Consider the following 288,358-nt stretch of genomic DNA (forward strand, 5'->3'; position numbering starts at 1 on the left):
ATATGACCCAGAAAATGTTAGTTCGCGCAATGACGTTTAGTTTGTTCACTGCACACCCGGCCCCTTTATTCAAAACGTTAAACATCCTTGATATCTATAACATGCACAAATTAACCACCTGTACTTTGATCCATGACTTAATCCATCATAATTCTGCCCATAATATTAATGACTATTTCAAACTTATCCATCATTCATATCAAACCAGACAACTCCATAATCAAAATCTTTTTGTTGAATATACCCGTACAACTTTTGGTCAGTTTTCGATGACATACTCAGGTGCGAAAATATGGAATAATATCCTTGCTACAATTAGCACAATTATCTCACGCAGCTCGTTCAAAAAACGATTAAACAATTATTATTGACAGCAAAATAGACAGATATGATTTTGTTTGCCAAGTTGTTTGTTTATTTATTCATTTTTTTAACCAGATTTACTTTTAGAAAACTTCGAAGTTCTGTTTGGCATCAGGTTGGTTTTGGCGGTACCCTGCGGTGTTTGATGCTGGGGGTGGTTGACCACAAACGTAAGGGATGTTGGTAATGACGTTCTATTGGAAGCGGGGAGTATAATCGTCCATGTTTGTGGTCCACCACCCCTGGCCATAGGGCGCTGTCGGTGTTTCCGTGGTGGTAGTGTCGGCAAAGCGTGATGCCATACAGACATATTTGTTCATTTATTGATTAATAAGCTCTATGTTTATTCATCACATTATTTTCTAGGCTCAGTAAGGAAAAAAAGTAAAATTCAAAACAACTTTTAATTAGGAACGGTTTGGAACTAAAGTTTGATTGATTGTCATCCTTGTTCAAAATTTACTTTTAATTGGCATAAATGATTTGCAGTAAAACACAAATTTAGAAGTGTCAACAAACCAGAAAAGTTACAAAAATCGCTCTGACATATTTTTCTAGTGTTTAATTCTACAATTTTCGATGGACACAATTTTAATACCCCTATTTAATTTCTTCACAATACTGATTCAATGTCTTGATAACGGACTTATTTACTGTAATCACGTGATCAACTGGGGTCATTGCGCCTGCTATAACATGGATTTTATTTATTTAGGGTAAAATCAGGGCTTTCATGAATATATAGGTTGGATTGATTTCGCACGATTCTGATTAAAATTGTACAGCACAAGATTTCCTTTTCCAACCAAAGATTGAGCTAACAGTTTACAATATGTTACTTCCAACTAATTAGATTAATTAAATCTATTACTTTCTTTCTCTATTTTCACTCTACTACACCACGGTTAACCGTGTCTATACTAAAGAAACAAAGTTATGAAATACGACCACCGTCACGGTGAAAGTGTGCTGTAATATCCGTGTGCATTATGCAACCTATATACTCTCAGTAAGCTGGGGGTCCATCGCTATTCTTGTGTCGGTTGTTAGTCTTTGTGATGGTATTTTATTTATATCTGAAACATTTGGTGTCCTTCAATTTGTTGTTTTTTAGATATTAGGATTTTATCGACAAAGAAGAGTTACTCCCTTTGACTTGCGTGCGACGCCAAATGGCATGGGAAGTAATAGTCGGTGAAAGTACACTATTTTCTCATATCATATCATAGAAACTATCTCCTATCGATGATATTTTCATTAAAGTGGGAGAGTCGTCACCTGCGCATGCGTCAGATGGCCATAGCGTGTCATTGTTCACAAACAAGCGTTTACCCATGAGCCTTTGCGTTATAAGCGTGTGTTGTTATCGTCGCTTGGGACTCAATTCCCGCGCGTGCGCAGGTGACGACCCTCCCGCTTTAAACTCTCGCCAGAGAGAAAACTGCGACAAAAACGATTAGTGAATAATAAATAAAACAAATAATATTTTTAAATGAAATGTTATTATAAAAACAAAACTAATAATAATTGTGTCATTCTATAAGTTCATGCATGTCGTGTCTCAGTACACTAACGTGTCCAAACAACCTCAAACGTGTTAGTGAACTAAATAAAACTAACAATCATGCCAGGTTTCGACAGCTAAACTAATTATGTGAATGATATGTTCTAAACTTGGGAAATAGACGACTTGTTCGCAATGCAAAAGATATATGTACGCGAATGAGTCGTTGTGAAAGTCATATGCATAGATGTTTTATGGGACTCATATCTTCTATAGCTTTTATCCAACAACACATACTTCTTTGGAGTACGTGTAACGTTCGTCTTTTCAGCGACAATGGCGTGGAACGCCGTTCCGAAAGGCGAATCCATGATGAATGTATTCACCCCACTCACCCCATTGTCGCTGAAAAAGACGAATAAAACAAGTTTACATGCCTCGGCCTTCAGCTGGATTCAATCTCAAACAACTAGTAAACAAGTCATTGAAAATTACACAGTCCCCGTTAAATTTTTGAAAGTTCTCTTTGTGCTCGTCATATTAAAGCGGAGGGATTGTCTCGAGCGTGTCCTTGAAACTTGAGTTCCAAGTGGCGTATACAACAGATTGTTTATTTACATCAAAACATGTGTTCCGTGTAGTAGTAATATAGCCAAAAATAAAAACAGCCGTTATTCGGCCATCTTTGATCTGATTATGAAACACACTGATATGTATGATGTATGTGCCAAATACAAATGAAAATGGTACATAAATTGTGGAAATATAGTAGTAAGGCCAAAAAGTCAGATAGTTGTCAATCGGCCATCCTTGACTGGATTTTGAAACAAATTGTCATGGACATGCATCCTAACATGTATAAAGTACAAGTATGTGCCAAATTTGAATGAAAATTGACAGAGCACATCCAAGATGCCTGCCAGTCGACCATCCTTGATCCAATTGCGAAATAAATCGTCATGGACATGTATCCAAACATGTATAATCTATGTACCAAGTTTGAATGAAAACTGACAAAGATAGCAGCCAGTCGGCCATTTCGAATCGAATCGCTAAACCATTGCATGTGCATATGTCGCACATAAAGTACTAGGCACATGCAAAGAATAAACGGGATCGGTCCAAGGGATTCTGAGATATGACTCCGGACGGACGCAAGGACGCACTGACGCACGGAGGCACGGAGGCACGGAGACCGAATTATAAGTCCCCGTTTTCGGACTTCGTCCGAACGGGGACTAATTATTTAGTACTATTTTATTAGTTGTCTGATGTTCAATCATCGGTGGTGTGATGCGCGACACTGCTAGTTATGGTCAACTGCATTTATGTGGAGGCCATACAATGAAGTCGTAGACTGGCAAAGCGATTTCTTTTTTGTTTGGCAATTATTTCGCGATCAAGCGGGATTTCACGCCCCCGCTACTTAAAATCTAACTAAACTAAAATATTTATTTGAAATAAAACAAAAAATAAGTTCAAAAGTTGCTAGTTTAGCTTGGCCCGAGAAAGACATGTATACAAATTGATATTTATTGTAACCAATATACCATTATTGTAAATATTTTATCAGGCTGACTGTAAAATGACTAATTTTTAATGGATTTAAATTTCACTGATTTAGAATTTCAGGCATATTAATTGGATTCTAAATTCACGGTTTTATCATTTAGATAATGTGTTCTATGCTCAATTTTACATAGTCACTGGGTTGTAATTTAGCGCAGTTTCCAGTGATATAAGCAAAATTAAACCCCAGTGAATAATTAACCTTTTTTCAGTAATTATTGTGAACACCCCCCCCCATAAATACTGACAAGTGACTGACAAGTCGTACTGATATTCTAGGCCCGTAATTGTTTCCTGAGATCGTTCGGTGTTTGATTTGATGCACTACATAACAAGGTAAATGAAATATGTAACATAATAAATGCACTACATAATATGATAAATGTATTACATAACAAGGTAAATGCACAACATAACAAGGTAAATGCACTACATAACAAGGTAAATGCACAACATAACATGATAAATGCACCACATAACATGATAAATTTATTACATAACATGATAAATGCACCACATAACATGATAAATGCACTACATAACATGGGAAATGCGTTACATAACATGATAAATGCACTACATAACATGATAAATGCACTACATAACATGGGAAATGCGTTACATAACATGATAAATGCACTACATAATATGATAGATGCACTACATAATATGATAGATGCACTACATAATATGATAAATGCACTACATAACATGATAAATGCACTACATAATATGATAAATGCACTACATAATATGATAGATGCACTACATAACATGATAAATGCACTACATAACATGATAAATGCACTACATAATATGATAGATGCACTACATAACATGATAAATGCACCACATAACATGATAAATGCACCACATAACATGATAAATGCACCACATAATATGATAAATGCACCACATAATATGATAGATGTACACGTAATATGATAAATGCACCACATAACATGATAAATGCACTACATAATATGATAAATGCACCACATAACATGATAAATGCACTACATAAGGTAAATGCACTACATAACATGATAAATGCTCTACATAACATGATAAATGCACCACTTAACATGATAAATGCACCACATAATATGATAAATGCACTACATAATATGATAAATTCACTACATAACATGATAAATGCACCACATAATATGATAGATGCACTACATAACGTGATAAATGCACCACATAACATGGTAAATGCACTACATAACATGATAAATGCACTACATAACATGATAAATGCACTACATAACATGGTAAATGCACTACATAATATGATAAATGCACCACATAACATGGTAAATGCACCACATAACATGGTAAATGCACTACATAACATGATAAATGCACTACATAACATGGTAAATGCACTACATAACATGGTAAATGCACTACATAACATGATAAATGCACTACATAACATGATAAATGCACTACATAACATGGTAAATGCACTACATAATATGATAAATGCACCACATAACATGGTAAATGCACCACATAACATGGTAAATGCACTACATAACATGATAAATGCACTACATAACATGATAGATGCACTACATAACATGATAAATGCACTACATAACATGATAGATGCACTACATAACATGGAAAATGCACTACATAACATGATAAATGCACTACATAACATGATAGATGCACTACATAACAGATAAATGCACTACATAACATGATAGATGCACTACATAACATGGTAAATGCACTACATAACATGATAAATGCACCACATAACATGATAGATGCACTACATAACATGATAAATGCACTACATAACATGATAGATGCACTACATAACATGAAAGATGCACTACATAACATGATAAATGCACTACATAATATGATAAATGCACTACATAACATGATAAATGCACCACATAACATGATAAATGCACTACATAATACGATAGATGCACCACATAACATGATAAATGCACCACATAACATGATAGATGCACTACGTAACATGATAAATGCACTACATAACATGATAGATGCACTACATAACATGATAAATGCACCACATAACATGATAAATGCACCACATAACATGATAAATGCACTACATAACATGGTAAATGCACTACATAACATGGTAAATGCACTACATAACATGGTAAATGCACTACATAACATGGTAAAATTACCCGTGATTTAACTATGGGTGGCAACTTAATAATGGGTGAAACATCTGACATAATAACAAAGTTCAATTTCGAAAAGTAAAATTTCACAAGGGATGAAATATATATATATCGTTTTAGTATGCTCAAATTCTGTAAATGAGATAATAAAAATAGGGAGAATGTGTGCTTTAAAAAAGTACTAGATTCAGAACAGTTGCTGAAATTCATGGTCAGGACCGATGCAGCAAGCCGCGAACATGTTGAGATTAGAAACCCAGAATAAAAATACTGAGTGAATGTCTCACTTACTTATTTAGTGGTACAGCGATTTGTACATTTACAGATTTCCCAATAAGAGTTAATCTGTATTAATGTAATGAGCGAAAAGAGGTAAGTAATGAGGTAAGTGGCATATTAAAAATGGGAATTATGGAAGAGATTAATTCTCTAACTCTGCCCTGGTGTATTGGTGGGCAAACGAGATGGAACAAAGATTCTGTGTTGGTTATTGCAAATTGAATAAAACAACTACATTTGACACAGCCTGAGAGCACCCCCCCCCATAACAGAAGATATATATGTTAAGCTGCACAAAGATATGCATTGCTCTAAAATTGACCTATCAAAGGGTCAATGTATTTCAAGGAGGATGAGAACTCAAAGGCCTTGAGGATAAATGCACTACATAACATGATAAATGCACTACATAACATGGTAAATGCACTACATAACATGATAAATGCACCACATAACATGATAAATGCACCACATAACATGATAAATGCACCACATAACATGATAGATGCACCACATAACATGATAAATGCACCACATAACACATAACCGTGATATAACTATGGGTGGCAACTTGATAATGGGTATAACATCTGACATAATAACAAAGTTCTGTTTATCCTACAACATTTGTCAAGGGACAATATCGAAAAGTAAAAGTTCACAAGGGACGAAATATATATATCGCTTTAGTATGCTCAAATTATGTAAATGAGATAATAAAAATAGGGAGAATGTGTGATTTAAAAAGGTTGTAGATTCAGAACAGTTACTGAAATTCATGGTAATGACCGTGTTGAGATTAGAAACCCAGAATAAAAATACTGAGTGAATGTCTCACTTACTTATTTAGTGGTACAACGATTTGTACATTTACAGATGTCCAAATAAGAGTTAATCTGTATTAATGTAATGAGCGAAAAGGGGTAAGTAATGAGGTAAGTGGCGTATTAAAAATGGGAATTATGGAAGAGATTAATTCTCTAACTCTGCCCTGGTGTATTGGTGGGCAAACGAGATGGAACAAAGATTCTGTGTTGGTTATTGCAAATTGAATAAAACAACTACATTTGACACAGCCTGAGAGCACCCCCCCCCATAACAGAAGATATATATGTTAAGCTGCACAAAGATATGCATTGCTCTAAAATTGACCTATCAAAGGGTCAATGTATTTCAAGGAGGATGAGAACTCAAAGGCCTTTGCAACGCTGTCTACGTGAATAGGGCTCACACAAATGAGTGTCCACACAAACCTGACCGCCGACCACGGCTTGAACTTCACATAATTGAATGAATATGTCATATGGGCGTTGTCAGGATTCTCGCGGGTGACGCTTGTATTGAAACAATATAAAGCGTATCTTCACATTGCTATCAACAAGCGTGGTTTATAAAACAATATCCGTATCGCTTTTAGCAAGTTTGTGATATATGGGCAGCTGACAGTGTATGGCACCACGTGTATTAATATAATTCGAAAAACATTATCACCTGCGACAAATCAGCGTATAGAGCATTTCACCACAATTGTATTTTTTATTCAATGTATTTTTATTCAATGTATTTTTATTCAATGTATTTTTATTCAATGTATTTTTATTTAATGTATTTCGAAAAACTTATGTGTATTGAATCACTGTCCTATCATAAAAGTATTTTGAGTCATGTGATCTATCAATTTGGATCACGTGACACACTCAGACACACACTCATATTCCTGAGTTCATTTGTTTTGCTCTCTGGGCTTGGCAGCTTGGCTAACGCCCAGGGATAACCATTGTACTCTATGCAATCTATTATGTCCCTGACAAATGAATGAATTTAATAATTGTCAACCCTGGATTCGAGCGACAGATCCTATTCTGGGCAGTGAAAAAGAAAGTCACTGATTATGAAAGAGATTAATTTCAAGTTAAGTCTATTAAAATGTGAAAGTTGAAATGAAAATAATCGTTGCGTTTTTTGTGATCACAATTCCGTCATGGAGTTCGTAATTACCCTAACGCTTACTACTAATATACATTGAATACCGAAATAAAAGATGGCCATTTTATGTGCCGCAACTGATTTTCTTTTCTGTAACACATTTTGCACTTCACTTCGGTACATCGTAGACCTTCTCTTTCTAAGATATATTGATAAACACACCTTAATAGAACGAGTAAAATCCCCTTTTGCTGTTTTGCTGTCACAGTGTGTGTATCGTATAATAATTTGCCGCAATGACAATCTTGACAGTAAATATTAAGAGGAACAACTCAAAGTTTAAAAGTCAGTGGTCGTACGAATTTCGTGTGAATAAATAACGTATTTATACTCGTATACGTATACCCCCTTCGTGAATCAAGTGGCCCATGGATATAAGTATTAAAAAAAGTCTTACTTTCGAAAGTTCGTATTCTTGACCGTGACTGTTCCTGAACGTGCGATGCGGTACTTGACTGAACTTGACTGGCTAAAATCTATGATGTGGCGTAGCAGACACGTCACGAGGTCTTTTGTTCGGTGTATACATGAAATTGTAAGCTCAGTAAGATGTACAAGACATTGTAAATTGAGGTCAAGACGTGACATTGTTCAAAACTCGTGTCGGTATTGCACTCGTCAGTAGAAACCACGACCCTCCTTCCCACCACTGTGTAATTGTTTGTTCTTTCTATGTGTTTGTTTTTTTCACTGTTGCTTTATAAAATTGCAAAATTATCACTACTGACCACAATTAGTAAAGAATCTTTTTGTAACATTTCTGTAATATGTTTATATTGTCTACCTTAAAGGGCGGTGGTCGTCGTGTCGTGTCCTGTTCGATGTGGAACTCACAGCGACGTATACAACGCGTGGAAAATACATTATTTACGTGAAATCCGAACACGCGCTGCGGGACGACCACCTCCCTTTAATTTAAAGTGCAAGTTGTCAATTATAAATAATACTGCAATGTATTGTAAACCAAACGTGCGTAAGTCATGTCCTTATGATAACATGTGGCCCATAGTTCTTGATATTCGTTAGTTCATTACAGACAATCCAGCTTTATTCATCCAAACCGTCAGCTGAGGCTCAGACAACCAATCCAACAGACTGACAACGCGGCGTTTTCTATCGAAGTAATGCGTGCCACGTTTGTTTACGATATCATTTCTTATCTAGTGGAACAACGAGATTAGTCATTAGATCTCACAAAAATAAATAAATAAATAAATAAACAAACAGTAAAACTGAAAAAAATATCAAGATAATAACTTCAACATTCTCGCAACTTTTAATAAGGAGATTTTTAGATAGTATCTTTAGGGTATAGTGAAAGGGCTTTTGCATTTTTCATTACCTCAAGAAAAATATCATCTGGTAAATTAGACTTGAGATCACAGTCCTCCAAAAGTCTTTTCCTTTTAGCTTTAAAGAAAGGACATTTAAGGATAAAATGCTTCTCATCATCAGGAGAATTTATGTTACATCTGTTACATGTTCTGTCATCTAACAAAATGTTTGGTTTGTTCATTCTCCCTGATTCAATCTCTAGTTCGTGGTCACTGAGTCTAAATTTACTTAACATTTTTCGAAGGTTGAAATTATTTATATTTTTCAGATAATTTTCAAAACTCAAGATTTAATGTCCCCAATTTATTCCTTTCACTTACTATTTGCTTTTGTAAATTGATTTTTCCAAGACAATATATAATCATTTGTCATGTTTAATTTAATTACTTTTGACAATTTATTACTGTTACTCACACTAAATTTTCTTCAATTTTGCTGACATCATGTTCCCCTAAGCAGCCATACGGATTTGTTTTGCCAGACAAAGTGCTCAGTCTATATCAGTATTTAATTTGTGAAATTGAGGCCTTTAATAATAACGCGATATCTATTCATATTTCAACCAATTATAAACACAATTAGGTTGTCGCGTGACCTACGAGTCAGGTCACTTTAAAGATGGCGATGTAAACACGGTTGTTGGATACGTTCGAGATATCTACACAGCTAGACATACCGTGTGTGGGACAGATGTACGTGTTCAAAAAATGCACTCGTTGTGGACCGGATGTTAAAACCCAGCACGAAGTAATCGGTAATGAGACAAATATACTCCTTTGAAAGAAGGGCGCCCTCACGTGCGATTCCTGGTAGTAGGAGAGGCGAGAGGACACCATTGTTCTTCCCTATTCCATGGTCGCTTCGATTTATTTACTTGGTAAATAGTCCCTTATTCCGGTGACATGAATAATTAGCATTCAGGTCAGCTCGGAAGCAGTCAGAGTTTTACGGTGATTAATTGACACCAAAATCACACAACATAACCAAATAGGAGATTTTTGGAAAATAAAGATAATCTACCCCAATAACAAGTATCCATCATTTTACCAGGGACCTAACATTATATTTCACACACATACACAATTTATTCAAAAATCAGTTTGTCATGAATAGACTAGAAACAAAATGGCAAAACTATTGCGTAAAAATTACGTTTTTTTCAACATCGCAGCGCATATGTAATCCACTGGGTATGCTGGAGGTACGTACAGGCATCGTTACCGGGCGGTAAGGGTATATGTATTGAAGAGATACGAATAGTCCAGTATTCAACGCTTAGTGGATCTATTCTTAATGTACAATAGATCCGATCCACGACTGACATGATGCTGTTTGTTAGTCCACAAGGTGACGAGAGTTCAGGTAAAGGAGTGAATCAATGGCGAAGGAGATTCGTCCGACATGAGATCTCTCCGTTCATGTCACCAAGCACGAGCTGTGGAATCTCCCCAATCAGTATCCAAGGGTGTCCTGAAGTCTCATCCCTCGTAAACATAAGCTTTTTTCATGGATCGGTCGTAGTTCAAAATCATTGTTAGTTCAGTGGCTAATTCGATTGGACAGTCATAACAATGGCCCCTACTTAGAAGGTAGCAGAATGCAATGAACCACGGAGAAAGACAATCATATTGCTGTCAGTGGGGTACGTACGCACATGACGTAGATGTTAAGTTCCAAAAATAAAAACACGCAATTTTTCAGGTTTACATAACGTAGCTATTCAACAGGAGAGACTTACTAATCCCAAAACACCTTTTAAAAATGTTTGGCCAATGCTCACTTCAAGAAATAGAAGATAAACTACACTTTTTCATGGCCATAATATCTGTCCGTTGGAAAAACAATTTCGACAGTAAACTTTTTTATTGAAATACAAACCAATCTCCAAAAAATCATACATTTATTTATTGTAAAGCACAGATAAAAATATTATCAAATATGTAGGAGAGTATATACAAAATGACTATTGTTTTTTTGTTTTGTTTTTCATTTTCTCGCAATATACCAATAGAAAATAGTGTATTTCTAAAGATGCAATAAATTTATTAGTAGTAGTAGTAGTATCATTATCATCATTATTATTATCATTATTATTATTACATACATTCCCCACAGCGTGTTATGCATTCGCCATTACATGGTAGGCATACATCACAACGTGATGGGAAGATGATAATCTCAAATTACGCAAATATACTCTGTTTACTAATTATGATTGCTAATACCAGCAAGACATTCCCGTAAACCGACTATCGTGTGATCTGATATTAGATATAGGTAGTCCAACAGAAACGTTGACACGATATAGCTATCCGGGAAATCAGAATCTAAACTCAAAATGCCTCCTTTATCAGCCAGTGCATTGTGGATAACAGCCAATGCCTTCGGTATTCTCTCAACATCTCTGTACTCAAAGTATGAACTGTATGTCAGAAGATTTTCTGCAACAGAAGATGGAAATTGTTATAATGAAGACAAGAAAAACACCGTTCTATGCAGTAAACACTGCATATTGCAAAAATCCTATCAGATTTCAAAACATTCTCTCCATTGAGACTGAAATCCAGGTCATTCTAATCTCAGACAACTATTATTAGTTATCTGATTAACCCAGTTGTTCTAATTAACCCTCGGTCAGTGTGACAGTGGATCTTTGGTGCACCATATACATAATACAATTATTTAATACACAAGTTTAACAATACATGACGTGAAACCATTTTGACCATATAACATTAAACAGATCAAGAATTAGCATATCAAAACCCAGGAACCACAATTGTTTGCAAACAATGGCACAAATCAGATCCAAAACCTGTCCGCCAAAAATATCAAAATGGGAGACACACAGTGAACTGCGTTTGAAAACAAGTCATAGGACTATTTTGATACCGCATAACACATCAGGCAGCTGTCAATAGACTACATTTGAACAGGTCAATCATTAACCATGACTTTCGAAATAGCATCCTCAGCGTCAAGAAACGAAGGAGAAATAAAGAAACTGATCGCAACTATAGAGGGCCTCAATCACAATACAAGACTGCATTTATAAGAAAATGATTTGATATACATGCATACATATGTAGCCAATATACCCCGAGCATAATACATCCGCGCACTCACATACCAACCAGTTTATATGTACATGATACCGAGCGACGTTATTAAATATGTATGTTCACAAATCATAAAGTTTACAAAACATTTGTATCAGAAAATACGTAACTGCAATTAACCATTTTAATTTATTTGATTATAATCATGAATAATAAATACATAAATAAAAACATAGAATTCATGCGACCTTGAAACACTGAATATTGTACGTTGATTTTGCTCACTGTTATATGCGGTTTTAATTAAATATGAAAACAACCATTTTCAATACTCACAATCTTTAGGTGGAAAACGAATAGTTGAATCGACTGGTCGAAGATTTCTGTCATTAGTAACGGAAATTACGTTCTCATTAAATCCAGTTGGTAGAACATATTTTGCTACCAGTTTGAGCTCCATAAGTCTCGTCATGGCACTCACGATGGATAAGCGAAGGAGATTGTTGTTCTGCAATTCCCATAGTCCGTTTGGCATTGGACTACTTCCTCGAATACCAATCTCGTAATGTAAGCTCCATTCCTTGATTAGCTCTGGGTGCTCTTCAACAAAGTCGCCATATACAAATAGAGTCAGTGGCACGTCTTTCGCATAAGCTTTCAATGTTTCCACAAGAAGAATTGCTGCCTTTAGATTCATACCGATCTCCACAACAATCGAGACAAGGGTTTTTTCATTCATCGTAGGACACTTGTTGTTTATTTCGCCAACTGCACCAGGAACATTGTCTTCTCCCTGAGTTAAATGTGGAGAGTGTGAGAAAAATAAAATATTGAAAATAAACGACATATAATGGTATAAATAGCTCAATTAAATAACGTTCTGGTTCAACATTCATTGAATATTTAAGAACATAACATTTAAAGTTTGATTAATTCCAATTTTGTGGATGTGGTTATAATTCAATGGTGATTACCTGTAACTTGTACAATTCATCGAAATCGGAAAACGATTTTTCTTCTCCAGCCCATGTAATTTGCTTTACTCCTATATCTTTTAATTGTTTATCTATCCTTTTCCTTGCTTCCAGGTCGAATCCAGTTGGCTGTGAAGCGTGGTATTCTCCATAAAATCTGAAAATTACAGTGGCAAGACAAACAGCAATTAGAATTAAAACAGTGGCAAACCATGCTAACATAAGTTATTGAATCAATTCACAAACAAAAATGCAATTGAGATTCGCTACAGCGACATATAATCACTCATTGTTTACAGGAAATATTAATATCATATACATAGAGATGTTTATGGTTATTGTGTGAGAAAATGGTAGGTATTCAAATGGAAACAGCGGATACCCTGTATTAATTTGTTCACACCATATACTATGTGGCGTTATTTTTTGCAAAAAAAGTGTAATATGATGTAATGTTTGTGACAATTTTTTGTATTCATGATATTTATCGTGCGTACGCGTGCGTGTTAGAGATTGTAAGACAAAGGCCAATGTCTCATTGTGTCTATGCATGTTTTCACTGTGCCTCGCAAGAAAAATATATATAGATCAATCAATGCCCCCCCCAAAGGCTCATACGTAGACGCTTGTTTGTACAAAAATGACACACTATGGCCATCTGACGCATGCGCAGGGGACGACTCCCCCGCTGTAAGTAAAGTGGATTTTCACAGGTGCGTAATGTTCAAGTAAATACGTCAACTCAATTGAACTGAGACTCGTATTGTTTTTTGGGGGGCTTGCAACCAAGGAGTGTTGTCAGTAATGTCTTTGTCAATATGATTCATATTCCCACAATTGTTGTTTTTAACATGTGTGTTGCATTGGGAAATTTCTTTGGGAAATTATTAATTGTATATTGTTGATATATAATAGGTAATATTTTGTAATGGGTGTCGTAAGTAACGGTTCAAAATTAGACCTTTCGAGTAATATGCATTAATTTGCACTTACTTATCAATCCACTCAAACGTGTGATCTTTCAACATTTTCTCGAGTATTTCAAATTCAGCGCCTTCAACATCCAATTTAAGAATTACGTAATCTTCTTTTCTTGTGTTCTTCTGAATCCACTGAGATAGGTCAACAGTAGGCACAGTCACACGATGGGATAGTTTTCGATATCCTCCATCTTCTGCATTTTTTTCTTCATCTTTTACGAACAAGGTGCCACCACCCCACTGCATGTCCTTTTTGTTGTTCACTTTTTCTGGATACCAGGCTCCTTCTAAGTAGGCAGTGAATCCACCTGCAAATTGTGTATTTTGAGTGATTGACAATTTGTTGATTGAGTTAATTCGTTGGATGAGTGGCGAATTACAGGGCGAGTGGCGAGTGGCGATTGAGTGCATGTGTGGCAATCGGGTTCACGTGAGACGATCGAGTGAGTGTGAGTATGTACGCGATTGTGCGAACGACTGAGCGAGCGACTGAGTGAGTCGGTGAGTACCACTTACCATTTTTTGCAGCGACACCCAATGGAATATTAACTTTAATGCCACTTTGATGTTTATATGCAGCAAAGTATGGTTTTAATCTGTCATCAATTTCGAAGGAATATATTTCATATTCCTTTCCGTTAGGGTATATTTCTCTGAACAGCAGTACGATGCCATATTAGCTCCACAATCGAGAAAGATTTTTATTTGACGTTTGATTGAATTTTCTCTTTGATGTTCGATTGGAATTTCTCTTTGATTTTCGATTGGAATTTCTCTTTGATGTTCGATTGGAATTTCATTTTGATGTTCGATTGGAATTTTTCTTTCACTGGAGCTACAAAAATATAAACAATGTGATAAGTGAAAGACATTCACATTTATAATTACAATTATTTTATCTTAACGATCATAAATCAACTGTGAGCTGGACTAACAGATCTAAAAAAAATGATTACATATTGACATTTGCAATAAATATTACCGCACTCCCCATCTGCATTCTGAAGTAGTTTGTTTTTCAAAAGATATCACAATACGAAATTTGTTGAAAGTTATCATCACTGTAACGGGTAAGCATGTACTAAAATTCAGTTGCATTTCAGAAAACCATCGACACTCCATGGTTACACCAGTTAATATGTTACATATTGTAAATTCATTATACCACTTTTTCTCACAAAATCAAATACATTTATTTATACAACACTATTGAGAATAAATAAACCTCTCGGATCTGAGGAAGCTGTTAAAGTAAACTTACGAAGTCCATATATGTTTCAATATATAAACTGCCACACAGAGTAACACTAAAGTAAGCACGTTATACGTCTTGGTCCTCTTGATGTTCATTTTCCCAATGTCACTTTTCTATAAATGTAAAATAAAAATTTGGTGAAAGCACATGAATACTTTTTCCAGTCAAATCAAAAGTCATTCACCGTTTTAATCACAATGATAGCATACATATTGGAAATAATAAATTACAGGGAAAAAGGGGCCGGGTTTCAATTTATTTACATTCAGATTTTACACATCTTGAAAGAGAAGTTTTGACTGTACACACATGATTATTATGGCCAATTAATTAGTCAGAATTGAACAACTGAATTACCTTTCCGTACCCATAAATAGGGCGGAAACATGTATAACTGGTAGTTTTAGTCAGGGAGAAAAATCAGAAATCAGAGCTGAAAAAAAAACACTCAATTCTTCTGTTTTAAACAATTTATTCCTAGCTTTGGGTTAAGATATTTATTTTCTGACAGTTCCTACCAGGTCACATGCCACTAATCAACCAATGACCGCTAATATCCCTCAATTGAAATGCCTTGTAAGAATCAATGACTATTTTTTTTCTCAGGTGCTCCCTGTTTGAGGGCGTGATCACAGGGGTCAAAGGTGAGACCAACATGTGGTTCTTTGTTTACTACTTTGCGGCTGTGTACCTTTGAGTTTATTCTGTGTGTATTTGGATGTTCTAATTTTGGTGTTTTTCCAGTGATTTCTCTAGGTGCAATCCAAACACAGTAGGTGTGTCTTGTTTACCTGAGATTTGCAAGAGTTTGAGCTGGCCAACATGTTTTTTTTTATGTGGTTGATTACTGGCATGTTCATTTCCCATTTTTGAGCCACGTGTTCAACTGTGTTTATCATTTTTATATAATAATAATAACAACTTTATTACACAACTAAACCATCAGAGGATTTACTAAGGTAAAGAGAATAACAAGACAAGAATAAACAAATGTAATAAAAACAAACAATAAAACTTAAAAAATAAAGACTAAAGAAATATTAAAATAAAAACTTCACTATTTTCGCAACTTTTAAACAGGGGATTTATAGATAGTATCTTTAAGGTATAGTGAAAGAGCTTTTTTTCATTACCTCAAGAAAAATATCGTCTGGTAAATTCGACTTGAGATCACAATCTTCAAAAATTATTTTCCTTTCACTTTTAAAGGAAGGACATTTAAGGATAAAATGCTTCTCATCATCAAAAGAGCTTATATTGCATCTTTTACATGTTCTGTCATATAACAAAATGTTTGGTTTGTTCCTTCTCCCTAGTTCAATCTCTATATTGTGATCACTGGGTCTAAATTTACTTAACATTTTTCGAAGGTTGAAATTATTTATATTTTTCAGATAATTTTCAAACTCAAAATTTTCTTTATATAAACATTAAGTCCTCAATTTATTCCTTTCACCATTCTTACTATTTGCTTTTGTTAATTGATGTTTCCAAGATAACATATAATCATTTGTCAGTTTTAATTTAATTACTTTGAACAATTGATTACTGTTACTCACACTAAATTTTTCTTCAATATTGCTGACATCATGTTCCCCTAATATATTGTCTACATGCTTAATCCATGTTGACTGTGATTTTACCGCTTCATTTAAAGCAGCGTTAAGGATATTGTTACCAGACAAAGTGCTCAGTCTATACCAGTATTTAATTTGTGAAATTGAGGCCTTCAATCTAATAGGAATACTGCCTAATTCATCCCTGTTGCCTATGGTTGGGGTCACTTTGCTGACACCCAAAACAAAACGATAGAACTGATTACACACCTGTTCCAAGTTGTTGGCATCATTTGATAATTCACAAGCCTAAATTTCATTTTATGGCTCAGTACAAATTGCCGAATTGAAAATACTACCTTCATAGCTTTATTTTTAAGCATTGACTGGTTGAGTTTGAATTTGCCATTTTAACTGAAAATAATTCCAAGATAACAAAATTCCTTGACAGCTGTAATAAGATGGTTATTCAACACAAAGTTATGTTTCTTTAAAAGATGTTTGCTTTTAGTAAAAACCATAACTTTTGTTGTTGTCATATTGACATTGAGATGCCAATTTGTACAATAAACTTGAAATTTGTTTAAACAATTTTGTAAACCATCTGCTGTCTCTGACATAATGACTAAATCATGTTACATCCCTGCTTAACCCTACAATTAGAAGAAAACCCCTCAGTAATGGCAGATGGTAATTTGATTTTGTAATTAATATTGGTGTACATAGACAATTACCATTGACTTCCAAATTTTGCATTTTAAGAAACTAACTGTCACTCCACACATTGTCAAATGTTATTTTGAAATCAATGAAGCAGCAGTATAATTGCTTTGGTTTATTTTTATCACTACGGTATAATGCTTTATCAATTGCAGTTTAAAGAAGAAATACAGCATCAGTAGTTCTCCTTGGTTTTCTAAAATCAAACTGCAGTTGTGTCAGCAAGTTATTGTTTTCTAGAAAGGATACTAGTCTTTTGTTTAGAATGCTAGTGAACAATTTTGATAAACAACTGGAAATGGCAATAGTCTTATAATTATTTGGGTCTGATTTAACACCACTTTCGTGAATTGGTACTAGCAATGTAGATTCCCAGCTCTCTGGAAGGCTGTCAGATATCAAAATTAGATTAAATAGTTGTAACAAACATTAAATGATGATTTTTTTAATTTCAGCATCTCATTAGCTATTCCATCTCCACAAGTGGATTTTTTGTTTTTAATTGATTAACTGAATTCACAACTTCTTGCACAGTTATATCAGAATTTAACTACGAGTTGTAGTTCTGTATTATTTCTTTAGACAGCAAAGCTTGCTTATAGCAATCTCGTCATATGTTAACAAATGTCGTCTATGGAAATTCAATTAGTGGCATGAGCCCTGAAGGGAAAGTTTGCCTCGGACCTGAGGTCGTTGTTTTGACCATAATTATGGCTCTATTCACTGGAATTTAGCCATGTTTGGCAGATCTCATCTTACATAACCAAAGCTTACTTTGACCTAATTATTATAAGTTTTGACCTCTCCTGACCTTGTATAGATCTGATAATTATGAGGTTGTGTATTTTACCACTTTTCTTGCTTTGTATTCAACTATTTAGACACAAGGGAGTAATTTTGTATCCAGAAATGTCATATTTTGCGTTTCACACATTGCTGTCAATCTCTTATATCTTGGTTGAAGAATTTGAAAATTTGTAATTCGGCATATTTTTCGCCCTAATCTTATTAATTTGATTTAGGTAGGGCTGTGGTTATTAAATATGAATGTTTTTTATAAAACTGGTCAAAAAATTGTATTCATACATCTATGAATTATTCATGTCACCACTAATTTCAATGTCTCTAGGAATTTTGAGAAAAATGCTTTTTTTGTCTTATTTTCACATTATTTTCACATTATGGCAGACAATCTTAACAATTTGTAGTGCGATCATTACTAATTTACCCTATTCAAAGTTTAATGAGGTCAAACTCCCAAATATTCAAATATATCTCAAAATTGTGTTGTACATCTTGTCACTGACAAGAGAGTTGCATACTGTCAGTATATTGGCCAAATAATACAACTCTTTCAATTTCACAATTATTGCTCTTTTCACAGAATTTGTTTGAATAGTTTGCTAATTAATCCCATCTTGAGTTTATTATTGAACAGTGCTTGTAACCCCCCCCCTTCCAAATTAATCAGAAATGCTGTTGATTTGGATTTAATTTGATCAGGGATGTGTAATACGAGTATTTTATATCTAGACACTTTTCTGGTTGGTATATTTTTATTTTTATTTTTTTCTAAATCATAAAATGGTTTCCTTGAACTACTTGTTTTCACATAAGAATTGATTAAGCTCTTTATGTAGAGCAAATTCCATGTATGGCCATGATAAGTCAAACCACTATTGTGTTTTGGTATATTCAAGGTTGCCCATCACAGGTCCATCATTTTATCAATTGGAGAAATAATGAGCTGATGAATGGAGACTTTTGATTCAATAGATTTTTTTCATGATTATAGTGATAAACTACTTTTAATAGTCATATTTTTATGTATTATTTTTAGAAATTAATTAAAATTACTAATCATGCCAAATGTTGGTGTGTCCTTGTATGTAGTGAATGAGAACATTATACATTACATTACTGCATCTAATAATCAGGCTCATATTCATTGCCTACCATATAATTTGATGTTATTCTGAGTGTGTATGTTGTCAATTTCTACGACTAATTGTCTGGGAATAGGGCTCCACCAAGTGGTAGATTTTGATGAATAACTCCCAGTGTTTAAATTTGGGGAATTTATTTGGCATGGGAAGTTACTCGCCTAATGATATTCCATCTTATACAAGATCAGCAAGCACTTTATTAAACCTTAATTATTCTCTTAAGGTCTCACGCCACTAATCAACCAACGACCGTTCATATCCCTCGCCTTGCCTTGCGTGATCAGCTTGGTCAAAGGTGAGACTAACATGTGGTCTTTTGTTTACTACTTAGCGGCTGTGTACCTGTGGGTTTATTCTGTGTGTATTTGGATATTTTAATCTTGGTATTTTTTCAGTGATTTCTCTAGGTGCAATCCAAATATCTTTATACAGCCGAATATTACTTATGGTCCGGAGTTTTGGGGTAATACATATCACTCACACTTAAATGCCATTTATATGACCCAGAAAATGTTAGATCGCGCAATGACGTTTAGTTCGTTCACTGAACACTCGGCCCCTTTATTCAAAACGTTAAACATCCTTGATATCTATAACATGCACAAATTAGCCACCTGTACTTTAATCCATGACTTAATCCATCATTATTCTGCCCATAATATTAATGACTATTTCAAACTTATCCATCATTCATATCAAACCAGACAACTCCACAATCAAAATCTTTTTGTTGAATATATCCGTACAACTTTTGGTCAGTTTTCGATGACATACTCAGGTGCGAAAATATGGAATAATATCCTTGCTACAATTAGGTCAATTATCTCACGCAGCTCGTTAAAAAAACGATTAAACAATTATTATTGAGAGAAAAATAGACAGATATGAGTTTGTTTGCCAAGTTGTTTGTTTATTTATTCATTTTTTTAACCAGATTTATTTTTAGAAAACTTCGAAGTTCTGTTTGGCATCAGGTTGGTTTTGGCGGTACCCTGCGGTGTTTGATGCTGGGGGTGGTTGACCACAAACGTAAGGGATGTTGGTAATAACGTTCTATTGGAAGCGGGGAGTATAATCGTCCATGTTTGTGGTCCACCATCCCTGGCCATAGGGCGCTGTCGGTGTTTCCGTGGTGGTAGTGTCGGCAAAGCGTGATGCCATACAGACATATTTGTTCATTTATTGATTAATAAGCTCTATGTTTATTCATCACATTATTTTCTAGACTCAGTAAGGAAAAAAAGTAAAATTCAAAACAACTTTTAATTAGGAACGGTTTGGAACTAAAGTTTGATTGAATCTAACATCCGTTGTCATCCTTGTTCAAAAATTACTTTAATTGGCATAAATGATTTGCAGTAAAACACAAATTTAGAAGTGTCAACAAACCAGAAAAGTTACAAAAATCGCTCTGACTTATTTTTCTAGTGTTTAATTCTACAATTTTCGATGGACACAATTTTAATACCCCTATTTAATTTTCGTCACAATACTGATTCAAAGTCTTGATAACGGATTTATTTACTGTAATCACGTGATCAACTGGGGTCATTGCGCCTGCTATAATATGGATTTTATTTATTTAGGGTAAAATCAGGGCTTTCATGAATATATAGGTTGGATTGATTTCGCACGATTCTGATTAAAATTGTACAGCACAAGATTTCCTTTTCCAACCAAAGATTGAGCTAACATTTTACAATCTGTTAGATCAATTAAATCTATTACTTTCTTTCTCTATTTTCACTCTACTACACCACGGTTAACCGTGTCTATACTAAAGAAACAAAGTTATGAAATACGGCCACCGTCACGGTGAAAGTGTGCTGTAATATCCGTGTGCATTATGCAACCTATATACTCTCAGTAAGCTGGGGGTCCATCGCTATTCTTGTGTCGGTTGTTAGTCTTTGTGATGGTATTTTATTTATATCTGAAACATTTGGTGTCCTTCAATTTGTTGTTTTTTAGATATTAGGATTTTATCGACAAATGGCATGGGAAGTAATAGTCGGTGAAAGTACACTATTTTCTCATATCATATCATAGAAACTATCTCCTATCGATGATATTTTCATTAAAGTGGGAGAGTCGTCACCTGCGCATGCGTCAGATGGCCATAGCGTGTCATTGTTCACAAACAAGCGTTTACCCATGAGCCTTTGCGTTATAAGCGTGTGTTGTTATCGTCGCTTGGGACTCAATTCCCGCGCGTGCGCAGGTGACGACCCTCCCGCTTTAAACTCTCGCCAGAGAGAAAACTGCGACAAAAACGATTAGTGAATAATAAATAAAACAAATAATATTTTTAAATGAAATGTTATTATAAAAACAAAACTAATAATAATTGTGTCATTCTATAAGTTCATGCATGTCGTGTCTCAGTACACTAACGTGTCCAAACAACCTCAAACGTGTTAGTGAACTAAATAAAACTAACAATCATGCCAGGTTTCGACAGCTATACTAATTATGTGAATGATATGTTCTAAACATGGGAAATAGACGACTTGTTCGCAATGCAAATGATATATGTACGCGAATGAGTCGTTGTGAAAGTCATATGCATAGATGTTTTATGGGACTCATATCTTCTATAGCTTTTATCCAACAACACATACTTCTTTGGAGTACGTGTAACGTTCGTCTTTTCAGCGACAATGGCGTGGAACGCCGTTCCGAAAGGCGAATCCATGATGAATGTATTCACCCCACTCACCCCATTGTCGCTGAAAAAGACGAATAAAACAAGTTTACATGCCTCGGCCTTCAGCTGGATTCAATCTCAAACAACTAGTAAACAAGTCATTGAAAATTACACAGTCCCCGTTAAATTTTTGAAAGTTCTCTTTGTGCTCGTCATATTAAAGCGGAGGGATTGTCTCGAGCGTGTCCTTGAAACTTGAGTTCCAAGTGGCGTATACAACAGATTGTTTATTTACATCAAAACATGTGTTCCGTGTAGTAGTAATATAGCCAAAAATAAAAACAGCCGTTATTCGGCCATCTTTGATCTGATTATGAAACACACTGATATGTATGATGTATGTGCCAAATACAAATGAAAATGGTACATAAATTGTGGAAATATAGTAGTAAGGCCAAAAAGTCAGATAGTTGTCAATCGGCCATCCTTGACTGGATTTTGAAACAAATTGTCATGGACATGCATCCTAACATGTATAAAGTACAAGTATGTGCCAAATTTGAATGAAAATTGACAGAGCACATCCAAGATGCCTGCCAGTCGACCATCTTTGATCCAATTGCGAAATAAATCGTCATGGACATGTATCCAAACATGTATAATCTATGTACCAAGTTTGAATGAAAACTGACAAAGATAGCAGCCAGTCGGCCATTTCGAATCGAATCGCTAAACCATTGCATGTGCATATGTCGCACATAAAGTACTAGGCACATGCAAAGAATAAACGGGATCGGTCCAAGGGATTCTGAGATATGACTCCGGACGGACGCAAGGACGCACTGACGCACGGAGGCACGGACGCACGGAGACCGAATTATAAGTCCCCGTTTTCGGACTTCGTCCGAACGGGGACTAATTATTTAGTACTATTTTATTAGTTGTCTGATGTTCAATCATCGGTGGTGTGATGCGCGACACTGCTAGTTATGGTCAACTGCATTTATGTGGAGGCCATACAATGAAGTCCTAGACTGGCAAAGCGATTTCTTTTTTGTTTGGCAATTATTTCGCGATCAAGCGGGATTTCACGCCCCCGCTACTTAAAATCTAACTAAACTAAAATATTTATTTGAAATAAAACAAAAAATAAGTTCAGAAGTTGCTAGTTTAGCTTGGCCCGAGAAAGACATGTATACAAATTGATATTTATTGTAACCAATATACCATTATTGTAAATATTGTATCAGGCTGACTGTAAAATGACTAATTTTCAATGGATTTAAATTTCACTGATTTAGAATTTCAGGCATATTAATTGGATTCTAAATTCACGGTTTTATCATTTAGATAATGTGTTCTATGCTCAATTTTACATAGTCACTGGGTTGTAATTTAGCGCAGTTTCCAGTGATATAAGCAAAATTAAACCCCAGTGAATAATTAACCTTTTTTCAGTAATTATTGTGAACCATAACTACTGGCAAGTGACTGACAAGTCGTACTGATATTCTAGGCCCGTAATTGTTTCCTGAGATCGTTCGGTGTTTGATTTGATGCACTACATAACAAGGTAAATGAAATATGTAACATAATAAATGCACTACATAATATGATAAATGTATTACATAACAAGGTAAATGCACTACATAACAAGGTAAATGCACTACATAACAAGGTAAATGCACGACATAACATGATAAATGCACCACATAACATGATAAATTTATTACATAACATGATAAATGCACCACATAACATGATAAATGCACTACATAACATGGGAAATGCGTTACATAACATGATAAATGCACTACATAACATGATAAATGCACTACATAACATGGGAAATGCGTTACATAACATGATAAATGCACTACATAATATGATAGATGCACTACATAATATGATAGATGCACTACATAACATGATAAATGCACTACATAACATGATAAATGCACTACATAATATGATAGATGCACTACATAACATGATAAATGCACCACATAACATGATAAATGCACCACATAACATGATAAATGCACCACATAATATGATAAATGCACCACATAATATGATAGATGCACCACATAATATGATAAATGAACCACATAACATGATAAATGCACTACATAATATGATAAATGCACCACATAACATGATAAATGCACTACATAACAAGGTAAATGCACTACATAACATGATAAATGCTCTACATAACATGATAAATGCACCACATAACATGATAAATGCACCACATAATATGATAAATGCACTACATAATATGATAAATTCACTACATAACATGATAAATGCACCACATAATATGATAGATGCACTACATAACATGATAAATGCACCACATAACATGGTAAATGCACTACCTAACATGATAAATGCACTACATAACATGATAAATGCACTACATAACATGGTAAATGCACTACATAATATGATAAATGCACCACATAACATAGTAAATGCACCACATAACATGGTAAATGCACTACATAACATGATAAATGCACTACATAACATGGTAAATGCACTACATAACATGATAAATGCACTACATAACATGATAAATGCACTACATAACATGGTAAATGCACTACATAATATGATAAATGCACCACATAACATGGTAAATGCACCACATAACATGGTAAATGCACTACATAACATGATAAATGCACTACATAACATGATAGATGCACTACATAACATGATAAATGCACTACATAACATGATAGATGCACTACATAACATGGTAAATGCACTACATAACATGATAAATGCACTACATAACATGATAGATGCACTACATAACATGATAAATGCACTACATAACATGATAGATGCACTACATAACATGGTAAATGCACTACATAACATGATAAATGCACCACATAACATGATAGATGCACTACATAACATGATAAATGCACTACATAACATGATAGATGCACTACATAACATGATAGATGCACTACATAACATGATAAATGCACTACATAACATGATAGATGCACTACATAACATGATAAATGCACTACATAATATGATAAATGCACTACATAACATGATAAATGCACCACATAACATGATAAATGCACTACATAATATGATAGATGCACCACATAACATGATAAATGCACCACATAACATGATAGATGCACTACATAACATGATAAATGCACTACATAACATGATAGATGCACTACATAACATGATAAATGCACCACATAACATGATAAATGCACCACATAACATGATAAATGCACTACATAACATGGTAAATGCACTACATAACATGGTAAATGCACTACATAACATGGTAAATGCACTACATAACATGGTAAAATTACCCGTGATTTAACTATGGGTGGCAACTTAATAATGGGTGAAACATCTGACATAATAACAAAGTTCAATTTCGAAAAGTAAAATTTCACAAGGGATGAAATATATATATATCGTTTTAGTATGCTCAAATTCTGTAAATGAGATAATAAAAATAGGGAGAATGTGTGCTTTAAAAAAGTACTAGATTCAGAACAGTTACTGAAATTCATGGTAAGGACCGATGCAGCAAGCCGCGAACATGTTGAGATTAGAAACCCGGAATAAAAATACTGAGTGAATGTCTCACTTACTTATTTAGTGGTACACACGATTTGTAAATTTACAGATTTCCAAATAAGAGTTAATCTGTATTAATGTAATGAGCGAAAAGAGGTAAGATTAATTCTTTTTAATTCTGCTCTGGTGTATTGGTGGGCAAACGATATGGAGCAAAGATTCTGTGTTGGTTATTGCAAATTGAATAAAACAATTACATTTGACACAGCCTGAGAGCACCCCCCCCCCATATCTAAAGATGTATATGTTAAGCTGCACAAAGATATGCATTGCTCTAAAATTGACCTATCAAAGGGTCAATGTATTTCAAGGAGGATGAGAACTCAAAGGCCTTGAGGGTAAATGCACTACATAACATGATAAATGCACTACATAACATGGTAAATGCACTACATAACATGATAAATGCACCACATAACATGATAAATGCACCACATAACATGATAAATGCACCACATAACATGATAGATGCACCACATAACATGATAAATGCACCACATAACACATAACCGTGATATAACTATGGGTGGCAACTTGATAATGGGTATAACATCTGACATAATAACAAAGTTCTGTTTATCCTACAACATTTGTCAAGGGACAATATCGAAAAGTAAAAGTTCACAAGGGACGAAATATATATATCGTTTTAGTATGCTCAAATTATGTAAATGAGATAATAAAAATAGGGAGAATGTGTGATTTAAAAAGGTTGTAGATTCAGAACCGTTGCTGAAATTCATGGTAAGGACGATGCAGCAAGCCGTGTTGAGATTAGAAACCCAGAATAAAAATACTGAGTGAATGTCTCACTTACTTATTTAGTGGTACAGCGATTTGTACATTTACACGATGTCCAAATAAGAGTTAATCTGTATTAATGTAATGAGCGAAAAGGGGTAAGTAATGAGGTAAGTGGCGTATTAAAAATGGGAATTATGGAAGAGATTAATTCTCTAACTCTGCCCTGGTGTATTGGTGGGCAAACGAGATGGAACAAAGATTATGTGTTGGTTATTGCAAATTGAATAAAACAACTACATTTGACACAGCCTGAGAGCACCCCCCCCCCCATAACTGAAGATATATATGTTAAGCTGCACAAAGATATGCATTGCTCTATAATTGACCTATCAAAGGATCAATGTATTTCAAGGTGGATGAGAACTCAAAGGCCTTTGCAACGATGTCTATGTGAATAGGGCTCACACAAATGAGTGTTCACACAAACCTGACCGCCGACCACGGCTTGAACTTCACATAATTGAATGAATATGTCATATGGGCGTTGTCAGGATTCTCGCGGGTGACGCTTGTATTGAAACAATATAAAGCGTATCTTCACATTGCTATCAACAAGCGTGATCTTTAAAACAATATCCGTGTCGCTTTTAGCAAGTTTGTGATATATGGGCAGCTGACAGTGTATGGCACCACGTGTATTAATATAATTCGTAAAACATTATCACCTGCGACAAATCAGCGTATAGAGCATTTCACCACAATTGTATTTTTTATTCAATGTATTTTTATTCAATGTATTTTTATTCAATGTATTTTTTATTCAATGTATTTTTATTCAATGTATTTTTATTCAATGTATTTTTATTCAATGTATTTTTATTCAATGCATTTTTATTCAATATATTTCGAAAAGCTTATGTGTATTGAATCACTGTCCTATCATAAAAGTATTTTGAGTCATGTGATCTATCAATTTGGATCACGTGACACACTCAGACACACACTCATATTCCTGAGTTCATTTGTTTTGCTCTCTGGGCTTGGCAGCTTGGCCAACGCCCAGGGATAACCATTGTACTCTATGCACTCTATTATGTCCCTGACAAATGAATGAATTTAATAATTGACAACCCTGGATTCGAGCGACAAATCCTATTCTGGGCAGTGAAAAAGAAAGTCACTGATTATGAAAGAGATTAATTTCAAGTTAAATCTATTAAAATGTGAAAGTTGAAATGAAAATAGTCGTTGCGTTTTTTGTGATCACAATTCCGTCATGGAGTTCGTAATTACCCTAACGCTTACTACTAATATACATTGAATACCGAAATAAAAGATGGCCATTTTATGTGCTGCAACTGATTTTCTTTTCTATAACACATTTTGCACTTCACTTCGGTACATCGTAGACCTTCTTTTTCTAAGATATATTGATAAACACACCTTAATAGAACGAGTAAAATCCCCTTTTGCTGTTTTGCTGTCACAGTGTGTGTATCGTATAATAATTTGCCGCAATGACAATCTTGACAGTAAATATTAGGAGGAACAACTCAAAGTTTAAAAGTCAGTGGTCGTACGAATTTCGTGTGAATAAATAACGTATTTATACTCGTATACGTATACCCCCTTCATGAATCAAGTGGCCCATGGATATAAGTATTAAAAAAAGTCTTACTTTCGAAAGTTCGTATTCTTGACCGTGACTGTTCCTGAACGTACGATGCGGTACTTGACTGAACTTGACTGGCTAAAATCTATGAGAGACACCAATGTGGCGTAGCAGACACGTCACGAGTGTTAGGAGTTCAAAGGGTCCTTGCGTTCAAAAGGGTCCCATGTCCCAATGAACAGAAGCTTAGGTGGTACTGCATAGGTACTGTCTGATAGCATATTTAATTCATGTTTCTGCCTGCTCACCACAAATGCAGGCGTTTTACACATAAACTTCACTTTCTGAGGTTGTCTAAAAAGAAGATAAATGAAATTTGAAGACATTTGAAAAGAAATATGAATACTTATACAAAATCTGTTAATGTTAAATATGTAAAATAGACAATTTCCATATTCATTCTTTAAGTAAATTGGGATTATCTCATGAAAACTCAACGGATTTGAACCAAATTTGATACGGGTGCTCATTGATGTTATTTGCAGACAATATTACTATTGGGTAATTTACATATGTAAATTAGCCAATTTGCATTTTTTCACTAAGTTTGGATTCATTCATCAACACTCAACAGATTTGAACTAAATTTGGTAGGGATATACATTGACATCATTTCTATGGCCCCTACTTTTAGAGATAATTTGCATATGTAAATTGCCTCATTTGCACATTACTAAATGTGGATTATCTCAACAACTCGACAGATTTGGACGAAATATGATAGGCACATACATTGATGCAGTCTGCATCCATATTACTAGTGGTAATTATCTGAATATGCAAATTAGAATACTAATGATTGTTTATTTTCATGAAAAATGGTGAATGATAAATGTTTCCCCCATTTTCTAGAGATAAACTATGCATGAAAAACATATCTGAAAATTTTATTTTAAGTATATCAATGAGATAACTAGAACAATCTTGAGTTTTGACATATCTGGTACAACTGTAATTTTTTGAGCTTCAGTACAAGATTTTTATTTCTGGTCTCAATACCCTTTCTAAGATTTGCTAAACTTGCGATATTACGAGGTTTTAGAACTTCGTTGAAAAATAAGAATTTCAATGTAAACTTATTTATGACTAATATTAGTAGACATTTATTGAAATCTTCTATTACATAAATGTAAGATATTACCAATATACTTTTGAATGTAAATAGGATACTTTTGAACTTACATTTATTTATAATTAATATTAGTAGACATTTATTGAAATCTTCTAATACATAACATTACGATATTACGAGTATACTTTTGAATGTAAATAGGATACTTTTGAACTTCCATTTATTTATAATTAATAGTAGTAGACATTTATTGAAATATTCTATTACACATCTGTAAGATATTACGAGTATACTTTTGAATGTAAATAGGATACTTTTGAACTTCCATTTATTTATAATTAATATTAGTAGACATTTATTGAAATCTTCTATTACATAACATTACGATATTACGAGTACACTTTTGAACGTAAATAGGATACTTTTAAAGTTCCATTTATTTATAATTAATATTAGTAGACATTTATTGAAATCTTCTAATGCATAACATTACGATATTATGAGTATACTTTTGAACTTCCATTTATTTATAATTAATATTAGTAGACATTTATTGAAATCTTCTATTACACAACTGTAAGATATTACGAGTATACTTTTGAATGTAAATAGGATACTTTTGTATTTCCATTTATTTATAATTAATATTAGTAGACATTTATTGAAATCTTCTCTTACCTAACTAAGATATTACGAGTATACTTTTGAATGTAAATAGATACTTTTGAACTTCCATTTATTTATAATTAATATTAGTAGACAATTATTGAAATCTTCTAATACATAACATTACGATATTACGAGTATACTTTTGAACGTAAATAGGATACTTGAGAACTTCCATTTATTTATAATTAATATTAGTAGACAATTATTGAAATCTTCTAATACATAACATTACGATATTACGAGTATGCTTTTGAACGTAAATAGGATACTTTTGAACTTCCATTTATTTATAATTAATATTAGTAGACATTTATTGAAATCTTCTCTTACCTAACTAAGATATTACGAGTATACTTTTGAATGTAAATAGGATACTTTTGAACTTCCATTTATTTATAATTAATATTAGTAGACAATTATTGAAATCTTCTAATACATAACATTACGATATTACGAGTATACTTTTGAACGTAAATAGGATACTTGTGAACTTCCATTTATTTATAATTAATATTAGTAGACAATTATTGAAATCTTCTAATACATAACATTACGATATTACGAGTATACTTTTGAACGTAATTAGGATACTTGTGAACTTCCATTTATTTATAATTAATATTAGTAGACATTTATTGAAATCTTCTAATACATAACATTACGATATTACGAGCATGCTTTTGAACGTAAATAGGATACTTTTGAACTTCCATTTATTTATAATTAATATTAGTAGACATTCATTGAAATCTTCTAATACATAACATTACGATATTACGAGTATACTTTTGAACGTAAATAGGATACTTTTGAACTTCCATTTATTTATAATTAATATCAGTAGACATTTATTGAAATCTTCTATTACACAACTGTAAGATATTACGAGTATACTTTTGAATGTAAATAGGATACTTTTGAACTTCCATTTATTTATAGTTAATATTAGTAGACATTTATTTAAATCTTCTATTACACAACTGTAAGATATTACGAGTATACTTTTGAATGTAAATAGGATACTTTTGAACTTCCATTTATTTATAATTAATATTAGTAGACATTTATTGAGGGCACTTTTGAACATCATGTTTTATAAATTATTGAACTATTCGTGAAGCAGACGGGGAAACAAAACAAACACCTAAAATGTATCATTTGAGAAAATCATTTATTCAAGTTAATATTAAACACACATTTGTAAAACAAAACAATAATATCAGGTTGCATGTATGCAAGGTTCAGGAGGGTCAGTATCTGACAAATTTCCACCAATCCGGTCTTCATTGCAACTCCTTAGTTAGTTGGTGTACTGCATTTATCCTGTGAATAAAAAGAAATGTACAATAAACCTTAATTTATACCGTACAGAAATATACTCCAACATTTTATTTTGTGCCAGCTTTCTTGAGAAGTAAATATATAATATAAAACATGCAATATATATGTTCCTAATGCAGATGTCAGAATAGCTTGTTGACATACGATTACTGCATATCTACTACTTAAATATTAAGATTAGTTATCAAGGTACAATTGGAATAAGAATTTATTCATACAAAAAAGTTATAAGTTAAAGTGAATTAATTATGCACAGATTGACACCAACAACTAGTTAGATCTTATATAAGTGCCTTAAATTATCTGTGATTTCATCCGGTTATTAGAAATATATTTTTCAGTGTTCTGGGTTGTATGTGACGATTTTGTTTTGAGATATTAGCACCAGAAGAATGTATTATAATGCAAATTTTCCTGATTAAATATGCACAGATTTGTAACAAAACCTTTCGTTTGTCCCATACTATCCGATTGGCGAGTTTTGTCTGAATATGATCACTGGTTCTAGATTTATATTTATATTTATTTATTTCACCAGTATACAAACAAAATATTTACATGTTCATGTACGGGACAAAATTGTATAATACTGGTGGGGACCAAGGAAATAATCCATTTGGACTAGTCTAGTCCATGGCCCTTAATATTAAATAAAACAAGCAGCCTCTCGGCTGTTAGCAATGCACATTTCAATTAAAGAACAGAAGATATATTGGAAAATGAACAATGTGCATAGTATCATTGCAATGGGACTTGCTGTTTTAAACAAGAATTCAAAAATATCATTTTTCACCATAAATGATTGTGGTTTTTAACAAGAAGAAAATATCACTTTTTACCAAAAATGACAAAAATATTCACCAAAATTAGAAAATTAAAGATATCATCATGAAATGAACAAATTTGAGAGTGGTGCACATTTAGTTACCTATATATGTAATATCAAAGCAATTGGACTTGTGGTTTTAAAAAGAAGTTGAAAATATCACTTTTTACCAAAAATTACAAAAATATTCATCAAAATTAGAAAATTAAAGATATCATCATGAAATGAACAAATTTGACAGTGGTCCACATGTAGTACCTATATATGTAATATCAAAGAAATTGGACTTGTGGTTTTAAAAAGAAGTTGAAAATATCACTTTTTACCAAAAATGACAAAAATATTCACCAAAATTAGAGAATTGAAGATATGATCATGAAATAAACAAATCTGAGAGAGGTATGCCCAAGGTACATATACACCAAGTATCAAAATACGCGTGGAAAATACATTATTTACGTGAAATCCGAACACGCGCTGCGGGACGACCACCTTCCTTTAATTTAAAGTGCAAGTTGTCAATTCTAAATAATACTGCAATGTATTGTAAACCAAACGTGCCTAAGTCATGTCCTTATGATAACATGTGGCCCATAGTTCTTGATATTCGTTAGTTCATTACAGACAATCCAGCTGTATTCATCCAAACCGTCAGCTGAGGCTCAGACAACCAATCCAACAGACTGACAACGCGGCGTTTTCTATCGAAGTAATGCGTGCCACGTTTGTTTACGATGTCATTTCTTATCTAGTGGAACAACGAGATTAGTCATTAGATCTCACAAAAATAAATAAATAAACAAACAGTAAAACTGAAAAAAATATCAAGATAATAACTTCAACATTCTCGCAACTTTTAATAAGGAGATTTTTAGATAGTATCTTTAGGGTATAGTGAAAGGGCTTTTGCATTTTTCATTACCTCAAGAAAAATATCATCTGGTAAATTAGACTTGAGATCACAGTCCTCCAAAAGTCTTTTCCTTTTAGCTTTAAAGAAAGGACATTTAAGGATAAGATGCTTCTCATCATCAAGAGAGTTTATGTTACATCTGTTACATGTTCAGTCATCTAACAAAATGTTTGGTTTGTTCATTCTCCCTGATTCAATCTCTAGTTCGTGGTCACTGAGTCTAAATTTACTTAACATTTTTCGAAGGTTGAAATTATTTATATTTTTCAGATAATTTTCAAAACTCAAGATTTAATGTCCCCAATTTATTCCTTTCACTTACTATTTGCTTTTGTAAATTGATTTTTCCAAGACAATATATAATCATTTGTCAGGTTTAATTTAATTACTTTTGACAATTTATTACTGTTACTCACACTAAATTTTCTTCAATTTTGCTGACATCATGTTCCCCTAAGCAGCCATACGGATTTTGTTGCCAGACAAAGTGCTCAGTCTATATCAGTATTTAATTTGTGAAATTGAGGCCTTTAATAATAACGCGATATCTATTCATATTTCAACCAATTATAAACACAATTAGGTTGTCGCGTGAGCTACGAGTCAGGTCACTTTAAAGATGGCGATGTAAACACGGTTGTTGGATACGTTCGAGATATCTACACAGCTGGACATACCGTGTGTGGGACAGATGTACGTGTTCAAACAATGCACTAGCTGTGGACCGGATGTTAAAACCCAGCACGACGTAATCGGTAATGAGACAAATATACTCCTTTGAAAGAAGGGCGCCTTCACGTGCGATTCCTGGTAGTAGGAGAGGCGAGAGGACACCATTGTTCTTCCCTATTCCATGGTCGCTTCGATGTATTTACTTGGTAAATAGTCCCTTATTCCGGTGACATGAATAATTAGCATTCAGGTCAGCTCGGAAGCAGTCAGAGTTTTACGGTGATTAATTGACACCACAATCACACAACATAACCAAATAGGAGATTTTTGGATATTCTACCCCAATAACAAGTATCCATCATTTTACCAGGGACTAACATTATATTTCACACACATACACAACTTATTCAAAAATCAGTTTGTCATGAATAGACTAGAAACAAAATGGCAAAACTATTGCGTAAAAATCACGTTTTTTTCAACATCGCAGAGCATTTGTAATCCACTGAGCTTATCTGGAGGTGTCTGGTAAAAAGCCAACTTAGACCTTTCAAATATTTCAAGAGACAACGGGATGTGTTTTTATCAGTTTTCAAACGGAAACAATTTACTACAGGAACGGAGCAGTCCATCATCTGCTCGCACTGGAAAACAGCTAACATGTATTTTGTTTCCGGTGGCAGGACTTGCCAATGACCTATTACGTCACGTGCACGCTTATACACTACTGCCTTTTTTTCATCCGCATAGCAAGTTGCAATCTGATTAAAATAAGATCTTGGTAGGCATTCACCATCACGCGACAGGCCAAGTAACCAAATTCAAAACAAGCAATCATAACTGTTGTCGGGGTTTCTACCGAGTTTAGGGAACTCAGCAATAGTAGATTAGCTCAATAAGTTGGTATGCTGGAGGTACGTACAGGCATCGTTACCGGGCGGTAAGGGTATATGTATTGAAGAGATACGAATAGTCCAGTATTCAACGCTTAGTAGATTTATTCTTAATGTACAGTAGATCCGATCCACGACTGACATGATGATGTTTGTTAGTCCACAATGCGACGAGAGTTCAGGTAAAGGAGTGAATCAATGGCGAAGGAGATTCGTCCGACTTGAGATCTCTCCGTTCATGTCACCAAGCATGAGCTGTGGAATCTCCCCCACTCAGTATCCAAGGGTGTTCTGAAGTATCATCCCTTGTAAACATAAGTTGTTTTCATGGATCGGTCATAGTTCAAACTCATTGTTAGTTCAGTGGCTATTTCGATTGGAGAGTCATAACAATGGCCCCTACTTAGAAGGTAGCAGAATGCAATGAACCACGGAGAAAGACAATCATATTGCTGTCAGTGGGGTACGTACGCACATGACGTAGATGTTAAGTTCCAAAAATAAAAACACGCAATTTTTCAGGTTTACATAACGTAGCTATTCAAAAGGAGAGACGTACTAATCCCAAAACACCTTATAAAAATGTTTGGCCAATGCTCACTTCAAGAAATAGAAGATAAACTACACTTTTTCATGGCCATAATATCTGTCCGTTGGAAAAACAATTTCGACAGTAAACTTTTTTATTGAAATACAAACCAATCTCCAAAAAATCATACATTTATTTATTGCAAAGCACAGATAAAAATATTATCAAATATGTAGGAGAGTATATACAAAATGAATTCTTAATTAGAAATAGACAATATGATATGTATTCTTATCCACACATGATTTTTAATTTTATTTTTTTGTTTTTTTCATTTTCTCGCAATATACTAATAGAAAATAGTGTATTTCTAAAGATGCAATAAATTTATTAGTAGTAGTAGTATCATTATCATCATTATTATCATTATCATTATTACATGCATTCCCCACAGCGTGTTATGCATTCGCCATTACATGGTAGGTATACATCACAACGTGATGGGCAGATGATAATCTCATATTACGCAAATATACTCTGTTTACTAATTATGATTGCTAATACCAGCAAGACATTCTCGTAAACCGACTATCATGTGATCTGATATTAGATACAGGTAATCCAACAGAAACGTTGACACAATATAGCTATCCGGGAAATCGGAATCTAAACTCAAAATGCCTCCTTTATCAGCCAGTGCATTGTGGATAACAGCCAATGCCTTCGGTATTCTCTCAACATCTCTGTACTCAAAGTATGAACTGTATGTCAGAAGATTCTCTGCAACAGAAGATGGAAATTGTTATAATGAAGACAAGAAGAACGCCGTTCTGTGCACTCAACATTGTATATTGCAAAAAGCCTATCAGATTTCAAAACATTCTCTCCATTGAGACTGAAATCCAGGTCATTATAATCTCAGACAACTATTATTAGTTATATGATTAATTCAGTTGTTCTAATTAACCCTCGGCCAGTGAGACGATGGCTCTTTGGAGCACCATATACATAATACAATAATTTAATAAACAAGTTTAACAATACATGACGTGAAACCATTATGACCATATAACATAAAACAGATCAAGAATTAGCATATCAAAACCCAGGAACCACAATTGTTTGCAGACAATGGCACAAATCAGACCCAAAACCTGTCCGCCAAAAATATCAAAATGGGAGACACACAGTGAACTGCGTTTGAAAACAAGTCATAGGATTATTTTGATACCGCATAACACATCAGGCAGCTGTCAATAGACTACATTTGAACAAGTCAATCATTAACCGTGACTTTTGAAATAGCTTCCTCGGCGTCAAGAAACGAAGGAGAAATAAAGAAACTGATCTAAACTATAGAGGGCCTCAATCACAATACAAGACTGCATTTATAAGAAAATGATTTGATATACATGCATACATATGTAGCCAATATACCCCGAGCATAATACATCCGCGCACTCACATACCAACCAGTTTATATGTATATGATACCGAGCGACGTTATTAAATATGTATGTTCACAAATCATAAAGTTTACAAAACATTTGTATCAGAAAATACGTAACTGCAATTAACCATTTTAATTGTATTTGATTGTAATCATGAATAACAAATAAAAACATTGAATTCATGCAACCTTGAAACACTGAATATTGTACGTTGATTTTGCTCACTGTTTTATGCGGTTTCAATTAAATATGAAAACAATCATTTTCAATATGAAAACGTATATACTCACCATCTTTAGGTGGAAAACGAATAGTTGAATCGACTGGTCGAAGATTTCTGTCTTTAGTAACGGAAATTACGTTTTCATTAAATCCAGTTGGTAAAACATATTTTGCTACCAGTTTGAGCTCCATAAGTCTCGTCATGGCACTCACGATGGATAAGCGAAGGAGATTGTTGTTCTGCAATTCCCATAATCCGTTTGGCATTGGACTACTTCCTCGAATACCAATCTCGTAATGTAAGCTCCATTCCTTGATTAGCTCTGGGTGCTCTTCAACAAAGTCGCCATATACAAATAGAGTCAGTGGCACGTCTTTCGCATAAGCTTTCAATGTTTCCACAAGAAGACTTGCTGCCTTTAGATTCATACCGATCTCCACAACAATCGAGACAAGTGTTTTTCCATTCATCGTAGGACACTTGTTGTTTATTTCGCCAACTGCACCAGGAACATTGTCTTCTCCCTGAGTTAAATGTGGAGAGATATACAAACATGTGGTTTCATTTGAAACAACTTCATCGGCAGATTGTCAATTATGAAATGATACCTAAATAATGTCTACCTGTGAGTGTGAGAAAAATAAAATATTGAAAATAAACGACATATAATGGTATAAATAGCTCAATTAAATAACGTTCTGGTTCAACATTCAATGAATATTTAAGAACATAACATTTAGAGTTTGATTAATTCAAATTTTGTGGATGTGGTTATAATTCAATGGTGATTACCTGTAATTTGTACAATTCATCGAAATCGGAAAACGATTTTTCTTCTCCAGCCCATGTAATTTGCTTTACTCCTATATCTTTCAATTGTTTATATATCTTTTTCCTTGCTTCCAGGTCGAATCCAGTTGGCTGTGAAGCGTGGTATTCTCCGTAAAATCTGAAAATTACAGTGGCAAGACAAACAGCAATTAGAATTAAAACAGTGGCAAACCATGCTAACATAAGTTATTAAATCAATTCACACACAAAAAAACAATTGAGATTCGCTACAGCGACATATAATCACTCATTGTTGACAGGAAATATTAATATAAATAGAGATGTTTATGGTCATTGTGTGAGAAAATGATAGGTGTTGAAATGGAAACAGCGGATACCCTGTATTAATTTGTTCACACCATATACTATGAGGCGTTATGTTTTGCACAAAAAGTGTAATATGATGTATTGTTTGTGACAATTTTTTTATTCATGATATTTATCGTGCGTACGCGTGCGTGTTAGAGATTGTAAGACAAAGGCCAATGTCTCATTGTGTCTATGCATGTTTTCACTGTGCCTCGCAGAAAAAATATATATAGATCAATCAATGCCCCCCCCCCTCGCAAAAGGCTCATAGGTAGACGCTTGTTTGTAAAAAAAATGACACACATGCGCAGGTGACGACTCCCCCGCTTTAAGTAAAGTGGATTTTCACAGGTGCATAATGTTCAAGTAAATACGTCAACTCAATTGAACTGAGACTGTTTTTTGGGGTTACATACTTCAGGGCATGCAGCCAAGGAGTGTTGTCAGTAATGTATTTGTCAATATGATTCATATTCCCACAATTGTTGTTTTTAACATGTGTGTTGCATTGGGAAATTTCTTTGGGAAATTATTAATTGTATATTGTTGATATATAATAGGTAATATTTTGTAATGGGTGTCGTAAGTAACGGTTCAAAATTAGACCTTTCGAGTAATATGCATTAATTTGCACTTACTTATCAATCCACTCAAACGTGTGATCTTTCAACATTTTCTCGAGTATTTCAAATTCCGCGCCTTCAACATCCAATTTAAGAATTACGTAATCTTCTTTTCTTGTGTTCTTCTGAATCCACTGAGATAGGTCAACAGTAGGCACAGTCACACGATGAGATAGTTTTCGATATCCTCCATCTTCTGCATTTTTTTCTTCATCTTTTACGAACAAGGTGCCACCACCCCATTGCATGTCCTTTTTGTTGTTCAGTTTCCCTGGATACCAGGCTCCTTCTAAGTAGGCAGTGAATCCACCTGCAAATTGTGTATTTTGAGTGAGTGACAATTTGTTGATTAGGTTGATTCGTTGGATGAGTGGCGATTACAGGGCGAGTGGCGATTGAGTGCATGTGTGGCAATCGGGTTCATGTGAGACGATCGAGTGAGTTTGAGTATGTACGCGATTGTGCTAATGACTGAGCGAGCGACTGAGTGAGTCGGTGAGTACCACTTACCATTTTTTGCAGCGACACCCAATGGAATATTAACTTTAATGCCACTTTGATGTTTATATGCCGCAAAGTATGGTTTTAATCTGTCATCAATTTCGAAGGAATATATTTCATATTCCTTTCCGTTAGGGTATATTTCTCTGAACAGCAGTCCCGACGATGCCATATTAGCTCCACAATCGAGAAAGATTTTTCTTTGACGTTGGATTGAATTTTCTCTTTGATGTTCGATTGGAATTTCTCTTTGATTTTCGATTGGAATTTCTCTTTTATGTTCGATTGGAATTTCATTTTGATGTTCGATTGGAATTTTTCTTTCACTGGAGCTACAAAAATGTAAGCAATGTGATAAGTGAAAGACATTCACATTTATAATTACAATTATTTTATCTTAACGATCATAATTCATCTGTGAGCTGGACTAACAGATCTAAAAAAATGATTACATTTTGACATTTGCAATAAATATTACCGCACTCCCCATCTGCATTCTGAAGTAGTTTGTTTTTCAAAAGATATCACAATACGAAATTTGTTGAAAATTATCATCACTGTAACGGGTAAGCATGTACTAAAATTCAGTTGCATTTCAGAAAACCATCGACAGTCCATGGTTACACCAGTTAATATGTTACATATTGTAAATTCATTATACCACTTTTTCTCACAGAATCAAATACATTTATTTATACAACACTATTGAGAATAAATAAACCTCTCGAATTTGAGGAAGCTGTTAAAGTAAACTTACGAAGTCCATATATGTTTCAATATATAAACTGCCACACAGAGTAACACTAAAGTAAGCACGTTATACGTCTTGGTCCTCTTGATGTTCATTTTCCCAATGTCACTTTTCTATAAATGTAAAATAAAAATTTGGTGAAAGCACATGAATACTTTTTCCAGTCAAATCAAAAGTCATTCACCGTTTTAATGACAATGATAGCATACATATTGGAAATAATAAATTACAGGGAAAAAGGGGCCGGGTTTCAATTTATTTACATTCAGATTTTACACATCTTGCAAGAGAAGTTTTGACTGTACACACATGATTATTATGGCCAATTAATTAGTCAGAATTGAACAACTGAATTACCTTTCCGTACCCATAAATAGGGCGGAAACATGTATAATAGACTGGTAGTTTTAGTCAGGGAGATAAATAAGAAATCAGAGCTGAAAAAAAAACACTCAATTCTTCTGTTTTAAACAATTTATTCCTAGCTTTGGGTTGAGATATTTATTTTCTGACAGTTCCTACCAGGTCACATGCCACTAATCAACCAATGACCGCTCGTATCCCTCAATTGAAATGCCTTGTAAGAATCAATGAATATTTTTTTTCTCAGGTGCTCCCTGTTTGAGGGCGTGATCACCGGGGTCAAAAGTGAGACCATCATGTGGTCCTTTGTTTACTACTTTGCGGCTGTGTACCTTTGAGTTTATTCTGTGTGTATTTGGATGTTCTAATCTTGGTGTTTTTCCAGTGATTTCTCTAGGTGCAATCCAAACACAGTAGGTGTGTCTTGTTTACCTGAGATTTGCAAGAGTTTGAGCTGGCCAACATGTTTTTTTTTATGTGGTTGATTACTGGCATGTTTATTTCCCATTTTTGAGCCACGTTTTCAACTGTGTTTATCATTTTTATATAATAATAATAACAACTTTATTACACAACTAAAACATCAGAGGATTTAGTAAGGTAAAGAGAACAACAAGACAAGAATAAACAAATGTAATAAAAACAAACAATAAAACTTAAAAAATAAAGACTAAAGAAATATTAAAATAAAAACTTCACTATTTTCGCAACTTTTAAACAGGGGATTTATAGATAGTATCTTTAAGGTATAGTGAAAGAGCTTTTTTTCATTACCCCAAGAAAAATATCGTCTGGTAAATTAGACTTGAGATCACAATCTTCAAAAATTATTTTCCTTTCACTTTTAAAGGAAGGACATTTAAGGATAAAATGCTTCTCATCATCAAAAGAGCTTATATTGCATCTTTTACATGTTATGTCATATAACAAAATGATAATTTTCAAACTCAAAATTTTCTTTATATAAACATTAAGTCCTCAATTTATTCCTTTCACCATTCTTACTATTTGCTTTTGTTAATTGATGTTTCCAAGATAACATATACTCATTTGTCAGTTTTAATTTAATTACTTTGAACAATTGATTACTGTTACTCACACTAAATTTTTCTTCAATATTGCTGACATCATGTTCCCCTAATATGTTGTCTACATGCTTAATCCATGTTGACTGTGATTTTACCGCTTCATTTAAAGCAGCTTTAAGGATATTGTTACCAGACAAAGTGCTCAGTCTATACCAGTATTTAATTTGTGAAATTGAGGCCTTCAATCTAATAGGAATACTGCCTAATTCATCCCTGTTGCCTATCACTTTGCTGACACCCAAAACAAAACGATAGAACTGGTTACACACCTGTTCCAAGTTGTTGGCATCATTTGATAATTCACAAGCCCAAATTTCATTTTATGATTCAGTACAAATTGCCGAATTGAAAATACTACCTTCATAGCTTTATTTTTAAGCATTGACTGGTTGAGTTTGAATTTGCCATTTTAACTGAAAATAATTCCAAGATAACAAAATTCCTTGACAGCTGTAATAAGATGGTTATTCAACACAAAGTTATGTTTCTTTAAAAGATGTTTGCTTTTAGTAAAAACCATAACTTTTGTTGTTGTCATATTGACATTGAAATGCCAATTTGTACAATAAACTTGAAATTTGTTTAAACAATTTTGTAAACCATCTGCTGTCTCTGACATAATGACTAAATCATGTTACATCCCTGCTTAACCCTACAATTAGAAGAAAACCCCTCAGTAATGGCAGATGGTAATTTGATTTTGTAATTAATATTGGTGTACATAGACAATTACCATTGATTTCCAAATTTTGCATTTTAAGAAACTAACTGTCACTCCACACATTGTCAAATGTTATTTTGAAATCAATGAAGCAGCAGTATAATTGCTTTGGTTTATTTTTATCACTACGGTATAATGCTTTATCAATTTCAGTTTAAAGAAGAAATACAGCATCAGTAGTTCTCCTTGGTTTTCTAAAATCAAACTGCAGTTGTGTCAGCCAGTTATTGTTTTCTAGAAAGGATACTAGTCTTTTGTTTAGAATGCTAGTGAACAATTTTGATAAACAACTGGAAATGGCAATAGCCTTGTAATTATTTGGGTCTGATTTAACACCACTTTCGTGAATTGGTACAATCAATGTAGATTCCCAGCTCTCAGGAAGGCTGCCAGATTTCAAAATTAGATTAAATAGTTGTAACAAACGTTGAATAAATGATGATTTTTTTAATTTCAGCATCTCATTAGCTATTCCATCTCCACCAGATGATTTTTTGTTTTTAATTGATTAACTGAATTCACAACTTCTTGCACAGTTATATCAGAATTTAGCTACGAGTTGTAGTTCTGTATTATTTCTTTAGACAGTAAAGCTTGCTTATAGCAATCTCGTCATATGTTAACAAATGTCGTCTATGGAAATTCAATTAGTGGTATGAGACCTGAAGGAAAGTTTGCCTAGGACCTGAGGTCGCTGTTTTTGTATTCACTGGAATTTAGTCATGTTTGGCAGATCTCATCTTACATAACCAAAGCTTACTTTGACCTAATTATTATAAGTTTTGACCTCTCCTGACCTTGCATAGATCTGATAATTATGAGGTTGTGTATTTAACCACTTTTCTTGCTTTGTATTCAACTATTTAGACACAATGGAGTAATTTTTTATCCAGAAATGTCATATTTTGCGTTTCACACATTGCTGTCAATCTCTTATATCTTGGTTGAAGAATTTGAAAATTTGTAATTCGGCATATTTTTCGCCCTAATCTTATTAATTTGATTTAGGTAGGGCTGTGATTATTAAATATGAATGTTTTTATAAAACTGGTCCAAAAATTGTATTCATTCATCAATGAATTATTCATGTCACCACTAATTTCAATGGCTCTAGGAATTTTGAGAAAAATGCTTAAGCCTATTTTTGTCTTATTTTCACATTATTTTCACATTATGGCAGACAATCTAAACAATTTGTAGTGTGATCATTACTAATTTACCCTATTCAAAGTTTAATGAGGTCAAACTCCCAAATATTCAAATACATCTCAAAATTGTGTTGTACATCTTGTCACTGACAAGAGAGTTGCATACTGTCAGTATATTGGCTAATTAATACAACTCTTTCAATTTTACAATTATTGCTCTTTTCTCGGAATTTTTGTGAATAGTTTGCTAATTAATCCCATCTTGAGTTTATTATTGAACAGTGCTTGTAACCCCCCCCCCCTCCAAATTAATCAGAAATGCTGTTGATTTGGATTTAATTTCATCAGGGATGTGTAATACGAGTATTTTATATCTAGACACTTTTCTGGTTGGTATATTTATATTTTTTTCTAAATCATAAAATGGTTTCCTTGAACTACTTGTTTTCACATAAGAATTAATTAAGCTCTTTATGTAGAGCAAATTCCATGTATGGCCATGGTAAGTCAAACCACTGTTGTGTTTTGGTATATTCAAGGTTGCCCATCACAGGTCCATCATGTTATCAATTGGAGAAATAATGAGCTGATGAATGGAGACTTTTGATTTAATAGATTGTTTTTCATGATTATAGTGATAAACTAATTTTAATAGTCATAATTTTATGTATTATTTTTAGAAATTAAGTAAAATTACTAATCATGCCAAATTTTGGTGTGTACTTGTATGTAGTGAATGAGAACATTATAAATTACAGTACTGCATCTAATAATCAGGCTTATATTCATTGCCTACCATATAATTTGATGTTATTCTGAGTGTGTATGTTGTCAATTTCTACGACTAATTGTCTGGGAATAGGTCGCCACCAAGTGGTAAATTTTGATAACTAACTCCCAGTGTTTAAATTTGGGGAATTTATTTGGCATGGGAAGTTACTCGCCTAATGATATTCCATCTTATACAAGATTACCAAGCACTTTATTAAACCTTAGTTATTCTCTTAAGGTCTCATGCCACTAATCAACCAATGACCGTTCATATCCCTCGCCTTGTCTTTCGTGATCAGCTTGGTCAAAGGTGAGACTAACATGTGGTCTTTTGTTTACTACTTAGCGGCTGTGTACCTGTGGGTTTATTCTGTGTGTATTTGGATATTTTAATCTTGGTATTTTTTCAGTGATTTCTCTAGGTGCAATCCAAATATCCTTATACAGCCGAATATTACTTATGGTCCGGAGGTTTGGGGTAATACATATCACTCGCACTTACATGCCATTTATATGACCCAGAAAATGTTAGTTCGCGCAATGACGTTTACTTTGTTCACTGCACACTCGGCCCCTTTATTCAAAACGTTAAACATCCTTGATATCTATAAAATGCACAAATTAGTCACCTGTACTTTGATCCATGACTTAATCCACCATAATTCTGCTCATAATATTAATGAGTATTTCAAACCTATCCATCATCCATATCAAACCAGACAACTTCACAATCAAAATCTTTTTGTTGAATATACCCGTACAACATTTGGCCAGTTTTCGATGACATACTCAGGTGCAAAAATATGGAATAAAATCCTTGCTAAAATTAGATCAATTATCTCACGCAGCTCGTTCCAAAAACGATTAAACAATTATTATTGACAGAAAAATAGACAGATATGATTTTGTTTGCCAAGTTGTTTGTTTATTTATTCATTTTTTTAACCAGATTTACTTTTAGAAAACTTCGAAGTTCTGTTTGGCATCAGGTTGGTTTTGGCGGTACCCTGCGGTGTTTGATGCTGTGGGTGGTTGACCACAAACGTAAGGGATGTTGGTAATGACGTTCTATTGGAAGCGGGGAGTATAATCGTCCATGTTTGTGGTCCACCATCCCTGGCCATAGGGCGCTGTCGGTGTTTCCGTGGTGGTAGTGTCGGCAAAGCGTGATGCCATACAGACATATTTGTTCATTTATTGATTAATAAGCTCTATGTTTATTCATCACATTATTTTCTAGGCTCAGTAAGGAAAAAAAGTAAAATTCAAAACAACTTTTAATTAGGAACGGTTTGGAACTAAAGTTTGATTGAATCTAACATCCGTTGTCATCCTTGTTCAAAAATTACTTTAATTGGCATAAATGATTTGCAGTAAAACACAAATTTAGAAGTGTCAACAAACCAGAAAAGTTACAAAAATCGCTCTGACTTATTTTTCTAGTGTTTAATTCTACAATTTTCGATGGACACAATTTTAATACCCCTATTTAATTTTCGTCACAATACTGATTCAAAGTCTTGATAACGGATTTATTTACTGTAATCACGTGATCAACTGGGGTCATTGCGCCTGCTATAATATGGATTTTATTTATTTAGGGTAAAATCAGGGCTTTCATGAATATATAGGTTGGATTGATTTCGCACGATTCTGATTAAAATTGTACAGCACAAGATTTCCTTTTCCAACCAAAGATTGAGCTAACATTTTACAATCTGTTAGATCAATTAAATCTATTACTTTCTTTCTCTATTTTCACTCTACTACACCACGGTTAACCGTGTCTATACTAAAGAAACAAAGTTATGAAATACGGCCACCGTCACGGTGAAAGTGTGCTGTAATATCCGTGTGCATTATGCAACCTATATACTCTCAGTAAGCTGGGGGTCCATCGCTATTCTTGTGTCGGTTGTTAGTCTTTGTGATGGTATTTTATTTATATCTGAAACATTTGGTGTCCTTTAATTTGTTGTTTTTAGATATTAGGATTGTATCGACAAAGAAAAGTTATCGTTACTCCATTTGACTTGCGTGCGACGCCAAATAAAACAAATAATATTGTTAAATGAAATGTTATTATAAAAACAAAACAATTATGTCATTATAGAAGTTCATGCATGTCGTATCTCAGTAGACTAACGTGTCCAAACAACCTCAAACGTGTTAGTCAACAAAATAAAACTACCAATCATGCCAGGCTTCGACAGCTAAACTAATTAGGCGAGTGATATGTTCTAAACTGAAGAAATAGACGATTTGGTCGCCATGCAATTATGTACGCGAATAAATCATTGTGAAAATTACATGCGTAGATGTTTTATAGGACACAGACCTTGTATAGCTTTTATCCAACAACACATTTTGGAGTACGTGTATTGTTCGTCTTTTCAGCCGCAACGGAGTAGAATGCTGATAAATGCACCACATAACATGATAAATGCACTACATAACATGGGAAATGCGTTACATAACATGATAAATGCACTACATAACATGGTAAATGCACTACATAACATGATAAATGCACCACATATGATAGATGCACTACATAATATGATAAATGCACTACATAACATGGTAAATGCACTACATAACATGATAAATGCACCACATAACATGATAGATGCACCACATAATATGATAGATGCACTACATAATATGATAAATGCACTACATAACATGATAAATGCACTACATAACATGATAAATGCACCACATAACATGATAAATGCACCACATAATATGATAGATGCACTACATAATATGGTAGATGCACCACATAACATGATAAATGCACTACATAACATGGTAAATGCACTACATAATATGATAAATGCACCACATAATATGATAAATGCACTACATAACATGATAGATGCACTACATAACATGATAAATGCACCACATAATATGATAGATGCACTACATAACATGATAAATGCACTACATAACATGATAGATGCACTACATAACATGATAAATGCACCACATAATATGATAGATGCACCACATAACATGATAAATGCACCACATAATATGATAAATGCACCACATAATATGATAGATGCACCACATAACACATAACCGTGATATAACTATGGGTGGCAACTTGACAATGGGTATAACATCTGACATAATAACAAAGTTCTGTTTATCCTACAACATTTGTCAAGGGACAATATCGAAAAGTAAAAGTTCACAAGGGACGAAATATATATATCGTTTTAGTATGCTCAAATTATGTAAATGAGATAATAAAAATAGGGAAAATGTGTGATTTAAAAAGGTTGTAGATTCAGAACCGTTGCTGAAATTCATGGTAATGACCGATGCAGCAAGCCGTGTTGAGATTAGAAACCCAGAATAAAAATACTGAGTGAATGTCTCACTTACTTATTTAGTGGTACAGCGATTTGTACATTTACAGATGTCCAAATAAGAGTTAATCTGTATTAATGTAATGAGCGAAAAGAGGTAAGTGGCATATTAAAAATGGGAATTATGGAAGAGATTAATTCTCTTTAATTCTGCCCTGGTGTATTGGTGGGCAAACGATATGGAACAAAGATTCTGTGTTGGTTATTGCAAATTGAATGATAAATATGATGATTGTTTAACATTTAAATGATTGACATTTGTATCTGATCGTCAAATGAGTATTGAGAGATATTGCTCTGGAACAGCATTAATTAAAACAAATCAGCCATTATGAATATGTGTATAATGAATATATGAAATTTGAACATAGTCAGTCAAAGCATGTCAGAGATATAGCTCTAGAAACCCATTCATTAAAACAAAATGGCCACTAGTCAGCCATTCAGAATCCGATCTAAAAAATAAAACAAGTTTTTTAGCACAAAAATAGCCACCATTAGGCCACTTTGAAAAGGATCGTCAAACCAATATATCCGTATATCTGTGACATGATGTATAATGAATATTAAAAATTTGAACATAATCAGTCAAAACAAGTCAGACATATGGGTCTGGAAACCCATTCATTAAAACAAAATGGCCACCAGACTGCAATTTTGAGTCTGATCTAAAAAATAAAATGACGTGCATCAGAAACCCGTAATGTCTAATGTATATATCAAGTTTGAATAAAATCCATCTGTAAACAGCCTAGAAATGCTTGATATTTGATGATTTTTTTAGCACAAAAATGGCCGCCATTCGGCCATCTTGAATCAGATCGTAAAACAAAATGACGTTCATCAAGGTCCTATAATGTCCAACGTATATGCAAGGTTTGAACAAAATCCATTTGTAAACATCCGGGAAATGCTTGATTTTGATGATTTTTAGCACAAAAATGGCTGCCATTCGGCCATCTTGAATCAGATCGGGAAACAAATTGACGTGCATATGTATGATATCATGGACGATGAATGTGTGAAGTTTGATTGTGATTGGTCCAGGCATTTCTAAGATACTGGTCCGAACGCACGCACACACGCACGCACGCACGCACGGACACACGGAGGTCAAAACATAAGTCCCCGTTTTCGGACTTCGTCCGAACGGGGACTAAAAATCAGTTTATCATGAATAGACTAGAAACAAAATGGCAAAACTATTGCGTAAAAATCAAGTTTTTTTTCAACATCGTAGCGCATATGTAATCCACTGAGCTTATCTGTAAGAGTCTGGTAAAAAGACAACTTAGACCTTTCAAATATTTCAAGAGACAACAGGATGTGTTTTTATCAGTTTTCAAACGGAAACAATTTACTACAGGAACGGAGCAGTCCATCATCTGCTCGCACTGGAAAACAGCTAACAAGTATTTTGTTTCCGGTGGCAGGACTTGCCAATGACCTATTACGTCACGTGCACGCATATACACTACTGCTTTTTTTCCATCCGCAGAGCAAGTTGCAATCTGATTAAAATAAGATCTTGGTAGGCATTCACCATCACGCGACAGGCCAAGTAACCAAATTCAAAACAAGCAATCATAACTGTTGTCGGGGTTTCTACCGAGTTTGGGGAACTCAGCAATCGTAGATTAGCTCAATAAGTTGGTATACTCGAGGTACGTACAGGCATCGTTACCGGGCGGTAAGGGTATATGTATTGAAGAGATACGAATAGTCCAGTATCCAACGCTTAGTAGATTTATTCTTAATGTACAGTAGATCCGATCCACGACTGACATGATGATGTTTGTTAGTCCACAATGCGACGAGAGTTCAGGTAAAGGAGTGAATCAATGGCGAAGGAGATTCGTCCGACTTGAGATCTCTCCGTTCATGTCACCAAGCACGAGCTGTGGAATCTCCCCACTCAGTATCCAAGGGTGTTCTGAAGTATCATCCCTCGTAAACATAAGCTGTTTTCATGGATCGGTCATAGTTCAAACTCATTGTTAGTTCAGTGGCTATTTCGATTGGAGAGTCATAACAATGACCCCTACTTAGAAGGTAGCAGAATGCAATGAACCATGGAGAAAGACAATCATATTGCTGTCCGTGGGGTACGTACGCACACGACGTAGATGTTAAGTTCCAAAAATAAAAACACGCAATTTTTCAGGTTTACATAACGTAGCTATTCAAAAGGAGAGACGTACTAATCCGAAAACACCTTTTAAAAATGTTTGGCCAATGCTCACTTCAAGAAATAGAAGATAAACTACACTTTTTCATGGGCATAATATCTGTCCGTTGGAAAAACAATTTCGACAGTAAACTTTTTTATTGAAATACAAACCAATCTCCAAAAAATCATACATTTATTTATTGCAAAGCACAGATAAAAATATTATCAAATATGTAGGAGAGTATATACAAAATGAATTCTTAATTAGAAATAGACAATATGATATGTAATCTTATCCACACATGATTTTTAATTTTATTTTATTGTTTTTTTGTTTCTTTCATTTTCTCGCAATATACTAATAGAAAATAGTGTATTTCTAAAGACGCAATAAATTTATTAGTAGTAGTAGTAGTATCATTATCATCATTATTATCATTATCATTATTAAATGCATTCCCCACAGCGTGTTATGCATTCGCCATTACATGGTAGGTATACATCACAACGTGATGGGAAAATGATAATCTCATATTACGCAAATATACTCTGTTTACTAATTATGATTGCTAATACCAGCAAGACATTCTCGTAAACCGACTATCGTGTGATCTGATATTAGATACAGGTAATCCAACAGAAACGTTGACACAATATAGCTATCCGGGAAATCAGAATCTAAACTCAAAATGCCTCCTTTATCAGCCAGTGCATTGTGGATAACAGCCAATGCCTTCGGTATTCTCTCAACATCTCTGTACTCAAAGTATGAACTGTATGTCAGAAGATTTTCTGCAACAGAAGATGGAAATTGTTATAATGAAGACAAGAAGAACGCCGTTCTGTGCAGTCAACATTGTATATTGCAAAAAGCCTATCAGATTTCAAAACATTCTCTCCATTGAGACTGAAATCCAGGTCATTCTAATCTCAGACAACTATTATTAGTTATCTGATTAACCCAGTTGTTTTAATTAACCCTCGGTCAATGTGACAGTGGCTCTTCGGTGAACCATATACATAATACAATTATTTAATGAACAAGTTTAACAATACATGACGTGAAACCATTTTGATCATATAACATTAAACTGATCAATAATTAGCATATCAAAACCCAGGAACCACAATTGTTTGCAGACAATGGCACAAATCAGACCCAAAACCTGTCTGCCAAAAATATATAAATGGGAGACACACAGTGAATTGCGTTTGAAAACAAGTCATAGGATTATTTTGATACCGCATAACACATCAGGCAGCTGTCAATAGACTACATTTGAACAGGTCAATCATTAACCATGACTTTCGAAATGACTTTCTCGGCGTCAAGAAATGAAAGGGAAATAAAGAAACTGATCTCAACTACAGAGGGTATCAATCACAATACAAGACTGTATTTATAAGAAAATGATTTGATATACATGCATACATATGTAGCCAATATACCCCGAGCATAATACATCCGCGCACTCTCATACCAACCAATTTATATGTACATGATACCGAGCGACGTTATTAAATATGTATGTTCACGAATCATAAAGTTTACAAAACATTTGTATCAGAAAATACGTAACTTTAATTAACCATTTAATTGTATTTGATTATAATCATGAATAATAAATAAAAACATTGAATTCATGCAACCTTGAAACACTGAATATAGTACGTTGATTTTGCTCACTGTTTTATGCGGTTTTAATTAAATATGAAAACAATCATTTTCAATATGAAAACGTATATACTCACCATCTTTAGGTGGAAAACGAATAGTTGAATCGACTGGTCGAAGATTTCTGTCTTTAGTAACGGAAATTACGTTTTCATTAAATCCAGTTGGTAGAACATATTTTGCTACGAGTTTGAGCTCCATAAGTCTCGTCATGGCACTCACGATGGATAAACGAAGGATATTGTTGTTCTGCAATTCCCATAATCCGTTTGGCATTGGACTACTTCCTCGAATACCAATCTCGTAATGTAAGCTCCATTCCTTGATTAGCTCTGGGTGCTCTTCAACAAAGTCGCCATATACAAATAGAGTCAGTGGCACGTCTTTCGCATAAGCTTTCAATGTTTCCACAAGAAGACTTGCTGCCTTTAGATTCATACCGATCTCCACAACAATCGAGACAAGTGTTTTTCCATTTATCGTAGGACACTTGTTGTTTATTTCGCCAACTGCACCAGGAACATTGTCTTCTCCCTGAGTTAAATATGGACAGATATACAAATATGTGGTTTCAGTTGAAACAACTTTATAGGCAGATTGTCAATTATGAAATAATACCTAAATAATGTCTACCTGTGAGTGTGAGAAAAATAAAATATTGAAAATAAACGACATATAATGGTATAAATAGCTCAATTAAATAACGTTTCTGGTTCAACATTCATTGAATATTTAGGAACATAACATTTAAAGTTTGATTAATTCCAATTTTGTGGATGTGGTTATAATTCAATGGTGATTACCTGTAACTTGTACAATTCATCAAAATCGGAAAACGATTTTTCTTCTCCAGCCCATGTAATTTGCTTTACTCCTATATCTTTTAATCGTTTATATATCTTTTTCCTTGCTTCCAGGTCGAATCCAGTTGGCTGTGAAGCGTGGTATTCTCCGTAAAATCTGAAAATTACGGTGGCAAGACAAACAGCAATTAGAATTAAAACAGTGGCAAACCATGCTAACATAAGTTATTGAATCAATTCACACACAAAAAAACAATTGAGATTCGCTACAGCGACATATAATCACTCATTGTTTACAGGAAATATTAATATACATAGAGATGTTTATGGTTATTGTGTGAGAAAAAGATAGGTATTCAAATGGAAACAGCGGATACTCTGTATTAATTTGTTCACACCATATACTATGTGGCGTTATGTTTTGCAAAAAAAGTGTAATATGATGTATTGTTTGTGACAATTTTTATGTATTCATGAGATTTATCATGCGTACGCGTGCGTGTTAGAGATTGTAAGACAAAGGCCAATGTCTCATTGTGTCTATGCATGTTCTCACTGTGCCTCGCAAGAAATATATATTTAGATCAATCATTGCCCCCCCCCCAAAGGCTCATACGTAGACGCTTGTTTGTCAAAAATGACACACTATGGCCATCTGACGCATGCGCAGGGGACGACTCCCCCGCTGTAAGTAAAGTGGATTTTCACAGGTGCGTAATGTTCAAGTAAATACGTCAACTCAATTGAACTGAGACTCGTATTGTTTTGGGGGGGCTTGCAGCCAAGGAGTGTTGTCAGTAATGTCTTTGTCAATATGATTCATATTCCCACAATTGTTGTTTTAAACATGTGTGTTGCATTGGGAAATTTCTTTGGGAAATTATTAATTGTATATTGTTGATATATAATAGGTAATATTTTTGTAATGGGTGTCCTAAGTAACGGTTCAAAATTAGACCTTTCGAGTAACATGCAATAATTTGCACTTACTTATCAATCCACTCAAACGTGTGATCTTTCAACATTTTCTCGAGTATTTCAAATTCCGCGCCTTCAACATCCAATTTAAGAATTACGTAATCTTCTTTTCTTGTGTTCTTCTGAATCCACTGAGATAGGTCAACAGTAGGCACAGTCACACGATGGGATAGTTTTCGATATCCTCCATCTTCTGCATTTTTTTCTTCATCTTTTACGAACAAGGTGCCACCACCCCATTGCATGTCCTTTTTGTTGTTCAGTTTTCCTGGATACCAGGCTCCTTCTAAGTAGGCAGTGAATCCACCTGCAAATTGTGTATTTTGAGTGAGTGACAATTTGTTGATTAGGTTGATTCGTTGGATGAGTGGCGATTACAGGGCGAGTGGCGATTGAGTGCATGTGTGGCAATCGGGTTCATGTGAGACGATCGAGTGAGTGTGAGTATGTACGCGATTGTGCTAATGACTGAGCGAGCGACTGAGTGAGTCGGTGAGTACCACTTACCATTTTTTGCCGCGACACCCAATGGAATATTAACTTTAATGCCACTTTGATGTTTATATGCAGCAAAGTATGGTTTTAATCTGTCATCAATTTCGAAGGAATATATTTCATATTCCTTTCCGTTAGGGTATATTTCTCTGAACAGCAGTACCGACGATGCCATATTAGCTCCACAATCGAGAAAGATTTTTCTTTGACGTTGGATTGAATTTTCTCTTTGATGTTCGATTGGAATTTCTCTTTGATTTTCGATTGGAATTTCTCTTTGATGTTCGATTGGAATTTCATTTTGATGTTCGATTGGAATTTTTCTTTCACTGGAGCTACAAAAATGTAAACAATGTGATAAGTGAAAGACATTCACATTTATAATTACAATTATTTTATCTTAACGATCATAATCAACTGTGAGCTGGACTAACAGATCTAAAAAAATGATTACATATTGACATTTGCAATAAATATTACCGCACTACCCATCTGCATTCTGAAGTAGTTTGTTTTTCAAAAGATATCACAATACGAAATTTGTTGAAAGTTATCATCGCTGTAACGGGTAAGCATGTACTAAAATTCGGTTGCATTTCAGAAAACCATCGACACTCCATGGTTACACCAGTTAATATGTTACATATTGTAAATTCATTATACCACTTTTACTCACAAAATCAGATACATTTATTTATACAACACTTATGAGAATAAATAAACCTCTCGGATCTGAGGAAGCTGTTAAAGTAAACTTACGAAGTCCATATATGTTTCAATATATAAACTGCCACACAGAGTAACACTAAAGTAAGCGCGTTATACGTCTTGGTCCTCTTGATGTTCATTTTCCCAATGTCACTTTTCTATAAATGTAAAATAAAAATTTGGTGAATGCACATGAATACTTTTTCCAGTCAAATCAAAAGTCAGTCACCGTTTTAATGACAACGATAGCATACATATTGGAAATAATAAATTACAGGGAAAAAGGGCGGGTTTCAATTTACTTACATTCAGGTTTTACACATCTTGCAAGAGAAGTTTTGACTGTACACACATGATTAATATGGCCAATTAATTAGTCAAAATTGAACAACTGAATTACTTTTCCGTACCCATAGATAGGGCGGAAACATGTATAAAAGACTGATAGTTTTAGTCAGGGAGATAAATAAGAAATCGGAGCTGAAAAAAACACCCAATTCTTCTGTTTTAAACCATTTATTCCTAGGTTTGGCTTAAGATATTTACTTTCCGACAGTGCCTACCAGGTCACATGCCACTAGTCAACCAATGACCGCTCGTATCCCTCAATTGAAATGCCTTGTAAGAATCAATGAATATTTTTTTTTTCTCAGGTGCTCCCTGTTTGAGAGCGTGATCACCGGGGTCAAAGGTGAGACTAACATGTGGTGTTTTGTTTACTACTTAGCGGCAGTGTTCCTGTGGGTTTATTCTGTGTCACGTATCTGGATGTTCTAATATTGGTGTTTTTCCAGTGATTTCTCTAGGTGCAATCCAAATACAGTAGGTGTGTTTGTTTACCTGAGATTTGCAAGAGTTTGAGCTGGCCAACATGTTAGTTTTTTTTTCATGTGGTTGATTACAGGCATGTTCATTTCCCATTTTTGAGCCACGTTTTCAACTTTGTTTATCATTTTCATATACAGTCGCAATCTCGTCATATGTTAACATTGTCGTCTATGGAGTTTCAATTATTGGTATGAGACCTGAAGGTACAGTATGCGCCACTTATTTCACGCAACTCGTAACTGAGTTATGGGTTACACATGCGCATAACATCTAGTTCAATCCATTCCGTCTTTATGATTATGGGGTGTTTTGTTTTAAAAATCCGACAAATCTTGGTTATTCTTGGTTATCATGATTTCACCTTCTGATCTGTTGCTTTCATTTATGATATGATTTATATCATTTCGAAATTCTGCCAGGATTGGCCACAATATGGGGAGTCTGAAGTAACTTTACCGTTCAATTTTCTAGGAGCAGTAAGGAAAAAAGTAAAATTCAAAACAACTTTTAATTAGGAACGGTTTGGAACTAAAGTTTGATTGAATCTAACATCCGTTGTCATTCGTGTTCCAATTTTAATTTCAATTGACATAAATGAATTGCAGTAAAACACAAACTTAGAAGTGTCAACAAACCAGAAAAGACCAGAAAAGTTACAAAAATCGCTCCGACATATTTTTCTAGTGTTTAATTTTACAATTTTCGATGGACACAATTGTAATACCCCTATTTAATTTCTTCACAATACTGATTCAAAGTCTCAATAACGGATTTAATTACTTAGCGATCACGTGATCAACTGGGTTCATTGCACCTGCTATAACATGGATTTTGTTTATTTAGGGTAAAATCTGGGCTTTCATGATTATATAGATTGGATTGATTTCGCACGATTCTGATTAAAATTGTACAGCACAAGATTTCCTTTTCCAACCAAAGATTGAGCTAACATTTTACAATCTGTTACTTCCAACTAATTAGATCAATTAAATCTATTACTGTAAAATGACTAATTTTCACTGGGTTTATATTTCACTGATTTACCATTTTAGACATATTCAGTGGGTTTTAAATTCACGGTTTCGTCATTTAGATAATGTATTCTATGCTAAATTTTACATATTCACTGTGTTTTAATTTAGCGCATTTTTCCAGTCAGCGAAATAAGCTAAATTAAAACCCAGTGAATAATTACCCCCTTTACAGTACTTTCTTTCTCTATTTTCACTCTACTACACCACGGTTAACCGTGTCTATACAAAAGAAACAAAGTTATGAAATACGGCCACCGTCACGGTGAAAGTGTGCGGTAATATCCGTGTGCATTATGCAACCTATGTACACTCAGTTATGGGTCCATCGCTATTCTTGTGTTGGTTTTTAGTCTTATTTATATCTGAAACATTTGGTGTCCTTCAATTTGTTGTTTTTTAGATATTATGATTTTATCGACAAAGAAGAGTTACTCCCTTTGTTCATTAAAGCGGGAGAGTCGTCACCTGAGCATGTGTCAGATGGCCATAGCGTGTCATTGTTCACAAACAATCGTCTACCCATGAGCCTTTGCGTTATTAGCGTGTGTTGTTATTGTCGCCTGGGACTCAATTCCCGCGCGTGCGCTGGTGACGAAAGAGAGAAAACTGCGACAAAAACAATTAGTGAAAAATAAATAAAACAAACAACATTTTTAAATGAAATGTTATTATAAAAACAAAACTACTAATAATTTTGTCATTCTAGAAGTTCATGCATGTGGTGTCTCAGTACACTAACGTGTCCAAACAACCTCAAACGTGTTCGTCAACAAAATAAAACTACCAATCATGCCAGACTTCGACTAATTATGTGAGTGATATGTTCTAAACTGGGGAAATAGACGACTTGTTCGCAATGCAAAAGATATATGTACGCGAATGAATCGTTGTGAAAGTCATATGCATATATGTTTTATGGGACTCATATCTTGTATAGCTTTTATCCAACAACACATACTTCTTTGGAGTACGTGTAACGTTCGTCTTTTCAGCGACAATGGAGTGGAACGCCGTTCCGAAAGGCGAATCCATGATGAATGTATTCACCCCACTCACCCCATTGTCGCTGAAAAAGACGAATAAAACAAGTTTACATGCCTCGGCCTTCAGCTGGATTCAATCTCAAACAACTAGTAAACAAGTCAATGAAAATTACACAGTCCCCGTTAAATTTTTGAAAGTTCTCTTTGTGCTCGTCATATTAAAGCGGAGGGATTGTCGCGAGCGTGTCCTTGAAACTTGAGTTCCAAGTGGTGTATACAACAGATTGTTTATTTACATCAAAACATGTGTTCCGTGTAGTAGTAATATAGCCAAAAATAAAAACAGCCGTTATTCGGCCATCTTTGATCTGATTATGAAACACACTGATATGTATGATGTATGTGCCAAATACAAATGAAAATGGTACATAAATTGTGGAAATATAGTAGTAAGGCCAAAAAGTCAGATAGTTGTCAATCGGTCATCCTTGACTGGATTTTGAAACAAATTGTCATGGACATGCATCCTAACATGCATAAAGTACATGTATGTGCCAAATTTGAATGAAAATTGACAGAGCACATCCAAGATGCCTGCCAGTCGACCATATTTGATCCAATTGCGAAATAAATCGTCATGGACATGTATCCAAACATGTATAATCTATGTACCAAGTTTGAATGAAAACTGACAAAGCATGTCCAAAATACAACATTTTCAAAAAACAAGATAGCAGCCAGTCGGCCATTTCGAATCGAATCGCTAAACCATTGCATGTGCATATGTCGCACATAAAGTACTAGGCACATGCAAAGAATAAACGGGATCGGTCCAAGGGATTCTGAGATATGACTCCGGACGGACGCAAGGACGCACTGACGCACGGAGGCACGGAGGCACGGAGACCGAATTATAAGTCCCCGTTTTCGGACTTCGTCCGAACGGGGACTAATTATTTAGTACTATTTTATTAGTTGTCTGATGTTCAATCATCGGTGGTGTGATGCGCGACACTGCTAGTTATGGTCAACTGCATTTATGTGGAGGCCATACAATGAAGTCCTAGACTGGCAAAGCGATTTCTTTTTTGTTTGGCAATTATTTCGCGATCAAGCGGGATTTCACGCCCCCGCTACTTAAAATCTAACTAAACTAAAATATTTATTTGAAATAAAACAAAAAATAAGTTCAGAAGTTGCCAGTTTAGCTTGGCCCGAGAAAGACATGTATACAAATTGATATTTATTGTAACCAATATCCCATTATTGTAAATATTGTATCAGGCTTACTGTAAAATGACTAATTTTCAATGCATTTAAATTTCACTGATTTCGAATTTCAGACATATTAATTGGATTCTAAATTCACGGTTTTATCATTTAGATAATGTGTTCTATGCTCAATTTTACATATTCACTGGGTTGTAATTTAGCGCAGTTTCCAGTGATATAAGCAAAATTAAACCCCAGTGAATAATTAACCTTTTTTCAGTAATTATTGTCAACACTCCCCCCATAACTACTGGCAAGTGACTGACAAGTCGTACTGATATTCTAGGCCCGTAATTGTTTCCTGAGATCGGTCGGTGTTTGATTTGATGCACTACATAACAAGGTAAATGAAATATGTAACATAATAAATGCACTACATAATATGATAAATGTATTACATAACAAGGTAAATGCACTACATAACAAGGTAAATGCACGACATAACATGATAAATGCACCACATAACATGATAAATTTATTACATAACATGATAAATGCACTACATAACATGGTAAGTGCACTACATAACATGATAAATGCACCACATAACATGATAAATGCACCACATAATATGATAAATGCACTACATAATATGATAGATGCACTACATAACACATAACCGTGATTTAACTATGGGTGACAACTTGACAATGGGTATAACATCTGACATAATAACAAAGTTCTGTTTATCCTACAACATTTGTCAAGGCACAATATCGAAAAGTAAACGTTCACAAGGGACGAAATATATATATCGTTTTAGTATGCTCAAATTCTGTAAATGAGATAATAAAAATAGGGAGAATGTGTGAATTAAAAAAGTTGTAGATTCAGAACAGTTGCTGAAATTCATGGTAAGGACCGATGCAGCAAGCCGTGTTGAGATTAGAAACCCAGAATAAAAATACTGAGTGAATGTCTCACTTACTTATTTAGTGGTACAGCGATTTGTACATTTACAGATGTCCAAATAAGAGTTAATCTGTATTAATGTAATGAGCGAAAACAGGTAAGTAATGAGGTAAGTGGCATATTAAAAATGGGAATTATGGAAGAGATTAATTCTTTTTAATTCTGCCCTGGTGTATTGGTGGGCAAACGATATGGAACAAAGATTCTGTGTTGGTTATTGCAAATTGAATCAAACAACTACATTTGATATATATGTTAAGCTGCACAAAGATATGCATTGCTCTAAAATTGACCTATCGAAGGGTCAATGTAGGTCGAGGTGGCTGAGAACTCAAGGGATTTTGTCTGCCTCTGCAACGCTGTCTGGCGTACGGTTGTTCCTATGTCTAGTTGCATGTTATGCATTACTGCGTTGGTTGTCTGGGGTTGATGGCAATGTTGAAAATAATTTGGTACATATGCAGGTTTTTAATTGGCTAAGGTCAGCCAATATAACTGCCAAACTCTTCAAAAGCAAAGTTGTTTACACCATAGACCTTTCTAAGGTCTATGGTTACACAACAGTGGACAGTGGTATTATTGGGAAATGATGACCTAAAAACAAATGAGCATCTCATCAATAGTGAATTCACTGAACCTAGAACAAAGGTTGGTGAGGTAATCTATTCAAGTAGCGATTAACCAGACCATTTTTATGGGCACTAGAAAAGGCACTCTCTATAGCTGGATTCAAGGCCAGCAAGACATGTACTTGTATATAAATTGATTATTATGACGCAAATCCTAAACATACATTTTTCGATTGAAACATAACATATTCTGTATCCACCAAAAAAACAACAACGTTGCTCTGTTTCTAGACACACAACGGTCTCGAAACAAACATAATCACTATCACTAATTCAGTCAAGTGGTTGGATTATTTATTAGAGACGCCCGTGGAACCAACATTTTGGATGTGAATTACTCCGGCGAAGGGATGTCGATGATAATAGCCAAGAGGATGAGGAACTGCATTTAAAAAAAAACAACAACTATTGGCAAGTGACCGACAAGTCGTACTGAGATTCCAGGCCCGTAATTGCTTCCTGAGATCGGTCGGTGTTTGATTGGAAACACCATCACGGTTGACATTTCTATCAGCATATGATAGATTGACCCTCTACGGTGAATGCGGCTCACACAAATGAGTGTCCACACTCAAACCTGACCGCCGAACACGGCATGCAGTTCTCACGACTGAATAAATGAATTCAAGAATTGACAACCCGGGATTCGAACGACAGATTCCTTTTCCGGGCATTAAAAAAGAAAGTCACTGATTATGAAAGAGATCAATTTTAAGTTAATCTAGTAAAAGGTGAAAGTCGAAAAGAAAATATTCGTTGCGTTCTTTGTGATCACAATTCCGTCATGGAATTGTTGATTCGTAATTTGCGAATTACCCTAATCGTTACCACTAACACACATTGATTACCGGAATAAAAGATGGCCGTTTTAAGTGTCGCAACTGATGTTCTTTTCTATACCACATGTTGCGTTTCATTTCGATACATCGTAGACAGTTTCTTTCTAAAATATATGGATAAATACACCTTCTAAAATGATATGACTAATATCCCCCTTTCCGCCTTTGTTTTCAATTATTGAGAGATGACGATTTGCTATAACAATATAAACATTTTTGCTCGTGTAAATAAATAACGTATTTATACGCGTTCTATACGTTGCTATGATTCCACATTGAATATGAGACGCGACGATCAACCCCTTTATGAATGACGTTGCCCAAGGATGTAAGCATTAAAAAAAACGTCTTACTTTCCAAAGTTCGTATTTTTGACTGTGACCGATCCTGGACGTACTTTTTTAGACTGACGACTGCAGTTTTCGGAACGCAGCCTCACTTGCGGTACTTGACTGAACAGCAGAACAGAGGCACCGCAAGGGCGTCGCAGACACGTGACGTTCAATCGAGGTGTCGTATTGTCCAAGGTGGTGTGGGTCACGACGTCACTTCCGGAAGCGCTGTCCCAGCACAAACCTGTGTCATATGACGCCTTACTAGCCGATTTTGGCTAAAATTCCGCTCCGCCGCCTCTTTACAACAGTGTTTATACGCGGAACTTGATATTGCTTTTTACAATTTGGGTTGCCTTTGAATCACATATTTTAGTGAAACATTGTTTATAGAGTGAAATATTATTGTCATACATAATTCAATCTTTGAAACAACAGAAACTAACACATAATAACGATAATCAAATTTGTGTTTGAAGTTCGAAAGTAGTTGCGTTATTTCCGGTTTCAACTAGTTCGAAAATAGAACGTCCTTGAGCGCAATAAAATCACGCGTAGAACTCCATCCGAACCCACAGTCACTTGGGGGCTGAAAATCAATAAATACTAATTTTCAATAAAAATCATCCGCTATACGTATATAAATAAATAAGTTGTGAAACATGGCACCTAGTAAATCGACACACTGTCGTTTTCAAATGTCGATTTCTTACCTTAAAATGCGAAACAAAAAGTGCAGAGGGGGTCAGGTGTTATGTTAATAACCATTGTTCATAATCGCTAACTTGGTTTTATTCAAAACTGCACAAATCGCGAGTTTTCTGGTGATATCCGACAATTTCATGATCGAAAATGGCCAGCAGCCAGAATCAAGGGGGATTCGCACAGAGTTCTGGGTAAATCAAGTGCGCATACTCATTTTCAGCCAATCAGGCGTGCCGTAACAGCGAGTATTTTGATGAATATTTTTGGTAAAAAGTTGTATTTTATATTTCTTGTTGAAAACCGCAAGTGTGATTGCTTTGATACTATGCATATTGGTACATCAGAGTGTTATCTTCAATTATCTAATTTTGATGAATTCTCGTTGAAAACAGCAATTCTGATTGATATCTTTAATTGAAATGTGCATTGCTAACAGTGTAGCTATGTCAGCCGAGAGGCTGCTTGTTGTATTTTTAAAACATTTCTACCTGCGGCCCTGGAAAATTGGGGAATATTCATGAAAACATGTAGTTGTATTTTTTTGTAAAATCTATTTATGTATACAGGAGACATTAAACATAACGTATCATTTCATTGAACAAATTTGCATGAGTGATATTTTAATTAAATATTCATTAATCCTTTCACCACCACTCAAACAATAGTCAGCAAGTTGGGTACACTTCCAGGAATATTATGAAGTGTTCAAGGTGTAACTTGCCCCTGACTCTTTAAGTTTCGTTTTGTGGGTGCAACTGAACTGCACAGCCAGAAAATTTGATATACAGTACAATTGAGAACCTGTTGTATTCATCACAAATCAGGCGAAGTATGGGGAAATTTTGTTAACACATGAAACTTGCAAAACTAGGCTTTTGAATAGGACACCCCTGGTTCTGTGATTAGTACATTGACAAAATAAAATTCATAATCTAGGACTAGGTTTTTCATTCATCTGTGAAAAGTCAACAAATATCAACACAAACTATGTTAGCAAAATTTATTTAATACAAAATATAAAAGCAAATTATTGCAAAAAGATTTATTTAAACAATATATATAGGACAGATATCTGTCAGACTTTTCCCAGAGTACCTCTGCCTCCAACTGACTGCCAGTTCGTGTTATACTTATTTTGGCATAAAAACCGATAATTAGCCAGGTAGTTCGAAACTTTATATTATCTACAACAACATCAGTTATAATTATTGGCTTTTAAAAGAGGGTGTACATATGTTGTCAATTCTTGGTCTAAATAACCCAGTTCTGCAAAATCAAAATCTACAGACTTGAGCATCAAACAAGTTGTTCGGATCTGGTCTTAACCGTACTGGTATTGTGTCACCAGTATCAATTTTCCTATAACCCAGGAATACTCTGAAACCATGACTTTAAATAACAGTGCATGTATTGTTGGGCCCTGGTTATCATCTGATAACGTCAAATCAGAAAAGTCGTTGAATAGAGACTCTGGAGTGATTGTAATCTGAAGATACATTGCTAAGAGAACGACTCCAGGTCAGAAACTTCACCTGTGAAGTCCCACTTTCAAAGAAGTACATATTCTTTATTATCAATAAAAACCAGACAGTGTTCAAAGCAGTTTATCTTCATGTAATTTGACAATAACAATCTGTGATCTGACGTTTGTATCACTCCGTCCGTTTGCATAATTATCGTTATCTGTTGTAAATTTTTTTTTGTTAGGTTCAATTTGATGACTTTGCAACATGAGATTGTCCATGTAATACTCTCATTGACTTCCAGTACTGTTACGGCAAATTCTGTAAATTCCTATAATAATAATAAAAAAAAATCACTGTTAATTTATTCAAAGATGGGGTGTTAATTGTTGGATTGGGAGGGCATCCATTTCCAAGGTCAATCTATAAAATTGCCCTAGCATATCTGGGAGGAATAATTTCCTTTGTTTTTGGTGCTAGATGTACATTTTATAAAAATTTAATGAAGTAGATCAACACCCTTTAATTGTGTCTAATACCCGGTAGTAAATCCTGTTTTACTGTCAAGGTCTGAATGATTCACACAATGCAAATTACTGACCAAGATATGTATTTACAATTTATTGTCAATAAAGTTCTTGTTGATAGGTTGCCCAGAGTCAGATTAAATGCTGCATTTTGAGGTAACACTATGTATTGAGTTAAGAAATCAATATACTGGTAAATTATTTTGTACTTTAACAACTATGAAGAACACAGTGCTATCGATACTTTAACAACATTTTGGATTGTGCCCAGAGTTCGAGTATGGATTAACGTAAAGCGACTGTGCTGTCTAGAGGACACGCCTTGAAGTATGCACATACCGTAATAAACTTATAATACATCATCCAGAGTCTGCAATGCTCAGAATCAAGTAAATTGGCAATATTTATTGTTTTCAGGTTACAACTTTTATTTTTACATATTTAAACATGGTAGGCTATAGTTTACCTGTGCAACACTGCAAAATTGCAGCTAAATAGTAACTTATGGTGATACAATGACAGATTTATAATAATAGAATCTAAATCTAAGCTTATTGTTCTTTATGTCAAGTTGAGTCATTATTAAACTGAAAGGATACTCTCCAGCATAATGCATGTCACGGTGAGAGGAATCATTATCATATGGATTTAAGATGTTCCTGGTCTTCATATCAAACACTAGATGATATTTGAATGTGTTCACAGTTTTCCTAAAATCAGCTATGTAGGTGTCGGGATAGCCACATTTCAATTCAGATAGGATTCTATCCTTGGAATAGCCTAGAAAATAAATAGAAGATGTTAAATTAAAACATAACAGTTAATTTTCAACTGTTTAGTTCAAAACTGCAACAATTTCATAAACTGATACAACTATGATCATACAGCTTTCAGTTATAGCTTGTCACAACACATGCATCTGCCTTATAAACTCTGTAGTTGGACTATGCCAAAATGCATTCTATTTCACTAGATATAAAAATTAATTCAATACATTACCCAGCTCAACCTAAAACATTTAGTTTTTTACAGTTTGTCTTATAAATGTTCTCATCTTTAATTATAATTCAATCGCTCGTTTTATGCTAGTCCCAGGAATTGATGGTTGACAATATACAGATGTTTACAAACTTGGTAAATTGAAAGATTGAAACATTTCTGTAAATTTTCAGATGCCACTAAACGAGCTAAGTACCTTAATTGGAAAGAACACATAGAACAAATTTGTGAAACTATATCACCTAAAATTGGTATTTTGTATAAAATTCATCATTTTGTCCCACGATCTATTCTTATCCTGCTTTACAATTCTCTTTTTACAACATACTACTTACTGTATTGAAATATGGGGTAACACCTACAAAACCTTTTTCGACAAAATTCTACTACTCCAGATAACGTTTTAAGATTTTCGTGCCCCCACTGCCCTCCTGTTTAAAAAACTAAATATTTTAGATATCTACCGGTATAAACTCAGTAAGTTACATACCTGTCTGTTTTTTATCTTAATAACAATTTGTTTGCCCATAATGTTGACCACTACTTGAAACCTTTTTCACTATGCAACTTGTCAAGCTACTAGTTCCAATTATTATATTCCAAGAATGAATATTACTACTAATCAACACAGTATCACCTATATAGCAGCAAACAACTGGAACTCACTTCCTGATTCTATAAAAAATATTAAAAGCAGATACATATTTAAAAATACGTTAAAACTGTATCTCATGAATGTGTCATGTTCTTTTTACAAGTCAGTATACAAGTATTTTCATTTATCTTTAATTAAGTTAAATGTGCTATGAATTTAATTCATAACATCAGTATTATGGGGCCACAGACTAGACTAGTTTGTATGAACTATATCTGTGGCCCTCACTAGAATTACTATTATTATTGTGTATATTATTTATTGTATATTTTCTGGTGAAATAAAAAACAACAATCATGCATAAAATTTACCTATCTGTTGGTATGTCAATCACTATCTCTGTGGCACTACCACAAGATCCTTTATGTAGAATAACGTATGCATCTAGTGAAAGTTATTTTTCTTGCAGTCCAACTGGCCTAGCAGCGCCAAGTAATTCACCAAATAGATTTTTAATTCCCATAACAGATCTGAAAACAATATATTTGATATCAGGTTATATGTGAACACTGAACTATCTGTTTATGTTCACAAAATAATCAATGAAGTGGAAAGGGACATGGTCAATTTATTTGCCATGAATCTGTATACCAGACTGTGCCATTACGAAATGGGTGGGGCGGTGTTCGGTGTGGGTCTGATTGTTCAAAAAGGGAGAATATTTTTATTGAGACTAACTAAGATTAACAAAAGTGTAATGTATTGAGTTAGCATTACCGAGCCATTTACAGCTCAAATTCATTTCATTGTTTAGAAATCCCAAACAGTCGATTGTGTCATTTGTTGCCGGCCTGGGACTGGGAGCTGAACATTGTGAATATGGGAATACGTTGGTAAGAAATGTTACGTAATAGGCTGTTGTGTGGTGTACAACATAAACTAGACTTCAAAAAGGCCATGGCGATTGCTACAAAGGATGCCTGAGAAGTACAGTCTGTAAAAGGCACAGTAATGTGAAAGAAAGTAAATAAAATTCAGAATGCCAAACATGTACCCAAGCATGAGAAATACGCACAGCAATCTCAAGATGACAATGTGAGTGGAAAACCTTGTTGTCGTTGTACAAGCAAGTTTCACTCACTGGACAACTGCCGTTTCAAAGAATCTGAGTGTTTTGAATGTCAAGGTAAAGGACACATAGCAAAGGTTTGTAAACATAAGAAGCTGTCTGCAGCAAAAAAAATTAGAGAAGTAAACAGAAGCTTGCTACAAATATTGTCCAAAGTGACACAGAAGATGATTAATAGACTTATACAATGTTCAATGTAAAAGCAGTAAATGGCAAAGCGGATCCCTTAGTGGCTGATTTTGAAGTAAAAGGTAAAATGAAAATGCAAATTGACACTGGGCGTTGGTCTCTTTAATAATACTGACATGTATAAGAGAGAGCTATCCAAGAATACTAGTTTTAAGAAATCCACCTCTACACTACGCAAATATACCGGTGAACAAATTAAAGTCATCGGAACTGTAGATGTTGACGTTGAATATGATAATCAGCATGGAACAGAACCAATGATAGTGGAAGGAAATGGTCTTAGTCCTCTTAGTCGTGATTGGCTTAAAGTATTCAAATTAAAGTGGGCTAGAATTTGCCATGTTGGAGTGACAGCACCCAATGAGCCATTACTAGATCAGTATGCTGGGGTATTTAAGGGTGGATTAGGCACAGTGAAAAATGTGGCAGCACAACCAAAATTCTACAAACCTAGAAGGAATAATTGAACCAGTTGAGTTTTCAGACTGTGGTACTCCCATCGTTCCTGTGCCTAAAAGCAGATATATGTATATGCGGTGACTATAAGGAAACCATAAATGGTGTAACCAAGCTTGATTCCACGAATTGAAGATCTATATGCATCATTAAGCGAAGGTAACACATTACAAAGATTGATTTAAATAACGCATACTTACAATTACCGCTTGATGAGGAGTAAAAAGTATACACTACTATAAATAAATAGGGGACTTTTTAGATATAACCGTCTACCGTTAGCCGGTATTCCACATGTGTAAGTGTGTATGTAGATGATGATTATCACTGGAGAGTCTGAAACTGAACACATAGAGAACTCAGGAAACCATGCTAGGAGAAGTAAGTGTATATTTCAAGCCGATGAAGTGGAATATCTAGGATATCGTATTGATGCAGAAGGATTGCATCCTGCTGAAAGCAAAATGGAAGCAAACAATTAAGGCTGAGCTGAGGTCGTATCTTGGACTTTTAAATTACTACAAGCGATTCTTACAAAATCTGTCAACTGAATTAGCCCCCCCCCCCTGGTTGAGTACCAATCACAAGAATCTGGTACGCCAGCCACAGCAGCCACAGTTGCACCGTCACAATGAAAACTGTTAAAGGAGTAGTCTGAAGGATTAGGCCCAAATGTTGTGACCAAAAGTTTTAAGTGTCTGTGACGCAAATACTGAGTGAGTGGGACAAGGTTACTAGAACAAGTCACAGAAAAGGCGGGTGACCATGCACTGGCTGGCTGTCGGGCAAGCATATTACAATAAACCCAAAGGGGGCACAACTCTGACTGTGGTAAAGCTGAATCTGGAATACCATTTACGTGATAATGTCACTGTTTAGATTTAGACCACTGCACATGAATAAGTATGCCCGAGGCACAAGTCAGATCTACACAAGGGTGAAAGGGGAAAGTAGTATATAGTCTAGACTGGAGAGTCGGTCATGCTTTGGATGGTGTGGGTTGTCTTTAGCCTGGTGAAATGATTGAATGGAGCGAATTCTTAAACATGGATGACAGATGTGCTTTTCCAGCTCACCAACGTAATTCTTGTGATCTTTGACCATTGAACACTTGTCTTCCTGATAAGCAGCATCATATCGGTCTGTGGCAGATTTGGGTTTCTTTGTGAGCTTGCTATGTAAACATCTTGCCCTTTCTTTTTCAATAGCAAGCAAAACTTCAGCATGGAATTGGCGAATTTCACCCCAGGCAAAGGTTTCAGAAAGGTGTAAAAGTTCCATCAAGTGCTCTGTGCGTGCTTGTTTATGTTTCTTATTTTCGATGTAGCTGATTATATATATACAATTCACCTCTTTTTAAGGCTGCCAGGCTGAGTTGTGCGTAAGGAATTTCATCTAACAGCTTACCTGGGGTTTGTTTGGTGGCAGACTCATCTTGGCTGGATGTATTTGTTGTGCTGGAAGTGTCACTGCTGCTGTCTGATGATGAGTTATAATCTACTAATTTGAGCTGCTTTTTGCTTATGGAGTCGTCATATTCAGAACGAGTGGCTTTAGCTTGGATGGATTTGGCGGGAGCAGCAGTTGCTGTTAACGTTGATTTCAAATTGCATTTGTCGTTGTAATTCGATTTCCAGTTCTAGATTGTCATTTTCATGTCATTATAGAATCAAGCATTAGCTTCTGTTCGCGGCTGGTGGACTGCCAGACGTGTTTTTCGGTTTTCAGGGCCGACATTCGTGGAGTCGAATCACGAGATTCTGACGCCGCCATGTTGTTTCGTGGCCGAGCGGCCGGTCTTTTCAAAATCAAAGATAAAAGAACTTTCACTGTTGAGTCGACAAAATCTTCCCATCGGACCATTGTGTGAGCATATGAGAACTGAGCAGGTGGAACAACTACGCATAGAAAGGGCTGCCGTCGCCGTAAATGGACTTCTAGAACAGAAAAAATATAAAGCAGTCGAGAAAACAACACACACTACTATTATACAAATGTTCACCCCGCAACAAAGGTGGACATACAGTCACTAGACCCGAAGAGCTCATTGTCATCTGAGGTGTTATTAGTTTTACAAACAATGTAGCCATGTTGGACTAATGTGGAAGGCTGCAATTATGGTGTGTTTATTATAAGCATTGTATCTCGTATTGGTTGAAATTACTTGAACTAAAAAATGGCTGGTACCAGAGAGCATATTAAGTAATGCTTAAACGACTACACAAGACCGGCAGACTTACTTGGGGAAACCACATAAAAAAAAATTCCTGTTCAAATATGGTTTTGGAATTTGCTACATTCACACAGCAGCATGTTGTCAAAGCCTATGGCTCGGACTGGCTCGAGCCAGCAAAAATGGATGTGTATACACGTTCGGCTCAAGCCAAGTTCAGCTCTAATAAACCACAGTCCTTCAACACCTGGTTGGGAAAATTTTGGTAAATAATGTACCGCCTCTCGCGTTGTAGCAACAAATTAAAACAAAGTGTATACACATGCACAGATGTGAATCAAGTAGGCTCCTGTATGCTAATTTTATGCTAATTGTATGTTTATAGCAAAGTAGGCTTGCGTTCACATGGATTAACGAATAAACAAACGCCAAACACACATTGAGGCAAATAAAGTATTAGCATTTCCCAACCGGGTGTTGAGGGACTGTGAATAAACCCTCAGGGTTGAGCTCCGATAGGGTTGAGCCCCGACATTTATGGTTGAGACAACATCGTTCATAACTTCCGCAATTGCAAACGAAATTTCTTTGACGAAGAGGTACTCGCCCTAAAAACTTATTGGCAGAGTAAAGAAATACTGCGATAGATTGACAACGTACGAAATTATGCGACAAAAACTTGAAAAAAATACTGAACAGATCCAATGAAAATTTAAGAAACTATTTAAAGACACCAAAGATAAAAATCATTGAAGCAGTCCCGGTAAGGTGACGTGTTCCTAGTAGGTTTAGATTGACAACTGTAACACATATCACAACAGTTGAACAATAACAATGGGCTGTAACACATTTTAGCTGTCATGTTTCCTGTTTATTCGAGATACTAGTACCTAAATCATAACACCAGTTCATTGTCTTTTCTACCTCCATGCTCAAACTCGATCGTTACTGTTCCTATTTTTTTTTCTCCCAGCTCAACAGAATCGTGCCATGTAAAGACACAACACAAGCCCGACACCAACATCGTTTTCAGCCATGTTTTTTTTCATACTAATTATTTGAGGGCACTGTTTCATTTGGCTCTGATCGAACTGAATCGAACTATGGCAGATCTGTATCAGACTGTATGAACGCATTCATGCAGACTATGGGTAGAAAGTGTATCAGTGCTATGTGTACTGTTTTTGGTTCGAGCCAGTTGATATGGCGGTCCTGAACTCAATGCAGGGGCCATATTCCTTGGGCTTGTTCGTCCAATAGGTGCACTCATAGTCATAGCCATGGCGAGTGGGTCCAGGAGGACCCTTGCCTGACATTGGCAATTGCCGACCACCAGGGCAAGGAACCCATTGCTTGGTCCGAGAGAGTTACTTGCATGTTCAATTCCAATTGCAACAAAGTGTGCTGTACCGGGTGGCTGCGTAACATGGCTTGGGGAGCTACCTGCGAACTGAGGTCATCATTCCGATGATCAGCATTGGTTCTCAGAGGGACACAGAGGGAATGCTGACTATTCGCTCAGATAGGTCATTTAGTGCTAGTGCTGTGATGGCCGTACCAAGCCAATCTCCATGTCGAACCCCATGCCCAGGAACACCAACTGTTGTATTGGCCGAGGATGGGACTTTGCTTGATTTACTAGGAAGCCCAACTGGTGTAGTAAATCCTTACTGTTTGGTTAACAACCCCTTGTTTGGGTTGTGTAGCAACCAGTCATCTAGGTGCGGTGGATGTGTGCCAATGCCCAGCACAGCAGTAGCACCATCTGTTTCCACCCTCAGGTGAACACATATTGCGCCATGCAAAACCCGAAAGGGAGCACCCTGTACTCGACTACTTGGCCGAAATGGACGATTCAAGGGAGTCAATGGGTGTATCGGTATGTACGGGTAAGCATCGCTCAAGTCTAGCGAGGCTAACTAGTAGAAACAGAGAACAGAGAGTAAAACGGTGCCCGGTGTTTCCAGGAAGCACATACTGATTTAGTCTGCTTAAGTTCAGAACTGGGCACAGTCACCTGTAGTCTTTGGAACCATCAACACTTGCGAGTAGAAGCCTGGACTTAATAACGGGTCATCTATCCTGTGTAGAGCGCCCTGTAAGCAAACTGTCTACCTCCTGTTGAATTGCTTCCGTTTTGCAGGGATCCCATGGTAGCGCCCCGAACGGGGGGCTGTTAACAAGGAGGTGGAGATTGCAGCGGGATTTTGTAACCGTGTATCACCACCTGGCAAGTCCAGGCGTCAGTTACGCACTGCTTCCGATCCGGAATACACTGGCATAATCTGTGCGACAGAGATATGCAGGTTCAGCGGTTGTACATCAAGGGTGATCTCTTCTCCACGAGGTGAGACCCCGCGAGGCTTGTAGTCGATAGGTTCAGACTCTGCCTCCCGTCGCACATATGCCCATCCCCCTCGCCGCAAGTGGAAGCATCAAACTTGCTTCTCCTGAAAGCTGGGTATGTGACCACCTGAGGAAGAGGGGAGACCACCACCTGGTCCCAAATTCCTGGGGGCACGCCGCCACTCTTTCCACCACCAGAAGAACCAGGATGCTTGCCTCTTGGCTACTTCTGGCCACCTTATCTTTGCTCTGTCAGTGTCTTCTGTATCATCAGGTATCACATGGAGGATTGTGGCTGCATTTGATTTGAATGCTAGTATAGATGCAATTCCTGGTGATGATAAGGTAATCTCCTCTAAACTGCTCTACTACTTTTGGTATTAGCTGTCTCTTTGAAAGGATATTTCCACCTTCTTTCACATGTCTAGTAAATATGTCGATAGAGTTAAATATACATTGTATTAGTTTCATTTTCAGCCAAATATCTGACAACATATTCAAAAGCAGTATCTCTATCAGTGCTGGAAGTGTTGGTACTCTTTTACGCTGCTGTCTGTATTGACTTTGAAGACATGAATGTTGCTTTACAGTCTACGTGATATCTCACATCTGCTGCATGTAAATCAGAGAGAACTTCTCTCATTCTCACCATTACCTCTTCAGATTGACTATCCTTTCTTTTTCCACAAACTCTAATGATTGCCTCTATTAGGCCTGTGTTTCTAAAGGTTTTTCCTTGCCTGCAGATATACGCAGGATGCCATTTGTCTTGGTGCTTTGAATCTCTTACAACAGCACATGTTTCCCCACAGAAGAGACAATACTCTGATCGTCTTGCTATTTGGGGTTTTCTTGTGAGATCTTCAACACCGGGACTTGCTGACAATCTACTTTTGTTCTGCACAGCCTTTTAGATTGTCTTTATGTGACAGTACCTATCAACACACTGCTGAGCAGCAACAATTTGTATATCATTGTTCTCCTGCTGCTGCTTCAGCTCAATGTGAAGTCCATCTCCATACTGTTGGCTTGCTCTGATTATCCTTTCTACAGAAGCTTGTGACAGCAGATCTCTCTCAAGCAGTATATATATATTTACATTATTACTAATGCATTGCAATACAACTAATTAAAATTGAAAGAAATTGAAATATAAAATATTCCGTCAGTAACACTTCTCAAGGGCGTATTTCACGGTCAGTGTTATTTACGAAAATATTCGTTTATAATTTTTATAAATTGGCTTGGCAATTCCCATCCCATTTAGATATAATGTGTACATATTTTAATAAATAAAATTAAAGATACACTAACAAAAATGAAATATTAATTATTTTTATATATATCCTGCACAAAAGTAATCCAAATTTTCTTTGCTAGAATGATGTGGAACTTCATATGGGAATATTGATAAAGTTCACAACTGGCGATTTAGCAATATTAGAGATTGTCAACTTTCTGTGAATTTGATTATCTAACGTTTTTAGGTTCATGCACAGCAAGTTAGAGTATGTACCTAAGCGGCCATCCCCCAGCAAATAATTAAGCCAAGGCGTTTTCGATATGGAAATCACGAAACTCTCCCTTTTTGCACAATCTGGAAAATTCAAATTACTAAATGAAGTACAGGACGACGAAGCTGACATATCCAAGAACCAACACATACCAAAAATCTCAAGAGTGAATATTCGTGGTGTATTTTAAGTCTAATCAGACCGGAAGCGGGAATTTGTTAGTACTCTAAATATCCAAACATATTTTAGTATATACTGTGGCCCATATATACAATTGGTCGCTACAAGAAAGTCAGTCGGTTACTTGAAAATTGCTCCGCTACATGAAATTTGGTCGGCTACTTGAAAATTGATCGGTTACTTGAAAACTGCTCCGCTACATGAAAATCGCGCCGTTACATAAAAATTGCCCCACTACTTGAACAAAAATCGGTCGGCCACTTGAAAATCGCACCGCTATATGAAAATTGCTCACTATCTTGAAAATCGCGTCGTATACCATGGTATACCATTGTTTTGAGTATGCTTACGAAGTCGGGTAAACCACGTATTCATCTGTTTGTTAAATAAAATAAAGTCAACCAACGTGCTTACTTGAAACATAATATTTGCATGTGTTGAATGTTTTGGCATGCTGACTGTAGGCTTTGAATGTAAACAGATTACAGTGCGCCATTCTAACCCTATCCCGAGAACCCTATACAACCACAAATTGTTACGACTCGTTACCAAAATCTATTGTACCGTGTATCACGTTTACATCACTACAAATCAGTTTCCATGCTTTACTACTACTAAGTTTGGCTTTTATTCACCTATAAAACGAACGTCTTCATGTTGTCAACATAAATCTGAGGATGGGCGAAGGAGATAGCTGATACAGGTTACAGAAAAAAAAAATCTGTCAGCCTTCGCCGCCCACAGCATCGATATGATTTTATATTACATAGAAATGAACACTAAATGCAGCTATCCCGGCCAGAAATCGAATCATCAATCTTCATGAGTGATGTAACTGGTATTTGCTCAGTTGTCAGTAAGTGAATGTTGTCAAGTTCGAGAGTGGGTTTTAACGTACAGCGACGTGAACATTATTGCTACAATTTTGGGCTTAAACATGTTCTATATTCACCCAAAACAACAACGAACCTGAAACAAAAGTAACCGTCCGATCTAAACGACCTGCGTCAATGAAAATCAAGTTTTATCTCCCTTGCGTTTCTGATCGAGAGAAGGTCGGGGCAATCTACCATGATTATTTGCTTATCATTGCTCATTATCCCTCCGGCGATGAAAACGGTGATAATAACCAAGGGATGAGAGCCTTTTTACCTCGGCGATAGTGACCCAATAGATTATGGGACACGCAGTGATCAATGAGGCCTCAAATGACACACACCATTATGAATTTAGGACGTGAATTCAATTTTATTACAGACTCCCGGAGAACAAACGTTCGTGATGTAATTCTCTCTGGTGAGAGAATAGTCAAGGATGAATAAACATGGCGATAATAATGCAACATTTTATTTCTCGTCTTTGCTAGTTTTCGGGCCCAGGAGGTTTTATAAACTTATGGCAATGAAATATATATGTCCACCTACCTACCTACCTACATACTTACCTACCTATTGAATTCTTTCGTTGAAAATATGTTTAGACAGAAAATTGGGAAACTTTCTTGTATGAGACATACTTAAATGTTTTGTAAATGTAAAGTTATACCAAAAATATTGCATAGTGACACTATTTGTATTACTTGATTAAAGAATCCAGTGGAACAAATATTAGTGCTGCAATTCACTCTGGTGGGGGAATGTGTGACATAGGTCAAAATCGTTTTTAAACGTGAATTTCACGACGAACGTTCTGAAACGAATCAATGTTGGCGATCCGCTCCGCTGGGATTGCCCTCATAATCACTTTTGTAAGTGTGTGTGTGTGGGTGTGGGTGTTGGTGTAGACGTAGAAGTAGAGCCAGTAGACCAGACATACACAAACAAAGTGGAGCCCTTTGTACAAGTGGAGCCCCAAATTGGTGGCTCCACAATGTTTCATAATTTATATTAATATTTAATCGAATTTAAGTCAGGTTTGCGAAGCTTAGGTTTAGTATCGGGGAAGGTATGGTTCACGTTATATTAATATTAATATAATTATACCATACCTTACCCCGATACTAAACCTAAGCTTCGCAAACATTTCTATGTTCAGTCACGGGATATTCAACTCTAGTTTAAGGTAGCGAGACTATTATTTGTGTTGAAAATTATGATTTTCACATTTATTTATTAATTGATGAAATGCACCATAAACTTTCATATGATAAAGTCAATATAACATAGAATGTCATGTAAGTTGGTTAAAATGTAGATTTTCTGAAGGGAAGCAAGGCAGCCTCAGTAGTGTTTTCCAAAATCAACAACACAGGTTTAATCTGTGTGCCTATAAGTTTCAAAGATAAACTCAAGACAAAGCAATGTTAGGATGTGTTATTAGTAGCTATCTGACACACAATGAGTGTTTCCAAACATTTGAGTGGTTTGTCTCCGCCCCTGTTTGTTTCACAGATTAGTCATTTGCATATAAATGTGTCAGACACAAGGTCACACAGCCACTGAAAAAAATCATTGATTTTGGTGTTTTCATATGCCGAATTTATCCAATTATAGCTATCCCATTCCTTTATTTTTTTGGTTTCCAATAGCCTTACACATTTGGATGTCCCTACACATGGTAAAACAGACCTTGATGGGAAAACAAATTGATTGTGCCGATAAACAAGCTTGAAAATCTTTGCTGTTACTTCATGGACGTTTTCTAGGAGTTTATGTTTTTCAAAATACAAGGTCTTTAACAAAAAATAACGTATACTTATTGTCGTCGGATTAACACCAAATTTTCACAGATTTAAGGTAACAATGAGAGGAACTTGAATATGTCCAGACAAACTATTTCATCGATTATTTACCAACGAGTTGTGGTTTGAGTTGGGGGCAATGCGACTAAAACAGTAATTGAAATTCAGGACACTATTTTTTTAAAACGCGTTGCTTGAATAAAACTAACCAGACACATTAAATTTACCAGACTATTGAACAACTAGGAAAAGTGAAAAAATACTTCTTATCGCCAGCATAAATGCGTATTTTTTTTTACAGAAAAAGTAATTTTTCACCTTTGATTGAGTAACGTGTCGTAGAATGCAGATACGAGCATGCAAAATACACTTGTGAAAAGCTTGAAGTCTGGCGATTCTAAAAATATATACTTTCCCGGGTCTATTTGTAGTCATTTAGTCACAATTAGAAGATGAAAACAAGTATGCAAATAATAATCCCGCTACCTTAATTAAACTTGATTAAAGTGCAATTCTCCATTGTATTGCATTGTAATTGAGTTTAATTAAACTCCAATTAAAACGCAACCCTATATAGGAACGCGTTTTAAACGAGTTCATATCGCAACTATATAAAAAGTTAATTCAACTATATTAAAAGTTAATTCAATGGTGGCTCCACAATTCATGGGACACCTGTATGTGGGTGTGGTCGGGTGTGTGTGTGTGTATGATTTCCAGTGTTTTCACATAATATTTCTTCTGTGATTTTCTGGCTTGGCCGATTTCGCTCTATTTTCATTAAAGAGCAAATTGACCTGAAAGTTGGGGTAACTTTTCACCAGCAACGGCTTTTAACCAAATTTATTACCTCCTACCAGTTTTGTAATAGCAGGGTTCAAATGATCTTGCTTTTTATTTTGGCTATTTTGCGCACTGGTAAGATATCAACGTAATCCCAACGCAACTTTGAACTTTGAATGAACTGTAAATGCTGCCTTCATTCTAGAAAATACTATCGCAAAACGATTGGAAATAATAAATGTAACAGCAGAATACGTCCTAGTAATAAACTAAGTGACTTCTAAAGACTGAATGGGTTTTTGCAAACTTCGTATAAACTGATGTTAGCCATATGCTCATGTCATACCATGGCAACAGCCAAAAACATTTTGCTTGTTTTTTGAGCGGAGCGGATCGTCAACCAGCCTACCGGCTAGTATTGACTATGTCCCAGACTATTTACTAGTACTTATTTACTTGTCAGTGTCTGACTGTTGAATACAGCCCAGAACACATCAGAATAGTAAAAACAAGCAGCCTATCGGCTGAAATAGCTCCGCTGTTAGCAATGCACATGGCAATTAAAGAACAGAAGATATCATTAGAAAATGAACAAATCTGAAAGAGGTCCACATGTAGTACCTATATGTATAATATATCAAAGCAATTGGACTTGCGGTTTTCAACAAGAAGTCGAAAATATCACTTTTTACCAAAAATTACAAAAATATTCATCAAAATTAGAGAATTAAAGATATCATCATGAAATGAACAAATCTGAGAGAGGTCCACATGTAGTACCTATATATGTAATATCAAAGCAATTGGACTTGCGGTTTTCAACAAGAAGTCGAAAATATCACTTTTTACCAAAAATTACGAAAATATTCACCGAAATTAGAGAATTAAAGATATCATTACAAAATGAACAAATCTGAGAGAGGTCCACATGTAGTACCTATATATGTAATATCAAAGCAATTGGACTTGCGGTTTTCAACAAGAAGTCGAAAATATCACTTTTTACCAAAAATTACAAAAATATTCACCAAAATTAGAGAATTAAAGATATCATTACAAAATGAACAAATCTGAGAGAGGTCCACATGCAGTACCTATATATGTAATATCAAAGCAATTGGACTTGCGGTTTTCAACAAGAGGTCGAAAATATCACTTTTTACTAAAAATGACAAAAATATTCACCAAAATTAGAGAATTGAAGATATCATTACAAAATGAACAAATTGTCGGAGAAAGTTACTCCGGGTTATATGAAATTCAAGGACAAGCGACTCCACATCCGTTTCATGTAGTACCAGCTGTGATATTAATAGTTTATATATCAGCCTTTTATATTAGCCAGCCGGATTCTTAAAGTAAATCCTCTTGTTAATTACGTGTGTTTAATTAGTCTTGTTACCATGGTATTTATAGAGCCAATCACGACATAGTATTTTCATAGACATGGCCAATCACTGATCGTAAGTTTGTCCTTCAAGCTTTCCCGCCTTTTTTCACTCTGTTTTTGTGGGCTATGTTTCCTATGACGTTCGATTTAAGGGTATATAAGAATGAAACACACGCTTCTCGATATGTATTTCTTCAGTTTGTAACTCGTTACTATGTTCCAGCATTCGCTGTTGAATAAACCATTAGTTTATTAGTTTCTTAAACGAATTGCTGTCTCCGTGTCTGACATTTGTATACCCCCGCTCAAGGAGTCCGGTTTTTAACTGCATTCCCCCACATTTCTGGTTGCCGAGACCAGGATATCACCGAGAAAATGCCAGACACACAAGCTGAAGAAAGCATCACCAGGCTGAAGTTGACTCGCCGTGGTCAACGAGCGCACATGACGAAACTTTTCACCCGAGCTGAGGAAGTCATCGACAAATACTCCGAAGAAGCTGACAAAACAACAGCATACAACTTACTCGTGGCACTCAACAAGCAGCTCTCTGATAAGTATCACGCACACAACGCAACTGAAGAGAAGATACTCAACCTCACCGACGAGGCAAACTACGATACAGTGAGTGAAGCGTCATGCGATTACCAGTCCGAGATCTACGAAAGAAATCATCGGATCACCACTTTCATAGAAAACCATCGTCCCAACACCGGTAGCAACAATGGAGCATCCGGTATCGATCATACACCCCGTGGGAGATCTAAGAATACGATTGCTTTGCCGAAGTTACAACTACAAACATTTGATGGTAACACGCTAGAATGGGTGAGTTTCTTTGACTTGTTTAAATCGTCCATTCACGAAGACACCAGTCTCGACAATATTCAAAAGTTCACATATCTACGAAGTTTGTTAACTGGCAAGGCAAGTCATACTATATCGGGTTTAGCCCTCACCGAGGCCAACTATAAACATGCCGTGGACTTACTGGTCGCTAGATATGGACAAAAACATTTATTGATCGACGCCCATATGACCGCATTGTGGCAGTTGCGACAACCGTGCAACGATATCATTAGTTTGAGACATTTCTACGATTCTATTGAGAGTAATGTTCGAGGCCTTCAATCATTGGGTAAGAATGAATCCACATATGGGGAACTACTCGTACCGATGATAAGGGATAAGTTGCCTGCAAACATCCGTCAACAAATAGCTCGGGATCGTGGGGATGTTGCGTGGAATTTACCCGATTTGCGTAAAGCTATACTACGAGAGATAAACGTTCTTCAAGCCGGATGTTCACTGGAAGAACTATCTATAGTGAATGCGCCGAATCCACCAGAGATCACAGCCGCTTTTCACACTCACGTCTCAACGGGCCAAACATCGAAATCACAACAAGAGCCACGACATACACGAAAAGTTTGCCCATTCTGCAAAGGTGCACATCACGCCGCTGAATGTCGAGTCATCAACGATACGCGTCAACGCTTGGACATTATTCGCAAAAACAGACAATGTTTTAACTGTTTTGGAAAACACAGGGTAGCTGACTGCAAATCTCGATACACTTGTCGAATTTGCAAAAGAAAACACGACACGAGTCTTCATTTTGAAGAATCCGCGTCAACTTCGAGTCCCGCTCCGAGTCAAACAAAGAAATCACAAACCGCGGATGCCACCACGGAAGTTATTACTGTGAATTTTACCAAAGTGTCGCCACTTCCGGATAAGAACTATTTCAATAATGACCGTTGTCAAGACCAATATCCGGACACTTTAGCAACTAAACCTAAGAATGCGGGGCCGGTTTTATTGAAAACTGCCATAGTTCCTATTTCTGTGAGGAACGACCAACCCATTAATGCTGTCGTAATGTTCGACGGGGGAGCCAATGCTACGTTCATTTCTGCGAAATTCGCTCGTGAACTTTCTGTCACAGTTACTAAGAAGGAAAATATTAACCTTGCGACATTTGGTGACAATGCTACTGAACAAAGAGAAGTAGAATACACGGACATTATCGCCCACGAATTGGATGGTAATATGTCTACTATCAATGCCATGATTGCTCCTGTCATCACAACCAGAGTCGCGGATCAAATATCTGCGAAAGTACGCAATGCTGAACACTTGCAGGGTTTAAAGTTAGCCCACCCGATGACAACCACACGTCGTATGGATATCGACTTACTCATTGGATCCGACCAATACTGGAATTACGTAGGGGATCACACCGTGCGTGGTCAACTTGGACCTATAGCCGTCTCATCGAAATTCGGATATTTGCTCTCTGGACCAATCGGACAATATAGAAACAACCCCGACTTCAAAGTCAACATGATGCACGCCGAGGCGACACCAACCGAAACGGAACCTCCGATCCATAACCTATGGGATTTAGAAGCCATTGGATTCACTAATCCAGAAATCGACGAAACGCAGTTGACATTCGAGTCTTACTGTAAAACACATTTAAAAGTCGAAAATGGAAAATATACCGCAAAGTTACCGTGGAAGGAAGACCACGAATCTTTACCCACTAACTTGAATATTACTGTTAAGCGGACACGTGCTATGATCCGCCGACTCGCGCCGGATGTTATTAAGAAATACGATGACATTTTAACAGACCAAAGACGTCGTGATTTCATCGAAGAGGTCGATGAAGATGACCCGCTAATCGGACATTATATACCTCACCATGGTGTGAAGAAAGATTCCGTGACAACACCGATACGAGTTGTTTACGACTGTTCATGTAAACAAGGTGCAGACTACCCCAGTTTGAATGAATGTCTTCAAGCTGGACCATCGCTCATTAACGACTTGCCGGCCATTTTATTGAGGTTTCGTGGCAACCGGATTGCTTTAACAAGTGACATTGAAAAGGCCTTCTTAAACGTGAGGCTCGATATAGACGACAGGAAATTTACTAAGTTTTTATGGTTAACCGACGTTAATGACCCGAATTCCGATTTCAAAGTACATGTATATCGCTTCAAGATTGTACTATTTGGAGCCGTTTGCTCGCCTTTTATTCTTAATTCGGTAATTAAGACACATCTCGAGAACAATAACAATATACCTACCGCGCTGAACATGAGTAATAATATTTATGTTGATGATGTTATTGATGGCACTGACACAGAAGAAAGCGCAGTCACGTACTTCAAGGAAGCCAATAAGTTAATGGATTCCGGCGGTTTTAAATTACGTGCATGGTCCTCAAACAGTCAACAAATTATGGATCTCGCCGAAAAGGATAACATACATGAGCCATCTAAGAATGTATCTATTCTAGGAATACGGTGGAAAATCGACGGAGATGTGCTGACATACAATAAGGCGGTTAAACCAATATTAACAGAACTCGTCACAAAACGAGATGTGGTGAGCTACGCATCGTCACTATATGATCCAATAGGATATTCATCACCTGTGCTCATCAAAGCTAGGCTTTTTATACAGCTTTTATGGAAATTAGGTTTCTCCTGGGATGAGCCACTTACCACCGAACTTACCACACAATGGATCAAAATAGCAGAGAATATGAGAGAAACACGGAACATTACTGTGAAACGTCAATATTTCACAGAAAATGATCCACAATCTAAAGTTGATGTTCACGCCTTTGCCGACGCGAGCTCTGTGGGATATGGAGCGATTGTTTACATAACAAACCAGCGTGAAACTGCCTTTGTGACGGCGAAGACCCGCGTCGCCCCCATGACTGAAATCACACTTCCAAGATTGGAATTAATGGCCGCTTTAATTGCATCCAGACTTACTAAGTTTGTCATCACAGCACTGTCAGGCAAATTCAACATTAACAATTGTTACTTGTGGTCTGACAGCCAAATTGTACTTCATTGGTTAAACAGTGATAAGAAGTTACCTATATTCGTACGAAATCGTGTTAAGGAGATCAACGAATTCTCACATATCTACAAATATGTGCCGACATTGGATAACCCTGCTGACTTACTAACACGGGGAATTACATGTGCTGAATTGATCAACTCCAATATATGGTGGAATGGGCCATTATGGTTGAACACTCCTAATGAGTGGCCCACTTGTGAAATGTTCGATATCACAATATTACATGCAGTGCTCGAGAGAGAAAACCGTGACTTACTGAGTGATTCTGCGTTCACTGAAACCGAAACTAACATTTCCCGCCAACGAGAAATAGTTATGGATAATGACTATAATAAGGAAATCGAATCTCAAGAAATCGGTTTACACACAGTTATTGACATTTCCAGGTACAACTCAATCGACAAATTACTACGTGTAACCGCATACGTAATGCGATTCATTTCCCGCGTAAAGAAGGCTGACACAATTAACACTGGATTAATAACTGCCGATGAGTTAAAACGAGCCGAACACGTGTGGATTTTTAACGTTCAACAACAGGAATTCAGAGATACAATTCATGAATTGAAAACAAAACACACCAAACTAGGACCTATTGTACAACAACTCGGTCTATTTATAGACGAAGAAGACGTCCTTCGATGCGGAAGTCGGATCCATAACGCACCCATTGAATTTGTAACGAAATTTCCGACATTACTACCTTCTAATCACGAACTGACTAAGTTAATCGTTTTGAAGGCGCATTCATTGATTTTGCACGGAGGAGTCCAATCCACTGTGACTCAAATTCGCCAACAATACTGGATTCCGCGAATTCGACAAATTGTACGCAGTATTCTTCGTGGTTGTGTAACATGCCGACGAGTTGAAGGGAAAGCATACGCCAATCCTGTACAAGCTCCACTGCCAAGCTATCGTGTGAATAAATTGCCTGCTTTCACAATCACCGGCGTGGACTTTACTGTTTTTTTACTGACCAAGGCTCCTGATGGGACACGTGGCAAAGCTTACGTCTGCCTCTTCACTTGTGCGGTGACACGCGCCATACACCTCGAGCTGGTGCCCGATTTGTCGACCCGTACATTTCTACATGCTTTTCGCCGATTCGCCGTGAGACGGTCTCTACCAAGCCGGATGCTTTCAGACAACGCATCGACCTACCTGTCCGCTGCCGAGGAGATTCGTGCTCTCGTCGATACACCGGAAATACGCGAATACTTGGCCACACATCGAGTACAGTGGACATTTATACCCAAGAGAGCTCCCTGGTTTGGCGGATTTTGGGAGAGACTCATCGGATTGACCAAAAACGCAATTAAAAAGACGTTAGGTCGCTCTCTAATTAGTTTTGACGAACTTTCCACAGTTGTAACGGAAATTGAAACCGTACTAAATGACCGCCCATTAACGTATGTATCGTCAAACTTGGATGACAATGTTGGTCTGACACCGAACCATTTACTACACGGACGACAAGTCACAGCACTACCGTATATAAACGTGTCTGATGAAGAAATCTACGACCCGTCCTACACTCAACACGAGGAAATTAACGACCGTTACAAACACTTGTCTAGCCTCCATGTACAGTTCTGGACACGCTGGTCAACAGAATATTTGACGGCACTCCGTGAAAGACACACGACGTCTGGAAGTAAACACAACACTATACGAGTTGGCGAGGTTGTAATAATTCACAGTGACACTGAAAAGAGACTCAATTGGCAACTTGGCACAGTTACCAAACTTATATACGGGAACGATAAACTTGTTCGTTCAGCAGAAGTTGCTACAGCCAGGGGACCAACGAATCGTCCCATTCATAAGCTACTAGTATATCCTTTGGAGGTTATATCCAAAGAATTCGAAGAAAACACAACGCAATCAACAGATGATCAGATGGCGGAAGTCCAACAAACTACCCCTCCGACGATAGATGTCCCTCCCCACAATGAGGAAATTATTAAACGTCCAGCGAGGGATGCAGCGGTAGCCGCCAGACTACGTATCTCAAATTTGATATAACATTTGAACTATATATTTTGCATTTCATATTGTTCGAATGCAGAACAGAATATATATAGGAACTGAGTAATGCTACCCCATTGACTTTTAACAATTATTATTGACTTTAACTACTATTATTTCGGTTTCAAGATAGAAACCCATGATTCTTTATTTTGAATACTTACTCTGTGGTCTATTGACACGAATTTATTTTTTCAGTAAACACCTTTTGTGGCGCGGAGAATGTCGGAGAAAGTTACTCCGAGTTATATGAAATTCAAGGACAAGCGACTCCACACCCGTTTCATGTAGTACCAGCTGTGATACTAATAGTTTATATATCAGCCTTTTATATTAGCCAGCCGGATTCTTAAAGTAAATCCTCTTGTTAATTACGTGTGTTTAATTAGTCTTGTTACCATGGTATTTATAGAGCCAATCACGACATAGTATTTTCATAGACATGGCCAATCACTGATCGTAAGTTTGTCCTTCAAGCTTTCCCGCCTTTTTTCACTCTGTTTTTGTGGGCTATGTTTCCTATGACGTTCGATTTAAGGGTATATAAGAATGAAACACACGCTTCTCGATATGTATTTCTTCAGTTTGTAACTCGTTACTATGTTCCAGCATTCGCTGTTGAATAAACCATTAGTTTATTAGTTTCTTAGACGAATTGCTGTCTCCGTGTCTGACATTTGTATACCCCCGCTCAAGGAGTCCGGTTTTTAACTGCATTCCCCCACACAAATCTGAGAGAGGTCCACATGTAGTACCTATATATGTAAATATCAAAGCAATTGGACTTGCGGTTTTCAACAAGAAGTCGAAAATATCACTTTTTACTAAAAATGACAAAAATATTCACCAAAATTAGAGAATTGAAGATATCATCATGAAATGAACAATTCTGAGAGAGGTCTACCCAAGGTACATATACACCAAGTATCAAAGCATTCAGGCTTGTAGTTTTCAAGAAGAAGTCGAAAAAGTAAAACATTGACACGGACGACGACGACGGACGACGACGGACAATCACTCATATGATAAGCTCCGCTCGACAAAGTCGACAGCGAAGCTAAAAAGTCAGGAAATGTCCTTGAGAGCCGTTGAACCAAACCAATCTGTCGCCCTTCACCGCCCACAGCATCGATATGATTTTATATTGCATAGAAAGAACACTAAATGCAGCTATCCCGGTCAGAGATCGAATCATCACACTTCATGATTTATGCAACTTGTATTTCCATCTATTTGCTTAATGGTCTGAACTTTAAATTGTGAAGTTCGAGAGTGTGTTTTTACGTACAGTGACGCCAACATTCAACAACGTGTTGAACAGGAAGTCCCTCTTTGGCTAGTGGCATCGTCAAATTTTAGAGAGTACAGGAAATGTTTCAGTGAGGAATTGTTATGCATATCAAAATCCTTTATTCGAACGGAACATGTTATATATTCGCCAAAAACAACGTTGCCATTTTTCTAGGCGTAAAACGAATTGGAAACAAAAGAAATCGTCTGATCCAAACGACCTGCGTCCTTGAGAATCTAGTCTTATCGCCCTTGCCTTTTGAGCAAAAAAGGTTGAAACTACTTACCGCGGCGATAGATAAGTCAGTTATATTTTGATTCTAGTAATCGAGGGTAAAAACCGTGTTTATGCTATGAGAAAGTGCAGATCTTGAACGTACTTTAGTGCAAATACATTTTTGCCTATCACGGGGAACGAATTTCCCTAGTTGTATGCGGTGTCCAACATTGTTATGCAAATTATCTTTAGTTGAAAATTTGAGTTTTCTCAGCAATATCTACGTGAATTTGAACCAAAATGTTATCAGCAAGACTCAGAATACGACTGTGACAGCCACTGAAACGCAATTGAAGGCAAATGAACACAAGCAAGTGGCGTAATATGGAGGCACATACCATTTTGACTCCTGAGGGGAATGGAAATCAGTTGATTTGAGGGTGTCACAATGAGCAAGGGAGTAAATCGTTTTTATGCTACGAAAAAATGCATACCTTTAACGTACTTTTTGGACATTAGTACAACGTCATTTTTGTTTGATTACCTAAAGTTTTTAGGTTCATTTTCTGCAAGTTACAGAGCACATACCCATATCCCTCGGCAAATAATGAAGCAAAGGCATTTTTGATGTCGAAATCGCAAAACTCACCCTTTTTACGCAAACTGGGAAGTTCGAATTACTAAACGAAGTACAGGACGACGAAAATAAAATATTCAAGAATCAACACATACCAAAAATGATATCTCAAAAGTGAATATTCGTGGTGTATTTTAAAGCGAACCTAAATGCGGCCTTAATTTATAGTTGTGTATATTCTAAACCTCCATTCATGGAGGGGAATAATTAACGAACGAACATATTTAACATCCGGGTACTTTTCAAAGCTATGACGTTTTAGTATCTGATCGCATTCGTATACGCCATTGTACATAGCCGTTCATGCTGCCAAGCATTGTGTACTATTAGTATAAACTCAACTTTTATATGCACAATGTGCTTTTTAAAACTTGGGTTAGAGCCTTATGCGTTTGAACCACAGTATTCTGAGAGTGAAAGCCCAATTGCGTCAAAGTACCGTACTTCCCCGATCGTAAGCCCCCCCCCCCCGAGTATGAAGCCCATCCCTATGTTTTTACTTAGTATTTATCGAGTTGAGGGCATTCACGATTATAAGCCCAGAGTGTTTTTACTGGGCGTCGACGATATTCTTTAAAATATGCGTGTAAAAGGTGTTTCATTTCATAATAATCGTGATTGGCATGTTAGTTTGGTTCATGCTTTTAGTTTTATGAGAAAACTCGCATTAATTTCAAGTTCAGAGTGTATGGCGAACGTATACATTGTGATTCGCATCGTTTCTATTCTGTCGTTTACTCAGGATGAACATCGATGTTGCAATTCTGGAGTAATCCATATTTCTTTGAGTAGTAGCCTTCGAAAAGCCAAAAATGCGATCGTCAAGGCGTGTACCTGGTTATTGGGCATGGTTTACTTTGAGACTATCATGAAAGGCCTAGGGTTTGAACGATGAGACATGTTGGCGACCGAGAAAGGTGTTTAAATTCTTCCTCCACACTCAGTTTACCCACGGTTACTATTAACCGTCGTTTATATTTCGGAAATTGCGAATCGCCAGTTTTTAGGGAAAAAAATCATCGTTTTTTCGTTGCAATCAGTGCTACAGATCGCATTTAACATTGCGGTAATTCACTTCCGCATTGCGCTAAAAAATCATCGTCAATAATCGGAAAATTTCATCATTATGACACATCATTTTGATTGGTTAATGAAAGACATGACCTGTTATGTCAAAGGAAGTTGTTCCAGGTCAAATCGTGCTGAAAAACCTCATGGTGGAAAATTGTTTTGCGTCGAGAGTTTGCGTACGATCGAAAACATACCAAAACGAAGATAATGATAAATGCCTTCGTCCACTGTTTCCTCACAGACCCTACCCATTATTTCACCGTAAATTCAGACGGTATGTAAATCGTATTGTAATAAAATGTGTGTGTTTTTTATGAACATGTTTGTTTCTTCATTGTAAGTATCGTTCAAATCAATGACGCATTTTTTTTTTCAAAAAATTATCATTATTTTCCCGAGCCCGGCGTGTTGAACGAATATTTTTTTTGGATAATTTTTCGTTGTTTGCAAGATGGTTACAGTGTTTAACCCCAAAACAAAATCATTTTTTCTGAGTTGGTCCTCGAGTACAAGCTCATCCCTTACTTTTCCTTTACGTGTTCATGCCTCCGGGCTTATGATCAGGGAAGTACGGTATACTGTGACGATTCAGATCAGTCCAGTGTGAGTGATGAGAGTATATCGTCGACGATGCCCCTTGTTCGGATGAAAGTTATATTTCAAATTACACGGAAGTCTGTGAACAATCTGCTTGGTGTTCCTGTGACACTTGTCCCATGATTTGACAGTGCAGCCCCGTGAATACATGGACGAAAATGTTTCCACCACCACCCTACGAACTCAAGATTGCATACTCCAGCATCCATACTTTGAATAATTTGCACGCCGCACAGTGCAGTACTGGAAACAGCATTTATTAGACAGTTAGACAAAAAACAAAACAAAATGCCTGTCTCGATCAATCGCACATCCATAATGTTTGTATGTTGATATGCTTGTAAATAACATTAACGTAAAGGTCGAAACAACATAGACTAGAAGTCAATTCAATCATCCAGCCAACTATGGCTCCTTAAGTTGGTTATATTTAATCAGATACTATTTCGTCATCATGCTTTGTTACCTTACCTGTTTATACCTCATGAGAGCGTTTTTTTATGGCAAGATGGCGCAAACGGAAGTCCTTCGCAGGTTTATGGTTTCTCATATTTAAATCATCATAACTCTGAAGATAATCATTTTTTTTTAATTTTTTTTTTCAAATTTATAATCAATATACATAACTTGATAAATACAAACACCAAAATAGGCTCTATTTAGTTCCCCTTTAAGTCTAACCGGACCGGAAGTGAAAATTTATCCGAACATATTTAGTATAAGGTAGTAATTAAAGATTATTGTCGGCAAAAATGGCATTCCTCAATTTCGCAATCACCTAGGTTGTGTACTTACGGAAAAAATAAGGTAGTATTAGAACCTGAGAGATACTTTATTGGCAAGCAATTATAGACTACAATACATACTGGCAAGTTGTCACTGTTTTAGACATAAACTTAATATTGTGTTAGGCAGACACACAAAAATACCACTAGAACAACAAATTTGTAGTTTTTGCCGTAATACGTTTGAAATTAGTGTGGTAGAAAATGAAATTCACTTTGTTTTATGTGTCCATTATATAATGATCTAAGGGCTGATCTTTTGTCAATAACACTATGCAAATAATACTGACAGTCACGTAATAGTGTCATTGCTATGTGCGCTAACATCTGCGAAGAGCGAAAAAAACTCGTGAGTAGCATTCTACCTTAAAACGCTTAGACAATAATGCTAAGATACATACAATCTTGTCGTAGTGGATCTAGGATGTACGTGTGTTTGTCTGCGGGTGGAGGGAGGCTCATGCAGGAACCCCTTCTCTAACAATGGTAAAATACTAGTAGTTAAAGATGTTTTGTGAAATAACTTAACAACGTAATACAAAGTAAGCCATTTGAATTTAAAACCGAGAATATACAAAGGTGTGTAACAAAGCTCCAAGATACCAAAGATTCACTCTTTTTCCTTTTAAAAAAATGCACGTTTCACATCAAATATATTATTGTTGTTTTCGAACCCTGTATTCAAAAGTGCTGGCTACGGGCCTAGCGTATAGTGTTCCCTTGACAAGTTATTTCAGTATATCAGTTAAATTATGGAGGAAGGTACCCGAATGGAGGTTGACATACTTATATGGCAGCAGGTCGACACACGAATATGTCTACCTGTAATGCGCGAATTTGATTGGCTGTCATGGTCATAATAATACACAAATGTTCACCCCCCAACAGAGGTGGACATACAGTTTTAGCGACCAGAAGAGCTCATTGTCAACCGACAAAGAGAATAGCAATGAAAATTATGTCCACTCTCAATTTCCCCACTGTAGCACATTTTCAAAGAATGATAAAATAATTTTGCGTAAATATTAATTTATTTTCAAACAATAATTACGAAATGTCTAGACGTCGTTGACAATGCATAACAATGCCACTCGTATGTATATTTTACCACCAGATCTAGTACTACTAAGTATTTCGAATTAGTGCTACTCGCACTAACCACTAGCACTACGCCCATTTCGACACACATACATTTAACTGATTAGCTTGGTAGTAGACTTATTTCACTGGTTACCCGAGTACCAGACACATTCCATTGGGTACCAGACTAATTCTACTGCTTACTTTGGTACAGTACTTGTCTTGCTGGTTACCCGAGTACCAGACTCATTCTTCTTGATAGCTCAGCAGCGGACTCATCCTCCTGCTTACCTGTTTACCTGAATTATCCCACTGGTAACCTTGGTATTAGACTTATCCCGCTGTTTACCTGATTACCAGACTCATCAGAACAATAGACATGCCCCTGGGTAATAGTTGCCATGTTCTTTTACCACATTTATTTACATGGTTAATTGGCAAAATCTTAGAAGCAAGTCGGGATATTTGTGGACAGCACACATAAGCAGACACATTAGTCTGGTGCTTCAAACAAAACACAAGACAAACGTAAAATTATATTTTTTATTCCTCCTTGGGATTTTGGTTATAAATAAAAACAAGTTAGACCAGAATAACATAAAATGTATAAAATGTAATTACATTAGACATTAGTCAGCCTCAATTTTGATTTTTGCATTAAATTATTATTGTTAGGTGAATAACCATAGAAACATTTGCATCAGTTAAATTATAACTCTACTGAGCAACAACTAATAAATTTTGTGTAATAAAAAATACAATTGATTTCCACTACTATGTATATATTTTTTCAATAGTTGAAACATTAAAACAATTCTACTGATTAACACTACGTTCTGAAAGTATCTGTCGTTTTATATATTGACTGTTAAAATTCAAAGATAACTAAAAAATAAATTTGTTTTCACGCCTCTAGAAAAATTCTGTTAAACTGTGTGATTTAAATTGAAAGCTTTGTTAAAGGAGATACATGGCTTTTGAAAAGTGTGCAAACATAGGCGAAATAACACATTCACATATAAAATCAAAGACAATAGAAATCTCTTTCTAATGTCTTTGATAAAATGGAACATTTTTCTATTCAAGTCTACAACCCATCAGTAGAACATTTCCCGATCACTGTGAAGATTCCGCGTTATAAGTGATGAAATCATATGTAAAAACAGTTATAGTGGCGTCAAAGCATTGTGTGGAATTTGACAAATGCGAAACTATTTCAGGCGTAATACCATACATAATAATGTACACATTTGCTGATGGTCTATTTCAATGTATAAGGTATATCATAGCCATATTCCTCTCTGAAAAATGGGAATTTTAAAATTGAACTCGAAAAAAAATAATAATAGATAGCTTTTGTTAGTTTAACTTAGGCAAAATAACAGTCTGACGCCATTCAATTCAGAGAACTTCCTTATTTCAGCATTATCTCGACTCATATCAACTTTATTTACACATGATCATGTGCCCACCATGTCATATCCAAACATGGCCATGTGGACATCAGGTGATACTCCATTCATGGACACATGTATACCATGTGATATCCAAATATGGCCATGTGGACACCAGGTGATATTCCAATCATGGACACATGTACACCATGTGATATCCAAATATGGCCATGTGGACACCAGGTGATACTCCAATCATGGACACATGTACACCATGTGATATCCAAACAGGGCCATGTGGACACCAGGTGATACTCCAATCATGGACACATGTACACCATATGATATCCAAATATGGCCATGTGGACACCAGGTGATACTCCAATCATGGACACATGTACACCATGTGATATCCAAATATGGCCATGTGTACACCAGGTGATACTCCAATCATGGACACATGTACACCATGTGATATCCAAACATGGCCATGTGGACACCAGGTGATACTCCAATCATGGACACATGTACACCATGTGATATCCAAACATGGCCATGTGGACACCAGGTGATACTCCAATCATGGACACATGTACACCATGTGATATCCAAATATGGCCATATGGACACCAGGTGATACTCCAATCATGGACACATGTACACCATGCGATATCCAAATATGGCAATATGGACACCAGGTGATACTCCAATCATGGACACATGTACACCATGTGATATCCAAATATGGCCATATGGACACCAGGTGATACTCCAATCATGGACACATGTACACCATGTGATATCCAAATATGGCAATATGGACACCAGGTGATACTCCAATCATGGACACATGTACACCATGTGATATCCAAATATGGCCATATGGACACCAGGTGATACTCCAATCATGGACACATGTACACCATGTGATATCCAAACATGGCCATGTGGACACCAGGTGATACTCCAATCATGGACACATGTACACCATGTGATATCCAAATATGGCCATGTAGACACCAGGTGATACTCCAATCATGGACACATGTACACCATGTGATATCCTAACATGGCCATATGGACACCAGGTGATACTCCAATCATGGACACATGTACACCATGTGATATCCAAATATGGCCATATGGACACCAGGTGATACTCCAATCATGGACACATGTACACCATGTGATATCCTAACATGGCCATATGGACACCAGGTGATACTCCAATCATGGACACATGTACACCATGTGATATCCAAATATGGCCATATGGACACCAGGTGATACTCCAATCATGGACACATGTACACCATGTGATATCCTAACATGGCCATATGGACACCAGGTGATACTCCAATCATGGACACATGTACACCATGTGATATCCAAACATGGCCATATGGACACCAGGTGATACTCCAATCATGGACACATGTACACCATGTGATATCCAAATATGGCCATGTGGACACCAGGTGATACTCCAATCATGGACACATGTACACCATGTGATATCCAAATATGGCCATATGGACACCAGGTGATACTCCAATCATGGACACATGTACACCATGTGATATCCAAATATGGCCATGTGGACACCAGGTGATACTCCAATCATGGACACATGTACACCAAGTGATATCCAAACATGGCCATGTGGACACCAGGTGATACTCCAATCATGGACACATGCACAGCATGTGATATTCACTTAGGGTCACATGTTCATCTTTCGAAACATGGCAGTTAGTTGTATAAATACATGAATAAATTTAAGTGCATAAAACCGTTAGAACTTCAGAATGTAATACAAATACAACTACATATCAACTAAAAATCTCCCTGTATCAGTATGACCATCAATTTCACATCTTTGTGTCTTTTTCAGTTTTGTTTGTAGCACCATTGAGTTCATCCATTGAACCTTTCATTTGATCATCAACTTGAACTTTGACATAGTGAGTATCCTCTTCTGGGACCTGAAAAAACAAAACAAATAATAGATAAGTGAAATCTAATCATATCACTGTCAAGTTGGCCATCTTGAATCAAATTTTGAAACATACGTGAGCATATGTATTCTGAAAATCTTGATTATCTGTGAAGGTTGAATGTGATTGATCCAAGCATTCCAAGATAACGATGGGAATGAATGAATGAATTAATGCATAAATATGCACAGGCAAACATCCAGGCATTTCACTGCCTGGCATCCAACACTGGTGAAAACAAAGGACGAAAACTATCAGAAAACTGTACTTTAGGCTAGTTGTTGAGACCTGAACAGTTTAACATGACATGTGCAACATATAACAATTTGGTTGACTTTTAGCTATTTTCACTCAGAGCACAGAGTTCTGTAGAAATACATAGTAAAGTGGTGCATATCCAAGCAACATAAAATATTTTGTGACATAGGTCTGACCCCGAGAATAGCTTAATATTGAAGTAAATGTGATAAGATAAGGTAATAGAAAGCAATTTAATAAATGTTCTTTTTCTATTTTTTATCCTTAATTATTGGTAGTAAACATTGAAAATAAATGTGTGTAAAAGCAATATTATTCTCATACTTCATCGTCATGGATACTGACCTCCCAGAAGTTATTGTCATCATATAATTCATCAGGTGTGAGTTGATCCAGGATTGGTATCTTCAGGAGTAGACCTATAAAACAATTATTACAAAGATTTAACAATTCCAATTTAGAGAGAGAGAAATTGAGTATCATCACAAAATGACCAAATCTGAGAAAGGTCCACCTGAAGTACCTACAAAACAATGATTACAAAGATTTAACAATTCCAATTTAGAGAGAGAGAATCGAGTATATCATCACGAAATGAACAAATCTGAGAGAGGTCCACCTGAAGTACCTATAATATGTATCAAAGCAAATAGGACTTGCGAAAATATAACATTTTACCAAAATTTACAAAACTATTCATCTAAATTATAGAATTGAAGATATCATCACGCAATGAACAAATCTGAGAGAAGTCTACCTATGTATAATATCAAAGCAATCAAACATGCGGTTTTCAACAAATATCACTTTTTTCCAAAAATTACAAAAATATTCATTAATTGAGAATTAAGCATATCAATAGAACAAATCTAAGAGAGGTCTACCAAAGGTACAAATACATCAAGTACCATCAAAGCAATCAGAAGAAGTGGAAAAAGTAAAAAGTTTACGTGAACGTCCACAGATGATGGACAATCACTAATATGTTGAGCTTTGTTTGTTTTCAGGATTACTGGGTTACTTTTTTGTTGTGTAGCTCAATAGAAGAGTTTGAATGTCAATATTTAGTCATAACAACTGTGGTGGCTCTATCATTTTGTAATATAGAGCTATAAAGAGTTAAGTGTCAAAGCGTGCCAATGTCAATAGTGTAGTCCCAAGTAGCGCCCTCGAATTTGCTTACCTGTCAGCATTCCAGATATGATAGCGATGGCTAATGTTATCACCAAGGCAACCAATTGGAATCCAGCTTGCATCCCAGCAGTGCGACCAGACCCAGCATCAACCGTGAAGTCATCCAGGATTGTATCCAAGGCTGTACTGTTAACCAGAGGAGCTCTTGCTGGGAAAACCTCATATAAACTATATAATAAATAGAAGTCTTTATTAATACCATAAAGATGATGTGACAATTCTTTTTGGTTAACAAGTTAATAAAGTTTTTACATAGTTGAGCGATCATTAAACTATCTGTGAATAGTAAGGGTAAGACAATTTACAATATGTAAGAATATGGCATATGTAATTTATAATGTATTTCATTTTTAATGTACTTTATGGTTTCTTTGATCAAGAAATAAAGAAATATCACTGGCTAAATAAATTATTGCTGATTTTAGTTTTGCTTATTTCTACATCAAGACACATGTCATGTCTATTTCCTTCTATGTTCAAAATTTGAGAATATATAAATACAAACAAGAACTATAAGGAGATTTGAATAATTCATTACATGGATCTATTGATTGATTGATCATCTATTGGTGATAGCAAATTATATTCAGGCATGTCTGCAGCAAATTATGTTAGTTTCAAGAAGCTTTTCACTGTGAACTGATCTGTAAATCATTTAGGAATTACGGGGATTAGGCTAATGTTAAACCCTTATCCTACGCCTCAGAGTGATTTGAAAGCATGTTGCTAAAAAGGGTGGTGATCGCACATGTAAACACGAAATATATGTCACTGTGAGACCCACATTGAACATGACTGATGTGACAAACACTGCCCTTTAATGTAAACACATAGCTTAAAGTCCCAAGTAGAGTATATATAGGCTTCTAAACCATATTGATTACTTCCTTGCAAGTCTCACTGTAGTAAACAGCTCATGCCAAGCTCCGGTGATATAGTGTTTCCTTTAAGTTATAGATTGATTATATTTTACCAAAGTAGGTGTATGTGACTATGAAAGTCACAGCAGGGATCATATGTAGTATTATTGACAACGTAAAAGTTGAGATTTTGTCAAATAAATGTAAAAATAACAAAGCAGGAAACCAATCGGCTGGTAAGCTGTCAATAAATGTCATGTGGCAAAGACGCACAAAAACATAATGCTTCTGTCTAACATTCTAATCTGTCTAATTTTCACTTTAGAAATTAGTAACACCATTTTCTAAATTTTGCGAATTGAATTATATACACACTTGTACGCCACCAATTATGTCCCAAATTTCAAGAAACATCATTTTTCGTTTCATCTTTCTAGTCATCCTGAACTGCTAATATCACGTCATAAGGATTTTTCAATCATAGATGCGATTACTGTTATCAGCTTCTAAATAAAGTAAAAGAATTTCTTGTAAACATACGCTGTGTAAGTGATCAGCAACACTCATTAACATAAATTGTGATTTTAAAGGGCAGTGGTTGCACAGCGAGTCTTTAAATTTTCTGTAAACAATGTATTTCACATGCATTGTATATGTCACTGTGTGATCCATATCAAACACGAAGTGGTGTGACAAACACTGCCCTTCATTATAAACAAGGTCATTAGCTAAAAAAACAAGCAGCCTGTCGGCTGAGATAGCTCCGCTGTTAGCAATGCACATGGCAATTAAAGAACAGAAGATATCATTAGAAAATGAACAAATCTGAGAGAGGTCCACATGTAGTACCTATATGTATTATATATCAAAGCAATCGGACTTGCGGTTTTCAACAAGAAGTCGAAAATATCACTTTTTACCAAAAATTACAAAAATATTCATCAAAATTAGAGAATTAAAGATATCATTATGAAATGAACAAATCTGAGAGAGGTCCACATGTAGTACCTATATATGTAATATCAAAGCAATTGGACTTGCGGTTTTCAACAAGAAGTCGAAAATATCACTTTTTACCAAAAATTACAAAAATATTCACCGAAATTAGAGAATTAAAGATATCATTACAAAATGAACAAATCTGAGAGAGGGTCACATGTAGTACCTATATATGTAATATTAAAGCAATTGGACTTGCGGTTTTCAACAAGAAGTCGAAAATATCACTTTTTACCAAAAATTACAAAAATATTCACCAAAATTAGAGAATTAACTATATCATTACAAAATGAACAAATCTGAGAGAGGGTCACATGTAGTACCTATATATGTAATATCAAAGCAATTGGACTTGCGGTTTTCAACAAGAAGTCAAAAATATCACTTTTTACCAAAAATTACAAAAATATTCACCAAAATTAGAGAATTAAAGATATCATTACAAAATGAACAAATCTGAGAGAGGTCGACATGTAGTACTTATATATGTAATATCAAAGCAATTGCACTTGCGGTTTTCAACAAGAAGTCGAAAATATCACTTTTTACTAAAAATGACAAAAATATTCACCAAAATTAGAGAATTGAAGATATCATCATGAAATGAACAAATCTGAGAGAGGTCCACATGTAGTACCTATATATGTAATATCAAAGCAATTGCACTTGCGGTTTTCAACAAGAAGTCGAAAATATCACTTTTTACTAAAAATGACAAAAATATTCACCAAAATTAGAGAATTGAAGATATCAACATGAAATGAACAAATCTAAGAGAGGTCTACCCAAGGTACATATACACCAAGTATCAAAGCATTCAGGCTTGTAGTTTTCAAGAAGAAGTCGAAAAAGTAAAACATTGACACGGACGACGACGACGGACAATCACTCATATGATAAGCTCCGCTCGACAAAGTCGACAGCGGAGCTAAAAAGTACCTAATTTTATTCTTAGCAGAAGCCAAGATTTAGTTATAAATGTGTTGAAACAGACTAGACAAAATATGGATAAACTCACCCGTAACCATAGTTACTTGTCTCTGCTGTAGCAGCGGCAATGGCTCCGGCGATAGCAGCCAGTATTCCTGGCATGCCGTGCAAGTTATTGACCCCACATGTGTCATGCAGGTGAACTTTGGACAACAGGAATGGCTGCAATAGATAAAAAAAAATTATAAACTATAATTACAGACTGGACATGAATTGAATTTGCTTTTGTTTGTTAATTAAATGCTAACTATGATCAATTCAAAACGAACACAAAGACACACAGACATCGGATTGACTTTACCAGTACCTTGACCTGTGCAAAAGCAAAAAGCAAAAATGGGGCATAAAAAATGCTTTTTTTGATGTGTGGAAAAAGAAGAATTATGGATGTGAACGTACATAACAGCAGCATACATGTATATAGTGGCTACAATAAATGCAATGTATACTTACAGAAATCCATTTATATCCCACAACAGAGAGGGTGCCAGCAACGACTCCAATCACCATGGCACCCCAGGGTTGTATCATCATGTTAGCGCATGTGCCTACAGCAACACCGCCAGCTAGTGTTGAGTTTTGGATATGAACCTGTTCATAAACAATGTACAGACAGAGGTGATAATGTAATGATAAGAATATTTTGAAAATCACTCAAAAACATGGAGAAATGAATGGAGTGCTTACAAACGTAACACAGAAATGTTGACCTCAGGTATCTTACATTGAGCACTAAAGTTGTATTGTCAACAAAACTAAGTTGAAAGCACTTAATTGGCAAAAAAACAACCCAAAAAACTGAAAATGTTCACAAGGTAAGTTATTTTCTTTACTCCAATAAATCCCATCATGCATTGCTGTACGAATTGTGCTTCAGGTGAACAACTAACTTACAAAGTATATAATGTTCAAAAGTACGGTTAATGACAAAAGTAAAACAATTGTTCCATAAATTCGAAAAGGATGATGGTGATGCAGGAAAAACATCAAGATTCTGGTTTGCATCTCAGACTAATCTTAAAGCGAAGGGGGGTCGTCACCTGCGCACGCGCGGGAATTGAGTCCCAAGCGACGATAACAACACATGCTAAGAACGCAAGGCTCATAGGTAGATGCTTGTTTGTAAACAATGACACGCTATGCCCATCTGACGCATGCGTAGATGACGACCCCCCTGCTTTATTACAATTTGATGTACGGTAATCTCTTTACTGTAGAAGGGACTTACCATATCCAGCTTGTTTTCCTTAGACACCATGGCAGATACAGCAAAGGTTGTAACACAACAAGACGCCAAGGCGTAGTACGTATTGATGACAGCCCTGTGTTGGTCATCACCAGGGGCTAGCGCACTGTTAAAACTTGGCCAAAACATCCACAGGAATACAGTGCCTACAAAGATATATATAAAAAGATTTAATAGTAACTTATTATGTAGACCATGGCTTATTGCATTGGAAGCATGGGCTCTCAAACTAGATTATTAAAGCAGGGGGAGGGAGTCGTGACCCGCTCAAGCGCGGAAATTGAGTCCTAAGCGACAATAACAACACGTGCTAAAACACAAAGGCTTATGGGGAGACGCTTGTTTGTAAACAATGAAACGCTATGGCCATCTGACGCATGCACATGTGATGACTCCCCCGCTTTAAAATTCCAGTCTGTTTTACTTATATAAAAAACTTTGTTGACAACCAAGAGTAAATGGAGATGCTGAATTATTTGAGTTACTGACATCAAGTTACAAAAATTACCATGCCCATATTTCAGAAACCACGCCCACTTTTGTAAAACCACGCCCAAATTGTAACTCCAACTTTTTATTATTAGTTAACCGAACTTCGAATTACAGGAAATATACAACGTTAAACAAACCAAATAATCTATGTTGCCCGTAACTTGATGTTCGGTTAACTGTTAATTAAAGTTTGAGTTACTAAATGTGGACGTTCAACAAAAACAAAAATATATGTTGCCCGTAGCTCAAAGTTTTTATTTATTTTATTTAGTTTTATTTATTGACTTTAGGTCTATAAGCCCCTCATTTAAATGTGATAGACAATAGTGGTCCATGGCACCAAAGATCAGCTGTTTTTTTCTATCTTGAATTGCATCATACAAACAATTATAGCACGTGTACATGTATGATATGATGTAGGTTTAAAATTTGGACATGATTTCTATTTTTCTATTTCTATATCTATTTTGTCATCAACGTCCCATTATGTCTTATGTAAGTTTAAACAAAATCTCCACGCACATCAATCTGGTTCAGGAATCGAACAGGGACATGATTTGTGGCCACCATTAAATTGGCCATCTTGAATCTTATTTTGAAACTGGTGTAGCTGCACGTGTACATGTAAGTCAAATTTGAGGATGTAAGTTTGAACCTGATCTTTACTGGCATGTCTGTGATACATGTACAGGCAGACAGATTGATGGAGACACAGAGGTGAAATTGTAGGTCCTCATTTTCAGATTTCTACCAAATGGAAAGAAGTTTGGACTAACAGTAGAACGGGATTGCATATCCCAATCAAAGTGTGTCTCAAGCAGGACAAATATACCTTGATCAAAATATTTTGTCTTTGAACGTCACTGTCAAATGGATTTGGATATATATATCCCGGATACTGTAAAACTATTTATTTTCACTGACATTTAATTTCACTATTTTAACGTTTCGAGCATATTCATTGTGTTAATGTCACGAATTTGTCAAGGAAACAATGAGTTTTATTGTTATTTTACATGCTTATGTGGATTTAATTTAACGAAATTTACTCATCAGCGAAATTAGCCTAATTAAAACCCAGTGAATAATTAATGCATTTACAGTAGTCATAACTGGAGAGTAATAAAAAGTTTATATATGTATGCCACCCCTTGCAAAAAAGTTGTTATCAAATTAAGGATGATTACATTTGCCAATTGGCTAGAAACAAATTCTAATTGTGATAATATAAAATAATCACACTTACCGATCATGGCGAACAAATCTGAGTGGTAAACACTGCCTTCCTTTGAACTGCCCTCCCAACTTTTCTTGTTCAGAACTCTGGATGCGGCCAGACCAAAATATGCTCCGAATACGTGCACAAACATAGAGCCACCAACGTCAGCAGTCTGGAAATAAAATTAACGTTATGAATAGCGCCCTCCGTGTGCAATGTATGAGTTCTTAAAACCGACACTGGTGGCGCAGATCAACTACGTTCGGCTATCGTAAAGAGCGAAGTGCAATCTTATTATTATTTCGATACTACGTGTTGATAAGAACATGGGATTATGATTAATCATAAACTATCTAGTGTTTAATTAACAGACAGTTAACTGTTATCGTATGCCCTAACACAATCACTGCGCATGCGCATTATAGTTTTCCGCTGTTTCATACTCACTTGGAAGTAGCCAGCACCCACATATTCGTTTACAGAGAAGAAGATGATCTCTACAAATCCCAGGATGATGAGTTGGAGGTGAGACACTTTGCCCAAAAGTGCACCGAATGATATCAAGACAGCAGCTGCTGCAAAGTCTGACGTCAACATCCTTGATAGATGGAAAAATAATACGTCAATTGTAGACAAGCTCGCATAATAAAGACAGGTGCCTGTATTGTTGGTTAGCACAGGAGATGTTGAATTCGGCATATGACACCAAAGTATGTGGGACATTCGTGGAACCGTCTGTTAACGGTCATGTAGTAAGCTACGCCCTTCCTGAATTTTTAACTGCCATACTACATACGCCTTATCCTAAATTAGCTAAATAACAACCGTCCTGTTTTAATAATCGTGGCCAAAGTAACAACTCTTGAAATGTTCTGCGAAACTGACAAGGTGAATTGTGCCGGATCTATATTATAAAAGATACACTAAGTTATCGATAAACCATTCCAGTCATTTCGGTGTAAAACTGATACTTGGAATGCGGATAGTGATAATCATCAATTCCAGACTTTTTTTAAAAATTGTATGTGGATTGTCATTGTTATTTCATTTTATTCATATTTTTTTCTGTGAACGTCGCGGAGGTAGCATGAATGTGAATAATTATTGGAATAGCCTGTAAACAATGTAATTTTCCTGGATGTTCATTGCGTGACGTTGCACGGTGAATATATTGCGCGCTAACCACCGCCCGAGCTCATGCGTTTCTGATCTGAGCTCAAATACGGCGAGTATTTTTGCTCAACTTTGTGAAACCGAATAACAGAATTACTTCTCAGTGTGTTACAGTGGATGGATAAACTGCTATTCGTATAGTGTTCATGTCACGTAGTCATGTGACATTAAGCATGCACCATCGCGTCTTTACTTCGTAATTCTTGTTGACGTTTTTTGTGTATTGCAATGGTAATTGCAATTCATTGATTCAATAATCATTCAATAATCATTGATTCAATAATCAATTCATTGCGCCTTCGAAGCGATAGACGAATTAGATAAATATATATTCAGTATACTGTCACAGTGGCAAGAAAACATCCGATCCGATTAATATGTAGTGGCAGTGAATTGAATCATTAGTCTGTTTCACATTAGGCTTGTCTAAGGTCGGTCCAAATATTTTGTTTGTTGAATAAACGTGATTAATATTTTGGTTCGGTTTCACACAGTAAAAACTACATAATTTAGGCCGGCCTAAAACGTCCTTCTTTCAACATTCATTTCAATATTAACAATCAATATTCAGTATGGCGGACCCCAACGTGTTGTTTCTCCTGGGGGTCGTTGCATATTTAGTCAAAGAAAGTGGCAAATACGTAATCTGGCGCTTGTTTATACTAGTAGTGTTCAGGCTACACCTACACCAAGTACGGACTAAGATTTAAAAACCAGTATTACATGATGAACAAACAAACAAGTCATTCACTGTCGGGTCAGCTGACAAAATAACTGAATGAACCAACCAACACTGCTCGGTACACATGCAATAGTAGGGGAATATGTCCATATATATTCTACTATATATATTCCATATATATTCTATTAAAAATATTCGCATTGCATGAAAATAGCAAAATATGAAAAAGCAAAGCATCCAAAATGATGAGTGGTTAAGCCACAATTTTAAATCGCCTTTCATCGACCACGGACGCCCAGTATGAGTAGCACGATTTAGAGATAGACATTTTTCACGGTGGGAAAACAAACTTTGTAATAATACACTGGCAGAATTATTAATGAAGTCACGACCTTGTGACGTATGTAGACGTAACATACACTATAAGTCACGTGATCTTCAGCTTGTTGGTATTCGTAATGGAGTACGTCGAAAAAATTATGTTTTCGCGGGTTAAATTCCATGCAAATTGCATTTATTTTAATTTTCAAATAATAAAAGAATGAATTTCAGGCGGGTTCGAGTAAAAAATAAAAAAACGTCTTTCCACATGACGTGAAACAAGATATCTTTGGTGGATCATTAATTCTCTTCTCTTTTGTAAAAAACAAATACCCAGTTCTGACATTTGGATACTTTTTTTTAGATAAATGACATCTTTGCCCTAATGCTCTGTTGTCCGCGAGTCGAGTGTCACCATTCATCATGTTTGGTTGTGTGTATTTCCTGTGTATCGATAAATCACTCATTCGCGAGCTGTCGATGTTAAACCCACTAAAAGTGCAAACACAATATGGACTCGAAGTCTTCAAAACACACTCATAAGGAAATGGGTCAGGCAGGAGAAGTATTCATGCTACACGAAGTACGGACTAAGATTTAAACTAATCACATATGTTTGCATATCGGATAGACCCAATTGCGTTCACGCTCGGGAGGAAACATTTGTTAGCACGGGCTAAGAAACGCCCAAACTTGCTAAGAATATACAAAAATCGTTTTAACTATGATTACTCAGTACAGTAACTAGGAAGGTATACATCTTAGTTCTACGCTTATAAAATAATACAAAAGCAAATTCAGAACGTGCAGATTGCAGCATAGATGGAAGTAGCACATAGTCTCGTCGATTCTGACGGGTACTAAGCGTTCACGCACGTTTCTTAGCACGGGCTAGGGTATTTAACCTCTTAGCCCGTGCTAAGGACCTGCGCGTGAACGCTACTATGGTAATGGAACGCTGATCCGACTTTGTGGAGCCTCCGCGAAACTGGGGATCTGGCTTTAATATATTATATATCATTAAGTAATACTTACCAAACGAAGAGAATAACATATCTCTTACAAACACATTATTTTGTGAAAATGCTAGAAATTGATAATAATTGGGATTAATGACCATTACATAAACGCCATTTGGTCTACGATCAGCGAGTGACAACACTGTCAAAAACTGGGGTTATATCTTTATTCACATCCAAAACGGTTTATTTTCTTGAAGATCATGTTTGTATATTTTGACGGAGAGTTGACATCTGCAAGGAGAGATTTTGGACGCTGTTATTTACTGGATCGTCAACATTGAATGCTCTAAGTTTCGTAACTTGTTTATATTTATAGTTTAAATATTCAATATGGATGAGAACATGCAGTATCATTGTTTATATTGTATATTGATGACTATTTTGGACTATGATTTATTTTGACCTGAAAACGCTGTTCTCAGTAGCACCCATCTTCGTTAAATCATGATGAAACAATGAAATTCTCTAATACGCATGTGCACTGGGTTTTTTAACAATAATTGCACATGCGTATTAGGGGTTTTGAATGAATACTATTGTGCATCCTGCGAACGCAACATTTTAGTACATGATTCATCCCAATCCGATTTGGTCTACAGTATGAGTATCGAAGAAAAATATTTAAAAAATACATGTTTTCGTCCATTTTGCATCTTTAAGTGGGTAGTAATATAGATAAATTGACTTTTTAACCTCGATAGACCTAAGTTCGATCTGATAACGTGTTGGGTGTGTTTTTACCGTGACGAGAAAAATAGGTATGGCCTTCATGTTTATTAGACATAAACCCTCTTATGTAAGCGTCGACATTAGTGAACTACGCCTAATTTATGGAAAGCTTTCTAGTCAAGATCGGTTTTCTACTTGAATAACCATTTCACCCATTTTTGTGTTTACCCGAGTTATCCCCCCCCCGGGGTCCTGGACCGTGAAATTCCACACAGGGCTAAAGTGTGTTTAATTCTTACGCAAGAAAATAGAGATTGGTATGTAGTAAACACGTGAAAGGGCTAGTATTCCTTCTAAAAAAATAAATATACTTTTAAGATTAGGAATTCTACAGTCTGTGTTTACACTCTGCTAAGCGCGTTTTTGCGCGGATATGCCAGTCTTTGAGGAACACCACGTGTTGTTGTGGCATTTATCGCCAATAACAACACAATCTCGGGTCATGTTTGTATAGTGTTGTATACTGTTATTGTGCTTTCGTGGCGTCGCCAGCCTTCGTCCAAAAATGAACCGAAAGACGATTTTGTATTAAATATAAACTATGGACAAATACATAGATATATATTTGTTTAATATTGCATTCTTAAGACCAAATTATTATATAATTTATCTTAAACAGTATTCGTCGGATAAAAAAATACACATGTACAATGATTGTTATGCGCATGCGTACCAGAACATTGCATTGTTTGTTAACTTAGTTATATGCTGGAAAAACAATCTGACCGAGTCTTCACCCTAGTAAATAGAGTTACTAATCTAATCTAATCTGTGAAATTCTATCTAAAAACAACAACAACATTATCTTTCGGGGATATGCTGATCGGTGTCTATATGTAACTGTGTTTTGTCTACATACAGACAACAGAGGAACTACAGATGACGATGAAACTGTATAAGTAAATATTATGTCATATGTAAATACGTCATTGTATGTCAAATAATTTCACTACGTATTTCACGAATATGGTACATTAACATATGAGCAACTGTGATATTTATGCCCGGGGAGGGGTACTCCAAATCAGACCTAATACCCATGCTGAAGTATAGCTTTTCAATAAACCCTCTAAACACGTACTTATTTGTGTGAAATTATATCCCTTTTTTAAGTGCTTTCAAGTGCGGAAACTTAAAATAGATACCCTATATACATACCAAAATCATACGGTTTCCAAGTTGAGGTAACATGAATTAATGAGTTTCCCTTCTTCACACTTTATTACTATACACGCGTATACGCGTCATATAACTAAATAACACCTCTTTTACGCGTTTTTTTTACTTCAGCTTGCGTACCATATTTTATTCAGAGTCCCCCCCCCTCCGGGTATTTATGCTGTTATATTGTTTTAGTTTAGCTACGGTATTCCGCATCACGCAGACCCTGATGTTGTTTTTGGCCCATCATTTTACAGTGATATTATAGTTGTGTGTAAATTCATCAATTCAATTAAAATTTGCGCGAGTGTGCGACCAAAAAATCTACTTCCCACTGCTCTCACTTTCTTTCGTTTGTTCGTTTATTTTCTCGTGGTTTGTTGCTTGATTTTAATGTTGATGAAGTTGCACATATTAGTTGGGTTCGCTCAAAGCTCTTTAGCATGGGCAAACAGTTTTGTCCTCTTTGTCCGTGCTAAGAGGTCCTAGCGCCAAAACACCATTGTATTTAATGTTCTTTTGGAAGATTTACTAATATATTCATAACTATTCATTTCTGTATGCCATTTCTGACATGACAATCAACGCGAGCACATCTAAAGACATTGTTCTCGAGAAAAAAATAGCTGACGATGAGACTCTATTTCCTGTTACTAGTATTCTGCAATCAAAACATCTTGAATTTGCTTCGGTATTGTTTCACTGACAGTAGTACCAACATGTATACTTTCCTAGTACTGGGTAATTATAGTTAAAGCAGTTTGGGCTTTCCTTGGCGCTTGCTAACCCCTGTTTCCTACCGTGTGTGAACGTAATTTTGATAACCGCTAATACCGGAGACAACGAAGAAGTGTGAATATTTATTCTCGCGCAACGCGAACGAAAACACTTTTCAACTTCGCCGTGGACGTATATGGGGATTTTATGCGCGGAAAAAAGGGCGGCGAAACAGGAGTGGCTAATTTTCTTTACTCTGCGCTGATTTTGTATATTCAAATACTGATATATTTCAATACCCGATGTCCCGCGGTCGAGAATCCGTCCGATCATATGTGCTGTTAGCCGATAATAACCTTTAAATATCCACTAGAATGCACATGGCAGATTTAATGTTGTGGTCGATTTGTACCCGTGCCCAGGGGTACTTTCACTGGGGAAAGATTTTGTGAGCGCTCCGACCGTTTTTTTCTTCTAACCGAATGATCCGTTCTTAGCGAGCGTGACACGCAGAGTTAGTCGTATAGTCTGTTCGACTTTGTTAAAGCGGGAGGATCGTCACCTGCGCACGCGCGGGAATTGAGTCCCAAGCGACGATAACAACACACGCTAAAACGCATTGGCTTGTTTGTAAACAATGGCACGCTATGGCCATCTGACGCATGCGCAGGTGACGACTCCCGCGTTAAAACAAGTTCTCTTCTCAAGTTCTTCTAGTTTCATGCCCACGTACCTAAAATGACCAACCTAACATATTCTTTCTTGTAATGCATGTATCACAGTATTTTGTTTGTTTGTGACATTTGACTGTTTTGTTTAGTGAACAACAAATCAAGTTACCATTTGCTTGTAGGCAAATACCACAATGTTTGTTGTTGTGTAAACTTAACGATTCAGAACAAACTGCGCTGATGTGTGGGCTGTGGTGCACATCGGTGTCGACACAGTTCGTCGCATCCCAAGTTGACAAAAATAAGCAAACTCAGCGCTTTATACAAAAGTGGCTTGAACATTTCGGACAATAATATTTTAAGTCGTTGTTCTTATTAATCAACTTTTTTAGGATTCTCAGGCGAACGATTCACATTGAAAGAACAATGATTTGACGATTCCATGGCGCACAAGTAATTCATTAACTGCAAATCGTCGCGGGTACCGTACTGCCATACTATAACCCAAAGCCATATTGTTGTTACTCTCCAACCGACAGATTTGACAGTAATAACCTCTGCTTTTCTGGCATCGTTTCACGATTGATTCAAAATAAAAACGTAGAAAATCATGCATACTACTAGTAATTGAAAATACATGTACTTCTTTACTTCAATACGTTACTGTCAACTGAATGTGTTGGTGACCCCCCTCCCCAGTTAGGTGGGAGGGCACTCTAGTAAAGACATGCTAGGAATTCGGTACGTAGGCCGCATTAGAGTGACGCCAATTTCGCGTGCGATTCATAGACTAGTTGATGCTCTAAGCTGTTGAATATTCGATCACAGCCGAATCTACATAAATGCTCGACAATATTCGGCTATTTACTAACAATTTTTTGACCCAGATATTCTATATACTACTTCGTACGACAGATGGCACAAACAAAATGTATCGATTAAAGCGGGATAGTCGTCTGCGCGGGGAAGTGAGTCCCAGGCGACGATAAACAACACACGCTAAAAACGCAAAAGCTCATGGGTAGACGCTCGTTTGTAAACAATGACACCATTGACGCTGCAGGTCGGCGTCTTCTACGGGACAGCGCTTCCCGTGACGACACAACGCAATGACACGCTATGGCCATCTGATGCAGGCGCAGGTGACGACTCCCCCGCATTAAAGCGGACGCAAATTAGATTCGTACAGGTAACTTTAAACTTCTCTGGGAAGTTCCATATCACAACAACTTTTACATAGTACGCACATAGACAAAAAATATGTAGTCCAAAATCAAGTGTCGCAAGGGGAAGGGAGACTGTCACGAAATGTAGCAATCATTTTCACATCATTAGATCATTTAATAACGCCAATAAGAAAGCCCATGACTACTGTATATTGTCATAGGAACTTGCCTAGGGAATTTGCTAACTACACGTACGAATTGTGTATGCAGTAGTTAAGGTCGTATTATAGGGACGACCATGAGGGCGCTGTTCATACTCGGATGCGATGACGTCATACGGGGAGGGATGACGTCACAATGGGAGACCGTGCATAGCTTAGCATGAATAATGACGTCACAATGGGAATTCGTGCATAAATTAGCATAAATGAGCGTCCATGGCCGTAAAGGGGATAATTTGAATGAGGATGACGTCACAATGGGATATTTTAATACATTTGCATAAATTACCATCAATTTTTTTTAATTATTTTTTTTAATTATTTTTAATTATTTTTTAATTATTTTTTAATTGGACAGGCGTGGACGAAAGATTTTTCATGAGGATGACGTCACAATGGGATATTGTGAATACATTTGCATACATAAAATTGATGTGAATACGAGGTCGTGTCGAGGTCATCGTGAATACATTTGCATAAATTACCATCATTTTTTTAATTATTTTTTTTTAATTATTTTTAATTATTTTTAATTATTTTTAATTATTTTTAATTGGACAGGCGTGGACGAAAGATTTTTCAGAATGTGTCACAGAGGGCGCTCTCTCTCACACACACACACTAATAAATACACGGCATTTTTGAAAACTAACGGAGTTTAGGGCTAATCTGCACTGGCTCGGAAGGTTGTAAATGATTAGCTAGTTTGAATTTCTAATTTGCATAACATTACTGAGAATGAACGTGCATTCAACGCCACAAGTCTTTTGTTTTTTTAGCCAATCAGAATTCATCTTCCGAGCCAGTGCAGATCAGCAGGGAGTTTATTGCACAAAAAAAGTAAACAAGAATGAAATATTGACATGGAGTATACATTCATGGCGTGGTTGAGTATTTTTTTTAACGCCACGAAACAAACATACGATGTGAGTAAGGAAAATAGTTGCGTAGCGTATAAATGTTTAGCATGATTAAATATTTCTTAACACCTCGAAAAATACGTACATACATGTAAATGTGCGGCGTGGTTAAATTCATTTTTCACGTCACGAGAAATACGAGTACATAAACGATTCGATTAAATACACGGAAGAGTGAAAAGTCAATAATTATACAGTAAACAGTGAACAATAAAAATAATTCATTCTACATATACATATGTTGTTCATCGTTTATATTTTCTTACCTCATATTTGCTTTGTTTTGTTTGAGTAAATTATTTTTAACGACACGAAAAAATACGAGTACATAAACGATTCGATTAAAAACACAGAAAACGGAAACGTCAATAATAGTAAACAGTGAACAATAAATAATAATTCATTCTATATATACATGTTCATTTTTACATTTCTTACATCCTTTCAATGAGTCAAGCAGTCTGTACATTTTTTTTATTCCATCGCTCCAATCAGAATCGCTCATCTGTCGTAGAAGAAAAAAGAGAGAGAGAGAATAATATTAAAAACCAATAGTCACTCCGTAAAACTGCGGTAATAAACCCCGCTAAAATGCAAAGTATGCAAAATCGGTTGGTCGACGTACAGTTTGTTTTTTTCAAAAATGGTGGACTACGGTACGATGAGTTAAAATATATAATTACCTGATCGTTTCACAGAATAACTTTTGACATACATAATCATCACACGGAATGAGTTTACGGTGTAACGTAGCGATTTTCGTTTTTCCCTTGGCGAAGAAGATATGTCCTCGCCTTCTTGCCGAAGATTCAAAGGCGGTAAACCAAGTTTGACCTTCTGTGAAAGGTCATCTCATGGATATCTACACAACGAGTCATACACGACGTATTGGCTACACATTGCTTGAAATCAAAGTATTTGATGATTGTAGATCCACGTACGAGAAATCTCTTAAATTCTGTGACATGACTACCGTACGAGTCAAAATAGTCTTCGTGGTAAGGTATTTCAGACAGAAAGTGGCCCAATGCGTTCCACCCGCGAATATCAACGGTGTTTGATACGAGCGATGTGTATTATTCCGAAGCACTGTCCGTGAATGCCAGTTTGAACTCAATCACAAGATTAAGTGTGAGTGCATAGGATTATTTATAAATCGTTCGTCATAAATGTTCCTAATGTGAAATAGACCTCCCACGTAGATGATAAACAACAGATGTTGGTGTATTTGTATATTTATGTTATCTAAAACATGAACACTCGCAAACAGCCTGAGGGATAGGGTTTCAAGTTGAAAGCATTACCCCTATACCTGCGTGTATGGGATAATGATAACAGGACTGGAAACACGGGGTCAACTTGATTCGGTCAACGTGAATCAGTATGGTTCTTGTCCATCACCAATTCACTTTTCTGAAAAGGCACACCCCCACAGAGTGTAATGGCATTCCACAGCTACCATCCAAGTGCTACAATTGATTTACTCATTACAGTAGCGTTAATTTGGATTAGCGCTTCCTTCTCATCAATTTTCTCATCACAGTACCGTCTTGCGTAGTTATATAGTGTCTTCACATACGCGCTAAAGATTCCTGACCTGACACCATTCAGTTACTCTGATCGTTTTTGTATCATTTTTGAAGGTTTATTTTACAACGACTGGAAAACCGACTGAAAATCAAGACTATTCAGTTCATTCTCTTCACTAATGAAATGGCAGTACTCAGCAAACTATCATTCGTCGTTTTTTTAAACATGATTTCGAATATCCACGATTTCGAAATTCTAGAAGAGGCAAGAACGAACGTTACATTTGAATGGTCAAATGACAAGGGGCTGACCCCGCTTGAATGCGCAACAGAATGTATTAAATACAACCATATTCAATATTTCGCTTTTTTAGTGTTGACCCATTTAAACGACAGAACCAGTCTCGAAACACTGAAAGCCATAGCGGATGCTTCAAAAAACGAATTTCTCTTCCAATGGCTCGAAACCAAATTAAATGAAGCACTATGATTCTTCACAAATTACGATGACATCCTTCACAGCCTGGCAAAAGAAATCACTCAACTAACCTCACCACCAGATTCGAATTTCCACGATCAACGATCAACGATGAAAAAAATTAACCATTGAGGTAACAGGCTTCGCTACAGAGAAACAATGGAAGTTACTAGCTCGCCAAATTGAATACTTTGAAACGGGACATCTAGCCGATCATCATCGAGACATCGACTCAGAGACTGTACGCCTCAGCAAAACAACCGATTGATGAATTCGTGGACTCAAATTCTAACAAGAACAATCCTGACATAATACTTAAACTACGCTCCTTGCAAGAACATGTGGACATGAACACGACATTTCTACCCACAAGATGAAGGACATAATTTTAGTATATCTGTTAATTACTTTACGATTGGAAACTGTCGATAGAACACATTTTTATGAATGAATTGGTTTTCCGATTTGAAAATCATTGAGTAGGTATTCATGCATTAATTAATTAATAATGATCAGTCCATTGAATTTGTGTTTCACCCCAAAAAAAATCAGAACAGCATTACTAGACATCTCCATATTATCCAAATTTCGAAATTATACATATTTTAATATTAAATTTACTATTTTTTTTACCATCAAACTACTGAATCACTGTACATATAATATACTATACGTATACCATTGACAAATTCAGACTCCGCTTATAAATTATACTCGATTATGTTTTTACCAATCATTACCCCGCCCATCATTCATGATTCGATTGACCACGTTCTGAATAATTCGTACACACAGATAAACGGATTTTTGCGATATACATGTACTTCTTGTTTTCACTCCAAAACTTACTGCTTATTTGATCCCTCAATCAAAAGCTGTTTTACTTGGGATTGACCAAGAGTGTATTTCCACGTTAAACTGATGTGACGACATGTCGGTCATCAACGATTTCATAAAGGGTGACTGTCGAAAAGTGGGACACCAATAATTTAAAATAATTAGTTATACTGGAGAGAATGGATGACATTGTTTAATATTATAGAGATGTTGCGTAGTTCGTTCTTTGACGGTAAGCACGTACGCATACCATACACGTTGTATGCTAATTCATGTTAAATAAAATGCGCTAAGTTTTGATTATTCCCAAGATGTACAGAGAGCACTCGCTTATCCATTAGACAGATTCCACTATACAATTACATGTATAATATCCTGACCGCATTGTTTACACTCTCGTAAATCGACTGTTTGACGTGACTGGGGCACCGGTGGACGAGGAATGCGTGCGTGCACATTACATTTCGTCAACACTTTCATTCATAATAGTATCACTTGCAATATGGCGTAATATCAATCGACGATCCTCAAAATACTGTATGTATGTATGCACGTTGTAGTTCGAATGATTAGATATTTCTTTTATTTTGCCATTTTTGTCGATTCTTTCATTATGAACAGTGTTGACTTGCTCTCGAAATAAATACTTTTACACCGATGTTACCGTTTGTAATGTTTATAAGTGTATACGTGAAAGATATTCGCCTTTGAAATAATAATTGAAGACACAACTATATAGTCTTCAAATCAGCTGGGTGTTATTATTGAAGTAACGCACGACGCGTGATATTGTTGTAATGGGGTCTGATCGCGTTCCATAACTCCTGAATAATGCCATGAATCAAATTGTCCTAACAACATGGTAAACACGGGTCAGCAATAAGTAGCTATTTTATCGGTGAGGAAAGATCTGCTTCTTGATTGCGATTATGATTATGTCTAATATAATGTATAATAATCTATTACTCTACGTACACAACTTGAAGTGGGCTTTTCAATTCAACTCACTGCGGCCGTACACAACATGGCTAGTTCCCCCTTCGAAAGAGTGCGTGCGTGTGTTGCAACGCTATCTGTGACCACTGAGCTTTTCAAATATTTACAAAGCACGATGTGATAACTGAGGTGGTAAACTGACCATGATGTCAATATCCAACCATCTAATTTGCACAATAACAATTAAAATTGAAACCGTATTCATGCGTGGGATCTTGGTTGGAAATACAACGAAGTAACAAAAAACCAACAAAGTGTAACAATAATAAAATCACAAACAAGTGAATGTAAAGCAAAAAAAAAAAAAAAAAAAATATTTGGTGTTTGGTTTAGGCATTTGGCATTTTAGGATTTTTTTTTCTTATCGTGCCCTGAATCAGATGTGGACGAATGTTCCTAGCTCAATGATTGTTTTGTCATTTTAACTTTTTAGTATACCTGTTAGGTGTTCATCATCTGTTCTAAAGTTGATTTTATTGTATTTAATATTTTAATCATGATTTTTTTTTGTTTCTTATTGTATAGATTACAAATGAAAAGATATTTTTTTTCGTTCTCAATTTTCTAGTTGTCACAAACTGAGCAAATTCAGTCTTCAGCTATAAGATTATATACAATAAAGTAACAAAAATAAGCAATGTGTAACAATAATAAAATCACAAACATTTGAATGTAAAGAAAAACAAAATTATTTTGTGGTTGGTTTAGGCATCTGGTATTTTAGTTTTTTTCTTGTCGTAACCTGAAACAGATGTAGACGAATTTTCCTAGCTCAATGATTATTTTGTCATTTTAACTTCTTAGTATATCTGTTAGGTGTTCATCGTCCGTCCTAAAGTTGATTTTATTGTATTTAATATTTTAATCATGATTATTTCGTTCCTCCAAGTATAGATTACAATTGAGAAGTTGTTTTTCGTTCTCAATTTTCTAGTTGTCACAAACTGGGCAAATTTAGTCTTCAGCTATAAAGTTATTATATCTACCCCTTTCCATTTGAAGGGTATGAGCCTTTATTCCGAGTTTCGCCTTAGCGCAGCACTATGTTTTAGATTTTTTATTGTGGTGAGATATTTTTTATATGCAAATTCTGTTTTAATTTTCTGTAGGTTCGTAACTGTGTACTTTTATTTGCATCATGTAATGTTTCTGTGCTATGAATTTCTAAAGGATTGTTCGAATTACCTGTCAATGTTTCAATGATTTTCTTTTTTGTCATCCTGAGATTTATGTGTATTCCAAAATATTTTTTTTCCATAGTCAAATTGTCTAAAATCTGATTCATGTCTTTTACAAGGATATTTTCTCAACTCTAGCAGGCTTGCCAAATTTCTTGGTTTGCTATTTACTTTGATTCATGTCTTTTACCCAGTTGTCTTTTCCCTTTTCGTCAATATGTATTCCAAGTTTGTGAGCTTCATGAACTAGCGAGTTTGAGTTAGAATTATTTATTTTGATCCAATATTTCAATCTAGTTGCTACGGGGGAGGATATTTTCCCAACTCTAGCAGGCTAGCGAAATTTCTTGCTTTGCTATTTAATTTTAGAAGGTATTTGCAGTAATATATTTTCATTTTTTTTTTCCATTGGTCTTTTGATTGGAAAAACAAAACAAAAACAAAATGTATACTTTCTATATACTCAATTTCAATTACTCAGTTTTTAATCTATTCTTTTTGATTATTTACTCATTAGTAGATTTCCCCTTCTTTGTGTAATAAACTCCGTTAGTTTTCAAAATGACGTGTATTTATTAGAGTGTGCGTGTGTGTGTGTGTGAGCGCCATCTACGATACATTCTGAAAATCTTTCGTCCACGCCTGTCCAATTAAAAAATAAAAACATCCAATTAAAAAATAATAAAAAAATTAAATTGATGGTAATTTATGCAAATGTATTCACGATGACCTCGACACGACCTCGTATTCACATCAATTTTATGTATGCAAATGTATTCACAATATCCCATTGTGACGTCATCCTCATTCAAATGAACCCTTTACATCCATTTATGCTAATTTATGCACGAAATCCTATTTTGACGTCATCATTTATGCTAATCTATGCTTACACCATTTATGCTAATTTATGCACGAAATCCTATTGTGACGTCATCATTTATGCTAATCTATGCTTCCACCTCGGTACGACCATGAGGGCGCTGTTCATATTGGGATGCGATGACGTCATACTTGGAAGCATAGATTAGCATAAATGATGACGTCACAATAGGATTTCGTGCATAAATTAGCATAAATGGTGTAAGCATAGATTAGCATAAATGATGACGTCAAAATAGGATTTCGTGCATAAATTAGCATAAATGGATGTAAAGGGTTCATTTGAATGAGGATGACGTCACAATGGGATATTGTGAATACATTTGCATACATAAAATTGATGTGAATACGAGGTCGTGTCGAGGTCATCGTGAATACATTTGCATAAATTACCATCAATTTAATTTTTTTATTATTTTTTAATTGGATGTTTTATTTATTTTTTAATTGGACAGGCGTGGACGAAAGATTTTCAGAATGTATCGTAGATGGCGCTCACACACACACACACGCACACTCTAATAAATACACGTCATTTTGAAAACTAACGGAGTTTATTACACAAAGAAGGGGAAATCTACTAATGAGTAAATAATCAAAAAGAATAGATTAAAAACTGAGTAATTGAAATTGAGTATATAGAAAGTATACATTTTGTTTTTGTTTTGTTTTTCCAATCAAAAGACCAATGGAAAAAAAAAATGAAAATATATTACTGCAAATACCTTCTAAAATTAAATAGCAAAGCAAGAAATTTCGCTAGCCTGCTAGAGTTGGGAAAATATCCTCCCCCGTAGCAACTAGATTGAAATATTGGATCAAAATAAATAATTCTAACTCAAACTCGCTAGTTCATGAAGCTCACAAACTTGGAATACATATTGACGAAAAGGGAAAAGACAACTGGGTAAAAGACATGAATCAAAGTAAATAGCAAACCAAGAAATTTGGCAAGCCTGCTAGAGTTGAGAAAATATCCTTGTAAAAGACATGAATCAGATTTTAGACAATTTGACTATGGAAAAAAAATATTTTGGAATACACATAAATCTCAGGATGACAAAAAAGAAAATCATTGAAACATTGACAGGTAATTCGAACAATCCTTTAGAAATTCATAGCACAGAAACATTACATGATGCAAATAAAAGTACACAGTTACGAACCTACAGAAAATTAAAACAGAATTTGCATATAAAAAATATCTCACCACAATAAAAAATCTAAAACATAGTGCTGCGCTAAGGCGAAACTCGGAATAAAGGCTCATACCCTTCAAATGGAAAGGGGTAGATATAATAACTTTATAGCTGAAGACTAAATTTGCCCAGTTTGTGACAACTAGAAAATTGAGAACGAAAAACAACTTCTCAATTGTAATCTATACTTGGAGGAACGAAATAATCATGATTAAAATATTAAATACAATAAAATCAACTTTAGGACGGACGATGAACACCTAACAGATATACTAAGAAGTTAAAATGACAAAATAATCATTGAGCTAGGAAAATTCGTCTACATCTGTTTCAGGTTACGACAAGAAAAAAACTAAAATACCAGATGCCTAAACCAACCACAAAATAATTTTGTTTTTCTTTACATTCAAATGTTTGTGATTTTATTATTGTTACACATTGCTTATTTTTGTTACTTTATTGTATATAATCTTATAGCTGAAGACTGAATTTGCTCAGTTTGTGACAACTAGAAAATTGAGAACGAAAAAAAATATCTTTTCATTTGTAATCTATACAATAAGAAACAAAAAAAAATCATGATTAAAATATTAAATACAATAAAATCAACTTTAGAACAGATGATGAACACCTAACAGGTATACTAAAAAGTTAAAATGACAAAACAATCATTGAGCTAGGAACATTCGTCCACATCTGATTCAGGGCACGATAAGAAAAAAAAATCCTAAAATGCCAAATGCCTAAACCAAACACCAAATATTTTTTTTTTTTTTTTTTTTGCTTTACATTCACTTGTTTGTGATTTTATTATTGTTACACTTTGTTGGTTTTTTGTTACTTCGTTGTATTTCCAACCAAGATCCCACGCATGAATACGGTTTCAATTTTAATTGTTATTGTGCAAATTAGATGGTTGGATATTGACATCATGGTCAGTTTACCACCTCAGTTATCACATCGTGCTTTGTAAATATTTGAAAAGCTCAGTGGTCACAGATAGCGTTGCAACACACGCACGCACTCTTTCGAAGGGGGAACTAGCCATGTTGTGTACGGCCGCAGTGAGTTGAATTGAAAAGCCCACTTCAAGTTGTGTACGTAGAGTAATAGATTATTATACATTATATTAGACATAATCATAATCGCAATCAAGAAGCAGATCTTTCCTCACCGATAAAATAGCTACTTATTGCTGACCCGTGTTTACCATGTTGTTAGGACAATTTGATTCATGGCATTATTCAGGAGTTATGGAACGCGATCAGACCCCATTACAACAATATCACGCGTCGTGCGTTACTTCAATAATAACACCCAGCTGATTTGAAGACTATATAGTTGTGTCTTCAATTATTATTTCAAAGGCGAATATCTTTCACGTATACACTTATAAACATTACAAACGGTAACATCGGTGTAAAAGTATTTATTTCGAGAGCAAGTCAACACTGTTCATAATGAAAGAATCGACAAAAATGGCAAAATAAAAGAAATATCTAATCATTCGAACTACAACGTGCATACATACATACAGTATTTTGAGGATCGTCGATTGATATTACGCCATATTGCAAGTGATACTATTATGAATGAAAGTGTTGACGAAATGTAATGTGCACGCACGCATTCCTCGTCCACCGGTGCCCCAGTCACGTCAAACAGTCGATTTACGAGAGTGTAAACAATGCGGTCAGGATATTATACATGTAATTGTATAGTGGAATCTGTCTAATGGATAAGCGAGTGCTCTCTGTACATCTTGGGAATAATCAAAACTTAGCGCATTTTATTTAACATGAATTAGCATACAACGTGTATGGTATGCGTACGTGCTTACCGTCAAAGAACGAACTACGCAACATCTCTATAATATTAAACAATGTCATCCATTCTCTCCAGTATAACTAATTATTTTAAATTATTGGTGTCCCACTTTTCGACAGTCACCCTTTATGAAATCGTTGATGACCGACATGTCGTCACATCAGTTTAACGTGGAAATACACTCTTGGTCAATCCCAAGTAAAACAGCTTTTGATTGAGGGATCAAATAAGCAGTAAGTTTTGGAGTGAAAACAAGAAGTACATGTATATCGCAAAAATCCGTTTATCTGTGTGTACGAATTATTCAGAACGTGGTCAATCGAATCATGAATGATGGGCGGGGTAATGATTGGTAAAAACATAATCGAGTATAATTTATAAGCGGAGTCTGAATTTGTCAATGGTATACGTATAGTATATTATATGTACAGTGATTCAGTAGTTTGATGGTAAAAAAAATAGTAAATTTAATATTAAAATATGTATAATTTCGAAATTTGGATAATATGGAGATGTCTAGTAATGCTGTTCTGATTTTTTTTTGGGTGAAACACAAATTCAATGGACTGATCATTATTAATTAATTAATGCATGAATACCTACTCAATGATTTTCAAATCGGAAAACCAATTCATTCATAAAAATGTGTTCTATCGACAGTTTCCAATCGTAAAGTAATTAACAGATATACTAAAATTATGTCCTTCATCTTGTGGGTAGAAATGTCGTGTTCATGTCCACATGTTCTTGCAAGGAGCGTAGTTTAAGTATTATGTCAGGATTGTTCTTGTTAGAATTTGAGTCCACGAATTCATCAATCGGTTGTTTTGCTGAGGCGTACAGTCTCTGAGTCGATGTCTCGATGATGATCGGCTAGATGTCCCGTTTCAAAGTATTCAATTTGGCGAGCTAGTAACTTCCATTGTTTCTCTGTAGCGAAGCCTGTTACCTCAATGGTTAATTTTTTTCATCGTTGATCGTTGATCGTGGAAATTCGAATCTGGTGGTGAGGTTAGTTGAGTGATTTCTTTTGCCAGGCTGTGAAGGATGTCATCGTAATTTGTGAAGAATCATAGTGCTTCATTTAATTTGGTTTCGAGCCATTGGAAGAGAAATTCGTTTTTTGAAGCATCCGCTATGGCTTTCAGTGTTTCGAGACTGGTTCTGTCGTTTAAATGGGTCAACACTAAAAAAGCGAAATATTGAATATGGTTGTATTTAATACATTCTGTTGCGCATTCAAGCGGGGTCAGCCCCTTGTCATTTGACCATTCAAATGTAACGTTCGTTCTTGCCTCTTCTAGAATTTCGAAATCGTGGATATTCGAAATCATGTTTAAAAAAACGACGAATGATAGTTTGCTGAGTACTGCCATTTCATTAGTGAAGAGAATGAACTGAATAGTCTTGATTTTCAGTCGGTTTTCCAGTCGTTGTAAAATAAACCTTCAAAAATGATACAAAAACGATCAGAGTAACTGAATGGTGTCAGGTCAGGAATCTTTAGCGCGTATGTGAAGACACTATATAACTACGCAAGACGGTACTGTGATGAGAAAATTGATGAGAAGGAAGCGCTAATCCAAATTAACGCTACTGTAATGAGTAAATCAATTGTAGCACTTGGATGGTAGCTGTGGAATGCCATTACACTCTGTGGGGGTGTGCCTTTTCAGAAAAGTGAATTGGTGATGGACAAGAACCATACTGATTCACGTTGACCGAATCAAGTTGACCCCGTGTTTCCAGTCCTGTTATCATTATCCCATACACGCAGGTATAGGGGTAATGCTTTCAACTTGAAACCCTATCCCTCAGGCTGTTTGCGAGTGTTCATGTTTTAGATAACATAAATATACAAATACACCAACATCTGTTGTTTATCATCTACGTGGGAGGTCTATTTCACATTAGGAACATTTATGACGAACGATTTATAAATAATCCTATGCACTCACACTTAATCTTGTGATTGAGTTCAAACTGGCATTCACGGACAGTGCTTCGGAATAATACACATCGCTCGTATCAAACACCGTTGATATTCGCGGGTGGAACGCATTGGGCCACTTTCTGTCTGAAATACCTTACCACGAAGACTATTTTGACTCGTACGGTAGTCATGTCACAGAATTTAAGAGATTTCTCGTACGTGGATCTACAATCATCAAATACTTTGATTTCAAGCAATGTGTAGCCAATACGTCGTGTATGACTCGTTGTGTAGATATCCATGAGATGACCTTTCACAGAAGGTCAAACTTGGTTTACCGCCTTTGAATCTTCGGCAAGAAGGCGAGGACATATCTTCTTCGCCAAGGGAAAAACGAAAATCGCTACGTTACACCGTAAACTCATTCCGTGTGATGATTATGTATGTCAAAAGTTATTCTGTGAAACGATCAGGTAATTATATATTTTAACTCATCGTACCGTAGTCCACCATTTTTGAAAAAACAAACTGTACGTCGACCAACCGATTTTGCATACTTTGCATTTTAGCGGGGTTTATTACCGCAGTTTTACGGAGTGACTATTGGTTTTTAATATTATTCTCTCTCTCTCTTTTTTCTTCTACGACAGATGAGCGATTCTGATTGGAGCGATGGAATAAAAAAAATGTACAGACTGCTTGACTCATTGAAAGGATGTAAGAAATGTAAAAATGAACATGTATATATAGAATGAATTATTATTTATTGTTCACTGTTTACTATTATTGACGTTTCCGTTTTCTGTGTTTTTAATCGAATCGTTTATGTACTCGTATTTTTTCGTGTCGTTAAAAATAATTTACTCAAACAAAACAAAGCAAATATGAGGTAAGAAAATATAAACGATGAACAACATATGTATATGTAGAATGAATTATTTTTATTGTTCACTGTTTACTGTATAATTATTGACTTTTCACTCTTCCGTGTATTTAATCGAATCGTTTATGTACTCGTATTTCTCGTGACGTGAAAAATGAATTTAACCACGCCGCACATTTACATGTATGTACGTATTTTTCGAGGTGTTAAGAAATATTTAATCATGCTAAACATTTATACGCTACGCAACTATTTTCCTTACTCACATCGTATGTTTGTTTCGTGGCGTTAAAAAAAATACTCAACCACGCCATGAATGTATACTCCATGTCAATATTTCATTCTTGTTTACTTTTTTTGTGCAATAAACTCCCTGCTGATCTGCACTGGCTCGGAAGATGAATTCTGATTGGCTAAAAAAACAAAAGACTTGTGGCGTTGAATGCACGTTCATTCTCAGTAATGTTATGCAAATTAGAAATTCAAACTAGCTAATCATTTACAACCTTCCGAGCCAGTGCAGATTAGCCCTAAACTCCGTTAGTTTTCAAAAATGCCGTGTATTTATTAGTGTGTGTGTGTGAGAGAGAGCGCCCTCTGTGACACATTCTGAAAAATCTTTCGTCCACGCCTGTCCAATTAAAAATAATTAAAAATAATTAAAAATAATTAAAAATAATTAAAAAAAAATAATTAAAAAAATGATGGTAATTTATGCAAATGTATTCACGATGACCTCGACACGACCTCGTATTCACATCAATTTTATGTATGCAAATGTATTCACAATATCCCATTGTGACGTCATCCTCATGAAAAATCTTTCGTCCACGCCTGTCCAATTAAAAAATAATTAAAAAATAATTAAAAATAATTAAAAAAAATAATTAAAAAAAATTGATGGTAATTTATGCAAATGTATTAAAATATCCCATTGTGACGTCATCCTCATTCAAATTATCCCCTTTACGGCCATGGACGCTCATTTATGCTAATTTATGCACGAATTCCCATTGTGACGTCATTATTCATGCTAAGCTATGCACGGTCTCCCATTGTGACGTCATCCCTCCCCGTATGACGTCATCGCATCCGAGTATGAACAGCGCCCTCATGGTCGTCCCTATAATACGACCTTAACTACTGTATGCGCTCGCTGTAAAGCGTTTAAGTCGTCGCGCAGCGCTCGTTTGAATTTCGCGTAAACAATGTATTTTACACGTGTTGTATGTGTACATAGGAGCCACGTCGAACACGGTGCAGTGTTAGGAGTTTTCACATCATCATAATGGCTATCCATTAGCGTGGGCCATTGAAGGGAGAAATATAGATTAAAGGGCTACAGTCGTCGTGCCGCGTCCTGTTCGATATGGGACTCATAGGGACGTATACAACGATTGTGAATACATTGTTTATTTACATGAAATTCGAACACGCGCTGCGCGACGACCACCGCGCTTTAAGGGGTGCGTTTTAAGGACGACTTACGTCTCCACTCCAACCTGTATCTTGCCATGATGTAAATGCAAAAATCCTTGCATTAAGGTCGCCCATTGAATAACGAAAGCGGCAAGTAAAAAGTTGTAACCGACACTTCCAAAGCCATATCTCTTGAGGAACGTCATCAAAAAACCGAAACCGATAAAAATCATCACATGGACATCTTGAAACACTGAAAGAAGAAAGACACAGTGTAGATTAGTTTACGACGTTGTCGACTACACTGATGCCTACATTTATCTGCAGCTATAGCGGTTGCATTGTGAAACTGTAAATGGTGCGCTAATCATCGTTTATCGAAAAACCCGAAAAATACATATGGAATGGGGTTTGATGATTTTGTTTAATGCTTGTACCCCTCTGACTCCCGTATGCGAAGCACACGTGCACATTAGGAGTCTTTGCAGTTAGTATAAATGGGTTCTTGTGACCTCATTAATATGCATAAATGTAATATCTCAAACACTGTTGCAGATAACGAATGTAACTAGTGATATATGAAGCCATTTGAGAAGAGATATAAATGACTAACATAAACACATAAATGTAATATCTCAGACAAAGGCAAGTCTGTGGTCAAAATAAGATATACTTCAATGGTTTTGCATGTATTTTTCTTTATTTGAATTGGAGATGTGCTTCTAAAATAGCAAATACAGAATTTACGCCTTCGACACCGTTAAGCACACGTGAGTTCTTTCTATATAGGCTTTCTTTGATTACTTTTGATTTTGTGAAATCAGGAAATGTTGAAACTCCGTTACAGAACTTACACCGTTAAAATCTTCACTTCAAAATAGGGTTGAGAATTAGAAATTGTAAACTCGGGGTTGAACATTGCACTACAAGTCATGGATCACTGACCAGACAATATGGCTGTGATGTCAAGTGATACATGGGCGTCGGTGGAATAGCCCGAGGTATCAGTGAAATGGCATCTGTTTGTACCCATCAAAAAGACATGTTTACCCTTTGTGTACTGTGCGTTTCACTAAATACCTCTTCAATTACAATTATCAATAATGCTCACTCGTGATATCTCGTTAATTGCGTTTGTCACTCGTCCTTGGCGAGTGACTGTTCGCCGTAACTGCTTATCCCTGGATCAGAAAATGAAGTAATCAAGATAACTGTGCAGGTTATTTTATAGGCCCCGATAATGCTGAGAGAATTTCTACGTTTTATATATATACTAAGTTGTAATGCAACTTAAAACAACAGTTTTGCTGAGACTATATCATGTTCATAAGGTGATTGGCGACAGGATAGGAACTGGCTAAAACATCTACAAAATGGATAACAGATTATGTAGACATAACTATGGAGAAATGTTGTAAAAGAGATGCTGAATTGTTCGGGTAACGAATACCGAGTTACAAAACGGAAACTTTTGCAATTAATCATATAATAGCCGAAATTCGAGTTACGCGGCGGGCAATATACTAGTAGATTGATTTTGTTGTCTAACGTCCACATTTAGTAACTTGAACTTTAATTAACAGTTGCGTAAATGGCAGAGGTGTGTATATGGTCAAAACAAGGCGTCACAGTGTTTTTAATATTCCACTGTATAATAAATGTAATTTTTATTTTATTTGCGCTTTTAATAAAGAAATATGACACAGTCTGATCATACATTGACCCACAAGACGCAAACAGTGTAGTCGTAGTATACTAGTATATGCTACGTTCACGACCCAGATGCCCACAGATGAGTGGCGGTCTTTTAGTTATTTGTTTGTTTGACCTTTGACAGTGTTTACTGTTTATAGGCCGTCGCACTGTGACATCGTTTATTATTTACATTTTTCCCAACCGGCGTGCAAATGTCCGATACCAAATGTTGCTCGCTGATCATAGCTAGTGATCTTCTGCAACAACGTTACCCATAAGTTGTGGGACACATACATATAAGACGTAATGAACGAGTTTGATAGATTATACGTGTCATAAAACGAGGATGGTGGATTCCATACTCCGAAAGATTGACACAAAAACTACCGAACGAGTTCATTATATGACATATTACACAACTAGCTGCAACTTTTGTTGACAAAATTGTTGATTCGTGTATCATGCTATGTTGCATGTTGACCACAGTGTCACAAAGAATCTACTGTACTTGTTAAGTTGTAGCAATGAATAGAGCATGTCACTGTTTCAATCAATAAGTTGCAGTATCATGATGCATGGCCCTTAATAACGAAATAGTTTGCAAGTCAAAAATAACCATCTGTCCTCTTTATTTTGCAGCTTGTTTACATTCTAGCAGTGGACAAAATCGAGATTTGGTTATGACTGTACTATTCGGTCTAGGATGGCGTTGATTATGCTGGATGAAATGGTGATACGGATAAATAAAACGAAATTACATTAACGAATGTGACTTATAACTTTTACTATGAAAACCTTAGCATCCCGTAGGCAGGCCAGTCACATTGGTTCTCACTACAAGAGGTTACGATCCCCCTGTCGAATGCTAAGGTAAACTGAAACATATATATATATATATATATACATATTAACATGAAAAATTGTCCACCTATGCGGATCTGTTTGTACAGGAATTTTACGACCGTATGCCTTTACTGACGTCAATCAAACTTGTTAAGTGGGAAGTTGGCACCAAGGCTTAAAGGTACTACACCTTGCCCAAGGGTGACCTGGAGGTAGTTGTGGCAAAGGGTAACTTCATTCTCCCAAGTCCATAGACTCCACAACCGGATGTAGTTTAAAATCTTACCCAGGACAAATACTGACAAGTACTGAAAAAACGTTGAACCATTTCCAGGGAAAATCTAGTGATCGATTTTTGACGCTACTGACGTACCGGGCAAAGCACTTTAGGGTCAATAGTTTGTGTACCATGTTCTACTTGGTTCGGACACCCTCACAAATTACAGTAATACATCAAATCTAAAAGTGTATGCTTCTGTATCTTCTTTGTTATGCTTAAGCACGCGTCTATATTAAAGGGGAACCGCTCAATCCCAGGGATTGCAACAAAGAATCATGGGACACTATTGTTTATGTTGTTTACAATGTTAATCTATCTTTTGTTATCCATTGTTATTTTAATCCAGAAAGTAAATATGTTGTGAGATTAGGCTTAACTGGAAGGTGCCCCTTTAAGTTTATTTTCTTCGGGTGAATGAACTCATAGAGGTTTTTAGCTGTTCTGTTTATTTCGTTTTCTACTCACATGATGCGTTAAGTTCGTTTATTTTATTCGCTATGCAAATCACTTGAATATTACGCAGTTTGAACGCTATAACGCGTACACCCCCACCCCCCTCTCGCCGGGACAACAAAGTCCACTCGCAGCACGAGATCGGTACAAGTGCATGACAAAACTTAAAAACTCTTAATTACAGTTGAATAGGAAAGATACATTTTTATTTGAGTGGAAAATGTAAATCAAGTAATAACACAGAGACAGAGATGGCAATCAGAGAATTGCGAGATACGCAATTGCCATAGTATCGCACAAATGAATAGTTGCACAATGATACATGCAGATCAGAATATTCTCAGTCATTTATAAGTGTGTGATCACCTAGAAAATAGTTTACTTGGCTATCGTGAAAATTCTGAATTTTTTGTATTAATGGTCATAAAAAGTATAAAGTTCGAATGTGGTACTAAAAATATGTAAGGACATGATTTCGTCTCCTAGTTCCTGTATTAGTCCTGGTGACATTGTTGTCTACATAATAACATCTCGGACAGAAGTGCTGGCAAGAATAGGTTTTATTTAAAGTTATAAAAAATTCACCCTGAAAGATCCTCGCGCTTTATTCAAATTCAAAAATAACAGTTTCACCGACAACGCCCATTACCCGGGAGCCTCTGTAGACTCAATTCAGTATTTTGTCGATTTACCACCAATCACCACTAAACGCGTTGTGTTCGGTCTATTTTTTTTTTTTTTTTTTTTATTTATAAACAATTTATTCAGTGTCATGGAAATGTCACCACTTTTCAAGCGCGTAAACAACAGAAGTTGTTATTTCTCTTGTTCTACCTTTTAATTATATCCTATACCAGGTATTCAAGTTCCCTCACATGGAAACCACAAATATATGACAGTCATGGGTGTAACTGTATTCCTGACATGGGCCTTCTCCCTGGGGTACTGTAAATATTTTTGTAAAAAAGCCTAGATGAACTGGATATTTCTTGGATTATTTCCATAAAACGCCCCCCCCCCTTCACGCGTTCAATAATTTCCAGAAATATTCAACCCCGATGTTTTAGGTGCATAGTGCTGAGCAGTTTGAAAAATGCACCATTCACATGGAAGAATATGTCCTAATAACTGATTTGGGGAGAGACGCCTCGGGAGAGGGGAGGCTTGCAGTGGATAATTAAATACAGTGACCCCTCGCTAAGTCGCGCCTCGTTAAGTCGCGATTCGCCTAAGTCGCGGGTACCATAACGGTACCCCTTATTTTATACACCCGATGTGAACGTCGTATTGTCATTCATCGTTCCACGTTTTCGTTCCACGAAGCTGTAATCTCCGTAGTCAATGGTGTTCTTGTCTCATTCTCTAGATGGAAATCCCACCCCTGCCTGAAAATGGTATGGCCGACCCGCTTCATTCATTTTCCCGTTGAAATCGTTATAATTATCCTGGAATAACTGCATAAAATCACGCGTTCGGCAGCACGGAATCGACCCTGAAAGCATGATCATATTTGCACTCGTATTTGCACGCACAATGCCACGACGGAACCACGTGTACGGTATGCCCGCCAATTTAATTTCGCCTTGGCTATAAATTATAAATAAATCACCTCCGTCTCTAGATGAACGTTAGAATAGAGTAGAAATGAAAAAAAAACTGACCTTTGCCAAATGTTACGCCAAATGATTATATGATCCTAATGATAAACTTAAAGTATTTAATATGATGATACGATTTTACGAACGAAGTTCGTTCGCCTGCTGGGGACCGAAGGCTGACAATCTATTATCGCAACAGCGCCGGAGCGTAGGCTTTTCACGCCGTGCCACGCGTTGCTTGACCAGAATATGCCGCACTCCGGTGTTAATCAGGTTAAAACTAATTAGGTGCGGATATTTTCGCCGGGTACTGTGGAATGAACGAGACTGGCACCCGGCCACTTCTCTCAATCTGTATTTACAACAATGTACCATGAAATTTTACGATCATTTCCCGCACTCAGTAGGATATGATACGAGGTGTTGAGAAGGCGGAGTCTGCGTGGACGGTTTGGTTAGTGCGTCTCTGTGTTAATTGCATGAATATCTGACCTCGTCAAAGTGGTAATATAATATTGAAACATGAGAATGACACTGTGCATATGTTTTTTGAAATCATGAATGTGGCGTGGGGTGTTACCGGGCCATATGTCTTCATCTTTTCGACTCCGACATCTGATTGACAGCCTGCCACTCGAAACTCCAGACTGAGTCCATTATGTTCACAAGATAAACACACGAACACCTTTTATGATAATTTTTAAGCCACAGAAAGGACACACGCGAACGAATGGTTTAATTTATGTCGGGTGTTACGTAATTCACTTTCACCATGCCGCGACAATTGCTGACTTAATAGTTTGCGTTCCAACCTTCACTTCCAGGCCAACTACAAAGGTACGATACGTACGATTCGCCGCCGATACGCTCCGTCAAGGTGAAAGCGAGGCTTGGAAAGCAAATATTCCGGAATGACCGATAGTGTCCTTAAAAAACAGCTATGGAACAAAACAGCAGCAACTATCAGTGTATTAGGCCACATTTTGTGTTCATTCTATATTCTGTATTCACCATTGGCTGCAAATTGTATTTTTTTGTTTTTGACTTGTTTTATTTTATTTTTTTTAGAAAAGTTTTTCTTTTTTGTTTTCTTTTTTAGATTGTAGTTTTTTTTTAATTTCTTTCTGTAAGACCCTTTTTATCCTTTCCTAGGGATTTTATGCGTCTAATAAAAAAATAAAATAAATATGTTTGCGTGCTTAGCAAACACATGCACCACATAGGTGAAACACATGCCACCACTAACTAATCTGTATTAAACAAACAGCGAGATAGAGGTTAACTGTCGAAATCGCAGACCACTAGCGGTCTGTCTCAAACCCGACAAAAATAACACGCATATAAGTAAACAAATACAAATTCGAGTTGAGAAAGACAAAATAGTGGCTGTACACGGGGAGGGGGGTACAATACAGACTATATACAAGTATATAAACCAGTGAGCAATTCAATTGAAATTGCGTTAAATGTTTGTATTGTATTCATTGTCCGAGTCGTGAAAGCAAAGTACCGGACAGACAAAAACGTACTCACTTGGGTAATAATATCCCAATCGGTTATCCATGGCATCGGCACCACCATTCCCGTGTTCCAAGTTGTTCTGTTCGGCCTTCGCATCGGAATCCTCGCCGTACTCAACAAAAATACCAAACAGAACGAGAAATATAATTTGGAAAATTACCAGTACCAATGTGAGTTTCCCACGTCTCCGTTTAGGTTCTACCGTCTGTGCCATCTCGGATCGAACCTCGACGTATACGACAGTCTGTAGTAGTTTTACTATGTGGTCAGCTGGTCAGGCTCACTCGATGCATACGCAAAACAGAGTCGGAATCTACCAATTTATCAAGGAACCGGCTGCCCGCCACTGTCGTGTCTGTCGAGGTTTTGCTGTAAATAAAAACTCAACAACACTTCACACACGTGTAAAGATGCTACGGCACGAAGAACGGTAGTGAGTGCACTCACTTTCGCTACTTACATATAGTAAACACCACGACCACTCCACTCGCCTAGCACGTGGCTATTGCAAGTATTGAGTCCATCCCTATATATGAGTGGAATCTCCCATTATCAACGCGAGGCTCAGTGCAGTTCAACATAGTCTAAAATAATGTCTATTTATTGATCATTTATGAATAAAAAAAACATGTGTTCACGGATTTTATTTGGCAAAATTACGTGACATTATTTTTAAAAATCTGACATAGCTGTGGGAATGAAAACATCGACCCTGTTGGGAAATTTTACTTTGTGAATAACGTTATTTCTAGGGGCGAAAAGTGTTTTTCTTGTAAAACGACGTGATTGTCTTGGCGAAAGAAGCAGTTTTTGGTGCTATTTACGACATATTTGCCCAAAATCGACCAAAAAAATCTTCACTTTTTATTTTTTTAGAAATCTGACCCATGCTTGGGGATTTTTTCTCGAAATAGTTGACACACATCACACAAATTTCGGAAAAAAAGTAACCCATTTGTGCTATATACCACCTATACTCTTCCTATTTGAGTGCTCCGGGTTCAAGGGCCCTGCTCATAATTATTCCGAGGTTGTTTTTTTACGTTGACCGTGACATGTTGACGTATCCGTAATACCACCGTGGCCATGCTGGCACGGCAACGGAACGTTTATCATCAAGTTGTTACTCGACTATGTGTTTCATTTTCTTGATTCGACGGTATAAAATGAGAAAACATCTCCCGTCACGGACCAATCCATTACACCGCGACTCAGCTCACAACAACCAACCGTAATCCCTCATTCTCTCAACATGGGAAAAAGAGTGTAAATAACATAGTTGCACGTACATTTCGTATTATCAAACAAAGAACTATCGATTTCACTTTCGTATTGTGAAGAAATGCTTTACTAAATCTAAAAATGTTGTTGTCAACTGCACTTTGGTGAAATAAGATAGTATATTCTTGCGGTGACGTGTGTGTATATTTTCTTCGGTAATTACATACTTACATACTCATTTTCAAATACCCGACAAGCCAACTTGAAGAGATGGCAAGCGTGGTGGTCGTCGCGCAGCGCGTGTTCGAATTTCATGTAAATAAACAATGTATTTTACACGCGTTGTACACGTCGCCATGAGTCCCATATCGAAAAGGACGCGGCGCGACGACCACCGCCATTTAAATTTGCTATATACGTGTCATTTACTCTGGTATCCGAATAATAGATAGACCTAATGTATCACTCATTCCTAAACGAACGTTTAAAAAAAATGATACGGGTGATTTAAAAGTTTCAAAAGGTTGTCGAAATGCCGCGAAAAGAATTCTCCGTCTTCCTTACTGTATTTTATACTATTTTTCGCAAAGTGAATATTCTTCGTTTAACAAATAGTGGTTAATGTTCACAGCGACAACTTTAAAAACGGCGAATTGATACCTACTTGATGCCCGATGTGGGTTAAATAAACATATGTACTGTAGTCACTTGTGGTGATATCAGTTCCCGTGAGAAGTGGTTGATGGTTTTCAGATGTCTTCGAGGTCTATAATGAATATTGGGTTAGAGTTTCAGAAATAACACACGGATCTAAATTGATATTTACGTCGAGGTCAACATCCTTGAACACTCAATTATAATTAAGAAAATGTGATTTCAAATATAAGATACTTGTAACATCGTGCACCTTTGAACAATAAACGATTATAATGATGTATTTTAAAATTAAAATAAATGTCATCTTGCTCGTGTCGAAACATGCGCATTGGATTTCTGGTACGTACTATTAATTACTACTCTGTTATGGCGTAGTACATTAGTTGCGTCCGAACACAGCTCTTTGGCGCGGGGTAAGAGGTCAAAAAATGTCAGTACGGACTAAGAATTGACCCGTTTCAATTTAAAACCTGGTTTCTAGATCCTTGGCCCAAATTAACGGAGTGTATGCGAACAGTTAGCTTGGGCTCAGTAGAGGCTCCGACGAAACATGGCAAATAATATTGTTTTTGATGTCTATTTGAAAGATTCACTATTATAATTATACCTATTTCATTTCATTTCAACGTCAGGGCATCAAATATTGCATTGTTATTGTTTTATAACCACGTCGAAAATGTATACCTCACTGGTTTATTCTACTGAAAAATCCAAGTTAGAAAGACTGAAAATTTGTACAATTTTCGTAAGTTTGGTCGACCCTTGCCCGAACTAAATGTAGGTCTCTAGCGGACTGTGACAGAACTAGGTTTAGCCTCAGTCTGAGGTTTAGCCGATATCAGTGTAAACACATGGAATCAATGTTAATCTTTGCCCGTATATGTCTAACCACGACTATTTCATCGAATGATACTGATGTACTGGTATGCCTAACTCTTGATGACGACAAATTATAATCCCAGATACATAACAGCATTACACAGTATCGATCGACGATATCTACAGATGTCTCTTTAACACGTTTCAGCACATTACAAAACATCTCGATGTTTATAAGCACAATGTACCCCAGTCATATCAAAGGAACTATAATCTAGTATGATGTGTATTTGCGGACGTTGATAGTAACGGTTTTTTGTAATCTTTGTGACCGTCGACCGAACTCCTATATCCATTTGCGTTCAAGTATGTTACCCTTTATGTGGTGTATGAACTTTGAGTGTGTGACCCAGCCGAGTTAAAATAGAAATCGGAAACGACCACCGTTCATAAATACCGGTACTAGCCTGGCTTCACGTAGAACTGCTGGTATTACCAGCTATATCTCTCTATATTTACTATATGATTCATGTATTGTTTCTAGAATCGTACGTTTTTTGTTTTTAAATTTAGAGATATTTTGTCTTGAAAGTAGTATTTGTGTAGGAAACATCGATGTTATCTTGCCCACATGTTTTTCTAGTTAAGTCGAAGCATATATAGAAGGCAGAATTTAATACGTCGAACAAAACCTGTCAACAAGCTGCTCTCTGATTGGTCTGATTGACAGGTTTTAGGATTACATATATGTAGTCAATCTAGCACAATCTTTTAAGTAGCCTTGTATTGATTCTGTTTTTCTGGCACGTAGTCACGGTGATATAGTGTGTCAAAGGTCAGTCTCTTCGTTACCTGGTAGCGTCATTATTTTGTGTCATCGTTTTAGGTATTACTCGACTACAGAGTATATAAAAAAACGAACCTGAGTGGTTGTTGTTAAAATCACGTCATTGCCGGGCCAGTGGGGAAGTTTTGTATAAATATGGCGCCATGTCCGGCAATTGTTGTCCAAATCCTAATTTTTCGATACCTGATTAATGTTTGGGAACTTTTTTCGCGAAAAAAAATACAAACATCTGAGGAGTTTTCTAAAATGATGATTTAAGTTGTACTGATTCCGAGAATATGTCACCGTCGAAATGACTTGGTAAAATTATTCTCTATTTTCCATTGTTGATTGAATTTCAATATAGTAACAAAGATACACAGTGTCGGGGAAAACGCAGTCACAGACTTATTTGTTATATGTCACTTGCAGGTGTTTTCCTATCTTTTAACATGGAGCCAAACCTTTTCACAAATGATTTGTGTGCACCGTGACGCCAACAGGTGGCGATCGACTGCGTACCTTTGACATGCAATTAGTGCGCCACCACGAGACGAGGTATTGCGACATATTGGAGGCGCTGTTTGGCATCGGCGCTTATACAATGTACGAGTATTCAGCTAAACCACAGTCCCTGTGGCTCAACACAGTAGTTATTTATTCCCGGGGTTTATTTTTCTATTCGGTGCAGTTTGTGGCAGCAAGGGGCAAAAATCAAATACAATGTCGAATGCAAAGTGCAATAAAGAGATGGTTTAAATTCAAAACACTGCTGCAAATGAATCTACTTGAAAGTTGTGCTCTGTGAATAGTAACAGGTATTTGAAATTATTGGAGGGTGGGTATGAAGGCTGGAAGAGTGCAACCAGTGTTTTCGTGGTGTCTACTTTTTATACTTACTTGAATGCAACATTTTTTCTGCAACACCAAACATGAATTTTCCTTTTTTTTTCTTGATGGCAATCATTTGGATCACCCTGTCGTTCTCAATAATGAAATTTGAAAAAAAAAATCAATTCGAGTTATATACTAGATAAATGTAGCTTGATTTATCAGTACTACATAATCTGATGGAATCCGTAAAACTAAATTATACCCAATAGATAATCTTGTGATCATTGACAACTACAACCTGCCACTGACTAACTTGATATTGGCATGCATTTATATTTTTAAATCTTGCCAACCACTGTGTAATTGGTTCGAACATTGAAAGGACGATGGTTAACGCATCACGTCCTGTTTGATACGAGCATCCTGAAAATACATCTGGACAAACTTTTTTTTAAACATTTCCAAAATCAAGTGTTGATCTGTAATACTGACGATTTGCAATAATAAAGCATCTATTAGTTCTAGCAGTCCCCCTCAACAATAGAATTTCCTGAAATGGGTGTTGAGGGTCATAGCATGCAGTTAATAACCTTAAAGTACTGTGACTGTGCTGCCTCAAGAATATCTATTGAAGCTTTGAGACAAGTCTTTTTTCTGAGCAAATTTGGCACCAAGACACTAAAGTTCAATTTTAAAGGACGGCAGTTGTCGCGCTGCGCATGTGCGACACTTGTGTTGACGAGCTTTGATTTTCCCCACAATCCAATACGCTCTTCTAATGGAAATCACAAGTATGAGGTTTTACCTGGACGTGACTTGCACTAATTACTGCCAGTGATTTCTTCAATACCTTCTAATCACCTAAAAATACCTAATCAAAGATTGGTAACGTCTCATTTTGTACTCGTTGATTTGCAAAGTCGCCATTTTTGTTTATACAAGACCCATATATCTCGCGCATGCGTGGCACGACGACTACCGCCTTTTAATGCATGACATTCAGCATTAAGTTATGCACATGATGAAACTTGACTTCTATGCCCAGTTTGGTGAAGCAGCCAATCAAGTTGAAAGCATGTAGGGCTTATAGGAAACACTGTCAGGGACACTTATAACTGACGCGACTTCTAGCTTGAGCCAACAAGTGTACAACATACTTGAAATATTGGATATCACACTCATACAAAGTAGAGATAACTATAACTTGGCTATAAAAATTTATTTCTTCTTCAGAAAACTTTCCAAGAATGAGTACAAAATTTAGTTTTTTTTTTCTTACATGATAGTAATATTAAATTCAAAATCTATTCAACATATCAACTAAAGGTAAAGACAACTCTTATCAACTATAAAGTACATGTAAATTTATACATGTAATCTCAGCTACAGGAGCCTTGTTTTTATTTATTTTTAAAAAAGTAAATTTTAAGAAAAACAAAATTTGTTAACGTGGCTTGTCGTACATCAGCACCACCAAGGTTTTGCTTCCTGTTGTGCCGGCCAGTTTGAAACCTGCATCTTGCATTTTTGTTGTTGTTGCAATTATGCTTAGTTAAAATGTGCTATGTATGGTAGAATGAGGGAATGTTCGCTGTTTTAACCAGTCCAAATCCAACCTCTGATGCATAAGCACCATTTAATAAATGTTAAAACATGTATCAACATGTGATGCATGTTTCTGCGGTATTAAATAATCTTCATACAAATAGAAAATTAAAACCATGACATTGCTACATTTTTTTTGAATGTTTTCTAGGACAAGAAGCAAAACCCATTTTGTTTGGCCTTATAATACATTAACCCGATTATTCACTTTAGTTAGATATGCATCAAACAGGAGAGTACAGAATCTATTAAAGCTCTGTTCTTGGGAATACAGTTGATATGGAACAACAGATAATGAAATGAATAGACCAAATGATATGCATGATATTATGACGCGCAGGTCGATGTGGCAGCGTACTGTCTGAGCGCATACTTTGTGCATTTGTTGGTTACAAGCGCGTCTAATGGAGCAAATATGGTTAGGTATCAGCTCCTGTAAAGTAGAGTGTGCACCACAGAATGAGCATACATGCATACATACTAGGCGATTAGCTGAATTAATGTAGAAAGTGTCTTTACTCATAGGACATGCACTACAATAACAATTTTAATTTAATAATTATATAAAAATGATTATGATTTTTTAATATTAAAGTACTAACCCTACTTCGCCTATAGTTTATTTCAATCTAAGGTTGTAATAACACTATATGCATTGGGAAAAAAATATTAAACCAGTAGTGGCCATTCAATTTTGTATAGGCCCAATCTGGGTTCAGTGAGCCAGCCAGTCAGTCGGTCATTCTTTCTTTCTTTCTTAAATATTTTTGTTACAATTGGAGATCATTCTTACAGCTGTATTGGGGTCTTAGCACTATTATGTGAAATATTTGATATAGTAGTACACGTCTGTAGTGACATTCAGCAATGCATACTTTTGCTAACTGTTTGAATTGTCTTTAAATTTCATATTCTTATGCTCCAAATAAGCAAGCAGGGTTTGAACTTTGTGATGCTTTGATATCCAATGAGTTGGCAGTGATGTTATTCCTATAATGCCAAGGTGCGTTTTATTTTATATCTCAACTCTCTAGTTCAAGTTCTGCAATAACGCTATATGAATAAATGCAGAGTATACATAAATCTGCAAATTAATCAACGATGGTTTTTTTTGCATAATACCAGGCATATTAAACCTTACTTACTTAAAGGATCAGTGTTTTTTATAGCACAGAATAGCAAGTACATTCAGCCACAGTTGTTCACAATAGATCAAGATCAAAGAGAAACAAGTCTCTTTTTTTACACATGCACAAACTAAGGTTGGAAAATTTGGAGCAAATGCAATTTTTGTTTCAAAAGTACAAAGATGATTTTAATTTAATACCGTGTGCACTGTTGTGTACATAGTTTGGTTCATTTTACATTTGCAAACTTTATGGGGGTTGGTGGTGAATGACTCTAAAAGAGATTACACTAGTTCTGTGCGTGTTTTATAATCACTGGCTGATCATCAATCATAATACAAGTTTACAATGACAAATATTTTAAACAATTACCGTACTCGGCCGCGCTAGCGCCCAGGGGCCTCAACTCAGAAAATCATGATTTTTTAGGGGTGGGCGCTTACCCGAGCACCCCCCTTGAAAAAGAGTGCAAATGAAAAAATTTATTCATCAAGTAACAGATTACGTCTTTGAGGGAAATCAAATTACGAAATTAGTTGAGTCGTCATTGATTTTCACAATGATGAAACAGAAATGATCACAAAAAATATGCACATTTTATTACAATATTAATTACGTACCACCAGAATTTATGAAATTAAAAACATTTGAGTCTGTTGCAACACAGTCGAAGTCAAAATTGTCATATTATCTCCACTGACGAAGGTGTTGGATCGTACGCAAACTTTCATCACAAATCACTTTCCGCCATGATGCATTTGCAGATTTCACCTGCAGTGGCATCCTTTGACCTAATGGGTCAAGTTGGTTATTAACCCATCACAATGCTGTGTTGTACTGACGCAATTCTTCGGAAATTCCCGAAGACTTTCCGGTAACGCAATGCGGAAGTGAATTATCAATGTCGAAGTACGATCTGTTGGAATTGATTTCAGCGAATAAACGACATAGTTTTTCCAAAAAACTAGTAACTAACCATTTCTGAGAGGTAAACTGAATATGGCATGAAATATTTACCGCATTTTACTTGTATTAACAGGTCATTGTTGAAGCGTAGTTTACGCACGGTTACCGTGTTCTACGCATTCACAACATGTTCACAACGGTCGATATCCACGCTGTATCATATAAAAACGATTACCAAGATTCGTTACGCAAGACCAAGTTTTAAATTAGTTGCATTTTGAAGGGGTGGGCGCTTTGCCAAATGTGACCCCGAATATAAAAATTGTGCAAAAGTGGGGGGTGGGCGCTTGCCTGGGCATGGGCGCTAACGCGGTCGAGTACGGTATATGTTATTTCATTGACAAGTACCCCAGATTGAGCCAACAGTACAATGGTCACAAGGTACAATATGAATTCAAAGAAAGTACAATCCAATTCCAAGATGACAAGTCCTTGAGTTAAAAAAGAAAAGAGAAACTACAATACTAGCGAGTCATGTTAATCTTGATTTGTACACAGTGTGAGGCACTTGATAGAAGTCGCAAGTCATTAACAGAAATGAACAATCGTAAATACAGACATACAACTACCAAAATAATATTATTATGTTTGTGTGTGTATTTAATATTTGATAGTACATGTATGTTTACAAAAAAATAAGAATTTTTAGGTAGTTTTGTATAAATTCATACATGGCGTTTGAAAATATAAACAAAGGAAGTCATTTATTTAGTTAATTAACATGTTGAGGGCCAAATATATTCAACACTCCACACCGTATCAAAAGCACAGGCTTTCAACGTTATTAACAGATTATACCAATGGGACATTGCTGTTAGTATCCACACTTTGAAACAGTCAGATTTAAATGGTGTTGTTTTGAATCAATATGCAACTATGATATTGACAAGTGTGAATTGCTGGAAATATTACTGAGCGCTTCTAATGTAATTTAAAAACAGAACTTTGTTCCAGGAGATGACAATTCCATCCACAATCTCATATTGATGTAAATATCAACAATTCAAAAAAATGTGCAAACTACTCTGTTTACACTATGAATGAATATAGTAACATACCAGTAATGCTTTGAGGGTAATTAATTTATTTGTTGATTTTGTTCAATTTTACACACTACACACAATGGTGTGATCCTAACATAGATTCAAAATCAGACATTGGGATTTTACAGGAATTATACAACATCTTATTTCAAATTTTTTAATGAGCCTTATGCAGGACTCCTAAAGGTCACATATCCTGGCACTCTATGTGGTTATTATATTACTGTAAATAACTAGTATACCCTTTTTCCTATATTTTACATTAAACTTGTCAAAAATCAGTGAAAATAAATTCCATACAAAACAGAAAAAGTTTTTTCATCAAAAATTAATTGGAGCTAAAATAAAGTATTTTACATTATACCTCATTTGTTGCCACAGTGAAGATTTTTTTTTTAAATAAATAACTATTGCTTTCATTGAGGAAAACAAAATTCTCATTAATACTGAATTTATACCTTTGTGTATACCAGGATGCATGACATTTTGGGAGTCAAGTATTCGTCTTATTGTCATCGGGAGGGGAGGGGGGGGGGGGAGATTCAAAATATCAAAACAGCTGCACAGACGAGTAGTCTCAGTCACTGCCCTAACATACATTACCCATCGCTTCTTACTTTATTTACATTCTATTTCCTTTCCTTTTCTCTTGTGCTGAGAAAACAAAACACAGGGAAAAACAGAAATTGATATGAGGATGTTTACAGTTGACTTCCCTGAATAGCACAGAAAACCGCAGGTCACACTATGAGGAGCTTTCACTTGAGGCCGTCGTTGCAGTCTTTGTTTTAGGTTCACGTAGATTTTTCTGCAGTACATGTGCATCTGAGGGTTCTATCCTTTTATAGTAGTGTTTCTTCGTCTCTATGATATCAAATCCGCAGTCTTCATAGAAGGATATCGCCGAATCATTATTTATTTGAACATGTCTGTGAAGAGATGAAAAAAAAAGGATTAACGCAAATCACATTTTGGTGAACTTTTCTAGCAAGACTGCATAGTCACTGTGACTACTTGATAACACTGTCACAATGTTAAAGGCCGATGGTGGTTGTGCAGTGCATGTTCAGATTTCATATAAACAAACTTGTTATTTACACACATTGTGTAATTCAATATGGGACTTGTATCAAACAGGATGCAGCACGACGACTGTCGCACTTTAAATAGTAAAATTTCAAACTTGCAATTACGTATCGTGATTTAACACCTGCCTGCTAATAATTTTTTTCCTCCAATTACTTTGGCTAACTGTAGAAGCTTTCATGTGAGATGTTTGCCATGTTTTACACATACCGGGTAATTAATACATTGTGAAAGTGAAACAACTTGCTCATGATTCTAATTAAGTTAAGATAGAGATGCAGGTTTGTGGGCACTTGGAAGTGATTTTTTTTTTGCTTTTTATTATCCAAACAGTCTTGGCTATAGACTTAAAATTTTGTAGAATTGTGAATAGTGAAACATACTCAAAAAACGATTTTGAAATATAGATAACAGGTGCAAACATGATCTCTTTTGAATGCTTAGCAAGATTTAGCAAGGCTGTACATAAATAACAAGAGTTGGCAGAGCCATCTCGATGCTGGGCAAATAAGAGTTTTAAAAGTGTGTTTTGGAGCATTGGCGAACAGACAGAAAAGCAAATTCAAAGACTTTAACTTTGTTTTAATAAAAACTTGAAGTATACATGAGGGTACGTATTATTTATTTTGGAAACTCAAATTTTAACTGAAGGAATTAAACTAAATTAAATAATCATGTTAGAAATGACTACTGTTCAACTCCGGTCTAGTCGTTAAATTGTACTTAGCGCAAGTTGCTATGACAATCAACCAATTCGAGAAAAACGGTCGACATTGACTAAATGCATGGTCGCAGCCAAACCGCTGTTTAGGCCAGACTTTTATTATCCCTTGTTTCACAAACCCACCGAATGAACAGGAGCCGAAATAGAAATAAAAATAAAATTTTATTTCAGCGTAATTTCTCACGCCCGCCGACTTGTAAGCGCAAAAAATTGCTAAAAGAAACTTATTTTTATCTTCATTTTTTTTTCGGCGCCGCATAACAAACCCAAGTTGCATTTTCGTGAGAGTTTCATAATCAAAGTACCGAAGTCTCGCGCAGATGAGAAACAAGGTTATACATAGAATAAAATTTTATTTCTTCTCTCCGATCAATGATCTCACTTTCAATTCTTTGAGAATCACTCAAATCTAATAGAAAAAAAGAATTAATTTTATTTTTTATCAAGTGCGTTTCATACAAGAAGATCCATACGAACTACACCGCCGAGTGTAGTAGACATAATTCCGTTGGCAATAGAAAGTTCGAAGGAAGCTAACACAGTTGATTTATAACAGACGAAGTAATTGAAAATCACTTTTCAGTCCTCATTGAGGCACAAACGTATTTAAATGAGAGACGATGGCAACTCCACGTTGTGGCAGATTTAATACACACTACTAAAAATTCGACTAAAGTTTACAAACACCACGGTCAGTCACACAAAGTCCCCCAAAGTCAAAAAGGATTTATAAATGCACCGGGGAACACGAGACGAACAATTGTGCACACTTAGATGACGACTCCACGCTAAACGCAGGGTGAAAATGGCAATTTAAACTTTCCGGGGCAGATTTACATAATACTACAGTTTGATAACATGGCCAGTCACATAAAATCCATCAAAAGGGAGCTGCAAGTCGTATAATGCCAAAACAGTACCATGATTTCACAACTTTCGCTTTTATCAATGTCTACTGTACAACAGTTTAATGTCTTCCCGTTCGCAAGAACACAAAGCCTAAACTATCAGAAATTCGTAACACATAATTCAAGTGATGGTATAACAAAATAACTCGTCATTTGTAAATTCAATCCATCAAAAAAGTACTCACTACAAATTACACAATACTTATTTTCTAATGGAGTTTCTTCACAGCACAAACTATTGGAATCATGCACACGTGTCAGTACTTTGGTGACACATTTTATAGCTATGTCCAAAATAGTCCATTTATTACGTAACTGTGACCACATGACATCATTCTGTTAACATCCACACATTTTCATAAAATCTCCATGCACTTTTTGACCTTTCATAAATACAATACACTACAATTTACTACAGAAAAACAATTTTCTTGGTACATTCCTACATTCTTGCATACTAATGAGGGATTCAAACACATTCCAAGCTGAACAATTTTCTTGGACTAACAACTAAGCTGGTCAATCCTTTCCTAGCAATAAAAAAGAAACATGGTGAAAAAAGGAAATGACGGGATCTCCATATTATGCACTTCATTTAACTTTTAACAAAACGATAATACATTTAAATTTGGAACTGTTACAGCCATTTTAATTATGAGCATTAGCAAACTTCTTACTTATTGAATTGTTATGCAAATTAGCAATTATCTCAGCTTCTTTTTAGTGTACATCCCAGAATTTAAAAAAAAATAGCTCCTAGACGCTTTCACCTTTTGTTTTGAAATTTTCACAAATGATTGACAATGTGTTTATTTTCAAAATGCCGTTGGGGTATTGTTTTTGGTTGAACAGTGTTACAACAATCGTACATAAACTTGAAGTAGTTAAATTTGAGATGCTGCCCTGTAAAATTGACAACTGGTAGACAGTTTTCAAGACTGGCATTTTCTTCATAATAAATAAACCAATTTTGACAGGAAACAGAAGCATGGTTTAGAAGCTATTTTTTTTTTAAATCACTTTTGACCAAAAAAGCACATTTTTGTGCATATTTCAAACTACAGTGTTCATAAAAAAAAATACTAACAAAATTTTAAAATTCATACAACAAGCTTACTGAAAATATATAGTTTTGTGGAATCTTGGTTTCCTAATTAACTAATTAAGATACCTGTCAGGTAAACTGCATCTCTACCTTAATACCAAAGTTTTTGAAAATTAATTTTTAACTAAATTAGATTAGATTAATCTGTGAAAGTTTCACATCAATGAATGTATTCAGCTCTACAGACAAACAAGCAGCCTGTCGGCTGAGAAAGCTCTGCTGTTAGCAATGCACATGGCAATTAAAGAACAGAAGATATCATTAGAAAATGAACAAATCTGAGAGAGGTCCACATGTAGTACCTATATGTATAATATATCAAAGCAATTGGACTTGCGGTTTTCAACAAGTCGAAAATATCACTTTTTACCAAAAATGACAAAAATATTCATCAAAATTAGAGAATTAAAGATATCATCATGAAATGAACAAATCTGAGAGAGGTCCAGATGTAGTACCTATATATGTATTATCAAAGCAATTGGACTTACGGTTTTCAACAAGAAGTCGAAAATATCACTTTTTACCAAAAATGACAAAAATATTCACCAAAATTAGAGAATTAAAGATATCATTACAAAATGAACAAATCTGAGAGAGGTCCACATGTAGTACCTATATGTATAATATATCAAAGCAATTGGACTTGCGGTTTTCAACAAGTCGAAAATATCACTTTTTACCAAAAATTACAAAAATATTCATCAAAATTAGAGAATTAAAGATATCATTACAAAATGAACAAATCTGAGAGAGGTCCACATGTCGTACCTATATATGTAATATCAAAGCAATTGGACTTGCGGTTTTCAACAAGAAGTCAAAAATATCACTTTTTACCAAAAATTACAAAAATACTCACCAAAATTAGAAAATTAAAGATATCATTACAAAATGAACAAATCTGAGAGAGGTCCACATGTAGTACCTATATGTATAATATATCAAAGCAATTGGACTTGCGGTTTTCAACAAGTCGAAAATATCACTTTTTACCAAAAATGACAAAAATATTCACCAAAATTAGAAAATTAAAGATATCATTACAAAATGAACAAATCTGAGAGAGGTCCACATGTAGTACCTATATGTATAATATATCAAAGCAATTGGACTTGCGGTTTTCAACAAGTCGAAAATATCACTTTTTACCAAAAATGACAAAAATATTCACCAAAATTAGAAAATTAAAGATATCATTACAAAATGAACAAATCTGAGAGAGGTCCACATGTAGTACCTATATGTATAATATATCAAAGCAATTGGACTTGCGGTTTTCAACAAGTCGAAAATATCACTTTTTACCAAAAATGACAAAAATATTCACCAAAATTAGAGAATTGAAGATATCATTACAAAATGAACAAATCTGAGAGAGGTCCACATGTAGTACCTATATATGTATTATCAAAGCAATTGGACTTACGGTTTTCAACAAGAAGTCGAAAATATCCACCAAAATTAGAGAATTAAAGATATCATTACAAAATGAACAAATCTGAGAGAGGTCCACATTTAGTACCTATATATGTATTATCAAAGCAATTGGACTTACAGTTTCCAACAAGAAGTCGAAAATATCACTTTTTACCAAAAATGACAAAAATATTCACCAAAATTAGAAAATTAAAGATATCATTACAAAATGAACAAATCTGAGAGAGGTCCACATGTAGTACCTATATGTATAATATATCAAAGCAATTGGACTTGCGGTTTTCAACAAGTCGAAAATATCACTTTTTACCAAAAATGACAAAAATATTCACCAAAATTAGAGAATTAAAGATATCATTACAAAATGAACAAATCTGAGAGAGGTCCACATGTCGTACCTATATATGTAATATCAAAGCAATTGGACTTGCGGTTTTCAACAAGAAGTCAAAAATATCACTTTTTACCAAAAATTACAAAAATATTCACCAAAATTAGAGAATTAAAGATATCATTACAAATTGAACAAATCTGAGAGAGGTCCACATGTAGTACCTATATATGTATTATCAAAGCAATTGGACTTGCGGTTTTCAACAAGAAGTCGAAAATATCACTTTTTACCAAAAATGACAAAAATATTCACCAAAATTAGAGAATTAAAGATATCATTACAAAATGAACAAATCTGAGAGAGGTCTACCCAAGGTACATATACACCAAGTATCAAAGCATTCAGGCTTACAGTTTTCAAGAAGAAGTCGAAAAAGTAAAACATTGACATGGACGACGACGAACAATCACTCATATGATAAGCTCCGCTCGACAAAGTTGACAGCGGAGCTAACAAGTTTTATTGAATATAATAGTACTTTTGAATGAAATTTTTGTGAACAAAAAGGGCAGCAAATTAACACATAGCTTTGGACTATGCTGTGATTGAATCTGCTTCATTTTTTGAGTCTTTAATAATAATGCTTCTCATAATAAAATCACATAAGAGCAGTAGATGAATAAATTTACACAATAAAGAGGAAATTGCACAATTCATACTTTGAATGCTTCCTTAAAAAGCTAAAATCTTTCAGCTACTGTGATAAATTTGTTATTCTAAAAACCAGACAAACCACTTCATATTTTTGTTTCAAAATTTTGATCAAAACCTGGAGCCAATATAAAATTTGTTCGTAAATTATTCCAATTTTTTTTTTATATAAGTACATGAAAATAGGAAAAATGTAGCAAAATTTTGGCAGGAAAAAAACTCAAACAGTTAAAACATATCCATGAAATGAACAACAATTTTATTCTAAATAGTGCCTACATATTTTTCAACCTATCCTTGGGCAAGCAACTTAAAGTTTCAACTTTAACCCCATTAGTTTTTCCCCAAATGACACAAATGCTGCGGCCACCTGATAAGTGATTTTTTTATGGTACTTACAAAAATATGTTATCAAAATTCCCATCCTTTTCACAATATTTGAGAACATGGTTCAACATCACTGTTCCTATGGTAACAAAATAAAGACAATATTATCAAAAGTACTAGTAGTTGTGATACAAGTCAGCAGCTGTGTCATGTCGTCCCTGTGTATTGTCACTGTGTTTTAGGTCATTCGTAAACTTTTAAGAAAAAGGTGGCAAATTCATCAGGATTAACATTTTGCACTGGTAGAGAAATGGTTGCAAGTTGCACAACACAATTAGTTCCACCAACTTATATTTCCAGGTAGCTTTCGTCAAGGTCTGTAGGTTATTCAGCATTTTGTGCGTACCAGGTTGATAGAGAAATGCACATCATGCATTAATTGCAGTCATAATCAGAAGATAGTCACTGGACATTTTACTTGGTCCCAAACATAGTATAGAGTATTATTTCTGAGGCACTATATGTACTATCATATCAGATGCAATTTGTACACACAAAGCAGTGTTCTCCACAAGGGGTTTTAGGCGGGCGGCCCGCCCATCAAGTTTTACGGCCGCCCAGTAACTCTCAACACCCGCCCACCAACGTACATCCAGCTGAAATTATTTGTAAATGGCTTGCATTGTTCTTCCCAAGCCTAAACAAAAGAGTAGTTGCCCAACCCTTTATTTTGCTATTGTTTCAACAGTCCAAACATAAACAATGTCCATTGGAAGTCTGCAAGCAGTTATCAAGTGTATTCATGGCAATGTGTCAATCGCTTGAATTCATTGTCGCCCGACATTGTTGCCACTTATTGCTCACGATACGCAACTACAGTGGTTTCAATTTACAGCTGTATTTTTAATAATCGTCTTCCGATCACGAAAGAAAGAAGTAAATACGAACGAATTGTATATGCACAGAAAATAAACAAATATATTAGCAGATTGCATGTAAACTCGAACAAAAATTTAAATTCTAGCCGTATTTACAACGTTCGCTCAATTTTCATTGTGAAAACAGCATGGAGAAGGCAAACTGATGACCTTTTGGCCTACCCCATTCAACGACCGTCTGCTACCCACCGCTGTTGGCGCTGTAACGATTTAGTATCTAAGTTGCATAGGGGAACAGCGCATTCTGGGTGTTCGTGTACTGAATTCGGAAAGCGGTAATAAACATCAAACATGGCTGCTGGATTAGTTTACCGCGAGTATTTGTAATTGAATAATATTTTAGTTATCTTTTCCACGTACTTTTTTCAATTTATCTATTTTTTATGTCTAATCTTTCGAGAACATATCAGATTCTTTTATTTTGCCGATTGCTAGCATTTTTTTCTTGAATTCCAAAACAATGTGTGAAAACGCAACGTATCGTGGCCGTACATGCGTAAATGCATCTTACCGTCCGTCGGCACGGGTGAGTACTGATGCCACAAATAAAAATGTTATGGATTTTGTTTTGACAAATTGTCTGTTTTGGCTTCGTGGGCAAATCATCTCGTATATTTTCTACCTTATAACTCAATTATGTTTTGTACTTGCTCTTAGTTACTCGAATTGCATTTCATGAACGCAGAATAATTTGCGAACGCATAAATCACCGATTTCAAACTTTTTGCATTTCGTAAATATTGATAGTGACCAATCTGTTTGTATTTCAAAAAATTGTAACATGTTCCAATTAAATTAAATTAAAAAGAGAATAGTAAATAACTTAGTGTGTATTGCAGTTCATGTCATAAATGCGAGAATGCTGTATGTAAATGATATGCAAATTAATATGCAAATTTATGCTAATTAGGCCACCCACCAGCTAATTTGGATTGTGGAGAACACTGCAAAGAGATGAGAAATAACAATGACAATAAATTCAAAAATTGCTAACAGCATACTCACAATACAGTATTAAAGTTGCACACTGAGATCTTCATAAAGCCAATGACATTTTTGATGATCTCTTCAGTCAATAGGGGTAATTATTCAATAAACACTCAAAACAATTTCAAAGCTTTTCAGTGCATCTGAGCAAACATTGGAATTATTCAAGCTTCTGCTTGCTATTACTTTTTTAGTACTCCAATGAATGCAAACTGACAAAGATTTACTTCTAAATACATATGAATCATTAATTGCTTTCCACAAACCAAATATTTCACATAATACTCCCTTGTCCAAAGACCTTAATATAGTTTTTCGAATGATCTAAAATTGCAAATTTTAATTTAACGACTTACCAATTCCAAGCCTCCTGTAAGGTGCAAGGCATCCAAGTGTCATGATATACAGTCTACGCTGTCCATCTTCAGTTGTGTCAATACGACAACAAACAGCACCAACAACAATATCATTGAAATACGCTGTATGCAAAAAAAATATTATATTAACTTCATTTATAACGCATATGCCATGTCATCCATGATGAATAATACCATTACCACATGTCAACATCAAATGCCAGAAATGTCGTCATGAAGATGAGACTTTTCACATGAACCTTTAATTTTATGATAAATCATTTCCTCAATAGTTCAAGGAGATAGGAGAAAATATTAAAAATAATTTTAATCACAATTTTCTTGAATCTCACTTTACTTGATAATTTGAAGAATAGATTGTACTGCTTGGAGTTCAATTCTCAAAAAAATAATTAATGGCAAAGACTAATTTTAATGGGAACAGAGAATAGCAGCCAATTTAGAGCAAATATTGAATTTTGGAATGGCTTCCAAAACAAGGCAGTCAGACCCCAATTTTGCACAGAGATGCAGAATAATGCTAACATTACATAAAAATACATGCATAAACGGCACATCACGTCTGTTTGGTTTGCGAAAGGCTTCTTTTACTTAACACAAATCAAAGGTGTTATTGTCAGACTGAATTGGTATATCTAAGAAACGAATGATTACCGAATTTGTACAAAAATCAACTTTACGTTAGTCAGTATTTTACCAAATCGCGTGTGAACTAAATGCACACATTTTTGCCAACGACGCAAGCAAAAAAGAACACTATTGTTCTCTTCATTTGCATGCAAACAAAGCTATCAAAGTTAATGAGATGCTTGCGTTAACTCAAAGCTAACCTGCGTTAACGAGGCATTGGCACGGTCCTAATGCAATCTTAACATGACGTCAACGTAAGTCAATGCGTTAGGTAAGCAATAGACTGGTGCAGTCGGGCGATTAATTTGTTTTTGTAGTTCAAATAGGATAAAAAAAATCTTGTCGATTTTTTCCATTGCTGGTGCATTTTGTGATAAAAATTGCCTTGAGGTTGCCAAGATTTACGCTGGGGAAACGCCCCAGATTGCATCTAAAGGCATCTAAATTTCAAAACTTTTTCCCCCCCAGACCCTCCCTCGCCGCTACACGCCTTTGGCACTCTCTTATATGATAAGCGCCGCTTGACAAAGTCGACAGCAGAGCTAAAAAGATGATGTGGACGCCAACAACTGTGGGTGATATTCGCTCACATTCGATCAGCTTCAAACTGCATGCATTGGATCGTAGAGTATAATAAAGTCAGAGTAATGTACATTTAAACAATACATTGTTTATTATGGTGATGTTGCAACAAAGAAACTACAATGTAACAAGAAGGCAACTGATGAATGCCCCTTTTATAGGGTTCAGTAGGACTCACACCTATTGATTAAAAATAAGAGGGAGACACAGTGATAGGTTTTCAAAATTGATACATCGGCTTAAAATCGACCTTGCAACTGATTCCTATTGCGTTCGTGCTGTCTGTTGATTATTATTAAATGGCTTATGTAAACCGAATCTGTGTTTCTTTACAATAGAGATACATGCATTCCGGTATAGTTTCAGGCATGTAACAACTTTCAATTGTTGTATCTCAGCTAATATAGCATGTAATTGAACAAAATAAAGACGAATAGATAAAGCAAAACATGATCTAATAATATAACTAAATTATGAATACGAAAGAATAAAACTGAATAAACAACGACAAATATGAATCAATGAGGAAAAACACAAGTGGATAAGCATCCACGACAACAACCGACTCATAAGCGGAGCTAAAAAAAAATTAGAATAGCAGTGGTGAACATGGTGGGTCTGATGTGAGACCACTATTTGCGCATTCAGTTTCCCTAATTTCATCTGTCCTAGGCTATAGGACTACCCTGAGTTCTGATAAAATACATGCCACTTTACTGTAACATAGTAACAATTGGATGAATCACAACGTTAACAACTATGTATACAGTAGTTTACCCAGAGTTATGGGGAAACCAGAAATGTAATTGCACATTACAGCCTATGACCTGGTCGGAGTGTGTACAAATCTTCAGCAGTTACCGGGTTGGTGTGGCTTGTTAGCTGTTGTACATATCTGGTAGCGTCGCTTATGTGTGGTCTTCCAATACAAACACAACCTTCAGCACCATCAATATGGTGAAACCTCATTGACGATGCTGAATTTTACGTAGCATGGAACATAAACTTCAATTGACCTCACTGTGATGACGCATACGTTGTGAAATATGGAAAAAGTGCTTGAAGCATGCGCAATGCGTACACTATATGCTAATAACCTCTAATGATGTAATGACATAGACATATCTCATGAATAATATTTGAAAGTGAAATTATTAATAGAAAGCAATTAGTATGAAACGCCAGAATTGTGTATATTTGGTCTTGACCCCCCACTCTGTCTATTGTAGTTATTTGAAACTGTAAACGCTTTCTGTCATACTATACTGGTCACTAAATTTAACAACTGTTTCTGCATTTTACACTCAAATCTTATGAGCAAAGACCAGCCTCAATGAAGTCTTGATTGTATACAGCCCCACCAGTGGCTGTTCCCGGCTCCATGTGTCATGAATAAAGTACCAGGATATGTGACCTACATAGAGGGGTCATACAAACAAAATAAAGTGACCCATACAAGTGCTTCCATATGAGGGCTGTTTGTTTGAAGAGGTTCATTTAAACCTACTTCCTTTTTGAACAATAGGTATTATGTACTTTAAAGCATACGATTGTCACCAGCACATGTGTGATAATTGCGTCCCAAGTGACAACTCGTGGCAAAAAAACTTGAAGGTTCAAGGGTAGACTTATCTATAAACAACGACACGCTATGGCCATCTGCCACATGTGCAGATGACGACTCTCTCACTTTAATACATTTCAATTTACATAAATTGTTTGGGTTGAGGGAAAATGTGTCAGCTATGGAAATTCACGTCACAGGATGTAACAATATTTTTGCTTCTGCAAAAGACCAAGTGAGACTCAATGTACTATGGTATTAATTAAAAGAAAAGTCAAGCCAAACAACATAATGACCCCTCAAGAAAAAGCTCCACAAATGTAAGAGAATGCAATTTACAGTTTTTTTATATCACTTTTTATTCTTTAAATATTCAACTTTTCGTCAGTATTTTGTAGTCAGCCATCTAGAGTCTCAAGCAAAGGATTATGGGTAAAGTATGACATCGAATCTGTTGTCAGAAATTATGAAAATGCATCTTTGTAGATTTATAGATAAAACTATAATTACTTTATAGAAAAACATTCTCTCCATGGGCAATGTTTTCAGCAACATAGTAACAAAATCATGCAATTAGTTGTATTCAGCAGTGTTCCCTCTGAGCCTTAATTCTGCTCAATTTTGTAGTTTCTCAGTGAAATTTTGTCTTTCGAGAAACTTTCCATGCATTTTGTTATAAAATGGGCAAATTTTCACAGTATTTTCAAGATTCAAACAAATTAAAGGGAACAGTGGTATTCAGTCTTACATATTTTCAGAATAGAATTTCAACTAGACTAGTGATGAAAAAAAAATACAAACCTAGTTTTGCCAGCTCTCCAACTTCTAAGACATCTTTGTAGAATTTATCATTGTAAGACACTGGGAAGACAACTTGGTTGAGACGCTTCAGCTGCTTGATATTATGCTGGGTAACATCCCCAAGTTCTATCCTACCTCTGAAATGAAAACAGCAGCAATAATAATTCAACATTTCAATATTGCAATGCTGCAGTGTCATAAATTCAGGGTTGATGGAGGTATTTTTGATGACAAAGGTATAATGCTGAACCAGGGGGTCAAAAGAAGAGTCAGATCTTTACATACTCTTTGCTTTACTTGGCCCTCACATAATTTATCACTACCACATCAATTTCGTTCTCATCTCAATAATTATTGTACATCTCTCATCTCATTTTTAAATTCCCTCCAATTTTATACCTGGTCAAGCTCCTGTTGAAGACTTGTTTAGCTGACAAAGTTTGCCTGACATGTATGTTGCCTGTTTTATACTATATACCTTAGTTTGTTAAGGCAAGCCAGTTATTATTCAGTTGTCCAAATGGCAGGGAATCCATCTACGGTAACTCACAAATTTCACACTTTAGAAACTGTTAAATGTACAAATTTCCTGTACCAGTGGAATTAAGGCCTGTCCACCTGTCTGACAGGATGATTTTAGCTTGGACAAGCGACAAATACCCTGTTCCTTTTGACAGGTCAATAAATACAAAGTTTTCACTGACCATCTGGAATAGTTCACAGATGCTAATATCCAGAAATTGCTTTTGAGAGTTTTTAAGGAATAATAATGAGGCAAAATTAATAATTAGATTTCAAATAATATGTTGTAATTGATCCTCCGAGGGGCATTTAGATCATCAATTGGGTCAGGCACTGTTATTCTTAGTCCCGAGTACAGTCCTGTAGGTTGGCCTTCCGCTGATCATTCGGCCCCCACAGTCCTGAGAAGTCACATAGACTGGGAATTCAACACTATTGTGAAGGAATGTATCGAGCGATTTAAAAGGCATTCAGCTTTGCAGTTAAAAAATAAGTAGGTCGATACGTCTAACTATTCTAAATACCCTAACTGGAAGCGAAATTACATAAGATTTCCCACTAGGGTCGATCAAATCGTCATTTTCCAACTTTAACCAAAAATATACGCCGCCATCTTGTTCTTGACGTATTTATTAACAAAATGTTTTGTTTGTTTTGTTGTGCAAAACTAGCTTTCGCCAACGTTCCAGTGCTGTAGGTTAATTTTTCTGCCACAATAAAGGTATTTGTGATCGCTAGATTGGTCGATAGATGTTTTAACTGGTTACAATTATGAAAACTGCAGAACGGTTTTCCGCCATAAATTTATAGGCGGGTGTCGAATCCTCTGTCTATGCGACTTCTCAGGACTGTGGGGGCCGAATGATCAGCAGAAGGAAGCCAACCTATATAACTGTACTCAGGGCTATGTTATTCTTTATTAACCAGTTCAACGGATAGACAACTTTTAATTTCACCCTTGCTTATTTTCACCTGTTGTTAAGGACTGTGAACAAGGAACTGTTACCAGAAATATGTACACATTCTTGTTACCCATCTACAAAAAATATACAGTTCTTTCTGGCCTTATGCTAATGGGCTGTTACGTAACGTTTGGTGTGTACGTGACCAATGAACGCCAGTCCCGATGGTTTTGGGGTCGAGGTGGCCAATATTGAAAAAAAAAAAATTCTTTATATTTAATCGAGTTTTCAAAAGAGCAGAATAAATATTATAAGTTTAAAGCGCCACAGACACTGAACCGTGATGCAGTAGCACTGTGATTGACGATGACACCACGGCATGATAAAAACGACGTTGACGACAGAAACAGAACATGTGTTCCTGACACGTGAAAATGGCGCACGAAACAGTGAAAAGTCTCGTTTAGTGGCGACTCCTGCTGATAATTCATTTCTTGCCCTCTTTGAAAGTACCTACCTCGTCATCTCGTGGTGTGATCTTCGCAAAATGTGTCTATTTTCTATTAATTTGTTTGTCAAAGGTCGAACCGACACAGAACGGTAGAAATTCCCGGGGAAATACTGCGCATGCGTCAAAAATGACCGACATATTATTTTAAAACAATCAAAAAAACAAAACGAGCATCAATGTTTAACATTTTAATTTCAGATATAATTAAGAAAAATGCATCTTCGTCTAATCAACTAGCAATTATTTGTGTTTAGCCCTTCAAGCCCATCACATAACGAGCTGAACAGGAGTAAATAAATCACGAACAAATACCGGAAGTAGTTATTGTCACATGATCAGAAGAAATCTGAAAAGATGGTAAGTGAGAAAATTATTTCGTTAGTCTTTCATTGATAATCTGAATTATTGTACGTAATTATTTGTGCAAAATTATACTACGTTATTAATGACACTCCCGTCTAAGTGCGCACTGACTTGACTTTCCGTAACGTTTCGCGGTTCATTTCATTTTTCGCCGATACGTCTATGTTCGGCGTCCGCTGTTTATGACAGTGAACGAGTCGATATCGACCCTTGCCTCTGTACTCGGTGGTCATCGGTGCGTGGGTGCCCCGTCACAATCACATGTTATTCGGCGTTTTATTAATTCTATGGTTAATTATCTCGTGTTATTCTGGAACGAGAGCAGTTCATTTATTTTTGGAGATTACAAACACCAAAAAATGGTTGCCGCTATTAAATATGTAAATAATTCTTATTGAAATAATCGGAAGTCTCTAATAGTGAACATTTTTAATAATTTAGGGGCTAGTACGAGTAAGATTCGCCCGCATGCTTGTTGCCGCTTATAAATATATGATAACGAACACATTGTTGATGCCATTAATAGCCTGTCTTCCTATACTGGTACTTGCCGTATTTCAATATCAGTGCTACCATCAGGCAGTTGGCAGTGTGCCTGTTTTACACAGCTTTTTTTGTAGATAAGTCTTATCAAACACTTGGCTGTTTAAACCGTCGTCACTGGTTGTGTCACATTATTACGCTATTAAATCTATAAAGGTTAGTGTTGGATGAACCATAATGTATTTATTATTTGAGTTTTTCATAAAAATGTGTGTATTTAATTGATTCTAAAGCCAATTCTAGCCGAAAAAAACAACACAGAATTGAATATCATCCTCAGATTTTGATCAATAATTATCAACGTGATCACAATTGAGTGAAACCAGTAGATGTTTTGTTGGTCTGTTCTGTAGAAGTTGGCACAAGTTGCTAATCAGCTAGGTTATCGTATTACTCTTGATTTTTTCAGTCTCCACATTCTTCATAATGGCAAGTACTTTATTTAAAAACACTCTTTACTGGACTGATAGTATATATAAATTGAGTTCATATTAAACTACAAATTCATATTAGCAATCTTTTCAATTATTCGACTATGAAGGACTTTGACATTTTGGAGGTGACAGAATTTTCAGAAGAAAATTAAATTTTTTTAAAATTATATTTATAAATTTCAATGGCAGTTGAATCCAATCAGCTCAGTACATCATTTAAAAATTTGTCAATATAAACCTCTCGTTTCAGTTTGGATTGTGAGATTGATAAATATTTATAAAAATGGGTTTGTTTGGTTGATAGTATTTCATTATTTTTCCAACTTTATTATCAATAGAGGTTATTTCACAGATGTAACTAGTTTTAGTTTCTTGTCAATGAGAAAAACATCAAGGTGGATTTGATAGTGTCTGTGGCACGTGGTTGAATGCTAAAGGAAAATGAAAAAAATATATACAGTATTAACGTTTATTCAATTATAGAATAACGTAAAAATATAAAAAAAAGTACAACCTTAAAAATTTATAACTAAAACAACTTCAGGAAAGTAACCTTAGGCACTGACAAACTGTAAAAAAACAAAACATAAAAAAAAAAAAAAAAAAAAAAACTAAATCCAGGGAAATATAAAGTCTGTTCATGAATTTGTATTAAACTATGGTATTTCTGGCTTCCAGGCTGGTGCAATGGAGAGAACCGATAAGCTGCCCAAGATCAGAGATGAGGAAGTGGAATCCAAGTTTGGATATGTGCATGCCGTGTCTGGACCTGGTAAGTAGGTCATGCACAGTGACTGTGTTTACAGTTATTATCTGTAGTTGATTACAGTAAACAAAATACCTGGTTGTACCGAGACAGCCATTCTCAAAAAGTGGATGTCCACATGATAAAAAAAACGTTGTCCAGTTAATTTTTTTGTTGTTGCTTTGATTCAATTTCAAGAATGTCACTGAAAAACCTATTGAGTTCTTTCTCACTGCTACAAAACCTTGCTGTATGTCCGACCCACAAACAAATACGTGTCATGTCATGAATCTAAAGCCCAAATTGATCAATAGTGACATGATATCATATACCATATTTGCATCTTTATTATTAGAAGTGCACAAAATTTGCATTTATTGTATGATAAATATCATTAAAGAATGACTTATTTTGAGCATAGACTCTCATGTGTCATTTATGTAAATTCATGCGCAAACACACTTCTGTAAAATGGCCTAAAATTTTGTGATTCAATGTAAATAGTAACATTTTGTAGTTGATCAGGTTCTAAAGAGTTGCGTCAACTTTAGACAATTTTCAAATTTGTTCTCTTGAATAACAGGTCAAGAAAATATCTATTAAAATTATAAATAAATTTATTATTTTTATTTTGGCGAAACATATTTTCACTGTTTTCGATTGCCTTCATATGACAGTGTGACATTTTCATTTCATTTGCAAGAATTCAAATGTACGGTAGCATAGATGTTTCAGTTTGTTGCTAAAGCTGCATCCTGAGTGGTTTGACCTTTGACCCAAATGATCTCATTATAAAGATAATTGTATTGTTCAGATCAGATGTTAAATTTATAGCTGTGTTTGGCATTTATTAATGGGTGTATAGAGTTTAGAACTTCGGTCATCTTCATGTCTTTGATTCTAAGGCTTCAATAACCCTGACCTTTTTCTCATAGATTTTAGCCAATCCTAAAGTAAAGGGCTTTCAACAATACGCAATATATGTGACATTGAACCACTGTATGTTTTTATGTATTCTGGATCAGACCTTACTTTCTGAGGTGACTGATCTCTCCACTCGCCTCCACATCACTCGCCTAAGTCAAGACCTAGAGAAGCTAATTATCACTTTTCCAATCCTTTGCCATATTGAAGAGATTTTAATAGCATACGTATACTCGTAGCCTTCTAATCACTCGCGTTGCTGTTCTTTGATGTTTTTTTTTTAAATTCTCATTTCATTTGTTTATAGTGGTGACAGCCACTAACATGTCTGGGGCTGCTATGTATGAATTGGTACGTGTGGGTCACAGTGAATTGGTGGGAGAGATCATCAGACTGGAAGGAGAGATGGCTACTCTACAAGTATATGAAGAAACTTGTATCCTTTTTATGCTGTTTAGAATAATATAGGAACATCATATCAATATTTTGCAAGCAAAGTCAATACTGCGAATTCACAAAGTTCACACCTTCTTGCAATGAGTTTCAATGAGTATTCATTTTGGTGGCCATGGTAACACCGTCAATATTTTGACACAAAATACTGTCACTACTATATGCGCTAAAATGTGTGCATAAGTGAAAAACTCACAAGTAGCATTTTAGCTTAAGCAGTCCCCATAAGCAGTCATCTATCACTATAAGCAGTCATCTATCACTATAAGCAGTCACATGTTTCTTTAACCGTCCTGTCCAGCTGGTGTTACTGTTGGTGATCCAGTTCTGCGAACTGGTAAGCCTTTATCAGTTGAACTGGGACCGGGCATCATGGGTAATATCTTTGATGGTATTCAACGTCCATTGAAGGTATGTACATCTACTTTAAATTAAATTACTTTAAATCAAAATAATTGTATTGCACAATACTGTTCTGGTGTTCAGCCTTGCAAATACAGTACAGCCTGAGCATAACTTTACTTTCAAGCTGGCTCTCTGATGGCTCTTAGCTGGTTCTCAGATAACTATAAGCTTGCACTCAGATGGCTCTAAGCTGGCTTGAAGATGGCTCTCTGTTGGTTCTCAGATGGCTCTAAGTAAGCTGGCTTGAAGATGGCTCTCAGTTGGTTCTCAGATGGCTCTAAGCTGGCTTGAAGATGACTACAAGCTGGTTTTAGATGGCTCTCAGTTGATTCTCAGATGGCTCTCAGATGGCTCTAAGCTGGCTTGAAGATGACTACAAGCTGGTTTCAGATGGCTCTAATGTGGCTTGAAGATGGCTATCAGATGACTAAGTTGGCACTCAGATAACTACAAGCCGGCTTGAAGATGGCTCCAAGCAAGATCTAAGATGGCTCTAAGCTGGCCCTCAGATGATTACAAGCTGGTTCTCAGATGGCTCTAAGCTGGCCCTCAGATGACTCTAAGATGACTACATGCTTGTTCTCAGATGGCTCTAAGCTGGCTACTAGATGACTACAACCTGGCACTCAGATGGCTCTAAGATGCCTCTAAGCTGGTTCTCAAATGGCCCTAAGCTGGCTCTCTCAGATAGCTCTAAGCTGGCTCTCTCAGATAGCTCTAAGCTGGCTCTCTCAGATACTGTGGAATACTTTATTTTCGCTGGAATAAATTTTCGCTGAAAAGGCTTTTTAGGCGTTTTGTGTGGAATTTATTTTCACTGATTTTTGATGAGTTTAATGTGAATTATAGGCAAAAAAAGTATATTCGCTGGATTTTATTTTCACGGAAACATCCCTTCAGAGAAAATAGCGAAAATAAATTCCAAGTGAAAATAAAGTATTCTACAGTAGCTCTAAGCTGGCTCTCAGATGGTTCTCAGATGGCTCTAAGCTGGCTACTAGATGACTACAACCTGGCACTCAGATGGCTCTAAGATGCCTCTAAGCTGGTTCTCTCAGATAGCTCTAAGCTGGCTCTCTCAGATGGCTCTCAGCTAGCTTTGCCTTTTCAATAAAATCTTAATTTTTGTAGTATTTACCAGGCTGTATGACAGCATAAATCTATCTGAAATTAATTTAAGCTTGGGCTGTACTGTATTCTAACAATGGATCTGACAAGAGATGACATCAATCACATCAATTTATTACAGTCAACTTTTAACTTTCTATTCCATTATGTGTTATCCCATTTTTATTATCTTAAAATTTGAATCATGAAATTCTGATAAGTGTATGGTCCGCTTTCTTGGCATGATTACAAACAATCTTCACATCTTCGCAATTAGCAGAAAGCAATCTATTGTCTATTGTTCGACATTGAATAGATTAGATACATGGTTGTGTGGCTACCCCCTCACCACTCCACTAATCTATTCCTGGTATTGTTGATTTATTTTTTTTCAGAGTATCTGTGATTTGACAGAGTCTATCTACATTCCTCGCGGTGTCAACACCTCCGCATTGAGTCGGGACATTAAGTGGGATTTTACGCCACGCTCACAAATCAAGGTAACTGACATCCATACTCCTCAATTTTTTTCTTGCGAATAAGGTCTTTGGCTATGTTGCTTGTCATGTTATATCATAAATGGCATACTGAAATGAAGAGTTATGAATATAATAGTAATTCATTCAAATGAACATTGAATACAATGGCATTTTGGGTGCTCGACCCAAGCTAAGCGTTCACGCACACTTTGTTAGCCTTTGCTAAGGATCTGGTCTGATCAGATTTAGCATGGACTAAACTTCATGGGGAATTAGGAATTGTTTTTAGATGCCACAACCCATCATGCGATGATGCCTATCAAATAATTCTTTCACAATGTCAAAAACATTTTAGAAATATTGCCATTTAAATTAGGTGTCTTTGCAGTACTTATTTTGTGGGGATTTTGAGTCAAAATGGAATCCCAAGAATGAAGTTGCATCAACTTGAGATAAATAAGATTCTATGTGGCTGTTGGTGTCTTCGAAATTCACAAACTAAAGTGACCCCTGATTTACTTTGTTTTCTACTCTAAAATGTGAACTTTACTTTGCCAAATAGCAAGTTCAGAACTTGGTGTATTTCAAGATCACTAGACTGTTGCATTAACGACATGCCAAAGAATTAGCACAATCAGATGTGACATGCAAAATCTCTGTGCAAATGGAAGTCGCACAAGTTCTAATATTTCAACTACCGGTATATTTTTTCTCCTCACAAGATTGGGAGTCACATCACTGGAGGTGATGAGTATGGAACAGTGCCTGAGAATTCCTTGATAAAACATAAACTGATATTGCCACCTAGAGCTAGAGGTACAGTGACTTGGGTTGCAGAAGCCGGTAACTATGACGTAACGGTGAGTAATGTCTGAAAATATTACATCAATATAATTATAACCTTCATAAAACAGGCAATTTTGGCTCATCAGTTTATGAGATGAATGGCGTAAGATTATTGTAACTGAATAATGGTATCACATTGATGCCATGTGCAACGTAAATGTACAGTTTTACAGGTGATATATTAAAGTCAGTGGCACTGCTTAAATCAGACCTTACATCCAAAGGATAGTGATCATTCCACTCGCCTATTCACTCATTTTGTTCAAGATCAAGAGTATCTAATTATCACTTTTCCTTTCTATTTTGAAATAATTTTATATAAGTTGGTCCCCAAATTCCTGATTTCTGTATTTAGACTGTTCTCAAATTGCAAAGCCTGCTCAATGGAGCAATGTTGAGACCTAACAAAAGAAATTTATATTTGTGATCTGTGTGTGCACCACAATAAGAAAAGTGTAGAAACAGTTTTTTTGTTCTAAATGTATCATATAGACACATAAACTAAACTTATGTACATTGACTTTTTTCTCATATTGAAATAAAGGTACCAATACATACATGAATTGCCACCTTGTTCTCTTGTTTATATACATCATAGCTTTCTTGTTCAATTAATGATTCATATGCCTGTTTTTTTATTTGCAGGATGTTGTCTTGGAGACAGAATTTGATGGTCAAAAGTCCAAGTACACCATGTTACAAGTATGGCCTGTCCGACAGATGCGACCTGTCAGTGAAAAGCTAGCAGCTAATTTTCCATTATTGACTGGACAGAGAGTATTGGATTCACTTTTTCCGTAAGTTTGTCTTCCTTTAGATAAAAATAATGAGTATAAATGAGTGCAGGTGCAGATAAGTTTTTTTTTGGCGGACAGTAAAATTGTTTTTATTTATAGACGTATAATTGTAGTAACTCATTTTAAAACTACATACTTTAACTTTTACATTACCAGGTTTCTTCGCCCAAATTTGTCGGCACTTTTTAGCTCCGCTGTCGACGAAGTCGAGCGAAGCTTATAGTTTTTCTGATTGTCCGTCTGCGTCCGTCGTCGTCAACTTTACATTTTCAACTTCTTCTTAAAAACCACAAACTGTATAGCTCTGAAACTTTCTAGGAAGGTATTTTGGGTGCTTCTCTCTCAGATTTGCTCATTTCGTGTGGGTATGTTCAATTGTCTTATTTATAGCAAATATTTTTGTCATTTTTGGTCAAAAATTCTATTTTCAACTTCTTCTTGAAAACCGCTAGCCCAAATGCTTTGATAATTGGTTTGTAGGTATCTAAGGTGGACCTCTCTCTCAGATTTGTTCATTTTGTGATGATATCTTTAATTCTCTAATTTTGATGAATATTTTTTGTCATTTTTGGTAAAAAGTGCTATTTTCGACTTCTTGTTAAAAACCACAAGTCTGGTTGCTTAGATATTACATATTTAGATACTACATGTGGACCTCTCTCAGATTTGTTCATTTCGTGATGATATCTTCAATTCTCTAATTTTCATGAATATTTTTGTCATTTTTGGTAAAAAGTGATATTTTCGACTTCTTGTTAAAAACTGCAAGTCTAATTGCTTTGATATTACATGTATACATTTTTGTATATACTACATAGGCATACAGGTAGACCTCACTCAGATTTGTTCATTTCAAGATGATTTTGTTCTTCAGTTATCTAATTTTAATGAATATTTTTGATAAAAAGTTATAAAAAGTCTGATTGCTTTAACACTATACACATTGTTCATTTTCGAATGATATCTTCTGTACTTTAATTGCAATGTGCATTGATAACAGCGGAGCTATCTCAGCCGACAGGCTGCTAGTTGTCTAATAATCTTCAATCTTTCTGGAAATGAACTCTATAAATTGGCTAATTTTGTTCTAATCTCCTGAAGGAAAGTGCAGACTATAAATGGGACTATTTTGTGAATTTGTGATGAAAAGGGGGAACTGGTAGTGAGAAGGTTAACCGACTATTGGTCATAAGGTTAACAACTGTGTCATGAAAACAATTTTTGCTTGTAATGATAAAAAAACACATGCCATTGTATTAAAATCATTTTTGGAGTGTGGCAACAGATTAGCTTACTACTATTATTCTCTTGTATGGTTCATCGTGTCCAAGTTAACATTATGTTTCCGATTTTTTTTCATTCTTAGCTGTGTACAGGGAGGTACTACAGCTATTCCAGGTGCTTTCGGTTGCGGTAAAACTGTCATTTCACAGTCACTATCAAAATATTCAAACAGTGACGTCATTGTGTATGTCGGATGTGGTGAGCGTGGTAATGAGATGTCAGAAGTACTTCGGGATTTCCCTGAGGTAAGATTATTTTCACTACTCAGGATCAAATTTATATTCTGACATTGCGACATTCAACATTGTATAGACTATCTGCTACCCCCTGACTACTGTCAAATCTGTATTAGAAGCCGCAGTTATATTAAAATGGGACAATACAAGGGAGGAGATACAGATTCTATTAGAGCATCTAGACATTTGAGAAATGTTGATTTTTCGGTTCTCAATTGTTCAAAAAAAAAATGAGTGTGACTTCTATTAGGGATGTGGCTTTTAATACAGATTTTACGGTTAGATCCAAACTTGTTTCATATCTATAGTGAATTAAAAAATCAGGCAAAATATTGTTTATACATAGTTTTCAGGTTTTATAAGTCATGTTCTGATATTCCATTATAGACAATGTCTGTTCGCACATGTATCTCAGACATGCCTGGGCTGATTGAATTCAACCTTCACATATACTGTACATCACACTTTATATCATACATACATGTATGCATATGCATGTGTTTCATGATCAGAATCAAGATATTGATACAAATCCAGCCTTTCTGTCATATTTCATTCAAACTTGGTATATTCATTGAGTAATTTTTTCCCCAGTATAAATTCAAAATGGCCGACTAGTGGCCATTTTGTTTAATGGATGCTGTTGTAGGGCTATATATCACTGACATGTCTTGAATGGTCACATTCAATGCTAATACACAAAAAAATGCCCAAATCGAATAGATCCAGTTGTGTATAATGTCTGTCGTACGTGTGTCAATCAAAATATATGATAAAGGCATGAATATCTTATATCTGCTGCTGACATGTAATCTGTCATCATACTAACCACACCAACTTCAATAAGTAATTGCTTTCTTCTGGAGTTGCATGAAATTGTTCACTTTCACATGGAATATCAGTAACAGGATCATGTACGTGTCAGGATCATGTTCTTGCTTCAAATTGTCAGAATTTTCCAGCTACCACAATTAATACTATGTCTGTTCTGATCCTCAGTTGACTGTTGAAATTGGCGGTGTGACAGAGTCTATTATGAAACGTACAGCCCTTGTAGCCAACACATCTAATATGCCTGTAGCTGCCAGAGAAGCGTCTATCTATACTGGTAAGATTTCTGTATCCACTGAGAGTGAATACTGGTACACTATACAATACAAGGAAACTACATGCACTACACATAGTCATAAAAGCTGAGCACCAGTTTCCCATCAGAATTTTGTTGCAAATTTGTTACACATTTTTCAATAATTTATTTTTAGTGTTGGACCAAATGGTCATAATTTCGGGGAGGTGGGGGTGGATATGAGAACAATGATACAGTTTTTTTGGAGGGGGGGTGTCAAAAAGTTGACTTCAAAGATTATGCATGTACTAAGGAGTTACCTTGTGTGATGACATCATCATTACCAATAATGCGTTTCGGCAAACCTCTAATGGGCTCTCCATGTTGAAAGTTCTGAGAGATGATCTGCAACTATTTGTTGACATTGATATGTCTAGAAGCTGTGTAGTAATACTGATAATGCTCTACATTCACTTTGAGTAACCTGCAAGATTTTAAACCATTGATGTTTTGATTTCAAAAATTGTTTTACGTAACGTCAAAGCATCAAAGAGTTTATATTCTGCCATCAGTTTCTTGAACTCGTTGATTGAAATTATCTCATTTAATAGATGACGATATATTTCATTCCACACTGCTGTTGTCAATCCTCCATAAACAGAAAAGCTATAATAAATTATTTTCCATTTCATTCTTGCAGGTATCACGTTATCAGAGTATTTCCGTGATATGGGTTACCATGTAGCTATGATGGCTGACTCTACATCAAGATGGGCAGAGGCGTTGAGAGAAATCTCTGGTCGTCTGGCTGAAATGCCTGCCGGTAAGTATAAGCAATTCAGTAGTGGAAATAAATACTATACATTTAGTTTTTGTTCCTAAGTAATCGTCATAATTTGATAAAAATTATAGCATTCGTGAAACAAAATTTCTCAACAAATTTGACACTCTGATTTTTCAGTTTATTTACTATTTTATATAGTAAACTGATTATATATGTCCGTTTGCTTTGCAGACAGCGGCTATCCTGCCTACTTAGGTGCACGTCTCGCCTCTTTCTATGAGCGTGCCGGCCGTGTGAAGTGTCTTGGTAATCCAGAGCGTGAGGGTAGCGTCTCCATTGTAGGTGCAGTGTCACCACCTGGCGGTGATTTCTCTGATCCTGTCACTGCAGCAACACTCGGTATTGTGCAGGTAGGATTTTGAATACTTGAAGAAGTGCTTCAATGTGCTGATTTCATTTCTGTTTTGCATTACTCTAGTTGTAGTTGCAAAACTAAAAAACTTAAAATCCTGCATTGCAAATTAGTGTGATACTATTCCCTGACCAACATTGTGGATGGCCCGGGGTAATGTAGAAATTGACTGTAGAGTATGAAATTAAGCTTGATTTATTAACAATAATCACCAGGTGACACATTTCAGGCTTTGTATGCAAAATCTCAAATATTTCAGAGTTGATTTTGATCAAATTTGGTACCAATTAATGTACCTTGGGGGAAATAATTTTTGGGGCCATGTCTGTGCATATTAAGTAGCTAATTTGCATAACACCAATGATTGCTTAATGTTTGAATTCACACAAAAGCTAAGCAGAGTTTAACTTTGTTTTTTTTGTAGGTGTTCTGGGGTTTAGATAAGAAGCTAGCTCAACGTAAACATTTCCCATCTATTAATTGGTTAATCAGCTATTCCAAGTACATGAGAGCCTTGGATGAATATTACGATAAGCATTATGCAGAATTTGTACCCCTGAGGACAAAGGTGAGTGTTAGAAACACATTTGAAGAAAATGTTAGAATGTTTTTTCCCGCTTTTATTTTAATAGGTTGAATACCAGCGAACTAGCTTAAGGTGAAGGTCAATTATGTAATGGTGTTCAGTTAATGAGTGATATAATTGAATTCTATAGAAAGTCTGAATTTAATTTAATTGTAGATTAAAAGAAATGAAGTAATCATCAACACTACTTTATGAATGAAGCGCTACAGATTTTGCATACTGTAGAATACTTTATTTTCGCTTGGAATTTATTTTCGCTATTTTCGCTGAAGGGATGATTCCATGAAAATAAAATCCAGCGAATATACTTTTTTTCCTATATTTCACATTAAACTTTTCAAATATTAGTAAAAATAAATTCCATACAAAATGCCCCAAAAGCCTTTTCAGCGAAAATTAATTCCAGCAAAAATAAAGCATTCCACAGTATGTAAATACAAATTGAATCCGTCCATGTTTAAAAAAGCATTAGGTTCCCTTTGTGAATAAATTTTTTGTTTTTCTAAAACTTAATTTTGTCTTTGCAACCCAATAGATAGAGGGATAGCAAAGATGAAATATTTGTGGAAAATATTTTTTTTGAGAGTTGAAACGTGACTAAATAGTTTGATTTGAAAATTTCTGGGGTGTTTGAAATTGAAAATGTTCTGTTAAATTAAGCGATCCTGTTTAAAAGATGAAATGGACAACTTGGACGATGCTTCTAGTGAAACATTTATGGGTCATTTATATATATAGAAATGAGACGTACATACATGGCAGCACTCTCCCATGATGCAACTTACTTTCTGTGAGAATAACTTTCGGCTGGTTAGATCCAGATATATATTTCTTCAGTTGTATTTTCTCTGACAGTCATCATACATGTACAATGGTAAAAACACTCACAGACTAAAACCATCACAGCATTGCGTGACTTTCCTGCCAGTCAGTATTTGTTACATTTTTGTTGCTATCATCAGCTAGCAATTACGCATATAATCAAAGAGAATGTCAAGTTTAATAATATTTTTAAATGTTTTCAACAGACAAAAGAGATTTTACAAGAAGAAGAAGATTTGTCAGAAATTGTGCAACTTGTCGGTAAAGGTTCTCTTGCAGAGTCCGATAAAATCACGTTAGAAGTTGCCAAGCTAATCAAAGACGACTTTTTACAACAAAATGGTTACACTCCATATGACAGGTATGTTATTACATTTTACTTCCTTTTTCCAATAATGATAGAAACAAAATAAATGATATATCTACAACACATTTTGATGCATGTACGTCATTAGTGCATTATGTACTGTAAATGTATTAATTTTCACTAGCATTTAATTTCACTTATTTGATATTTTGAGCATATTCTCTGAGTTTTAAATTCACTGATTTGCCAGTGAAACAATGATCACTAATTTAATTTTGCACATTTTCCTTTTTAAAAGTAATAATTAATGCATTTACAGTAGTTCTAAACATTGATTGAATGGTGTATATGCATGTTTTTTTTTTCTTAATCAAACTCACAACCTCACTTAGCGAAGCAAACACACTGACCTCAGGTATATGCTAACAACTAATGTGAACAGAACATTACTTTTCGGCATACAAACCATATTTAGAGTGTTGTGTCAGAGCTGTGTGACAAACAACGTGCATTTTATCATAATGACCTTAAGGCGTTTAAATGTTTTATCCCAAGCAGTTCTCCAAAATGCATCAGTTCAGCAGATGGTTTCAGCCATTTGTAATTCTCATTTTGGTGAACATTGGACATACATTTTGTACCTAAATAATTAATATAAATACATTAGGTGCTACAACCAGCAAAAGGTTAATTCATGCATTTCGCTGTCCCTGGCGGATGGAGTCCGAAACAGGGACGTATGTTTTGGTTTCCATCCATGCGTGTGTCTGTCCATGCGTTCGATCATCCATCGTCATTTCTCGTGGGCACCTGAACAGATTTCCTTCAAAGCTGTTATAAAGACAAGTCATAATGGCAGACATATGCACAAGAATTTATTTTTGATTTGGTTGACCTTTGAATGACCGACGGCCATTTTTGTCCCCAAAACACTAAAAATCAACATTTGGACATGTCATCAACCGTTTCTTGGACATGTCTTTATATCTGTTTCATGCACATTTGTAGATAATTTGCTAAATACTAATATTTAAACATAATCTGACTATGCTGATATTTATTGTCACAATTTCTAAATCCTTCATTGGATCCAACAGTCGCCAGTGTTTAGTTAATTTTAGTGGTGAAGTTTATTAATCAACATTTGTAATAATGAACATATTATTTTTTTTACAGATTTTGTCCATTCTACAAGACAGTAGGAATGTTATCAAATATATTAGCTTTTTATGACATGGCTAGGCATGCTGTAGAAACCACTGCACAAAGTGACAATAAAATATCATGGAATGTCATCAGAGAAAACATGGGAGATATATTATACCAGCTTAGTAGTATGAAATTTAAGGTATGTACAGAAGTCATATAAGTTCTAAGCAACGTAATATTACTAGCATTGTAGCTAGGCATTAGAGTGGTGTATAGTGAGTGGAACACTGCATAGATTCTAGGCTACATAATGAGATATTACTAGCATTGTAGCTAGGCATTTGTAGAGTGGTGTATAGTGAGTGGAACACTGCATAGATTCTCGGCTACATAATGAGATATTACTAGCATTGTAGCTAGGCATTATAGTGGTGTATAGTGAGTGAAACACTGCATAGATTCTCGGCTACATAATGAGATATTACTAGCATTGTAGCTAGGCATTTGTAGAGTGGTGTATAGTGAGTGGAACACTACATAGATTCTAGGCTATATAATGAGATATTACTAGCATTGTAGCTAGGCATTTGTAGAGTGGTGTATAGTGAGTGGAACACTGCATAGATTCTAGGCTACATAATGAGATATTACTAGCATTGTAGCTAGGCATTAGAGTGGTGTATAGTGAGTGGCACACTGCATAGATTCTAGGCTATATAATGAGATATTACTAGCATTGTAGCTAGGCATTTGTAGAGTGGTGTATAGTGAGTGGAACACTACATAGATTCTAGGCTATATAATGAGATATTACTAGCATTGTAGCTAGGCATTAGAGTGGTGTATAGTGAGTGGAACACTACATAGATTCTAGGCTATATAATGAGATATTACTAGCATTGTAGCTAGGCATTTGTAGAGTGGTGTATAGTGAGTGGAACACTACATAGATTCTAGGCTATATAATGAGATATTACTAGCATTGTAGCTAGGCATTAGAGTGGTGTATAGTGAGTGGCACACTGCATAGATTCTAGGCTACATAATGAGATATTACTAGCATTGTAGCTAGGCATTTGTAGAGTGGTGTATAGTGAGTGGAACACTGCATAGATTCTAGGCTACATAATGAGATATTACTAGCATTGTAGCTAGGCATTAGAGTGGTGTAGAGTAAGTGGAACACTGCATAGATTCTAGGCTACATAATGAGATATTACTAGCATTGTAGCTAGGCATTAGAGTGGTGTATAGTGAGTGGAACACTGCATAGATTCTAGGCTACATAATGAGATATTACTAGCATTGTAGCTAGGCATTAGAGTGGTGTATAGTGAGTGGAACACTGCATAGATTCTAGGCTATATAATGAGATATTACTAGCATTGTAGCTAGGCATTTGTAGAGTGGTGTATAGGGAGTAGAACACTGCATAGATTCTAGGCTACATAATGAGATATTACTAGCATTGTAGCTAGGCATTTGTAGAGTGGTGTATAGTGAGTGGCACACTACATAGATTCTAGGATATATAATGAGATATTACTAGCATTGTAACTAGGCATTAGAGTGGTGTATAGTGAGTGGAACACTGCATAGATTCTAGGCTACATAATGAGATATTACTAGCATTGTAGCTAGGCATTAGAGTGGTGTATAGTGAGTGGAACACTGCATAGATTCTAGGCTATATAATGAGATATTACTAGCATTGTAGCTAGGCATTAGAGTGGTGTATAGTGAGTGGAACACTGCATAGATTCTAGGCTATATAATGAGATATTACTAGCATTGTAGCTAGGCATTAGAGTGGTGTATAGTGAGTGGCACACTGCATAGATTCTAGGCTACATAATGAGATATTACTAGCATTGCAGCTAGGCATTTGTAGAGTGGTGCATAGTGAGTGGAACACTGCATAGATTCTAGGCTACATAATGAGATATTACTAGCATTGTAACTAGGCATTGTAGAGTGGTGTATAGTGAGTGGAACACTGCATAGATTCTAGACTACATAATGCGATATTACTAGCATTGCAGCTAGGCATTTGTAGAGTGGTGTATAGTGAGTGGAACACTGCATAGATTCTAGGCTACATAATGAGATATTACTAGCATTGTAACTAGGAACTAATGGAGTGGTGTATAATGAGTAGAATGTTGTAAATTTAAGCTCCCTGTATTGCTGCACTGTTTTATGATGTGAGGTAACTAACAATCTAATACTTTTAAATCATTTCTCGCCACAGGATCCAGTGAAAGATGGAGAAGTTAAAATACGACAAGACTTTGCCGAATTGTACGAGAATATGCAAACTGCATTCAGGAATCTAGAAGACTAAAAGAAGATCTTGTATTGTAATTTATTAACTTAAACTGGCCACATTAAGAAACTTGTCATATTTTGGTTGAGAATATATGTGACATTACTGGCCAAAAATAGTAAACAGATCATGGTAGGCTTATGAATGATATTTGATATTGTATGCACTTGTGAATTGTCAAAAAGGTTTAGTTTCTTGTTTATGAATGAATCTTTAAGAGCTTAGGTGGTCTTTTAGAGTAGAAATTTTGGAAAGTTAGGGATTCTCTTCATTAATTTGTTTTTGTTATTTTTGGCCAGTAATGTCTAATCATCCAATGAAAATGCTGATAGAGATGTTTTTTTTTTTTTCTCAAGATTGTTCTGGATAGTGGAATGTATTTTTAAGCGACCAATGAGATTCCATGAGGGTAGTGTGCATGCGTTTTTGAAAATAAAGTTAGTTCAGATGGCACCGAAAATGAATTGCTGTGAAGGTGGATATGGAAGCTACATGTCAGTTAAATGGTTTGTTTAAGGGTGTGGACACTTCTATGTGCTGAATTCTTTCGAGTCGCATTCAGTTCATAAAAATTTCACATTATGATTTCAAAGCCGAGAGAAGTAATCTAAACTCTTAGAAATTATACTGAATTCCTGTCTGGCGCAATGAAATCAAACCGAAAAGTGTAATGTTGGTTTAGGAAAGGAAATGGGTGACTGATGAGTCCAGATATATTGTTTAATTACTGGTACACCAGTAACTTGTAGGCTGGTTTGAAGTCTGGGTTCTCACTGTGCACATCTGCTTTCATATGCTGTACATACCCAATTATTTCCTAAATATCGGTGTGATGGACAGTATGGCTATATAGTAATTATAACACAATGCGTGATGGGAAGTTTGTATATGAACACCCACTTCTGCCAATTTTCTCTTGCTGTACAGTTGGTTCAGATATACATTTTTTGTATATAGTAAATATAGCATGCAGGTTGACACTTGGTGGCGCTATACATGATTTCCTCGGATGCCGCACACCTGTTATGTTAGGTTTATAGCAATGTTAGAATTACTGTGCCAGTATTATTCTAAACTATGTGCAGTCGCTGTGGTCGCTCTTGAAATTCAAAGTCATGAGAAAACTTCCCAATCACAATTGCGAAATAGATATTACTAAAAATACCATGTTTTTTTGAGATGCAAAGTGTATAAAAGAAAATATGTAGATAGAAAAGTTATTGCTAATAGTTATGAAAATATAATTGTAAAAATATGTGGAAGTTCTTAGTATTGAATGTTGTACGTTTGTGCTGTATTGTTGGTCGAAGATGTAGTTTTCAATTTCCACAGAATTAAACTGGTCTGTGTAATAATAGAGAAGAAAACACTTTATCATTTTTTGTGTTTTATCTTTCACAATGTGCAACCAGTGTTCTAATTTTCTATAAACAATGCAGTATTATACATGTATGCATTGTGTACATTTCATTTGACCCATACCGAATATGATAGCGCAAAGTCAATGTGCCCTTACCAATGATATAGAATTTAATTGTCCCAAGCCCCTTAGTGAGATTGTCCAGATTAAGTTGTATGTTGATGATCCATGAGTGTACAGAAAAAAAAATATCATATTTGTGTTGGTAAATTTAGCTTTGTATTCTTTTTTTGCTTTTTTGATTGTTTTTTTAAGTTACAAGAACTTTCTGACATTAGTGATGCTGCCCTCTATCAGGCAGTTATCTGTGTTTTGTTTTGCTATAATGTGATTCTCTATAAATATGCAAGGTTGTACAATTTTAATTCCTTGATATTTTATTAATTTTGTTATTGTACGCCATATATTACGCCCTCTGTAGTTTGTCTGATAAAAACAAGTTTACTCAGATCTTATCTACAGAGAGCCCTCTCACCACAGAGATATTACAAATTCTGAAAGCAATATTTGTCGTTTCACTTAATATTTGTCTTTTCACTAGCTATTTGTCAGTGGTCGGTATGATTCTGCAATGATTTTGCATGAAGTATTTCCGGATTTCTGACTCTACCATAGTAAGGAAATATGACAGGGTATCACATAACATCACATGATGTAGTTTCAAACTTTGTCATCATTTCCACCGGCAAGTTAGGTGATCTAAACTCCACATGATCATGTTGCACACATGTCTTCTTGATTAGTCATTGTAAAATTAAATTTGGTTATCTAGTACTGTAGAGTTGTCGGTGTAGATATCATTGGAAGCTATGTAACATTGGTACCATTAGATTCTGTTTACTACAATATAACAATTTTAATTTAGTAATCACTATTGTGCTGGGCCAAAATGTTATTTTCTTGTTGCAGCTTTATTTGTATGCTATATACTTCATAGCTGTTATGTAATTTGTCTACCACATCAAGAGAATAAATAAAGACAATAAACTGTACTGTATTTTACGCTTTTTTCATTCAGTAAAGATTCGATTAGGTTCATAAGTTTGTCCGTTATAGAGAAATGCACAGCAAGGACTTTAAAACTGTTATGTCTTTAATACATTGTCAGAATGCATGGTTGGTGTATATGGATTTGTACTGATTACTGGAAACACTGGTAATGCATCAAATCCATGGCTACCCATGGTGATTAACAAGTTGTCAGAACTCTATTCAGAAGCATATAATTTGTGGCATGATGGTTATATGTGTGTTTGCCTAGTACAGATGAGACCACAGGTTGACTCACGAGATCGGCAGCGGAAACAAGAATCACAGCATTACTAATTAGAAGAATTGTGTCCAATCAGAGGTGATGCAAGTGTGTTTGCCCTGCCCAAGGGATGGTGGTCATGACCAACAGTCCAAGGGCAAACAAATCATGATATTGCCCAAATGACCATGTGTTATTTATATTATCACATCGAGAAGACATCCACCATGCACAAATACATCTAGCCATACACCACTCACACCCACTCTCCCACAAAATAACAACACTTATATTTAAAGTATGCAATATTTTATTTTATGCATTATAACAAGTGACACATTACTCTATAGCATACATACATACATTGTTTGCTGAAAAAAACTGCGAAATACACAGTAAATGTTAATTTCAGCCACGGATACTAAAAGTGAACCACTCAATTTATCAAGTACATGTATAACGTTTTTGAAATGAATTGAGAAATTATTTAACCAAGTTATTTAACCACTCGCCAGATAAAAATGCCAGAGTGCCGTAGAAGTGTTTGAAATTACTTTCTCATGAACGTACTTCACCTTCTATTCACAAGTCACACAGCTTAGAGCGTTTTCGTTCTTGCAACGGCGTTGAACTTGAACGCATAAAAATGCTCACAGCGTAGAACGTGCCGCAGCAATCCCGGCTGCGACGTTTTAGTGGCGGCTTTGACGCACATTTTTCCTTCATATAAAGAATACCCTTAACATCAAAACAGAGTATCTTACTTAATATACATTCTGGCACGTTCGCTGTCTATTTCGAATGGCTAAAGTTCCTTCAAAACCTTGCAGTGAACGACAATTTGTTTCGCGCAGTATCGTTGCGCAGTAGTTTCAGTGACGTCATCCATGTGATACACCCATTTAATATCCACTTGGCGGGCAATATACCATGTAATATTCATGGCACATATTCACTGGCACTGTATTTGATCAACCATAAAGCCCAGGAACTATTGGAAATCTAACCTGTATGCAAGTATATGAAGTAATATGCAAACACTTTGCGCTAAACATAATGATTTTTTCCTGACCAACCATTTTAATGGATTTATTCCACAAGTAATGCAATTCACTATCAAAAATTAATAAATTATCTGCTTGAGCTTAATAAATTTAATCAGCATTATTAATTTTTAAAAATACTTTTTTTTTTGAAATGTTTGATAAAAAAACAGTGACGTAAATGGGATCACTGTAAAATTTCCTGTACATATTATTCTAAAGAAGTTTACAATAATAAAATATACATGCAGATGCCTATAAACACCAATGTCAGCTTTTGTCACAGTAGAATTACTGAAATTAATTTTGATCGAGATTTGCAGCCAATGAAAAAAAATGGGATTAAAAGTCACACTAGAGAAAGGACTGATGAAAAAATTCAAATATTGTTATTGTTAATAATAATTTTTCAAATTAAAAAAAATTATATATTCAATTCAGAATTTCTTTCCCATGATGCATTGCCAAATGATAAATAACAATGAAGTGAATGCAAAAATATCAAAATAAAAAGGACACTACCAACCAATCAAAATTCTCACTATAAGAACTCAATTATTTTTACGTTGAACCCTCACAGAATGATGACTTTTCAAAGTACTGTAGGACAAGACAGTGAATAATGATGAGGTGGCTAAGACAAACCCAATGTGCAACAGAGAAAGAAATTAACCCTTCTCATCCGGGTTATTTTTTCTACAAATTAGGATGCAAATATATTTGCAACTTATGTGTAACTTTCTCAAAATTCCAATAATTTTTAAACCCGAAGGATATGATACTGCTTACTTGATTTTGATCAGAAATATTTAGTTTTGAATGACAAATTTTGTTAATACAATAATGGAATGGAAATATTTTATGAGCTAAATTTGACAATGGTGAATCAAAATTGACAATATTGGTGAGAGAATTAATTGAGTATAAAAAAAGACAAACAAAAATTGTCTACAATTTACAGAAAATAATCATTTTCAGTCTTCTTCAAAATTTACTCCTTTTTTAACTTTAATACGTTTACTTTGGGGATTAATCAAACTTCTTCCCTGTTTTTTAGGAATCTTTGGTCCCGACTTTCTTCCTGCATCCGGATCATAAAACGTTGACACCATTGACAGTCCAGAACCTTTCTCTTTTTTCACTCTATCAAGTTCTTCGGCTGTACTTTTCAAATCTTTTTTCAAACTGGTTGCCGTGGCAGCAAGGTGTAACAAAATGTTTTGCAGGTCAGTTTTACGTTTACTGGCAGTCGCTTCATAGAGGTCAAAGTTCAAAGTTGAACCCCCTTTCCCGACTGTCAGAGTGACCCCATGACCTTGGGTTGCGACATCCAAGTCACTGGATTCAAATGCAGATTTAATTTTTGCAAAGAATACGTCGTATGTTTTGATGTCGGCTAATTCTTTATGTGAATCAACTTCTTTCTTGTCCATTTCAAGGCGCCATACATCAATTCCATCTGTTGAAATAACAAAAAAATTAATTATCAATAATTAATACATTTAATTTTGGGCTTCACTCTAATTTAGATGTAATGCAAGCATTTGCTACCAGTACTAATATAGGCATTTCAAACAGTTAACATTTCATAGTGAAAACAAATTTGGTATTTCCATGTTATAAAAAAGCTTTTCAATATTTGTCGGTAATGAAAAGAGTGGAGCAGGTTTGACATTGATAACAGCACATTGTCAAAACAGAGTTTACCCATGCATGCTAGTCACTCTAAACATTGTATCCTTGAATATAAGCATCTGCCACTACAAAAAACTTTGAATTTTACTTTAATTTAGGTGCCATAAATGAATAAAATGTTTCAAAAAATGTCAACGACACCGAAATTACAACACAAATACATGAAGTTATATTTCATACCATGTGGCAAACTGGCAGCTAATAATACCGCTCTCAAACACATTGGCAATAGAATCAATGTTATGTTCTGCTCATTATACCACTAATGTTAAAGTATGGTGCTAAAAGCAAAATCCAAAACTTTAAAAATTTGACACCAAAGACACAATACATAGCCTTGCTAAACAACAGTGGTCCAACACTCCCTGTAGCAAGGTACCTAAAGAAGTGTTTTGAAATAAGTTTGGCATTTTGTTCATAATTTACTCTTACCGGTAATATTTTTTTTTCTTTTACTCTGTAATGTATTAGCTTAGTTTGTTTTATTTCATTTTTTACTTTTAACCTTTTATTCTTTCTTAAACATTTGTAACCATTGCCAATCCCTCCGGGGAATGTGTAAGTGTTAATAACATTATTTTTATTAATATTAATAATTACTATTGTCGCCGGATATTGATCGTGAATTAATTTGGCCGTTGCCAAAAGAATTTCACACATGTAGTTTTCAAACTGACCAATGGAAAAGGAAACAAAGGAAATTGATGCAAAATGAGATACCATAAAATATTGCATGCCCTGCAAAATAACAGACTCAGAAATCACCCCAATCAAATTGTTTAAAAACATATCAGCATGGAAAATTATAATTGCAATTTTCAGATGAGATTTTTCATTTTCACTTCCATAAATTAATTAGTTTAGCAATAATACCAAATCCTAACCAGATGTATGGAATGGGGTGGTGGTTGGTGGTGTTCTTCCATTTAGGTCATTTTTGGCGTAAGACACTAATTTTTGAGCAAAAAGAGCACCCTTAACATCAATCTTTTGGGGTACAGTATTCAACTAGCTGAGGAGCACTCCAATCTTAAATCCAGTATACCCAGTGCCTGGAATTATAACATAAGTTTAGTTGTCAAGTTAAGGTTAAATTAAAGTGGGGGAGTCGTCACCTGTGAATGCGTCAGATCGCCATAGCGTGTCATTGTTTACAAACAAGCATCTACCCATGAGTGTTTGCATTTTTAGCATGTGTTGTTATTGTCGCTTGAGACTTAATTCCCGTGTGTGCGCAGGTGACGACCCTCCCGCTTTAATTTACACACTCAAGTTAAAGTAAAGTGATTGATGCCATCTGACAGAGAAATTCATAAACTGATATGTTTATTCATTTTTGATGCTTGGTCAGTAATAATAATAATATTGGTAATCAAAACAAAATAATATCAGCGAAGAAAATGAAAAAGAACAAACACAAATTAAAAAAATAATACTTTGTCTTCATAATACTAATAGGAATAACATTATCACTGTCAATGCTCATTCCAAAATCATTAAAGGAAAGATTTTCCATTGTATCCTCATCACTTACCCTAACTCAAATCCCATCCCCGAATCACTTGTATATGCCTCTCTAGATACATGGCTGTTCTCAAGAAGGGCATATGCAATACATTTGGGGTCGATGGAAGGTTGGGTTAGAGTAAGGATTGAAGTAGCCCTGCGTACATGGCTGTGTAGGGGTGATGAATAGGAGCGCCTCCTGTCTCCACATTCACAGACCTGTACACAGAGCTAGGATTGAAGATGGAGGTACAATGAAACCCCACTATGGTAAAATACGCAATGTAAAATACCTGTCACATGCAACGTCCAGGTATCGTCGTATTTCGCGCAGCTTGTAAAGGACACCATCTTGTCACCTCCCCGCTTAACGAAGCAGTGAAGTCTGTCAACCCCCGCTTCGATCGCTAACTGTTTTGCGGAACTCATATTAACCAGAGTATTGACATCAATTACCAGAAGAGTGGTAGGTCGCAGGTCAGCAAGGTAAGTAGACCCCCTATCTTTGTATAAAGTATAGCTTTAATAAAAAAAACCTTCTTACTGTCTTATTATATCTCTAGTTTTGACTTAAGATGTGACAAAACGAAGCCAAAATCTGACAATTCGATAATATTTCATTTTATTCGACTAATTACCAACAGTCAGAAAGAAAATGAGAGTTTTATTTTAGCGGAAGAGCCAGTTCCCCCATAATACTTCACGCAGTACCTGAACTGCGCGTGCGTAAGTTGCATAGCAACAAACCCAAATTTTCAAGATGGAGGACGATACACAGGCCAAAACAGAAGAAAACACAGGTGAAACTTACATTTGTTCACACCAATCTAAATTTATTGTTAACCTGAACTCATTTCAATATCAAATACGTCGATCGGTTTAATAAATGACGTTCTAGAGCCTTGCGATTTTGTGTAGGAGTCCTTTCCAAAATCACGTCGACTGTGATCAAAACATTGATTGCTGTCTCTAGCTCAGACGAGAATACATGTATCGATCTCAATCAAAAGTTATTTACTGTATGATTTGGTACTCGAATTTACTTCATAATACATATGAAACTCTGCTTCACTAGACTGGTCATCTGTCGAGCGAACCCGTCATCGGTTTGTGCTGGCCTAAAAATGATGGAGTTAAAGACCGACCACCCCCACACTACTTCATGTCTAACCCTTCCCGAGTTGTAATAGATTAATATGTAATTTTTCATAATACAGAATAGAGGATTAATTAAGATAGTCATTTCTTTGTCTAAAATGCGTTCTTCAGGTTCTTTGAAAAAGCTTGTAATTTACAAACTGTTAAGATTCTTAATTATTAATCATAAATATATAATAATAATAAATAATTTTATTAAGATCATTAATTAGCACAGATATTTTTCACAAATTCATTGGGTTATTACAGCTGATACTTGTAAACACTACTGAAAAGTGAGCGTTCACTAGAAATACTGCCGTGGCATTAGCTAACATTTTCTGTATAATAAAACACTTCATGGCAAGAGGGAGAAACAATCAAATAACAGTATGATTGAATTAATGCAGCTTGAGATAAATTGAGATTTTCCACTACTAAGCCTGTTTCTGCACATGGGTGTTATTCATTAGAGGAGAGAACTTCCCATTGTATATAATAGGGAACTGTTTTCATACTGCAAACTCTATATGTACATTTTTTACAAAATTTTTAAAAGGCAGTAGTCGTCATGCCACGCATGCGCAAGATATATGAGTGTCATATAAACAAAAAAGGCGACTTTGACTGTTGTGCAGATCAATGAGTACAAACTGAGACGTTTCCAAGCTTTAATTAGGTAATTTTTAGGTGATTGGAAGGTATCGAAGGAATCACTGGCGGTATTCAGTGCAAGTCGATCCCATGTTAAACCTCATACTTGTGATTTCCATTTGAAGAGTGCATTGGATTATGAGAAAATTGATGTTTATCAACACAAACGACCACATCGCTTTAACAATATTGTGATTTATATAAATAATAATGTCTGTATGACTTTTTTTATCCCATGTCACTGAGCGAAATTTTGTCATAAAAAGAAACCAGTGTATAATTGCAAATTTTAGTTCCTTTCCATGACATTTTGGACTCTGTTTCTCTGATCTTACCATCGGTTATAACTGAGATTAATTATCTATGTATGGTACGGTACTACAACTAATTTTGATATTTTTGTTATTTCCAATTCAATAGAGAGTAAACCAGAAGCCACAGAAGATGAAGCTGAACAACCAGGTGAGTTAACTTCACTATTGTCTTTTTCTGGAGAGAGTGATTTGATAAATATTTCTGTTTTTCAATAACTACCTTAAATTACAAGCTTTAGATGTTAATCTTACTTTGTCACATCCATTGGTACAACCACAAGCCCAATATAATACTTGCAAGTTTACGTTGCACCCTATATGCAGTATGCACACACAAGGAAAATGCTTCCGGTTAAGTTGTTCAACAGAATCCTGAAATCAAATTTAGGTCACGCCTTTAAAATAAAGTAAAGTGACATTGAATGATTACGATAATGAAAAAGATTTTAATTTGCTGATTAGACACCACAACAATGAACCAATATTTCAGGATTTCTTGCCATACCGATTTTTCATGGTGATCACAATAATCAGTGGGAGGTGTTCTGCATATAATTCAAAGTGGCAATGTATCTTTATTATGCATTATTCACCATAAATAAAAGATACATGTATGTTTTTATACATAACTTCTTCAGTTTTGTGTGAAAAAAACAAAGTACCAGTATAAATCAGCACACTGCATGGTGTTGTTATCATTTTATTTTTTTCTCATTTTTAGCAGAGAATCCTGCTGAAACGGAAAATGTAGAAATAGCTGAAGAAGGTAAAACAAATGAAACAACAGCAAATGATGGGGAAGATAAACCACAAGAGGAACAGCCAGAGGCAGTGGAAGACAAAACCAATGATGAAGAGAGTAAAGTAGAAGAAATGCCAGCAGATGAGGGGGAGGATAAACCACAAGAGGAACAGCCAGAAACAGCGGAAGACAAAACCAATGATGGGGAGAGTAAAGTAGAAGAAACACCAGCAGATGAGGGGGAAGATAAACCACAAGAGGAACAGCCAGAGGCAGCAGAAGACAAAGCCAATGATGAGGAGGGTAAAGTAGATGAAGCTAAAGAGGATGAGGGGGAGGCAGGTGACAAATTGACAGAAGGGGAGGGGGACAAACCTCCAACTGAAGAAGGGGAGAAAGATCCAGAATCAAGTAAAGATGAAGAGAACAAAACAAATGAAACACCTGCGGAAGGTGATGAAGTAAAGACATCGGAGGGAGAAGCATTGGTTGAAGAAACAGCAGCTGATGGTGTATCAACTGAGCAAGTAGAGCTGGAAGAAAGTAAGCCAAGTGACGAAGAAACTGCTGCTGCGGAATCTGAAGAGAAGAAAGGTAAGAACAGTTATCAGGTTCTGCTCCAAAATTTGTTATAATGTCTAGTCCATGAGCATAGTTTTGCTCTTTTTCAGTTGGCATATTTAAATTTGGCATATTTTGTCATTGGTGTTAAATTATCCATCTCCCTACCATACAAAACTATGATAATTTTTCTGTGTCTTGTTTCATATGCAAAGCTGGAATCATAATTGTACCCCTCCTCTTCCAATGTGGTAAACTGGTTGGCTTATGAACTTCTACATACTATGATATTCTCGCTATGATAGGTAGAATAGCAATGCTGAATCCCACCCCTGTCTCTGAAATTAACATTATCACTAGCATGATTGCCCAGTAATTGGAAAACTCAAAACTTCATCAAGATCTTGTTAACCATTAATTTCACAGATGGAGAAGACACAGCACCAGCTGAGGTTGCCAATGGGGATGATAAAACAGAAGAGACTGAGAAGAAAGAGGAAGAAGTTGAGAAGACAGAGGATAAACAACCTGAGGGGGATGAGGCTGAGAAGAAAGACGATGACGCAGCAGAGGGCGATCAAGAGGTCAAAGAGGAGGCTGATGTAAAAGATAAAGGAGAAACCGACGGCGATGCCAAAATTGAGGACAGCAAAGATGCCAAAGTTGAAGGTGAACAGGATCAAGTTCCTGAGGGTGAAGAACACCCCCCTGTCAAAGAGGAAGATAAAATTGCAGACAATTTTTACTATGAAATAGATGATCACATTTCAATAGCGAGATGTACTGAAGACTCTGGTCTACCGAATAATTTGCTGTCATTGCAGTATCCTTTGTTCCATAGTTTATTTGCATGTCCTCATTGGAGATATAAGTGTGTTGCAAGTCGTGCAATGTATCACAGCTAGATTGCTGCAATGAAGCTAAGATTTGTACACAAGCTTTCAGTGACTATGCGGATGGCTTTCTACTGTATACTGTCAAATCTGCAAACAGGGATTTTTTCAAACAAGGGAACAGGGGCACAGCGCCCTGATGCCATGGCCATGCGCCCCCTTATACTGGGAAGCAGATTCTCTGGCAACCTTAACATTCTGAAAGACCAGGGACCACATGTGGCCACAGTCTTCAACTGTGATAGTACTGTCTGATAGTAATTTTGGCCCCAAGGAAGCCATAGAATGCTCCATTTTAACTTGGAATTATCAAAAACTCCACACCCTGGTAGGGAGAACCCTATCTCCCCCACCTGGTTGCACCGCTGTATTGCAGTGCTCCCTCTTGCAGTTTTTTTTTCTAGAAAAACTCCTGGGCAAACGTGCCATACTATTTCTTTTTGTGCTGAGCTGCACCAGAATTCGTTATGAAAAAAAATAACCATATGAACATACGAGAAGCAACATCCACCATATGCATGTATTGGTGTTTTCTGTTCAAATGAAGCGTATGGTGAGAGTGTAGAATATGTGAATATGTAAAACAATGATAGTGATGAATGACAGTGATCAAATGATTATATAATTATATATAATTGAAAAAAAATTCTTTTCCCTGCATGGACCATAATTTTCCTCAACACTTCAACTCTCAGTCATTCGTTTGGTTATGATTGTAAGAAGAGGTCTAATTTGGAAATGCTGGATCCTAACACAGTTATCTTTGCGGCTGGTAACATAGTAGAATTACTGAATCTACAGACTGCTGAGCAGACGTATATACGCAGTTCCTCAGGAGGTGGTATCGGCGCAATTGCCGTGAGTATCTGATTTTCTTTTACTGTTGAAGCAGAATCATGATAAATAATTTACTATTGAAACAGAACATGAGATTACTTTGATTTTCACAATGAGGTTTAATTTTCAGTTGTTGTCAAAGCCCAAAGGAATTATGATTGCCACCAACCACGAATAATTGTCAAACATGTATGCTGCCAGAAGATGGTTGGCAAGAAATATTAGAAAATTATGATCATTATTATGTTTCGTGGGTTACCAAAATTGTTCATTTTTCTCTGAAAAAACTGTGTTCATATCTAATACAAAACAATTTTTAAACAAACTGAAAACATGATACATTGATTCTTCTAGCTTAATCGGTTGAATGGCCATAAACAACTTTAATATGGAGGATGCAGTCTTCTGTCTGTGCATTGTCGTTGTGCTTGTCGTTAACGTATACTGATTCTTGTGGTTTGTTACAGGTTCACCCAAGCAGAAAGTATTTTGCTGTTGCTGAGAAAGGAACGAACCCCAACATAAACATCTTTGAGTATCCGTCACTAAAACTCTACCGTATTTTACGTGGCGGTACAGAGAAAGCATACTCTTTCATTGATTTCAATCCATCGGGGGAAATTATTGCGTCTGTTGGTTGCGATCCCGATTTCATGCTGACTGTATGGGACTGGAAGCAGGAACATATTGTGCTGAGGTCCAAAGCATTTTCACAAGACGTCTTTCACGTTACGTTTTCACCAGACAATGAGAAGCATTTGACAAGCAGTGGTGTCGGTCACATCAGGTACTAATTTTATTTTACAATTATTGTTATAATTATAGTAAAAACCTGCCTCAGATTTCGGTAGATGTCAAAGACATTCGCTAAAGTGTATTCATTGAGCTTTCAAACATCATAAAGCTTTCTGGCAAAATTTTGTTTCAAAACTTTTCACCAAAGTTCTGAGTTATTTTCTATATTTTTCTTTGTTGATTTTGGAATAAATGGGTACTGTTCCCCATTGTCTAAAAGCCTTTGATTCAAATTTGTAAAAAAAAGTGCTGCTTTATTTTTATATGTGAAGCAAAATTTTTTTAAATCTTTGAGTGCCATATTTGTTTCCTGCTCAAAACGAGGTAAATTTGTTGTGCAATTTTCACTAAATTCAATCTTAATTTTGGAACAATCAGACAAAATATTACATTGCTTCTATTTTTTGAAAGAAAATAAATGTGGAAAAAAGCAGACTATAGTTGAAACTGTGTTGTGATTGGTGCCTGGAGTTGACTTTGAAACTCAGAGGTGTAAACGAAACATTTGACTGAGACATTTAACAAATCAAAGCTACAGATTATTTCCTTCCAGGTTATGATAAATTAGGTGCAAAGGTGCATTAGGTGCAAAGTTATTGAAGAAATTTTAAAATAATTAAAAAAAATGTACATCCTGCCAAGAAACAATATGGTCCTCATGAGGGTAATAAGACTATTTACCGGTAGTATCGTAAAATCTGTATTAGAAGCTACTTCCTTAATAGAAGACGCACCCGTTCTTTTTAAACAATCGAGAACCAAAAATTCATCATTTCTCATATGTGTAGATGGCTCAAATAGAAGCCGCATCCCTTCTGTTGCATTGTACCATTTCAATAGAAGCCGCCGCTTCTAATACAGATTTTACAGTACTAATTGCTAGTACTAAATTGAACCCTTGTACTGGAAACAAAATAAATGAATTGAATTAATACTCCTACATTACAGGTTTTGGAAAATGGCTCACACCTTCACCGGTCTCAAGCTGCAAGGTGAGCTGGGTAAATTTGGTCGGACAGAGATCTCCGACATTGAAGGATTTGTTGAACTGCCTGATGGGAAGGTGTTGTCCGGCACTGAATGGGGTAACATGTTATTATGGGATGGTGCCCTGATCAAAGTGCAAGTGTGTCGTAAAAACAAGAAGCCCTGTCACAATGGGAGTATTGAACAATTTGTGATGGATGAAGGCGAACTGATCACTCTCGGTGCTGATGGATATATCAGGGTGAGTTTAACGATCGTAATTCTATTCATCCTGTGGGGTTTATGATCATTTATATCCACTATTAATCTCAAAATGTTGATAAATCAGATTTGAATGATCCGATTATGCGAATGTTCGTAACTGTCTTGTATATTTCAGGTATGGGATTTTGAAACCATCGACACGGCGGATGCACCAGAAGAATCAGGATCCTTTGAAATGGAACCCATGAACGAACTGAAAGTCGGTAACGATGTCAGTTTGCGATCGATGGTGAAATCAGTAGATCCTGAAGCGCAGAGTCTGTGGTATGCACAGGTAAGGGGAGAGTGGGTTTTGGTTTGAAGTCATAAATCTGGCCAGTCTATGTGTGTAATGTATTTCATTGGTAATATACTGTCACTGCCATTTTGTTCCAAACACCAAAATAACAACATTGCCACTTAATTAGTTGTACTGGTTTCCTTTACACGTCAGGATATCATAACACAATTTAGAACAAGTTAGGTCAAACAATCTCAGCAGGAGACATCAGCATAATAGTGGGGGACTCAAACACATTGAATATATATATAGAAAATCCTGATGCAATTACTTTTCAATTCATTTTATCCAATATAAATTGCTATATTACCAGTATAAATGGCAAATTTAAATTATACAAACAAATTGTATGTACTGACTCTTAAATAATGGTCTTAAATTTCAGGACGAAATCTCTGGTGTGTCTTGCATATATGTGTCATAATACTTGTAAATGTGTGCATTTACCATAGCAGGACAGCACACCCTCATTAAAATAGTTTGATTTAACCAGTTCTAATCATTTAATGATCTTGATACACACATAGCAAACCAGTCAGCACCTAGCTTAGATGGCAATGCTGCTGCTGTTTTGGGGTTCGGTACAATATGGCATTGACTGCATTCACTATTTTATGATTTAAATGCATTTGTAAGAACAAAATTACACTTGCTCTGTATTTAGGTAAATTGTCTGTTAGAAAGTTTCTTTTACATGAGGCTAGACTTATCTTATGCAGGGTTTCTACTGCTTTTAACTAATTGTCTTTTTTTTTTTAATGCTAAGGACTCAAATGGTGGAATATGGAAACTTGACCTGACTTTCTCACATACTACTAAACCTCCAGAGAAGCTTTTCTCTTTTCATGCTGGTGAAGTGACTGGATTGTCAGTGTCTGTCAATTCACATCTGGCTGCTACTACTGCATCCGATCGTAAGTTGTACTTTTAGAAACTTGCTACTGTGTACACTGAAAACCGATATCCAAGACCTTTGTTATATTGAGAAATTCACATTAAAAATTATGCTGATTTAAAAAAGGAAAGCGTTCACATAAGCTTTTTGTGAGCTTCAATGATACAATAACATGAAGAATTATTAAAATAAAAACCAGTGTTCTCCCATGAAATTCAATCAACTGTAGCAATAACAATTTACATAAAATTTGCATAACGTTTGCATATTACCGTATTTGCATAATCATTCCAAACAGAAATTGTGATACTCATTCAAATGCACACAATTATTCACTTTGTAAAGCATTTGCTGTGTTGAGAGTGATACAGTTTTCACCAATTTATTTATTTGATTTGAAAAGTCAGCAATGGCCCACTAGAAAATAATCCACTGTCACTGTTACAATGATGACCAGTGTGGCTGTAAAACAAAGCATTATGATGGAAAACAATGAAAAATACCTGTAGGATACAACGGTACTGTTCTCATTTATAATAATTATGTCTACTCTTCTTTGTTTTGTGTAGGTACTGTCAGAGTTTATGATTACATTTCTAAGACTCAATTATGTCAGATGAAATTCAGTGCTGGTGGTAGTGTTCTTGCTTGGCTACCTCAAATTGTAAGTGATGATACCCATTATTATGTGGAAGTTAAACTGAAAAAAGTTTTGAGTTATTACGAGAATACTCAGACAGTACTGAATTGCATTAACTTCCAGTATTCATAGGTTAACACAATCACCATACTAAAATTAGGTCAAAATTAGGGCCTGTCGACTTAAGGTGGGACAGGTGAATGAAGCAATTGTGTCACTGTGTCTGGGTGAATGATTAAATGGGGCAGTCCCAAGTTGCCAATTTCCAGAAAATTGCTTTCAGAGCTTCTAAGACTTATGAGATGATGATGAGCCAGAAATGGAAATTTGATTTTGATTAATCTGTTTATATTTATCTTGCTAGAGATAGATACATCATCAAATGGGAGAGACCATTTTGATTTGCCAACCTGTCCAATGGACAGACAACTTTTATGTTTAATTTCAATCCTTGTACTACCACAGTGCATTTATAGTAGTATTCTTGTGATAACATTTTAAATACATACTGTGTAACATCTCTGTTTAGCTAGCACGTTATTTTAGCTAATTTATCTAATCTGTAATTTTGCTGATTCAAGATTTCGCTAATTTAAAAAGAAGTTTATTCTCACTATGAGATTGTTGACACTTTAGCTAAATTAAGATTCTGTTAATTCTTGCATTGAGTCAAATTCTCTAAAATGGCATTTAGTTGTTTCAACCTGTTTTGCAGTATTGGTGTAGTCATCATTTAGTAATAATAATAATAATAATAATAATAATAATAATAATAATAATAATAATAATAATAATAACTTTATTGCATCCTTAGAAATACAATGTTTCTATCAGTTAATAGCAATAAAGATTAGTTGTGATAACTACTACTACAAAAAGAAAGTTAGTTGTTAAAAAAAAGATAAAGCAAGTGTTACATATCAAATGGCATTTTTATTTCTTGATTGAAATGCATTATGAATATAGTTGCCAATCTTTTTTATTATTACATCATCTTTTGAAGTCATCAAGAAATTAAATTTCTGGAGATCATCCTGGGTTTCTTGTGGAAATATAATGTCTTGTATGATTTGTTGGCGTATTACTTTATATTGTGGACATTTCATAACAAAGTGCAGTTTGTCTTCTATTTCATTCTGTGAACATTGTTTGCAAATTCTATTTTCAGTAGGTATTTTTGGTTGCATATGTCACCCTTTTTCTATTGCTAAATTGTGATTACTAGTTCGAAATTTTGTCATTGAAATTCTTTGTTTCAAATTTAGCACATCTAAGTATTTTTCAAAATTATAAGAGTCTTTGAATTTTTCATAAGTTCTCAGCTTTGTTTTTTCAGTTATATTTTTTCTCCAGAAATTTATGTATTTTTGTTTGACAACTTTGCCAATTTGCTGTATATGTTTTGTTAACCAATCATTCTGTTGTTCTCGTGAAAAGTTCATGTTGTTCATCATTTTTTGTATTGAAGAAAATGAGAAAACATTCTGAAAAGCCATCAAATTGCATTACACAAGATTCATTTGTGTGTGAACATTGTATTCAGTTCAGAGCGTAATTTTCACTGCATCTGATGTTAACATTTATCAAAGTGCTCAGATTAACCACACATTTTGTAAATAAAGCAGACCTCACTAACACATTAGAATGTACCCGTAACACTTTTGAACGATAATGAAAAAAAGAGGTGTGCATAATCTTATGGATCACATTGATTTTGTATTATAGTCCATTTTTTATTGTGAACAGAGAATCCTGCATGTGATTTTGTAACTTGATGACACCCTAAGATGCTGAAAACAAATCTATGGAAAGTGTCAGTGATGTCTAGCTATTTGAAAGATATGTTGATGTCTATTATCTTGTACTGTAACTGCTCCCATATTGCTTTACATGCCTTCAATGGCTTCAAACAAAATGTTGTCAACAATACAGCTATGTTGTAGTTGTGGGTATGGCTCTGAAATTATTAAAATTATATCTTATTTCTTAGATGGATCCCAAAGGTGCCACCATTGTTGCTGGGTTTGACGATGGTGTCGTCAGAGTTCTAAATGTCTACAAGAAGGAACTCAAGAAGCCACAGTCTGTTGATCAAGTCGGTGCCCAGCTAGTTCTCAAGCAAGTGTTTAAACCACATTCCAAGAAAGTCAAAGCATTGGCAGTTGACTCCAAGGGTGAGCTGTTAGCTACAGGGGTGAGTGATCATTACTTTTTATTTTAATTGCACCCTTTGGGTCATCATAGATACCACCTGGGTACCCTCTAGGTTAATATGACACGCCACTGACATACAGAAGGTTTTTGTGACACAATGACTTATGCTTATTTCTTCATACACCAATAATACAACTGAACATGGTACACTGATATAGTGAATTGTCAGAAAAAATCTTGCTCTAAATACAAAATTTGTGATTCTGTAAAATAAAATAAATATTTATGAACAAAATATGTATAAAAACATATACTGAGTTATAAATTCTTATATATGCATAAAAGCAGTATGAATCATGAATATGCATCAATTAAAATTTGCTATTATTCATTTCAGGGTGATGACAATACTGTTTTCTTCTTCTTCGTTGGAGATCGTTATGATCCAGTTGGTTTCGTTGAAATTGACGGGCCTGTATCGTATATGACGTGGTCACCAGGACATTTTGTAAGTTGTGAATTTGTTTGTTAAACATTGAAGGTGATCCAGTTTTGGGACTAGTAGTCAGTTTTAGGTCAATGAACTGATGCATTTCACAGTGATTAATGTTAGCAGTGTGGAGTCTCAAAGCATCATGGTTGTTGTAACCAAGATAAGTGGAACCCATGTGATGTATATAATATATGTGTGTAAATGCAAATGTTAATTTTTGTATGGTGCTTTAACACACTGCCTGTCAATGCAACTTTTCCGGTTTAGGTGACATGTTAAAAGCTCTGATCTAGTTTTCTTTAGTGAACAAAACTTGAAATGTAGAGTTTTCATAGACAGGTCAAGTTCATAGCTGTTTAATATTCATGATTATACAGCAAGTATATGCTGTGATACTGTGGTGTAGTACGCCTAGAAGACATTCAAAGTGCTCAGGATTTTTTCATTCAATGTAAGATCCCATGTTTTGCATGAAATTGCTCATAAAAACAGACAAACAAAGGTCATTGCACTGTAGCGACTTCAAAGCGTTGAGTGACATTCGATAACTTGTGAATTTATATCGAAGTATTTAGGGACTATTTTGTACATGTGTAACCATTACATAATTAGTTTTACGTCGTGGTCACAAGCGAAGCATAGGCACAATTTAATGCACAAACAATTGTTACTGGTTTTTATTGAAAGTGGTCTGAGATTTTGGTCATGATCTGCTTTGAATGTATATGTCACTCAAATATGAACGGAACGGGGACATGTCATTGACAATAACTTGTTGGTGAATATTTTGTCATTTTTGGTAAAAAGTGATATTTTCGACTTCTTCTTAAAAACCACAATTCTGATTGCTTTTATATTACATATATAGATACTACATGTAGACCTCTCTCAGATTTGTTAATTTTTTGATGATATCTTTAATTCTCCAATTTTAGTGAATATTTTTGTATTTTGTGGTAAAAAGTGATATTTTCAACTTCTTTTAAAAAGCGCAAGTCCAATTGCTTTGATATTATACCGTACATATAGGTACTACATGTGGGCCTCTCCCAGATTTGTTCATTTCATGATGATATCTTCAATTCTTCAATTTAGGTGAATGTTTTTTGTCATTTTTGGTGAAAAGTGATATTTTCAAATTCTTGTTGAAAACAGCAAGTCCGATTGCTTTGATACTGTACATATTGTTCATTTTCTAATGATATCTTCAGTTCTTTAATTGAAATGTGCATTGCTAACAGCGGAGGCATCTCAGCCGACAGGCTGCTTGTTTATAAAGCTAACCAATGGAGGACACAGCAGAATTGATTATTGTTGGTGTTCGATATAAGCTGTAAAAATACAAGATAATTCTAAATTTGTATCCATACGTGTGTGTATGTAATTGTAAATGTCCATTTATTTCCAGGATAAGAACACCTTACTTGTTAGTTGCGAAAACGGTGTTGTGGTGGAAATAGAAGCCCCAGAACCTGGTTCGTATGACACATCCAAAACATACCAGATTACAGGATTGGCCATGAGAACATACACATTCAAAAGTATCAAATCTAGACTCAGGGTAAGTGAAAAGATGGATGCATGCCATAATTTTGTTACCGGTAATTCGCATTTTATATATTACTGTAAAAGGGTTAATTATTCGCTGGGTTTTAATTTTGCTTATTTCGCTGACTGGAAAATGCGCTAAATTAAAACCCAGTGAATATGTAAAATTTAGCATAGAACACATTATCTAAATGATAAAACTGTGAATTTAAAACCCACCGAACATGCCTGAAATGGTGAATCAGAGAAATTTAAACCCAGTGAAAATTAGTCATTTTACAATATTCACTGTAGAAATTATAAAATTTAAAAAACTGAATAAAAATTTGCAATATAATTATAGAGAGAAGAGGAGGAAGCTCGAAAAGCAGCCGAGGAGGAATTACGTAAAAAGGAAGAAGAAAAGCAGCGAAGAATACGACGTGAAAGAGGAATCGAATCGGATGACGAAGATAATGATGATGATAACAAAGGTAAAGTTAGCAAATTTCAAGAATTGAAATTGGCTCAATCTGTTGATGTCAGCTGAAGGAAGATGTATTGAACAAAATCTGGGTTTATAAATAAAACATTCATCGCTCAACAACATGTTGATAACATGCACATGCTTACTGAGCCAAGCATCCATCTAAAAACATGCTGCTAGCAAAAATGCCCTCATGACTACATCGTTTGTTAGCAGCTTAAAAATCACTGTATGTTAAGAAAGATGACTAAATTTTGTTGCAGCTGCTGGGATGTTCATCTGTTGTGGCTGTTCCAAACTTGAGATATGCATGAAAACTGAAAAACAAAATAGTTTTATTTTATTTTTTAAATTTATTTTTATTTTCTTCTCTAACCACTGATGACTGACTTATTATTTGTTGCATGCGTTTGTTGTTTTACTAACTTTCTAGTGTTTTTTTTTTTATTTTTCATGTTATTTTTATACTGTTTTGCGTTCTCTACGCTGCTGTGATACATATGTGCTTACAGGATATGATGAAAAGAAAGGTACTTGATGTGTGTTCATTTAATTAAAACAAAATAATTTGTATAAATATAAAACCTTAGTAGAAGTAAACTTTAAAAATGAAATTAATAAGGTCAAAAAAAATAATTGCTTCTCATCATCACGCAGTTTGAAATCTTCTATGCGCATTTTTTTTTTTCAATTATGTCCACTGGTAAAATGCGCTACATGTGGTAGGATGGGGAGATGTATGTTATCTGTTTTAGAAGAATCAGCCTATGATATACATCTTGCTGTTGTATTGAATTAAAAAAAAATTCATAAATTTGTTTGGGAAGGAGAAGTTATTTTTTTTTTTGGCCTGATATATAAAAAAGTGGTTAAGGTACAATGTACACCGTATAGTTTACTAATACTTTTTAAAGGAATGGTTTTATTTTTATCAAAGGAATCACGTATCCGTGTAGAGTTTTTCATTTTTAACTCACTTTTTAATAATTGCCTTTTTTGCCTCAGTCTCCACATTTATAACAAATTTTTAAATTAAAAAAAGATTGAAGAAATATTACAGCATGGTGCAGGTATTTCATGTCTTCTTCCCTGGCAATATCTCTTGGTAAGGTGTTCCTAACTATTAATATTCCAGTCAGTAAAATACAAATTTAAATAAATTTTATTGTATAAATAATAACAAAAATAACTTTAAATTAACAGTATCCGAATCTCCAAACTGCACATTTATTAAAGTCATCTTTATATAATTGTTATTTTCTTTTAATATAACTTTTATTTTGTTATCTTTTCTCTTTGTTAAAAGTTGTTTAATATCTTCCCTTATTATTTATTATTCAAAATGTGTGCATATAAAATAAGATAATGTTGCCTACCGTTTATGACACGAATTTGATCTTTACGCTGTATCTGATTTAATATAAAGCCAACCTTTGCCAATGAATGCCAAGTTCAACTTTTGTCAAAAGCTGCAAAAAATGATATATCTTTAGCAAAGAAATTTAGCAAAAATGTGCAAAATAGAGCACCAAAATTTTAGCAGAAAACAAAATGATGTCCAAAAGGTTATATGTATTGCAGCTACATTTTTACTGCCATAAAATTTGATGATATTTTGATTGATGCATGACTAAATTTCATGAAAATCACTAAAAACCTAAAAATAATTTCACGATTTTCCTTGAATTGCAAAACTTGTCTCATAAGGTTAAAGCAGTGTCTAGCAGTTCTGGTGGTACACACATACGCAAATAGATTGGTAACCAGGCAAATAGATAAAGATAAGATAAAAAATAATTTATTCCAACTGTTTAATTTGGTTATATCTAAAGTAAAAATAATAAAAATACAATATAAGCTTTAACAATACTAGCGGGTTAGGCTTCCGTCTCCAGGGTCTGATTTACTGCTAAGACTGTACTTCCATGGTCAATGGATGATTGTGATTGGCTGATAAATATAGCAACTGCTAAATTGAATATGCTAATTTCCCAAACAATGGATGACAGTTGTATATTTCTTCCCACTTGTTGTTATAAATCGCCACTATCAGAATTGGAGGTTTTTATGACATCATAGCTTTACATCACAACATGATAATTTATTGATTTATTCCTAAGTACATGTAAATTCAATTCAACAAAAAGTACCTAAAATTTAACTAAATTTGTTTAATTCTGATGGTGGTGATTTATTGGATATTATTGGATTCGAAGAAGCTTCGGCTTTGGCCCACACATTGTCTAGCCACAGACCGTTCTCCTGAATCAATATGGCACTGTAGGCAATTCGTTATTGTTTAAATCATTGTCGCAACTCTAAAAATGTGATTGTTTTGTTTTTCATCATGTTGCAAATAAATTCACATAATTATATACTATAACAGAAATCTTTTAGACTACCTGGGTATTTTGGAGAGGGTGCCTAACCTGCGGAATGTTGTCTGGTTTCCAGGCTAAAGCGTGAAACTTATTATAGTAAATTATATGAAACACAAGTTATTGTAAACTTTCTGTCTTTTATTTTTAGTGATTTATTATTTTTATTCTCTTTCCATTTCTCTTTTATGTATTACTCCCTTCTTTTCTGCTGTTCTTTAGTCTTGGAACTTCTCGGATTAACACCATCAGAGTCCGAATCTGACAAGCCTCTTAAGCAGACTATTAACACTGACGTCGATGGCAGTACGCTTTATTCTTTTGGTTTTGTAGTTGATTTTTATCTTTATTAATTGCTCATTTGTATTTACACACATTTTAGCACGTAAGGAAATCCACCTATGTGTAATTGATGTAGATTTCCTTGTTTTCCCTTGACAAATAGTTCCTGTCATGCAGCATGTCCCACCTGCATTGATCACTAAACAAAGCTTTGTGCTAAGTGTTCTGCAATGCCAGATTCTCAAATTTGAAATTATTATTTTTTTCTTATTTGTTTATAATTAGGCTTGATGTCTGCATGCTTGTTCCACCATGCATCTAGCTTGAATAGCGGAACAATGTCTGCCCACAGTCTGGTGCTTGGATAACCTATATATGTTGCTTTTGCTACGCATGTTCAGAAATCCACATATCTGAAAATTTAATTTAAAGAATATAATAATAGTACATGAGTTGGAATCACCATTCCTTGTGCATAAATATAACTTGCGCAATGCCTGCCACTTTCATTGTACATTAGTTTTATAACTCTTGCACAAAGCTTTGTTATTGTTCTGCTGTGCATTAATGCTGCTACATGTACATCGTAGCTTCTAACACTAAACATTCTTGCACTATTTTTCATCGTGTAACCGCCATATTTAACTTTCATATCAGTATACCCAATATATATAGCTTGTGAAATGTTAAATAAGGCCATGTCAACAAAACATCTAAACAACCAAATCTTATTTTAAAAGTATACTAGTAGTGTGTAGATTACACTATGGCTAGAAACATCCCAAGCTATGGCAGTTGTATTGTACCGCTCAGCTATCAAATCCATCACAATTAGACAATCAATTTTCCACCCACTTAATTAATCCCACCAGGATTCAATGCTGTTTCGTGGTTATTGTAGTGAGGCTTGTGCGTTACTAAATACGTCATGTTACTTTTATTTATTAAGTGTTAGTGAATGAAATTCAAACACATAATCAAATAGGAAGCCAGAATGAATGCCAATAGTTAGATGCGCTGTAAGACATTGAAATTTGAATGTTTATTACTGGTACATATATCCCACAAATCGTACGACTCCAATCCATACATGAATAATATCAGAGTTCTGAGAAACAATACAGTTCATACTTGACATCACGTTACACACGTTGATTCAGTCAGTTTATTAGGTACAGTATATTATCCCTATGCGATGGTTTCACACTTCAGTAGATGAGCTATAAATTACCCATTTGCAACTGAACAGAGCACGACAGACAGGAAAGGGAACCCTCACAAAAAAAAATCTATATGTTATCCATTGAAAAAAATCTGTAAGAATTCTATATTACCTACAATGAAATCTACATGCACCCTTCAATATTAGAATATATGTAACACAGTGAAAGAACCACTCATCAATTTATTCATCTCTGTACCCAATTTCACATCCTTCATATTACTAACCAACAAACCTGTTCACCGTTTGTGCTCATATCGAAATGATCCAGATACAGTGATTGTATAATGTTCTATTGTTACTGTGTTTTAATTCTCAGATTAAAAGGTCCCCAAAAGGTCAAACATCTTTTTACTTTCTGGGGGTACAGATTGACTATCATTGTGATGTCCCCAATTATTTTTCCTCAAAAATGCACTCATTTCTGAAACAATTTAACACAACAAAATTTGAGTTGCAATATTTGAAATTATTTCTGTTACATGTTAACAATACCCCCAGAAAGTACCAGGATGTGTGACCTTTAGGGGTCATGCAATATGGAAAATTCATGTTCAAGATCAAGAACATTAATAACATTCGTAAGATTGTCAAATTGTCTCAGATTTATGATACAAATGATACCCCAATGAAACAAATCACAATTGTCATCCAACACCAATTGTGTATTCTTGTTCGCATCCATAGATGTTAAAAAAAAAAAAACTTACTACGAAGAAATTGTGGAAAAAAGTAGTAGTAAGTAAACTTTTGGTAACATTTGTAAAAATGAAAACAGTTTAAATGAACATAGATTTGTAATGTTTCTTACAGAAGAAGAAGAACCTGAGCCAGAGCCACTGTTTATACCAGAAGACCCAAGTCCCATTCATTATGTGTGCTATAGTACAAAACCAGACCACTTCTGGCTTTCAGTGGTGAGTAGGACACAATTCATAATAAAAGTTGTGATGATGTGCAGTGAATAACTGTGTAAATTCAAATAAGTGAGATAAACATATTTACTTGTATATTACCATGTGATGCCACTTTTTAGAAAATCTGATAAATGATTTATCAATAAAAACATTTGGGGTATTTTGTAGACTGTGGACTGTTACCAGATCATTGCAACACATTTTGGAATGACTGACCATTTGATTACTACTTCTTTTATCAACGACAGATTAGTTTCTGTTTTTTCATCATTAACAAAATAATATATGTTAAATGTTTCAGATTTTTTCCAAAATTTGGATCAAGACCAATGATCAAAATTTAAAAAAAATACTTAAAATCAGGCAAAACGCTGCACCAAGATTTTTTTTATTCAAATTTTTGTCCTTACACAAAAGGAATGCTTACTCTCTTTTAAACATTTAATGCTCTGCATTGTATTGGTATGCTTTGTTGTGAGTTTTAACTATAAATTGCTATAGATTTCCACTGTTGAGAGATTTTTGCGATTCAATATTGTATAAATATTATGCATGACCCCTAAAAGATCACACATCCTGGTAATATGTGAATTTCTCAATCAGTTTCCACCCAAAATGCAGGCAGTTGTGACCAAAGTTTAAAAGCCGTTAAACCTTTCAAAATTTGTCATGCACGTATAATATTCCAAAATGGTTACAGTTATAGGGCTGTACCCCCAGAAAGTACCAGGATGTATGACCTTTGTGGGGTCATACACACATCCATTTCAGGCAAAATACCCGTCTTGATACCTGCCGCAGCCAGTCTTTGTGTTGTGTCATGATTATTATGGGTTCCATGTGAAATATACATACATAATATAAATAAACCATGTGTATGCAATTGGAATGCTTGCCATGCTACAAAGTTTGGTACTTTGCTTTGATTTGCAAAATGTATTCATAAGTAGTTTTACTTCTAAATACTTATAATACTGATTGACTAAAATGAAATGACAAACCTGTATATATATTGTTGTGTCTCTACACAGGGAGGCTACGATGCTGGTTACCTCTATGAGTGCGGGTTTGTTACGGAAGCCGAACGGGAGGCCAGAATAAAAGCGGGACAGGAAGATAGAATCGGAGATGCCAAGACAGCTATTCCCATGTTTGGTACAAATGATGTACCAATTAGATGTATCTATTACTCGTAAGTTGAAAAAAAGCACGCAATGTTTGGTATTACTACTTGCTCTGAGGCCCAATATGTGGTTCCAGTAACCTTACCTCACCTAAACCTTTTTTGGGCTGAACATGAAAATATGAATTTTAACTGGAAACTGTAATTTTCCTGAAAAGACATTTTGGCTTTTGTATGAAGTTTAATTGTCACTGATTTTTGATTACTGTAAAATGACTAATTTTCACTGGGTTTAAATTTCGCTAATTTACCATTTCAGGAATATTTAGTGGGTTTTAAATTCTTGGTTTTGTCATTTAGATGATGTGTTCTATGCTAAATTTTAAATATTTACTGGGTTTTAATTTAGCGCATTTTCCTGTCAGCGAAATAAGCAAAATTAAAACCCGGCGAGTAATTAATCTTTTTACAGTAGTTGAATGTAAAATGTAGAAAAAAAGGTATTTTCACTGGAATTTATTTTCACTGATTCTTTCCTTCGGCACAAATAAATTCCAAATACGAAAAAAGTACCGGTAATTCACAGCAATCACACATTCTCAGAAGACTGTATTTGCTCTATTAGTGCATTTATATATGTTATTCGTGGGGGCAGAACTATGTCACAGGACATGTATTCCAACTACATGCATGCATTCCAACTACATGTATTTAAAATGCTTCAGCACCTAACTAAACTGCAGTGTTTATAATGTTTTTACTATTCCACCTCAGTCCCGGTCGTGATCAAGTTCTCATGGGTATGGAAGACGGTTCTATTCGAATCCAAATGCTGGAAGAAGACGCTGAAAAGAAACAATTGGATATAAATAAGCTCTCACAGTACTGGTCATTGAATATGCATGACAATAACTACGGTCCATTGACCGGCATATCAAGCAGTTACGATAACCAGTTTGTGTTGTCTGTCGCCGCTGACGGCAACATCTTTGTATATGATCTGATGAGTGAGGAGAAGATTGAGGAAGCCAAGAAAATATTCCGGGCGAAGATTCCATCAGCTAGGGTAAGTGATCATCTGTGACTAGACCACCCTGAAGGCTAAAGGTTATCGTACACACACATCATTTTGCACACATGTCTAGTGGCTGGTTGGTAAGATGCAGTCTTTAGCACCTAAAGATAAAATAATGGCGTTCTTTGCTGGCATTATTGAATATACGTGCATGTGTCCTAACTTATGGGCAAAGTTGTCACATCAGATTGCGAGTTAGCGTTGATCAGCGAGTGACATTTGTTTTCAGATATTCACTTGATGGTTGGCAAAAAAGTAAACAAATGATATCACAGTGCTATGGCCAATAGTTATGTTGTGGTTCATGTTAAAAAGACTGGTTATGAAGTGTTATTTTGATTTCAAATTGCCACAGTGTAATTGATTTGTACCACTATGTGTCTGTTTTCATTTGATTTAGTCGAGAAATTTTATTTTTACTTTATAATGAACAAGTGTCATTTTTGAGGAAAATGGCCCAGAAATCAAGCAAAAAACACATGAGAAATTCAATGCTTGAACAATACTTGCGCAAATTGATTGATACAAATTTACAAGCAGGTTTCTAAAACCAACAACATGGGTCTATAAAGTACCTGTAAATACAACTTCAGATCAGTTGGTGGCACACTTTACATTTTACAGACGAGACACATCACGTTCACATTGATGTCAACATGTGTTAAATTGTTTTATACATGACGATGGTGTTATTTAAATCAACTGACTGATTGCCAGTCCCAGCATGCATCAAAATATGATACAGTATCTGTTTAATTCTGTACAACTTAATAATACAATGGTATGTTGAAATTCTAGAAAGGACTTGAAGATGAGAGAAAAGTAGAAGACATCGAACAGAAGGGATTTTATAGCATTGAGATGGAGAAACAGAAAGCAGAACATGATAAAATGATGAAGGAGGCAGACGAAAAGAAACTGACTGTGAGACGAACCATTGCTCAGCTGAGGAGACAGTTTAAGAAATTATTAGAGAAGAATAAAGAGTTACCTGACCATCTTCAGCTGGAGAGGAAGGTATGAATATCCTAGCCAAATAGACCATTTTTCGTTTATTGCACGATTCTATGTTATGTGTGAAATGATAAAACAGGACAAGCAAAGGTCATAGCGTCTCAGAGGCGTCAAAACATTGCATGGAATTCATCAAATGTGATGAAAGTATTTATCAGGTATTTCTGCACCAAATATTGTGCTTTACACATTTGATGATGGTCAATTCTGATGAAATAACGGTATCTCAACTTCATATTCCCCCTGAGAGATTGGCATTTCGACATTGAGCTATAAGAAAAGAAATTCAAAATCTTTTTTTTTTTTCATCAGTTTCTGTATTTTTCACAAAATGTGTGAGATCCTGCAGTGAAACTCATCTATTATTGAAGAGTGTATCTCTGATTGCCAAATTTCGCTAACAGGCTTATAATTCACAATGCTGAGAAAATTTAAGGCTTTAATTTTATTCACTTGTTTAACTTTGAAGGAGTTTGAAATGGATCCTGAAATCAGACGAGAGCTGGAAAAACACAAGCAAGACAAGATCGAATTGGTACACAGAGAACTGGCTTGGGAATCTGAAAAGCTACAAATAGCGTTAGATAAACTGAAAAACAGGTAAGATGAGTCAAAATCACAATATTGGGAGATATATGTTCTCCCGGAATCCTGGATGTGGCCCAAATCATAAACAAACTTTTATTTCTTGGTCATACACAACGTTTTTCATAAATAAAATTAATACAATAGTTACTATGTTTCACTAGACATGGTTCATTTATTCCAGCACATACTCTCAATACTGGACCTTGGCAAGCTCTGCCGTGTTTCTGTGTATTACCCGTACAGTTAATACTTAGTGTGTACATTGCTGTCTGAACTATTGATGACAGAGCTTAAAATCTATGACCCATCACTGACTCACTGATGTCTATATTTAATTGTTACACCTGTTCTGATTGGTCCATTCACAAGCAAATTACATGACCATTGTACAATATGTATTCATTTCAGATTTCGTGATGAGCTAGAAACCGACCGTATTGTCATCTTTTCCATCAAGACTCCCCATAAAGTTGCTTCTTTCCGTGCTGCTGGATTGTCTGAGGAGTTCTTCAAACTAAAATGTCAGATGGAGAACCGCAGAGCTACTATTTTAACTGATAAGGGTTTGAGTCGAGATCCGACCCGTGAACTCACAGGTGAGACAAGATGGAGTATTGCTTTCCACGGTCTATTTATGTGATAAACTGTGATAAATTTTTTCAACTGCTACAAAAGTATGTGATAATCTCTACTTGCGGAATTCCTTATTTCATATGAAATTATAGTGGTTTACAGTACTTAATTTTATAAACTTGTACACCATTTTGTCATCTCTGCATGTGATGTGTACCCTCTCAGTCGGTAATTCTTCACTGATGCACACACATTTTTTGTGGCATGATTATTATGTTCATTTTATGACACATTATTGATGATAAATCATACAATGATATAGTAATCTTGAAAAATATCGTACTATAGTTAAGGATATGTTAAAATAAAATTCATATTTTATAAACACAGAAATCAGCACCCACAACATTTCAATTTGGGTCATTCATACAAATGTAAGTTACCCACAATCCATACAATCTTTTTATTTTATTTTTTTTTGAAGACTTGTTTTCCAAGCAGTCAAAAAGGTGACTTAACTTATAATAAGATTTCATTGTGACTCAAAATCCTTAAAAAAAAATCAGTTATGTTAGTGGACTGGTGAGGATGTCTTATAAGATATACCACAAAGATGCATTTATTTGAAATATGAAATTTTATTGATTTACCATTAGAAAATCTGGGATGGGGCGAAGAAGAAGAATTTGTACAGAGAACATTTTTGTGAACAAAAATTCCCCAGTGAAAATTACTGTAAAATTACTATACACTGATGTGATGAGGCAAGCAATATATAAATTAAAAAAAATTACCCTGAAAAAAAATTTTGCTCAAAATGCAAGAGGAGGAAAAAAAGTTTTTAATGGTCAACTTCTTACCTTGCATATTTTGTTTCAGGTGCTGCTAAGAAATCTGACAGCTTTGTAGAAGGTGGCCTTCAACCTGGACAACAAGACATGAAGAAATCAACGCTGTTAACTGGAAGAGCCGGCGAGAAAGTGAACAAAGCATTACAAAAAGTGGAAAAGGCTAAACAGAAAAGAGCTGCCAGACAAGCTCTTGTGAGTTGAACAATTTATTTACGGACAAGTTTATGTATATGATATGTATTGTAACTCAATCTACTCATGATGAGACAGTAAAATTGAAGGAGTGATTATTACAAACAGCTTAGGGAGTTTGGGCAGTAAAATTGAAGGAGTGATTATTACAAACAGCTTAGGGAGTTTGGGCAGTGAAATTGAAGGAGTGATTATTACAAACAGCTTAGGGAGTTTGGGCAGTAAAATTGAAGGAGTGATTATTACAAACAGCTTAGGGAGTTTGGGCAGTAAAATTGAAGGAGTGATTATTACAAACAGCTTAGGGAGTTTGGGCAGTAAATCCTTCAGAATTTCAGATATATTGTAGACACTGAGGTGTTCAAAGTCATAAAGTCACAGTAATTTTTTAAACAGGTAGCATGTCGGCTGAGATAGCTCCGCTGTTAGCAATGCACATTTCAATTAAAGAACAGAAGATATCATAAGAAAATGAACAATATGTATAGTATCAAAGCAATCGGACTTCCTGTTTTCAACAAGAATTCGAAAATATCACTTTTTACCAAAAATGACAAAAATATTCATTAAAATTAGAGAATTAAAGATAACATCACAAAATGAACAAATCTAAGAGAAGTCCACATGTAGTACCTATATATGTAGTATCAAAGCAATTGGACTTGCAGTTTTTAACGAGAAGTCGAAAATATCACTTTTTACCAAAAATTACAAAAATATTCACCAAAATTAGAGAATTAAAAATATCATCACACGATGAACAAATCTGAGAGAAATCCACATGTAGTACCTATATATGTATATTTGTCGACAGCGAAGCTAAAAATGCATCCATGACTAAATGAGATTCGTGATTGGCCAACCCCAGTTTAATCTCTACTAGGGATTGAACACTAAAATCAGTGAATGGTGGAGACCGATTCCACTAATAGAGGCTCATTCTCTTATTAAAATGGATGCAACTTTAGTGGAACTTTGATTCACATGTGCTTGTGTTGGTATGTTTGACTACGAGTTAGCGCATTAACTTTTCACTTGACAGATGAGATGACCATACAGTTCTATCACATGATTGCAAACATTGATAGTTTATGTGGCTAAATGCTAAATGTTTGATGAGCTCTTGCACTTGTAGTAAAACATAAAAAAGTCAGGAGAGATATTCATGATAGCTGTTGCCTACCACAAACATGTATTTAAAAAAATACATTCATTTTGGAATTTATTCTTTACTTTCATGAGAGCAGAATGTTTATTAAACAATAGCAAGGCAGTGTAAATTTTGCGGGATTTGTATCATCAACAAAATATATAGTCCTGAAATTCTGAGAGTTCAACATAATATATTCTTCTTCTTATATTAGTGGGATGCATTGTACACTGGCAAACCGCCGGATGACTACGAAGACCCAGCCGATGTGTCCGCCATCAAAGAAGCCCAAGAGAACATGGGGGATTACAAACTGAAAACCGCTAAGGATTACACCGTACCTGAACAGCTGCGAATGAATGCTGAGAAGAAACGTAACCAACTACTGGTTCTTATAGAAGAGGTAAAATCTTGTTTTTATCTTGCAGCTTATTTTAGTTTGAGCTTAAAAGTTGAAAGCCCCTCAAAGTGAAGCTATTTTCAACCACATTTACATGTATTCAGGAAATATCAGTATAGTTAACCCAGCTCAGTACTGCTTCTAAATGTGTCAGTTCACCATTTTGGAATGGGTTGATCTTAGCTAAAGTTGAGTCGATTACAAGTTTACGTTTTGGTTAATTTAGTATTATATACAGTATTAAAAACAGTTTGAAATGCAAGCATAGCATTCCCTGCAAAAGTTGTTTTCACAATAGAATGGATTTTAATACAATATACAAATTATAATTGTGGTGTGAAACCTATAAACCAGGGTTTGTATGGTTCTGGAAAGTGCAGGGATTCAATTTGTGTCCTGGAAAATCCTGGAAAAAGTCCCTTAAATCCTGGAATTTTATTTCATTTCATGTGTATGAACGAAGTATAACTATATCGATTCTATCACCAGATTTACAGACACAAGAAATCGTTTAATCAGAGATTGATAGCTCTACGTGATAAGAAGATCAACGTGATTGATGAAATCCAACAGTACATCAATGAACTGATGGAGGTGCAGTCAAAGTTGTCTCCCAACCAGAGGAAACATATCCCCAAATGTCCTGAGTTGTATCCGTGTGAGATTCCTGAAAGGTGCCTAAGATATTTTTATTCTCAACTTTGTTAACTACAGAGATTAAGCACAGAATAGGCAATTTTCCGCTCACTGCTGGATCCTGCGTTAAATTGATCATCAAAATAGGAAAAACAAATGTCATTGCGTCTGTGTTGTGTTGACTCAGGAACACACAAAACATCAAAGAAACCAGAGAGTTAAAAAGTTTAAAGCGGGGGAGTCGTCACCTGCGCATACGTCAGATGGCCATAGCATGTCATTGTTCACAAACAAGCGTCTACCCATGAGCCTTTGCGTTTTTAACATGTTGTTATCGTCGTTTGGGACACAATTCCCACGTGTGCGCAGGTGACAACCCTCCCGCTTTAACTTCTTGTTTATTCTGCCATTTTCAGTTACCCCAACAGCTATACTTTTCATCAATACACTTGGGTGATCAGGTGACTTATAACACCATTACAAAAGTATGTATTCTGAAGCATACAATAAAGTAGTCGCAAAAACGTCTCAGCATCGTAGTCACATCAGAACATTTCATTGATTCGACAAACCTTAAAACTATTTTTTTGGGCATTAATAATGTGCTATACACATTTTGCGATAGTCAATTTTGCTGTAGTAACTGTATCTCAATGACATATTGCCTTCAGAAAGCTCAGCATTTCGACATTGAACGAAAAAAAAAAAATCAGGTTCAGAATGAAATAATTTGTTTTTTGCAGCAGACATTTGGTTCATGCCTTTTATGCGAAATCTCGCAATGAATCAAAAATCATCTATTGTTTCCAAATCATACTTCACTTCATTAACAGTAATTTAATTATCAAACCTTGAGAGATACAGCACGGAAATACAACTCATAAGCAAGCTACAGTGAGTTGATAAAGAAGTACAATATTATGGTTTACCCTGAAAGATAAGGATTTTTTTCTGGTATATTACACCAAACATATTTCTGACACATTCAAACTATTGTTTTTGTGTATATCTTTTTGTAGACAATTTCAGTACACACGTGATAGTCTAATGAAGTTTAAGGAAGACATGCAACAGCGTATTATTGAGGAACAAGCAAAAGCTGCGGGTGCTAGTGGATTTGGTACTGGATTTGGAAGTGGATTCTCAGCCCCTACACAAGGGGGTCCACCCACAGAGCAGGTCAGTAGACAATAAATAATACTATTCTAGCTGGAATTAATTTCCGCTGAAAAGACTTTTTGGGTGTTTTGTGTGAAATTTATTTCCACTGATTTTTGACGAGTTGAATGTAAAATATAGGAAAAAATGTATATTCACTGGATTTTATTTTCAGTGAATCATCCCTTCAGCGAAAATAGCGAAAATTGCAAGCAAAAATAATTTAAGTATTTTACAGTAGTCAATAAATATAATCTATTATTATACATCTGTCACCGTAACGCCATAGGTTACAGCGTGAAGTATTTTCATCCTACCATATAAGGAAATGCAATTACAAAAACGAACTGATTACGCGCGTAAGCGTCCTCTAATAATAAAAACAAACATGGCTGCCACCAGGGTTTGACCGGACTCCACACAAAGAAGTTCACTGATTCTTATGATGTATCCCTGGAAGGAAAAGATGTATAATAATAAGGTTTTTACGAGAATCCCTTAAATGCACTCAGACTGTATGCCGTCGCATCAACCTCCACTGCGCGTCGGTCGATACTTCCACTGTGCTGTCTTCGTGCATATTTTGAGGTATCCTCGTAATAACCTCATATTATGTTAATGCGGAGATGCTAAGATATACAAAGCACTTTACATGCTATTTGAAATGAAATGAGTGTATGTGCAGTGCCGTTGAGGTCCTATTTTTATAAACCATCAAGTGTATGTGAAATTCTGTTTGACTATGTCAGAAGATTCACATCGCCTACAGCAAATAATAGATTACCGGTATATTAGTGAGTACTGGTAAATGTAGCAACAGTGAAATATGAAGATGTTTTCAAAATTATCATGTGACACAGAAACCCATCACCCATTATTATGTAGCAGTGAGAAAGAGCATATAAGAATGTCATTCATATTGCGAAAATATACCACTCAATTCATGCCATGCTAGAAATGTCATCTTATGTATATTTTTTAGTATTACCGGTACCTATCTGTGTTAAATACTTCACCCATTAACAACTCATAATTACAAATGATCTTCATGAAGACATTTTTAAACTGATTGGTATGTCATTGTATCCACAGAGACCAGACCCTTCTGTTATGTCTGTCTCTCCATCTGTTGACAAGATGAAGACAAACATGTCTGTGGGTTCAACATCCGCTTCCACATCAGAAACCGAAATCGAGTTGTCCCCGCTGGAATTGCAGATGATGAAAGCTGAGGAGATTCGTTTGCTCTACCAACAAAACCGACTCCTTGGCAAGATTGATGAGAAAATCTTGTATTTTGATGCTGAGTTGAGAATTCTCCGACATGTCAAGCATAAGCTAGAGATTGACCTTAAGAATGCTGACTTAAGGTGAGAAAAAAATGTGAAGGTTCATATCTACAAATGCTGTCTTTGAGGCCATATTGCTCATATGACTGGACTGATCATGTTCAAACATGATTTTTAAAATAATTTCTTGAAAATTAGGAGTAAAACTTTTTTGGTTTTCTTTGTAGACATGTGACCCTGTTTGAAGAGCTACAACTGTTGAAGGAGTTTGAGAAGAGAGAAAATGTGCTTGCTGATAAGGTGGAAGGCAAGAATCGTGAGAAAGGGGACATGCAAATGAAGGTACTTGAAACAGGCTTGATTTGTCTTGTAGTGAAGCAAATAAAAGAAAATATAATAAAAAAATTAGTGTAAAATCAAGGTAATATTTTACCATGCCCATTTATTTGTTCAGTGTTGCATCCCAATCTCATTTCATTTTTGTTAGTTCAGTTATGCTTCACAATTTTTACAAGTGTACAAAGCAATGAAATGTGTAAGATGAAAACAACTAAAAAAGTCTGGTAAATAAATGAAAATACCTCAACTTTTTCACCACCAGACTTTGTCACCCAAATTGTTCTGCACCTTTTTCTTATTCTATTCAATATTTTTGAAAATGAATCCTAATTTTGGAGCAAACAGTCAAAATTTTAGCCAATTTTCAATTTTGACTATGTTGTTCCAATTTGAAAGAAAGTGCAGACTATAAACAGGACTTTTTTGTGATTTTGTGATGAAAAGAGGAAACTCATGGTGGTGAAAAATTTAACAAGGTGCATAAGTTGTTTGACAATTAAAAAGAGCTGTCTGTAATAGAAAATTATGCTCTATTTGGTATTTCTTGCGTCCGGATTTTGTGCCTATATACAGCACTGCAGATAAACAAGTGACCATGGCATCATACTGAAACATTGATTTTTGCATTTTGTGAGGTAACCAATCATTGAATTGTATTGCAGGTAATGGAGTGTCAACAAAAACTGGACAATAAGAAAAAAGACATTGAACGGTTGCAGGAGAAAGAAAAAACATTGTGCACGCAGTTCCAACAATCATTGGGTGAAAACAACAAGTTTGCTGATTTTCTGACCAAGGTGTTTAAGAAGAAGATCAAGAGAGCTAAGAAGAAAGCACAGACAGAAGAAGGCGAGTATTAAATAAATATGTGCATATTAAATCAGCTAGTGTTTCTATAATTAAATGCATGTTTTAAAACAAGGGGCAGACCAGTTATACATTACTGTAATATATAATGAAGATTTAGTTTTCAATGTGTATTTTTTAATAACTGATGTTGATTTACTGTTCAGGTTCTGATGAAGAAAGTGAAGAAGAATCTGAAGAAGAATCTGATTGGTCGAGTGAGGACGAGGAGAGTGATAGTGAGGCTCTGGATGACTCAGTCTGCCCTCCAGGATGTGAGCAGGTAAGAAACACAGTTTGTTGAAACAATAGGTGATCTATCTTCCAATTGTTCCTATATGCTAAGGCCATTTTATAAATTCTTAAAATGGGTGTCCTCTCAACTCTGAAAGGTATTTGTAAAGTTGTTAGCCCTATGTGCTGTGTCTGTCCTCACTGCACATAAAAAATCCTTGTTCTTGGTTGACTGGAATTTCTGTATAAAATGGGCCCTGTGGAAGATTTGGGCTAACAGGCTACCCTCTATGAATAAAGATCAAGCAAAATCTATTGTAGATAAGATTTGTCAACAAAGTGTGTATGAAAGGCCCCTTGATACTAGAAATTGTAATCAAAAATTACATCAAAGATCGTTTTTTTTTTTGCAGGAAATGTTTGACAATGTGTGTGCAATGAGGGAGAAAAGACTGGACATAGAAGAGGCCATGGCAGATGAGAAGAAGTTACACGATAATATGAAGAAAGACTCAGAGACTTTACAAAAAAAAGCCAAGATTATTGACTCTAATCTGAGAACAGCGGAAGCAGATCTTGAAGCTTTCCAGGTATGTAAGATTTATTGTCACATTGTAACACATAAAGTACATTTTGTATAGTGCAAAATCTCTTTCAAAATCAAGTTATCTGTTGTTTAGTTTGATTTGTAGCCCTGAACCCACCATGCTGTAAGAGTAGGCGTTGACTGCTCACTTGAACACTGCTGTGAATCATGTTATGGGAAAAAAAATAGGCACGAAAGGCTGAATACACACAATGCAGATTTCTATTTTTTTTGTATAACAGTGATATTTAGTCCCCGTTCGGACGCAGTCCGAAAACGGGGACTTATGTTTTGCCCTGTGTGCGTCCGTCCGTCCGTGCGTCGTGATCACCTGTATCTCGAACATGCATGGACCGATTAAGTTCAAACTTCACTCATACATCACACATTATATGGGACATATGCACATGCATTTTTTTTCATGATTCGATTAACGATAGCCGAATAGTGGCCATTTTAAGGCCGAAAATGCATCAAAATTGCACATTTTCACCATTCCGGACCCGGATCTCAGTTATGCATGGACGGATTTTGTTCAAATTTGGTACATACATTAAGCATAATAGGACCTTGATGCACGTCATTTTTTTTTTTGGATCGGGTTCGAAGTGGCCGACTGGCGGCCATTTTGTTTTAAAGAATTCAGTTCTGGATCCGTATCTGAGACATGCTTGGATTGATCGAGTTCAAACTTCACACACACAAGGTACATCATGTCACAAATATGTATGTGCATTTGTTTCATGATCTCATTAACGATAGCCAAATGGCGGCCACTTTAAGGCCGAAAATGCTATGAAATCGCACATTTTCACCATTCCGGACCCGGATCTCAGTTATGCATGGACGGATTTCATTCAAATTTGGTACATACATTAAACATAATAGGACCTTGATGCACGTCATTTTTTTTTTTCGGATCAAGTTCGAAATAGCCGACTGGCGGCCATTTTGTTTTAAAGAATTCAGTTCTGGATCCGTATCCGAGACATGTCTGGATTGATCAAGTTCAAACTTCACACACACAAGGTACATCATGTCACAAATATGTATGTGCATTTGTTTCATGATCTCATTAACGATAGCCAAATGGGGGCCGCTTTAAGGCCGAAAATGCATTGAAATCGCACATTTTCACCATTCCGGACCCAGATCTCAGTTATGCATGGACGGATTTCATTCAAATTTGGTACATACATTAAACATAATAGGACCTTGATGCACGTCATTTTTTTTTCGGATCAAGTTCGAAATAGCCGACTGGCGGCCATTTTGTTTTAAAGAATTCAGTTCTGAATCCGTATCCGAGACATGTCTGGATTGATCAAGTTCAAACTTCACACACACAAGGTACATCATGTCACAAATATGTATGTGCATTTGTTTCATGATCTCATTAACGATAGCCAATGGGGGCCGCTTTAAGGCCGAAAATGCATTGAAATCGCACATTTTCACCATTCCGGACCCGTATCTCAGTTATGCATGGATGGATTTTGTTCAAATTTGGTACATACATTAAACATAATAGGACCTTGATGCACGTCTTTTTTTTTCGGATCAAGTTCGAAATAGCCGACTGGCGGCCATTTTGTTTTAAAGAATTCAGTTCTGGATCCGTATCCGAGACATGTCTGGATTGATCAAGTTCAAACTTCACACACACAAGGTACATCATGTCACAAATATGTATGTGCATTTGTTTCATGATCTCATTAACGATAGCCAATGGGGGCCGCTTTAAGGCCGAAAATGCATTGAAATCGCACATTTTCACCATTCCGGACCCGTATCTCAGTTATGCATGGATGGATTTTGTTCAAATTTGGTACATACATTAAACATAATAGGACCTTGATGCACGTCTTTTTTTTTCGGATCAAGTTCGAAATGGCCGACTGGCGGCCATTTTGTTAAAGAATTCAGTTCTGGATCCGTATCCAAGACATGTCTGGATTGATCAAGTTCAAACTTCACACACACATGGTACATCATGTCACAAATAGATATGTGCATTTGTTTCATGATCTGCTTAACAATAGCGGAATGATGGCCATTTTAAGGCCGAAAATGCATCAAAATCACGTATTTTCACAATTCCAGAACCGGATCTCAGTCATGCATGGATGGATTTTGTTCAGATTTAGCACAATATGTTGTACATATGCAGTTCTATCATTCTATCAATGTATTTTTCAGTTCAAAGTCACAGGAGCAAAAACTTTTGACTTGACCCCGAAAAACACCCATAATTCTTTACAAAAGTACAGTTTGGCTTAACACGATTTCCGAAAAATTGCTTGTTAATATCTTTGACTAAATCTTGGACATGTTCACAGTATTGTTCATCTAAAGACTAAAAAAGTCTATCACTATTTTCCAGTAAATGCTAAATTTAAAGTACCGGTAGCAATTTTTTGCCACTAAAATGTTAGATTTTATAAATTTTTTCTATAATTTCTTTGATAATTTTGAACCAGATGAACATTCATTCAGATCAATCAATTTTTGAAAAAAATATGGAAAAATGCAGGTTTATTTTGTTAAAAAGTTAACAAAAGTAAACTTCAGACACCATTCACAAAATAGTTTCATTGTAGTCTGCACTTCATTATATAAAATGTGGCAAGTTTTTGTTCAAAAATCAGAAGCAATGTCACACATCCAAATATAATTAAGTAAGTAAAAATAATTGGATGTCATAACAGATATTTCTAAACATTGTAACTTTGTGAATACTTGCAAATTCACTCTCTGGGGAAAAAAAAACTTATGCTGATAAAAGAAGCTCCTAGAAAGAAAATTCACGAGACTATGTTATAACTAATTGTTTTCTTTTTTTGCAGCTTGAGAAACAACAGAAACTGAATGAACTGGATGTCGTAGTAGCATTAAAACTGCACCAAGTTGAGCATATGGTGAACGGCGTTGTACCACAAGATTTGTCTCAATGTCTTGTGTTCTGTTGTCACGGCATGTTCTCGTTGCAGAGAAGAATTAAAGAACTGAAAGATGAAAAGTCTGCACAAAGGAGACATTACAAGTGAGTAATGCGATGTAGAAAAAGTAGAACTGAATATGAATTGAAGTTTTGTTTTCCCGTGTTAGTGATTATGAATCTAGTCATTGCTGGTGAATTATTTTAAAGGAACATTTTGAGGTTACAGACTCAATATATCTTTCAGTCAAACTGTTCTATCATTCTATCAATGTATTTTTCAGTTCAAAGTCACAGGAGCAAAAACTTTTGACTTGACCCCGAAAAACACCCATAATTCTTTACAAAAGTACAGTTTGGCTTAACACGATTTCCGAAAAATTGCTTGTTAATATCTTTGACTAAATCTTGGACATGTTCACAGTATTGTTCATCTAAAGACTAAAAAAGTCTATCACTATTTTCCAGTAAATGCTAAATTTAAAGTACCGGTAGCAATTTTTTGCCACTAAAATGTTAGATTTTATAAATTTTTTCTATAATTTCTTTGATAATTTTGAACCAGATGAACATTCATTCAGATCAATCAATTTTTGAAAAAAATATGGAAAAATGCAGGTTTATTTTGTTAAAAAGTTAACAAAAGTAAACTTCAGACACCATTCACAAAATAGTTTCATTGTAGTCTGCACTTCATTATATAAAATGTGGCAAGTTTGTGTTCAAAAATCAGAAGCAATGTCACACTTTGTCTGTTTAGTCCAAAATTAAAACGAAAATTGCAGAAATGTCAACAAATTTACCAAAACTTAAGTCAAAATTTTTTATCCAAAAACATTTGACGCTCAAAGAATTAAGCTCAGTTGTACGGCTGATCTGCACGGCTGATCTGCACTGGCTCGGAAGATGAATTCTGATTGGCTAAAAAAACAAAAAAACTTGTGGCGTTGAATGCACGTTCATTGTCAGTATTGTTATGCAAATTCAAACTAGCTAATCATTTACAACCTTCCGAGCCAGTGCAGATTAGCCCCAGTTGTACTGCCCATAGGATTCAGTAATTAAGGTTCAACATATCATTAATCTTTTCTCACTAACATTGACTTTGTACATTTTTTAGGGAGCATCGACAGCAGCATGTGCAGCTGATTAAAGATCGTAAACTAATGGAGGTCAAGATACAAGAATTAGAAGAGAAATGCAACGAGATGATGATGCTGAAATTTGGGCGTGTTGTCGATCTGGAAAAATTAGAGACGATTGGAGTGAACCGAAATGTGGAAGAGCTCAAGGAAAAATTACGTATAAATGAATATGCACATGCTGAGGAATTGCGAAAATTAGAGGTAAAAATAGTTAGGGTTGGGTGATTGAGTATGTATGCAGAAAATGCTGAAGTCTTGCTCATTAACATATGTTATCAAACAACAATATTGAAAATTACTTGTTTTCATTCATATTACATCTATAATTGTAAATCCACTGATTGGTACATTCCACCCATAACTATCTTAACTGGCAAACAGGTTACTGTAAAAGGATTAATTATTCACTGGGTTTTAATTTTGCTTATTTCGCTGACTGGAAAATGCGCTAAATTAAAACCCAGTGAATATATAAAATTTAGCATAGAACACATTATCTAAATGATAAAACCGTTAATTTAAAACCCACTGAATATGCCTGAAATGCTAAATTAGGGAAATTTAAACCCAGTGAAAATTAGTCATTTTACAGTATATATTTATCATTGACGGTATTGTTTGTTTCTTTGTAGGACAAGATAGCACACAAAAAAGATAAAATTACAAATTTAACGCATGACAACACAGATAAAATAGAACAGTTAACATTATTGCTGGGAGAAAACAAAGAACTCGAAGGCCTTTTAGATTCCAGACAAAAGAATTTGGTAAGTCACTTCTGCGATTGGTTTAGTTAAAATTTTTGGTGCTTGAGTTGTTGCCAAACATCCGCAGTTGATTTCATAGTGATTAGACGCAACAGTGAGGTATTTCAGTGTATTGGTTACTGGTTTTCTTGTGCTTGTCTCGTTTGCATTTGATTGTGTGGCGTCTGATTTGCAACAGCATGAATAAAAACATTGTACCAACCTAAACTTCACAGTCACACTGACTGTCGATCACTAACTTTCGTGCTCTTTGCATGCTTGCGTACTAACGAAAACTGCGCTAATCACAAATGGTATATCTGAAAGTGGTGTAAATATTATATACCACGCATCCATCTATACATGCTGTATAACAAATTGGTGTAAAAATCATATAGAACTTTCCATTTCACAGTGGTGTAAATACTATATACCACTCTTCAATGATGTAATAATGCTTTAAATATCATAAATATTTACTTTTTTCATTGTTTATATCCATCATTACAGGGTGAAAAACCGGTAAATAATCTAGGCATTTAATTCCTGAAAGAACTTTCTATTAATTAATGCATTTTTGTATTGAAAGCGAAGGAGTCGTCACATGCACATGCCGAAATTGAATCCTAAGCGACTAATAACAATACACACTAAAAACACAAATGCTCATAGAAAGACGCTTGTTTGTAAACAACAACACATTATGTTCGTCTGACGCATATGTAGGTGACGACTCCCCCACTATAAATATTTTGCATGTTTTTGCAGTTACAGAATTTGTTTTTACGTTTTGCATGGTGTTACTTTTGATTTTTTACTAATATTTTCATTTAGGCAGTTTTCATTTTACACAAAGTTTCATTTGCGTCACAGAAGTACTTCATCTCTATTTAGTTCAAGTAGCTTTTGTAAATTTTTTCAAGAAATTTTTTAAAATTATAATCCTTAAATTATAATTTAATAAAAGTATTAAATATGCAGCATACATCACTCAATTCCCCCAAACAAACCAGTTTGTCGCCCTCTATCAGGCATAACCTACATATGTCAATAGAGGGCAGTATACAAACATCTTGGTGCATAGAGACCGTCTTATTGGCGTTTCACCGTCTCCACCTTAGGTGAAACATCTTCCATTGGCTACACATCTTGATATAATTTCTGGAAATCTTTTATTTAGTGAAAGGAGGCAAAAGTTGGCTATCTTTCAAAAGGTTGAACAAATTCAATCCTAAAACCATATTTATTTTAAATTGATGCCTATCTAAACTTATTTCACACAACCACAACCATAAACTGTTTTAGTTCTCTCGTAATAAGATTTCCACAGTGATGGTACAAATCATCTAACTTTTTACTCACTGTACTATGTTCACCGATATTGTATTATTTGCATTCATCACAGATAATCAACAAAAGTATATTCTACAGTTGCAGTGTTTGTGTTCTTTTTATCATAGTTAGTAATATTGATGTTTTCTGTTGGTCGCAGTAGAGACAGTGTGTGTCATTGAAGGATGGCAGTCAAGCTGTTGTGAATATTTAATATTTTACCCTCCATTGTTCAGAAAGCATAAACAAGTATGCAATAGGATGAATATCGCCCTTAAATGCATACTTGCTGTTTTGTTTTCAAAGAGAGGATGACATTTTTGGTTATATAAAATCAGTTCTGAGTATTACATGACTATCAGCCGGGCATAAATATCCTATGATGCCACATTTTTGATTTCTCATTTGGAGTAAAAATCATCTAATAACTTGAGCTGTCACCAACAGATAACAATAATGTTATAATTGCTTCTTACTGTAAAATACTTAATTTTCTCTTGGGATTAATTTTCGCTGAAGGAATAATTCAGTAAAAATAAAATCCAGCGAATATACCTTTTTTCCTATATTTTACATTCAACTTGTCAAAATAAACTCCATACAAAACACCCAAAAAGTCCTTTTAAACGAAAATTATTTCCAGCTAAAATAAAGTATTCTACAGTAAGGCAGATGATGACAATTCAATAGTAAATTTACCATGTCTGCTACCATACTTAAATGCATTCCTGAATTCTTTGTTATTTTTCTTCGCAGGGTGGTGAATTTCAGGGCGTGCGAAAAGCGGACGTTCGAGAAAGGCAAAGGTTGATTCAACTTGTCCAACTACAAGCGCAGGAAATTGACGCCTTAAAAGAAGAAATTGGTTTACTTTCGCGAAAAGGCGGGCATATTTTACCACCAACACAGCCTCCATTACCGCATACTGCTACCGCGGGTAGCATGGGTCGCCCAGTTACCGGCAGTAATCCATAGTGCCTTGTATTTTGTATAAGTTTATGAAAGTTTCTTCTTTGAAAAACTATCCAATTGTTACTGAATGTTTGTTTGTTCACACCCTCAATCTGTATGGCACCTCCCTATGGTAAAATGGTAGATTCCATCTTCCTCAACCAAACACTGACAATATCCCAACATTTTAGTTGCAGTACTTCCGCTTAACCCATACATACATATTCCGTCCTACAAAAATGTGAATACTCTAAGTTGTTTTTCAACTGCAATTCTATTTATATTTGGCATAATGTAGATTTCGTGACAACACAAAGTAAACCATATTGTAAAAATAATTCTATTTCTTGTGTGACTCAATCTATTCTTGTGTACTTAAATAAATTGTAAATTTTCATCTGTGCTAATAAAAATTGCTGTATATTTGTACTCTTTATACAAATCTGTCTTGGATCTAAGTGTACATGTACATTGTAGTATGATTGCTTTCAACAACTCCTATGTCAATTTCAAGTCGTGACATAGTCCCAGTGGCTGAGAGGAATGTGCGCTGTTGTATGTAGCTAGACAATTCAGTGCCATATATCAATGTTAGTTAGAGTCCAATTACTTTGATTAGCAGCTACTATGAGTTTACAAATATGCCATTGTCTTCATCATTTCCAATGTGAGATTATATTGGAGTGCAGGGCTTGAATTTCAGGCTTGAGAAATCACTTATTTTCAAAGCAAAATCTTCTTTTTTTTGCGAAAGACCTGGGATTACAGGCTCCTATACCATTGTATATGTCGCCATGAAATATTTTTTACAAGCTGTGAATGAAAAACCTCACTGATAAATTAAAGGTGCTGGTAAATCTATTAGTTATGCACCGGATCTGAACAAAATCCATCAACAAAATTCTGAGGCTTCGTTCTGAATCTTAGGCTTGGTTCTCAAACTAAGGCTTGGTTCTGAATCTCAGGATTGGTTCTGAATCCAAGGATTGGTTAGGAATCTGTAGGATTGTTATGAATAAAATCTTGGGCTTGATTTTGAATCTGAGGCCGAGTTCTGAATCTGACGATTGGTTAGGAATCCAAGGATCGGTTAGGAATCTGCTGGTGGGTTCTGAATCTGTGGCTTGGTTCTGAAACTATGGCTTAGTTCTGAATCTGTGGCTGGGTTTAAAATCTGAGGATTTGTTTTGAATCCGAAGCTTGGATCTGAATGTACGAATTTGTTCAATCTAAGGATTGGTTCTTAATCTACATTGGTTCTGTGTTCACAATGTGAATGCTGGTTTTAAATCTGAGGTCAGGTTCAAAATCTGAGGCTTTGTTCTGATCTAAGGCTTGGTTCTGAATCTATGAATTTTTTCCAAGTCTGTTGATTGGTTCTGAATATGAGGCTTTCTTCCGAATCAGAGGCTTGGTTCTGAATTTTCTGAATTTAAGGCTAGGTTCAGAATCTGTGGCTTGCATCTCAATCTGAGGATTTGTATGAATCTGATGCTTGGTTCTGAATGTAATCTGTGGATTGATTCTAAATCTGATGGATGTGTTCACAATGTGAGTCTTTGGAAAGAAAGAAAGAATTATTTATGAGATCATGAAATATAACCCCAAAAGTTACTTTCTCTGTTGGTGTCTGTAGATTTTTCTCATCCAATCTAAATCAATTAATTAATCATAATATAATCTTGCAAATCGTGTGAAATTTTAACCCCTATTTCCTGTGTAACTAATGGGAAGATTTGCACGTATACATTGTGGCAATATGCCAGGTGTGATGAACCATAGCAATATGAAAATTTCAGTTGACATCTGGTGTGTCAGACTCAATACATGAATCAATTCTGGTTTGTGCTGCCCTCAACGTTAATTCTTTGAATGCAGAGGGCACACTTAAGCATTTCATGGCTGTAAATTACTTGTCTACTTTGTGAGCAAATGACGTTGTACTAAAAACTCCGTAATGCAGAGACCACAAACCTATAACGCTTCCAGTGATAAAATGCTTGCTTTGCTGAGAATCCTAATCATGCTATGCCATTTTGTTCGATCCGAGTGTCGCTACTACGATCTGTTTCCCTTTACTAATCAAATTCTACAGTGAATGTCGTTTTTAGTAAATTGTAGATTTTAGAAATAATTTTCATAAAAATTAATACACATATTTAAAAATTATGGATAAATGGAGCCATTATATTTGTCTAGTGGCAAAATTTGTGTTACAGCCACAGAATATAGTTTCTATAATATATATCATACTATACATTGACAATACACCATGATTAGATATTCTCAGGTACATATGATACAGAAGCTTGTATGTTTCTATTCCCTATTCGTTTATCATTCGAATATTATTTTATAATATTACTTAGACTTGATTCCCGGTCCCCTACCACTGTAATCCTGTAATTTTAAGAACAGATTGTGTATCTCGTGTACTTTTCCATATTTTAAACCATGTATATGTAACCCTAGTTTACATGTGCGTGGGTATAATAGTGGAGGTGTGAATATGAAGGCGGACGTACACTTCAGCTGAATGAACATGCGACCTTAAAGTAGAGTTGCAAAATTATCATACTACCATTGTTCGAGAGACATGGCATATTGCCATAATGTCGCGTGATATGTGTACGCGCAATGTTGTTTAATAACTTGACTTGTCATCCAATATGGCGCCATGGAAATATTTTAATGAATGAAAGAAAGAAGTGAAAGAATGAAATAAAATGAAAATACTTATTTTTTTACAATACAGAAAAATGATCAATTTTCAATTCTAAGCATTCTTAACAATTATTCGCGAGATCATGAAATATAACTCCAAAAAAGTTACTTCTCTGTTTGTTGTCTGCAGATTTTTCTCATTCCATCTAAATCAATTAATTAATCATAATGTAATCTTGCAAATCGTTTGAATTTTTAACCCCTATTTGCCTGTGTGTGACTAATGGGATGATTTGCACGTATACATTGTGTCAATATGCCAGGTGTTATGAACCATAGCAATATGAAAATTTCAGTTGACATAAGGTCCGACAGACTAAATAAATAAATCCATTCTATTTTGTGCTGCCCTCAACGTTAATTCTTTTAATACATTGGGTACACAAACAACATAAACAATAGTGTCCCATGATTCTTTGGTGCAATCCATGGGATTGAGCGGTTCCCCTTTAAGCATTTTATAGCTGTAAATTACCTGTCTACATTGTGAGCAAATGACGTTGTAAAAACTCCGTAATGCAGAGACCACAAACCTATAACGCTTCCAGTGATAAAATGCTTGCTTTGCTAAGAATCCTAATCATGCTACGCCATTTTGTTCGATCCGAGTGTCGCTACTACGATCTGTTTCCCTTTACTAATCAAATTCTACAGTGAATGTCGTTTTTAGTAAATTGTAGATTTTAGAAATAATTTTCATAAAAATTAATACACATATTTAAAAATTATGGATAAATGGAGCCATTATATTTGTCTAGTGGCAAAATTTGTGTTACAGCCACAGAATATAGTTTCTATAATATATATCATACTATACATTGACAATACACCATGATTAGATATTCTCAGGTACATATGATACAGAAGCTTGTATGTTTCTATTCCCTATTCGTTTATCATTCGAATATTATTTTATAATATTACTTAGACTTGATTCCCGGTCCCCTACCACTGTAATCCTGTAATTTCAAGAACAGATTGTGAATCTCGTGTACTTTTCCATATTTTAAACTAGGTATATGTACCCCTAGTTTACATGTACGTAGGTATAGTAGTGGAGGTATTTAGTGTTTGGGATAACATGTATATGAATCCAGCGTGAATATTAAAGCGGACGTACACTTCAGCTGAATGAACATGCGACCTTGAAGTAGAGTTACGAAATTATCATACTGCCATTGTTCGAGAGACATGGCATATTGCCATAATGTCGCGTGATACGTGTACGTGCAATGTTGTTCAATAACTTCGACTTGTCATCCAATATGGCGCCATGGAAATATGTTAATGAATGAAAGAAAAAAGTGAAAGAATGAAATAAAATGAAAATACTTATTTTTTTACGATACAGCAAAATGATCAATTTTCAATTCTAAGCATTCTTAACAATTATTCGCGAGATCATGAAATATAACTCCAAAAAAGTTTCTTCTCTGTTTTTTTGTCTGTAGATTTTTCTCATTCCATGTAAATCAATTAATTAATCATAATATAACCTCACAAATCGTGTGAAATTGTAACCCCTATTTGCACGTATACACTGTGGCAATATGCCAGGTGTTATAAACCATAGCAATATGAACATTTCAGTTGACATCAGGTGTGTCAGACTCAATACTTAAATACATTCTAGTTTGTGCTTCCCTCAACGTTAATTCATTTAATACATTGGGTACACTTAAGCATTTCATGGCTGTAAATTACTTGTCTACTTTGTGAGCAAATGACGTTGTAAAAACTCCGTTATGCAGAGACCACAAACCTATAACGCTTCCAGTGAATCCTAATCATAGTACGCCATTTTGTTCGATCCGAGTGTCGCTACTACGATCTGTTTCCCTTTACTAATCAAATTCTACAGTGAATGTCGTTCTTGATAAATTGTAGATTTTAGAAATAATTTTCATAAAAAAATTATACACATATTTAGAAATAGTAGATAAATGTAGCCATTATATCAGTTTAGAGGCAAAATTTGTGTTACTGCCACAGAATATAGTTTCTATAATATATATCATACTATACATTGACATTACACCATGATTAGATATTCTCAGGTACATATGATACAGAAGCTTGTATGTTTCTATTCCCTATTCGTTTATCATTCAAATATTATTTTATAATATTGCTTAGATCTGATTCCCGCCCCTACCACTGCAATTCTGTAATTTCAAGAACAGATTGTGTATCTCGTGCAATTTATCCATATTTTAATCCAGGTATATGTACCCCTAGTTTACATGTGCGTAGGTATAGTCGTGGAGGTATTTAGTGTTTGGGATGAAACGTATATGAAGCTAGCGTGATTACGAAGGCGAATGTACATTTCAGCCGAATTAACATGCGACCTTAAAGTAAAGTTGCAAAATTATGTTACTACCATTGTTCGAGAGACATGACATATTGCCATAATGTCGCGTGATAGGTGTACGTGTAATATTGTACAATAACGTCGACCATTCATCCAATATGGCGCATGGAAATATGTTATTCTTGTTAGCAATATATAAAAATCAAGGGAAAAAAATGAAAATAATTTACAATACAACCAAGTGAAAAAAAATATTTTCAAGGATTTAAAAAAAATGTCCATGAAAGTTACTTTTTGTTCTCTGTCTGTACCCAACAGGACCATGAACAAACTAAAATATTTTTCCCTGCCCATCTGAATTAATTAATCGTTATATAATCTGCCAATTCGTGTGAAATTTTAACTACTATTGTCTGTGTGTGACTAATGGGATGATTTGCACGTATACATTGTGTCAATATGCCAGGTGTTATGAACCATAGCAATATGAAAATTTCAGATGACATCAGGTGTGTCAGACTCAATACATAAATTCATTCTGGTTTGTGTTGCCCTTAACGTGAAACCCAAACAATTGTCATCGAGTTGACGCCCGAACAGAAGAAGAGGAATTTATACTGTTGGAGACGACAAACTTAACATAATCACTAATCAAAATACACTAAAATACTCGAAAACAACAAAGTAATATAAATAAAACTGTTGCACATTGGGGTGCACATAATTACACAGGAAACATGAATGATACCGTAAGCAGAAACAATGATAGAAAATTTAATTAGAAAATGTTATTAATAGAAAAGACACGGTACATCGCCATTGCAACTAAAGCTTGAACACGTCAGTTCGATCACGTCATGCGACTTCAGATGGATAATAAAATTACTAAATTATCGCAGAGGTTAAAGTCCTCAAATACAATAAAAGCCCCGATATTTACGTGTTACAAGCGTCCGATTCTGTCAGCCAATACAACAATGCACCACTACAGGAATGTATGATCACACCGATGGGACATGACTTGAGCAAAACGCAGATGCATGCAACGCTACCTTGCAGTACAGTCCACGGCCTCATATGATTGGCCCTAAGGTTGTGAGCAGAATTCATGGCGGGGAGTGAGAAATAATTTTGTTTTACTTTTTTTGTTCGCAGCCCCCAACTTGCTGCATAAAAAAGTGCAACCCCCAACAAACCACATATTCTTTTAATGAGCCCCTCACATACACAGTTTTTAATATGTTTACTTTCCATAAAGACATGGATACTCAGCATCATATCTGTGATCATGCATTTACAATTATATATATGGCTCTTTTCGTCTTGATAGCCGGTCAAAGCAGCATAAAAAATGTCTATGTCTTGCAATGACGCTCATGACGCTCATGGAACTTAGTGCCGGCTGTCACTGCTGACCTCCACGAAATTCTGTTTGCAACTAGCCTTTCCCATGTCGTGGGGTTGATGTTACTTCCGACAAGCTGGTTTTGCATATGTTCTTAAACCTTATATCATGAAATATAAACCCAAAAGTTACTTTCTCTGTTGGTGTCACTAGATTTTTCTCATCCAATCTAAATCAATTAATTAAACATAATATAATCTTGCAAATCGTGTGAAATTTTACCCCCTATTTGCCTGTGTGTGACTAATGGGATGATTTGCACGTATACATTGTGGCAATATGCCAGGTGTTATGAACCATAGCAATATGAAAATTTCAGTTGACATCAGGTCTGACAGACTAAATAAATAAATAAATAAATCCATTCTGTTTTGTGCTAAAACGTTGTAAAAACTCTGTTCTTTTTGTCTTTCCAAGTTATGCCAAGGATCTTGCGGAAGCATCTAAGATGGAATGTGTTAAGTTTTTTCTCCTGGCCTGAATATGTGGTCCATGCTGAGTATGCATGTCTCGTAGATTCTGATCTTGGTCTTAGTTGTCAGCATCTTGTTATTCCAGGCTCTTTCTTAGAGCTTGCCAAATGATGTTCCTGCTTTTCCTATACGGATGCTTATCTCGTCATCTAAAGAGACAGAAGTTGTGATCGTAGATCCCAGGTAGCAGAACGTAGTGACTGAATCCAAGGGTCATGATTTAGCTGTATATTTGGCTGGGTGCTACTTTCTTGTGACAGTATGATTGTTTTCTGCACGCTGATGAGCGAAAACGCTTTTCATGCCTGCGAAAGCTGGTCCATCACGTTTTGTAGGGTCTTTCCACTTTGGGCAACAAATGCTGCGTCATCTGCAAGAAGATCTCTGATAAGTGTTGTCTTTGACTTGCTAGGATAAACAGAGACACATCTGTTCTGCAATGGAGAAACACATCGCCAGGTGATGTCTTGAAAACATGCTGAAGTAAAGTTGCAAAGTAGATGCTGAACAAGGTTGGAGCTAGGACGAATCCCTGTTTGACCCCGCTTCTTATATGATGGCCATATAATATTATATGTGGCAATATTAAATATTTATAATCGCTCTTTATAAACGTGACAGTCACATGATTTGTATTTGATTGTGCCATTTAGAATAGCTAAACTATTTTATTCATAGAGCAGTTTTCATCAACTTGGCCAATAATAAGTGTCATACGTTTTAAATAATATATATCAGTTTATTTGACGCTGGAGAATGTTTCTTACAAATGTGAAAATCGTTTCCACGATTGGCCTGCAATTCTCCTTGAATGCAATGTTGTGAATAAAGTTTGACTGTCTCCATCCGCACATTCCTCATCAGTACTTTCTTTTCTTGGTACCTCACATTCTTCACCAGAAACACCTCAATAGTCTAATTTACTTGCGAAACATTAATGCATTTGCGGACCCTGATAATGCTGATAACCTGATTGCAATTTTACAAGCCCGTCAGAATAAGAAACATGCATTAAGATTCTGCGACTGACGAGTCTAAATGATATTGATACAAACATCGTCTCCTGTAATACCATTCGGGTTTAATATAGTGCCATAGAGGAAATTGCGTGGCTTGATTGAAGTACATTGTACTTGGGGACAAGAAAAAAACATTGTTATAGCAAAGTATATTGAATACAATAAGTGGTACCAGGAAGACATGCTTACAGTTTGTTAAATCGGGGTGCTAGTTTATTTGCCCACATTTCCTCTGTTGCTACCTTTAATACATATTTAACAAACAAAGGTTGTATAAACATATAAAATACTTCTTTTTTGAGTTATTTCCACCATGAAAACATTCACACCGTTTTTTGGTCAAACTACATTGTATACTTATACTGTTGTTCTATGTTTTATTTTTTTATACTAGTACATTTACAAGCATGTTTTGTTTTTTTAAGTAAAAAGTGACAAATATAGTTATACGTTGTCGTATTTTAAAAAGTCTTGACCCCCCACAGCTGTCATAAAATTTCAAAGCCCTCCTGAGCCACGCATAATTTGTTCATGACCCCCCAATTTTCGCATCCCACCCCCTGCCGTTAATTCTGCTCCACCCTAACCCTACGAAGGCATCTTACACACTCGAGCGTCGAGCCACATGATGAATACGTGCTCTACTAGCACGTTCGCAACCAATATATGCATGGTCTACTTATCTCGGATTTTGGCTTCACAATGATGCCCCTATTCATTATATCTTGTGTACGCACGTCGGTGGTAATAGCAATAACTCCCTCGTTCAGGCTGGGTTGTCCTCTGTGTCACCACAAAATAAATCTGCACAAATGTTTCTTATTCACGCCATTTCTTTTCGTTCTGTACGGCGACATACCTGGCTGAGCTGGGAAAAGGTTGTGCCATATTTAACCTTATGTTGTGCTCGGGCCTCTATGCGTTCATCTCCGAGGGACTCATAGAATACCGATGGAAGCATCTTGTCTACCAGGGAACTTGTGATGCCCTCCTGTTCACGAATGCAGTTTAACGCTATTTCTATCGGGATTGCACTTTGGGATAAGGTCTCATGTTTGCGCTGTGTACTTGTGTAGAATGACTTTAGCAAAGCCGGTAAGTTTTGACCACGTCAAGCATCCCTTAAACGTATCAATAAGCTCATCCAATATCGCATCATTAACTTGACCATGGTTCTCCGCATATAATCGTCCACAGCATATAATTGTCATGTACGGTTGGATCACCACAAAGGTGATATATCTATGATGAGTAGTCAACATAACCCTTCTCGGTTAGTTTCTAGGTGCTTGTAAAACAGTGTGGGGTTTATGGTCTCTGGGTCGTGCCTTATCATAGGTGGCAGTTGTCTCACAGTCAACCTGTTAATTGGGTGGTGTATTGGTGCATGGCAGATATTTATAAATGTCGGCGTTCTCCCTCCTAGCATGCTATAGCTTTTGTTGCATATCCCAAATCTCCTTGTTAATACGCAATTGCTGCCAGAGATGCTGTACCTCAGCATGCGGGTCATCAACACCAACATCACTCGATTGACTCAGCCCCAAACTGCTCAACTGGGTACTTCTTCCCTAATAGTATACACGGGCATGGCGGTAGATGGTATGGCAACCCTCCACTAAGTTCACCCTCATCAATGACCTCTTTCTTAATATGACTCATCTCACCGCCACTCATGAAATGTCGCTTTAACAACACGAAAATCGAAATATAGCAAATACAGCACAATTCATGAATACAATGCAGTAAATATCAATCGCGATACGTATGACGAATACTCCACAGTAATGCTGTACCCACCCATATGCTTGAAAATCCACACTCTCCAAACCCACACGCTAATTTAGCGTGTTGAGGAGCACTTATACAGTCTGGGGAACGACAAACTTGTCAAATAAAGATAAAATAAACACTAATCAAAATACAAAAACAACGAAGTAATATAAATAACACTGTATATCATAGACCATATCCCCAGCTATGGAGTGATGCATTATATTCATGTATTCCATGTACTTGTTCACTGATTATTATAATATACACCTGTTTCCTGTATACAGTGTAAAATGACTCAACGTTGAGATCTCTGTCCCCACACCTCTGCTGTTTCTGACCTTAACCTGTGTCACCACCTATGTGTGTCCCAATTCTGTTCAATATAATCGTCTAATTTCACACATGTGCCCCCTACTTTACATAACTGTAAACTATGCAGCTCACATATATGCGAATGTACAGTGCATCTGGATTTAAACGTAAACTTCCTGTCGAATTACAGAGTTATAATTTCTCGTCACTGCTTGAAGTTTTGTGCAATATTTGGGTCAGAATCTTTGGAAATATGCAGAAAAAGTGTTTTTTAAATTGAGCCTCTTGATTTAACTAACACGATAATAACAATTATTATAGGGGTCTAAATATACATTCAATGTATGCAACGAATAACAAGAAATAACAACTTTATAGTTTTATCCCATCTCCTTATCAGATGTAGACACACACTAGATTATTCAATGTCAAATAACATTGTGATCTGCAATAGATTTGTAATAATGTGCCTTCAATGAGCATACAAAGTTATTAGATTATAATTATATTATAATTAGATTAATTAGCTATTAGATTCAGTTATTCAGACAGATGAATAAAGTCAACGTTGGAGTGATTTGGACGTGTCCTAAGCAACCAAGCTAATATAATGTACAAATTATTTGAAGCTATATTAAGTAAATGCAGGTACACCAAGCAACCAGTTCAAAATAATATATAATCATATATTTTTGACAATACAGTTCATCATTCAATTACACATTCATTTTCTTGACGGTATTTTGGTAGGTATGTCCTTAGCACACATTGTCATAGAAACGTGGGTTAAATAGCATATGAGTTGAAACTTATCATTGTTGCCTACTGCTATGTGTTGTCAAAGTTTTTACTCGATTTACGTTAGTAAATATACGATAAATATTGACACAGATTATCAGGTTATATCTCTTAATTCATTATAAGTTCGACTTACATCATGGTACTAACATGAGACTGATACACAAACTATACTCCGATGACCCTGATAACCTAACTAAAGTTGTTGTTTGTGTAGTTATCTGTGCTGAATGAACAGGAACGTGCGTGATTGGGAGATGCTTTATTGAGATTGCTGGGATAGTTTATGCAAGTAGGACAAATACGGTTTTCAGAAGACAAATAAATTAAAGATATGTCTGTCATAAGTAATATTTCTTGGACAGGGGTATAACAGATTCCCGAGGATGCATTGCGCTGCTATTCCCAAAGAAATTCTTGAGATAATCTCAATATAATTTAGGGGGAGGTTCAGTATTTTAAAATAAGTAGGTCGGCTATGTGAGTACCAAATAACTTCTAAACACAGGCAATGAGATGATCAAATAGCTAAACAAATAAACTGGCTGTATATTAACTGAGAGAGCTTAGATTATTTTTACAAATTAGACCATCTGTCACAACAAGGTTAATGGGTAATATCAATTTCATACCAATTTCATACCAATCAATGCATACCAATTTCATCGAAATCTTACAGTTATAAGATAGCGTATAACTCATTGAAACTAATTATTATACAAAATATATGCAGATAATTAGCACTAACGGATTCCAATTCCAAACTGATGAGGTACGAGTCTTGAATGTTTGTTTCTAATATCAGTGAAAACACCTTTTATTTATTGTGTAAATTATATATTTAATATGCATAATTTAAATCAAGAATTAGCTAAGAATGCAAAGTGCGCACAAGGGCGTTTCTCCCTTGAAAACTGTGCGTATTTGACATATTTCGGAGCGAATTTTCCCAGTAATTGTGGTTTTTATTGTAATTTAATTAAAAAGAAAACCAGGAAGCTAAGCGGCATATATCCGTACACTCACGTTCTATCCATTTTTAGCAGACTTATTAGGATGCCACGACCAAAAGCAATTCGAATGCCTAACACCTACTACACAATTGATACTAATACTGTTTTACTAAAATTTTTCAATATGCCAGTTTTATATATTTTTTCCATCTTCATTATTTTTGTAAAATTGTGTTTTGTCGATTTACGTTTCAAGTTCATTTGCAAGCGCAAATCTACATAATATTGTACCTGTCAATTCACACTTGCCTAGGTGGTATTGTCACAAAATGGCGTCTCACTTGGTGTAGCTGGTGAGAACTAACATGTTTGTGTGTAAGCGTGTGTGTAATTCACAATATCTTGTTACATTTTAGGTCAAACGTCAGAGTCACAGAATGCTTGTCTGTATGTTTGATATATAACTACAGGGGAAAAAGAATCACGGACTACGAATTCCGCATGCAACTCAGAACACCTGGGTGCATTTCCCGGGCAAAAGGTCACAGTGTATGTATGTTCTCAACATACCAAGGAAAGACCGCCATTTTGCCCATAAAATTCCTTATCTTTTAAAGATCCCATAACTTACATTTTAATTTCAAATGTCAAGGTAACAATATATACGTGCATGAGACCTAAACTGTGGCTCCGTTTTGTTCAGTCTAAATATTGAAGTAATATTTAGCATTTCCTCTGAGTTGTGTGTTAATTTGGTAAATGTTAATTTACAAACAATTTGATTTTGTCGTGTATACGTGAACATGTAACTAATGTTAATCTAATTACATTAAATGATTTTAACCATAAAAGTGCATTTACTGTAATGTATGGCTGTGGAATTAGACTGTAAACTTCAGTGGAAAGAACATGGTAAAATATTCTGATTAAAATCGCAAAAAAACGTAGGCATTCATCACAATGAGATATTTATTAGTCTCTCACCTTTACATTACCATATGTGACTTGCCACGAAATGTGGGGTAATACCGTTAATAGCAGAAGTGGCGGCACGAATGTTTTTTTAGGAGGGAATCACCCCCCCCCCCTCGCGCCAAAGGCGTGACCTTAATAGCGTTCCAGGGGGTCTTTCAACCCCTTAAATATTTTTAAATTTAGGCCCTCTAGATTCAGTTATTCAGACAGATGGATAGAGTCAACGTTAATCGCATGGGTCATTTGGACGTGTCCTAAGCAACCAAGCTTATAGAATGTACAAATTATTTGCCGCGATATTAAGTAAATGCAGGTACACCAAGCAACCAGTTCAAAATAATATATAATCATATATTTTTGACAATACAGTTCATCATTCAATTACACATTCATTTTCTTGACGGTATTTTGGTAGGTATGTCCTTAGCACACATTGTCATAGAAACGTGGGTTAAATAGCATATGAGTTGAAACTTATCACTGTTGCCTACTGCTATGTGTTGTCAAAGTTTTTACTCGATTTACGTTAGTAAATATACGATAAATATAAGCACAGGTTATCAGGTTATATCTCTCAATTCATTATAAGTTCGACTCACGTCATGGTACTAACATGAGACTGATACACAAACTATACTCCGATGACCCTGATAACCTAACTAAAGCTGTTGTTTGTGTAGTTATCTGTGCTGAATGAACAGGAACGTGCGTGATGCTTTATTGAGTTTGCTAAGATGGTTTATGCAAGTAGGACAAATACGGTTTTCAGAAGACAAATAAATTAAAGATATGTCCGTTATAGGTAATATTTCTTGGACAGGGGTATAACAGATTCCCGAGGAAGCATTGCAATGCTATTCCCAAAGAAATACTTGAAATAATCTCAATATAATTTAGGGGAAAGTTCAGTATTTTAAAATAAGTAGGTCGGCTATGTGAGTACCAAATAACTTCTAAACACAGGCAATGAGGTGATAAAATAGTTAAAAAAATAAACTGGCTGTATATTAAGTGAGAGAGCTTAGATTATTTTTGCAAATTAGACCATCTGTCACAACAAGGTTAATGGATAATATCAATGCATACCAATTTCATCGAAATCTTACAGTTATAAGATAGCGTATAACTCATTGAAACTAATTATTATACAAAATATATGCAGGTAATTAGCACTAACGGATTCCAATTCCAAACTGATGAGGTACGAGTCTTGAATGTTTGTTTCTAATATCAGTGAAAACACCTTTTATTTATTGTGTAAATTATATATTTAATATGCATAATTTAAATCAAGAATTAGCTAAGAATGCAAAGTGCGCACAAGGGCGTTTCTCCCTTGAAAACTGTGCGTATTTGACATATTTCGGAGCGAATTTTCCCAGTAATTGTGGTTTTTATTGTAATTTAATTAAAAAGAAAACCAGGAAGCTAAGCGGTATATATCCGTACACTCACGTTCTATCCATTTTTAGCAGACTTAATAGGATGCCACGACCAAAAGCAATTCGAATGCATAACACCTACTACACAATTGATTCTAATACTGTTTTACTAACATTTTTCAATATGCCAGTTTTATATATTTTTCCATCTTCATTATTTTTGTAAAATTGTGTTTTGTCGATTTATGTTTCAAGTTCATTTGCAAGCGCAAATCTACATAATATTGTACCTGTCAATTCACACTTGCCTAGGTGGTATTGTCACAAAATGGCGTCTCACTTGGTGTAGCTGGTGAGAACTAACATGTTTGTGTGTAAGCGTGTGTGTAATTCACAATATCTTGTTACATTTTAGGTCAAACGTCAGAGTCACAGAATGCTTGTCTGTATGTTTGATATATAACTACAGGGGAAAAAGAATCACGGACTACGAATTCCGCATGCAACTCAGAACACCTGGGTGCATTTCCCGGGCAAAAGGTCACAGTGTATGTATGTTCTCAACATACCAAGGAAAGACCGCCATTTTCCCCATAAAATTCCTTATCTTTTAAAGATCCCATAACTTACATTTTAATTTCAAATGTCAAGGTAACAATATATACGTGCATGAGACCTAAACTGTGGCTCCGTTTTGTTCAGTCTAAATATTGAAGTAATATTTAGCATTTCCTCTGAGTTGTGTGTTAATTTGGTATATGTTAATTTGGTATATGTTAATTTACAAACAATTTAATTTTGTCGTGTCTACGGGAATATGTAACTAATGTTAATCCAATTACATTAAAATATTTTAACCATAAAATTGCATTTACTGTAATGTATGGCTGTGGAATTAGACTGTAAACGTCAGTGGAAAGAACATGGTAAAATATTCTGATTAAAATCGCAAAAAAGCGTAGGCATTCATCACATTGAGATATTTATTAGTCTCTCACCTTTACATTACCATATCTGACTTGCCACGAAATGTGGGGTAATACCGTTAATAGCAGAAGCGGCGGCACGAATGTTTTTTTTGGGGGGGGGATCTGCTCACCCACCTCGCGCCAAAGGCGTGACCTCAATAGCGTTCAAGGGGTCTTGCTCCCCCTTAAATATTTTTAAATCTAGGCCCTCTATTTCCTGCATATTGAGGGACAAGTTTTGAGGGGCAAGTGTGTCAGCTTGATTTTGGAGGGGCGGCGACGCCCAAACTTTTTATTACTTCAAAGAAGGCAGTTTGTATTGCTCTTAAAAATTTTGCCTGTGTTCATACTATGTCGCTTGTTTGTAACTTTGACCGGTATCTATAATATACTGTGGGTTTGTGACTTTTGTCAGTGTCTCCATTATGTTGTGGGTCAGCAGGTTTGGTCAGAATGTCACCTATGTTTCAGGATTCTAAATTTGGCCTTTGCTCCTAATATATTGTGGGTTTGTTAATTTGTTTTATCATTGTTCTTTTTATGTTGAAGTATGGACAATTTGGCCAGCGTATCTGCTATGGCGTTGGTTTGTGATTTGTAAAATTCCACCATGTCGTGTGATGGTGAATTTGGTCTCTGTCCCTAATAAACATGCTGTGGGTATAAGGATTTGGCCAGTGCCCAATATACTGTAGGTTTATGAATTTGTTTCAATGTTTTGTGAGTTGCCCAGTTTTTCTTGTATGTTGTGGGTTGGTAAACTTGGCCAATGTCTCTACTGTTTTGGTTTTTTTTTATGTGGCCAGTGTTTGAAAGTTGGTAAATTTGGCCAGTGTTCCTACTATGTTGTGGGTTGGTAGATTTGGCTAGTGTTCCTACTATGTTGTGGGTTGGTAAATTTGGCCAGTGTCCCTACTATGTTGTGGGTTGGTAAATTTGACAAATATCCTTACTATGTTGTGGGTTGGTAAATTTGGCCAGTGTCCTTACTATGTTGTGGGTTTGTAATTTTGGCCAGTGTCCTTACTATGTTAGGGGTTGGTAAATTTGGCCAGTGTCCTTACTATGTTGTGGGTAGGTAAATTTGGCCAGTGTCCTTACTATGTTGTGTGTAGGTAAATTTGGCCAGTGTCCTTACTATGTTGTGGGTAGGTAAATTTGGCCAGTGTCCTTACTATGTTGTGGGTTGGTAAATTTGGCCAGTGTCCTTACTATGTTGTGGGTTGGTAAATTTGGCCAGTGTCCTTACTATGTTGTGGGTTGGTAAATTTGGTCAGTGTCCTTACCATGTTGTGGGTTGGTAAATTTGGCCAGTGTCCTTACTATGTTGTGGGTTGGTAAATTTGGCCAGTGTCCTTACCATGTTGTGGGTTGGTAAATTTGGCCAGTGTCCTTACTATGTTGTGGGTTGGTAAATTTGGCCAGTGTCCTTACTATGTTGTGGGTTGGTAAATTTGGCCGGTTTCCTTACTATGTTGTGGGTTGGTAAATTTGGCCAGTGTCCTTATTATGTTGTGGGTTGGTAAATTTGGCCAGTGTCCTTACTATGTTGTGGGTTTGTAAATTTGGCCAGTGTCCTTACTATGTTGTGGGTTTGTAAATTTGGCCAGTGTCCTTATTATGTTGTGGGTTGGTAAATTTGGCCAGTGTCCTTATTATGTTGTGGGTTGGTAAATTTGGCCAGTGTCCTTATTATGTTGTGGGTTGGTAAATTTGGCCAGTGTCCTTACTATGTTGTGGGTTTGTAAATTTGGCCAGTGTCCTTATTATGTTGTGGGTTGGTAAATTTGGCCAGTGTCCTTATTATGTTGTGGGTTGGTAAATTTGGCCAGTGTCCTTATTATGTTGTGGGTTTGTAAATTTGGCCAGTGTCCTCACTATGTTGTGGGTTGGTAAATTTGGCCAGTGTCCTTACTATGTTGTGGGTGTGTAAATTTGGCCAGTGTCCTTATTATGTTGTGGGTTTGTAAATTTGACCGTGTCCTTACTATGTTGTGGGTTGGTAATTTTGGCCAGTGTCCTTACTATGTTGTGGGTTGGTAATTTTGGCCAGTGTCCTTACCATGTTGTGGGTTGGTAAATTTGGCCGGTTTCCTTACTATGTTGTGGGTTGGTAAATTTGGCCAGTGTCCTTACTATGTTGTGGATAGGTAAATTTGGCCAGTGTCCTTACTATGTTGTGGGTTGGTAAATTTGGCCAGTGTCCTTACTATGTTGTGGGTTGGTAAATTTGGCCAGTGTCCTTACCATGTTGTGGGTTGGTAAATTTGGCCAGTGTCCTTACTATGTTGTGGGTTGGTAAATTTGGCCAGTGTCCTTACTATGTTGTGGGTTGGTAAATTTGGCCGGTTTCCTTACTATGTTGTGGGTTGGTAAATTTGGCCTGTTTTCCTACTAAATTATGGGTTGGTAAATTTGGCCAGTGTCCTTACTATGTTGTGGGTTGGTAAATTTGGCCAGTGTCCTTACTATGTTGTGGGTTTGTCTATTTGGCCAGTGTCCTTACTATGTTAGGGGTTGGTAAATTTGGCCAGTGTCCTTACTATGTTAGGCGTTGGTAAATTTGGCCAGTGTCCCTACTATGTTGTGGGTTGGTAAATTTGGCCAGTGTCCTTACTATGTTGTGGATTGGTATATTTGGCCAGTGTCCTTACTATGTTAGGGGTTGGTAAATTTGCCCAGTGTCCTTACTATGTTAGGGGTTGATAAATTTGGCCAGTGTCCTTACTATGTTAGGGGTTGGTAAATTTGGCCAGTGTCCTTACTATGTTGTGGGTTTGTATATTTGGCCAGTGTCCTTACTATGTTAGGGGTTGGTAAATTTGGCCAGTGTCCCTACTATGTTGTGGGTTGGTAATTTTGGCCAGTGTACTTACTATGTTGTGGGTTTGTATATTTGGCCAGTGTCCTTACTATGTTAGGGGTTGGTAAATTTGGCCAGTGTCCTTACTATGTTAGGGGTTGGTAAATTTGGCCAGTGTCCCTACTATGTTGTGGGTTGGTAATTTTGGCCAGTGTACTTACTATGTTGTGGGTTTGTATATTTGGCCAGTGTCCTTACTATGTTAGGGGTTGGTAAATTTGGCCAGTGTCCTTACTATGTTGTGGGTTGGTAAATTTGGCCAGTGTCCTTACTATGTTGTGGGTTGGTAAATTTGGCTGGTTTCCTTACTATGTTGTGGGTTGGTAAATTTGGCCAGTGTCCTTATTATGTTGTGGGTTGGTAAATTTGGCCAGTGTCCTTACTATGTTGTGGGTTGGTAAATTTGGCCAGTGTCCTTACTATGTTGTGGGTTTGTAAATTTGGCCAGTGTCCTTATTATGTTGTGGGTTGGTAAATTTGGCCAGTGTCCTTATTATGTTGTGGGTTGGTAAATTTGGCCAGTGTATTTACTATGTTGTGGGTTTGTAAATTTGGCCAGTGTCCTTATTATGTTGTGGGTTGGTAAATTTGGCCAGTGTCCTTATTATGTTGTGGGTTGGTAAATTTGGCCAGTGTCCTTATTATGTTGTGGGTTTGTAAATTTGGCCAGTGTCCTTACTATGTTGTGGGTTGGTAAATTTGGCCAGTGTCCTTACTATGTTGTGGGTTTGTAAATTTGGCCAGTGTCCTTATTATGTTGTGGGTTTGTAAATTTGACCGTGTCCTTACTATGTTGTGGGTTGGTAAATTTGGCCAGTGTCCTTACTATGTTATTGGTTGGTAAATTTGGCCAGTGTCCTTACTATGTTGTGGGTTTGTAAATTTGGCCAGTGTCCTTACTATGTTGTGGGTTGGTAAATTTGGCCAGTGTCCTTACTATGTTGTGGGTTGGTAATTTTGGCCAGTGTCCTTACCATGTTGTGGGTTGGTAAATTTGGCCGGTTTCCTTACTATGTTGTGGGTTGGTAAATTTGGCCAGTGTCCTTACTATGTTGTGGGTAGGTAAATTTGGCCAGTGTCCTTACTATGTTGTGGGTTGGTAAATTTGGCCAGTGTCCTTACTATGTTGTGGGTTGGTAAATTTGGCCAGTGTCCTTACCATGTTGTGGGTTGGTAAATTTGGCCAGTGTCCTTACTATGTTGTGGGTTGGTAAATTTGGCCAGTGTCCTTACTATGTTGTGGGTTGGTAAATTTGGCCGGTTTCCTTACTATGTTGTGGGTTGGTAAATTTGGCCAGTTTTCCTACTAAATTATGGGTTGGTAAATTTGGCCAGTGTCCTTATTATGTTGTGGGTTGGTAAATTTGGCCAGTGTCCTTACTATGTTGTGGGTTTGTCTATTTGGCCAGTGTCCTTACTATGTTAGGGGTTGGTAAATTTGGCCAGTGTCCTTACTATGTTAGGGGTTGGTAAATTTGGCCAGTGTCCCTACTATGTTGTGGGTTGGTAAATTTGGCCAGTGTCCTTACTATGTTGTGGGTTGGTATATTTGGCCAGTGTCCTTACTATGTTAGGGGTTGGTAAATTTGGCCAGTGTCCTTACTATGTTAGGGGTTGGTAAATTTGGCCAGTGTCCCTACTATGTTGTAGGTTGGTAATTTTGGCCAGTGTACTTACTATGTTGTGGGTTTGTATATTTGGCCAGTGTCCTTACTATGTTAGGGGTTGGTAAATTTGGCCAGTGTCCTTACTATGTTAGGGGTTGGTAAATTTGGCCAGTGTCCCTACTATGTTGTGGGTTGGTAATTTTGGCCAGTGTACTTACTATGTTGTGGGTTTGTATATTTGGCCAGTGTCCTTACTATGTTAGGGGTTGGTAAATTTGGCCAGTGTCCTTACTATGTTGTGGGTTGGTAAATTTGGCCAGTGTCCTTATTATGTTGTGGGTTGGTAAATTTGGCCAGTGTCCTTACTATGTTGTGGGTTGGTAAATTTGGCCAGTGTCCTTACTATGTTGTGGGTTTGTAAATTTGGCCAGTGTCCTTATTATGTTGTGGGTTGGTAAATTTGGCCAGTGTCCTTATTATGTTGTGGGTTGGTAAATTTGGCCAGTGTCCTTATTATGTTGTGGGTTGGTAAATTTGGCCAGTGTATTTACTATGTTGTGGGTTTGTAAATTTGGCCAGTGTCCTTATTATGTTGTGGGTTGGTAAATTTGGCCAGTGTCCTTATTATGTTGTGGGTTGGTAAATTTGGCCAGTGTCCTTATTATGTTGTGGGTTTGTAAATTTGGCCAGTGTCCTTACTATGTTGTGGGTTGGTAAATTTGGCCAGTGTCCTTACTATGTTGTGGGTTTGTAAATTTGGCCAGTGTCCTTATTATGTTGTGGGTTTGTAAATTTGACCGTGTCCTTACTATGTTGTGGGTTGGTAAATTTGGCCAGTGTCCTTACTATGTTGTGGGTTGGTAAATTTGGCCAGTGTCCTTACTATGTTGTGGGTCTGTAAATTTGGCCAGTGTCCTTACTATGTTGTGGGTTGGTAAATTTGGCCAGTGTCCTTACTATGTTGTGGGTTGGTAATTTTGGCCAGTGTCCTTACCATGTTGTGGGTTGGTAAATTTGGCCGGTTTCCTTACTATGTTGTGGGTTGGTAAATTTGGCCAGTGTCCTTACTATGTTGTGGGTAGGTAAATTTGGCCAGTGTCCTTACTATGTTGTGGGTTGGTAAATTTGGCCAGTGTCCTTACTATGTTGTGGGTTGGTAAATTTGGCCAGTGTCCTTACCATGTTGTGGGTTGGTAAATTTGGCCAGTGTCCTTACTATGTTGTGGGTTGGTAAATTTGGCCAGTGTCCTTACTATGTTGTGGGTTGGTAAATTTGGCCGGTTTCCTTACTATGTTGTGGGTTGGTAAATTTGGCCAGTTTTCCTACTAAATTATGGGTTGGTAAATTTGGCCAGTGTCCTTACTATGTTGTGGGTTGGTAAATTTGGCCAGTGTCCTTACTATGTTGTGGGTATGTCTATTTGGCCAGTGTCCTTACTATGTTAGGGGTTGGTAAATTTGGCCAGTGTCCTTACTATGTTAGGGGTTGGTAAATTTGGCCAGTGTCCCTACTATGTTGTGGGTTGGTAAATTTGGCCAGTGTCCTTACTATGTTGTGGGTTGGTATATTTGGCCAGTGTCCTTACTATGTTAGGGGTTGGTAAATTTGGCCAGTGTCCTTACTATGTTAGGGGTTGGTAAATTTGGCCAGTGTCCCTACTATGTTGTGGGTTTGTATATTTGGCCAGTGTCCTTACTATGTTAGGGGTTGGTAAATTTGGCCAGTGTCCTTACTATGTTAGGGGTTGGTATATTTGGCCAGTGTCCTTACTATGTTAGGGGTTGGTAAATTTGGCCAGTGTCCCTACTATGTTGTGGGTTGGTAATTTTGGCCAGTGTACTTACTATGTTGTGGGTTGGTAAATTTGGCCAGTGTCCTTACTATGTTATGGGTTGGTAAATTTGGCCAGTGTCGTTACTATGTTGTGGGTTGGTAAATTTGGCCAGTGTCCTTACTATGTTGTGGGTTTGTCTATTTGGCCAGTGTCCTTACTATGTTAGGGGTTGGTAAATTTGGCCAGTGTCCTTACTATGTTATGGGTTGGTAAATTTGGCCAGTGTCCTTACTATGTTGTGGGTTGGTAAATTTGGCCGGTTTCCTTACTATGTTGTGGGTTGGTAAATTTGGCCAGTGTCCTTACTATGTTGTGGGTTGGTAAATTTGGCCAGTGTCTTTACTATGTTGTGGGTTGGTAAATTTGGCCAGTGTCCTTACTATGTTGTGGGTTGGTAAATTTGGCCAGTGTCCTTACTATGTTGTGGGTTGGTAAATTTGGCCAGTGTCCTTACTATGTTGTGGGTTGGTAAATTTGGCCAGTGTCCTTACTATGTTGTGGGTTGGTAAATTTGGCCAGTGTCCTTACTATGTTGTGGGTTGGTAAATTTGGCCAGTGTCCTTACTATGTTGTGGGTTGGTAAATTTGGCCAGTGTCCTTACCATATTGTGGGTTGGTAAATTTGGCCAGTGTCCTTACTATGTTGTGGGTTGGTAAATTTGGCCAGTGTCCTTACTATGTTGTGGGTAGGTAAATTTGGCCAGTGTCCTTACTATGTTGTGGGTTGGTAAATTTGGCCAGTGTCCTTACTATGTTGTGGGTTGGTAAATTTGGCCAGTGTCCTTACCATGTTGTGGGTTGGTAAATTTGGCCAGTGTCCTTACTATGTTGTGGGTTGGTAAATTTGGCCAGTGTCCTTACTATGTTGTGGGTTGGTAAATTTGGCCGGTTTCCTTACTATGTTGTGGGTTGGTAAATTTGGCCAGTTTTCCTACTAAATTATGGGTTGGTAAATTTGGCCAGTGTCCTTACTATGTTGTGGGTTGGTAAATTTGGCCAGTGTCCTTACTATGTTGTGGGTATGTCTATTTGGCCAGTGTCCTTACTATGTTAGGGGTTGGTAAATTTGGCCAGTGTCCTTACTATGTTAGGGGTTGGTAAATTTGGCCAGTGTCCCTACTATGTTGTGGGTTGGTAAATTTGGCCAGTGTCCTTACTATGTTGTGGGTTGGTATATTTGGCCAGTGTCCTTACTATGTTAGGGGTTGGTAAATTTGGCCAGTGTCCTTACTATGTTAGGGGTTGGTAAATTTGGCCAGTGTCCCTACTATGTTGTGGGTTTGTATATTTGGCCAGTGTCCTTACTATGTTAGGGGTTGGTAAATTTGGCCAGTGTCCTTACTATGTTAGGGGTTGGTATATTTGGCCAGTGTCCTTACTATGTTAGGGGTTGGTAAATTTGGCCAGTGTCCCTACTATGTTGTGGGTTGGTAATTTTGGCCAGTGTACTTACTATGTTGTGGGTTGGTAAATTTGGCCAGTGTCCTTACTATGTTATGGGTTGGTAAATTTGGCCAGTGTCGTTACTATGTTGTGGGTTGGTAAATTTGGCCAGTGTCCTTACTATGTTGTGGGTTTGTCTATTTGGCCAGTGTCCTTACTATGTTAGGGGTTGGTAAATTTGGCCAGTGTCCTTACTATGTTATGGGTTGGTAAATTTGGCCAGTGTCCTTACTATGTTGTGGGTTGGTAAATTTGGCCGGTTTCCTTACTATGTTGTGGGTTGGTAAATTTGGCCAGTGTCCTTACTATGTTAGGGGTTGGTAAATTTGGCCAGTGTCCCTACTGTGTTGTGGGTTGGTAAATTTGGCCAGTGTCCTTACTATGTTGTGGGTTGGTATATTTGGCCAGTGTCCTTACTATGTTAGGGGTTGGTAAATTTGGCCAGTGTCCTTACTATGTTAGGGGTTGGTAAATTTGGCCAGTGTCCCTACTATGTTGTGGGTTTGTATATTTGGCCAGTGTCCTTACTATGTTAGGGGTTGGTAAATTTGGCCAGTGTCCTTACTATGTTAGGGGTTGGTATATTTGGCCAGTGTCCTTACTATGTTAGGGGTTGGTAAATTTGGCCAGTGTCCCTACTATGTTGTGGGTTGGTAATTTTGGCCAGTGTACTTACTATGTTGTGGGTTGGTAAATTTGGCCAGTGTCCTTACTATGTTATGGGTTGGTAAATTTGGCCAGTGTCGTTACTATGTTGTGGGTTGGTAAATTTGGCCAGTGTCCTTACTATGTTGTGGGTTTGTCTATTTGGCCAGTGTCCTTACTATGTTAGGGGTTGGTAAATTTGGCCAGTGTCCTTACTATGTTATGGGTTGGTAAATTTGGCCAGTGTCCTTACTATGTTGTGGGTTGGTAAATTTGGCCGGTTTCCTTACTATGTTGTGGGTTGGTAAATTTGGCCAGTGTCCTTACTATGTTGTGGGTTGGTAAATTTGGCCAGTGTCTTTACTATGTTGTGGGTTGGTAAATTTGGCCAGTGTCCTTACTATGTTGTGGGTTGGTAAATTTGGCCAGTGTCCTTACTATGTTGTGGGTTGGTAAATTTGGCCAGTGTCCTTACTATGTTGTGGGTTGGTAAATTTGGCCAGTGTCCTTACTATGTTGTGGGTTGGTAAATTTGGCCAGTGTCCTTACTATGTTGTGGGTTGGTAAATTTGGCCAGTGTCCTTACTATGTTGTGGGTTGGTAAATTTGGCCAGTGTCCTTACTATGTTGTGGGTAGGTAAATTTGGCCAGTGTCCTTACTATGTTGTGGGTTGGTAAATTTGGCCAGTGTCCTTACTATGTTGTGGGTTGGTAAATTTGGCCAGTGTCCTTACCATGTTGTGGGTTGGTAAATTTGGCCAGTGTCCTTACTATGTTGTGGGTTGGTAAATTTGGCCAGTGTCCTTACTATGTTGTGGGTTGGTAAATTTGGCCGGTTTCCTTACTATGTTGTGGGTTGGTAAATTTGGCCAGTTTTCCTACTAAATTATGGGTTGGTAAATTTGGCCAGTGTCCTTACTATGTTGTGGGTTGGTAAATTTGGCCAGTGTCCTTACTATGTTGTGGGTATGTCTATTTGGCCAGTGTCCTTACTATGTTAGGGGTTGGTAAATTTGGCCAGTGTCCTTACTATGTTAGGGGTTGGTAAATTTGGCCAGTGTCCCTACTATGTTGTGGGTTGGTAAATTTGGCCAGTGTCCTTACTATGTTGTGGGTTGGTATATTTGGCCAGTGTCCTTACTATGTTAGGGGTTGGTAAATTTGGCCAGTGTCCTTACTATGTTAGGGGTTGGTAAATTTGGCCAGTGTCCCTACTATGTTGTGGGTTTGTATATTTGGCCAGTGTCCTTACTATGTTAGGGGTTGGTAAATTTGGCCAGTGTCCTTACTATGTTAGGGGTTGGTATATTTGGCCAGTGTCCTTACTATGTTAGGGGTTGGTAAATTTGGCCAGTGTCCCTACTATGTTGTGGGTTGGTAATTTTGGCCAGTGTACTTACTATGTTGTGGGTTGGTAAATTTGGCCAGTGTCCTTACTATGTTATGGGTTGGTAAATTTGGCCAGTGTCGTTACTATGTTGTGGGTTGGTAAATTTGGCCAGTGTCCTTACTATGTTGTGGGTTTGTCTATTTGGCCAGTGTCCTTACTATGTTAGGGGTTGGTAAATTTGGCCAGTGTCCTTACTATGTTATGGGTTGGTAAATTTGGCCAGTGTCCTTACTATGTTGTGGGTTGGTAAATTTGGCCGGTTTCCTTACTATGTTGTGGGTTTGTCTATTTGGCCAGTGTCCTTACTATGTTAGGGGTTGGTAAATTTGGCCAGTGTCCTTACTATGTTATGGGTTGGTAAATTTGGCCAGTGTCCTTACTATGTTGTGGGTTGGTAAATTTGGCCGGTTTCCTTACTATGTTGTGGGTTGGTAAATTTGGCCAGTGTCCTTACTATGTTGTGGGTTGGTAAATTTGGCCAGTGTCTTTACTATGTTGTGGGTTGGTAAATTTGGCCAGTGTCCTTACTATGTTGTGGGTTGGTAAATTTGGCCAGTGTCCTTACTATGTTGTGGGTTGGTAAATTTGGCCAGTGTCCTTACTATGTTGTGGGTTGGTAAATTTGGCCAGTGTCCTTACTATGTTGTGGGTTGGTAAATTTGGCCAGTGTCCTTACTATGTTGTGGGTTGGTAAATTTGGCCAGTGTCCTTACTATGTTGTGGGTTGGTAAATTTGGCCAGTGTCCTTACCATATTGTGGGTTGGTAAATTTGGCCAGTGTCCTTACTATGTTGTGGGTTGGTAAATTTGGCCAGTGTCCTTACTATGTTGTGGGTAGGTAAATTTGGCCAGTGTCCTTACTATGTTGTGGGTTGGTAAATTTGGCCAGTGTCCTTACTATGTTGTGGGTTGGTAAATTTGGCCAGTGTCCTTACCATGTTGTGGGTTGGTAAATTTGGCCAGTGTCCTTACTATGTTGTGGGTTGGTAAATTTGGCCAGTGTCCTTACTATGTTGTGGGTTGGTAAATTTGGCCGGTTTCCTTACTATGTTGTGGGTTGGTAAATTTGGCCAGTTTTCCTACTAAATTATGGGTTGGTAAATTTGGCCAGTGTTCTTACTATGTTGTGGGTTGGTAAATTTGGCCAGTGTCCTTACTATGTTGTGGGTTGGTAAATTTGGCCGGTTTCCTTACTATGTTGTGGGTTGGTAAATTTGGCCAGTTTTCCTACTAAATTGTGGGTTGGTAAATTTGCCCAGTGTCCTTACTATGTTGTGGGTTGGTAAATTTGGCCAGTGTCCTTACTATGTTGTGGGTTTGTCTATTTGGCCAGTGTCCTTACTATGTTAGGGGTTGGTAAATTTGGCCAGTGTCCCTACTATGTTGTGGGTTGGTAATTTTGGCCAGTGTACTAACTATGTTGTTGGTTGGTAAATTTGGCCAGTGTCCTTACTATGTTGTGGGTTTGTCTATTTGGCCAGAGTCCTTACTATGTTAGGGGTTGGTAAATTTGGCCAGTGTACTTACTATGTTGTGGGTTGGTAAATTTGGGCAGTTTTCCTGCTAAATTATGGGTTGGTAAATTTGGACTGTGTCCTTACTATGTTGTGGGTTTGTCTATTTGGCCAGTGTCCCTACTATGTTGTGGGTTGGTAATTTTGGCCAGTGTCCTTACTATGTTGTGGGTTGGTAAATTTGGCCAGTTTTCCTACTAAATTATGGGTTGGTAAATTTGGCCAGTGTTTTTACTATGTTGTGGGTTGGTAAATTTGGCCAGTGTCCTTACCATGTTGTGGGTTGGTAAATTTGGCCAGTGTCCCTACTATGTTGTGGGTTGGTAATTTTGGCCAGTGTCCTTACTATGTTGTGGGTTGGTAAATTTGGCCAGTTTTCCTACTATATTATGGGTTGGTAAATTTGGCCAGTGTCCTTACTATGTTGTGGGTTGGTAAATTTGGCCAGTGTCCTTACTATGTTAGGGGTTGGTAAATTTGGCCAGTGTCCCTACTATGTTGTGGGTTGGTAAATTTGGGCAGTTTTCCTACTAAATTATGGGTTGGTAAATTTGGCCAGTGTCCTTACTATGTTGTGGGTTGGTAATTTTGGCCAGTGTCCTTACTATGTTGTGGGTTGGTAAATTTGGCCAGTGTACTTACTATGTTGTGGGTTGGTAAATTTGGCCAGTGTCCTTACTATGTTATGGGTTGGTAAATTTGGGCAGTTTTCCTACTAAATTATGGGTTGGTAAATTTGGCCAGTGTCCTTACTATGTTGTGGGTTGGTAAATTTGGCCAGTGTCCTTACTATGTTAGGGGTTGGTAAATTTGGCCAGTGTCCTTACTTTTTTGTGGGTTGGTAAATTTGGCCAGTGTCCTTACTATGTTATGGGTTGGTAAATTTGGGCAGTTTTCCTACTAAATTATGGGTTGGTAAATTTGGCCAGTGTCCTTACTATGTTAGGGGTTGGTAAATTTGGCCAGTGTCCTTACTATGTTGTGGGTTGGTAAATTTGGCCAGTGTCCTTACTATGTTGTGGGTTGGTAAATTTGGCCAGTGTTCCTACTATGTTGTGGGTTTGTATATTTGGCCAGTGTCCCTACTATGTTGTGGGTTGGTAAATTTGGCCAGTGTCCCTACTATGTTGTGGGTTTGTATATTTGGCCAGTGTCCCTACTATGATGTGGGTTGGTAAATTTGGCCAGTGTCCTTACTATGTTGTGGGTTTGTCTATTTGGCCAGTGTCCTTACTATGTTGTGGGTTGTTAAATTTGGCTGGTTTCCTTACTATGTTGTGGGTTTGTCTATTTGGCCAGTGTCCTTACTATGTTGTGCGTTGGTAAATTTGGCCAGTGTCCTTACTATGTTGTGGGTTGGTAAATTTGGCCAGTGTCTCTACTATGTTGTGGGTTTGTATATTTGGCCAGTGTCCCTACTATGTTGTGGGTTGGTAAATTTGGCCAGTGTCCTTACTATGTCGTGGATTGGTAAATTTGGCCAGTGACCTTACTATGTTGTGGGTTGTTAAATTTGGCCGGTTTCCTTACCATGTTGTGGGTTGGTAAATTCGGCCGGTTTCCTTACTATGTTGTGGGTTTGTCTATTTGGCCGGTTTCCTTACTATGTTGTGGGTTTGTCTATTTGGCCAGTGTCCTTACTATGTTAGGGGTTGGTAAATTTGGCCAGTTTTCTTACTAAATTATGGGTTGGTAAATTTGGCCAGTGTCCTTACTATGTTAGGGGTTGGTATATTTGGCCAGTGTCCTTACTATGTTGTGGGTTGGTAAATTTGGCCAGTGTCCTTACTATGTTAGGGGTTGGTAAATTTGGCCAGTGTCCTTACTATGTTGTGGGTTGGTAAATTTGGCCAGTGTCCTTACTTTGTTGTGGGTTGGTAAATTTGGCCGGTTTCCTTACTATGTTGTGCGTTGGTAAATTTGGCCAGTGTCATTACTATGTTGTGGGTTGATAAATTTGGCCAGTGTCCTTACTAAGTTGTGGGTTGGTAAATTTGGCCAGTGTCCCAACTATGTTGTGGGTTGGTAAATTTGGCCAGTGTCCTTATTATGTTAGGGGTTGGTAAATTTGGGCAGTTTTCCTACTAAATTATGGGTTGGTAAATTTGGCCAGTGTCCTTACTATGTTAGGGGTTGGTAAATTTGGCCAGTGTCCTTACTATGTTGTGGGTTGGTAAATTTGGCTAGTGTCCTTACTATGTTGTGGGTTGGTAAATTTGGCCAGTGTCCTTACTATGTTGTGGGTTGGTAAATTTGGCCAGTGTCCTTACTATGTTGTGGATTGGTAAATTTGGCCAGTGTCCTTACTATGTTGTGGATTGGTAAATTTGGCCAGTGACCTTACTATGTTGTGGGTTGGTAAATTTGGCCGGTTTCCTTACTATGTTTTGGGTTTGTCTATTTGGCCAGTGTCCTTACTATGTTGTGGGTTGGTAAATTTGGCCAGTGTCCTTACTATGTTGTGGGTTGGTAATTTTGGCCAGTGTCCTTATTATGTTGTGGGTTGGTAAATTTGGCCAGTGTCCTTACTATGTTGTGGGTTGGTAAATTTGACCAGTGTCCTTATTATGTTGTGGGTTGGTAAATTTGGCCAGTGTCCTTACTATGTTGTGGGTTGGTAATTTTGGCCAGTGTCCTTATTATGTTGTGGGTTGGTAAATTTGGCCAGTGTCCTTACTATGTTGTGGGTTGGTAAATTTGGCCGGTTTCCTTACTATGTTGTGCTTTGGTAAATTTGGCCAGTGTCCTTACTATGTTGTGGGTAGGTAAATTTGGCCAGTGTCCTTACTATGTTAGGGGTTGGTAAATTTGGCCAGTGACCCTACTATTTTGTGGGTTGGTAAATTTGGCCAGTGTCCTTACTATATTGTGGGTTGGTAAATTTGGCCGGTTTCCTTACTATGTTGTGCTTTGGTAAATTTGGCCAGTGTCCTTACTATGTTGTGGGTTGGTAAATTTGGCCAGTCTCCCTACTATTTTGTGTGTTGGTAAATTTGGCCAGTGACCCTACTATTTTGTGGGTTGGTAAATTTGGCCAGTGTCCCTACTATTTTGTGGGTTGGTAAATTTGGCCAGTGACCCTACTATTTTGTGGGTTGGTAAATTTGGCCAGTGACCCTACTATTTTGTGGGTTGGTAAATTTGGCCAGTGACCCTACTATGTTGTGGGTTGGTAAATTTGGCCAGTGTCCTTACTATGTTGTGGGTTGGTAAATTTGGCCGGTTTCCTTACTATGTTGTGGGTTGGTAAATTTGGCCAGTTTTCCTACTAAATTGTGGGTTGGTAAATTTGCCCAGTGTCCTTACTATGTTGTGGGTTGGTAAATTTGGCCAGTGTCCTTACTATGTTGTGGGTTTGTCTATTTGGCCAGTGTCCTTACTATGTTAGGGGTTGGTAAATTTGGCCAGTGTCCCTACTATGTTGTGGGTTGGTAATTTTGGCCAGTGTACTTACTATGTTGTGGGTTGGTAAATTTGGCCAGTGTCCTTACTATGTTGTGGGTTTGTCTATTTGGCCAGAGTCCTTACTATGTTAGGGGTTGGTAAATTTGGCCAGTGTACTTACTATGTTGTGGGTTGGTAAATTTGGGCAGTTTTCCTGCTAAATTATGGGTTGGTAAATTTGGACTGTGTCCTTACTATGTTGTGGGTTTGTCTATTTGGCCAGTGTCCCTACTATGTTGTGGGTTGGTAATTTTGGCCAGTGTCCTTACTATGTTGTGGGTTGGTAAATTTGTCCAGTTTTCCTACTAAATTATGGGTTGGTATATTTGGCCAGTGTTTTTACTATGTTGTGGGTTGGTAAATTTGGCCAGTGTCCTTACCATGTTGTGGGTTGGTAAATTTGGCCAGTGTCCCTACTATGTTGTGGGTTGGTAATTTTGGCCAGTGTCCTTACTATGTTGTGGGTTGGTAAATTTGGCCAGTTTTCCTACTATATTATGGGTTGGTAAATTTGGCCAGTGTCCTTACTATGTTGTGGGTTGGTAAATTTGGCCAGTGTCCTTACTATGTTAGGGGTTGGTAAATTTGGCCAGTGTCCCTACTATGTTGTGGGTAGGTAAATTTGGGCAGTTTTCCTACTAAATTATGGGTTGGTAAATTTGGCCAGTGTCCTTACTATGTTGTGGGTTGGTAATTTTGGCCAGTGTCCTTACTATGTTGTGGGTTGGTAAATTTGGCCAGTGTCCTTACTATGTTATGGGTTGGTAAATTTGGGCAGTTTTCCTACTAAATTATGGGTTGGTAAATTTGGCCAGTGTCCTTACTATGTTGTGGGTTGGTAAATTTGGCCAGTGTACTTACTATGTTGTGGGTTGGTAAATTTGGCCAGTGTCCTTACTATGTTATGGGTTGGTAAATTTGGGCAGTTTTCCTACTAAATTATGGGTTGGTAAATTTGGCCAGTGTCCTTACTATGTTGTGGGTTGGTAAATTTGGCCAGTGTCCTTACTATGTTAGGGGTTGGTAAATTTGGCCAGTGTCCTTACTTTGTTGTGGGTTGGTAAATTTGGCCAGTGTCCTTACTATGTTATGGGTTGGTAAATTTGGGCAGTTTTCCTACTAAATTATGGGTTGGTAAATTTGGCCAGTGTCCTTACTATGTTAGGGGTTGGTAAATTTGGCCAGTGTCCTTACTATGTTGTGGGTTGGTAAATTTGGCCAGTGTCCTTACTATGTTGTGGGTTGGTAAATTTGGCCAGTGTTCCTACTATGTTGTGGGTTTGTATATTTGGCCAGTGTCCCTACTATGTTGTGGGTTGGTAAATTTGGCCAGTGTCCCTACTATGTTGTGGGTTTGTATATTTGGCCAGTGTCCCTACTATGTTGTGGGTTGGTAAATTTGGCCAGTGTCCTTACTATGTTGTGGGTTTGTCTATTTGGCCAGTGTCCTTACTATGTTGTGGGTTGTTAAATTTGGCTGGTTTCCTTACTATGTTGTGGGTTTGTCTATTTGGCCAGTGTCCTTACTATGTTGTGCGTTGGTAAATTTGGCCAGTGTCCTTACTATGTTGTGGGTTGGTAAATTTGGCCAGTGTCTCTACTATGTTGTGGGTTTGTATATTTGGCCAGTGTCCCTACTATGTTGTGGGTTGGTAAATTTGGCCAGTGTCCTTACTATGTCGTGGATTGGTAAATTTGGCCAGTGACCTTACTATGTTGTGGGTTGTTAAATTTGGCCGGTTTCCTTACCATGTTGTGGGTTGGTAAATTCGGCCGGTTTCCTTACTATGTTGTGGGTTTGCCTATTTGGCCGGTTTCCTTACTATGTTGTGGGTTTGTCTATTTGGCCAGTGTCCTTACTATGTTAGGGGTTGGTAAATTTGGCCAGTTTTCTTACTAAATTATGGGTTGGTAAATTTGGCCAGTGTCCTTACTATGTTAGGGGTTGGTATATTTGGCCAGTGTCCTTACTATGTTGTGGGTTGGTAAATTTGGCCAGTGTCCTTACTATGTTAGGGGTTGGTAAATTTGGCCAGTGTCCTTACTATGTTGTGGGTTGGTAAATTTGGCCAGTGTCCTTACTTTGTTGTGGGTTGGTAAATTTGGCCGGTTTCCTTACTATGTTGTGCGTTGGTAAATTTGGCCAGTGTCATTACTATGTTGTGGGTTGATAAATTTGGCCAGTGTCCTTACTAAGTTGTGGGTTGGTAAATTTGGCCAGTGTCCCAACTATGTTGAGGGTTGGTAAATTTGGCCAGTGTCCTTATTATGTTAGGGGTTGGTAAATTTGGGCAGTTTTCCTACTAAATTATGGGTTGGTAAATTTGGCCAGTGTCCTTACTATGTTAGGGGTTGGTAAATTTGGCCAGTGTCCTTACTATGTTGTGGGTTGGTAAATTTGGCTAGTGTCCTTACTATGTTGTGGGTTGGTAAATTTGGCCGGTGTCCTTACTATGTTGTGGGTTGGTAAATTTGGCCAGTGTCCTTACTATGTTGTGGATTGGTAAATTTGGCCAGTGTCCTTACTATGTTGTGGATTGGTAAATTTGGCCAGTGACCTTACTATGTGGTGGGTTGGTAAATTTGGCCGGTTTCATAACTATGTTTTGGGTTTGTCTATTTGGCCAGTGTCCTTACTATGTTGTGGGTTGGTAAATTTGGCCAGTGTCCTTACTATGTTGTGGGTTGGTAATTTTGGCCAGTGTCCTTATTATGTTGTGGGTTGGTAAATTTGGCCAGTGTCCTTACTATGTTGTGGGTTGGTAATTTTGGCCAGTGTCCTTATTATGTTGTGGGTTGGTAAATTTGGCCAGTGTCCTTACTATGTTGTGGGTTGGTAAATTTGGCCGGTTTCCTTACTATGTTGTGCTTTGGTAAATTTGGCCAGTGTCCTTACTATGTTGTGGGTAGGTAAATTTGGCCAGTGTCCTTACTATGTTATGGGTTGGTAAATTTGGCCAGTGTCCTTACTATGTTGTGGGTTGGTAAATTTGGCCAGTGTCCTTACTATGTTAGGGGTTGGTAAATTTGGCCAGTGTCCTTACTTTGTTGTGGGTTGGTAAATTTGGCCAGTGTCCTTACTATGTTATGGGTTGGTAAATTTGGGCAGTTTTCCTACTAAATTATGGGTTGGTAAATTTGGCCAGTGTCCTTACTATGTTAGGGGTTGGTAAATTTGGCCAGTGTCCTTACTATGTTGTGGGTTGGTAAATTTGGCCAGTGTCCTTACTATGTTGTGGGTTGGTAAATTTGGCCAGTGTTCCTACTATGTTGTGGGTTTGTATATTTGGCCAGTGTCCCTACTATGTTGTGGGTTGGTAAATTTGGCCAGTGTCCCTACTATGTTGTGGGTTTGTATATTTGGCCAGTGTCCCTACTATGTTGTGGGTTGGTAAATTTGGCCAGTGTCCTTACTATGTTGTGGGTTTGTCTATTTGGCCAGTGTCCTTACTATGTTGTGGGTTGTTAAATTTGGCTGGTTTCCTTACTATGTTGTGGGTTTGTCTATTTGGCCAGTGTCCTTACTATGTTGTGCGTTGGTAAATTTGGCCAGTGTCCTTACTATGTTGTGGGTTGGTAAATTTGGCCAGTGTCTCTACTATGTTGTGGGTTTGTATATTTGGCCAGTGTCCCTACTATGTTGTGGGTTGGTAAATTTGGCCAGTGTCCTTACTATGTTGTGGATTGGTAAATTTGGCCAGTGACCTTACTATGTTGTGGGTTGTTAAATTTGGCCGGTTTCCTTACCATGTTGTGGGTTGGTAAATTCGGCCGGTTTCCTTACTATGTTGTGGGTTTGTCTATTTGGCCGGTTTCCTTACTATGTTGTGGGTTTGTCTATTTGGCCAGTGTCCTTACTATGTTAGGGGTTGGTAAATTTGGCCAGTTTTCTTACTAAATTATGGGTTGGTAAATTTGGCCAGTGTCCTTACTATGTTAGGGGTTAGTATATTTGGCCAGTGTCCTTACTATGTTGTGGGTTGGTAAATTTGGCCAGTGTCCTTACTATGTTAGGGGTTGGTAAATTTGGCCAGTGTCCTTACTATGTTGTGGGTTGGTAAATTTGGCCAGTGTCCTTACTTTGTTGTGGGTTGGTAAATTTGGCCGGTTTCCTTACTATGTTGTGCGTTGGTAAATTTGGCCAGTGTCATTACTATGTTGTGGGTTGATAAATTTGGCCAGTGTCCTTACTAAGTTGTGGGTTGGTAAATTTGGCCAGTGTCCCAACTATGTTGTGGGTTGGTAAATTTGGCCAGTGTCCTTATTATGTTAGGGGTTGGTAAATTTGGGCAGTTTTCCTACTAAATTATGGGTTGGTAAATTTGGCCAGTGTCCTTACTATGTTAGGGGTTGGTAAATTTGGCCAGTGTCCTTACTATGTTGTGGGTTGGTAAATTTGGCTAGTGTCCTTACTATGTTGTGGGTTGGTAAATTTGGCCAGTGTCCTTACTATGTTGTGGGTTGGTAAATTTGGCCAGTGTCCTTACTATGTTGTGGATTGGTAAATTTGGCCAGTGTCCTTACTATGTTGTGGATTGGTAAATTTGGCCAGTGACCTTACTATGTTGTGGGTTGGTAAATTTGGCCGGTTTCCTTACTATGTTTTGGGTTTGTCTATTTGGCCAGTGTCCTTACTATGTTGTGGGTTGGTAAATTTGGCCAGTGTCCTTACTATGTTGTGGGTTGGTAGTTTTGGCCAGTGTCCTTATTATGTTGTGGGTTGGTAAATTTGGCCAGTGTCCTTACTATGTTGTGGGTTGGTAAATTTGACCAGTGTCCTTATTATGTTGTGGGTTGGTAAATTTGGCCAGTGTCCTTACTATGTTGTGGGTTGGTAATTTTGGCCAGTGTCCTTATTATGTTGTGGGTTGGTAAATTTGGCCAGTGTCCTTACTATGTTGTGGGTTGGTAAATTTGGCCGGTTTCCTTACTATGTTGTGCTTTGGTAAATTTGGCCAGTGTCCTTACTATGTTGTGGGTAGGTAAATTTGGCCAGTGTCCTTACTATGTTAGGGGTTGGTAAATTTGGCCAGTGACCCTACTATTTTGTGGGTTGGTAAATTTGGCCAGTGTCCTTACTATATTGTGGGTTGGTAAATTTGGCCGGTTTCCTTACTATGTTGTGCTTTGGTAAATTTGGCCAGTGTCCTTACTATGTTGTGGGTTGGTAAATTTGGCCAGTCTCCCTACTATTTTGTGTGTTGGTAAATTTGGCCAGTGACCCTACTATTTTGTGGGTTGGTAAATTTGGCCAGTGTCCCTACTATTTTGTGGGTTGGTAAATTTGGCCAGTGACCCTACTATTTTGTGGGTTGGTAAATTTGGCCAGTGACCCTACTATTTTGTGGGTTGGTAAATTTGGCCAGTGACCCTACTATTTTGTGGGTTGGTAAATTTGACCAGTGACCCTACTACTTTGTGGGTTGGTAAATTTGGCCAGTGACCCTACTATTTTGTGGGTTGATAAATTTGGCCAGTGACCCTACTATTTTGTGGGTTGGTAAATTTGGCCAGTGTTCCTAGTATGTTATGGGTTTGTAAATTTGACCAATGTCCTTATTATGTTATGGGTTGGTAAATTTGGCCAGTGACTCTAAATTTGGCCAGTATCTTTACTATGTTGTGGGTTGGTAAATTTGGCCAGTATCCTTACTATGTTGTGGGTTGGTAAATTTGGCCAGTATCCTTACTATGTTGTGGGTTTGTAAATTTGGCCAGTGGCCTTACTATGTTACGGATTGGTAAATTAGGTCAGTGTCCCTACTATGTTGTAAATTTGGCCAGTGTTTGGTTTGCTAAAATGGCATTTGTCCCTATTATTTTGTGGTTTTATGAATTTCGTCAATATCAATACTATGTTTACTAATTGCTTGTGGTGATATACATATATTCAGATAATTCATTTATTCTATGAACACAAGCAGATATGTCAATCAAATTCCATAGTCGATAGCGTTCATTAACCTTAGGAAGAATGTATATTATTACATATGTACTGCAGTTTATTTTGATTCGTCCCTGAAATGAAAATCGGTATTTTTACACCTCATATGCAAATGAGGTCTGATAGCAAACAAAGTAGTCCCTTTAGGAGTACCACTTTTTGAAACATAGCAGAAATAAACAATATTTAGAAGTATGAACATGGTATTTCCATTGGTTATCGAACTATTTTTTATTTTGTAAACACATTATTTTTGTCTGGTTCAAATCGTTTAGCAGCATTTTTGGCATGTTATATATATATATCACATGGAACACTATGATTGGGAGAACTTAATGTATGTTGACCATCTGGAAAATTTTATAAACTTTGAAGAGCTCTTGGAAGATCCACCCGCAGTAAAATCAGCGATTACTATGGATCCACAGCCATCAACATTGAGATACCAGGAGGTTTCTGCTGGCAACGTTGCAACGTTACTCAGTTCCAAATAGACTAACAACGCCAAATGAGCAACATTTAACCATTAACCAAGACTCGGTCAATCCACGACCAGCAAGCAACATCACAAACACAGTTGTAGTGTACAGCTCAGCGATGACCGATGTCGACGAAAGTCATCCGGTTTGTGGAGCACCACAGTTGCACGACATGTTTGCCAATTCACAATTCTGTGGAGAAACTTTTAACTTCAATTTAAACTGTGTATCACAGTCGTCCAGTTCAAGTTCTGGTTCTGTCGTGGTCCCAACTAAACATCCACGAGTTATTTATTTGGAAAGTCTCTTACGAAAAAAAATTCTATATAATTCTATAGACATTGCATTGATTATTCTATATAAGTGTATTGAATTTCTATAGAATTTAACAGACACCTTTTCTATAGAATATCTACGGAATTCTATAGAAATTTTACGGAACTCTGTGGAGGTGCCAAATGTCTGTAAAATTCTGCAGACTTCTATAAAACTTCTATAACAAATTTTACCCTTTCATATAGAATTCTACTGGTCATTTAAAGATTTTAATTAGGCAGCATTCAAGTTCCCATCCAAGCTTGAGCAAAGCAACATTGCCAAACATGTGAAAAAAATTACAAAACTTAATTCACAGAAACGATAAACATTGACATAGCAGTGTAAGTGGAAATGATAACATTATTCAGACTGTCTATAAATATATTCAGTTATTTAAACACATTGTATTCAATCAGTACAATTGAAGAACAATCTAAAATATGTATAGCTATGTACATGTATTACCCTAATTGTAAATACTGGTAGGGTGAAACAAAAACAAAGTGTCAGATTCCAATTTATAGGTTGTCAAATAATTTATTTTTGATGAGTCTCCTCTTCAGTCTCAGCCAAATCGCTTTGACGCAATCTCTAAAGGTGAATATAAATATTGAGATATCAGAGAAATTATTTAAGGGAATAAAATCAATTAGGTTTGTTTACATCATGTCATGTGGAATAGTGATTTTCCTCTAATCATATACCCACCAGACAAGCAATGATGAAATTTAGATGCTACAATCTACCATTTAAACTTTTTATTCAAGAGCAAGGGTGTGTTTACAGAGAAAATTCAGTGTTGAATGCATTACATCCCTACAAGAGAATGGTCAGATGATTATAGATGGGTGGCTCATAAACAGTGTTTATAACTGGAGACCTTTGATTTGCAGTGTACATCAAATCTGAATGCTTCTGAACTTTGTCGATAATCTTATTGCATTCTAGTCAGAATGAATGACACTATGTATCTGAAACAACCATCAGCGTTATACATAATACATTTATAAAGTCGGCTTTAAATGTATTTAAAGTATATTTTTAAGCTACACAATCACTTTTTAATACAACAAGCGAAATAAAAAAAATTGGAAACTTGTAATGTTTACATAAATAATCTGTCTAACTTATTTTATCAAATTAAGTTCTAATATATATTATGCAGTATTTGCAAAAAATAACACCAACATTTCTAGAAAATAGAGGTCTTAAAATTGTAACCCTATTTTTACTCACCAAAATAATTCCACGTTCTATTTTAGTTTTTGACTAGTGATTCATAATCCGAATTGAAAATGATAATGACATAAACTGATACTCTCGTCAATGCACATCGCTTATCACCCATGGGTATTATCGTAAACAGATCAAAATTGCATTCCACACCATATAAATCGAAATAAACTAAAGACAAGAATTCTGTGGCCAAAGCAAACAGAATATCCCCGTCCCATTTCCATTGCATTTTGCAATAACGAAATAGAATAAAATAAAAAACCACAACATCTGGAAATACACATTATAAACATTTTCAGCTAGCACACAGAATTGTCACCTAATAGTTTTCCTTTTTAGAAAAAACATAATGGTTATGTACTACTAGTATCCGAATGTAATAAAACAAACAGATGCTCATTGCTTTGATTTGCTCTTTGCTCTAATTATACGTCAATGTATAATTATACACATCAACAGAAACATCAGCTATGCTCTCTTGGTGTAAATCGGATTAAATATTAAATAAAACAAACAAAAAACAAAAAATCCTTCAAAAAAATAATGGGGAACAGTAAACAGATTGCTAGACAGATAAGTGAAATAACCAAACACAAGGACACCTACTACTGATTTTTTTATTTGCTTTGTGCATCCAGTTTACCTGTCTGCAAGTTGCTGGGTTTGAAAATTAATACCCAAGTGGCATCGGTTGTAACATTGTTTTATACGGCATGTTGATGAACTTATTGGATTATAAATTAACATTAACTGAAACAATGTTTTGAAACAAGTGTGTCTACAGTCAAAATTCTAATACAGTATATTGTTTAATTTTTAGTTCATCCTATAGAGATAAACTTCTAATAAAGAAATTACAGTTACTACCAGTATATTAAAGCTTGTCTTTGAATAAAAAACTTAGTTAATGCAAAGTAATGTTTATATTGACCAATAACTCATAATCCAAATTATCCATTAACAAGTAGCTACTGTGTTATCACTAAAAATATTTACAAAGACAAAATTTGGACCAAAAAACTTTAATGTTGGGGTAACACTAGAGGTGATACCTCCTTCCAAGTGGATAACAATTTAAATTTTGTTATTGTTAAGCCTCTTGATTGATTTTTAGTATTCACAGCTGTTTTCTTTTTACAATATTATTTGAAATAAAATAATGTAAAAGTGTTACAAAATTTCATTTCAAGTAAACATATTATAATATGGTACCGACCTTGTACGTTAATTGTTCCACAATATTTTTGTATATTTTGATGCATTGTACTAGTCAATATCTGGATATATTATAGTTTTCCATCTATGGCAGCACTAGAATAAAGAAATTAAAGTATAATCATTAAAATTAATAAATTAATTACCCTGTTTTACAGTAAAGAAAAGGTAGTTAAACAACTGCAAAGTAATTTTTATCAAACTTTGTTTTAGAAAATCTGTGAGAATATATCTAAAAAAATTAAAAACAAATGTGCCCTGAATATAAATTGAATATCATTAAGTAAGGAGAATAATGAACTCAATGAATCTATTCATTGTAATGTTAATTAAATACAAGTTAATTTGCATAATTTATTGATGGCGCCATATCTGAAAATCAGAAGTCAGTTAAATCAAAACAGTCAAAAATATTACTGGTGTCCATGTCTGACTCAATTACATTGTCATACAATAACACTTAATTCAGAAAGAACATAACACATGTATTATTTACCTATCTATGCTGTTTTAATAGCTAGCTAGCTTTGTCATTTTTCTTTGTCTGTATATAGTCAGGTTGCTGGCTGAGTCAGACAATGTACTATGATGTGTTCTCTGTTCATTCATTGATCACCAGGTTCCAATAGTAGTATGTTCAGCAGCTTGAAAGTCACCAGATATTCAAACTGTGCCTCATCTGTGAGTTGAATGTGTGTTGCTGAATGACAAAAGCCATCTTGTTTGGTTGTTTGTGTGAAGCGGCTTCATATACACCTACAATGCATTGTGGGTGAACCAAGAGGATACTTTCAGCGAGTTGGTTGCAAAATGTTTGTTTTAATATTGTTATATTAATTTTGCTCTAATTATACATCAATGTATAATTATACACATCAACAGAAACATCTGTTATGCTCTCTTGGTGTAAATTGGATTAAATATTAAATAAAACAAACCAAAAACAAAAAATCTATCAAAAAATAATGGGGAACAGTAAACAGGTTGCTAGACAGATAAGTGAAACAACCAAACACAAGGACACCTACTGCTGATTTGTTTATTTGCTAGTGTATTCATTTCTGTCCTATTTTTTTGTAAATATTATGTTTTCCATATATGAATGATAAAATAAAGATAAAAAATAAAATAATACAAGCAGCCTCTCAGCTAAGAGGTTAACCATGAACATTTCAATAAGAGAATTTAAAATATCACAAAATGAACAAAGCTGGGGGAGATCCGTCAAGGGTACATATATGTTTGATATATCAAAGCAATCCAACTTTTAACAAGAAGTAAAAAAATATCACTGTTTACAAAAACGACAAATATTCATCAAAATTAGGAAACTAAGAATGTCATCAAAAAATGAACAAATCTGAGCCTCTCAGCTAAGACGGTCAACAATGAAAATTTCAATAAAAGAATTTAACATATCACAAAATGAACAAAGCTGAGAGAGGGTACATATATATGTGAAATATCAAAGCAATCAAACTTTTAACAAGAAGTAACAACAATAAATCACTGTTTACAGAAACAACAAATATTCATCAACATTAGGAAACTAAAGATATCATTAAAAAATGAACAAATCTGAGAGAGGTCATTTGTACCTACATGTATAGTTTCAAAGCAATTGGACCTGCGCTTTTTACAAGAAGTCGAAAATATCACCTTTTACCAAAAATGACCATAATATTTATAAAAATTAAAGAATTCACAAAATGAACTAATCTAATAAAGGTCTGCACAAAGTACATATATCCCATTGTCAATGCAATAATAATTGTTGTTTTCACGATGAGAAAGTAAAAAGTTAGCGTGGACGCCAACAGATCGACACTAATATGATAAGTTCCGATCGACGAAGTCAACAGTGGACCTAATTAATATGATTTCACTTTTTAAATAAAATCTTACCTCATATTTTTGGGTTCTCTAAAACAATTTTTAGTATGTCACCAAGAGTCAATATACTTTGACATTAAAATTAAAATACATCAAAACCTAACCTCTCAATTCCTCTGTTTTACTCTCAAGAATTCTATAGAATTCCACTGAAATTCCATAGAAATTGAGTGTTACACATTTTTACAATATATTTTTAAAAGGGTGTGAATTTTCTCAATTCCATGCAGTTTTTTTTTGTCTGTACAGCATTACAGAAATATACAGGAATTATTAAAATTAATGTCACCAGTTGTATAACTAATGAGGGGAAAAAGTGTGAAGTAAATAGCCATGTGCTTTACATGATAGAATTTTTCGTAAGGGGCGACTTAGATTAGATGTCTGATTATTTTATTTTCACACAGACAGTGAGACGCGCTCTACTCTGACAAGCGTTGCTAGGGCGTAACACTATCTTGGAACATATTAATGGGCAATGGGGTTCTCGACCTAAATTTCATTCCGGTTTGTTGTGCGTTCTTTTTTTAATATGAAATAATCAAATGTGGAACATATGTAATAATAACAGCACCCCACACCATCCCCGTAGCTTTGGTTTCGTAAGGAAGTTATTTTCACTCGAAATGTGGTGTATTCTGCTGTACACCACATCACTTGTGAAAATAACTTCCATAGGCAAAGGAAACCACGGATGGGGTTCTGTCATATTTTATACAAAAATATTCACATCTTGACATACGATTTGTTTTTAGAACACATCCTCTCCGAATGTGATAGGATCCGAATAGTACGATTTACATTGTGTTTCTGCTTTGCATATATATGGACCCGGGTATTCATTTGCGGAATTCACTGTCAGTATTACATCATTCGGTGTCCTATGCATCATTGAGAAGGGAAGCTCACTCTGTTGAAATTAATAACAGAAGTCAGATTATATGATTAAAATAAAAAGGCAATAAAGAATGATACAAAATAACACAGCAACAAACAAATGTATATGTATATGTCAATGAAAGAGCGAAAGTGAATTCTTGTCAAAAACACTAATCACCTTAATATTATGTCCGCGGTATAACCATTCAATATTGTTCACTTTTGTTGTTGCGATACAGAACAGCTCTCTTTCATGTGGTACTCTTGATACATTGGTCCATAGTTCAATATTTTCTGAACAAAACATTATACCAAACACAATAATGAAATATTCATGAAATGTTCTGTTAGTGATTTAGTACCAACTCGAACCTTGCTTGGTTATGTATTAAGAAGGGTCATTGAAATGTTTTAAAATATGCTCCGTTCATTAAACCTGACAAAACAAACATTTTCATTATACAAATCAAAATACATAATATATCAACAAAGGTCACTATTATTGTGCACGAATTTTTGACCACTTATTGTAGCACCACTACAATGATATTTGCTGATAAATACCTTCTACTGATATGGACAGTTCTGTCGCATAGTTAGATTGCAAATAGCTGTTCTCATCTATACGATATGAACCTCTCACTGAGCATGACATTTTCAGGAAATAGATAGACAATATTCCCTCGTGAACATGTGGTAGAACATTTTTGTCGTATACGCTGCAGGGTATCTCGCATCTTGTGCATACTTCCCCAGCATCGATCGTGAGAGAGAAAAACTCATTTTGTTCATCCGAAAAAAATGTGTCAATGGAGTTGTTGAAATGTAATGGTAAATGAATGGACATGCGTCTATCATTCCGACCTTTTATGGAAAAAGTAGAGTTTGCCTTATAATCTGAAATAGTTGAAAACATACTAAACGTTACTTTCTTTAATTTCAAAGATGGTATAAATATCACAACAGTAGTCCTTCCGAGTCCTAATCCTAGATGAGTAGTCTTTCATCGAGGCACTAGAACTAATTTTAAAAAGGGCTTGGAAAAGTACACAAGAACAATTCCTGGAGATGTTAACAAGTCATAATAACAATAATAATAACAATAATACTATATTTGGTACTTGCCTATTACTTCGAGATATGTTTGTGCAATATCCGTTCCGTTCTCTTTTTTCCATTGATAATTCCCAGAATCCTCAAGTGTTACATTGTATATTTGTAGGTAGTACTGCTTCTTAACTTTACTCAGTGTATACTTAGCTGGGTGTGACGCTTCTATTTTATTGCTGCACATAATTTCGCGGACCTCTCCTAAAATGTCATATTGAGTATATAAGCACTCACAAACTATGGAATTTATTTTAAAATGTAGTTGTTGCGACCAAGTGATTATTGCTATAAATAGGCTTGACTAGGCTGTGGCTTATGACAATCCTTGCTAATCTTGTTTGTTTGGTGTGACTTTCAAATACGAGAAAGTATGTGTGTATTGAATAAGTAAATAATACTGTATGTATCCATAAATGTTAGAAACATTCGTACCTTCGAATATGTGATTAACACATAGCGATGTAAATCGAGACTGACCACTCCCAATCAGTACATTCATTCCAGGTATGACGTTTGAATATGTGTTTCGCGGTATGGATATGGTATTGTTCCCAACATTCCTGGAATCTGAGAGAGGTGGAGTGAGATAGAGGGAGGAAAGTAAGAGAGAAAGGGGGAGACAGAGATGGATAGACGAATATATATTTATGTATAGTCAAGTTACCGAGATGTATTACATGTTCATTATATTAAAACAAATGAATAACTCGATATATTATTCGTACCTGGTTTGTCATGACAATTAAACAAACCATCGATTCTTGAATTGAACAGAAAAATAACGAAAACAATAATAGAACGATTCAACATCATTCCTACAAAAGAGAAAACCATTAATAACATTATTATAAGATACTATACAAGAAAAACTGGTTCTTAATTTAACTAAAAGTGTCAACAGACTTAATTTGCCATAATTCACTTATAATGTACACACATTTCTGTGGGAACTAATATCATTTGAGCTCGTTCTGTGTGTATTCAAGATTATACAATAACGTATAACAATATGAATTTGATGTTTTTAAAAACTACTACAAACAGTAGTTTGTGGGAATGGAATATTTGTAATTTTCTATAATCCAATTGTGAATCTAATCATTGTAGTTTATGGTTAATGAATTTGTTAATGAAGTGGTTAAAGAATAAGTCGTTTAGGGTCAAATTTTGAATTCCACCTGGTGTTAATGTTTCAGTTTGCCAATAATAATATTCTTTCCGCTGTCTGGAAAATCACGCTACTTGTTGTAATAAACTGAAATAAATGCCCAATATGTTTAACAGATACCCAAAGCTTTAGTAGTACATGCTATATACAAAATATTACGTTTACAAATACACGAATAATAGTGTGGTAATTTTCCCCTATATCCGAGATAGTAACCTACCCATGTGACTGATCAAAATTATTTAATTTTTCGGGTAAAAAACGTTAGTCAGACTCACTACATGCAAAATATATAAAATAAATGGCTATGCCGGCCAAATCATGTGACTGATTTAAATTTTTTGTTGACATGAGAAATGCCCTCAATTTTGTGAAAAATTCAAGATAGTGAGGACACTATCTTACTGATCCAAATTACTTTTTGCGCTGTCTGAATGAGTTCAGTGGGGAGATGAAATTAGGTACAATTTAAAATCTATAGGATGAATGTAGTATCAATATTACAATAACTTTTCATTTGAATGAAATGCAAAATGGTGGCTAAACTTTAATTAGCTATATACATGACTTTAAAAACTTTATAAAACATGAACAAATATGTTCAGTGGTTCGGATAACAATTTTCTACCATCTCGGAATAAACAATAAGGCGGAAATAACTTTTTAGGTAGAGCATATACCAAATATGCTACGCAGAAATTCACAACGCCTAGTTTCTCAGAAACGTTGCTACTTTCTGTTTAACTTCAATTAAACAATATTACCGGTAGTCACATTAGTCAGTGAATATCATTTGAAAGCATTCATTGGCTTTCATTGTGAAATTAACGGCTGAAAATAAAGAGAAAAAGCATTTACATTACATTTATAATTTGTTCATACATTTTTGGCTCATCCGGCCTTAAGGCCAGATGAGCCTATGCCATGGCGAGGCGTCTGTCGTCCAAAAATTACAAAATCCGCATGAATAAGGATGCCATTCACTGATTATAGATTAGCTATTTGTGATATATCTGTACGTTTTTAAGAGAATGAATTTCATTTAGGCAGTCAATGGGTGCATTCTTTCTTTCTTGATACATTGATTTAAAACCTTCCCCACACGTTTTCTCATGGAATTACCCAGAATGCTTAGCGCAATCAGCAGCGCTTTACTTGTGCACATGCGCAGTTAATATTTCTCCTACAATGCACTCGTTATCACGAAATTTAAAATGGTGGATCGTTTCGGTCGCACATGTGGATCTTCTTGGCTATCCCCACAAAATTGGTGCGAGTCGATTGATTCATCTACCAGTCAACTTCCAAGGAAGATCCACGATTCATCCCAACTTTCAAGTTAATCATCGTTATGTCAAGAGCAACGCAACTAATTCAACGGAGGAACAAAGCAAGGGCACAACTACAAGCCGTCCTCACACCGATTGAAGAGCTAATCACGCAGTACCCCGATGCCAATGACAAAAACGCCGCGTACCGGGAAATACTCACACCGAAATTAGCTGTCGACAACCGGCTATCAGCGCTAGTCAACGCGGACCAACAAGTCATCGATCATTACGATGAAGACCACGCCGAATTTACCGAGACTGAGTCATATGAAGTCGAAATAATCGCCCGCTTCGCTCGACTTTCGATGTTTGTTGAAGAATTCCAGACTATTCGATTTCAACAACCAGTCATCTGACAAGCACCCCTCGATCACAACATGGCCACCCTACAACCGGATCAACAAACCCACTACAAGTCACTTCGTCTTCCGCATTTAGAAATACAAATGTACCCACTTTTTACGGCGATCTACTCACTTGGGCTGAATTCATTGATAATTTCAAAGCCGCTGTTAACAACGACCCTCATATATCCGATATCCAAAGGTTCACGTACCTCAGAAACTACGTAGATGGTGAAGCCAAACGATTGATCAACGGATTTCCAACCACCGCCGAGAACTACAAACTCGCATTCGACTTGTTACACGATTGATATGGTCAACCCAGAGGAATCATCAATGCACATACGAGCGGTAACAAGGACTGGACATTAGCCACGCTAAGTAAATGCATGCTTCAAGAAATACGTGTTCTCAATGTCGGACATGAAAACAATATTCTCAACCCGGACACACCATGCCGCGTTCAACATGGTGACGCAGGCCATTCAAAACAACCGCCATGAAATATCCGCGTTTCACGGTTCGACTCAACACAGCCCTTCAAACCCACCAGCGACGACCGCCAACCACGGATCAAATTCACCACCTCCCACAACTCAACAATACAGTAAATCTGCAACCCGATCAGCGAAATCGCGATTTATTCTGCGACCCTGAAGCTACTGTAAAAGCCGGCATTCGTCGAACGATTGCCAAACCGTAAGTACATGTCATGTACATTGTCAGACGTAATAAACTCTGTTTTAATTGTTTAAGCAAACAATTGTGTAAAACAGTGCCGTTCACGCTTCACCTGTAGGAAATGTAAAGGTGATCATCATACATCCATATATCGAATGACTAACTGATTCTCTCATTAAAAGGTGTTGTTGTTGTTATCCATCGATATTATTGTCGGTTATATGAAATGCAATTTTAAATTCAGCGTTTACGATTTGTTAGAGATGTTTACGATATCGAACGCAGAACATCACCATCAATAAAAGGCATGATGCAAAAAAAAAAGATTCCGGAATTTTGAAAACCCGGAGCTGCAGAAGAAAGCTCCCTGAAAAAACAACTCAGCATGGCAGCATACCTATGTGTACTTCCTGTGACTTTTGTCCTCAGTATCCATCATGCAGTGTGACAAAATAATTATTTTATTAGCAGTCAGTAGATTCTACTTTTTGAAAACAGTAATTTTGAAACATGGTAATACATTGTATTTTTTTCATTTTTATTTTTTTAGTTTGTCAACTATTACAGTATTTTAATGCATATTTAAAACTCAACTGGCTGAAAATACTCAACCAAAATTTTAGAATGTTGAATGTCAGACAAAAATTATAAAAACTCATTCCTCATAAAAAGATTACTGGTAGGTTGTAGTTTTCAGTTGATTAAAATAAAAACATTAGATTGAAAGTTTGTTTTTACACCAACATGTTTTTGGTTTAATTTTTTTTAAAGATAATTGCAAATATCCTATTGTATGACGTTGGTACAAAAATAAGTTTTTTTTTTCTAAGTAGTGCTATGCTAGTTAATCAGACTATTATTATGCAATGTTACAATAACATAGTGAATAGACTATGCACAGACTTGCAGAGATCCATTAAAAAAAAACCTTGCCCTATCTTTTGGGGGCCCGTCACTGAAAACACAAGATTTTTTTTGCCTAAGCGTTGTTAATGATAAGTGATACGGAGCGATTTTAAATTCAGTGTTTACGATTTTTGTCTGATTTGTTCATTTTATGTTATTTTCCACTTTTTCTTGAAACACAATCACTTTGTTTGTATAACTTGCATAGATTTTGTTAGATTTGTTCATTTAGCTCTATTTACATTTATTCACTGTAAGAGTCATTCAATAACCTTTTCAATAATCATGATATCATCACCAAGCTCTATGGAGACAGCGAAGCTATTGTGACCGTCAGGTCGCTTGTTTTAATAAGGGTTCATTTGATTTGACAACCTTTATTTCATCTACTTTCTCCCTACATGGTCAAAGTTTCTGGGCACAATCTATATTCACACTTTACCTTAGAAGGTCTTCTTACTACACTTTAACTCGTACAGATGCTTACTACACATAATGATGACTCCATCTACGCAGCACCATTGGTTTTTCCTATGACAATATGTCAATTCAAGACTAACAGGACAATAAAAAAACAAAAGCAGTTAAAAGTTTTTACTCTCGTATCCAAATTCCGGATGAGCATCTACGTCCTTGACGTTCTGGTTTAACATCTACGAAAGCGAGATTCCAACACAAGCAAATAAAAGACATTTACGGGAGAAGATATATGATACAAGCTGGTTGGCAATCCGCTCCGTTCAAAAAACAAGTAACGTGTTTTCTGCTGTTGCCATGGTAGGACATTAACGTGAAGCTTTTATAATTCTGCTGTTACATTTATTATTTCCAGCCGTTTTGCGTTAGTATTTTCTAGATTGAAGGTAGCATTTACAGTTCATTCAAAGTTGCGTTGGGATTACGTTAATACAGTGTAACAATGTCGGCGCTGGTGATCTGCTGTTCGTGTGCAAATTAAAAAGCATGATCATTTGAACATTTGAGTTAAAAGCCGTTGCTGGTGAAAAGTTCCCCCAATTTTGAGGTCAATTTTCTCGGTTATGAAAATATACATGAAAAACAAAAAACAGTAAATCCCACACTCAAGCTGAGTATATTGAGCTACGTCCGTGAGTTTTAATCCTAGAATTGTAGGGTGAGAAATTTGCTGCGAATATTTAAGAAAAATAAGTTTTTTGGCTGATGCCATAGAAAAGGTGGGCCAGAAAATTTGTTTTCAGATTTTACAACCCAACTAGAGTGAAGGTGTGATTTGCCTACCAAGTTAGAACCAAATCGCCCAAGCAAAATAAAAAAAAAATAAAAAGCCTGGTGAACAGTTACCCCAGCTTTGTGGTCAAATTTCTCGGTATTGACAAAAATATATCAAAAATTCAAGTAATAAATTTGTGCCCATACTCTAGCTGAGTAGAATGAGCTAAGGTGTCGTATCCTAAATTTGTATGAGGAAACACATTTGGCGCGAAGCCAACATACATTTTGGCTGTTGCTTTGGTAACAGTGGGCCAACATTTTTTTTCCTGATTTTTCCTAATTACTAGGGTGAAGTCTGACCTCCCAAGTTTTAGAAAAATCGGCCAAGCCAGAAAAATCACAGAAGGATTAATATGTGAAAACACTGGAAATCGTACAGACACACGCACAATTGATTTAAAGGGTAATGCTAGGAGAGCGGATCGCCAATTACTGGCTAAATACAAAAATGAGAGGCGGCAGATAATAGTCTGCTTCAATCTAATTTAAGGTAGCGGGACTATTATTTGCATACTTGTTTTCATCTTCTAATTGTGACTAAATGACTACAAATAGACCCGGGAAAGTATATATTTTTAGAATCGCCAGACTTCAAGCTTTTCACAAGTGTATTTTGCATGCCCGTATCTGCATTCTACGACGCGTTACTCAATCAAAGGTGAAAAATTACTTTTTCTGTAAAAAAAATAATTACGCATTTATGCTGGCGCTAAGAAGTATTTTTTTCACTTTTCCTAGTTGTTCAATAGTCTTGTAAATTGAATGTGTCTGGTTAGTTTTATTCAAGCAACGCGTTTTAAAAAATAGTGTCCTGAATTTCAATTACTGTTTTAGTCGCATTGCCCCCAACTCAAACCACAACTCGTTGGTAAATAATCGATGAAATAGTTTGTCTGGACACATTCAAGTTCCTCTCATTGTCACCTTAAAGCTGTGAAAATTTGGTGTTAATCCGATGACAATAAGTATACGTTATTTTTTGTTAAAGACCATGTATTTTGAAAAACATAAACTCCTAGAAAACGTCCATGAAGTAACAGCAAAGATTTTCAAGCTTGTTTATCGGCACAATCAATTTGTTTTCCCATCAAGGTCTGTTTTAACATGTGTAGAGACATCCAAATGTGTAAGGCTATTGAAAACCAAAAAAATAAAGGAATGGGATAGCTATATTTGAATAAATTCGGCATATGAAAACACCAAAAGCAATGATTTTTTTCAGTGGCTGTGTGACCTTGTGTCTGACACATTCATATGCAAATGACTAATCTGTGAAACAAACGGGGGCGGAGACAAACCACTCAAATGTTTGGAAACACTCATTGTGTGTCAGATAGCTACTGATAACACATCCTAACATTGCTTTGTCTTGAGTTTATCTTTGAAACTTATAGGCACACAGATTAAACCTGTGTTGTTGATTTTGGAAAACACTACTGAGGCTGCCTTGCTTTCCTTCAGAAAATCTACATTTTAACCAACTTACATGACATTCTATGTTATGTTGACTTTATCATATGAAAGTTTATAGTGCATTTCATCAATTAATGAATAAATGTGAAAATCGTAATTTTCAACACAAATAATAGTCTCGCTACCTTAAGGGTACTGTTTCATTTAAGAATACTGGTTCTAATGATATTAGTGATACATTCAAGATTAAAACCCGGAACAAAATTAGCGCCTTTGTTGAAAAACTTTCTTGATAATTTGATTCAAGGGTGTCAAGGAATGATCAAAAATATAATTAAGCAATAACCCCCGCCGAAGGCGGGTATACCACGAGATATTGCACAATTCACGACATATATGCAAGAGCCGCAGGCGATTTGAAATACAGGGTCGTGTCCCGGCCCCCCCCACTCAGGATTCATAGGGGGCCGCATGCGCGTTCCCATTTTCTCGGGAAAGGTGGGGGTACTTTTTGACGATCTGTCTCTGGAACATTTTCCCAAGAAAATCGTAGAAAATATACAAAAAAGGGGGGTTTAAAAGAAGTTCTAGACTGAAAAGTTCCCTAGATAGGGGTGAAATTCATCGGAAAAGCCCGTGAAAGGGGGGGGGGTAAATTTTCTTCTTTTCCCTAGATGGGGGGGCAAAAATGAGGGAACAAGCATAGCCCCCCCTAAATATAGGGAGTGGGGGGGTCGTGTACAGTTTGGATCATTTAAACAACGGATTTTCCACGTTTTCATTCCGGTTTTTGTACAATTTGGACTGTAATTTGCCCATTGAACGTACAGTTGTGAAATAAACCGGTTTTGTGACTCATCATACTACTTGTAACTGGATATTTGACGTTCAGCAGTACTTAGTTCGACCGAAATTTGAGACGCGGCGGGACGGGGTGTATCATGTACGGCGACCGTCACAGCGACCTCAGTTCCAACATCTGACCTGGATACCTTTGGTATAACCAAAGTTTTGTGACAGTATGACTGACAAGTTTTGTCGTTGTTCTGGGGTAAGTTTGATGGTGTAAGATCGGATTTTCGCATTGTTTTTGTGACACGTACATGATATGCCTTGTCTCAACCCCGGCCGAAAGACTTTGCACGCCGTCGCTCTAATACAGTGGTTGGTGTACACTCGGCACAAATCTGTACCATTCGAAATTACCTTCATCATCTCCTGTAATTTATTTACCCATAGTGGAGAATTACAATATCGTCGTCGAATCCTGCGTTGTTCCGTGTTTTTTGAAACAGATGGCAATTACCCGGGTGCACTGCAATTTTGTCAGCTGCCGCTACCGGACACTGGTTGTTATTGGTGGCATACATTTTTTGCCTGTGACTCATAGTTTTTTGCATTTTTACCTTGCCCGTACCATCAAAGATGGAAGGGAAAGGTATATTAAGGGAACAATTTTGTCCGGCGTTGTCGTTGTTGTTGTCGTCGTCGTCGTTAATAATTGTTATTGTGTGCATAATAACTTTACTAATTCTATTCCAAACTTTATCAAACTTGGTCACCTTATTCATCAGTATGAAGTCTTCCCTGAGTTTGAACAACAGATGTCCTGTATGAAAATATCATGCAAAAATTGAGAAAATCTGATAAAATATTTTGACTGTTTCTACTTGACTGATCACTGGTGATACACATCAAAGGTCACTGATCTCAGTGGAAATATGCATTGTTGTATGTGTTCAATGAAGCAAATGATTTATCTTGTAATAATATCCTTGGTAATGTATCTCAGAATCCCATACTGGGTTTCAAAACCAACTCATGGAGAGATTGCAAGTCTAATACACATTTGCAAACCTACCAATAAAATCTTTACAGAAAACAAGTAACCTGTAGAATGCTGTGTGGGTAATATTTTTATATTGATTTTTGTTGCATTTGCAGCAAATAGTTACCAAACAATGAGAAATCTATAGGATTGGATATACCTCTCAGCTGGCTTCACATGCATAGTTCAAGACTGCCTAACCGGTGCTTATACCAGGATTTAGTTGCAGCACTGTGGTTTGTGGTTACAGCTTCATTTTCCGAGTAATCACAAGAAATTGACATTACAATAGAAAATAAAAGACTGGCACTCCCATACAATTAATAGCAAGTGAAATTCTTGGAATTGAAACATAGATTTTGAAGTCACTGGTGTAGGCATTGAATAACTTCAAGTTGGCATAAAGACGAGGTAGTTTATTTAATCAGTGCTGAACTAGAGGTTGAAATTATAATTAAGGTCGTTGTCATATAATTTGTTTATTTAAATTTCTCATGAATTCAAATGGAATACACTGGTGAAAGGATGTTTTTGAGGTGTGGTTACATTGTGTATGGAGTGGTAGGGTTGGGTGTCATATATTTTTTTCTTTTTCAACTCTCATGAAATCACACAGAATTTCACTTAATTTATTTTCGATGAAAAGTTTTCAAGCATACGGTGTGAATCAAATTTTCACTGTGCTGTGTCAAGTCTCAATAGAGTATGAGGGAAATGGCATTTTCACTGGAATTTATTTTAGCGGAAAAATGTTCACAGTGAAAGGAAGTATTCCACATTATTACATATATACTGCAGTTTATTTTGATTCGTCCCTGAAATCAAAATCGGTACTTCCACACCCCATATGCAAATGAGGTCTGAGAGCGAATAAAGTAGTCCGTTCAAGAGTAGCGTTTTTCGAAACATAGCAGAAATAAACAATATTTAGAAGTACGATACTTTACGTTTGGGTACATGAATATATTTGCCGAGTGAAATGAAATTTGAACAACAGTAATGGTACTTCTAAGCAGTAACTTATTTTGACTAAAACTAATTTGCATATCACCCATGCAATGATGTTTTTGGTATTTTCACGGTCAATATGCAAATGAACATGGTATTGGCGATTCGCTCCACTTGGATTGCCAAATCCTTCTGTGATTTGTTTGGCTTGGCCGATTTCGCTCAAACTTAGCAGGTAGGTCACACCTTCACCCTAGTTATCAGGAAATGTATCTCCTACAAATTTTGGATACAACACCTCAGACATAGCTCATTTTGCTCAGCTTGAGTGTGGGCACAAAGTTACTATTGGTAAAATCTGAAAACAAATTCTGACCACCGTTTCCATGGAAACAGCCAACAACTGAATTTTTTAATACCTTCACGCCAAATGTATCACACCCTACATTTCTATGATTAAAAAGCATGGACGTAGCTCATTCTAATCCGCTTGAGTGTGGGCAACAATTTACTGAGATTTTTTTTGGCTTGGCTAATTTTGTTTATAATTGACAGGCAGGTCGTACCGTCACTAATTGGCAAAACAATCCTGGTCCACAGCTACCATGGCAACAGCCAAAAACTTTTTTTGAATACTTTCGACCCAAAATTTATTACCTCCCACTAGTCTTGTATTCATGGGTCGGTAGATTCCATTTTGTCAGCTGTAAATCTCAGTTGACCCACCCTTATCAACAACAAAAAGTGGGCGACCCCCTAATATTATATTTTAAAACATGTTGACCCCCCCCCCCGAAAAACAAAGAAACATTAACAGTTTTGGCTCTGACATGATTACAAAATGTATGATGTGCATTGAAAATATCGTGGTTTGCCGTAATTTTTAGTGTTTGCATTTAATAGACCAGTCACCTTAGGAGGGGGGGAGCATACAGCCAAAAAACGACTACAGAAAAGGCTGCAGGAAGTAGGGAAATCTATGCTGCTAAAGATAGTAAATAAAAACAAAGCTGTGGAGTACTCACTTGATAAACGCCCTTTATATAAGATAGGAAAAGAGGATTTGAATCTAGGCGGTTTGAAAACTAATTTGGATTTAATATATCTTTCATATCTTATAGACCAGGAAAGCTTTACACCTGAAGCACAGTCTGTGCTTATGAAAACAAAGGACACTTTGATTTTTGTATAAATTTGTGTTGGATTTTGGTATTTTACAGAGCAAAATATGCATATTTAAAAGTTAAAAAAACAAAAAAACTATTTATTTATATACATGAATCCATTTAACTTTTTTGATTTGCTGAACAAAAACTGTCACTGCTTTTTGTACTAATTGCTGTGTTTTTCCGTCTCCAGCTACAATTGGATAAATCCAGTAAATATCTTATACAATGGTGACTTCAGACTTTAAATAAAATAATCTGATATCACATGGACTTGGGATGTGTTCAAAACTTAACTGTATAATTGCATGGGACTCTGTCGCATTGCATAATCTGTTAGTTATTTGTCAACTTCAACCCCAAAATATTTAGCCTATAACATTTTTTGTATCAACAAATTTATAGGCAATATGGGTAATAGTTATTATTAAGAACACATTTGTACGATTAACTTTTTAATCTATTGTTCTGAAATAAAATTTTAAAAAATATATGCATAAGCGCGTGTGTGAATTGTGGAAAACAGGGTGACCCCCCCCCCATTCGCAAAATCAAAAACAGGGTAACCCCCCCTACTGATCCACCCCCAGGCCGAAGTAACTGACCAATCCCTAACAACAGCATACGTCCTAGCAATAAAATAAAATGACTTCTAAGGACTGAATGTTTTTTTGCGAACTTTGTATACGGTGCCCTGTTTTAGTTATAAACCGACGTTAGCTTCACGTTCATGTCCTACCATGGCAACAGCCGAAAACATATTGCTAGTTTTTTTTAGTGGAGTGGATCGCCAACCGGCTTGTTTTCATTGGCAAAATCGTTCAGCAACATGTTTGGCATATTAGGTGTACATCACATGGACTACTACGATTGAGAGAACTTTATGTATGTTGAATGAGTTTTATAAACCCCGAAGGGCTCTTCGAAGATCCACCCGCAGTAAAATTAGCGATTGCCATGGAGGCGCAACCATCAACATCAAAATCCCAGGAGGTTTCTGCTGGCGACGTTACCCAGTTCCAAATAAAGATCACCAACGCCAAATAAGCAACATTTTAACCGGTAATCAAGATTAATTCAATCCACGGCTAACAAGCAACATCACAAATGAAGTTGTAGCGTGAAGCTCAGCGACTACTGCTGACAACGTAAGTCATGCTTGCGTGCCTTCACCATTGTATTCAGACGAATCACGTGGTGTGCCGTTCTCTTTCAAACCCGGGATTCGATCAATAGGGGAGTTTCAGTAAAAAAACACATTGCAAATCATGCAAATTCAACATTTTCAAACCAGTATACTAAAACAGAAATGCTCAGCGATGCAAAAGAAGGATAGATGTTACTTTTCATTATACACATCTCTGTTGATACAATCCCTCACATATTCTATTCCCAGTTATACCTGCGTAAATGGATTAGCCTCTTTTGATGTTGACATTCAGACAAAAATCACGTGACAGGCTGTTAAAATTGGCTGTTGCATACACTTTCGCCGGTCTGGAAAATGTGTTTAGTTAGCTCTCATTCAAGTAACAATGCAGATTTCCCAGTGGGAGTGAAACTATTCGACTCTGCCATTAAAAAATAGGGGTGTTTTGAGCAAAAAAACGAATAACCCTGGAGTGCACACAACACACTGAATTTCGGAACAAATCTTGCATTATTTACAGCAGCAGAATACCACAGAAATATCAGACAAAACATGGAAACACTATATATATGTATTTCGGCCTGAACCCTCTCTATTGCAATTCCAGGAATTACCCCCCATATGTGCAACCATTTTCCACCTTGGTACCACCCAAGCCTGAAAACAAAATCTTAATACCACGCTGAAGCGTTTGGTAACAAGATGTCAGAAAATCAATATAAGCACTGGGTGCCTAACTTTGATCAAGATCTGAAGCTAATAGAAAATCTGTTTAGTTCAAAGTTATCAAATCAAAAACAATACATAAAAAATACATTAAAAGCAAAACATTTCATCCACATTTTAAAAAGAAAATTATTCTAAAATATATGTATTCTGTATTTGACAAACAGTTCATTCGACAAATGAAAACTCACAGGAATATGTTTCAGCTATTAGAACAGAATGATAGAGTTTTTATAATACTAGTTTAAAAACGCACTTCAAAGATTGCAGTGTTTGAAGATGTAGATTCTCAGGAGGCAACAGTACTGTTGACTTCTCCCTCCACTGGACACCATCTATATAAGTTGATTTGCATACAAAGCAGAGCTTGCAACATGATAGCTATTCATAAAGGGTGTTTTTTTTACTTTTCATATAATACAGTAGTCACACAATGAGACAGTTCATATTTGTCTCAGTGAATCATTATTTTTTGACAGACACCTGTACAAAATACTTGGACTAAAGCCAGCTAAATTTTTAGCTCCGCTGTCAACTTTGTCGAGCGGAGCTTATCATATGAGTGATTGTCCGTCGTCCTGTGTCCGTCGTCCGTGTCAATGTTTTAAATTTTCGACTTCTTCTTGAAAACTACAAGTCTGAATGCTTTGATGCTTGGTGTATATGTACCTTGGGTAGACCTCTCTCAGATTTGTTCATTTCATGATCATATCTTCAATTCTCTAATTTTGGTGAATATTTTTGTCATTTTTGGTAAAAAGTGATATTTTCAACTTCTTGTTAGAAACCGCAAGTCCAATTGCTTTGATATTACATATATAGGTACTACATGTGAACCACTCTCAAATTTGTTCATTTCATGATGATATCTTTAATTTTCTAATTTTGGTGAATATTTTTGTCATTTTTGGTAAAAAGTGATATTTTCGACTTCTTGTTAAAAACGACAAGTCCAATTGCTTTGATATTACATATATAGGTACTACATGTGGACCTCTCTCAGATTTGTTCATTTTGTAATGATATCTTTAATTCTCTAAATTTGGTGAATATTTTTGTCATTTTTGGTAAAAAGTGATATTTTCAACTTCTTGTTAGAAACTGCAAGTCCAATTGCTTTGATATTACATATATAGATACTACATATGGACCACTCTCAAATTTGTTCATTTCATGATATCTTCAATTATCTAATTTTGATGAATATTTTTGTCGTTTTTGGTAAAAAGTGATGTTTTCTTCTTGTTAAAAACCACAATCATTTATAGTCAAAAATGATATTTTTAAATTCTTGTTGAAAACAGCAAGTCCCATTGCATTGATACTATGCATATTGTTCATTTTCTAATGATATCTTCTGTTCTTTAATCGAAATGTGCATTGCTAACAGTGGAGCTATCTCAGCCAAGAGGCTGCTTGTTCTGTTATCTTGCATGTTTACTGAATCTATTCACATCACGGTGGTTTAGGTTGGTGTGGCGAACGACAATCACCCAACGACCGACGCTCACAACTTGGACCCCACCATTAACAAAAAGCAATATTATAGTTATATAACTTTTCAGATGTTTTTAATTCAGTATTTTTTTCAATATTCTTCCAAAATTCAACGACTATATTTCCTTAAAAACCAAATAATACCTGTTTTATATATTTCCGTATTAAATCTGTAGTCAATTCATGTTCCAGGGCCACTTGGTTTAGCCGTGCATTATCAGCCAATATACCATGGATTGCATATGCAAATTTTGTGTTTGGACCAATCAAATCAATGGATTAACACCATCAATATACTGGTATAATATAATGAAGAATATACAATGAAATATGAAATACGAATATGAAACTTTGACACAGACAATACAGGCACGAACATTTAAACAAAACATATTGATGAATGACTTCGAAACTACCAAAAAACACATTTGATAAAACATTTCAGTAGTTACTTACCTGACATGTCTTGTGCGTTAGACACTAGTTGATTGTTGAATGGGTTGCCTCTAAGCAACAACACCTTATACATAAGGTTACGTGATAATAAATAATGTCTGTAAATAAAATGTGGGAGGTGTCTCAGTGATATAACCTATCGTTTGAAAGGTACCTATCTTTTTTTATTGATCATTACTTTGTATTCAAATTGTACGGTGTCATTGAACACATGTCCACCCATATATTTATTTGTTTCATTTTAATTCCGATTATGTGATGATTATTACAATATGCAGCGCATTTTGCGGAGTATTTGCATTAACGGCACTGATCTTTGAACTCTGAAATGTATTATTGCCACCTTTATGATAAAATAATAATTTGTGTAAAAGTAGACCTTGGAAAAATTCAAGTAAATTTCAAGTTAACTTGGTTGTTATTAGTAATTGAATTGCTTATTAAATATGTATACGAAATTAAGGTGACCAACCTCTAATATAAAACCATGCTGGGCTCACTTATGGAATGTTTCAATGAGCAAAATTAATACCTTCAATAATAATAATACTTTAAAAAGAAATATAGAAACATATCATAAATTGGAGATTATTTTCACGTGGAAAAGTTATGGTGTCTTGTGACTAACAAAACGAAAGCTGAAAGTCCATATGGCATGTCAAGATGCCATTTTAGTTTAAATGATTGTTTATTAGTCCTCGTTCGGACGAAGTCCGAAAACGGGTACTTATAATTCGGTCTCCGTCCGTCCGTGCGTGCGTCCGTCCGTCCGGAGTCATATTTCAGAATCCTTTGGACCGATTCTTTCATTCTTTGCATGTGCCTAGTACTTTATGTGGGACATATGCACATGCAGTGGTTTAGCGATTCGGTTCAAAATGGCCGACTGGCAGCCATCTTGTTTTTTGAAAATGTTGTATTTTGGACATGCTTGTCACTTTTCATTCAAATTGGTACATAGATACATATTAGGATACATGCCCTCTGACCGTCCGTCAGTGCGTCCGTCTGGAGTCATATTTCAGAATCTTTTAGATTGATTCTGTTCATTCTTCGCATGTGCCTAGTACTTTATGTGGGACATATGCACATGTTATGGTTTAGCAATATGATTCAAAATGGCCGACTGGCAGCCATCTTGTTTTTTGAAAATGTATTTTGGACATGCTTTGTCAGTTTTCATTCAAACTTGGTACATAGATTATACATGTTAGGATACATGTCCATGACAATTTCTTTCGCAATTAGATCAAAGATGGCAGGCATCTTGTTTTGTTTTTTTTAAGTGTGGTACCTTGGACATGCTTTGTCAGTTTGCATTCTGTTGTATACACCAATTGAGACTCAAGTTTTAAGGACATGCTCGCAACAACCCCTCCACTTTAATATGACGAGCACAAAGAGAACTTTCAAAAATTTAACGGGACTGTGTGATTTTCAATGACTTGTGAATACTGAAACGTTGTATGATACTGTAGCCTTTGTTCGGCGTATTAATACTGCGAATTGACTTACTAGTAAGAATTGAAATGATGTAAAATTGAAGGAGCCATGTTGAACCATTATAAATTTTAAATCTTAATAAACATAATGAGATATAAGGATATCGAGTTAAAAAAGTTGGAGGTCATCAGCTTAATTTTCGAGAAAAAGGATCGTTGGATTTTAGTGGCTAGTGGTCATATTGGCACTAATATAACGCTTTTACCATAGGTTTCTATAACAGAGATATTATGCCATGTCTTAAATTGTAATCTGGTGACATAGGCTGAAAAAATTATATATTGTGAATGATGGGATACTTTTTGTTGTCCTCAATTATTTAAAAAATCTGGGTTTTAAAAAGTGCCGAAAAACTGAAATTTGTCTTTAACAACTGTGCTCTATGGAATTATTCTAAAGATAGCATTTTATGAAAATATTAGGACAAGTTTCTCAAAACACATCACTGTAACTCTAACAAGAATGCTAATTCATGGTGCCATGAGCCATTAGCTTCATGATTTTACATGATAAACAAATGAACACTGTCATATGATTTGTGACAAACTTTCTCAAAAATTATGAGTAGGCTTCTACCTTAAGATAGTAAAGAAAACTTAATATAAGATTCTGTATCATGGTGATGTACAAAACATTATTAATTACAATTTACTGCACATTCAGATAAAACTTTCAAAGTGGCGGGTGTGACAATATTTTTGAATAAATAATTCTCTATCTGACATTTCATTCAAACCCTCCATTTACCATGAAAGCATGGAAACACTAAGTGGGTATGTGTTTACGTAGCGACCTTGTCATAATGACGAAACCCACAATTGCAATACTGTAGTATTTCTGGCTGAAATTTATGGAATACACTAAATTTTACTAAGTCTGTGTAAATATGTACAAACTGTTTTAAGAGCCTGTTTTAAAATGTTTAAAGCGAAGCATTGTACTACTTTGCTATAGTAACTAGCTAAGCATACGATTTAAGATTTAGTAATAAACCAGTTTTCTCAATAAACAAGTTTGATTTGAATGTTTTAGTTTGCATGGCTTTATTTTTTTCTATTTTAGAATAAAAGGTGACGATGAGCATGCATCGACAAAACTGTTATTTTAATTATGGTAGTAATGATTTAACAGATTCACCATACGTCAAATTACTTGAATAAGAATGTCTGCAATCCGGTTATGGAGTCTATGGACTTAGAAGAATGAGGTTACCCTTTGTCACAACTACCTCTAGGTCACGCTTGGACAAGGTGTAGTACCTGTCAGCCTTGGGTGCCAACGTCCCACGTAATAAGTTTGGTTGACGTCAGTAAGAGCATGCGGTCGTAAAATTCCTGCACAAACAGATCCGTATAGGTGGTCAATATTTCATGTAAATATGTATATATATGTTTAAGTTTTCCCTAGCATTTGGCAAGGGGTCGTAACCTCTTGTAGTGAGAACCAGTGTGACTGGCCTGCCAACGGGGTGCTAAGGATTTCATAGGAAAAGTTATCAGTGACATTCGTTAATGTAATTTCGTTTTATTTATCCGTAAATCAAACATCACAATATAATACAGTACAATACATCCTCATTACATAGATAAAAAACAAAAAATAAACCACAGCAGATACATTAATGCAGCAGTAATGTGATTAAATATGAAAAACAAAACAATAACAAAATATGTATTACTGTTAAAGTTGCACTGACTAATATACCAAGCCAACAATATCAAAATTTACCACAGTAGTGTATTAAATTATATGACGAAATGAATGAATGACTGAATAAATGAACGAATGAATGATTGAACGAGTGAATGAATGATTGGTTGTATTGACCATTAGGCGAACAGTTGAACGAAAAGCAAAAGGATGTGGGTTGATTATTGTATTGATACTTGGATGGATTGGTAGTGTGAACGAACAATTCATAATCTGATGGGTGAACAAAGTATAAAACGAAATATTGACGTAGTTGATATATTGGTATGTGAGGTTAAGGTGAGATGAAACTGGTGTCATGTGATTGATATAACAAAGAAGTATTGATAATCGACGAGTTTACAATGCATTTTAGTGATTTAGCTCATATATTGACTCATAGACGTTGTTCAAAGCGCTTCCTCACTTTACAGCTGTTCAAAAATATCAAATGAATTGTAGGCAGGAAGAAAATAACTAACTCCGTGGGAAACCATTTCTCATCGTTATCTTTTCATTGCGCTGTAATAATGTTACAATTTCTCGCCAGGATAATCGTTCTTATGTGAGATGTTTACATATATATGATGATCAAACCTGTTAAAGTTTAGATAATTCTGTAAAGAAGAAATATATAGTTACCAATGTGGTAATTCCCTTTTGTTAAATTAAAAGTAGTATACAAGGAATTATAGCTTGGCGTATGTAATTATTGTAAAAGTTTTGGTTGTTTTTATGTTAGATATAATGTAAAGATTGGATATCGGTGAATTAAGGAATGTATGTCCAGTCACTTTATTTACATACTCAATCACTCACTCACTCACTTACACACTCACTGATCCACAGACCCACCCACTCTCTCACTTATTTAGACATTTACCGTACTCTCTTCATTTGCTATTTTCTGAATCCATCTGCAAATAGTGTCGAATGCTGGTCTGTCTTCTGGGTTGTTTTTCCAAGAAGAGTGCATAATGCTGTAACTGTACAGTAAAGTAGTATAAGAACAAGAACAACAACGACGACAATGCATATAGTTTAGTATCATTATTTCGAATACTTACATATCTTTACTACAATGTCTAGGTTGTTGTAGTTTATAACCGGCTTTCACTTTTTCAATTACTTTTGCAGACGAAAATCCTATGTATGGTGTTGCTCCTGAAAGTGTTTCTTAATTAGTATATTTTGTATAATTAATTATGTTATGATGAGTATATGTGCCCCAAAACGATTATATTCATATTTGTTACTTATATACTTATTAATTACTTAAATACTACGTACCTAAAGTTACAATTTCCCAAAGCGTAATTCCATATGCCCAAACATCGCTTTTTGTTGTATACAATGAATCAAGCAGTGATTCAATTGCCATCCAACGAATTGGTAATTTTGCCTTAAAAATCAATGGTATGATTAAATAAATCGATCGGTTGGTCGATTGATCCGACCGTTAATAAAGTTTTACATAAAATCTGAATAACACAGTTTCTTATCCGAAACAATCATACCTGTGATTTCATTTGGTAAACGTATGTCCCTTCAATATTACGTGCCATACCAAAATCGGATATTTTACAGATCCGGTTTTTACCAAGTAACACATTTCGTGTAGCCAGATCCCGATGAATACACTGTGAATGCAAATAAAACAGCTGTTGTTTACATTCAAATAGAAATTGTAGATTTGTTATAATAATTAGTGCTGCACACTATGTGTGAGTAAAATGTGTTACATGACAATTAGGACGCTGGGATTTGGCAGTAATACATGCATCACTATTACAAGCACGTCATACTAATACATTGACATGAAGGAATCCTAGACGTCACATTCAACCTCACTGACAGCTCTTACAATCCATATATTAAACCCAACAGCCACCCACTATACGTACATAGAGAGAGCAACCACCCACCCTCCATCACAAAGAATATACCGGCAGGAATCAACAAACGATTGTCATATTTTTCATCAGACGAGAAACACTTTGATCTAGCCGCGCCACCCTACCAGACAGATGTAAATCAAAGTGGATATGATTATAACCTCAAATTCGACCCCCCCCCCTCACGGAAAGAAGAAGAACAAACAGACCCCGTAACAACGTCCTCTGGTTTAACCCCCCCCCCTCTCAGTAAAAATGTCACTAACAGCGTCGGGAGAAGATTCCTCACCCTAGTTGATAAGCGTTTCCAACAGGGAAACAAACTCAGAAAATTTTTCAAATTCAGCTACAGTTGTACGAATAACGTAAAGCAAATAATCTGCAATCAAAACAAACAACAACTTACAGCGACCAACACCAATACACCCAGTACCGAGATTAACAGATTATGTAACTGCCGTAAGAAATCTGAATGTCTCTTAGACGGAAATCGTTTACAATCGGCCTTGGTTTACCAAGCTAATATCAGACGGCAAGACAACAACAAGTGTGAAACATATGTGGGACTAACAGGAAATGAATTTAAAACCCGGTACAGAAACCACACTGCATCGCTACGCAACCAATCATTGAGAAACGCAACAGAACTCAGTAAATACGCTTGGTCATTAAAAGACAATAACATCGATTATGACATCAAATGGAGAGTGTTATCGCGTGCTGCACCATAAAATACTTCAAGCAAACGTTGCAACTTATGCATTAGAAAGAAATATATTATAATTTTCCAACCACATTACTGTAGTTTAAATAAAAGAAATGAGCTTTTTTCTTTCTGTAGACACAGAGCCAAATCGTTGCTATGCAACAACTAGTTTTAATATCGTAAACACACTCCATTGTTAAGCAAATCTGTAGCGCTTATAACGTAGTCTGTTTCGGTGGTTTATTTAATAAAGTCTTAACTCCTGATGAGTGAGGTACTCCATGTACCTTACGAAACGGTACTGTAGAGTGAACTTTACTCATGTAGTCGTGTCTTAATTTCTCTGTCCACGTATATATAAATATATATATATATATATATATATATATATATTGCTCCTCAGTTTGGAGAATGAGGTCACACTTTTACTAACTACACTTTCAAATATTGATGTCTTTCTTTATAGAACCCAATCTTTCCCAAATATGACCCGTGTTCAGGGCATTTTAAAAGCATCCTTGAGAAAGACTGTCTTTCTGTAATCAGCGAGCTCACCATGTAGTACTCACCCCCATGCTTGCAATGAATGACATTCCTTTTGATATTTGCCAAGCAAATTGAAGTAGGTCAGATGGGGACATGTCTTTGCTGTTCGCATGCAGATTTTGATAAATACACGACGACCGGCTTCTCCGTAGATAATCTTGCAAGCTGCCAAATTCTGCGAGTTCTAATATAATATAATTATGACCTATTTTGGAAAGAATGCATTATATAGATGTAATAAGCAGGAAGCTAGACTATTTGTTAAAGAATAACAGACTTTGCAACAAACAGTACTTGTTTAACCCCGCGACCATTGAATCACTCTAAAACCGTAAATAGCGCCGGATTGCAAATTGGTGACACTATCATCTGATAGTGTTATAATTGGTAGAATTGAACAGAATTATTTACAATGTGTCATTTTGATCTAAAATGGGATCTTAAAACATTTCAGCATAATCAACTGTCAGTACATAACGAAAATAATTATGTTTACTCATTACCTGCTCTGGTGCAACACCCTATCAAGGCTATAACGTTGTTGTGATACGAACTGAATGATTTCATAATTGATAATTCCCTTTTGAAATCGGATATATTATCTGTGTTAGCTGTTTATGATAAAACAAAGAAAAGAATGTGCATTATGTTAAATTATAATTACCTATGATAAGACAATTAAATAACTAATAGTATCACGTGCAAAACATGTACCTCCACAGTGTGACGTGATACGCAACAGATAAAAATGCACATCACAAAGTTTGATGTCTCATACTGCCAAACTTGTTTTTACTGCACGCGTTGCCTTAAACACACTAAAACCACAAAGGCTCATGGGTTAACGCTTGTTTGTAAATAGTGACACGCTATGGCCATCAGACGCATACGCAGGTGGCGACTCCCCCGCTTTAAAATTATGAGACCCGTCGAAGTTTATTCACAGTCCAATCTCGTGTGTGTATTATTTGAATTAGTATTCATTATTTTAAAAAAAATTGGTGAAATTAAAATAAAAATCAAATAGATTGAAGCAAATATTTTTAACCGAGCAGAATTGCTACGCCCTATTCGCGCCAGTGCTTCAGCAAAATTACCATATGAAGCGCATGCAAATATGTATTTGTATTCTGTGTTTTCACCATTAGTTTCACAATCAACACTCTGACGTTTTGACTGTTGAAACATACATGTGATAACTATATAATCCCCCAATATTTTTTCTAAGGTTGACATCAGTAGACATTCGTTATTACCGTGACTCGAATTGATACACAACTCTGGCGGTAATCACTCTTGTCTGTTGAAATCAACTTAAGAGAAATGTCGTGAAATTAATATAATAATGCTACAGTCAAAGACAAGTATTTTTCATTATTGTAGTTCTAGTTACATGCTTACCGTTAAGTTGTTTCACAGCTACATCAGTTACTCCAACTTTTCCCTGTAAATTCGAGACCCTGGCTTTTCGTACTTCACCGAATTCACCATGACCGAGTATTCCAGATGAGGAAAAGCATATGTTTTCGATAGGAATTTCCCACTGGTCACATGAAAAAGGGCGATCGATACTGTTGTTAGTTTCATTGGTCGGATCGGATGTTGTTTGATTCACCGGCTTCAAATACGTGTCATCTGAAGTTTGAACAGTTTGCCTCTAAAATGCATTAAATAAGTAGTGTTCATAATTGTGTTTACTAATTTGATTAATTCAATAAATAAATTATGTAAATAAACTATGTAAACAAATAACGTAAATAAATAAATACCATTAATGCCTGTGTTTGTTCCACTTCATATACAAATCTTAAATCGGTCATCTGAATTGAGATAAATGATGTTGGTCTTTGTGATTACGATTTTTAGCATTTCAATAAATTCATGATTCTTGAACAGTCTTTCATTTAAAATGGGCGACAGTAAACACATTATTATGAGTTTATTCAGTTTTAATGCTGCCAATTCATAAATACTTTCTGTTACCCATTGCTTGATTCGTCTGTTTTTTTCTTGTGAATATCAACATCTGATTTGTATACATCATTGAATGTTCTCATTTTTACATCCGGGTACTTAAACACTCATTCAATGCACGTGTATTAAACGTCATAGGACATTTGTGAATAAGATAAAAAACGATTTCTTGCTATTTTATCATTAATATTGTTATATATGCAAAAACAAACAAACTTACACCAATGTTGGAATTTCTCCTAAAATTTGATTGTGTATTTGGTTGACGTTTATAGTCTGACTTCTGCGAGAATTGAAAACGGTATGTGAATGCAAAGTACAAAATCACTAAAAAAAGGTGAATCGAATAATATAACAACTCTAATACTAGTCAGTATTTGTTTTATTTTCATCCCACGCCTTCCATGAATTTATTACAAATAGTTTTCACTATACAATAGAATAGCAAAGTACCTGTTGATTTTGTCTCGCTCTCCTGAGAAGTATAATAATTATAACAGAAACGGTAGTCAATAAAATACCCATACAAATACTTAAAATATATTTTAACATTTTGTTTGCGACTGGTGGTAATTTTTGTTTGTCCTCAAATATTGTTATTAGTGCCGCACCAGTTTGTGTTGAAGTTGTTGTCGTTTCAAGAGTCTCATAACCTGGAACAATACAATTGGTTAATCAAAATTGTGCATGATTATTTAATTAAAAATCAAATTAACATATGGACTAAATATACAACATAGATTGGTTTGGCGAGGGCGTATGTTTGCGCATACATTATTGAGACTATTCTGCAGCGACAAAAACATTTACTGGTATTGGTGATTCAATATCATAATTGTTAAATATTATTTATTGTTATACTTATACCCCAGACCATTCGTCCCGGTGTTATCGCTATCGCCACACGAGACTCCAGCTTGTCTCCTATACAATTTTCCTTCCGCCCACTTAATTTTAATATTCATATGACCTTGCACTGACATCAATAGCCAATCGCATTCGACCGCGGACGTCACTCTAAATAAACAACTGAATAAATTAATATACCATATTTGGAAGATAGCGGGTAAATTCAACGTTGTTGGTGTGTTCCTTCGGGTTCCGAAGTCGCACGAAACGAGTTCATGTTCCGTTATCTTTCGCAAGTAAAACAGGTCGGTATGTATTAAACATGGCATTTGTTTTCTTGTTTTAACCCCCTTATTACGCAAGCTTCCGTCGAAGTGGTGTTTTTTTTCGACGATTTGTGGCATGTTGCAAAACGAACGAAACATTGCGGCATTCTTAGCGGTGGATAAGGGATCGACTATGTCGTCACATTTATGTCTCGTTTGAAAGAGAATAAACAACCGCTCAGAAAAAAATGTTGCTAATATTTAAGTGCGGTGCCTTGAAATCGCCTGCCCGACGTCCAAATTTCAAAAGGATGTTCGATTTGCAATGACGACCGTTCATATGTACTAGGCGACGTTACTAATTACTACTAGGGTCGGTGTTTGCATTAAGAATTATAGAACAAAAGATCAGCAAAGCGGTGCTTTTGTCGGTGCTTTTGTCAAAGGGAATATTGATAAAATGTTGCAAAACAGAATCGCGAGTTGGGTGAAAAATTGCGCCGGCGGCATTCTCAGCGATGGCGACACCCGAGAAACACCGTGTCACGGTGCATTCGTGCATCAGTACACCGAAGAAATACATACATATTGTTGCGGACGACTATTGTAGACTGTGTTCGTGTAGTCTTCGAGTTTGTGGACAGTTAAAGTCGTGTGTGAATTTATTCAAGCCAGGAAAAGCAGGAGGGATAACTTATGGAAATCGTCTTTCCAATTTGATCCAGTGCGACGTTGTGAAAGGAGCGACTCTGTCGTCTCATCTATGTCTAGTTTGTAAGAGAAAGATTGATAGCGCAGAAAAATCCGCCAATAATGTAAAACAGTGGCGTGAAATTGTCAGTCATTCTAATATCTCCCAACCTGTGAACGAAAGGGTTAAGCGTGCTGCCTTGAAATCGCCTGCCAAAACTAAAATGGCGCGTGTCACGTGACTTTGTTTACTAAAGATAGCGTGGGCGTTTGATTGACACTCAACTCATTAGTATTCCACCAATCACAGCTACATCTACTTTCTGGATGTGCGCAGTCAAATTGTATAGGAGACAAGCTGGAGTCTCGTGTGGCGATAGCGATAACACCGGGACGAATGGTCTGGGGTATTATACTTAATGTGTAGTTAACAAACTACATTTGAGTTTCAAATTATATTGAATAATATTTTACAGAATCACATTATAAATCAGCGGACAATTTAAAATAATGTCGATAATAACAGATCATCAATTAAAAAAATTATGGACATATTAGTAACATTCATAACGCTTTTAACGGAAAATCAAACATATTTAAGGTAATGTATCAGATTTAAGAAAATGATAGATGTTATAAAAAAGTTCATATAAAATGTAATAGGTAAATAACAGTGAATATATAATATACTATATCATGATTAACTCAGTGGTCAGTAACTAATATTAATATTTTAGAATTGAGTTATAGGTCACATGAAAAAAACTAAATCTTCAACTAAGTACCTGGGTCATCAAATGTTGTTGTTAGTGCCGTACCAGCTTGTGTTGGAGTTGTTGTCGTCGTTGCAAGAGTCTCATAACCTGGAACAATACAAATTGTTAATCAAAATTGGGCATGATTATTTAATTAAAAATCAAATTAACATATGGACTAAATATACAACATAGATGGGTTTGGTGAGAGTACATGTGCGCACATACATCATCGTTATTCTGCAGGTATTGATGATTGTATTGTATAACTCAATCTTCAACTAAGTACCTGGCTCAGCAACTTGAAGTAGGAATTCCACTGTTTTCCTGTTTGTCGCAAGGACACTCTCACCAATACACGAATACATTCCCTCATGATCAGTTTCAACGGACTCGATATGTAACTCAGTGGTGGTGTTATACAGCTCATCACCTTGTTGTGCAATTTCGGGGGCCTTGGAAGCATTGATGCGTTGTTTATAAAGTTGCCATTCTAGCGCTGCTGCTGGACGCCCCTGTATGGCTCTGCATATGGCAGTGAAACTGTTGAAGCGTGGTATAATGATTGAAGTGTTATTCCCAAGTTTCTTATTTTGAGGCACGGATAAGTCGAGGTACAATTCAAAAGGAACTGAAAGACAAACACGATCTAAACTGCTTTAACTTTTATTTAGAAATTATGAACGGCAAGTGGGGGTATTAGGTAGCATACATAAAACTTCTCTTGATAAAATTGGCAAAGTTTTGTTTTCTTGTTACCGTATCTCAAACAATTTTTACATCTACATCTAAATTTCAGAAAACGGTACCCGGATACTCTCCACATGGTTACGGAATTTTAAATAAAGTATATGCTGATCATGTGATTTCATTTACTATGCATATGTCTTGTTCAAAGTATTCCAGATACAGATGACAGGCGACTAGGATAGGAATGAAAAGACCTGAATGAACTATTATCTGGTCACGTGATTTCATTAGTTAATAACAAATCTAGTTGTCAGAGCACTGTAACTTAGATGCATTTATTACTGACATTATTGCTGAGTTTTAGTTTTGGATAAATGCAACAGGAAGCATCCAAAATAAAGCTTATACTTGGGTTCGTTACAGTGTTTTCCCTGAAAATCGAGTAGTGTGGTTGTTTTGCATTTCCATCTGAATACTTTATCACACTGAAAGTATTTATAGGTCCCTTGAGAAACTGAAAATCCATGCTCTCAAAACCAATGAAAATGTGTTATTCATAGCATATAATTCCTCACTGTCAATAAAATCAAATGTCACTCACTCTCACAGGTTTACAATTTTTTTTCTTCTACGTTGGGTTTTATTTCGAAATATAATGACAACACTGCTGATATCATATAAGATGAAGACGTCACGAAAGTGTTTGTTATTAGTACTTACCACATACTATCAGATTTGTCCTGCTGATGTGATGTTTGTTGTTAAAATTGTTATCAACAGTGCAAGTATAATTAGATTCATCAGAATAATCACTTGCAAATATAATTAGAGATCCATTAACATTGATCTTATACTTATTTTTGTCGATGTACTTTTCTCCGCCACTAGGAAAAATTCGCTGTGCAATGAATCGTTTGGGTATACCAATACCCCAGCGAATTGATACCATGCACTTTGCCATGTCGCCAGTTACAATGCAAGATGGACACTTGATAGTTGCATTTTCTGCTCTATTTACAGTTTGGGTGACTGTTCCATTAACGTCTTGTTGAACAACTGGACAAGCACAAACTGATCAATAAAATTGTAAATGAAGCATAGAATCGTTTAATATGAATATATAGTACTATGAGGATTATATAGAATATTATTGCTTGGTTTGGAATAGTTAAAAATTAATACATTTTCCGTTACAAACATAAAATTGTTAATGGTTCAAAATGGTTAACTGTCACATGTTATTATACGAAAAGTTTTTAGTTTGTGTTAAAGTATTTAATCAGCATGTTAATTTTATGCTTATCTTTATTTTAAATATTTATATTATGAAGGAAATTGCAGGAGCTTGCTATATTTGACGCAATACAAACTACCACATCACTTTTATACACACAAACACACACACACACACACACATACGCGCCCGCAGTTACACGCACGCACACGTTCATGCTCACCCGACACGCTACAGTTGTACATTGTCACGTTTGAACACACATTAGCTGTCGAAGAAATTCTTCCAGCTAGACTATCACCCTTGCATTTCATCTTACCGATTAAAAGTAGCATGGTAATCTTCGTACACATTCCATCACCCATGTCGAAAACGTCCTCTGAGTCACACTGTCCCCCGTATCAGACTAATTTCGACGACGCACTACTTTAGCAGAAATATTCGCGTTCTGTTCACCTAAGGTCAAATTTAGTCATTTAAATACAATGAGCCATGGCACGTCTGACCTGATAAATGTTGATTGTGGAGGACATTTATTTGAAGTGATTGAAGTGGTTTGTGGGGGCAATGCAGGAGGCAACGGGGAGACAATAACATGTAAATAACAGTCACAGGCGAACTTACGTTGCTGTGAAATTCAATGTGTGTTTTTAATTACATTTATCTACATGACATGAATACAATTTTTCAAGACTAGTTGTATATTAACAGCTTTGCAAATTTGCAAAAGCCTACAGAACTGCATTTTAAAAGGTTAAAGTTAAAGAACCTTTTGTACACATGTACTAAAATATGTCATAGCAACATTGGTGATATGAAGATCAATGCTGGTCGAGTAACTAAATCTCCAGTGAAAACAAAAATATAACAAAATAATGTACTCTGTGGTCGGGTTTATTTAGCAGAGTTTATGTTTCTAATATTTCTTTAAACCGAAAACGAAAATATTACAATAGTACTCGAAACTAATTAACTTTCGTTTCGTAAGTTTGTATACGTGCATTCCTCGGCTTGTTGAACAAGCCTACTATAGGTTTTATTAGGCAGAATATGCTAAGCAAAAGCTTGAAACAAAATAGACAAGGCCCAGTCGACATTAAGGCACGTCATCTACTGGGAAACAATATTACAAATTTAAATATTACAAATCTAAACCAGTCAAACAAGGAGAGTCAGATATATGTTTCATATATAATATTTCACATCTTGAAGACGAATCAATGCTACACTGTTGTAATGCTTTAAATTTGCAAGAATTTGTTTTTGTTTTTCATTTACAATTTTGTTAATTGCAATCAATTAAATTACAAAGCAAGACAATTACTAAAAATTAACATTGAAAAACAAAGTATGTTACATCGACAATTAAGCATTTACACACAAAAAAACAGCAAGTACGAGGGTCCCAATAAAAGAATTCATTGCGGACTTTAGTCGTCCAAATAGGTAGTCAGCGGGCCCCACTTCAAAATAAAATAATTTTTCCTTAAGATTTGTTTATCAACATTCATACTCATCTTTACATTTCTTATAAAATATTAGAATGAGTTAAATTTGTATAGCGACTCGTATATAACAAGTATTTACCTGTTAAAATGAGGTGATTCAATAGAGCACCTTCCTCTGGAATTCAAAAGAATATATTGTCCGATGTTAATGTAAAACTTGTTTCTTAAGCTTTGAAATTCCGCCAATTTTAAATTAGCTCCCCCAAAAAATTTGCAATTTTTCAATTCAAGAAAAGGTGCTCTATTGTTTTCTCTTATTTACAATATTTACATACATTATCAGCTCTAAGTTTGTTTTGAAAAAGGTAATAATGCGATGAAAAATTTTACACTTGATTTTTTTTCATTTTTCTTTCATTGTAGTTATGTAGTTTTCAAATTTTTCCCAATCCGAACGATTTGCATTCCATTTTGGGATTAATGCAAGTCTCTCATACCATGCTTTGACCAATAAATTATAAGAATCACGTGTTTTTCCTGTAAAAGTAGGGTCAGGGTTACCTCTTACTTGCTCACATGCATCATCTTCCCGCATTATCTTCTAAGATCTTGGAATTGCATGCAATATACTTACATATGTTAAAAAGTTTGTTTTGATTTTATATTCATTTGTTCGTTTGACATTAGGTGACCATTGTTGTTACACAGATGACCTATACATTCTACTCCATGACTTAACCACTGTCTATAAAATAGTGAATTTTCACTTAATAATATATATCATTCCACAAAATGTCCGACCTCCATAAATTCAACTTTTCATACGTCTTTTGCAGGTTTAATTTATATTTTTGCTTCGATCACGCCCGACAAATATTCTAAGGTGTCTAATTGTTTTTTTGGGTGGGAGCTAAACATCTATCTGTTGTCAAAAACTGTGAAAACTTTCTAATACACTCAGCAGTTCTGAGGGAAACTTGGTTTCCTAGATTTAGGGTGGTATCGTCTGCAAAACCTGAATATTTATGCACAACAGAATTTATCAGGTTTATACCATTAATTTGATCATTAGCTCGAATAACATTAGTTAATAATTCAAGTGCGATGAGAATCAAAAGCTTTCTTAAAATCCACAAATAAAGAGACCCAAGATTATCCTCACAGTAATCAATAATATCACTGATTAGTCTAATGTTATCAAAAATATTACTTACCAGAATAAATGCTAACTGAACTTCATGAATAATTAATGGTAAAACACTGTCAAGACCCTTAGTCATACATCTTGTAGCAATATTGTAGTCAGTATTATGTAACGAAACTGATGTCCCATTACGCAGTTCTAGAACATCTTTATGTGGTTCTGGTAATAATGTAATAATGGCGTGTTTTGGGCTATACGACATCGATCCATGCACGTAACCATAATTTAGAGAGGATATTAGAGCATACCAGTTTTCAACCCAAAATGCAAGGTAGAATTCAGGCAGTAACCTTTCACTACCAGGTGTTTTGTTTAGAGGGAATGTATTTAAGGAGTATACAGTTTTCGTAAGGAGGCCTTTACAAATTTTCAGTTTCATGGGATCTATCTTTATTTTTTTTTTCAAATTTGGAGCCGAACTAGTGTGCAGGTCAGAGTAGAAATTTCAATTTTTTTCAAGAAGTTCTTATTCCTTGGTTAACTCCTTATTATCTACTATCAATTTTTGATAGTTTTCTTTATGCACTTTCGTTTTTCTAAATTTAGAAAATATTCAGTGTATTTTTCCCTTTCTTGATACAATTAGTATTCGTGACCGGACCACATAACCCTGAATTTTCTGGTCAATAATGCTCTCAAGCTTGTATTATTATTATATTACATTAAAATGACCTCCTCCAAATCCATTTGTAGTTGCACAAATTTTATACTTCAGAACGACTCTGATCTTTGAGAGTTGCAGTGTCCTGTAGGACATTTGTAATAAGTTGTTTTATTTCATCTAAATAATATTTTTTTCTTCAGGGAACGACGGCGGCCAGTAGCGGGCAATTAAAAATTTGATAGTTTGATATATCACAAAAACACGGTACCATCATGTTAATTGCCAATAAAATAAAGGATAAGTTAATAATTCAGAATTACAGGCCACTATTTCTGTTTGACATAGATGTTAAGACTGCTTCGAAGGCCATTGCAAATCTATCTATCCATCCATCCATCATTCCATCCATCCTTCCATCCATCCATCCATCCACCCGACCCAACCACCCAGCCACCCATCCAACCACCGCACCCACCCACCATCCACCCACAATCCACTCATCTACCAAAACGAATTTGAAGAAAATCACTTATCATGTCTAAAATAATAAACTAGTATCCATCTGTAACTGCATTAACATTGATATCAATATATTATTGTGCTTTTGAAAAATATCATCTTCCAAAGTTTAAACTCATGTGTTTCACATACAAATATAAATAACTTTTAGCAAAAAAATAAGTCATTCGTATAAATAAGTGAAAACATTAATAATTGCGCAGTTTGTATTGAATTTCGAACTCATATTGTTATCATACTGAATCCATAAGTTATGATGATATATGGCAGGTGCAAATTCATTACACCTGAATGCAAATATGATTTAAATTTTGGAGATATTATGAAAGTTCTCTTCAATCTTTACACCATCATTTGTAGTATCATCAGCAAAAATAAAAAGCAGTAACTTGTTGTATAGTTGACCGCCTCCGCCCTACTGGAAGATCCTGTTAGACAAAACATATTATATTATATTCAACTCGACATCCAGTCCATATACAGAATATTATTGCACACGTAAAGTATACTTGATTGCTCACTGTTATATTCGTTATGTGTGATTCTTACCTTTTGTTGCACGGGCAGTAGGACCTACCCCAGTAATGCGGAAAGTTGTGGCCGTATATGCTTTATAGAGAGAACATATTTGTTTGAATGATATTAGTTTTTATGTCACAAACACTGTGACATTTTTCAATTCTTTCGTTGTTATGCAGCAAAATATATTATTAAGTAAGATCATATTGATTAAAGTTATTGTTCATACACAAGTTGCTTAACACACTACATAGTTTGTAATAATATAGAAAATGATCCTTGATTATACTTATGTAATCGGTGATTATGAACATTTATTTATTTATTGGTCCATCGGGAATACATTATGTTATGAATTATTCTTAATATATTTCTGAATTCTCATGTGAAAGCCAGTTTATCAGGGTCCCACCTAAAAAGCCGAAAGTGTTTAACAATGTCGAAAAGGACAATGTCTTTTAATAT

General features: G+C 35.8%; 9 protein-coding genes, 4 long non-coding RNA genes and 1 pseudogene across 16 annotated transcripts in view; 4 read left to right on the top strand and 10 right to left on the bottom strand.

Annotated features, from left to right (window-relative positions):
• Positions 1–11,028: 11,028 nt before the first annotated feature.
• Positions 11,029–28,544, bottom strand: LOC146745826 (uncharacterized; annotated as a pseudogene).
• Positions 28,545–32,935: 4,391 nt separating this feature from the next.
• LOC146745827 (uncharacterized) lies at positions 32,936–39,547 on the bottom strand (the record flags this gene model as incomplete). Its single annotated transcript, XM_085498763.1, has 7 exons — positions 32,936–33,073; positions 33,248–33,315; positions 35,897–36,112; positions 37,074–37,530; positions 37,799–37,955; positions 38,785–39,079; positions 39,280–39,547. Coding segments are annotated over 7 exons (1,599 nt in total), but the record flags the coding sequence as incomplete, so codon positions are not given.
• Positions 39,548–49,802: 10,255 nt separating this feature from the next.
• LOC144360598 (uncharacterized) lies at positions 49,803–61,326 on the bottom strand. The gene is made up of 7 exons (XM_085499583.1): positions 61,175–61,326; positions 54,376–54,482; positions 53,629–53,951; positions 53,134–53,428; positions 52,144–52,300; positions 51,418–51,874; positions 49,803–50,457 (listed from the first exon to the last, which is right to left on the bottom strand). The coding sequence occupies exons 2-7, from the start codon at positions 54,462–54,464 to the stop codon at positions 50,222–50,224; spliced, it is 1,557 nt and encodes a 518-aa protein (XP_085355709.1). The 5' UTR covers positions 54,465–54,482; positions 61,175–61,326; the 3' UTR covers positions 49,803–50,221.
• Positions 61,327–78,657: 17,331 nt separating this feature from the next.
• On the top strand, positions 78,658–84,201 carry LOC146745828 (uncharacterized). Its single transcript, XM_085498764.1, has one exon. The coding sequence runs from the start codon at positions 78,658–78,660 to the stop codon at positions 84,199–84,201; it is 5,544 nt and encodes a 1,847-aa protein (XP_085354890.1).
• Positions 84,202–90,406: 6,205 nt separating this feature from the next.
• On the bottom strand, positions 90,407–129,311 carry LOC100370684 (ammonium transporter Rh type B-like). The gene is made up of 10 exons (XM_006824486.2): positions 128,877–129,311; positions 122,544–122,727; positions 100,978–101,128; positions 100,558–100,702; positions 98,802–98,965; positions 98,027–98,164; positions 97,602–97,735; positions 94,714–94,892; positions 93,876–93,949; positions 90,407–93,260 (listed from the first exon to the last, which is right to left on the bottom strand). The coding sequence occupies exons 1-10, from the start codon at positions 129,076–129,078 to the stop codon at positions 93,147–93,149; spliced, it is 1,485 nt and encodes a 494-aa protein (XP_006824549.1). The 5' UTR covers positions 129,079–129,311; the 3' UTR covers positions 90,407–93,146.
• On the bottom strand, positions 109,032–110,429 carry LOC146745829 (uncharacterized). Its single transcript, XR_014929520.1, has 2 exons — positions 109,997–110,429; positions 109,032–109,818 (listed from the first exon to the last, which is right to left on the bottom strand). It is a non-coding gene; the product is annotated as an uncharacterized LOC146745829 (long non-coding RNA).
• Positions 120,213–121,609, top strand: LOC146745830 (uncharacterized). Its single transcript, XR_014929521.1, has 2 exons — positions 120,213–120,645; positions 120,823–121,609. It is a non-coding gene; the product is annotated as an uncharacterized LOC146745830 (long non-coding RNA).
• Positions 129,312–138,105: 8,794 nt separating the features above from the next.
• LOC102807997 (N-alpha-acetyltransferase 50-like) lies at positions 138,106–152,528 on the bottom strand. The gene is made up of 5 exons (XM_085499181.1): positions 152,418–152,528; positions 150,477–150,613; positions 146,879–147,001; positions 144,670–144,736; positions 138,106–138,891 (listed from the first exon to the last, which is right to left on the bottom strand). Exons 1-5 carry the CDS (start codon positions 152,423–152,425, stop codon positions 138,708–138,710), a joined length of 519 nt encoding a protein of 172 aa, XP_085355307.1. The 5' UTR covers positions 152,426–152,528; the 3' UTR covers positions 138,106–138,707.
• A 212-nt stretch (positions 152,529–152,740) lies between these two features.
• LOC100370533 (V-type proton ATPase catalytic subunit A) lies at positions 152,741–170,896 on the top strand. Of its 2 annotated transcripts, none has more exons than XM_085499182.1 (15): positions 152,741–152,768; positions 154,430–154,523; positions 155,728–155,856; positions 156,175–156,284; positions 157,781–157,885; positions 158,587–158,724; positions 159,356–159,507; positions 160,874–161,036; positions 162,027–162,135; positions 162,794–162,916; positions 163,109–163,287; positions 163,714–163,857; positions 164,904–165,058; positions 166,181–166,352; positions 168,405–170,896. In XM_085499182.1, the coding sequence occupies exons 1-15, from the start codon at positions 152,766–152,768 to the stop codon at positions 168,495–168,497; spliced, it is 1,869 nt and encodes a 622-aa protein (XP_085355308.1). In that variant the 5' UTR covers positions 152,741–152,765; the 3' UTR covers positions 168,498–170,896. The 2 variants fall into 2 exon arrangements, with proteins under 2 accessions (XP_085355308.1, XP_085355309.1); XM_085499183.1 differs by lacking the exon at positions 152,741–152,768 and adding an exon at positions 153,393–153,473 and having other exon boundaries at positions 168,405–168,939.
• Positions 170,897–171,438: 542 nt separating this feature from the next.
• LOC100370387 (uncharacterized) lies at positions 171,439–175,891 on the bottom strand. Its single transcript, XM_002741102.4, has 2 exons — positions 175,689–175,891; positions 171,439–173,653 (listed from the first exon to the last, which is right to left on the bottom strand). The coding sequence occupies exons 1-2, from the start codon at positions 175,822–175,824 to the stop codon at positions 173,169–173,171; spliced, it is 621 nt and encodes a 206-aa protein (XP_002741148.2). The 5' UTR covers positions 175,825–175,891; the 3' UTR covers positions 171,439–173,168.
• A 193-nt stretch (positions 175,892–176,084) lies between these two features.
• Positions 176,085–213,462, top strand: LOC100370749 (cilia- and flagella-associated protein 44-like). 3 transcript variants are annotated; one of them, XM_085499185.1, is made up of 34 exons: positions 176,085–176,195; positions 177,607–177,648; positions 178,222–178,836; positions 179,230–179,626; positions 180,392–180,554; positions 181,001–181,320; positions 182,277–182,556; positions 182,695–182,853; positions 183,626–183,773; positions 184,324–184,418; positions 186,385–186,588; positions 186,946–187,056; positions 188,450–188,602; positions 188,933–189,062; positions 189,568–189,585; positions 193,751–193,854; positions 194,886–195,046; positions 195,752–196,043; positions 196,851–197,069; positions 197,536–197,666; positions 198,063–198,250; positions 199,107–199,270; positions 200,635–200,823; positions 201,310–201,494; positions 202,476–202,635; positions 203,707–203,984; positions 204,131–204,245; positions 204,905–205,091; positions 205,256–205,371; positions 205,736–205,912; positions 208,755–208,951; positions 209,967–210,192; positions 210,624–210,758; positions 212,826–213,462. In XM_085499185.1, exons 1-34 carry the CDS (start codon positions 176,156–176,158, stop codon positions 213,042–213,044), a joined length of 6,318 nt encoding a protein of 2,105 aa, XP_085355311.1. In that variant the 5' UTR covers positions 176,085–176,155; the 3' UTR covers positions 213,045–213,462. The 3 variants fall into 3 exon arrangements, with proteins under 3 accessions (XP_085355311.1, XP_085355312.1, XP_085355313.1); XM_085499186.1 differs by having other exon boundaries at positions 178,225–178,836; XM_085499187.1 differs by lacking the exon at positions 189,568–189,585.
• Positions 213,463–256,001: 42,539 nt separating this feature from the next.
• On the bottom strand, positions 256,002–256,498 carry LOC144359473 (uncharacterized). The gene is made up of 2 exons (XR_013422026.1): positions 256,367–256,498; positions 256,002–256,135 (listed from the first exon to the last, which is right to left on the bottom strand). It is a non-coding gene; the product is annotated as an uncharacterized LOC144359473 (long non-coding RNA).
• An 18,367-nt stretch (positions 256,499–274,865) lies between these two features.
• LOC144352829 (tyrosine kinase receptor Cad96Ca-like) lies at positions 274,866–277,741 on the bottom strand. The gene is made up of 6 exons (XM_085498765.1): positions 277,645–277,741; positions 277,165–277,346; positions 275,512–275,634; positions 275,285–275,396; positions 275,062–275,158; positions 274,866–274,980 (listed from the first exon to the last, which is right to left on the bottom strand). Exons 1-6 carry the CDS (start codon positions 277,706–277,708, stop codon positions 274,866–274,868), a joined length of 693 nt encoding a protein of 230 aa, XP_085354891.1. The 5' UTR covers positions 277,709–277,741.
• A 9,933-nt stretch (positions 277,742–287,674) lies between these two features.
• Positions 287,675–288,358, bottom strand: part of LOC144359474 (uncharacterized) — a 767-nt gene continuing 83 nt past the window's right edge. The window contains exons 2-3 of the long non-coding RNA XR_013422027.1: positions 287,924–287,983; positions 287,675–287,802 (exon numbers count right to left, since the gene is read on the bottom strand). This is a non-coding gene — a long non-coding RNA (uncharacterized LOC144359474). The remainder of the gene's footprint in view (positions 287,803–287,923; positions 287,984–288,358) is intronic.

This window comes from Saccoglossus kowalevskii, chromosome 5 (genome assembly GCF_978046115.1).
Source record: "Saccoglossus kowalevskii chromosome 5, keSacKowa6.1, whole genome shotgun sequence".
Taxonomy (NCBI): domain Eukaryota; kingdom Metazoa; phylum Hemichordata; class Enteropneusta; family Harrimaniidae; genus Saccoglossus; species Saccoglossus kowalevskii.

Bases quoted from the DNA above. Each gene is read 5' to 3' on its own strand.
- LOC100370387 (XM_002741102.4), bottom strand. From the start codon at position 175,824: ATGAGTTCCGCAAAACAGTTAGCGATCGAAGCGGGGGTTGACAGACTT. The intron at 173,654-175,688 runs GTATTTTACATT...TTATTTCAACAG, and splicing joins CTGGACGTTGCATGTGACAG to ATGGAATTGATGTATGGCGC.
- LOC102807997 (XM_085499181.1), bottom strand. The intron at 147,002-150,476 runs GTTTGTATTTTT...TTTTGCATACAG, and splicing joins TGGAGAGCTGGCAAAACTAG to CGTATTTCAATGATATTGTT. The intron at 144,737-146,878 runs GTAAGTCGTTAA...TTGTTACCATAG, and splicing joins TTACAGGAGGCTTGGAATTG to GAACAGTGATGTTGAACCAT.
- LOC100370533 (XM_085499182.1), top strand. The intron at 157,886-158,586 runs GTAACTGACATC...TCTCCTCACAAG, and splicing joins CGCCACGCTCACAAATCAAG to ATTGGGAGTCACATCACTGG. The intron at 166,353-168,404 runs GTATGTACAGAA...TTCTCGCCACAG, and splicing joins TTAGTAGTATGAAATTTAAG to GATCCAGTGAAAGATGGAGA.
- LOC144360598 (XM_085499583.1), bottom strand. From the start codon at position 54,464: ATGAACATCAAGAGGACCAAGACGTATAACGCGCTTACTTTAGTGTTA. The intron at 53,952-54,375 runs GTAAGTTTACTT...ACATTTTTGTAG, and splicing joins TTGAAACATATATGGACTTC to CTCCAGTGAAAGAAAAATTC. The intron at 52,301-53,133 runs GTAAGTGCAAAT...CGTAATTTTCAG, and splicing joins ACGTTTGAGTGGATTGATAA to ATTTTACGGAGAATACCACG.
- LOC100370684 (XM_006824486.2), bottom strand. From the start codon at position 129,078: ATGGCACAGACGGTAGAACCTAAACGGAGACGTGGGAAACTCACATTG. The intron at 101,129-122,543 runs GTAAGTCGTCCT...CCATCTATCAAG, and splicing joins ATACAGGTTGGAGTGGAGAC to GATGTTGACGTCAGACTTTG. The intron at 93,261-93,875 runs GTCAGTATCCAT...TTGTTTTTTCAG, and splicing joins ATGACAATAACTTCTGGGAG to GTCCCAGAAGAGGATACTCA.
- LOC144352829 (XM_085498765.1), bottom strand. From the start codon at position 277,708: ATGAAATCATTCAGTTCGTATCACAACAACGTTATAGCCTTGATAGGG. The intron at 275,635-277,164 runs GTGAGTACTACA...TTGCATTCACAG, and splicing joins CATTCATTGCAAGCATGGGG to TGTATTCATCGGGATCTGGC. The intron at 274,981-275,061 runs GTAAGTATTCGA...TTTACTGTACAG, and splicing joins AGACATTGTAGTAAAGATAT to TTACAGCATTATGCACTCTT.
- LOC100370749 (XM_085499185.1), top strand. From the start codon at position 176,156: ATGGAGGACGATACACAGGCCAAAACAGAAGAAAACACAG. The intron at 180,555-181,000 runs GTGAGTATCTGA...GGTTTGTTACAG, and splicing joins GTGGTATCGGCGCAATTGCC to GTTCACCCAAGCAGAAAGTA. The intron at 204,246-204,904 runs GTACTTGAAACA...ATTGTATTGCAG, and splicing joins AAGGGGACATGCAAATGAAG to GTAATGGAGTGTCAACAAAA.
- LOC146745828 (XM_085498764.1), top strand. From the start codon at position 78,658: ATGCCAGACACACAAGCTGAAGAAAGCATCACCAGGCTGAAGTTGACT.